Below are 259211 nucleotides of genomic sequence, written 5' to 3' on the forward strand. Positions count from 1 at the left end.
GAATGAAGTGGAACCTACACCAGTCACCCTTGAAAACAGACTCAAGACTTCCCAAGCAATGGCATCAATTGCTGCTGGTGCACTTCCTAGGTGCGGACAGTTACTGACATGGAAAGCATCTCAAATCTGCTTATTTGCATTTAACTGTAGCTTTCTTTATGCTTAGTAACATTTTAGAAGCTTCTTAGCCAGAAAGATAACAGTACTGAAATAAAAAAATTCCTTTTTCTATATACAAACTGACAAGATCGCACAATCAATTAAAAACAGTTTTGAACATTTAATAAAAACTCATCCTAGAAATCCAACTTTCTGCCGTGAGGTCCCCAGACTCTCTTCTTCATCCAAAATCTTCTGAAGGGCTATGTGCAATGACTTGCCTACTCTTTTTCCCATCTGCAATGCAAAGAAAACAAAACAAATCTAAGACATAAGCTTATTAACAGGAGACAACTCTCATGGAACACTTCCTTTTGACAAATATTTTCCCTTTAATGATTCATATACACCAGCTGGTATAATAAAAAAATGCTTTTAATTAAGAAAAATAACAGTGGTGGAAGTTTCATTTTAATTTCATTAAGTTTTGGAAAAATGTACACATAAAGGCAGCCCTCCCATTCATCAGAGAAGCGTTCCATGATCATTAATACCAGATCTGTGCGCTGCTGGATTACCCAGGAATACAAATTAAATTCACATCAGCCACAAGCACACATTCAAATTAGCCAGCACACGCAATATGAAGCAATACGCCAGAGGACAAGAGATACCTGACCAACAAAGCAGCCTACTAATACAAAGTTCAATAAACTATTCTGAACGTGCTCAGAATCAGCAGAGTGAATTTAGACCAGCTCAACACCCTGTTATGTGGCCAGAGAAGCCCAAAATGCACACTGGCTGCATAACCAAATCAGTCTGTGGGCAGATTCTTCATCATGATTTGCCATTCTGTACTGTCCAAGGACCTTAAAGGAGTTAACAGAAGGTTTTCTTTACAGAAATAAATTCCAGCACTGGAAGACCACCAGGATTAGCTCCGACGTCAGCCTCTACTCTTCCCACATGCACAATTGACCTGTGGAAGCTACAGGACAGGGAAACATTGGGCGATGTTGAAATAAAGATCTTAAGGCAGTGGTGCCTATTAGAGCTTTCCTAAGGTTTCTCTAAATGACCTGAAATACTGACTCCATCCAGAGATGAAGAGAGCCCACTGTCCCTAGAGAGCCAAAGACAGATTATGTTAAACTGAGTTTATTAGCTCCTGATCTATGCAACAAAGCCTATGCCTGCCATACAGCTGACCACAAAGCTCTCTTTCACCTGTTGATGACAATTGCCAAGATCGTGGGCGCACAAACCTTAAAATAACGTACATTTCTAACTGAAGAACCAGGTGACAGAACACAGCCCATAGTACCAAAGGGAATTTGCGAAGAGCTTTGATGCAGCAGGATAGCTGTCAATCCTAGACACTACGAGTCGTGCTAAATAAAGGGGGGCACACACCAGAATTGTTACAGCTCTGCACTGGGACAAACATCACAGCAGCAGTCTGGAGTCCTGAGGGGTGATATACTTTCTGCACTCTTCTCCTCAAACGCAGGACAACATCACTCACACCAAGTCAAAGCAAATGGGAAGTGTGCAGAGCTTCGGTATTGACACAACACTGTTGCCACCTTATTCCTACTTGCTTCTCTTATGGATCGGATCATAAACTCAGTAGAAAAAGCCTAATGCTGGCAGCTTCCAAAACTTTCCCATGAAGCTGCCTTCCTAAGAGATATATCTGTTCTCTACCAGGCAGGGAAAGCTGAACACTGTCTGACCTGCAGGCAAATCATTAGGGAATGGAGGTGTCAAGCAAGAGTTACGCAGCTCCTCCACTGGACATTTCCAGGCCTTTCTGGTTTTTTTGGTATCCTAACCAGGCTGCTGAGTTTGAGACAGGGCCAAACAGATAACATCTGACTTCCCAGAAAACACCTTGGTTTCTTCTGATCAGCTTTATCCCTCACGACTTCAAACTGCTTCAAGAGGAAGACTTCTTCCAAAGCAAGTGAGAGATAACACTCACTGGGTTAAGCTTTTAGCTTAAGCTTTTAGCTCCTTGCACCAACAAGTAGGGACAAGTTCACTAAAGGTCCTAAGAAGAGTAGGACGGTTTGAAGATTACCCAAGGTTACCTTCCATATGCATCTCTGACTAGTGTTTAGATGAGCATTACATAACCCCAAGCACAGCCTTTGGGGGTAGGCTACACAATGGAACTGCAGAAGTTCATTTCCTATTCAGGGCTCAATGTAGAATGAAATCAGTGATCAAATTAGAGGCTCTGATCAAAGCTTTGTGCAGATAATTTGCACGGAAGCCAGCTTCTACCATGAACCTATATCTGACTTAGGCACTCATCTCTTTGTAACAGGCCAAGACCCAAACCCTCAAGCCTTCTATGACATTTAATCAGAATTGGACTAAAAATCCATCAAGAAAGACACGTCAGATGTCCATAGCAAGTTTAGTTTCTTTAGGATGCCAGATTAGCAATAACACCCCTCTACACAGATAAGGGGGATAAATGACATCTCGGAATGCAAACAAAAAGCCCACTGATACCACCAAGATTAGCACTCTGGATTGACATCATGAAATAGCGAGATGTCATATATACTCAGCACGTAATTTCCACTTGAGACCAAGCGTTTTCAAACTTGGCCGCAATTTCTGCATTCTGTAGTACAGCCATGCTGAAATTAGTCGTGGATCTCTAAGAAACGGAGCCAGTTTGAAATACTGAATTTTCATTTTGACTCCAAGTTCAAAACCCATTTCTGTCTCACGCTCAAGGCCAAACCCAGGCATGAGAATTTATACTGGAGGACAGATTTAAGAAGAGCCTCAAGAAAGGTTTAAAATGCAATTCTTATGTGGATGTGAACAATATCCAGATACTAGTATTTTAATGGAGTAAGGGCAGATCAAAAACCCAGTAAAGAAGCAAAGAAAAACCAACAGTAAAATGAGAACAGTAAGCTTATCACAAAACAAATTAGTTGTGCCAGAAGAGAACACCATGCACTAGCAATTCAAAGTACCATCTCTAGTTCTGTAAGGACTTTACCATGTTAGAAGTTTTGTTCTTTCATTTTTTAAAGGAAAAAACGAGAGACAGAACATGTTCTTTAAAAATACTCCCGAAGTTCATCAACTTGAGCTTCAGAGTCTTACAGCTGTAAAGTACCTGACTGAAACAAATTTGAGTACCATACATTTCAGGCATCTAGAAGTTTTAGATAACATCCATTCATGCTAGTTTCTGTTTCAAAGGAACTCTGTGACCTTCATCAAGTCCCTTGTGCATCTAATAAAAGCACCAAGATCTCTGCTCTGAAGTCCTTACTGCAGCTTTTCATATACCCAAGTTCCAATTCATGCAGCATCATCCAAGACAGTAATTGTTCAAAACTCCTTACCTCCATCATTTCAAAAATACTCTCAGGATCCAGGCTACCTTTCCCCACTTTCTTCATAGAAGTGAGGGCACCTTTACTGGTCACAGAAATAAGCAGGCTGGCCAAAGAACAGGCTTCTTCCTGAAGGGTAGCATCTACCACATGCCTATATCCAATCTGCAAGTTAGTCACAAAATGACATATTAGTTTGCAGTTCTCTAAGCTCTTTATTAATAAAAGTTAAACTGTGAGTGTTAGCTCTGTTAGTTATCCGCAGCCTCCTATCCGGATATCATGGGGCCTTTGGTAGTGGTCAGAGACTGACTTTACAGCGCAGTATTTAAACAGCCTCCGACTCCAAACTGCATGTACATACATAAGAGAGACGAGACAAGCATGTCACTATTTCATGCTGTTTTCCTCTCTGACCATCCTTTCGTCTATATGAAACTCCATATTCCCCCTTTCGCCCCCAACTCCAACCATGGATTTCCTCCTGCCTAGGTGAAAATTACACATCCTGAGACCCAGGTGAGCCCCCACTTCAGTGATAGCCTTTCTACTATTTATGCAACTTGCTTAAAAGAAACATCAGACAAACTTTCCGGTAACTAAGTGAATCACTAACGCTTGCAATGACAAATGTGGTATCCAGCAAATCAGCTGCGTTAGCTATGTGCTATATGTGGAAAACAAAAACCTGTTTGAAAGGAAAGGACAGTATTGCACCCATGAAAACAGAGTTTTGTCCCCTGCCACAAATACTTCTGTAATTCCAGGCAGATCACACAAACTCTGCACCTCACAACAATGACCATTTGTTTTAAAATACTGAAGTATCTGCTGCTGTGGATGTTGAACAAAGACTAGATGAAAAATAATAACTCTTCTGCATGCAAGAAGATGCACTTTAAGAACGCATCAAGTAGAAACCTGCAAGTCAGAGGTGGAAAAAAACCCCTTATTCAGTAAAAGTTCTTAATTAGGAGGCCAAAGATGAACAAATATAAATACATAGTGGACACTGACCATTTCTGTAACACAAATTTTATATCTGGGGAAAAAAATAAATGGCAGGTGAAGTTAACAGAAACTGAAGTCTCTAGGTAGAAGGTCAGAAATTTGTCAGGCTTACTTTGCTTAGAGTGACGATGCAGGGCACATCATCCACATTAAGTCGAATACAATCATAAGGGTCATCAGACAGCTCAATCTCTTTAGAGCCTTCTTCGTCCTCCAGAACTCGCACTTTGGGTATTCTGTGGAAACAAAATGTGCAAAATCAGTGCCAGAACAGATAATGAATACAGTTGTCGTAACAGTCTCAACTCCAGAAAGTGCCCTTTCCTCTAAATGAGGCTAAATGTTTAGAAAAACATCCAGAATGTTATCAAAGTATTAACAACTCACTGAGACTAGGAATAAAACATTGTAAGCGAGACGATATTTAGGCTAAGATCATCATATTTACATCACTCAAACTGTTAGAATTTGAGCTGGTTTTTATACTAATATATGGGGGGAGAGATTCTTTTGGAATTGCACAAATCAGTTCTGAACAATTCTCTGTTCATCTGCCTGGATGCACGGGAGAGAAATTACTAAGACTGAATTCTTTTGTACTGTGGTTCCCAACCTTGCAGACAACAGTAAAGTTGTCAGAATTACAGCAATTACAGTCCTTGACAAAGTTGTGACATCAGCAGCAAATACAAGTAGGAAAGTTGTTCAGGAAAGAATGACACTAACTAAGGAGACTTGGGGTAAAGGGAAAAGATGACATTAGTAAAATCCTTTCTCTTTAGCAAGATGGGAAGATTGCAAGATAGTCTCATTTCTTTGAGAAGCCAGAAGACTCTATTGTTCTAAAGACAGATACACAAAAACAACAACCAGGGATAAAAACCCAGGCAGAAATCCAAGAAATGTTTTCTTCTCAATCGTGAGTGACAAGCTCTCTCCACAAATGAGCTTAGACAGACTCCTTTGTCAGTGGTACACATATTGTATTTGTGATAGCCATTTAATGGGAGTTTTACAGGATGATTTCATGCAGTTTTCTTAGCATAATGAATAAAGTAATTTAAAACAATTTAGTAGAAGATGGTATCTCAAGCTGTCAAGAACATCAGCATCTTCTATACCCTCATTTATCCAGGTGACCACTAGGATGGAATACTGACTGAGAGAATTTGCTTTACTGGCCAGTAAAACCCCCACACAGCTCAACCATGCTACTCTCTTTTATACATTTGCAGTTGAGAACATCAAGTATCTCAAGACGTCCCTAGAAAGCTAACCATGTGGAATGTAACCACAATCTGTTTTTATATTAGTGCTTCTACAGCAGCGTTGTGCTTTATAACTAGACTCTGGAGATTACATTCTTTTAGGCATTCTGTACCAAATCTCTGTTAAAAGAGGAGGAGATAGGGACTAATTTAGTGAACATTTCTCCCACCAACGCAAAGTGGTTTTTGTTGTTCCCTGGAAGAGTATTCTAGTTATTTGTGGCTAACAGTCCTGGAGGCAAGTACTTCACAACAGCTAACCCTGCTTCAGTGAGAACAAATTCCCTGCAAGAACATTGGCCTGAGCCAAGATAAAACTAAAACTTTCAGTAAGCAGAACAACTGCGATGTGTACTTTCTCCTGAAATGAAACTCAAAATGCTTTGCAACTCATTGGAAATGCATCAAAGCCTGTTTTCGAGTTTAAAATATTCCATTAAAAATTGATGGAATAAAGTCACAAGGTGACTAACCTGCAAGCTACACAGACTACGGACAACAACCTAGACAAGAAGCGTATGTGTCAGAGCAGTGTTTAAAAAAGAAGGAAGATTTTGAAAAAATTTGTGAAATTAAGCAATTTTGAATGTCACCCTAAAATAGCTACGAAACCAGAGCAGTAGTTGGTCTGCAAGAAAAAGTTGCCAGAATTAATACCTGAAAAATGCCTGCATGGAGCTGTTTTGGCCAAGAACAGATGAAAGAGGTACAAATTAGAACTACTGCAGAGGCCAAAAGCAGTTGATCAGACACAAGCATCATAGTTGCATAAAAACAGCGTATATACACACAAAAACTAGGCAAAGAGTACAGCACAAAGCATTTCCAGAAAACTGGAGATTTCCTCTCCCCGTTTGTGAAGGTTTATCTTAAGGACTAGCTGTACGTGTTTACTTTGCGACTTTTTATTTTTCTATTTTGATTCCTGCAACTAATCAGGGCAGAAATCTGTACAGCAGGACTTAATCACGTAAGAAACAATGCTCTTTTCTGTGTGCTGCAGACCCAGATTTCACAACCGAAAAACCAGTTCTACCCTTGCAAGCAGGCATCAGTTCTGCCTCAACCATGCTGCCCAGCAAAAATCCCACGACATCTGCAAGACTGTTGTGTTATAAACTCTGTAGCTTTTGTAACTTGCCTAGTTTCTGTTGCCCCGGTTGCAAGTAGGCACATTCCACAGGATCAAATTTAATGCTAAGACTTGCACATTTTGCAATATGTACTTCCACCATGGATAAAACCAGCCTTAAGCACCCTAGAGACACGGTTAAGAAGAAAGTTTGGTATCTGCTATCTTTTACACATGATCTTGATATAGTTTTTAGAACACAATGAACAATACAAACCCCCGAGGAGTAAATGTTCCCCTTAAAACAGTCATATTGTCATTGTTCCATGCCTGAAGGGGATACGATGAGTCAGGTCAGACATACAAAGGATTTAAATCCCATAATTCTTGCGCAAAATTCCTTAAGTTACAATTTTGAATTTATTTAGCCCTTAAGAAAAATGTGTCCACAGCTATTATATAAATAGTTAAGAGCAAGATTTTAAGGATGAAGCTGAGGTTTTCAAATGTCTATCTGAATATCTAAAACTTTGTAGCTTCAGAGAAATAACAGCAGCTTGAGCTCCCCGCTCTTTGTTCTAAGGCTGCAGTCAAGGCTGACAAAGATCTGAAAACACTTATAACAAAAACCTGGTTGTAAACAGATTATGAAAGGCAAGTAAGACTCAGAGCGATACATGTCAAGCAAAGTTCGGAACACTTAATCTGAAGTCATCTTCAAACTGATGTCTTGCTTGGACAATAACATTTTATGAAGAGCAGGCAGCTACGCTAAACAACCTTGTGTCAATCCAAAGAAAACTTAGTAGGTACCAAGGGAAAGGGACAGGAACAGAGAATGAGGACCACAGGTTTTCACTCTGAATTTCACCTCTTGACTTTGAGCTTGTATGAGATTAGATGTACTAGAATTCCCTGCTCAAATCAATAGACAGGGTTTTCACAGGTAAAAAAAAAAAAAAAAAAAAAAAATCAGACTCTGCATTATGTCATAGTGTACCACATTTTGATTTGATATCTGACTTCCACAAGACTGTGGATGCTTGCCCACAGATTAAAGATTCCATGAATGATACAGTTGTCAGAAGAATAAAAATAAAACAGTATCATTAAAACAATGACACCCTCCCTGTTGCCCAAGATCCCAAAGCAACAGATTTTATTTTATTTATTTTAATTGCTTTTTATATGATCTTCTCTCTTTACTCAGAACTAGGATTCTAGCTGAAATAAGAAGAAAGACCTAGTTATCTTGTAAATAAAGTACATGCCTTGGATCTGCAAAACAACTCACATAGGAGCAACTGTACTAACTATATGACTTTTGCATCCTGGCAGCTCACACAGAGACATAGGCATTTCCTCCCTTTTGTGTATTGTCCAAACTTCTGTGAGCCATTACGTTTGTGACAGTATTTCTTAATGCTACAAAAACTGTTAAAAGTTACTGTTGAGAACTCGATTAACATGGGAAATTCCTCAGCAATATATACAAGTTGTAGTCTCAGATGGATTCTCCCCTTATCCCCTTTTAAAGTGTTTACAACCTGACATACTGCCTGTCTTCAAAAGCATATTTTCCTCCTCTTTTTGCACGTACTCTTCCAGCTCTAGTACTGTGCGCTGATTCCCTGATGAATAAGCCAGAATTATACCAGTGACTACCAGATCTCTAATTTACAGCTGAAGAACAATTTGAGATTGTTCTTTTAAATCCACTTTTAAAGATCTACTTTTAGAACATTTATGCCTGTAAAAATCTAACTTTTGTACCTCTTCCAGCTACTCTTGCTATGTAAGTTTTTTAGCAGTCATTCACCTAGTTTCTTTCTCAAGGGTGCTACAAAACTCTGTATTCCCTTTCACCATAAAGAAGATAAAAACATTAGAAAAAATGGTATTGAATGTTATCATTAAAACACACACAGAGCACTCGCATCATTCATTCTACTAGATTTTGTTCTTCTATTCTTTGAATTAAAATGCATAGGGCAAAGTTCTTTAAAAGACACATTATTTCCCCCTCCCCACAATCTCTCACCACCATTTCCTCTTAGTTTTAAAAAAACCCAGAAACCCTCTAGACTAACAGTTAATGAGAAAGAACATCAGAAGTGGGAAATCAAGGCTAGTTACAAATCAGTAGTCACACTGACAGAGGGCTTCTTATTCAGGAGCACCACATATCAGTAAATACTTCTTATTTTAAACCCACGAGGCATCAACACAACTTGCAACAAAACCACATGGTCAAGACAATTTTTTTCTGGATCTGGCTACGGAACAGAAGTCATATTTGAGCCTGACTGTGCATATAATGCAATATGACACTTGATTATTAGAATAAAGTTATTAGTTCATGTTACTTGCATGCAGATGGACTGCGTTGTATCTGAACAAAAGTTGCTCTGGGTATTATTTAAATAATTAAGCATTAAAAATGTTTAGCTCCCAGAGAGTACTTCTCTCCCACCTCCCATGCCTCTTTCACTCACATGAAATGACATTTCTGCTTTACCTTGTGTTAAAGAGAGCTGCCTTCACCGCAATAGAGATTGCATCAAAGAGGTTCCCACCACATTCCAGTAACTGGAGAGGAAAAAAAGAAGCTCTTTAAAAGAAAAATCAGGCTAGTGCCTTTAAACCAAGGCTTTACTTCAGTTAAACCTACTTGAAAAGGCACAAAACTAAGAACCAGAACAGGATTTTTAAAAAACAAAGTCATCTTTAAAGCCTATCTATGAAAAGAAACAGCAGATAGGAAATTAAGATTACAGCTAACTGTATTATACATGCAAAATGGAAGAGTTAAAGCACTTCATAATAAAATTAATGATACAATTTAATAATAGAACCTGAAATGAAACCACCGCTGTTCTTACTCTTCTTGTGCTAAGGGACTGAACTAGACTATGACCAGAACACTTTTTATAAACTCACCACATTCATTCTTTAATGTTAAATCAAGCCAATCCATTTTCTTTATTTTATTTCAAAGAGGAGTCTTTTTTAAATATCAGCTAGACAAACCCAATTGGTAGAATTGTTTTCAAAGAAGCAATGCAAATTGTCACCAAGAACATGGTATGAAAAGCTAATTGTAAAAGGTCTAGTTATGAAGGTACGTCGCGATTTATTCTCTATTCTTTATGGAAAAGCAGTCAGCAGCAAGTTTGTCTTGTAGCTGAAAAAGATCTAAGGAAATCCTGATGTCAAAGTCTACTTGTTGATAACACTATCATTTGAATTAAAGTGTGTGGAGGGAGTCTACCTTAGCTTTTTCCCATGAAGATCAGAAGAGCAGTCAAAGAGAAGAACAGCACTGAATACTAGCTAAAAAGGCAGGGCTTCATAACCACTAATACCTTCTATAGGCTGACAGACAACTCCAAGATGTATTTAGCCATAGTCTAGTGCTAGTTCTCTGAGAAGCTCCGCTCTCAGCTGCCAGTACTATTCTACGAACACACACATCCCCAGCAAGCATTTGGAACTACTTCAGTGAGAACATATGGAGGCTTCTCCATTACATCAATCTATGCTATATGATGAGAGCAAAACCAGTTTTGCAACACTGATTGCACTGATTGTTCTTCAAAATCTATTTAAGAATGAGATAAACTCCCGCAATGAGAGCAAATCATAAATCAGATATTCTGGAAAGACAGTTTATTTTTATGAAGACAGACTGAATTGTGTAAAAAGAACAACAAAAAGTTGGGATAGAAAGCTAAATACAAAGGTGATCAGATTATTTCTTTGCAAACAGCTGCTAGATACAGAGAGGTTAACCTGTCACTTTCAGTCACTATTGGATTTGACTGGGTAACACAATAAGCCCCACAATATCTTTGTTACTAAAACACAGTAATGGGATGTGCCTGTACTGTTGCTAGGCTTATGTTCGTGTTGCTATTCTAAAGTCTTATCTATATTACAGTGGTGCCTACAGGCTAGGAACACAGCCTGTATCAAGCGTAGTGCAACAAGTCCTCCAAAAAGAAATGAACACTCTCTTCTCAGCTGAAGCACCTTGTACTGAGATTCCCCCCCTTCATTTTTTTTTTTTTTTAAAGACTAAAAGTCTGCACAACTGCGAGTTGTGTGGGGGAAGTAAAGGAGTCTTTAGAAAGGGCTGCTCTTAATTTACTGATACGCAAATTAAAGAGTTATTGGGGGTGAGAAAAAAAAGAGAAAAATATTGTAGACCTTGCCTTATTCAAAGAAGTTTTTCCTCCAAAAGGACAGATATCTAATGTTTTTTTTCCAAACTGTGAGGGGAATAGAAAAAATGAGGAAATCCTCTGAGGGATGCTGAGTAGCGAATTACTAACATTTCAACAGAACCAAATGCATGCCCATCAACACACAAGGTGCTGTGACTGGGTAGGGAATGAAGAGATTGCACACCTTGGTTCTCTTCGCTCAGCACGGCAGCCTGCTGGGGTGAATTATGTGGAGAAGGCTATACATGTATCAAAAACACCCTCAGAAATGCCTAAAAACTTATTTCTGGTATCAATGACTTAGAAAGGCAAAGAAATTGAGGGAAAGACAGAGAGGGTGAGAATAGGCTTACAGTTTTGCAGTACTGTGTATCTCCACACTCATGAGCTACTCTTTGGAAGTGGAAGGCCTTCCATTATTAAGAAAGAATGCATATATTTTAAAAGGTCAAGGTATATATTCTTGACCTTTGACACATATCTATGCATCTGTCTGTATGTCTGCATCTTTGTGGCATGTATAGTTGGAGTTTTTTCTTTGCAGTCTGACTGTACAGAATTATAGCACCTCCCAAGTACGCTGACCACTAAAAAACATTTGAGACGTTTTTAATCAATAAGCTGCATGGCTATGCAAAATATACGATTTTCTCTTTTGAGGCTGCATATCTCAAATTTTGTTTACAGATAGGAGCTGAATATAGATGCTTCGACCAAAGCATGCATGGCTAAATTACATAGCAATGGAGTATCTCCAGGTTCGTAACATTCTTTGTGGAAAGAGACTTGAAAACAAGTACCTTCCCACTTGACCACAAGGTACCAGCATCTTCAGGCTTACAACAGATTTAAGGCTTGTTTTCCCTCCAACTTAAGTATGCAACACAAACACCAATGTGAACAATTTCCAGGAATTCTGAAGGAAAACATCATCCAAAAGACTCTCAATAAGCACTGTTATTGTATTTAGAATCTGCCTCCCTCAAATAATGACTAATATGAATCGTACCTTATATTAGCACAAGTGTGATACCTCCACCATGTACTATTAAAAATAGAATTCTATAGGAATGATTCAGCAAGAGCAGCTTCAGGAATCTGTAGGTGTCAAGCACCTACATCAAGTATAAACTATCACATGTGATATATGTGTCTTCTATTTAGAAAAGGAAATAGTACAAATACCTCACAAATGTGAAAATACAGAGGCCTGGGGTGGAGAAAAAAAAAGAGCAGGGGAACAGAATAAGAGACAAATGTTAACAATATCCTGTTCTAACTGTACCAGCAGCTCTTCAGTGGCTCACACATGAAATCCCTGTAGAACATGACATTAAAAAGCATACAAATACCGAGGCTGTTTGTAGCTATGGACAATCAAAAATTTTATCCAGGAAAATTCAAATAATGACCAGTTATACCTCATACAAAAGATATACAGAACTACTTCTGCAGCAGTCAGCTTTATGAAAGTCTTTGTTTATGCAGTGTTTATGCAATGTTAAGTAGTACATTGCTTAAATAAGCACAGCATTTAATACTCTGTACCTCTGCTTGTAATTACCTAGTAACTAAAGGCCCCAGTGTGATTTCTCAGAACTAACACTTCATTCTCTATTAAACTATGCCAAGCTCCAATAAGCTGGTGACTAGGACTGTTAAAGCACTCAGCAGTGGTGCATATTTGATCATTCTGTATGCAGACTAAGTCACGGTATGTACCATATCTACTATAATTAGGCTAATGCTACTGCTTTTAAACACCTAATGGACTAATTTTCACATTTATTTAGGTCTTAGTCTAAATGATCCTGTTTTGTTTAACAAAACCCTGTATTTAATTTTTTTGGCAATACAGCTTAACATTTTGCAAATCATTTCATAGACATGAATGGATTCCTGTCAGTAAGATCCCTCAAAATATTTTCAGTTACAAATTTGACAAATAGAAACTCAACTTTGGACCAGCAAGAATTGGAAATAATGCTCAGGAGAGTCTGACTTGCAGACTTCTATTAAATTCCCATGACAGAGTGCTTTAAATACAGCATAGTTTGGAAACTGAGCTGATACATGCACAAGACTTATATGCATAAAATTCAGTTTCCATTTTTTAATGGGAACAACTATTCAGTTTCTCTTCTACATCAGTATATGCATACAACTTTCATCAAAAAGTGCCTAGGCCAAACGTTACCTTACTGAATTAGTAGTGATAACAGTGCAAAGAGGTAGACAGGATGGACAGTTATGTTAGGGCTAACATACTCCCATGCTAACTTACATTCACTACAATGATACATTTGCTGTTATATCTAGCTATAAAAAAGTTTAGCCTTCCTCAGTGGAAATTTCCTTGATCGCTGATTTTTATCTGAGACAGATTTGGAGTATTCAGTGTTTTATTAGCTCTGCAGTAGAGCAGTGGCATCAAGAAGAGGAGAAAAAAGCCAGCTGGAAGTAGCGATTAACTATTATAGGGAGATCCACAAGAAAATGGCCATCCATGCTGTGAAGCATTGTATCGCGTTATGAGAAGCTTTTTTAATATGAAAATACACATAGTTATGCTAAGTTAGTCAGTGCCTTGAAAAACCTCCTTGAATCTTAGTTTCATTTCCTTACTTACCAATACATCAACATAGAGAACCCAGCAGTGCTCTCTGGGATTAATACAAAGTGATTTCAAGTCTACACTGCTCTCACTGCTAAACACTCTGTAGAGTGTATTTGCTATCTCTGTGCCAAGTTCTTCTCCTCCCCGGCCTTCAAATTCAGGAGTGGCATTTGCAGAACTAGATAAAGAAAGAAAAAAATACTTTCACTACCGAAGCAGCCAATACCCAAAGAACATTTCTTAAATATAAAGCATTATCTATGGATTTATTTGTACAAGAATAAGCATCCTATCTGTAAAGAAATTATTTCAATTTTGCATAACAAAATGTCTTGATGCAGATAATATACCTACATTTTGCTACAAACTCTGATACTAATTAAATTCCACTACTATCTTTAGTTCCAAAGTTACAATATTAAAGTTGGTGAATTCTCTCAGGGATTATTTCTTAAGCACTCTCATCTTCTATCACCTCAACTCCTTCAAAAATAAAAAAGCGAGAGAAATCTGTACTATGTTCAGAACAGCTAACAAGACAGCCTGTTAGAGTTGAATGTTAAATTAATAAGAGAGTTGCTAAGAAGAGAAAGATGTGACGATATGACAAGTAGAATATGCCTTTTTTTTTTAAAGTGACATGACTGCCTGACCTTAATTGGTAATTTCTTTACTCAGTGTACTCTCTGCTATCAAGCCACTTACAGACAGCAGCTCATTACTTTCACCAGCTGCAGCTTATGGAGAGCAGCAACTAAACATTTTTTTCAGAAAGGATCTGACAAAAGTGTGTGGTCTTCACGTCCCCGATTCCAACATAACAAACTTTGTTTATGAGCAGTCATGCAAGAAAGTCCTTGCGTGCTGGGGCCTTGTACACGGCTAAGAACAAAATTCTAACAATAAAAGAAAACAGACCTACAAAAACAAACAAACCCCCCCCACCCCACCCCCCCCCAACCCCCTCCAAATCACAATGAAATAGAGCAGAAATGTCCAGAGATGCATATACAGCAAAATAACAAACATATTCTGAACCTAACCTCTGGTTTCTAGAGGGCAAGAGCATTCTCAAGCAGTGGATCCATGGCCCACGTTGCGGATCTTGTTTTTAAATAAACTAGTCAGACCTCCCCCAAATTAATTTCTCATTACAGAACACAGGAAAGGAAGTGATTCCACAGAATTGGTTTCGGTATGTTCAAAATCTTTAATAGCTTGTATTATCCTGGCTGGGCACCTCCTGGTGCCAATTTCTTACGTCTGTTTCATGTTTATATGATGATACAAACTCTCAGCTCTTCCAACAGGCACACCGCAGGAATACAAACATACAGAAAACAAAGTCTTGGAATATAGTCCCTTCACCTTTAAAAAAACAAAACAAAAAGATGCACATCATCTAGGTATGACTTAAACCATCAAATGAGCTGTATCAACGAGACTGCAGAGCCTATAAGCTTACATATAATTACCTGTTATTATTCTTACTTATAAGAATTACCTCACAGTAATTCTCCCAACTTGTTCTTTTGCAGAACTGATGAAAACTCAGAATGCCAGAAAGAGCGACCAGATTTTATAGAAGTTATTTGCTGCTCCTGTAAACAGACAGCACTATACGCACTTAAAAAAAAAAAATTACTGCAAATCAGGCACTGACCTATGTTTCCAGACTACATTTGCCACATGAATAAGCACTGCAAGTGTAACACACAACATTACGCACAGTCGCATTAATATTAGACACCAATTTTGTAAGATAGGACCATATCTAAGTATAACTTAATTCTGGAAATATGCTGAGTTAAGTCTTCAGGTTGTATTAAACAAGCCCTTATCCACAGAAGCAGCTTTTTTGCAAGTTAACCAGATCCTTCTGTTTAAAATATGGTTATGCAAGCATTATGATTCCTATGATAAGCTGAGAAGAATTATACAAACCTCAATCTATACCTCATTATTATTTCTAAACATAAAGTTTTATCAAATGTTGTATGCTTTAATTACAAATGGCTGCTTTCTTTGACAGAGAGTAGGAAGAACATAAGACTCAACTGGAATATCATTGCAAGTTTCAATGTATTTTAATTCCATTATTATTTTAACTCTTCAGTTCCTTGCAATCAAAGTGAAATAAAGAAGTTAGCAGGGTATTATTATAGTAACTATATGGTAAACACTGCCACCTAATGCTCACAGACTACCGCAGTAATTTACACTGGGTAAAAATTTGAAAAGGGGTTCTCTAGCACACTAGTAAGAGAAAATGCCAAAAAACTTCTTTTATGGAGCAGAGAAAGAACTTAGTTGGCCAGGTGGAGCACAGAATTTCTATTCGCAAACTGAATGAATTTTTAAGACTTTCAAAACCATTTCAGTGTCACATTGCATAACAATCAAGACCCCTCCTAAAGCCCAAGGATGCTTCTACCACAGACCTCTACTGAATTTCAAAACCCTTGCTGTTACCAGTCAAAATCTTTCTCACAGTAGTTAAGTACTTCCTATCCATTGCTCAGGCCATTAATACACTATAATCTACAATAACAAGAGTTAATTAAACAAAAGCTTACAGCTATTTTCCTGGTATACAAGGGCTTCATTACACAGAGGATATTCTTTACTTAAAGCCATATTTACTTTAAGCAACCAATACCAGATTTCTGTTCTTGCACCAAAAGAAACATACAATCATTTGAAACAAGTAGGCAGATCCACTGTTTTAGAATTAGCAGTAAGTTAACCACCTCACTAATATTCCACTCTTTCAGAAAGCCACCAGAAGACATCAAGTTTATGACACATCTGGACCACAAAGGCAGTCACAGAAATAGACAGACCTGAATTCAGGTCCAGATGCTGTCTAACTGTGTTAACGTGATTACGATGATATTCAAGCTCATGACCCTACAAAGAAATGGGCTACCAAGGGTTTGGATTTAATCTAGTCAAGCTGTTAACTCTACCAAGATGTATTTACTGGTTTGGGTCTTTGCCTGGTCAGGTACTGTCACCGCACTTCCCATCCCAAAGCACATCTGCTTATAGAGTTTGAAACAGTCTTACTCAAGCATCAGACAACGTTTCTCTCTGAAAACTGAGCTCAACCCCATGCAGTACAGACAATAAATACATCTTTAATGGAGGAAGTACCCTAATATAAAGACATTTCATTCTTTCAAAATGCATTAGCTTGTCTCTTGCCTCTGCAAAGAACAGTTGGCATGATAACAGGTGTAGGGGAGAGAAGGGAAGCAAAGGTTCCTTTCCTGCAGCCACCATTCAAGTCATACCTTCAGTGACTGCACTGAAATTTAAGTTAACATTTTCCCCACAAAACTCAGTGAAGCACTATCTGAGGATCACCTAAGAGCATGCTGATGTGGCTGTTCTTCAATACTGTCATCTCTTATGATTTGGAGAACCGCTTTCCACCTAAAATATTTAAGATCCTATCTGATCCGGACTCCCATGCAGGCATCACAAATAAGCCTGCTCTCCCAGCTGGAACAAAAGCATGTCTGGCTTTTGAAGTGGAGGAACAAATGGCCAGACTTGGACAAATATACTCCTTGCTTCCCTAATTCCACAAACAAAATCTAATGCATTCAAGGAATTCAGATGTTTGCTCTTTTCTTTCTTTTTTATTTCTTACACTTTGAAAACAATAGATCTTTTCTTCAGTCAAAAAAACAAAAACCAAAAAAACCCCTAACAAGTCAGTATTGGAACAGCCCCCAAACTCAAGCATGGGAAAGCAGACACAGCAGTCTTTCAATATCAATGGCCAGGATGACTGTCTTCTCCAGTGCTGATGTACAGACATCACATAGGACATGGACTTGTTCTACAATAATTAATTTCTAAGTATCACAAACCAGTGCTCCAAAAATCATCTCTTCCAGAGACTTGCATTAAAGTCCATCTCAAAATGGGACTAAATGCGCTTCTCAGATTCTAGGTTAAGGACTCAGAGCAGAATGAAGAGAAATGGAATTTTGGGGCAGAAAATTATATATGTGATCCAGCAAGTTATTAACTTCATCAGTACAAGAAACATTGAGTGTTTCGGGAAATAAGCATTTAAAACAGCAAACACTGCAGTCTGAGTTTTTCTTATTAATTTCAACAACATAAAAGCCAAGTAGAACACACAGGAGCTTCATCAGGAGATGCAGTGTGCCAAACTATGCTCAGTTACTACCACCCAGTGGCAGCCGGGAAAAGCATCAGAGTACTGACAGCATCTCACTTCCCTTTACAGGGAACAAGCTGCCTCCAGTTCACCTTTTGTCTTTTGGATCCTTCTGGAGGCTAGAGGTCAATTTTCCCTGGTGGCAGAAGCATGTGAGAAGTGACTACCCTTCTCTAAAATTTAGGCTTTTGGTCTGTGTTGTCACAAAAAGTAAGGATTACCTATTTCTAGAACTGACAAGATCCATCCTGCACAATATTGCCACACATGTCCCTCCCATCTTCTTATGAGGCAAAGATTAACAGTTAGAAAATACAGCTAACATGATCTAATGAGTTGAAGTTTTTCTAACACTTATTTACATATGAAAGAACTGTCACAGAATTGCAACATCCCCACAGACACTTGTTTTAGTAAGAAAATGTCCCTGCTGTCGGTGCACTTTCTTCATATAGAAACCACCAGAACAAAGCAGTTACTATTTAGGATATTTCATCCATGAGTGTTATAAAGCAGTCAAGCTCAGATCCCCTCTAATGGCAGGACCCCATTTGAGAAGATCATCTTCCTATCTGATATTTTTTGAACATTAATCATAGACAAACCATTAACTCATAGGTGAGCCCTTCTCTCTACAAAGCATAAGTTTCCACAGTTAACTAGTACATTGTGACATATAGAGGCAGTCTAAGGTAAGGCTGTATAACATGAGAGAAACACAAACGTTAAGGCACATATAGCCAGTTGGGTCAAAGATTATGAGATACACACTCGCTTAATAGCTCTCATACCTTAGCTTTACCAATGGTATATTGATTTAATGTCAGAGTAGCAACACTTTTTGCTTTTAATAAAAATAAAAAAAAGGTCACACACAAAACGGCTAACTTGATGGTGCCAAGGCTTTTATGAGAGGTTCCCAAAGCACATTACTTCATATAGAACAGTTTTAGGAAGTCTACAAGACATGGATACTGTAGTTTCAGACAGCAGACAGTCTGTAATGATACTGAGGTATCACTATGCTATCTCAGAGCAACCTGAAAATAAGAGGTCTCAGTTTTCTTCTAGCTTCCTTCATAATTCAAGCACTATGAAGACTGTAAGGCTAAACAACAGTCCATTTGCAGCTCAAAGCCAGGAATATGATTAAAAACAAATACCATATTAGTTAATGAAATACTGATTCACTGTTAAATATAACTAAATTTTCTAATTAACTTTTGCATCTGAAGTTTACAGTGAGGATGTTTTTTTAAACAAATGGATTTGTAAAAAATGCACTTCAAACTTTTTCCACTGCTTTCACAGACAATGTAAGCAAACCTTTAAGTACAGTTGAAGTACAGGTTGTATCAGTCAATTCTTTTCTTCTGGAATACTTAATTTTTGAGAGAGATTTTCTCTATTCTACCATTGTAAAAAAGACAACTGACATTCTAGTCACGAAGTTATGTTAAATGCATGTTTAATTGAACCACTGCTCTTCTCCAGCTGCAGCGATGCTATGCAATTTGGGATTGTTTTATTTAACCTGTTTTCATTCTTTAACTCCTGTTGTTTTGCTTATTTTGAGTCTGCAGAACCAGCAGAAAGTTTCTGAACATTCACCACTGTTGAAACAGTAAAATAACTCGTTTCTATTACTCAGACCCTTATAGGAGGTTAGTGGAATGAAAGTATAAACCTCAGAAGAATGGTAAGATCTGATCAGTCATTTATTCCAAATATTAGACCCATTTCCTTCACTTCTAGTATACTAACCAGTCAACAAAGAATTCCAGGTAACCTTCATCTGGTTTCTCTAACTTCGGTGTCCCCATTTCAGCTTTTACACCTACCAAGATATCAGTGTGTCCCTGTTAAAGCAAAAAACATATTGCACAGCTGGAATTAGTTGTCACAGAACTACCCCTTGAATTTAAATGCCTATGGTAAGCTGACATTTCTACCTTTCAGTTATCTGCACTGATCATTATACCAGAGTGAACTTACATTAGGGTTTTTTTTTAAAAAAGAAAGGCTTTAGAAGGACAATGTTAAGCCTAAGAAGATTCTTCAAATAATTACTGTACATATTAGCTTTCTCTAGGTTAAAACGACACTCTTAATATCCATGACTATTTCTATCATTTTGGTTCTGGAAACAGCTATTTCTGCAGAACCTTTATAATACTGCACAGTATATTTATCTTCTTCACAGTCAACACGTGCCAGAAGTAGTTTTGCTTCACTCTAAAGGAAAAGAATTCTTTTTTCCAGGGATTAGGCACAACAGCAGTATCAATTTTAAGATTAAATGTTAGATTAGTTCAGATTGAAGGCTGCCCAAGCACTTCACAGTAAATCTAGCTCAAGCAGGTTAAGCCAGCCTGAACAAACTGCGTATCCTGTCATTACTTCCTTAACCCATAGTTTCAGCTAGTGCTATACACACACATGTTATTACATGGAAAACCATCTACAGATAGCCTCAACTTCTCTTAAAACTATTCACATAAACCAGAAATTTCATCAGCAAGATACACAATCCCTAAGAAATGTACCTACCAGCTTTACTCTTGCAGATCCACTTGTGTTTGATACAACATCTGTTTCTACTTCTGCACATCTGTAGTCTTCACAGCCACGACCATCTACACGAAGGTCCTCCTAAGTGTGACAATCAATATATTGTGCGTAAGGGAATCAGTAAAGGAGAGTAAAAAAAAGAATCTGTGATTTTAAAGTTTCCTTGTCCTATGCCAAACACCACAGTAAAAAGGTTATAAAAGCAACAGCTCAGAGTTTCATCACTAACTTTTGCTTAAGAGTACAACAGAACCAACCATGCTTTTCCATTTACCTCTCATTTCTCTAGAGCTTGCAGAGAGCTTGTCTCTGCAGGCAGACATGAACTCCTGCACTAAATCCTTCCCATTCCAAAAGACAGCTTCAGACTGCAAAAGTGTAAAGGTCTTGGCTTCAAAAGGAACGATACCTAACACAACACAGGTCTTTCTTGGGTGTAGGAGTCTGGGCCGCGCTGGGAGAAAGTTAGTGCAGACAGAAGAATGCAAGGATGAAGACAAGGCCAGCAAAATAAGGCTGGCAAAAACACACAAGATAGCAGATAAGTGAGAAACACCTGTGGTCAGCAAAAGCACATAAGTCTGAGCAAAACAGGGTATGAGATAAGGGAGTTTTGGCAAGTTTTGGGCTTTATGTGCTAATTGCAATTAACCAATGCAAATGCTTGTAGAGGCGTGTGAACAGCGCATGTAGATGACCTGTAGCCTATCAGAAGATAGATGAGTGCGTGTACGGAACTTAGTAGAATATAAATGTAACCAGAAAAGGAAAAAAAAAAAAAAAAGATGGACGACCTGATCATCACATTGGTGTTGCGTCGTTTCTGTTCCCGCATGAAGAAATAAGGACCCCGGCTAATGGTGACCCCGACACTTGGGATACTCACATTCTGTACATTTATATACGTAATTAAGACCCAGCAGACAAAAATAACCTGACAGCCTTCCAAATGGTTTCATCTGCTTGTACTTCAAAAACAGATGTTACGCACTCTCAGATACTATGCAGCTCATCCCTACAGCAGTTTTCTCTGCAGTAAAATACAGTTTCTGTACTTTGCAGACAGTACAGTCCTTTTATCTTTGGCATTTCTCCCCACACGTCCTTCACTCCTCCACCTTGGTCCTCTCACTGTTCCACAGCTTAGTGACACGCTAAAACTCTACGCAACGGCAAAAACTCGAGAAAAAGCAAGGGGAGAGAGGGAGAGAGGAGGACAAGAAATGAAAAAACAAACCCACACCCTTTTCTCAGCCTGCCTTCTGTTCTGATGCCCTATTCTCAGCGTGCCTGGATGATTATTACCCCAGAGATTTCTCTCCTAGACATCAGGTAAATGAAACATCTCTCCCTCCCTCCTCCCCAGCTCGTCCCCACCCCACACCTGCTCACAGGGAGCAAGCCCAGGGGGCGGGGAAGGGCCTTGCCCCACGCCTCACAGGGCAACGCTACCACCGGCCCCAGGCACGGCACGGCCGGGCCGGGCCGGGCCGCTCCGAGCTGGCCCACATGACTCGGCTGCCACCTCCACGCCGCCCCAAGCTAGCGCGACCCCCACGCAAGGCGCCTGCCGCCGCCGTAACCTGGACGCCATGCACGATGTAGAGCTTCTCCGCCTCGCTCAGCACCACGGACGCCATGTCCCGCACCCCCCGCCCGCTCTTCCGCTTCCGGCGCCCGCGCGCCGCCGCTGCCGCCCCACGAGGGGGAGAGGGCGGGAGCGGGGAGGTGCGCGCGCCCCGCCCCGCCCCGCGTGACGCCCGGCGCCGGGGGTGGGCCCCGCGCCTGCGCACTGCCCCGCTCCCGCGCGCCCGAGGAGGGAAAGCGGCCGGGGGGCTGCAAGGGCCGTTCTGGTGGCCGAGCCGCGGCCTGACGTTGGGGTCTCGCACTTCCTACGGGTAGAGCGGGGTGTGCAGCCCTTAAACTCCCCGGAGAAGGCTCTCGCAGGGAGTAGGCGTAGCGCTCTGGAGGTGGTGCCTACTGAGCACCCCACTTCCCGAAAAACGCTCCCTCCAAGAAGCTGACACTCGCGGTAAACCAGAGGGGCAGTGCCCGCTCTCTGCCTGCCTGGTGCCAGGGTAAAAGTTCCTGAAAGAGACTGTGGAAATACCCCAGTGCTTGGGAAGGGCTTGCGTCGTGATAAACCCCGCAAGAAAAAGGGGGAAGCGCAGAGGTTTTACCTCAGAAAGGTCTGGGTGAGGTGTGGAGCTTTGGCCAGGTTGGTGCAGGGGCAGGGAAGAAACCAAATGCTCTCGTTAGGAGAGTGCTGTTGGTCCTGTGCCAGATATCCCTGGGAAAGCAGCATGGGAAATCAATTAAAATCTCATACTATATATTAAAACAATAAGGGGTTTTTTTGATAGCCTTAACTAAAAATTGCATAAGAACTTCATGTAAGTTTCATACTTTTTTGCATGGCTCGTGTCTAATTTTCAAATAATTTTGAAAGTTGCTGACTTCATGCTGATGCTTGGGTGAGATTGACCCATGGCTCACAAGGATTACACAGCTGCTGGAATTTATCCAGGTGTTTCTAGCTCTCCAAGACTCCTTGCTCAGTCAAATGCACAGAGCATTTCTGGCTGTGCCTCTTTGAGCAAGCAGCATGATGCAGCGGGAGCAAACCTGATGAGTGAGAGATGTTTTGGGGGTTTTACTTTGGGCTAGCGCTGCTCTGCTCCCATTAGCAGGCAGCATGTCCATTAGTCGGAGCAGAGAGCGGGTGCGTTGCTCGGATGCATCCCAGAGCTTCTCTGTATCCAAAAGGAGTCGAGTTTCCGCATGCCAGGATTGTTGTGTGGGGATCACTTACTGCTTCGCAGTGAGGAGAGCCAGCGGTGGAGCCTGACTGAGCTGGGAGACAGGGTGTGGGTACCTTGGGGTAAGCAGGGCCAGGAAAGGGGCCTGGTATGTTCTCCCTACACAGCATCAGCCAGTGCTGCTGCCCAGCACAGACAGACCCGTCGTCTGACCCCGCAGTGCCGTTTGTGCGTCCTCACGTTCCGCAGCATGAGCCAAACTACGGCAAGGAGAAATTAGAAACTCCCTTGTAAAAGTGAGTTCCTGATCTGAAATAAAGCATTAATGCAGGTGCACCCTATGATTCCCTCTGGGAGCACGGGCAGATGATATTCTGTCTCCCGGTCCTGCAGGTCTTGTGGCTTAGCCCACAGCAGCTAACAGTTCCAATTGCAAGTAAAGGGTGATTTTTTTTTTTCTTTTTTTCCACCCCTTCTGCCATCCCTGCCTGGAATCCGCCTAATGCGAGTCAAATTCTTGCACAGTCCGGAGGCTCAGCCAGCAAATCTTGTTTACAGACAGACAGCGGTTTTCCAAAGGCTGGAGAAGGCCAGGTCTGGCTTGTTTTCCCTCGGGGCTGGCAGAAGGCATCCCCTCGCTCTAAAGAGCGCTTCCTAGTGCATTCAAATTCTCTCCTCCAACGCAAGGCAACAGTGAAAGTTATCAGACAAAAAAGATGCCTGTTGTTTGTTGTGGGTTGTTTTTGTGTTTGTTTTTTTTTTTTTTTTTTTTTTTAACAAGGGCAAAGCAACGTCTTTTCCTCTGACCTCATTAACGGTAAATGGATGACACGCGTTGGCTGAAATAAAGCCAGCCTGAGGGAATCAGCCGGAAAGCAGAAACTCGCCCGGCGTGCCTGACGCTGGAAGCGGCGGCTCGGGATGGAGAGTGTCGAGCAAACTTCACCCGGGGCTGCCCCGCCGGCGGACACCACACCTGCAGCCCTGCGCTCTGCCTTCGGGCACGCCGCACGATCCGCGATCCCCGCAAACCGGAACCACCCGAACGACTGCTCTGCGGCTCGGAGGTGCGCGCTGAAGCCCACCTGTTCCCCATGGAAGAAAAAAAATAATTTAAAAAGGTTATTTTTTCCTCACAAAACCCGCATTTCCCTCCTTTCCCCCCTCCTCCCCTCCCCGCCCCGCCGCGCACGCCCGAGACGTACAGGCGCACTCGGCAGAGGCGCGCCGCGGCTGCACGGGGCCCTGCGGCACCCAGGCGGCTGGGCCGAGCCGAGCCGAGCCCCGCCGGGCGCGGCGCCGGTGCCCGCCCGTGGGCCGGGGAGCCCCGCGCGCCGCGCCCGGCGGCAGGGCGGGGACGGGCCGGGCCGGGAGTGCGCTGCCTCTCTCCGCCGCCGCTCACTTCCTGGATCCTCCCTGCCGAGCCAGCGTAAGGGGCGGCGGGGGAGGGGACGGGGACGGGCACGGGCGGGGGGGCCGTGCCGCCGCCGCCGCCGCCGGGCGCGGGCTCCGCGGGGCGGATGGGGCTCACGGCGGCGCGCGGGGCAGCCTCGGCCGGCGGGGCGCGGCGCGGCGCTGCGTGGCGGCGTTGGCGGCGTGCGCTCGCGCGCGCGGCGTGGGGGCGGCGGGGCGCGCGCCGGACCGGCGGCGGCGGCCTGTGGGGTAGGTGGTGTAATGACAGCGCGGGGGGGCGGCCCGCGCGGGCAGGTGCGCGGTGGCGGAGGGGGCGGGAGCGGGCGCGGGCCGCCGCCGCCCGCCGTCGCGGAGCGGCCATCCCGCCGGCCGGGCTGGCTGAGGCGGGGGCCGCGCCCGCCGCCGGCGCTGCGCGCCCAGCCGCCCCCCCGGCCGTGCGGGGAGCGCCGGGGGTGGCGCGGCCGGTCAAGGGCCGCTCGGTGCCCCGCTTCCCTCTGCCGGGGCCCCGGGCAGCGCCTGGGCGTGGGTCTCCTGGGGCTGCTGGCTTCGGTCGGAAAGCGGGAGGTGGGCTCCCGGTCGCCCCTCGCCGGCGCTGGGCTTGAAATACTGCGCGGGGAAGCGTTAAAGAACGCTGGGCCGCGTACGGGACCGAGCTCTGCTGCCGGGGCCGTCCGGAGCAGCGCGGCGTCCCCTCGGCAGGAAATCGAAGCTGGGAGCCTGCAGCAATGCCGTCGGGGTCCTGGGATCGGTTACGGGATGGCGGTGCTGAAACGGCCTCCTCTAACCTGCTAAGCGGCGCAGCGGCGGAACGCGCCCGCCGGCCAGCGGGGCAGACCCTCTCCCTTCGGAGGTGGCCGTGGGCACCCGGCGCCTGGCTGCGGCTCCCCCAGGGGACCGCAGGGCAGTCGCGACTTGAGCCCCGGGAGGAATCAGTGCTGGAACCATGGCGCTGTGCTGTGGCGGTTTTGGTCGAATTGGGTGGGGAGTTGTAGGAAGTAATCCGGGCTGGTTTTAAACAGTAGCTGCTAAGTATTACTGGAGTACTAACGAAAAGTAATCTTTAAGAAGAAGGAAGAGCTCGCGATGGCTCATTAGAAAACAATCTTCAAGAAAACATAGGCTCCGGAGAGGAGGAGGCAGCAGTCTGGTCTCTGATGTGCCCTCCTGCTGCCTGCGTGCCAGCGAGGGATGCCGGGTGGACACCAGAGCTTGTTTAGATTTCTCTCCTTTGATCCTGATTCAGAAAAGATAAGCTATGTTTTTCAGCATGTGAGTGAGAGATCGTGTGCCAGACTCCTGACACGGCAGAGGTGCACAACGTCAGATCTGTAGGAAAGGAGCCCACGTTTGGGTGGTCGTTCTGATACGGTGGAATCGCAGAGAAGGGGCTGGCAGGGTGCAGTGAGTCACTACCTCCCATGCCTGGTGGTGTAGATAGCAAGGCTTTAGGGAGTACCGTGTTTTTCTTTGCTTAGTGAAAGCAACAAATAATTCTTTTGTATAGTGTTATAGGCATTTCAGTGATAAGAGTCATTGTAAGGGGAGCCACACATTGATTCACATGTCTTTAAAAATGCATCCCCCAGTGCAATAAAGATCTGGTCCGTCAAATACTATGACTCTGTCAGCGTAGCTCTTGGTGCTGTCTCACTCATGCAATAGTGTTTGTCAAACCAATGGGAGCTGCCTGTGGTAGTAAGTTGTGTCTGACAAGGCTCATTGAGATTTAGAAGGTGTGACCCAGAAGCTTTGTGTGGTTACAGGTTTATAAAAGGACAAAGGTAAAGTCTGCCTAAAAGCTCAAATATTTGTTGCGACATGTAACACCTATTGGGTATTTTTTTGTATGTTTCTGCTTCCTTTTTAGTTTTCATTTTAGGTGCTCTAGTTACAGGCAGAGTGCGTATTTTGGTTTGAAATTGCTTGTTTGGCAGTAGACAAAAATATAATTTGATCCAACTACTGGGAGCAGGTTGCAAGAAGATGAATGCTTAATTCCTCAGCAGATGCAGGTCTGCTGTGCCCAAGTCGTTATGTGTCTTTTCTGGGCAGTTTCCTTTGTGTCAGCAAAGGGGAGCAACTGATAGTCTTCAGGAGCGCGTGTGTAGCCTGGGCAATGGTAACTCACCTTCGGTGAATCTCTTATCTAATGTGAATTTACTTTTCGTGATGGGTGGGTTGCTGTGCATCGCTAGCAGTGTCCCATAGTCGATGCAGTTTAAACCCATTGTTTCAGGGAAGCTTGCTCGTGCAGCCATGAAGCTTGCTAATGCAGGCATTTCCCATGCATCTAGAATGGGTTCTCTCTCCTGTAGAGGAGACTACAGGGTAGGTGATGGGCACCCACAGTGGTGTCAGGCTGAAAATGTCTTGGCTGTAGCTCAGCCAGTCTCTGCAGATGTTAATTGACTGAGCTTATGTTTTTTTCTGGTCCCTCTGCGGTGTAGACATGACCTTTTTCTTAGGGCGGTATTCTGGAATACAGTTTTTCTGCCTTCCTGAGAGAAGACAGCAGGCAGTTTAAAATATGACAAGATAGAAAAGCTTATTACCAGTTTTTATTTTCCATCCCATGCTTAGCTGGTTGAAGCAAATCAAATGTGAACCTGGAACATCATATTTGACTTGTGCATGTAACTAATCTGAAACTTAAGGTTGCGTTAGAGAAAATGAGAAGTTAAAGCTTTCCCAATTAGAGCTGCGTATTTCCTGGGTTGTGCAGACAATAAGAAAAAAAAGCCTCTAACTTGACTGGAACTGCAGTGCAGCAAGTCTGCCAGTAACACTTTACACATTGTCCTTTTGAGAGGGAGTCCAAAAGAGCAAGCCAGGTTGCCTCTGCAGGCTAGGGGTGCCAAAGACCTCCTCATATAGCGGTAGTTCCCAGCTAGTGAGGTGCAAGGTGTTACAGGCAAGGTACAGCTAGGTACTAGCTCTTAACTCCACAGGAGCACTGGCACGTCTGCTTCTGGATGTGCCCCCAGGGTGGGGGGTGCTTGGGAGTGCTTCTGGAGACTGGAGAGAGATTTATCTGGGCTTATAGCCCCGTATCTCTTCACCCCACCAGGTTACAAGATGACCATACAGAACTGGTGCTCTTACGGGAGAAGGAGTAGGAGTGCAAGGAGAAAGGAAAAAAAAAAAAAAAAGCAGAGGATAGGGATGGGAAAGTAAGGAAATGAGAAGGAAGACTACAGCAGCAGAGTTGAGCTAGAAAAATGTTGGGAATCACTGTTCCAGGAGGTGTAAGAGCAAGTAAAACAAGGACACAGAAAACTCAGTGTTAATACCCTGGATAAGAGAGGAATGTTGAATGGGAGGAAATGCAAGGCCCTTGTTGATGTTTTTGCTGCTAGACCGGTGGTGGATGGTGGTGGCGGATGGCGTGTTTGTGAAGTTCAGCTGTGAGTTTTGCAATAATGCAGAACTGACAGGGGCAACCAATCTTAAACGTGGTGCAGCATGCAGAAGTTAAAACAAATGGGCTCAAGTTGAAACAGTAAGAGTGAACAAGGGTAGTGTGAAGTACAGAACTGTTGAATGCTATTGAAAAAAAAAGAAAGACAATGAAACATATGTAGTCCTAGTGGGAAGGCAGTAGTACCATACCGTAGATGCAGAGAGGGCTAGAGCAGGCAATAAAGGGAGATAGTAATGTGATATACATCTTTGTTCTTTGCAATGACTACTTGAATTACTGATGTCCAATACAGCATAGAATAGATAAGCAATATACTATGTGTTGCAGTTAGCCTGGTCTCCAACTCTCAGTATTTTGAAGGATAACAAAATGAATGTTTACACATAGAAATAGTATTTTTTACAGAGACAGTGATCAGTTGTGCTTGCTAATGCAACAGTGGGCAAACCAAGAAATACTGTTTGCCAAGTCAGGAGTTCTTTACTACATTTCAAAAGCTTTAACATACAGCAAATTTGAACCTGCATATTTTTCTACTTCTCTGAAGTAGCAACATAGGTTTCTTCTAGGCTAACTCTTGACATCACGAAGGTGAATCCTTTTCAGGATAGAGGTGATAATTTTTTGGTCCCTGTTTTATTAGTGAGCTATTTTAATGTATGCTCTCTGTATTTTTGGTATTTGGTTTAGGTACATGCTTAGGTGTAGTATTTAGATTTAAAATCTAAATGTCTACAGCCTTCATACCTGTATCTTTGCTACCCCTGTATGGTAGGGAAGAAGTGTGGGCTACAAGTCGGGGAATAAAATACAGAGACACTGACTTGTTCATGCTTGTGAAGGTGGGGGCTGTAGCAGGAGCAGGTGAGAGCCAAATCATGGGTTAGACCATCTGAGTGAAAAGGTATGTCTGATAGTTAAAGTGCTCTTTCTGCCTTGAAAGATAATCTGAGTATTTTTTTAGACTGGGATGGTTCTGCCAGCTTCTTACTATGATTAAAACTTTAAAGATGCAACTCTTTTCTGCTTCTCTGGAAAATACATTCCTTATGCCATGAAAGCAGTGTTGTTTTTAAAATAGGTGCTAAAAATAATACCAGTTGTATAGACAAACTTTCCCCCTTTAATTTTTGTCTTTTTTTAAGAAAAAAAAAATTGTTACAGGGCAAATTGAGAATTTAAATTCCCTGAATCCACTGGCTTGCTGCTTTAAGTCCTGAGTCAGCATCAAAATTGCAAGGCTGTCTAGAAGACCAGGACAGCTTCTCCCGTTTTGTCTTTCATAAGGCTGTCTATTCAGGATAACGACAATGCTGTGGGAAAGCATGACATCCCCATTTGTTGTTTTCTGTTTCCCAGTGCAGTCCCTTTGCAAGACTGCTCTTTCCTTCCGATGCTTACTCCAGATAGGTGGCAGTGCCACAGAGCTGGTTTGTATTGATGTGTTCAGGATTAATATTTCTCTTTTTATATAGGTTAAGCAGCTTGTGTGTATTTAGTCTATTGGGAAACTGTAAAATTGAAGTGACAGAATTTCCCTGTTGCCCTTGCAGCTCCGATAGTTAAAAAATTAGCATAAGTTATTTTGTAATGGTTCATACTTAATTACGGTTCTATAAAGTACCTTCCATCTTTGATCAAAAGCTTATTAAGATCACTAACTTCATGATCAGACCAAGTCAGATCCAAGTCTGACTTTAGTCTCTGTTGCCCTTGTGACTTGTTCCTAGATGTTGCCCCGATTTTGTCACTCATCCATAGTGGCCCAGTGTTTATGTACCTTGGACAGTAACTACATTGTCTTTGTCTCCTCTCCTGTGCTCAGGCTAGCAGCTGACAGGCCTTGTAGGTGGGGGTGCAATCACCAGATAACTCGGACTCTCAGGTCAGTCTTCATTGCACTATAATTTATTTATACAATGCATAGCCACTAGTTAAACAGAAACGTTATAGACATTAGCCAGGAAGCTGTTACCATCTGTCCTGAGAGATTGCATACCACAAACATTAGGATAGAAAAACCCCATGTTTTTAGTTGAGAAAACGTGGCCTTATTTTCTTTACAGTTCCTTTGGAACTGAATTCCTTTGGCCATGTTGAAGTTGCTTCTTGTTTATGCTGATGTAAATGAGAGAACTGTGGGGTTTGTGCCTTATGTGACTGCACCTCTTTTGAGCCTGTCACTCTCAGTCCGATCCAGGCCCTCAGGATGGAGTTTCTAGATCTGACAGACGTCTTTGGGATAATTTCCACCTCCCCCTGCTCTCCTTAGGGAGAAGTTCCCTCTACGTATTCATGCTCCTGTTCAAATCTATTCTTCAGAAATACATGACTTCAATTAAATCTTCCCCTCTAATAAGATGCTTCTAAGAAAAATAATAAAAATATGATTTTAGTGTGATCCATTTTTACTAAGGTCTTGTTCACGCATGGCCTCCTCAAAATAATAAATTAAAAATAAAAATTTATTATGTTTCATCAAAATAGTTAATGATGTAGAGAGTTTTCTAAACGGTGACTATAAAGCAGTATTGTAATATAGCCATTTATTCCCTTCATATATAGAAAAGTTATAACAGGGTTACCTTCACGTTAGAACTGGGTAACCATCTGGTTTTGTGTGTTCTCTTTCCCCCTTCCCAAGGCAGGTAATCCAAGCCTGTGCATTCAGCCTGAGAAAACACAAATTTGTTTTAAGCCTTTTAATTGTTAAAGATTATTTTTAATGGATTTAATGTAATTCACATTTGGATTTCTTTACGCCATTTTTCTTCAGTATGGGAACTGAAACTGTTGAAATTGCATGACTTCAGTAGCCAAAGGTTTCAGGGGAATCTGAGGTTTTTGTGAGCTTCTTGCTAAAAGCAAACACATAGCTGATAAGGTAGTATGTAGGCTGAAATTCTTCTCCTTAATGTGGCCTGAATTTCCAGAAGAAAAATGAAAAATTATCTTCACTAAACATAATTCTGCTCCTGGGGTGGCTGGAGTAGGGCTAGCAGTACTGACTTTACCCTGTGACATTTTGATCTGAGTCATCGGGTGTCCCGCAAGCGCAACTTTACGCTACGTGCCTGATCCTTCCCTATTGCTTTTGCCATTTTAACTGGAGAGGAGCAGTTTTTGACCTATTTGGGGGTTTGAATTGGAGTTGGGTTTGTTCGTTTGGGTTGGGTTTTCTTTAACCATGTGTGGAGTCCCAAAAATATTCCCATGGAAGTACAGCTCGCTCTATAACATTTAAGCCTGCTAATAATAGGCTTGCTTTTTTTAGCTGCCTTTCACAGACCTGTTAGAAATGTCCCATTGACCCTCCAGGGTTTTGCAAACCAGGGGTTGGAAACTGCTCTGCTGATGGATATCTGGATGAATCTGTAGGAGACTGCCAAAAATTCTCAGCATAGCTGGGCTGTTTTGTTCCACTCCTGCTGATCAGATAAAGCTGTTTAGGTCTTGCAGGAGCCATTAGGAAAAAAATATATTATCCCTACTTAAACTTGCTTTGGCAAGTTTTGACAGGCTTGTTGTTAGATTTGAGCTGTATGAAAGTGTGTCAGGAGAAGCACAGGTAAATATCCTGTTAATAAGAAACACACTTTAGCTCGTTTTTGTTGCAAAGGATGGTTAAATATGCAGTGTTTTAATCAATGCAGTTTGATGTACAGAAAAATGAAAAAAGCTTCAAAATGACCTCTCTTGCAGTTTCTATCTCTGTATCTGGAGTTTGGTTTTATTTAAAGGGACATCCTGTCCTGTGGATCTAGATCGCCTAGTTTAGCTGTCATGAATATAACATGACTGGTTATGTATGTTTGCTTCCTTTTGATCACGATAAAAAGTTAACTTTAGTGTTGTTTGTCAGCTCTCAAAATCCTGGCAATGAATTCTGTGCGTGTCATAAAAGCTGTTCCAAAGTATCTCTTCAAAGTATGTAAAAACTGAAAACCTCAAAAAATGCCCATGATCTGCCCTGGTCTCATTCTTTTTTTATTTTTTTAGAATTGTTTTCATGTAATTGGCAGACCTTGAAATTCACTTAGATCATATGACAAAACGTAGCCTCTTCCCAAAGTTTTAATGTTAATGGACTTCTAATGGAGGAAATGGTTGCAATGTACATAGTAATACTGTAGTTTTGCAAGCACCCATGTGTCTGACTTCACTAGCGTGAGTAATTACATGAAATCAGCAGGGTGATGGTGATGATGACATTGAGCTTGGTGTAAGTTTTATAACATCAGAACCTCAGGTAGCTTTCAGGTACACATTGGGTGAAGGCCCACATCATTCATTAGTTCATTCTTAATGCATTCTTTGGCAGTCACAGGCCATTAAAAAATAGATTTTTGACATGGCTTATGGCAGGTCAAAAGACAGTTACTTAATTTATATAGGGTGTAATAACATATTTTACTGGTTCATTGTAGCAGGAAGTGGATTTTAATTTGTTTTATTTACATTTCTAATGTGTGTATTACCTTGGTTTTTTGTTTACTCCCATAATGCCAAATGCCTTCCAGATAAAAAAGAAGAAAAGGTCTTTACTCTGACATGTCGTTTAGCTAAATTGATGTGTGTGTTGTCATTGTGTCTCACACTTACCTAGTGGCCTCTCTGGTAGCTTGACACCGTGATTAAGACCTTAAGCCCTTTGCCTTCACTGTTTATGTATTGTTTGCTACAGAGCGGGAGGGACTGACATATTCCATCTGTGTGTTATAAATTAAGTTCATATGCAGCATGATTGAAGGGAAGACCAGTTAGGGCAAGTTACTGCTTCCTCCCCGCTACAATCTTTTTCTTCTTGTATTGTTTACATGAAAATACCAGTTTGGACAACATAAACAAAACCAGATGTTTGTGTATGTTAAGAACAAGGAATTAAAAAAACCCCAACTAACTGGGTCACATAGAAGAGAAGCTGAGATTCTAAGCTCCTATAACTTGACTGGTAAGATAACGTACACTAAACCATAAATCTGTTTCTCAAGTAATGGTGTTTATGTACCGATCACTGATTTTTTCATTTTGTTGCCTGATGATGCCTGTAAAGCAAGCATTAAATAACAAAGTGCATTAAATAACAAATTTGTCCTCTAGCCAGAAGTCAGAATTGGAGGCCTGTGCTCTATCCTCTTAACCACTTCCTTACTGCACTGCAGAAAAGAGTCCCCAGACTTTGAGACTGAGGTGCCTCAAGGCTCTTTCCAGTTTCTCCTTAAACAGTTACATGGCAATAGCTTACTTTTGTCTTTTTTCTATTTTTTTTTCTTTTCAGTTTAGCTCAATAATATTTCTGAGGGAGAGCTGTAGAACTCCTATTGGAGTGAAACCACTTCCTGCATTTGCAAGAGAGATGAATTTTTATTTGACTGCTGAAGTGTGCTCTTCAGGACTAAACCCACAGTTTTAATCACTATGTATTTGTCTAGCTTTCAGTCAGTCTTTACTAATACTGACCTTGAGGTGACTTGTCAAACTAATTCCTCTGTTAAATAGGAGTTTGCTTTTCCTGTGACAGTTTCATTCCTTTGCTTTGGGAAACAAAACCTCAGGGGGAAAAAAAAAAAGGCTCAGAGTCTGCAAAAAATCCTGAAAGTCTGTGTTCAGGACTATCCCAGCTTGTTACTGCACCTGAAGTGTGTTACTTACCTGAAGTGTGTTACTTACCTGAAGTGTGTTACTTACCTGAAGTGTAAGACGTTCATTTGAATATCAACACCTAAATTACTGTTTGCTTTCTTATTTTTTAATGCAATATGATGTTACTGTCAACTAAACACTGTTGTCAGGCATGAGTCTTTAATTATGTCAGCTTTATTTTGAGTTGGCAAACCAGCATAACAATTTTAGTAAGATTATTAAATAATGCAGTGAAGGTTAACCTGTTTCCTTGGGGGAGGGATTGAATCTTTAAAATACCTGTTCAGTCTGTGAATGTGTGAATACATAAGCATTCTTACAGAAATTGTGAAAAACTGGGGAAGAGGTATGGGTTTACTAGTAGATATAGATATATCTGAACTTATACCACCAGATTGTTTGGGTAATCGCTGTTTCTGAAAATTATATAGCTTGTCTCCCTAAGTATCAGAGTCATGAGGCTAAATTATAGCTGTGGTTAAAGTACAAAGTAATTACAATGTGTTATGTGAATTTTGTGAATGAGGAGGAGAGTTTTTTTCAGGTTTTTTTCTTGCCAAAGTAAGTGAGATCCACACATGTGCATTTTTATCTTGTTTCTTCTGTTCTGTGTGATGTATGTATAAATATGAGACTGATATACTTTACCATTAATCCACGTGACTTTCTTCAGACTCATAAAACATCTTAAACTCTCTCACTTGGCAAAATACTGAGTGCTAAAAGCAGAAATATAAGAAAATACCTAATCCTCCTAGTTTATTTATACCAGTTATGTTAGAAAACAAATATTGTTAATGGTCTGGTTCATCCACTGCTGTGCACCTCGGAACTTTGCGCTCCTGGCTTTTGCCTCTCACTGTGGCAATAGAAGTTCCAGTCACCTCTTTTCCATATCACTCGCTCTAACATGCACAAGCCTATCACTTCTGTGCTTGGATTTAATTAATCATCTTGCTTGTTAATAACCTTAATCTTTGGCTGTGAGAGACTAATTGTCCTCTTATGAATTTGGTCCTGTTGAAATAACAACTAGAAAGCAAACTTATCATCTCCTTCCATTTCTAGGGAGGGGCAATAGGATCTCAATTTAGATTGGTGTTATGCAGAGTAGAGCTTTTTCCTTGTACTTGACATAACTTAGCCATAAAAGTTTTGAGAGAAGTTTAAGTTCATAAGTACTTTTGTGATCCTCTGGCTGCTTTCTGTAAAATTTATCCACTTTGTATAGGTAAAAGTGGCACTTTTTTAACAATTAAACACAAAAATAGCTTCAGTATGAACTCTTGGCAGAAAACGTAATTAATGGTGAACATTGTCTCCCTTTTTCTGAGTTAAAATGGAAAAACGCAATCTTATTTTTTTGTAAAGAAATGAGAATAATCCTTCCATGTTGAAATAGGAGGCTGAACCCTTCTGTTTAGGTATATGCAATTCAGTGTATTTGGTAGCAAAATTACTGTATCCATTTTTGTAGAAGGTGGGTCTTTGTATAGAGATTGTATTGTTTTTGAGTGTTTAGAGTATTGTGCAAATACCCTGTTAAGAAGTGTCTTTGGAAGAAGTTGCTGGGTGTGTAAAGAGCTGCTTTCAAAGCATAGCATTCCAGGTATGCTGTAACATTGAGTGGCATATGTTCACAGTGCAGATTGATTAATCCCCTGCCAAAGTCTTATGAGCACCTTTTTTGTTTCCTCAAATGCCTACGTTTGGTGGGAGTTACACTGAAACTACAGTAAGGGCAGTGCATGCCTGGAGTAGTACAGTTTCTGACTCCAAGATGGACCTTACCCTCTGGGTAGACAAGGTGCCTGCAGAGACAGAGAGGACAGGGCAATGACAGCAAATGTCATGTTAGTGCCCTAATTAGAGTGGAGTGGAGTTAGCTAGAAGTGCTGAAAGGGATTAAAACAAATGCCATTGATGGATGGAGCAAAGGTGGTGGGAGAAGGATGGCAAAGCAGAAGACTTACAAGGGATGTAAGGCCACAGGAGGTGACAGTGGGAGACAGCCATTGTTCAGGAAGAGCATCCTCCAGCCCAGACTAGAAATTCTTGTCAAGATCTTTGCCTGAGTTACTTCTTCAGCAGTTCCTGCCACTGTAACTTCGCAGTGGTTTGTTTTTGCACTTTTACCTCAAAGCTGTGAGTCAATGGCTAAGGAGAAGGGAAACTTCTTCCACTTGCTAAGCTTCCCACTATCTGTAGGAGAGACCCTTTCCTTCCCCAGGTCTGAGGGAGCAAAAAAGGACCCTGCCAGCTGTGCCAGGTCTTTCCTTTTTTCCTCACGTGACATTGTCCAGTTCTTGCTTCAGTTCCTGCTGTGGCAACTCCTGTTGGCATCTACCTGATTGCTTTCTCTTAATTAAAACACTTGTTGCCTTTCCTTGAGGGGGGAGTGGACGTAGTACACCAGTGGATTTAATGTGTATTTAAGCAAGTCTTAAAAGCACTTAGAGACTCTTCTGATAAGCGCAAGAGTCTGGTTTCCAAATCCATTATTTTGTGTTTGATTTATTTATCTTTTTTTCTTTTTTCAACTCACTTTCTTCAGTTTGGAATTTCCCACATGATCCCCATGCCATTATGTGAACGGAGATCTACATGTCTTGCAAAGCAGTGAACACTGTTTCTGACTCTCTTTCAGATGCAAGTATGGACATAATAGCCTATGATGATTACTCCAGTCCACCGCTTCAGAGATATTGAAAGGAAACCTGAATACCTCCAGCCAGAAAAGTGTGTTCCACCTCCTAGCCGCGCTTCCCTGGGAACAATGTGGTTTATTCGAGATGGCTGTGGTATTGCATGTGCTGTCGTTACCTGGATGCTGGTGTTCTATGCCGACTTTGTAGTCCTTCTTGTCATGCTAGTTCCATCAAGAGATTATGTTTATAGTGTCATCAATGGCACACTGTTCAACACCTTGGCTTTCCTCGCTTTGGCTTCACATTTTCGTGCTATGCTGACAGATCCAGTAAGTATATCTCTCTCTGTATGTCTCGGAAAGAAAAAGGCGGTGTTTTTCTTGTCTGCTAGATGTTGGATAACTCAGTTGCCGAGTGAGTGGCAGATTTAAATAACTTTTATGTGTCAGCTTGCTGAGTGAGGCTGCTGATGTGGTATGCTAATTTCTCATCCCACTCAAGTCAGATGCAAAGTCAAGGGCCCAGCTTTAGATTCCCATTGTGTGAGCAGCTCCTCTTTTTGCACTGGGAAGGAGAGTGTTCCTCTCGGATGCTGTTTTCTCCACATGGCAGATCTTGTGGCTTGTCGTGTCTTGACAAACAGGAAAGCTGGAAAAGCTGGTTTTAGTTGTCTGCCTTGGCAAGTACTGCTTCAGCAGAATGGAGCAGAATGGGTGGTGTTTTGAAAAGCCATGTTAACCATCTCTCATAGTAGTGATTTAGTTGAGTGTATTGGACCATGCTGAAATAAATATTATATGAGCATGCTAAGACCTGACAGTTCTGAGGCAAGTGGGGAGCATTAGAGTCGTAAGACCCCCTTGTATGTCTCCGTAGGACATTGCTTTGTGAGAGATCTGGTCTGCTGCTTTCTTGTCTTTCAGCTAGTGGGGACAGTACAGTTTAGCACCATGATGCTTATTTTGAGCGGCCTGTGATGGCTTATTTTGATTAATAACCTCTGGACAGTAGATTCAGTTCAAAACCACATCTCCACTAGTCAGTGGAAGGAAAAACAAGCTTAGACTCCTCTTGGCCCCTTCCTCCTGAGTGTTCTTGGTGCTGTTGGGAATGGTGGTGTGCCTCTGATACTTGTAATTATTCCTTTCAAATGTTATTTCCTACTTGAAACCTTGTTAGGTACCATTAAAGCTGCAGCGTAATCTTTGTTTCATAGTTACCAGCTCTCCCAGAAGCCACGGGAGTGCAGAAATGGCTTGATTTGGGGTAATTTCACAGTTTATGGTAAAGACTGATGAATTGCACACTACTGCTGCTGGGCAGAACTGTAAGCAGTAGTCGAGGTTCTGAAACTTCTGGTCATTGGACTTGGGAATAGAGGTTGCAGCAATTTGTTATATAGTTTGTATCCTAGGGGTTCTTGTTGTTGCTAATTACTGGATGTTGTGTGGCTTTAATGTCTAGGGACCTTCAGGTCACTGGAATTATTTTGCCGAGTTAGCAGGAACTCTTCTGAAACAAAAGCTGTATTCTGAAGCAGGCTGGGCAAGCAGTGTTGGAGAAGCAGATACAATCTCTATGCAGAGTAATTGGGAGAAGATATGTTACTTCCTAGTGTGTGGTAGGATTTATTTGTGTGTATGGTGAGAGCCAGTGGGACTTTGGTGGTTTTTTTTTTTTTTTTTTTGAGGAAATCAGCTAAGCAAAATGGAGGAGAGAAAATAAAGTGAGGGGATGCAGCAACATCTGGCAGACAGTGTGAGTCAGGGATGAAGGAAGCTGCCGGGACGAGGGGAACCAGGGGCATGTCTAGGATCAGAATGAAACAGAAAGCACTGCTGAGGCAAACAGATAGAATACTTACAATAAAAAAATGAACACCTGAATTCGTCAGAATTGATAGCATGTGTCATGCTTTTCAGGAACTGCTTCCTGTGGATTCTTGCTAAAAACATTCCTAAGGTTTTGAGCTTTGCTGCATACTAAAGAGAGAGAACATTGTGTTGGTAATTTTTGAATTGGTCAGGCCTGTTGGGAGGTTTTTGTGGAAAAACCCAAAGACTGCTCAAGAAAGCCTTATAGTACTGGTTTAATGTGCACCTCTCATTTATGTGTATTATTCCTGTTTATTGCTCTTAGGAGGTTGTATAGTTGTGTTAAAAAGAGAGCTGTTTCATCAGAAATCAGTTAAAATACCACATCCCTGTTTTTATTTCAATATAAAAGCCTTACATCTGCAGAGGTGCCTTTCTGCCACTGTACCAGCACTGATTTCTTACAACACATTTCATGACTCTCTTTGGTTTTGGGGGTTTTTTTTGAGCAAATTTATGGCCCTAGAAAGGCTGGAAACTCTTGAGCTCAGGCTCCTGCAGCAGCTGTTTAAAGACACATATTTTAAGGTGAAACTGCACAGCCAAGAATGTTTTATCTAGTCTTATTCAGGTGGGAGGATTTTTAGTGTTCACTGTTTGAATGTTAAACCCTAATTTAAATAACAAATACACAATGGAAGCATAGCTATAAATATATGAGGTGTTTACCAGCAACTCTTAGTGTACACAATGATACTACTACAGTAGCTGCTTCTACTGGAATAAAATATCTGCAGTTTGCAGTTTGTGATATGGAATACTGGCATGATAAATACGTTGATAGATGTGAAGAGAGGATTCTTAAATATTTTAAGGTTACTGTAGGATTACAAAAGACTGATTGCTTAAGTGAGGATTTGGTGATATTTAAAAAAAAAAAAAAAACAAACCACCAAAATGACGTTTAAGTATGTGGTTCCGTATATTATGACCTCAATTTCTTTTCTGAATCATCTTGCTCTTCCTGAAACTGTTGATCTTAGGGAAGTTTTTATTTCTTTCTCTTCCCTCCTCTCCCATAGTTTTATGTCATCCTATTGTTCTTAGCACTCATAATGTCCACAGGTTAATCTTCTGGTTTGTTTTTTTTTCTGCAGGGTGCTGTACCCAAAGGTAATGCCACAAAGGAGTTCATCGAGAGTTTACAGCTAAAGCCAGGACAGGTGGTTTACAAGTGCCCAAAGTGCTGTAGCATCAAACCTGACAGAGCACATCACTGCAGGTAAGGTCTTTTCTGAGGATTGATCTTTTATCAAGACCTCAGGAATCATCCAGTGCTCCCTGATCTAAATTATTACTGGAGTCTGAGACTGGAGTGGTTAAACTGAGAGATTGGCATCCGAATTCTGTTGTCAACAGTGCCAGACACATTTGAGCTTCTCTGAAAAAATCTCAGGCCTTTTCTGACAAGTTTTCATCTATAGCAGATTGGGGCCAATTCTTGCAGACTAAGAAACACTTAAAATGAATGCTGCCTTGACTCCAGACCTGTAATTGACATAAATTTTCGTGTAAACATGACTTAAAAAGAGACATTATATACCAGAATACATAGAAATCCATAAAATGTAATGTCTCTCAAAAGGTCAGTGACCTTTCTATTTTTGTTTTTATTCACAGACTCATTTGTCTAACTTTAGATTCTATTTAGAAGTGATATTTAAGTTAGAACTAAAGTTCAGGTAACTGTATTTTTTTAAGAGTTTAGACTTCCACGTTTTCACTGAGTACTGTGACTTTGTTTTGTGCTTTGTGATAGATCAGTATGCCTACTGATCTGTCATGTCCTTTCTTTTTCTGGTAGGATAAACTTCCCTGAAGAGAGTGTCTGGTAGTGAGCTTTTTAGTACTAAAGGCAGTGAGCAAAAAAATAACTACTTCCTAAAATTCTCTTCTACTTTTAAAGCAAGCGAACCTGCTTTCCAGTAAGTAGTTAACAAGTTTGCACTGGTGTCCCTTCCTTACCTACTCAAAACCCAATACATACTGAGAGAGCTCGTATCAGGGTTACTGTTAATTCATGCAGGGGTCTTGTGGGAGGGAAGTACGTGGTACTGAGCTGAACAAACTTGTTCTGCTGTTTGCATTTTTCATATTTATTTGCAGAGCTTTAGTTTGCAAATGGTTTTCTTTTGTTGTTGTTTTTTATTTTAATCAAAATCAGGAGTTGGTTATTCAGCAGGAGCAATGCGATCATGCCTATCACTTATTAATGCTACTGTAAAATCCCCTCTGACACTTCTTCAATTATGAATGAAACTTCGCATCTAAAATGCTGTCTTGCTGATGACTCGCAGCGTAGGTAAATGAAAAAGACTCTTTGGCTAAACACAAAACCTCGTCTCCATGGTCCTTTTTTCTATGCTTTAAGATAACTTTTTAGATGTTAAGGTTTGGGAAACTGATCCACTGAGTGCTGATGGTGTTGAGAATCTTCAGTCAAACATTTTTTTTGTGGGGTCGGGGGATTTATTGGACTTTCACACATCAAGGCTGTGCATATGCATCAGCAAGCGATACTGCTAGTTGTATGTCTGAGGGGCCAGAGTGCTTTTTGATTCATACGCTATTTTGTGAGTCCCCCATGCCCAGCAAACTACTTGTGCCAGCATTTGGAAGTCATGTGGTTGAGCGGGGGGAGAGTGTCTGAGTATGGATAATCCCTGCTGCCTATAGTTTTCAGTCTTAGTTTCTGTGTTTCCTTTTCCACCAGCTAGTTTCATGTTCTGCCTGTCATCCAACTGCTTTTGGTACGTATGCATGGAATAAAACATCTCCTCTCATCCTTAGCTACCTCCTTCATGAAGCTCTTCTTTGGCTCGTCTGCTTCAGGTTGTCCCTCTGGGGAGCTAGGACCTGGGAGCGATTGGAGGGGTTGCTTGTGTACATACCTTTTCAAGAGCCCAAGGGAAGTGTGTGCGCCTCTGCACGCAGTAAATTAAACCACAGGGAGGCATCCTCCTGCTTTACACCACCTGCCCTGCCTCCCTCCCCCCCACCTTTTTTTTTTAAACCAATATGAAGTATGACGTTATCTGACAGATAAATTGTTTGTACTGTGCCATCTTATTTTAGTCCCCATTTAGCCCAAAAATCATTTCAATCTGCTTATTCTAGCAAAACGAGGCTTTTCTTGTTTTCCACTGCACCTAGGGCTGGTGGGTAATAGGGTACCTGGGCCTGCCCGAGGAGAGGCAACTCCTGATCTGGTCTCATGCTGGGAGGCTGGGGCCTGCCTGGCCAACCTTTCATTTAGGATCAGGGCTATAGCAGCTCATTTGTTTTTCAGGCATGGCATGTATCCTTGGGGATTGCCCCCTCCCACCATGTAGAGTGAGTGCAAGGCTGTTCTTACAGAGAGGTTTTCTATTATTTATTCATACGTGCTTATAAGACGTGTTTGTTATCATTTGAGTTCCCCTTAAGCATTTGGGTGTTGAAGTTTATTGTTTATATTAAGGTCAAAATATTTTTTGTTAGAAGAAGAAAAATAAAATTAGCAGAGCCCTCGACCTTTTCTGTTTCAGCGCTGCCAGAATTGTTCTGGAATGGCTGTTTCCTTTCTGGGGCTATTGTTTGTTTGTCTTGGGGTTTTGTGTTTTTTCATATTTGATTTCTGTGCTTGTTTGTGCAATGTGGTATCAGGAGACTGCCTTTCGTCTCCTATCATATGAGAAAGCAGCAGAGAAAAAGACTTCCTTTATTATGTGAGTTGAAACAGTTACTGACTAAGCAAGAGAATAACGTACAGACAAAGTAATAATCTTTTAATTATTTGACTTCTAGCCACAATGTGCATGCTGGCAAGAATTTGAATTTTGATTTTATTAGTCTGGTTTTGTGAAGTGCTTTAACATCTAATTTTATGTTGAATGTATATTGTGGTACTGTCTTCCTGATTGACTGCCACAGCTGGTTTATGCTAGTATGTAGCTTACCTTGATGTCAAGAATCTTTTCTAATGCTTTAATTTTCTTTTTTGCAAGTTCCTGCTACCAGCCAATGTTGGTAAATAAACCTTAGTCTGTTATTACCAACTCTGAGAAATATCTTTATTCGTTACTGCTTTTCATATCTTACTGTTTTTTGTTTGGTTTTAATCTCTGGATGTTTTCACAGACCAAATAGGTTAAAACTAAACTAAGATTTTTTCCATCTGCCTGAATGTATTGTTGAAACCATATTTTGGCAGAACCACTGATGTGGATATTATGCTAAGGTATCTTACTTGGCATTAATTTTTTACAATGGTTATTTGGGATTGTATGGTTCATTTTGAGCAGACTTGCTCAAGTGAGCAAAGCACAAATATAAATGTTGTGACCAGTAAATTTATTTAGGTTCAAATTTCACCTCTGATTCTTTCCTTTAATTTCTGTGTCCCCCAAGCCCCTGTGAAATCTTGTGTTCCTGGAATGAAACGTGCTATAAATAAAGACCTGTATTCTTTCAGTGTTTGCAAGAGATGTATTCGGAAAATGGACCATCACTGCCCGTGGGTCAATAACTGTGTAGGAGAGAATAACCAGAAGTACTTTGTACTGTTTACAGTAAGTATTTTGCAAGTGGTGTTAGAGATTGTCCAGTGGGCAGCGCTGAAATGCTGTGTGTAGTCTGTGAGGCAGCTCCAAAGACTGGCTTTCTCTTCTTTCCCATTTCAGAAGAACTTTACAGGGAACCGTTGCAGACATGTGTTTCACTGATTAGGGAACACACACTAGACAACAACAGGAAAAAGGCATCACAGGAAGTATTTGCCAGGGTTTGGTGAGGTTTGTGTTGACAGTTGTTCAGCACCTATTTCATAATTTGAGTAGTTTATTTATTGTGGCGTTGAGCTCTTTGAGGTGTGGGCCATCCTTTTACACCGTACTGTGGCTGGTAGGGTCCCAGGCCATATGTAGGGTTCCTAAATGTTGTAGTTGTATGAGTACCTGTGTGGGATCATATAATAAGAGATGTTGCCACATCTTAAGCGAGGAGTGGGAAGTCTGCATCCCCTTTGGCAAGAATTATCCACCTTTTACTTGCAAGTGGTTTATTTTTGTACTTGAAAACCAAGGAGGTGTTTGACTTTTTGTACTATATCTGTGGCATCATGAGTAAGAAAACAGGAGTGCAAACTTGAATACTATATATTTCTGGAAGGGTTGAAATCTGTTTCATCAAAGCAAACTGTAAATATTCTGTGGGAGTAGCGTGAAGATTACAAGGCTGAGTTTTAGTGATGCTCTGTTTTATTAATAAATCTTTTGAGACATCTGTAGGTTTGAGGAAGAATGTTCTCATATTACCAAGTAACAAGGGGGAGATTTTCAATCAAATGGAAAGGCTTACTGTTCTATGGTGTGGTTTGTTAGGATGTGGATTACAGAACAAAATGAATCCTGTTTTCTTCCCTTGAGTGAGTTTTTTCATCATGAGGAGTGAGCTAGGTGTTTTAATCCTATCGAATGGATTTCTGTTAAAACTGACATCTACTTTCAAGCAGGCTATATTAAACACTTAATGTAGTTGAGAGAAACAAAGTAAGGGTTGCTGGTTTTCTTCTTTGTTATTCTTTTTGAGACCCAAGGAGGTGAAAGAACATCAGCATGCTCAACTTGAAAGGAAAACCAAAATACTCTCCTATCACCTTTTACTGCTTCCACAGAGGTTTCTTGTAACAAAATATCTCTCACTTCTAATATCTTCTGATCTTTGTCAGAGTCTGTAGGTTCAGGAGAATCATCTTTTTAGCCCTGTCTTGGTAAATTGTAGTGTATGTGTAGCATTGCTTATAGTTTAAAGCTTTTTGTTACACAGCTAAGACCTAATTTAAAACAAAAAGGATTAAGTATGAAGTATTAAAGCTTGAGAAGAACTTTCCATGCTGGTGTCTGCCTCAGGGAAAAGTACTTATTAAAAACAAAAACATTTTTCTGAAACTCATGCTGGAAAGGAGATAAAGTGCATTTTGTGGCTAAAACAAATTAGCTATTGTTTCTCTGGGAACTTATAGTGCTCTCAAGAGCAAGGATGTAAGCTTTGACAACATTATACCTCGATGTCAGAGTGTTGCTGTTTTCTGAAAATTGTGCTCTAGTCGGCGGAGATAAGGACAGTAAGCTGCGTGGAAGGTGGCGCTGGGGCACAGGAGCCTGGGTTTTATGTCCAGCTGGCTTTGAATTAAGGAGCCTCCCTCCTGTTCACTCAGAGCTGTTAGTAAGGCCAGAATGAGTCCATGTAGTCTTGGCATTTGCCAGCCTCAGGGTGCTTGTTTAGGGGGGTTGGGAGGGCTTGGGTTTTGGGATGGTTTGTGGTTTGGTTTTTTTTGAAGTCTTAACACTTTGCTTTATTTAAAGTGTTTAGAAGATTTAGCATTTTGGTCTTTTACCTATATTACATTCTTTATTTTTCAGATGTATATAGCACTGATTTCCCTGCATGCTCTAATCATGGTGGGATTTCATTTCTTGTATTGCTTTGAAGAAGACTGGACAAGTGAGTACTAACAAAATACCTCAATAAAATATCAGATTAGCCTATGAATAAGATTTTATAGTTTGCTTGTAAGGCAACCCTTTTTATTCTGGTTTCAGAAGAATGCTATCAGGGCTCTGCTATGCTATCTCAATTTTTTTTTTTTAATGATCAATCCTGGAACTTCATAATTCCTTCTGACCTGCTGGGATCTCTGTCCTGAAAAGTCCTGTTTCAACTTAAGCCTGGTAATGCCTAGGGAGAAGCTGAGATGTAAAGACACCTAGATAGTGTGTGTGCAATAACCTACTGTTGACATGAACACAGAGATAATTTCCTGAATGCCAACACAAGATAAGAATGTGTATGCTTTTTTTTTTTAAAGAGTAATGTGAATCATTCTTGCAAGATTGCCAGGAAAACATGCTAACCCAGATCCAAAAATCTACCCTCACAAGAACAAACAATTCCTTTCCATTAAAAAACCCAAACAATCCCCATTAAACAAATGAAAAACCCCAGCCCTTGCTCTGGAGCAGCCAATGAGTAAATTTTCACAAAGCCAGTTGAGATGTGTTTTTAAAAACACAAATGGATATAGGAAATCCTCTAGATAACGCTGAGGCAAACAGCAAACTGTCAAAGAATGTGTATGCAGAGGTATGTGCTGCTTGTGGATTTTTTGGAAGAGCATTAGCTTAGTTTTTCTTGGAATTTCAGTTGTGTCATTCAATATAATGACCGGTTTTAGTTTATAATACTGCAGAGGATGGGTACATTTACACATATGAACTGAATTTGACAAGGTTGTTCTGCAGTTCAAAACTTTGTAAAACAACTGCCAGCTTGAGAACATCTAGATTTGAGTACAGTGGCCAGGGCCGTAGGGGAAGGATACATCAAAAGATAGTTTCCTTTGCCCCCTTTCTCAGAGCCTGTATCTGTGGGGGAAGCACTTTCCCACCTGTCCCAGGTTTAGGTGGCAGAACAAAGCTGTTAAGAGAGATGGATCTGTTGTTCCAGCTGCCTTGGATTTGTGCTGATTTTGGTAGCCCCTGATTATGGTATATCTGTTAAATCTTAACATCTCATGGGAAAAATAGGTTTTTCTGGTGATACTCATTCTTGGATTTCAGAAAAATCTGTTCTGACAGCACTAATAACCTTTTTTGCCCTAATAACATTTTCCTTCCTCTTCCTTTCTTCTGCTCCTTCTCAGATTTTTTTTTTCAGCTCTTGCTTGAGTTTGTACTATAGAGCATGAGGAAAAATAAGAATTTGGTTTAACCTGCCCTTCTTTAGGTTATGACTTAGAGCAGTTATGAAAGGAAGCATACTCTGCTTTTATGTTGGTGCTACAGAAATAATTATCCTTGTGTCCTGACCACCAGCTTGAGATTTCCAAAGTGATAAAGTCCATTAGAAAATCCATTAAGATTAAAGTTGAAGAGAGAAGCTACAGGTGAAATGGAGTAGGGTGGAGTCCTAGCCAGTGTACTGGGGAAACACCAAAGTGAAAGTTGCATTCTTGAAGTGTTGCAGGGGTTTTACTGGTTTTGCTTTTTTTTAAACTTTCAGGAATAATCATTTCACTGTTGAATATCCTCAAGAATGTCAGATCTTCCCTGTGCACCTTTTTGAGAATGTTGATCATATAATTTATTGTGACAGTCTGAGTATTGGAAACTCATGGCTTAGCAGGTGTTTCTCAGCTGCTGCATTACCTGATCTCTCCCCTTCCAACTCCATTGTTTTGTCTTTACAGAATGCAGTTCGTTCTCTCCACCAACTACAGTGATTCTTCTCATCCTCTTGTGTTTTGAGGCTCTCCTATTTCTCATCTTCACCTCAGTTATGTTTGGGACCCAAGTACACTCTATCTGCACTGATGAAACGGTGGGTGCCTCACTCGCTCTCTCCTTTTCCCTGTCTCTCACCATTTGTAGGAACAGTGAAGGGCCACAGGGTTTTACCTCGTTGCACGGGGAGTTCATGTATGTGTACCCTTTGAGGAAAGATCCAAGGTAATAACTGAGCTGGCACAGTGCTGGATTGTGCTCTCTGAAGGTTACTGTGAGAAGTAGTGTGCACTTATGTATTGGCTGGGATGCTGTGTTGACAGTACCTCTGATAAGGCAGGCATTGGTAACCGGGATTACTCTGTAGAGAGTGTTTGTCCCTGTGGATTCAAGAACCTTTTTCCTCTAATTAAATGCTTTTACATTGGTATTGTCTGAAATTCAGCTGTGTGTCCCCTGGTGTCACTATTTACAGCTTTACATGCTGGAAAGCCAAGATGAGTAGGTGGGGGAAGGATACACACACACGCGCGCGCACAAACACACTTCTTTTAGCCTAGAAGGTTTCCAATTTTAGCTGCTTGTTAAACAGTTCAAAAACGCTTGCTGGAGGGAAAAAGAAAAGGGAGTGGAGTAGGCTTATGGAAACCTGCTGAGTACAGTCTGCTGCAGAGTCACCATGTCGTCCCCAGTTCAGAGATGGCACAGTAGAGGTTACATAGTAGTGTTGCAGACCGTCGTATATCCCTGCATTTGCCCACTTCTGTAAAGATGGAGCTGGTGAGTCCTGGGGATGTTCCCACACTTGTGAATACTGCCAGCCTTCACCAAGCATGCTCAGATACCTGAATTAACTGGAGTGGTTGAAGAGAAGAGATAGTCTTAAACAGGTGCCAACTCTTATTTCCTTCCCTGCCTTCCTTTCCCCTTCACTTGTTTGCCCATGGCCAGTTGAAGCTAAAACAGGTACTTTTGCTGCCGTTGGAGAGCTATGACTGGCATTATAGACTGTAAGAGCCCTTTGTGCCTGAATTTTTTTGCAGTACTTTTTTTAAAGCTTGGCTTCTGCAAGAGGCTGATGTTCACACTGTGGCTCTTCTGTGTTCAGAGGAAGACCTCAGCTGTTCATTCTGCTGGGGAGAGCCCCAGGAAGAAGTACAGTGTCATACAGAACAAACCTGCTGAGCTTGAGTTTATCAATAAGCGTGTAAATTACAGTGTTGCCTGAGAGTTCATCACCTGTATTTCTCAGTCTTTGAAACCTATCAACAATTTTTAGAAGCTGTTTTCTACAGCTGGGCACCCAAATAAGTCCCGCAATTTTCCCTTCGCTTCAACTTCTGGGAACTCATAGATGTTAAATGAACAATGCCACAATTTAAAATAGAAAATGAAATATGGTCTCCCCCTGTTGGGTTGTGGGTTTTCGTTTTTGTTTTTTAATATGTATGTAAGGATTTTGCTCTGTAGGATGTCTCATTGATTTGCTAGCATTGAGCTAGCTGTGTCTGGCAAGCAACGTGTTTTGAGCAGAGGAGTATTTCCAGGTGAAATTCTTCCTGGCATGATCTCTTGCAGTGTTTTACTCCGTATTTTAGAGTGTTTACTCCATATTTAGAGTCTTGCCCTTTCTCACCTTCCTCTTCCAATCACTGGGAGACCTCATTCCCCATCTTGTGTACGCTGTCCCACGAGGATGGTTCCTTTTTGCCTGAAGGGACCCAGAACCATAGTGTTTTGCTTTTGACATTTGCCAGGGATCAGCACAACTCTTACAGTTGACCCATGTTGTGTTCTGCAGAGCTCCCAGAATCAGTAATTTGAGACACGTAGATGCATTACAGTGCATTAATCCGTAGCATGAGACACACACGTAGGTCAGGAGAAGCTTACCTTTCAGAAGATCTGAAGTTAAAGAACAGAGTGATCTGCCTGCTGCTGCGCCCCGTGGAAGAGTAATGCTCTCCAGTGACTGCACTTGTTTGTTTTGCTTCTGTGGCAGCCAGGCATTTCCTGAAAGACCAAATTCACTTTGTGGGTTTTAGACACAAGACAGATCATTTATTTTGTTTTAATCATTGACTAGTGAATGTTTCAGCTGATTGCTTGATGGTTTATTTTTGTTCTCCCTCTAACCTTTACTAAACAATGCCAATCATTTCTCTCAAATCGGTATCTTATTTAACCCTTTCTCCCTGCTGTCAGCCCATGCATGTTTTAGCAGTGATTCTAATGAAACATGAAGAGGCACCAGGTAGACTCAGCTACACTGAGCCATGGGCACTTCCTGAACTTGCTTGGTGAATCTGGAAGCATTACAGAGTTTATCTTTGGGTTTGTGGGTTGTTTTTTTTTTTTTGTCTGCAAGCTTATAATGGTTTCCTCTAAAACTTTTCCATCTGGTTAGCACATAATACTTTCAGCCATTAAAGCACATACTTTTTGTTTGGTTTTAGGTGGTGTTTTTTTTTAATTGACATCAGAGGCAATTGGATGGCAGGTCTTAAAAGGTTTATGAAATATCTAGGCCTGAACAAAACGAAAGTAATGTTATTTCCAAGGAATACTTCCTATCCTTAATATTTTTTTACTATAAAACAACCAGAATAAAAGGAAAGGCAGTCTAGATGCATTTTTATTTTCTTACTCCATCCTTTGGATAAGGGGTAACTGAGAGTAGACCTTTCCCCAAATCCAGAACTACAAAATCTGAGTGTTTTGACTGAAAATGTGATATTTCTGTTTTCAGGGAATAGAACAGTTGAAAAAGGAAGAGAGAAGATGGGCTAAAAAAACAAAATGGATGAACATGAAAGCAGTATTTGGCCATCCGTTCTCTATAGCATGGCTTAGCCCATTCGCAACACCAGACCAAGGAAAAGCAGACCCGTACCAGTATGTGGTCTGAGGAATTCTTGACCAGCATTTCCACTAAAATAGAAACATATTACAGCACTACTGTTATAAATTTTCCATGAATGTTTAAAACAAAAAGCAAAATAAACTTTTTTTATGTCTATTAAATGGCTGATAATTGCAGAGGAAAAAAAAGCCCTGTATTCCACAATTTTAGATAATTCTATATCTCTGGCTGAAACTGCTGCTGCTTTTTTTTTTTCTCTTTCTTGTTTTGTTTTTTTTTTTTAAATCTTGTTAACTTTACTGGCCTTTGTTTCTCTCTGCTTTCTGTATGGCATAACTAATGTGAAGGGGATCCTCTTTCTCTGTTGTGACCCGCCTCTTCTGAGTAGATTCTCATGCTGTCTCCTGACTGTGATGAGCTCTGTGGAAGACATATGAGTGCCAACAGCCCTACACAGACACCTTTGGACTTCCTGAAGGAGCATATTGCTCTTTCTTAAGTGAACTTGAACGGGGAAGCAGACACTTCACTTACCCAAAGGTGCAAGACGAGAACGCAACACAGCAAAAGAGCCAGTTGACCTGGTGATTGCATACAGTTAAAATACTTAAAACAAACGTTGCCAACACCAATTCCCACCCCACCTTCCTTTTTCCTTCCAGCCACAGGACTGATTCCATCTTTCTGGCATTATTTTGTCTGTTCCCTCCCTTGTGTGCAGGAAATTGTTGCCCTCTTAGGATAACTGTGGCAGATTTAGAAGACTCTTTGGATTATTAAATGCCTTACACTTGCAGGAAAGAAAGAAATCTAATTTTCAAGTGTTTAGAATAGCAGAATCATCTTGTTTGTGTGTGTTTGTCTTGGAAAATGACTTGTTAGAACAATGCCTGCTAAACAGTGTTAATGTGAAAAACTGACATGAATGCCCAGATAACTATAAAGACTAATATTGATGGGATGTGCAGGTGTACCGGGGTGATTGATTCTGTATTCTTAGCATTGCCCTGGTTTAGAGCTTTGTAAATCTTTTCTCATATTTATGCATACACGTGTATGTGTGTAAACGCACATATATGTGTGTTTTAAATTGGGAAATACTTATGGTAAGGAGCATGCATGCTGTTACGAACTGTGTGGTGATGAAAGTGGGAGGGACAGAAGGTATTCCAAAAACGGGTAGAGCTAAACCATTCATAACTACAACTGACTTCTTGTGTTCAGGCAGGAATTTTACTACATTTTTGGATCATGACTCCCATGGGCTCATCAAATGAATTGCAAACAATGGAAACATACAAATCAGCTGTGTCCATGACTTCCAAGGAATCTTTTCATTCCTTGGTTTAAGATAAAATGGTATTTTTTTGGAAAATGACCTGTTTAGACTGCTTCAAAGCCATGGGGGAAGGGAGGGAAATCAGGGAAGGAGAAATTTAATGGATGTCTCATTTTGGAAGTAATGTGAATGCTGCATCTTTTCAATCTGTCAATGCTTCCATATGGAAAACAAATGCAATAAAACTTTTCCAAAAACTTGTTTGCTGTTCTTACTTTCTTTCTTCATTTCAAATGCTGGGAAAAATCTGTAACAGTTTTCTGAACTTTCGCTTCTCTACGCAAGCAGGCAGAAGCATATAAAGGTTAACTGAGTGTTCAACTTTTAAGTTTAAAAATGAGTTAATCGCTAATATACTAATCTGTTAATTAGTGGTTTGATTTTGTCATTTGGAAGAGGCTGTTTAGTAACTGCTCTGCTGTGTAAGCGGGCTGCTTCTGCAATCCTTGCTCAGGGCTAGATCTTCAGGAGTACATTGTGATCTGCAGGTCTGCAGGAGGGAGCCACAGGCTACACTTGTGCCCGAGTGGGAAGGCTCCGTGAGGGAAACGTGGCCTTTGTGTACACATTTCCTTAAAGAGTTAAAATTCAGGAAGAGTTTAGGTTTTGTTTTTATAGTGCTGATAGTGCTGATAGTGGAAAGCTATTGTAAATAAATCTGTAACTCTGCTTTTAGTATGCAATGGTGTTTTTCAGAGAATGCTCCCAGCTTAATACTTAAGGGCTGGATCTTTGTCCAGGATCAGTTCAGCCAGTGAGAGACGTGCAGGTGGTAACTTGAACTGGTAGAGAATCTGGCCCTAAAGCTTTGTTGACGCAAAATCAGATGTATTGAGGGGAGAGGCTTTAGTCACCTAGGCAATTAACGAATGCATCTCTCTGTACAGTTCCTTGCATTAAAAATTGTTTTGATAATAAATTCCACTGGTGCACATTCCAGTTATGGTTTATTTTAGTTACACTTATTCACTATGCATTTTGGAGGAAGACTGGTTATGCTGTTCCAGCATTTTGACCGTTGCGAAGGAAGGTGTAATTACTCAGTTTTTCTTGTTTCAAACAAATGCAAATTGTTAAACAGTATATAGTGCTGATATTTTCAGTCAAACTGTTTTCATTTTAAAGGAGGCATCATCACAGCTTGCAGAAATGTCCATTGGTACCTGTTGTGTGTGTGTCTCAGTAACTGGGGGTCCTCAGTTTTATTTGCACTGTATGACTTGGTGGTGCAATTTGATGCAATTTGAATGATACTAAATGTGGGTCAGTATTAATATGAGAAAGGCAGACTTACTGATTTGCTCATGGAAAGTATTTTCTCAGGCAGGACTACCTGATTCCAGGTGCTAGTTCTGTTTCAGCGTGGCCAAGAGGAATTGAAGTACAAACTTGATCCGAGGTGGGGTACTACCTTTTTTGAAAAGCTAAGTGGTGCTCCAAGCAGAAATGAGTGCAAGGAACTGCACTCATTTCCCCAGAGAAGCTGTGGCTGCCCCCTCCCTGGTAGTGTTCAAGGCCAGGTTGGACGGGGCTTTGAGCAACGTGGTCTAGTGGCAGGTGTCCCTGCCCATGGCAGGGGGGTTGGAACTAGATGATGTTTAAGGTCCCTTCCAACCCAAACCATTCTGTATGATTCTGCTGTAGGGAAAGTCTGCCTTAATCATCATTTCTGATAGCAATGCTTCCTGTGCCTTCCCCTTACCGGACAGATTGTTACAACACTTGTCTCTTCTGTTTGCTCTTTCCTTTTGGATTTTAAAAGTGTATTAAAAGAAATGAATGCATTTCTTCTAACACACAAGAGCTGTCCTGCAGATTGCTTCTGGGGCAGGCCACGCAGCCCAGCATCCTCCCCTGGCGCTGCACAGGAGCAGATACCGAGGTCAATAGTGGGAGAAACAGGGTCTGTCCTACAGCATCGCAGTGGTAACAGGTCAACCTTGTCTTTCTGTCCCCATGTTTGCAATGTTGTACCTCTTACTGAAATGGGAATGTCCAGTATTTTATATTTCTCTATGTATGTCTTCTCTTTTCAGTATTTGTTCAAAATTATGTAATTTGGAATAGTGACAGATGATGCTTTCTGAGCACGGTTGTTTTTTTAAAGTCAAATAGCTGCATGATGGGAAAAAGAAAAATGTGTTGGTTTAATTTGAAATACAAAATTCTCACTTTCTAAAAAAAATCGTGAGAGATTTTGGGTAAATACATTTTTAACAAAGTTTCATTAAACAGTAATAAATGTCTTCAACAGTTGTGCATTCCTTCCATCCCCCTTAAATTTTTTTTAAGGCAAAACCTTACACCCCACTGACTGTGTGGCAGTCAGCCAAAATCAGACCAGGATACAATTTTTAAACCTTCTGCTCATTTTCAATACGTGCCCTGAAGGGATTAGCGAGGTCAGGCTGGGAGAGAGAAAGTATGCCCCTGCCTGCTCTGATTAACTGCTGCCTAATCTGGCATTACTACAACCTCACCCTGACCTTGCTTATGGCCTTGATTAGCAGATACGGTTCAGAGCAGGTGAACAACGTTTTCTGGGGAGGGAAGAGAGGGGTTGCTGCCCAGAAGTGTTCCAAGATCCTTAATCCCTATCTAGGTGGCATCCTGCATCAAACCAAATTATGCACATGACTGAGGGCTGGCTTGTGCTGCCGGGGAAGGGTTTAAATGCTTGGTGTCTGTTTCTCCACCTGCCCTGTGCTACTTGTTTTCCTTCTCTCTAGATACTCATGTAATAAATGCAGCCACAGTGCCGGTTTGTTACTAATGCATTAGAAACCTCTGCAGTTTACGAAGGGACAGCCGACAACCAAAGGTGGTCTTCTGCTTTAAGCTGCAAAAGCGTCTGCCTCCTGGTTGCGCAGCCGCAGGGTGCTGGCACCGGGGTATCCTGGAGGAAAAGCACATGGTAGTGCTATAAAATGCTTTGCCAAGGCTCTGCTCTGTGATGCGTGAGCACTGCTCCTCTCCCCGCCTGCCCAGCAGGGAGGGAAGGACGGGCACTGCCTGCCACAGCACCAAGTGTCATGTCCCACAGAGCCAGAGGCTGCAAGGGATTTTCCCTGGAACAGTCCAGGCTGCACGTCTGCAAGCTTGGGAGCAGAGCGAAGGGACACGTGCCTGTGCTTAGCGTGGCAAGACACACGTTTGTCCTTCAGGGCTTGAATTTTTCCCGGAATTGCATCCCTTGAAGTCTTCAGTTTTGGTATCGCGTCATTTCTTTCTGCAAATTCACTGCTGGATTTCTCTTAAGTCAGCATGAGAAACGAGGCATGAATGAAGGCTCGCAAAAGCTTTGCACGTAATTCTTCTGTTTATGGTGTGTTTTCTCCCGGGCCTGCTCGTGCTGACTCAGTGTTACTGCAAAACCAAGCTGCTGCTGCATTGAAATGTCGTGTTATTTATAAGGCTTCCTGTGAGCACAGCTGTGGTGCCACTGAGCTGTTACGTGTCTTCATTTCCCCTCCTGCAAAGCTTTGAAATGTTTAGTGGGTTTTTAGGGAAAATCTGCAGTATTAGGACGTGGCAAGTGTATTTTTCATCCAGCTCTTCTAAAACTGCTCTTTTAAATGGTTTTAACTGAATTTGCTCTTTTTTTCCTTTCCTTGAGTGTCTCAAAACTTGGATCTAGTATTCTTGTTTCTCTAAGAACAGAGTTTCTACATGGTCACTTGTATATCATTGTGAGCATATCATACACAGCTGTAGCTCTGACTCTTACATGATACAGAAGATGGCCATAAAAAATTGTGCCCTATTTCACATGGCAGTAGCCTTAAAAAAAAAATTCTTAGTTGCTTATTTCTACATGGGGAAAAAAAAATCGCTACCCAAATTTGATGGATCTGTTATTTAAATTAAATCAAAATGTTTGTTTTATTAAAAGTGATATTCTTGGAGGGAGAATGAATCAGAATATTGACTGACCAAGGCTCCAGTCGCATTTTGAAACCTCTGCTTCCACCTGTACAGATTTCCTCGCCTCCCAGCGGGTATCCAGCTTGCATTGTGATTTGTTAAATGGAAATTATGTTCTTAAATATTTCCTCTTAATTGACACAGAGTAAGCTTGTTCTTATATCAGCTTCTAGTGACAAGCCTAGATATGGCCGTGGTAAATTCCTGGTTACTGGAAGAAGTTGCAATATTTTGCCTGTATCTGAACTATTGTGAAAATGCCCAAATAAGGTGAAATTTTAAATTCTAATTGTATTTTGTTACTCCTTGGAGGGATTCAAAAATGGAAGAAAAGGTTCATGTTTCCAAAAGGGATGACTTTTAAGAAGCCATCTCTTCACCATAAAAATCAATAGCAACTGATACCGAAATGTCACCGAAATTCAGATTGTCCATGAATTTGGTCTTGTCTTAGGGTTTTGTTTTTAAGTTTGGGTTGAAACTCTCAGTAATGCAGTACATCTGTCTTCATTGTTAACTAAAACATGAATAACGTCCTGGCTGTAGGTAGGCAGTTTTACATGTGCTACAGCAGTGCTATATATACCTGCTATAAATGTGAGATGACCCAAAACTCTTCTCTTCTTGCAGGGTATTGAGCGTCTTAAAAATCAGAAGCCAACCTGGGAGAAGGTCAGCGGCTGGGAAGGAATGAAGCTGGCATTCGGTGGTGCCTTCTCCTTGGGTTGGTTCAACCCTTTTTCGAACCTGAACTGCAAGAGCCCAGCGCCCTCTGAAGTGGTGGCAGCAGCTCCTGCATCTGCAATAATGACCCAAGAAGAAATCGAGCAGTTTCTCGCTCGAGACGTTGCCGTCCAAATGTTACAGGAATAGGCAAAAGATCCTCCATGACGTCAGGAGCAGCTTTCAGTTGTTTTTTTTTTAATAACTACTCGTGCTGGAGATCCAAGGGGTTGTTTTTTAACATACTTTTGGTGCATTAAAAAATTCAGGAGTATTTATCTGGAAGCCAGGTACAGCACTAGCAGAAGCAATGCAAATCTCCAGAGAAAGCTGTGTAAGTGATGAGATTCATAAGCTCCTTTTTGGACCTGCATCAACTGCTTTATTGAGCTTTTCTTACTTGGCCTTTAAGGAAAGTTTATAGTCATCAGATCGGTTGGTCCCAGCTTCCAGGAATGTGCAGTCCTAAGGAGTCTGGTTAATCTTTTGTTCTTAGCAGCCTTTTGGAGGGCTAAATGATAAGCCCTGTGCAATGGCCAAATTAGCCCAGCTCTAAAGGTTTTCTTGAAAAACACATCCTTTTTAGCTCATCCCATGGATGCTGCTTCTGGATTATGAAAGCTGCTGGTGCTGAGGTCTTAGCAGAGGTGGGGTACGGGGCTATGGCCACAGCAGATAAGCGAGCTCACCCTGTGTGTAATTCCTTTGGGCTCTCAAATATCTCCAGGGGTAAATTTTAACCCTCTGTGCTCATGGGGCTGCCCAAGACTGGTGGGGCTTGCCTGAGCAGTGTTGGAGCCGGTGGGCTGCTGGTGGTGCCGGGCTGGCAGGAGCGTTTGCCTGTGGCCAGCATAGCCGAGAGCTGACAAGTATTGGCTGGGTTGTCGAGCTGCTGGTGGGGGGAAGCTTTTGCCACGGCGCTGTGATTCGTTAGCACCTAGGAGGTGTGGAGCGGGAGCGGCCTGGCCGAACTCTGCAGCTGGTCTAGGCCAGGCACTGGGGCTGTTTCTGCAGTGAAAGAAGAGAGGGAGACTTGAGCACCCTGCTGATGGAGGTACTGGCTCTGTCCATTTGACTTGTCTAATTTAGATGTGTCACTTTTTTTCTTTTCTTGATAGATAGAATTAGCTGAGAATGAATAATGCCTCTTAATCTTACTGGGTTTTAATGTACTACTAGTACTTGCCATTATGCGGGGTTTCCTTACACTAATTTTGCAGCCAGCTTCTGGTGAATGTTGGTGAACCATAGAAGGAACATGCATCGCTCAAGGAAGGCGTCGCTGCAGGTGGCAATAGTTGCAGCAAAATCATGCAGAGGTGACGTTAGCCACTGCATTCAAATATGCTACAAACATTTGACATGTTCCAGATGTCAGTGTAGTTTTGATTTAGACTGTTTGTCAATTGCTTTTTTTTTATTTCCCATTGTCTCCATTAGCTTAATTGTCAGTAAATTTTGGAGGATATTAGAGACATGCTTCTGGTTTTCCCCCCACAGAACATGCTGGACTTTATCTCCCCCTCCCCTGTAACATGGACCAAAGATAATTGCTTCCTCTTCAAAGTAAGAAAGGAATTTGGGGAATGAAAGCATGGTATTGTGGAAGAACTATATGAAGTTTTTGTTATTTATAGAAGCAGTACCAAATGGAATTTGTGCAAGATTTTTTCTTTTTTTCCCCCAGAAAAGCATCATATGTATTAATGGTATGGCATTCAGGGCTGCTGTGGAAGGATGAGATTCTCTCCTGGACTTGACCTCTGCCACAGCAGTCCCTTTTTCTGGCAAGGGGACTGGGAACAAATGGGAGTGCCATGACTGTTAGAAGCACAGAGTGGCTAAAACCCAGGGGGTACTTCCAAAAAGTCGTCCCATCCCCTATCCGCTCTGGATGTCTCCTCTTTGTCAATGCAAAATAGATTTAGAAAAAATCATTAGGAACTGTGTATTTATACAAACCTTTTAGGTAAAGGGAAATACCCTGCAACTGGGGTGTCCTCTCATGTCATTTAGACATGAGGTCTTGAATGTCTTTGCCCTGTGCAGCAGTGTGATAGTGAGGGACGAGGCTCTTCTGCACCAGCCTACCTTCCTCTTTGTCAGCATTCCACCGGAAAGGGACATGAGGGACATACAGACATACAATAAGGGATTTCCTATAGGGAGCAATAGGGATGTTGAAGGAGGACAAATAAGAGTGCCCTTTTTAGCTCATATTTTCTAATTTTGGCTTGCTGCTTGGCCTCTACATCCAGTTAACATCCCTGCCTCTGGTGCCGTGTCTGCAGTGGGAATAGTGCTACAGCATCCTGGAGGCACAAAGTAGTTAATGGCTGAAAATCACCTTGAGGCAGGCGCATGGGGACATCGGCTTGGGAGAGACCCCTTTGTGCTGCCTTTTGGTGATGCTTCTCGGGGCATGGACCCCACTTACATGGCTTTGGGTAGGCACAGACAGAGACAGTGTATTTCCTCCTCCACTCTCAAAGCTGGTTCACCTCATCATGAGAACAGGTGTCCTTTGCTTCCTTTTCCCACCTCTCATGTTGTTCCTCAGGTGCTGGCATTTCTAGGTTTGTTTTTTTTTAATAGCTGAATCAGAAGGGCAGTGTGAAGAGGACAATGAGAGTTAGAACAGTCGTCTCCCTTCCTCCCACAGTGCGGTTATGGTCTGCGTGAGAGACAGGGACATGTCCCTGTGCCTTACACAGAGCTGTGGGCAGCCAGCCCAGTCCCGACTCTGGTGTCCACCAAGACCTTGTGGGGTGACCTCCTACGTCCAGTAAATCAGTTCTTCTGGTATCTCCTGGCTGTCAGTTTCCCTCATCCCCCTCTTCTTCCTCCCCCCCTCAAAGTCCCAGTACCCCTTGGTACTCCTCTCTGTCTCAGTATAATGTGGCAACTGTCGGAAATTGCAGAAGTCTTCACAAGTCAGAAAAATCTGTTTTATCCACAGCTCTAGTATAAACCTCCTTCCTTAATGACTACCTTAATGACTAGCTTGAGACCAAATGGGATTTTCATGAAATTGAAACCAAACCCACTGTTTTCCTTCCCTTCCCTCCACACGCTCCTTGCTCCTTGTTAAATTGTGCCTTCATCTTCAGGTCATGCTGCTGTGGTCCTGGCCAGCTCACCAGGCCCCAGGGAAGATGCTCCTTGAGAGCACGCTTGTGGTGCCACAAATACGGCGGGCTGGGGAGGATGCTCCCCCTGCACTGCTCAGTGTGACGTGGTCTGCTAGAGATCCTATCCCTGCTCCGGCATGAAGTGTTCATACACGATGGACAGGGTCATGGCAGACGTGGAAAGTGTACTTGTACTTCTTATCTGGTGTCTTCTACAGCAGGTTTTCTATACAAGTAAAGAATTTACTTCTGTTGTAAATATATATATTTTGCTGTTTGTAATTCCTTTTTATGCCTCCGGTCGCTATTGTACTTATTAAAGAACTAATACTTCAAGGACCACCTGCTCCTCCCTTCCCCACAGGCACCACACACATGGACCCTGCACCCACTCTGCCTGCGGAGAGGGGCTCCCGCTCCCTGTTGTGCCACCACAGGAGGTGGCCTTGCGGGGACCCAGTGCTGCCACAGGGTGCCGGGACCCGATGGGCAGAGGGGCAGCAGGGGCTGGGGCAGCCTGACCACCTCTCATGGCTAAACAGCCGCCTGGGCGCCCCTCTGGGGGTTCCCCAAATCTTTGAAACACAAGGGAGTGGTCAAAACCTTTCTTCCTCCTCCTTTCCTTCCTCCTCCGTTTTATGGGCTGGCACATAACGAGGTGCAGTCACCATTTCTTTTTTCCACTCTACAGCCCTAATGCTTGAGCATTTACCTTTCAAATAAATAAATAAACCCTTATACTACTGTGTGGCTCAATATCCTCTTTCCTCACCGAAATGCTGGAAACCCCAGCGCCTGACTGCTGCTGGCCACGTTGTGGCGATGCCGTGGGCAGAGCAATCTCTGGCTGCCAGTGGGCTCAGGGGGTGCTGGGGTGTGTAGCACAGCGGTAGGCTCCAGCTGTGCACAGCTGTTGTCTCCTTTGACATGGCTGTGGCTGGAAGAGCTCCAGATGTACACCACCATCAAGGTCCTGCCTGTAATCCAACAGTGTTCAGGGTGGAAGGATAGAGGTTATACATTTCTACGGAAGCACTGGTAATGCTGCTGGGGATGGTACTTCCAAAAATGCCTGAAAACCCCCAAAAGAAACTGGGTAGGATAGGAAGATGTATGAAAAGTGGTGTTTGGGGAGACTGTGCCAAGTTTGCTCTTTTTGTTGCCTAAAGACAAAAAAAGGCGCGTGCCAGTGCATTCCCCAGCTGGCTAGCTGGGAGGGAGAGGGAATCACCAGGGAGAGATTTGCTTAAAACATTTCTTGAGCTGCGCAGCAGCCCATGGTGAGTGAGTCCCTGGGGGGCCTCCCATGTAGGACCACAGCACTGCTGGCCCCGGCAGCAAAACACCCCCAGGCTCACGCCCACCGCTGGCTGAAGCTGGCACCTTGGCGACCTCCAGTCCCTGGCCTGAGGTGGGACCCTCCCCCCGCAGGTTCGGAGCCATCCCAACCTGGCGATACATACAACCCAATCACACAGTCGATTTTAACAGTCTTTATTGAGTCACAATTAACTGCAATCAATGCAACTGTGCCCTTTAAGTCAGTTTAATTCCCTTAGCTTGATGGGATTTTTGCTCTTTACTTCTAGAGTACTATTCAGCAATTAAGGAGGCAAGAAGCGCCCGAGACACACGGTGGTGCTGCACATTTAGCGAGGCCACCGTTTATACCCCGCCGAGGCACTGATCCTACTCAGTGACGGTGATGGCCTTCACTGCAGAGATCCCTTTGATCTGGGTCGAGATCAGCTTGGCTATTATTTTCTTCTCTCCTAGTCTTGTTGGAGTGCATATTATTTCAGACTTAATGATCCTACCAGGCTTTACATCCCTAAGGAGAAAGAAAAAACAAATAGTCCCAGCATGAGTTATGGTTCTTATTTGCCTCTTTCAAATCGTTTCACTTAAAGAAATGGCTGCTGTGTGTGTTTAGGGTGGGTGTTTTCCTTCTCCTGTGACCAACATGCAGCAAGCGGGACTTGGCACGGTGGCTGTGGCTGGTGGTCCCAGCAACCCTGGGGACCTTCCCCAGGCTTCCCTGTACTGCTGAAGCACTAAATTCAGCTCTGAAGGAAGCAGCTGTGTTCACACTGGCCAGGCAACGCCTGGCATCAGCAGGAGTGCAGGAAGAGCTCCTGTCGTGCCCAAATGCCCTGAACCCACCAAAATCTGTGTGGGTCTTTCTGCTGCATGGACTGCACCCAAATGGGACGTGGTTTCGACATTAGCTTGCAAAGAGCCCTGTTACTCCAAATCCCCTAACTGCTTTTTCAAGGGAAATTAAAAAAAAAAAAAGAAACAAAGCAGAGTGCTGCCAAGCTCATTTCATACTGGGCTCATCTTCTTACCCCTCATCAAATGTTGACATCTTAAATATGCCCAAGCCCTCCACCAGCAGCTTGCAGTTGTCCAGGGGCACGTTCAGGTTGTTCTTGAAGATGAAGGCACAGGTGAACTCCTTGTTCAGTTTGGCTGTTTCTGGCATCTGGAATAGGAGGAAAGAGAGAAACAAACCCAAATATTGGGGATCAGAGGGGTAATAAAGATGCTGGAGCTGCTGTAGGTTTGCTTCTCACCACCGACATGGTAGGAAACAACCCCCTCATATCCTTTCCACCCTCCTGAGGCACTGTGTGCTCTGCCCTGCCTGGCATGTTTTTCCATCAGGAGGTAGAGCTGTGGGATTGGAGATGGTCTCTGTACAAACTGTCCTCCTCCATACCTTCCCCTCCAGCAGCCTCTGCCTGCCCATTTTAGATGGGGCAATAAAAATCATCATTTCATGGCTGCTTTCAACCTTCAAATAAAGGCTGAATAGCCAAATAAAATGCTAAGGACTGAGCATCCCAGGAGGCAGCTGTTTGTGAGATCCTCCTGGGAATGCTACACCACCATGGTGTTACAGTGAGCAGGGCTGTGACCCTCATCCCCGAGGAGCTGGGCTGGCGGCTGCCTCACCTGGATGGTGATGGGAGGGTACTCGAATCTCATCGTCATGTCCTTGGTGAGTTTGTAATCCGTCCCCTGGACCTCGGCAATGGCGGTGATGTGGATGAGCACTTCGTCTTCCACCAAGGACAGAGTCTTCATGTACGCATCAGCCGCGATTTTCAGAGGGACCTGCATCTCTGCAGGAGAGAAAATACAACTTGGTACTTCATCACACGCCTAGGAATTGGGTGGTAAAGTCAGCTCTGGTGGCTGGTGTCCCATGGTGCGGGATGAGACATATTTGGCTGAGATCATCCTGCTTTCAGCTAGACCCAGGGGTCCTTTGGGGCCATGTCCCCTGGCTGGACAGGTGATACCTGGCACATGCAGCTCACAGGAAGGGTGGCTGAGCCCACACCATCTCCCCACCAAGCCGAATGCTGGCTCAGGCTCACATCCAGCGTCTTGGCACCCCTCGTCCCCAGGTGCCCGGCACTCAGGAGGAGGCAGAGGAGCGTGAGGTTGAGTACATTTAAGCCCGTGTCCCCCGGGGTTTCTCTGAGGCATTGCTTCCTATAGCATTAGCGGCTTTCCTCTCACTTCAGATTTTATCTTTAATTGCCTGGACAAACTTCCAGTGGCTCAGAAAAGCCACAGAGTCAGCAGCGCTGGAGCCTGAACATTGCCTTAGTTGCAAGGCTTCCTAGCTTCTGGGAATAATAAAAAAAAAAAAAAAGCCTGTCCTTTTCTCTAAATGTATGTAGCTACCTTTGTGCCCTACCCTGCTGCATTTTGACAGTCACAGTGTATGTGTGAAAACACTCAGCAGTCGCTAGCAGCAAAGATTTTATTTTACAAGAGTGAATCACACTTGGAATGAGCAAGTGCTGTTAATTATTCATCACTCGTTAGTCTGTTTAGCAAATTTCAGTCACATTGCTGCGATCAGAAATGCAACCCAGGTCACTCCAAGATACACAATAAACAGCAAACAGCTCTTGGGATAAGCTAGGCAGGCAGCCGTGAGGTTGAAATTTGCTTGAGTGAAGAATTCAGAAAATGACACCAGCATTACCACCACTGATCAACATTAGAGTGGCAATCACAAGAAGAAAAAAAGGCTGAAATTTCCAGCCATCTAAATCCTGGGAGGGATCTGACCCATACAGAGACCCCCGAAGCCTGCGGTGGCATCTTTGCTGCTTACACAGCAAGGACGGTAGGGAGATGCTCCAGCACCTCGCTCACACCGTGAAAACATCTGTCTGCCCACACTGATGTATTTCTAACCATCTCGTTGGAGCTGCAGTGGCGGGGACAGGGCCTTCACGTTTTGGTCCCCACTGCAGTGGGCTCTCAGTCTATAACTGAGACTCCCCAACGCAGTAACGAGAGGTGGGTGGCAGGCAGGCAATTTCTGCTCTTCATGCCGTACAGAGCCAGGCACTGAGCTGTAACAGAGCTATTATGAACTGGCTTGAGTGAAACCCCAAGCTGCCATAGTAAATAGTCCATAGAACACAGCAAGCTTTCTGTGCCTACCAGATTTGCCTTCAAGCTTGATGGTCTCCTTGACACATCCAAGGCTGGCCTCAACTTTCCCAGTATAGGACTGCAGCTGGCAGGAGCCGGTAAGATTGATGGTCCAGGTCCCAGGAGTTGAGGTCTTCACTGTGATGACCAGTTCAAGGGGATTGCCAGGGTACAAAGCTTCTTTACTGGCTATCTCAAGATGGACCCCAGACTTGGGAACTGCCTCACATGGGACCGCAGGCTGGGAGACTGCACCAGCCATGGGCACAATTGAAGGCATGCGTGTACGAGGTGTCAGTCCTGGAGGCTGTATGAAGGACAAAGCTCTCTGCATGGCCTTCCTTTCCTCTTTGGAGCCTGGGTGAAGAAAAAGATGGGTGATAGCTGTATCTCAGCCTCTTCACCCAGAGCCACCTTCCCTTTATTTATGCTGCTGCTGAGCGGAGAGGATGTCAGGGGACCTCCAGCCTCTGCTCAGGAGACCCTCTTGGTTTACACTATTACTGGATTTAACTGTAGCATTTTGGACTGGAAGAATTGCCAAAAGTTCTCCAAAAGGAGACACTTTTAGAGGATGGATGCTCTTAAATTTTTCAGTCTAAGATTTTCCCACTCCTCACTGGGAAGGGTTTCATGGTCTAGCATGACGTGGCTGGATCTGAGAACCATGGGGAGGGAATGTGATTTTTTTTCTTTCCAATGTGGTCTGGGGAATGGACAGACAAAAAAAAGAATGAGAAAATGAGGCAACGGTGAGTCCGACCACTAGGTTGGTCACTCAGCCCATTTCTTTCACCGCCTGCCAGCTTGCTGGTGCCTGTCCCAAAGAGCAGCCTACGGGTGTCGCTGTGGGTACGAAGTTGCCCAGGAGCTGCACCAGGTCTCCAGGCCTCACACCAGGTTTCTCACTCCTGGAGAAAACACGCGTTGTGGGGTGACCTACATGGCCAGGGGTCTCCTCTTTGGCACTACTTTAGAGGATAGGGGCAGTCACCTTCAGGGAATTTGTACTGCGCGGTGATGTCTTCCCGCTTGTCCTGCCCAACGGCTTTTGTGCTTATGTTTACGCCAATGTCTTGGGTCTCCGCGTTCAGCTTGATATACTTATCCTTGCCGTTCACTTTTTTGACCATCCAGTAGACTTTGTCAGCATTCACTTCTGCATACACAAACTTGCCGTCGAAGGGCAAATACACATCCCCTTCTCGGACAGCCTTCAGCGGGCATGGACCACACTGGAAAATACCTAGAAAGCGCATTCAACACCATTTGCTTTTCCAACTATGAACAGAGCCTCCAATTTTTGTTCCACCCTCAGACCCACCCAAGCAGGAATCTGTGGCTATGGTTGTTGACACTTAGTAGAAAATACTCCTCCAACTCAGTGATGAACGCCAAAAGCACCTATTTATCCCATAGCTGTTGGGGCTTTTTTATAGATGACCAACGTCTGGTAAGAGCTTTTAAGTGTTTCCCCTCACTTAAATAATTTTAAGGTTTGAAAGTCATGGTTTGGTGATGGAGTCAACCGAGTCCAGCCACCTGTGTTTGATTTGCTGACAACACCTCACTTTCTGCACAGCCTTGAGGATTAATGTTTTCTTTCCCACTTCCAAATTCCCTGCATCTGTGCAGGGAGGGTAGTCACCAATTTTGGCAGTCACTCCTCTCATTTACCCATGAACAGACTCATGACTTCCTCAGAAAAGCTCTACAGAAAGTACCTTTACTGGGAAAAGCTGTGGCACCTCTTACTACAGACTGGTTTGAGTCCTCAACTTCAATAAAGAAATCAGAGGATGGTGGAAAGAGAAATTAGCTCTGATTTCCAGCTGTGCACTCTAACCTCTGAAATGAGGTTATGAGTGTCAAATGAATGTCCCCACAGCATCCTACGAGGTTGATTTTCTGCCTGCTGAGAAACGCCATTCCTCCCATCCCAGGCTGAGACGGCAGGAGTGAGACCTCCGGCTTTAGGATGTCACTGCCCAAGGGTGTGGAGTACGTGCTTTGCTGACTGGGGCCCATGGTTTTCATACGAAAAGTCCCTGCCTCCCTTGGGAGTTGCGGAAGAGTTTTTCTAGGCAAATCCTACCTCCACTTTGCTCCTGAGGGGTTGAATCAATTGCCTGCCAGCCATCAAACCCCTCTGGCAGATCTGTCCGCTTCATCCAGACATCGTTCCACACGTGGAAGTTCCTGCATGCATTTGGTTTGGAAAGAAAAGGAGTGAGCTCTTACAGCCAAAGAGTTGAGATCTTCTCCCTTAATCCTTAAGTAAGGGCAGGTTTAATGGGGATTTGTGTGTAACCCTGTGAAACCCCAGGCTTTCTCTCTCTCTCCTGGGCAGCAAACCTGAAGCAGTAGGGAAATTCTCAAAGGAATTACTGGGGCTGGGAAATGTGGCGCTGTGGGGTGGTGTGGGGGGTAGGAAGCGTTATCCCCTTTAGCAGTACCAGACAGAGTCGAAGGATATCCCGTTCTCAATTCTTCCAGATTCATCCATGTAAATGTCAACTGTCAGGTTCTCCTCTGTATCGTGTGCTGAGTTGAAGTTACTCACGCAGCGGGATGGGATCCCCAAGCAGCGCATGACTGCAGTATAGACAGACAAAACACAGGGTCACATAATCACTCAGGTTGGTGGGTGCCTCTTGGGATCATCTCGTCTGACCCCTCTGCCCACCCAGGGTCCTCTAGAGCAGGTGCCCAAGACTGTGTCCAGATGTTTTCTGAATATCTCCAAGGATGGAGACTCCACAACCTCTGCACAACCTGTGCCAGTGCTCGGCCACCCTCACAGTGAAAAAAGCTTTTTTCTCATGTTCAGACAGATCCTCCCATGTTTCAGGTTGTGCCCATCACCTCTGGTCCTGTCACTGGGCATCGCTGAGGAGAGTCTGGTTCTGTTTGCCCCACTCCCTCCCATCAGGTATTTATACACATGGATGAGACCCCCTGCACCTTCTCTTCGCCAGGCTGAGCAGTCCTGGCTCCCTCAGCCTCTCCTTACATGACAGACCCTGCTACCTCCAGCACTCAGAGGCACAGTAATTTGGCTTACTAGCACAGTAATTAGGATATCAGGGAAGGGAGATAGTTCATTGTTTACCTGTAGTGAGGACTCCTGCAAAGACCCAACATTGACCATAACAGACCGGCTTCTTTGTTTTGTAATACTGCTGCAAAATTGAGACGCTCCCGATCCAATCCACAGGGGAGGTCCCGTTGTTGTAATTCCCTGACCAGTTCCCCATCAGGACACCACTGTCATCATTGGCATTAACCTGTGGCCACACACACATGCAAAGGAGAAAAATACATGGATGAGGCTGAATGAGGCTTAAAGCCCTGGGACTCCTCCCACCCAGTGGCTTCCCAGGTACTCCACAGTCCTGTGGTACCCAGCAAGGCTGCTGGTGCTGGCTGGGGGCTCCCCTAGTTGGAAATCCTCCACCTGGATATCTTAGAGGGAGGTGGCACCGCAGCTTGGGGAAGCCAAAATGCACTCTTCATTTGTATCTTAAAGGGTTCCAAGAAGGGTCCCACCACAGAGAGCAGTTGCCCCCTGAAACACAACACTGCCAACACAGCTGCTGAGGAAGGACAACCACTGGGGGAGCTGCAAGCTTTGGAGATGGGGAGATGCTGTATATCCCTTCCCTCTTCTCTTCACCCAGAATGCCTCTGGCTCTTTCCTTGTGGTTTCCCAAAGGAGCCCATTTTAGATGCATCCTCAAATGGTGTTCAAGGCCCCAGGGAAAGAAGAACAAGGAAGAAGGAGGAGGGAAAGCTGGAGGGACAAAGCCCTTCTCTGAGAGAGGCATACCAAAGCAGACATGACTCGGGACACAGACACAGGATCGCTTCTATTGCTCAGCTTGAGTTTGCTGTTGTCCAGCAGATACATGCAGGCATCCAAGACAAATTCCTCAAACTGTTTTGGAGAGAAAGTGCAGATGTTTTTATACACTGTTCTAAAACAGAATTTGCTCAATCCCTACAAAGTCTATCTAAGTACTTGGAGGAAACAGTTTGACTAGTCCTAACTTCTAAACTTCCTTTATGATGCTGAATTTTCAAGCCTACAGGGCTTCCCAAAGCTGTTCTCTCCAATGAAGGGCTTAAATGAAATCCCACTTTGTAATACAAAAGCCCATCTCACATATCTTGCAAACACAGTTGGAACCTGACCCAGCAATCTTCACTCCTGTGAGTAATCCTAATTCACCTTCGTCATCTCCCTGAAGCCCTGCAAATTACTCACAAAAGTAATGAAAATTTAACAGCACTACAGATATTCAGACTATTGACATAGGTGCAAAATGAACTCTGGGAAAAAAAGAATGGGTCCATAAATGCAGATTATTACAGCATTCCCAATTAGCAATTGCTGATAAAGTTCCCTGAGGTCCAATTCACGGATGTCAAACATCCAACGAAGCTTGGCAGAATATCAATACCAATTCTCATTGCTTAACAGCAGAATAAATATTAGGATAGGAAGAGCCCTATGGACAATGCCCTTTGTTCCCTTTGTGGAAAAGGCATCAGTGCAAGCACTTTTGCTGGGCCATCTTTATCCTGCAGCTTGGAATTGAAGACTCATAAAACAAAACAAAAGCAAAACAAACAAAAAAAACAGATTCCAACATTTTTTGGTGGGAAAGTCTGTCTGGATAGGGTTCAGGATGCTCCGTTTGGGTGCCTGTGTGCTTTCTACTGGGTGCAAATAAACTTGCTCTGACATCCACCTCTTATCTCTAGACTGAGCAAACTTGTTCCACTCATCTCAGAGGCAGCGTGGAGAAACACCCTTCCTGAGAGGGCGGGCTGATTGTGTCCTGCACCCAACAGTTCACCTCACAGTCGGTGAAGGCACCACTTGAATGATGACAGCCTCTGACAGTGCTTTTCCCCTATTTTTTCCTCATCATAATGCAACAGGTAAATAATCAGATTTTTTTCCCCCATCAGCCCTCTCCATGGCTCACGAGCTGGTTACCGACAGCTACTGTGTTGCCCAAGAGTGAGGAGGCTCCTTACGGGAATTTTTTCAACCAGAAATGCTCTGTCTCCAGTTTCCACATCCTTTGCCAGGGGTGTCGTGATCTGACTATAAACATGTCATTAAACCCCGTTCTCCATCTGTGACTGGGGAAAACACTTAAGCGTGCAGATTACTCTAAGCAGGTGGGCCCTCCCAGTGAGGCAGGCAGGATTATTCAAGCATTTTGAGCTACTCACGGGCTTAATCTGTTTATAGGTCTGATTCACTGAAACGAATCCCTAAGGGAGAAAGAGCGAATAAGGGTAATAACGCTGACAAGACAGCTGTGTTTTACCTGCCCGAAATTCCAGGGTTTATCATATATGCGATATGCAGAGCCAACATAGATGAAGCCTGTATCATTGAGCACGTACTCCTTTCTTTGCGCCTCATCATCCAGGAAGACGACATCATCTGGAGCAAAAAAAATCTTCACCGTTAGGTGGTTTTCACACACGCTATACAAATTTTTCCTTGGAAAGCTAAACTGGGGGAGCTAGTGGTCTGTAATATTCACACCAAATAATGACCATGCAGCACTCACAATTTTTTTTCCTATCATGGAAGAATTTCCTATAAGAGTAACCTTTATTTTACTCCTGTAGGTCTATTGCTATGTGACCACTATTATTATTATACGACCACTGTTGCTATATGACCATTTTTTAGCAAAACACTTATTTCTGAACACTTTAGTGGACTAGCTAGACAGCAGAGAGAACTGGGGGACTGATGCCAACCAACAACACATGTTTTTTTGACTAGTTGTTTTTTTAATCTGGATTTTAAGCTAACCCAGTCCTCTCAGTTAACCTTTGTGCTGGCCCAGGGAAAATGGAGAGGTGTGATACAGAGGTGCAAACAGGGGTGACAGAAGGATGCTCCTTAACCCGACACTGGGGACTCCCCAGCAAGGAGCTGGCTCATTGCTATTGTCCAGCTTCCCGCTGGCTCTGTGAGGATGCTGCTTACAGCATTTTATGGAGAAAAAGCAATGTATGTGGGAAAGAGAGGAGGAGAAATGTGAGGAAAAGTTCCACCAGAGACAGTCCCTGGCCGCAGTAATTATCACGCCTGGTTGCGGGATGACTCACCTTTGCACCAAGGGTTGAACAAAAGGTACATAGGACCGTTTGGGGGCTTGTAAATGTTAGTTCCAGTCTTCACGTTCAGGATGTATTTTCCCACAGGGGCCCTGGGTGAGCTGGTGACAGACAGCAGGCACTGGGGAGGCAACAAGGAGACACTGCAGACAGACTCCACCACAGCCACAGGCATGGCACAACCACGGTGCCATGGGACCAGTATGAGGGCCGAAGCTGGTGGCCATGCGGGGAGAGAGGGGAAGGCAGCAGGACGGGGCACATCCTGCATGCGCAGTGTGGGAGCAATGAATTAAACAGGGCAGAGCTGCTGACGACCTAAAATTATAGGGCTAAGGGAAAGCCAGACAGGGGTATGAGGATTTGCTCTGTAGCTCCTGACGGGCTTGGCACTGCTGCCCTCCATGCACGAGCACTGCACATGGGCTCTACCTCTTTGCCGCTGTTCTTGACGATGGAGATTTGCCACCCGCTGAGATCCTGCTCCCGCTTCACGCTCAGCGACATCAGGGTCCCCCTGGTTTTCATTGGCTTCTCACCTGAAAACAAACCCAGTGTGACATGCGGAAGCGTTGCACAGGTCTACAACAACCACGCAATGCCTGGCAGCAGGAACAGGCAGTGGGAGGGTGCTGGAGCTCTCCCACTTTGCCTGGTGGCCATGGAGGGGAGGCCCACTTACCGATGCCGAAACGCAGCGACAGCTTGTCAGCAGCCTTCAGCTCCCTGCTGAAGCTGAGCTGCAGCAGAAAGGGCTGCCCACGCCGCACCACCAGGTTCTCAATGTTGTACTCATCTGTGTGGTGCAGGAGGGTGTTCTGGCTCTTGAGAAAGTCAATCCCAGTGACCTTCAGATCGCTCCCTGAAAAGCCATTAGCAGAAAGGGGGAAAGAAAAAAAAAAAAAAGGAGAGATTGATGGTAAATTGCTCAGTAAAGACAGTTTTCTTCTTAATGGAGCTCCGTGAGTCATCAAAACATCTAAGTGTCCAGTGATCTAGCACGAAGAATAACATGGGTGATCACCACAACTAATGGATGGTGTAACACTTTATATATATATAAAAAATAAAGTATAACATAGCATAGCATAGTATAGCATAGCATGGCATAGTATAGCATAGCATGGTATAGTATAATATATAATGTAATATAATGTAATGTAATGTAATGTAATGTAATGTAATGTAATGTAATATAATATAATATAATATAATATAATATAATATAATATAATATAATATATAATGATATATTAAATATATAAAATACAATATGTAATATGATATAATATAAATACTTAGTTTATGTATATAGAGATATAGGGAGAGTCATGTTGCTGGGACGGGTTACGGAGGCTGGCAGTGGTGAGTGTGCTGCAGCAACCTGCCCCGAGCAGGGACGAGCCCCTGCCTCACCCTCCGACTATTTGGCCCCAGGACTGCTGCGGCGTGCTTCTGCCTCCCTCCCTTGCTGCCCAAGGAGTCTGAGGGATGTTTGACTTCTGAGGTGGCCCTGGGTGAGTGGGGAATTTGGCTTGAGGGAGGTGGCAGCAGTGTGAGGATTTCTGCTTTTGCTCGCAGCCAGGCATCCAGCCGGCACCCCAGCACCTCTGCGCACAGGCAGCTGCCCACCACAGTCCTTGGGGCTGCTTCCACAGCAACCAAATGGCTGCAAATGGGATCTTACTGGTTTGGCAATCCATGTCTGCTGGACCACTGCCTACGGGGGCCAGCAGCCATAAGCCAGCTCCACAGCCTGCCACAGGTCAAGAAGATGACATGACTGCAAGTTTTGTCGCAATACTGAAAGTCTTACTTCTGCAGAAGTCATACTTCCCCCTCAAAAGTGGAGCAGAGACAGTGCATCTGCATTCCATCACTGCAGCTGCTGCGAGGCAACTCCACTCCCCCAAGCATCTTGCACAGGAGTCCACCAAAGGTTCTGATCCCTGCAGTGCCCATGGTCCTGCCACATCCCTGAGCCCTCTCCTCCTTGCCCCCATCTGCTCAGCTGCTTTGCTGGTGGCACCTTGTCAAAGCCAAGGCTGTGACAGCAACTCCTGTTGCTGTCACGTCTGTGCCATGCTGAACGCGTGGAGCATCAGCTCCTCAAATATTACAAATGGTTCTTTGTTATTGCAGGTATTAAAACAACTAGTAATAGTAGTAGTAGTACAGACAGGTGAAGAAAGCTCTGCTTGCCAAGGCACAATTCAGAGGTGATGCTCCCAAGCAGCTCCCAGCTAGCACAGGGCAGCTTAATTTTTCAGCACTGTTGGGACTTTTATCTCAGTGTATTCCCCTCTGGTCAAAGACTAGCCTTATATTAGCATTGAACACATGTGCTAAAATTCAGCTCCCCTCATTTGCTGAGATCACCATTGTCTCTGGGATGCCAAGGGCCTGGGAAATGGGGCTCTTCAGGACACTGAAGCTGATTCTTTGCATTTTGGCCTCAAAAATTAGTCCCCAATAATATCACAACAGTCATTAATCAATCTCTTATTGAAGTCTGCACATGTGAATCTTTGCAAGACTTGGGATTTTTTTTCCAAGGACTTGGTTTCTCCTACAACCCAAGTAACCAAAGGAAGGTGTGGGGTTGGGAGCCAGCTCTGCTGCAGAGATGCTGCCTGTCTGGGGGGATGCTAAACATGGGGAGCAGAGCACTATAAAGCACCGTATCATATTATATAATATATCTAATCTAATCTAATCTAATCTAATCTAATCTAATCTAATCTAATCTAATCTAATCTAATCTAATCTAATAGTATGTTACATATATCACATATATACTATACTATACTATAAAATAAATACTCAGAGGTCACCTCAGAGGTCAAACATCCCTCAGGCTCCCTGGGCAGCGAGGGTGGGAGGCAGAGCCATGGCACAGCAGCCCCGGGCCAAATAGTTGGAGGGCAAGGCAGGCGCCCCCATCCCTGCTCGGGGTGGGTTGCTGCAGCACGCTTACCACAGAGCACTGCCCCCCTTCATGTCAACCTGTGCTTTTGTCACTTGACTTCAGCACAGTTTTGGACTCCAGCAAGAGTCCCTGCCAGGTGCCTCACTTCCATTCATTTCCAACTCAGCAGCTGATTTTATAAGACACGGTATTTAAAATCACCATCTCCTGGGCTGCTCTCCACTTCTGCAGCTCTGGATGGGAGCAGGGCTGGGAAAAGCCTCAGCACCTCTGTGTGCCCAGTGGCTCAGAGCTCTGAGAGGCACAACCCAGTGATACACTTGAGCAAAGAGAAAGCCCTCAGCTTTCAATGAGGATGGGAGTTTGGGGGTCACTGCGTCAGGCTTTGGCAGGCTGCCCAGGTGTGACAGGGAAAGCTGGAGCATGCCAGAACGTGGCTGAGCTATATTTGGAAGTGTCTAACCTGTCTTGTACCTGCCCATTAAACATCCTTAGAGGATAAATTCTGTGTAAACAGTAGGGAGTAACAATACCTCAAAAGCACTTGGCTCATGAATGATTCAATGATGAAGATATGGGAGAGTCAGGAAATGTAAATCAGTTTATCGTAACTTAGAAATTAGCAAATCAAAGGCATAATGGTTGAAGGGATTCATTCACCAAATGTCTTGACAGATTCACACAGTACCAGCGAACCATGCTAACCTGAGTGTCAACAAGAGCCATCCCTAACACTGAAGAGGCTGAAATCTGCTGGTGGGTGCTGTGGCATGAGAGATGCGACAGGCAGGGCCAGATCCAGGGCAGGCTGAAACCACTGGCACAGTTCCCACTGCCACCTGCACTAGGCAGTGACTGCAGCCTTGAGTAAACTGAACTGACTGCCCATGGATTCTCCACCAGATTACTACCTCTGTATATTTCTACTTAGTAACTATATAAACCATATTTATCTTAATTATATAACAATAATCAGTGGTACAGCAAATTGACTTAAAATTGACCATCACCTTTTGTTAACTGATTTCATTTTTGAGTGCTTTTTGTTTGCTGGCTGCCTGCCAGCTGCTAACCTCTGACATGTTTTGCGCAATGGAGTGGGGTGGTGGCGGTGGTGTATGTCAAAAAATTTCAGCTACGATTGCTTAACCCTTTTGAGAAGGATGAAGGGGAAATGCGTCTTCCTCAGCATTAACAAATCTCCAGCCACTAAAGCTGCTCAACCTTGTTCCATATGGAAACCCTGGTGCCAGGCTGAGAAGCTACCAGAAAACAGCCCTGGTGATGGAAGAGGGCTATGGAGGGGTGTGAGAGCTGAATGTATAGGATGGCTGTGGAAAAGGGCCCTGGGGAATCTGTCCTTCCAGCATTTTCTAACTTAGGGACTGCATTTCCATCCCCTGTTTCTGGACATCACCGACATTGAGGATGCACAGAGAAAAACCACAGACAACAGCAGCCTTGGAACATGCCCTGACAGTGCAGAGCGCGGTGCCAAAGACCTGTCCCCATGCAGTGCTGCCCGTCAATCGTGCTGCACTTATTCCTGTGCAAACATACCCCTGATAACCTGTGATCCGGTTGGTGCAGTGTCCCGGCGCCAAGAAATGCCGCGGAGCGAGCCAGCGGCGTGCCCATCACCGCATCCAAGGTGGCCCGGCCACAACCTGCCCTCCCCGGGCAGCCCCCACGTGCTGCTTTCGTCTTCCTGCTCTGCCTCCAGCACGGGACACAGGGCCGGGTGCCCACACGCCCTGTGCCTGGCTGCCTGCAGGCACCCTGGTTTGCTAACACGGGAATTAATGATTTATAGCAGAACTGAGGGTGCGGAGAATGCGCCTGCTCATGGGACGGAGGCTCAAGCTGCAAGAGGAAGCCCTGGTGCACTCGTTCCTGGGGCAGGCCAGAAGCAAACCCAAACCCCAAATACAGTCAGATTTTTTTTTTCCTTTATTTAGAAGAAATTTCAAGGCAGTATTTTTATTTTTATCTCCTAGTTCCATGATTTATCACTCATAGAGTTCCTTCCTACACTAACCTGCTGGCCACCATCACATTGCTACATGCCTGGGGAGATGTTCAGAGCTTCCAGAGCACAGCGATCACCCGGAACAAAAACGGGGACATGAGGATTTTGCACCGGTAAAGATCTGGGGCCTTTTTTCCATGAGGGTAAGGTGATGAGGTTTAAAAAAAATAGTAATATGGAGCAGAGTGTTTATAGCACACCTGGCTTCAGTGGGAATAAGAGCTGCTCAGGACAGGAGGGAAGTGGGATGAGAATTGTAGTTTTGCAAGAGAGACCAAAATCTGGGCACCTGCATTTATTCCCCATCCTTGCCCAACCTCCAGGCAAACACTTTCTCACATCCCAGAGATGTGAGAACACATCCCAAAGATGCTGCTGTCTAAGACGTCCTGGAAAATTGTGTCTCATCCACACCCAGAGTATGGAGGTGTGAAATGGAGGGGCTTGGAGTGGTGTCAGGACACCCTTCCCCTCCTGATGGCTGTGAACTGCTCCCCTCTCTGCTGCAGGCACCACCCAGCCTACACCACAACTGCTCAGCTGTACCGCAAACCCCAGGGGTGGTGGTTCCGCTGCTGCTACAGGAGTGACTCAGGCACCTTTCTAGGTAGGTGCAGGATCTTCAGACAATAGGGCAGGCAGGATGGCCATGGGACGGAGCTCAAGTCTAAATAAATGCCCTTTTCAGTTGTTTTGAAACTTCTGTCAGATGGTATCAGCCATCACTAAAGAGCAATAATCTACACAAGTAGTCTGAAAGAAAGAAATTCCTTTCACCTTGACACAGAGCAAGTTTAGAAAAGCTGCATTTCTTTCCCATTATCTCTGATAGAGACAGATATCTACAGGTTGATGAAAAGTGAGTTGCATTTTTCAGTTGGCTTACCGATCCATCAAAACCAGCATTTGCGTAGCCAGAACAAACCTATCCCCCATAAACAGTGGTGGCACCAAATCACCTTTCCCCAGGGTGTCACCCATGGCAGTCAAAGAGGTGAGAAACCCCTCACCTCTGCTGGAGCTGCCATCCTCCCCGCAGGACACCTGCCAAACCGCACATCTAACGCAGGTTATCGTATCAAGCGTTAAAAACTCACCAGAGTTATTGCTCATGGTTCCTGTCAGTGTTTTGACCCGAGGTGCCTGCGATGCCAGCAGCTTCCCAGCTCCTGAGTAGCCTCTGCCACTGGCTTCTGAGTGTGGAGAAGGAAGACAGGCTGCCCTTTTTATGTGTCTCGCTCTGAGGTGTCAGCAGGTCCACTGCCAAGGGGTGGTGTTTAGAGAAAGGAAGTTCCCATGGAAAAAAAAAATGACTACAACTCCCTCTGCACATAGTCAGACCCTGAAAAACAGCGAAACTTAAATCCCAACTCACGTGGAAGATGGATTTGCACAATCAGATGACAAGTGGACAGACCCTTCACTGACAAACAGTAAAATCATGGGCTAGATGAGTAACAAGAATGTACCTATGCCCTAACATCCAGGTTACCAGGACTGCAAATCAAGGGCTAACTTTACAAGGCAGCCCACAAACACTTAATCCTCAGGAAAACAGAGCTCCTCATTAGGACCAATCTAACTTTCTTTGAAGTTAATGAGATTTTTGTCATTGTGTTTGGGACAGAAGCACTTGAAGTTGTGGGCTAAAATCCAGCATTTACACATGTGGGTTGGAAAGCCCAAAGACCCTGGTGCTGGCCCCCTTCTCATGGGGTCAGGCAGATGTCAGGGGAGATAGCCCAGCAGGAGCACCAGGTGGGAAAGAGGAGAAACAGGCCATGTCCAGGAGGAGCAAGAAACATGGTGGATCAGGAGATGTTTGCTGACTGCTCTTTGCTGACAGCTGTACCAAAGGTCTCTGCCCAGGATGTGGCTGGACCCCACGTGCTCCACTGCCACCCTGGTCCTCAGAGTGACCAGAGATGGAGAGATGAGTCTACTCCATGGAGGGGAGAGCTGGTGGCACACAGGCCAACAGCAACATGGGCACAGTGGCCAGAGATACAAACATGTCCCCAAATACCCAAAAGTGAAGAGTGATTCAGCAGTGGGAGCAGCCTCAGTGCCCTGATACAGTGCCCTGATGTCTCCCTTATGGCAGCAGCCCAGGGTCCAGCAAGGTAGGATTCAGTCTGCAAGGCTGCCACATCTAAATGTAGAATCTCCCTAAACAAGATCTCCCTGTGGAAGCCTTCAAAGGCACTGACTTTTCTCCACCAATTCAAGTAGCTAGGTATTTACTTTAGGAGGACTGTTTCATCTGGTGCTGAAATGTTGGTGCAAGCTAGATGCTGAGTTAGCAGATCCCACCCTTTGAGCATGTCACTGCTTGCTGGCAGGTGTATGCTGGGTGTCCTTACTTGAGAGACTGACTAGCGCATCACGGGGCACCAAGGGTTCAGTACACATCTATAATCTTGCAGGACATCTGCACGAACATCTGACCCACCAGCGTTCTTAGTAGACAGAGCATCACTCACCATTCAGCATCTGGCAATGTGCTGGCAATTACATATTTCACTGTTGAAAAAACCACCACGACCCCAATTTACCTTTCAGTGTTGCTTTTACTCTGCATTTCTTTCCTCCTGGAGGGTGAAAGACATTGTTGTTTAGAGACAGCACGGGATCAAGTAAAGTATACCTGGAATGTCAGTACAATAATATAACCAATAATACACGTAATCTGAACATTGATGATGTATGTTACTGGTTTCCACTTAATTACAGCAACAGAGTGATCCACTTCATCTGAAGTCATTGACAGTAGCTTTCTAATCCAGTCTCAACTTGTTATACATATATCTCATTCCATGCTTGGTTGGAGGCAGCTTAAATTGTGTTGACACAGTAGTCCTACAGCAAAAACTACAAATTTTTGCAAACAGGAAGGTTGATGTTGGTAATGCTTTGCTCCTGAAAAAATTTTGTTAGGTCTGTAGCGGAGGCAGGGCACGTGTTCACCAGGGACAGTAACATTTCCAGTCCTATAGGGTTTTGCAAAAGGCTGATTTCAACAGTGTGCATGTTCTGACCCTCACTTTGAACCTCAGAGTTCAAGGAAAGATTGTAGAAGTTAAATGGGTGTGGGTTCTGCCCTGCCATGAACTTACTCCATCTTGGAAGGCAGCTGACCTTTTCACTGTCTACAGGAATTTTTGGTTTATGTCAACAGACAGCATCTAGCTTTCAGTTCTCCTTTCGCTCTGTGCAGCTGCTGGTCTTGCTTCTCCCATTATTGTTTTCTATGCACTGGTAGTATCTCAATTCGGTGGCACTAAACTTGGCATATGGTACAAACACTCCTACATGAGCTCCTCCCCTGGCTCGTACAAGCTTCCCCTGCCAGGAAAGGCCATTGAACTGTAATATCCTCCGAGACAGTGTTGGCAGGGTCTGAGAAAGGGGATTTCAACTTAAACTGCAGGAATGTTTTTCAAAGACAGGGTTTCATCTTGTTTCGTGTTGTCAGCTGGTGATCTCTGGTGATCTCCCTCCAGGCAAATCTCCTTTTGCCTTTGCTGGTCAGAGTGGCCAGAGTGGCTGGCTGTGGCTCAGCAGCATGGCTTTTTTCCCTCCTCTTTGGTGAAGCTACGAAAAATACCAGCTCTTCCAATTTTTTTCCCCCAAACAGTTACAACAGTTAATCACTTCAATCTGTCTCATAAAAGTATACTCTTCTAATTAACAGAGCAAGAGATGGTATCTTTTTCACAGGCAATCTCCAGCCTATTACCAATTTCTTCATCGACTCACTTCCCAGCTTGCAAAATCAGACACCAGAGGCTATCAGCCTTATCTGCATCTATCTGTTTCACAGTAAGTCACCTTATTAGCTGGCATAAGAAGGTAATAAAATGCAAACAAACAAAATCAGAATTCCCCCAAGCTTGTAAATAGGGCTGCTCCCCTATTTACAAGCTTGTCCTTTGTATCAGGTTTTGTTTATTTTGTGTATCAAAAATGACAAGAAGAAGTCAAAGTTCCAGAGCATGACCACAGGTATCAATGCCAAGTAGGAAGGACATGAAGAGCAACCCAATCCTTAACTTTACAGTTTTATTCACTTGCAACCCCATGTCTAGTTCTGGAGAAACTGACTTTTATAATAGCAATGTACTGACGTACATTTTTTATAACCACCTGAGGCTTCAAGTTGTTTCTGGTTTTTTTTTTTTTTTTCTATGTCCAGTCAGAGTAACACTCAAAATAAAACACAGACCAAAAGCACCATAAGTTTTCTTTTTGGCACTCTGGAAAGGTGAACTCATCCTCCCAGATGCTCCATGGAGTCGCTCCGAGGTGCCAGGGGTGGGCAGTGCATCTGCCAAGGTACACACGCATACAACCCATGTTTGGGCCCTGAGGGGCACCATGGCAAGAAGGTCCCTTCTACTGACCACAGCAGGACTGCTCCCACGTGTACCATCTAGTATGTGTTGAGTCCTTCTTGAATCACAGCCTAGGGAACGATAAGTAATGAGAAGTCTTGAGAGGGTGAGAAGAGAAAAAAAAAAACTAGACGAAGACCTGGTCCATCTCTTTTGAGCTGGACCTTATTTGAGGTGCTATGTTGGTTCTCCCCTCACCATTTCATTAAGTTTGTATCTCAGTCATTAGGAATTTCCTAGTAGCAAGATGCATCTTGTCGACATAATGATCCTGACATGATAGTGCTGCTGGAAGGAGCGTTGATCTGGTCACTTCTTACTCATGTACACCAACCATGGGCCGTGACAGTGGCCTGTCAGCTATACTCCGAGGGCATCCCGTGTTTCCAGCAGGCAGATTCTCTTCTAATCTTACATGAGTCAAGTTGTGGCAGGCAATTGGATGTCCGGAGTTGATGCAAGGTGGCCAAGCCCAGATCTTAACTTATCCCAAGTTGTCTGGTCCCAGCTACTTGGTAATGAGTTTCTCACAGGCAAATACCAGAGGTGCGATTGATGCCAGTAAAATTATAGGAAATTCCATTGTTTCCTTCTCACTGAACCTTGAAAGAGGTTTTTTTCACCTAAAGTTAAGGATGTAGATGACGAGCTTTGGGCATTTACCTCCAAAAGGAATGAAAATCATATCACTCTGCGCCCAACCCAGCACCACCCAGGGAGTCTGCTCCTGAAGAAGGCAAAGACAGAGATAAAACAGAGACCATAACTACATATATAACAAACATAGGTTTATGGCTACTCAGGCAAAACACTCTTGTGTAGCACTTTCCCTGCCCTGAAAGAGAAGTCCTGTGGTCAGTCACAGGAAATTGAGGTTTTAGTCCAGGCCATATTGGAAAAATAGAGCTGCTTTAACAGCAAGCCAAAATGCTATAACATTAAAATATCTTTTCTGGTTATTTATAAGATCTCGTTCCCCTTCGCTGGCTGAGATGCAACAAGCAAAATTGCAAAATCAGTCTACATACAATGTGTGAAGACTGAACTTGGCATTTCAGTACTATAACTGCTTGACCCTCAATTCTGGTACAAGTGTTGCACTGGAAACACCGAAATAAGTGTGCTCCAGTGCTGAGATGATTACGTTATGTATTGGACTAAAAGACTCAGGATAAGGTATTTCTGCTTCTCAGCAAAACATGACTTTGTAGTTTTGTCCAAGAAATTGCGAAGAAAAGATTCCATCACATCACTTTTTTCACACAGCAGATTTTTTTTCTTAATGAAATTGCTCCCCTTTTGAACCTGAGGAACCCGCCAGCCTCTGCTGCGTCGTGCAGTGTGTCAGCTGAATGACACACTGTAGGAGGAGGAAGCTCCTCTGGCTTTGAAGCCGCTGCTTGCCTGCTTCCCTTGCGGCCCCTGTCCTTGTGGTAGAGGAGACAACCAACAGCTATCCCAGCTTACTTTTTCCATGCAACTCACAGTCTTCTCAGCCCCCGTTACAAACCACCACCATCTCTTTTCCACACTGAACGGTCCTAGCCTGCTAACTCGCTCCTCACACTTCTGTCCCACCCCATCAAGAGACCCAAGATGGGGAGAAGGACCCCCCACTGCTGTGTGATCCCTCAGCCTGCAGTGTGTGCTTGGAAAGGGTCCAACGGGGTGGGTGCAGTTACTCCAGGGCTGTATCCACCCTACTGCCACTGACCCATGAACTGGCTTCGAGTGTGCATGTATGACCACACTGACTGATTGCAGTGTGGACACATGTCCACAGACTACACCTAAAGCAAACAGTATGAAAAAGTACGAGGAAAAATAAAGCAAAAGAGGGCTGCAAAAAAGGTAAGGGCAGGGTAATCAACAGTGCAAATATTGAATTGAGGATAAAATAATTTATCTGTGTATTAAAAACAGCTTCAGAGAACAAGGAAAATACTGACAGAATACCTTCCCACCTACAGGATATGTGTTTGGTTGCGCGTGTCTAAGTGAGAAAACAGAAACTTGCATGCCAGTGTCTTCAAGTAACATTTATTTCTGCAGGGGTGGTATAACAGCTTCTCCCATCTGTCTGTGTGGGTGTGTGTGTCTATACACATATTGATGTATACAGCCTACAGACTACAGGTCAGATTATGCCATTCCGCATCCCCACCAGCCAGCAGCGCGACTGAAATTGCTACGTGGTGCGAAGGGAGAACCTTCCTAGACCAGGAGGGTTTGCAGGAAGGACACAGTCCCACACAGCACGGGGGATCTGGCTCATGCGCTGTGTAGGAGCAGACCCAAAGCACAGTGGGTGCAAAGGCTTTGTCCCACCCTTGGACATGTGGATGTCACGTGCGGTAGTCTCCTTGGGATGGTGGGACTGACTGAGGGCATGGTCCCTCACAGCAGCACAAGATGCTCTCACCTTGGTGGGCAGCTGGAGTAGCTCACCAGGGTTTATTAGGAAGCATTTTCATGCAGCACTGGTTTCTGGCAGAGCCATGCCTGTGAGTTGCCTAACTCAGGAGTGTCCTGAAGGGAACGAGTCACTCAAAATACCTCCTCTCTTGATGAGGAAAGTCGATTGGCAGCTGGAGATGTGGCATTTGTAATGCCTCATCCTTCCCTGGGGCACTGCTCATTTCTCCTTAAGTGTTGCCTGAATTTACTGAAAGCAATGAGGTTCAAAGACCTGGCTGATGTTCAGACCATGCACTTGCACCGAGAGCAGGTCACAGTGCCAAGCAGAGTTGTTTGACCCCAAAACCAGAGAGGCTCCGCTTGTGTCAGGAGGAGGCCAGCTGCTCACGTGGCCAAGCCCCAGACCCAACTCCCACAGGCGGGATGAAAGCGCAGCTTGTAGTGACCTCTGAGCCAAGCGAGATTGAGCAATGGGTTCAAAACGTACGTGCCTCTTCCAAAAAGTGGTGGTACCATCCACCACGCCCCACTTACTACCACTCTTTCCAGCCCTTCCCTCCCACTTATTTCTGTTGCTGCGGCTTTATCCCCGCGGGGTGCAGTGGAGCCTCTGTGCCGTGCAAGACCCATGTAGGGTTGAGCAGGGCATGCATCATCTCCCCCCAGCAAAATGGGAGCGGGAGGCCCAACCCAGGAGCTCCTCAGGCATTAACTCAGCACCAGCAATCCCTTGGGACTTCAAGGGCGTGCAGTAGCCCCAGGAGCTGCTTCGGAAGTCTTGGCAATTAGTACAGACATTCACAGCCACTTTTCCTTAAACCCCAAGGAAAAATCGAAACAACTAAGAGGGTTATTATACAGAAACCAAAAAGTTTCCCTGGAGAGTGAACAGAGTGGCTGGGTGGTTGCTCAGCAGGGCAAAAACTGTCCTGTGTATGTCGAGTGCTGCTAGTGGACCTGGGTTACTGCAGTGCTGCATGCAGCTACAGGTCAGAGCACTGCAAGGTCCAGGCTTCCTGGAGCTCTGGTCACCCCATGCTGGGGTGCTGCAGCTGGTCAGTGTTACCCTGCCCTGGGAGCCAACGCTTTGCACGCAGCAGGCTGTCTCCTCAACCAGCAAAGGTTCAAATGTATGAAGCACTTCATTATCAGCAACTGAGTACGTTGGGGTCCTTCTCCTTTGAGAACAGCGCATTTGTTTTCAGACTATGAGAGCATCCGCAAGTGTCCATTTTGCCGCTAGCCAACAAGCCTCTGGTGGCCTAGGTCTGTACGGCGCCTCAAGGAGGAACCTCCTTTCTGTGGCACAGCAACACATAATGAGAACTGCCAAACTGGAGGTAAAAGGGCAAACCAGCTTGTTATAGATGGTGTTGCTCATGAGATCCGTCCATAGGTCACAGGAAGTTCAGCCTCCTGCCCAGATGTGATGGTCACCAACACTGGATTGGGTCAGTTGAGGTCTTGTCTAGCTGAGCCTCGAAAACCTCCATGGGTGGAGCCTCTGCTGCCTCACACGGCAACTAACCTTCTGGTGGCCTTTTTTTCCCTGATGGTCAGCTTGAAAGTCTGAAGACATAACCTGTGCCTGTTGTCTCTTGTTCTGGCCACTTCTATGGAGTGGAGCTTGGCTCTGTCGCCTCTGTAACTCCTCTCCAAGCACGTGTTGACTGCTATCAGGTCAGCCTGAGCCTCCCTAGCTCCAAAAAGCCCACATCCCTCAGCCTCTCCTCATAGGTCCCTGCCATCTTGGTATTCTTGTGCCAGAACAGTTTCCCAATATCCATCTTGAACTGGGGAGTCCAGCACTGGAAACAACACCCCAGGTACAGCCACCGACTACATCAGGGCCCTGAGGGGGACAGACTGCCCCTGCCCAACCTCCATGGCCTCCCCTTCCACCCTGCCCATGGCCCAAGACCCCATTTCATATTTTACAGGCAGGTTGCTGACCTTTCTTTTTTGGTGTTAAAGTATCTAGAAACAGACTTGCCTTAGAAAAGGCACTGAAACACCTAGCCCAACAACCATCTTTTGCCTGAAACTAGAAGGTGTTGCTTTACAGTCTAAAATACTTTGTTTCTTCCTCAGGACCACATTTTCAGAAATGTTTTCTTGCAATCCTTTCCTTTAAAAAGTGACGTGGCGCAGCACCCCAGACACTTGGTTTTTAAAGGCAAACTCCTGGCTCTCCTGGGAAGGCCTTCACCACCGACTTGAGCGCACCCCAGATTTTTCTCTGAGACCAAGTGAGGCACCACAACACTTGTTGTGGACAAATACCCACACTACACAACTCTCAGACCCCCAAAACAAAGGCCTGCTGGGGGTCTTCTGCAGAAGGTGAGCAGAGCACTTGGCACCAAGAACACACCAGTATTAGTACCCATTTATTTGTAACTTCATGCTTTTTCTGTGACAGCCAAGGTCAGATCCATGGCACCACTTTTCTGGTGTGTTCAATCACCATGACTTCCTTCTTCAGAAACACCCCACCACTTGCAATATTTTAGTGGAATTAACTATGTGAGTGATACCCATGCCATGTGATCAATATTTAAGGTCTCCGAAGAGTCAACACAGGGCACTGAATCAAATTCCTTGGAAATTGTAAATAGACCAAACTTAGCAGAACAATCTCCTGATCTTATTTATCACATCTACTTCAACTACTTATCACCCAGACAAACATACTGTCCTTCAAGGTATTTTGATATATGATGTCACTGAGATGTTGTACAAACCTACCAAGTTTCAGTGGCTCCTTGTCAATGACAACAAGGATATTTCTCAGGTTTTATGTATAGATCCTTATCTAATCAGTCCAACTTTAAGGGTCAACTGCAACTATAATTTCATTTGGCTTTGTTCCCTGTAAAGGTATTATTTACCTTAGAATATAATACTCTTGGACCTTGTTTATACAACAGATTTTTCAAACACTTCCCACCATTAGTTCAAGCATTCTTACTTCCATCTTCATGAGTGACACGGTGAGCCCTGCTGTTAACTGTGCACCTGCCGCTTCTACTGTTTAAAGTGTGACATGGTAGAGCTCTGCTTGAGGAAAATCTGATGAACAAGGTACTGAAAAATTAGGGTTGTGTTTGAGAATGAGGGAAAGATGCAGGAAAGACTCATTACAGCCAATGCCCGGGAGACGTGAAAACAAAAGTGTATTTTTCTGGAATTTGACCAGAAATGTGTACCTGAGACTCTTCTCTAAAAATACCTTGGCTCAAGCGTGCAAAACTCCACGCAAGCACACTACTGTAGTTCCCACATAAGGATAACCCATCTTCTGCCCTGGTAAACCAAGGTCTTATGGCTGGCCATGATCTTCAGCCACCTTGCAAGGTCTACCACATTTGAACTGCTCACTCTTCAAACACAGCTCGCTCATAAGTGTCACATCACTTTTTTGGTGTGCCTGGTCTAAAATATCCGTAAACATTAAATTTCAGCCACTGAGCTTTGGACAGTGTTTTAATTTGCAAATGCCAGCACCCAGCCACATTTTGGATGAGCACACACAAACCATTTACCAGAAGTGCACTGCTTTGCCATACAGTGATTGCAGCCTTCCTTGCAGCCCTGGCCCCATGCTGACAAACAACACCGGCAGATGTGGGCCAAACTCTGTGTACAGAGGAGAGGGATTCTGCCAAAAAAACACACCCTGCTTGGCAATCTTTCCCTCCCACAGTAATTGGAGGAAAACTCATTTCTGTTTCCACCTTCAAGTATTTATGACTGAATTTACAGCCCTTGTTTATGTTCTTCTGCCTTAAACTTTCTGCCCACACTTTCTGCACCTGTGCAAACATCTCCTAGACCTTGACCTCCAACGATGACTATAATAAAGAAATGTCAGTTTTGAGACAGTCCACGTTAAGAAACTTTTCAAAAGGTTTGTTAGGAGAAGGAGCAACAGCCAAATTAAGCAGAAAGTCTGGTCCTTCTCTCACCATTTGCGCGAAGGTGGCCACAGCTTACAGCTGGCTGAGAGTTAATAACAAGGGCAAACAAATCAGGCTTGCAGCCTTCATTATTTCTCCATCATGTATAAAGGTCTAAGCAGACTTGATGTAGAAATGCATAGTTCCTGGTTGTCATCTCCGCAGACCTATGGGGGATGCTGGGTCACCACACCAAGTCTCACCTTCCCAGGCAGCCAGACAGATCCCCTCTTTCTATCACTGCTGCTACCCACAGAGTTCCCCAGGTGCAAAGACCCATGTTGGTAAGGAGGAAAAGACTTATGAGCACACCAAGGGGAGAGGCAAAGGCTTTCCCCCTCTTGGGACACGGCTGCCAGATGTGATGAGCTAGCATGGTCTCCTGACGCAGGGGACACGGAGCAAACAGCTCTTGGCCTCTTCTGGGGACACTGACTTTTTGTTTCTGCTACGAAGAAAGAAAAAGCTTGAACCCAACTCCAGTGGCATTTCCACCCGCAAGTCTATTTTTACATTCCTGCTGGACATGGTGCAGATCTGCCAGTCATGATAAAGCTGACAGGTTCCGATAGGGAGGCTCGCAGAAATGTGCCCTTAGGTTTTCTCCACTTGCCACAACATGACTCACTGTCCTGGTTTTGGCCAAGATACAGTTAGTTTTCTTTTAGTAGCTGGTACAGTGTGTTTTGGCTTTAGTGTGGGAATAATGCTGAGAAGGCACTGATGTTTTAGTTGCTGCTAAGCCGTACTTAGGTCCTAAGTCAAGGGTTTTTCAGTTTCCCATGCTCTGCCAGCAAGCAGGTGCACAAGCTGGGAGGGAGCAGGGCCAGGACAGCTGACCCGAACTAGCTGAAGGGATATTCCATATCCCTTCCATAGAGCATCGTGCTCAGTATGTAAACTGGGGGGAGTCAGCAGGAAGGAGCCGATCGCTGCTCGGAGACTGTCTCGGTATCGGTCAGCGGGTGGTGAGCAACTGCGTTGTGCATCACTTGTTTCTTTTTCTTCAGTTTTATTTCTCTCTTTTGTTATATTTCTTTTCATTACAATTATTATTTGTGATTGTTATTATATTTTATGTATTTTAGTTATTAAACTGTCCTTACCTCAACCGGTGAGTTTTACTTTTGTTTTTTCCAATTCTCCTCCCCATCCCACTGCAGCGGGGAGGAGTGAGCAAGTGGCTGCAAAGGTGCTTAGCTACCAACTGGGCCTAAACAACGACACTCACTTTCTGTGGTTACAGGCAGACAGAGACAACCTGATAAGCCTAGAGCAAACAAGTGACATCACCAGCATGATGCATACATTTATAGGCATCATTATATTTCTTGATTAGGATTGCAACTAAAAAATTTCAAAGTAAAACAAGATGTATGGGCAGGGGAAAGAAGTTAATACCTTAGAAATTATGTTCCTGACACATGCACACTGTTGACATCTGAACACAGAGTAATCACTGACCCAAAATTTAGCAAATGTGTGGGTACCAGTGATCTGGTTGATTACATCACACAAATGGGAATCAGCATCATCCAGAGGTGTAAGAAAAGTGTTGCTTGAGAAACTCCATTTTACCAAATGTTAAAGCAACTGCCAACTTCAATGTGGAGGGGGGATATGTTGAACATGAACACTCCTAGTGGAAGCAGCTGACTGCTCACATGCAGCCTGCTGCACTGTCCCAAATTTACAGTTTGACCTACACCCAACCGGAATGGTGATAAAAACCCCATCCTGGTTAAGAGTTTAAAGGAAAGAGCAGCAACCTTATAGTGAGTAACATGTCAGGAATGGGTGAGTGGAAATTACAGGCATCAGATACAAATAGCAAGTTAAAAGGTATATGTGTGTGACTGACAGGGGAAGCTGCAGGCATTAATGAAAGGCTCCGCAGCCTTACAGGCAGTGGTGGGCATGGGGCCATTTCAAGAGAAGAAAGTCATCAGAGCAGAAATATCAGCTGCCTTCAGCATCTACTTAGAATCATAGAATTATTTAGGTTGGAAAAGACCTTTAAGATCATTGAGTCCAACCGTTAACCTAACCCTGCCATGTCCACCACTAAACCATGTCCCTAAGTGCCATATCTATGTCTCTTAAACACCTTCAGGGATGGTGACTCAACCACGTCTGTGGGCAGCCTGTTCCAGTGCTTGACTTCTGATTGCTTTTCTACTTCGAGACAGGTCGTCTTACGGAAAAGTACTGATGCACAGCCACCTTCCACAGCCACCGTGTTTACTTTCAGCTTTCCACAAACTGGGAAAGTTCCGCAGGTGCAGGGTGTGAAGCGGAGGAGCGGCTGATAAGCCTCTGGCCCTGATTTTCACATTACTGACTCAGAGCGGACCAGCTCCCTCCGAGGCTGTCACTGCCACCACACCACTGCCAGCCTGGCAGGAAAGATGCGAGTCAGCAGATCAGCAGGTGAGCAGGGGTTAGCAGGTACATGGCCGGCACGTTCGGAGTCAGCTGGGGGCTGGGGACGCTGTCACGAGGCAGGCTGGCAAGGGGCGAGGGGTGGCATGGCACCGTACCCCCCGCTGGCAGCCATCACGCCTCCTTCTTCTCCGCTGGGAGCTGCGCCAGCCGGGGTGCAGCCGTGTGCAGCAGCACGAGGCCGCAGAGCATCGCAGCAAGGCCGACCCACCACAGAGGTGTCCATGTCTCCCCAAAGAGAAGCTTGCCCAGGACGGCCTGAAGGAAAAGACAAAGACAAAACTTTGCTGAGCTGAGCCACCCCAAGGCCTCCTGCGCTGCCAGAGCTGCAAGGACTTCTGCTTGGAGAGCTGGCCCTGGAAAAAACCCTGCTTGAGGAAACTCCTGCTGGGACCACCAACAGAAACAGCTGCTGTGGGTGATGCCAGAGATGATCTACTCTACCATCCAGCCTGGAAGCACAGCCATATTGTGGTCCCAAAGCAGGATTCTGCCAGGTGCGTGTGTGCTTTGCTGCCTTCCCAGCAGCTCTCGGGAGCCAAATCTCCAGTCGACTGGGCAACTGCAGTCGATAAAAAAACAGGGTCCCACTGACTTGAGTTTTGGATACCACCATGAACTGACTACGAGCTGGAGCACAGAAATAAGGTGGACAGCTGCTGAGAGTGGAAAGTGAGCAGAAAAACCCTGCGGGTCAAAAATGCTCTTGCTGTCACTAGAGGCAGTGCATCTTCACACCCAGCTAGGGTGGCTTTGGCTTGTCACAGGTGAGCTGTTGCAAAGGAAAAGCAAAACAAAGCAAAGCTCCCAGCTCTGGCTCTCACTGGCAATTAGAAAATGCAGTAAACTGTACAGCTGCTGCAAGGCACTGTGCTGGGCAGCAGCGCCCTTCCTCCTGCACCACCCAGCAAAGTCCTACAGCCTCTGCTGTGAACAGCTGTCAGAGCAGCAGAGGCCCGATACAATCATTTCATGTCTGCCTGTAACTCTCCTTTTGTGGACAGCAATGCCGGTCATGCTGGGAGGTGAGGTACAACCCGTCACATCCAGTGTGACTGTTCCCGCATCGCTGGGCTCCTCCAGGCTTCAGCACCTGGGGAAGGGATCTACTCACCGAAGAGATGAAATTGGAGGCCGTCATCGTCACAGAGGCAGAGGCCGAGGAAGAGGAGAGTCGCAGGGCTTTTGCAAAGACCGTCCACATCACTGCATTGCATGCAAACACCAAGCCAACGCAGCCGATGCGAAGCAGCACAGGCAGCTGTAGGATGAAAGGGATTTTTACTGACCACTCGCCTACCCTCACTAATTCATGGGCACTTTGGAGCAAAACCCAAGTGTGCGCCTCTGAAGCTGAATTACAGCTGGTATTACATGGGGATGAATGTATTAAATCACAAAAGGAAACAGAAGCGAGGAAACAGCCCTGGAAGGAGCGTGACCCTGGCATGTCCTGCCATGAGTCCTCACTAGATGTATGAAAAAGGGTCCAATTCAGCCCTGCCAGAGACAAACACCAAACACGTATGTGCTGTGTGTGGTCCAGGACCACATCTGTTGTAAATCTGGGCAGAAACCCAAATCACTGGTCCTCACCACCTCCCATGACCTGGCCTGCCTTACTGTCGCAGCGAGGGCAGAGCAGGGTACTCTGGGAGGAACGTGAGAGCTGAGGGGCTTCGTGCCTTACTTTGCATGCTCACTGGAGAGCAGATTTACTGAGAGCTCTCTGCTCCAGCATCTAGTAGCAACAAAACCACCTGTGAATTCAAGGGCCTTCAAGGGGCAACTAGGTTCTCAGGAAAGATCTCCCTCCTTAGACAACCTGACAAGATGTGAAACAGCCTCAGGCTGAAAAAAGGGCACAGTTTTGCCTGAAAAGCCTTCACCATGCACAGGCTCCCCCCACACCCATAGTTTTAGCTGCTGCAGCCATCTCCCTAGCCCTGGGATACCATCCCCTTGACGTGAAGACACCAAGGGAGAAGATCACAGGCAGATCACGACTATCACACTCAGGGAGCACACGAGGGCAAATGAAAGCAAGGCTTTGTCTAAGCCTGTAGGAATCATGCTTTCATCACCTGTCACCTTTCAGTCCATGGTGGGATCCACCTCGAAGCAGACAGAAATGTATGTGTGAAGCCACCAACAAACACAGCTGAGAGGTGGCACCTGCCCCATGGGAATGGCTGCACTGTGGCCCCTGCCAGCTGCCCAAATCAAGGGGAGCCACCGTGTTCTGCTCCTACTCAGAAAAAATTATTAACTGCAAGCTAGGGGAGGCCACAACGATTTCTGAAGCAAGTGATGTAGCAAGAACAAAGTTAAAAGGAAAAGGCTGTAAAGCAGATCCCTGGTTGATGGTTGGTGCAAGCTCTCTATGACTAATCCCCTTCCAGAGAGGGACAGTTCACGTGGTTTGGCCTCATTTTGCCCCATGTTTCCAAAGGTCTCCAACTTTATCAGGGCAACAGTAAATGATCCAAAATGATTCCCGTCACTTTGCTTTCCCACCACTGCCCTGGCAAACCCTGCAGAGAGGGCTAAGAGGGACAACCATGTCAGCTGCTACCAATCTTCTGAGGAAGAAACCTTCTGCTGTGCTGCAGCTCACCGTAGGATGGGGTTTGCCACCCAGCTTCACCCTCTGCCTGTGTGACCAGACAGTTTTACCTTGCTCAGGGCAGCTGCGTACATCCACACATACCTCTACGGGCTAGGCAGATTTGGGAGTAGAGAGATGAAAGGGAAAAACAATTCTCTTGTGTTTCACCTAAATTCAATATATTTTTGGATCAGAAAGACCCAGGTTATGCTACTGGGGAAGAAAAGCCTTAAGAAAAAGAGATCTTGGAACTGTCTTCAACCACCCGTCCAAGGGTGTAGAGAGGATGGAGCCCAGGCTCCTCTCTGAGATGCATTGGGATATGAGAAGAGGCAGCAAGCAAAGGTTGGAACAAGTGAAATTTTGATCTGATACAAGGAAAAACAAAGGTAATCAAACACTGGACCAGAGGTCATGGGCCCTCCAACCTTGGAGGTATTCAAAACTTGACTGCAGAAGGTCATGATCAAGCTGTTGCAGGTTGGACTAGAGACCTCCGGAGGTCCTGCCCGACTTGAATTAGCCTGTGAGTCTATCACTGGTGGAGCAAAGCTGGTTCCCACCATCACAGCAGCTATGCTATCTTCAAAAGTGACTCTGAACCCATGGGTGCTTCTTCTGATTGTCTATTGCAGAGCCAGGGAAATCAGCTGCAGTGTGCTCTGCAGGTGGCATATGCCCAGAAAGAAGGCTTTCCAGAGAGAGGTTGAGTCCCCCTGCGTCATGGGCAGAGGACTGGTCATCACAATGGCATGCAGGCAGAGAGGCAGGAACATCCCCAGGTGTTCCCCACAAGGAAGGAGGGAGGTATAAAATTCCTCCCCTGCCAAGGGCTCAGCCTAGCCAGCCCAGTGAGTCAAGGATTACTGTTCTGATTGCTTTTCTAAGAGATTAATTTCAGTGTACATTTCAGATAATCCGGAATCACTCCTGAAGTAGCAGAAGTAATTTTAGACAAAGTTTGTCAGGGGAGAGGGGAAAGTAAAGGAAAACTTTTGTTCAAGTGAAATGCCCTCTCCTGATCAGGCTGCTCTTAGGCTGGGCCATCACAACACATCCTTCTGGTCAGGAAATCCATCTTTGTGCTGCCATCGAGTATCCTGCTACCCTACGTCATAACCTCTTAGAAGCGTCAATGCACTTTTAACATTTGCTGCCGCTTTTCACACTGCACAAGTGATGGCTGCTATCTTATTTTTAGATTTCTGCAGTTCTTCCTCAAACACAAAACTCCTTGAATCTCTGTCACCTTGTGGTTGCTCTGCAGAAATGCCTTTGCAGCAAGCATGCAGGATTCAAAGGGAGCCCTCTGAAACACTTAAGCATCTACAGTCCTGCGCAATTTAAGCTACTAGGAAGATTACTGCATTTACTTAAAACTTGGTTAGTTTTGCAGCTAAACGGATTCATTTAATTCATAATTATCACCTAGAATGGACCTGAAACAAGTAACTGAAGGAACCAATTTGTCCAGAAAAAAGAAACACCATCATGGAATCACAGCATGACTGAGGCTGGAAGGGACCTCTGGACATCACCTGGTCCAAGCCTGCCACTCCTAGAGCAGGTTTCCCAGGACTGTGTCCAGACAGCATTTCAATGTCTCTGAGGATCTCCACAACTTTTCTGGGCAACCTGTGTCAGTGCTTGGTCACCCTCACACTGAAAAAGTGTTTCCTGATGTTCAGGGGGAACGTCCTGTGTTTCAGCTGGTGCCCATCACCAGGCACCACTGGAAAGCGCCTGGCTTCATCCTCTCTGCACCCTCCCTTCAGGTACTTATACACATTGATGAGATCGGCCCTGAGCCCTCTCTTCTCCAGGCTGAACAGTCCCAGCTCTCTCAGCCTCTCTGCACAGGAGGGATGCTCTGGTTCCTTCATCATCTTTGTGGCCCTTTGCTGAACTCTCTCCAGTAGCTCCATCTCTTTTTTGTACTGGAGAGCCCAGAACTGGACCCAGCACTCCAGATGTGGCCTCACCAGTACTGAGTACAGGGGAAGGATCACCTCCCTTGACCTGCTGACAACACTCCACCTCAATGATACACTGTCATAGCACCTTCAAAAAAACCCCCACCAACTCCCCCTCTCAACAAATAAGCAATATTTCTATAAATTTCAAAGGAGAAAAATAATCTGAAAATATGCTGTCAACATTCTCCGTGATTCCATGCTCTGCTTTTCTGTCAGTGCAGGGTAAAATCTTGCTAGGGGGACAGGGAAGAGTATCAGGAGTTAAATTTTTTGATTCTCCTTCCTGTCATCCTTTCTGATATACTGGAAAGGATCAGCAAATACTGAGGTTTTGTTTTTTTAGCCATCTCTAATAATTACACAAGTTGATTTTCTTTTTTCCTGATGCAAGGCTGGATTTTTTCAGATCTAGTTTCTCTTGTGGGTCCTCCTTTGGATTTCAAGTCCAAATGTACATTTGCCATATGAATAATAACCCCTGCTCTGTACCTAAATGAGACTCCACAATGTGTTTTCTGATATGCGTGTGCTGTCTACGTCAGCATCTCACCATTCACAGTCTTGTGTATGGCTCCACCTCCGCCATGCCTGTGCAAGGGTTCACTTCTGTAGGTAAGGACAGTGTGTGTTTGAGGTGAGAGGCCAGCAGTCCCACATAACCTTAAGCACGACGAGGTTTGAGAAACACAACCAAAGTAAAGATCATCCCCGAGGAACACCCACGGGTGAGCTCACGGGTGAGCACGTCAGCTGAGCAGCACGATGGAAAGCAAGTGCTCCACCTCTCCGCTTTTGTCATGAGTGAAGAGAAATAGAAGAGAGGGAGAAGGGCAAGGTTATTAGCAAAACAGCAGGCTGAGAACAAGTGTTTGATACTCAAGTACACTAACATCCTGCTTTTATCGTAGAACTGACACAAACCCACTGCAGCTGGGGTTTCTCAGTTGGGTTTGGCTTCAGGCATTCCCGTACCATGCCTGTTCTCTTCTCTCTCACATACCAGCAGGCTTACCTCAGCCTGCTCACTGTTTGTTGACATTACCACCACGCATTAGTCAACCCTTCAGCAGCTACAAGGCCAGGCTCCCTCAAGAGGTGAGTCAGGGCTCGGCTCTCCGAGGCCGCGCCGCTTTCCCAGCAACTCCCTCCGCAGGCCTTAAGGGCAGAGACCCCCGGGAGGGCAGCAGCAGAACCGGCGCCTTTCCCGCCCTCACGGCCTCAGCCCTCCCTCACGGCTCAATTACGCGGGCGGCCGCAGGCAGCACACCCGTTAGCAGATGGAAGCCCTTCCCGGCGCTGATCTCCTCCTTCCTCCCTTCCTTACCCAGCCGCCGGCCGCCTCCCCGCCCGGCCTCAGCGCCAGCTTCGCCGCTGCGGCCGCCGCCGCCCCCAGCAGGCCCGCGGCCGCCGCCGCCGCCCCGCCGCCCGCCCTCATGGCGGGCCCGGCCGAGCCCGCCGCGGCACCGCCCCGCACCGGGGGCGGGGTTCCCCAGGGTGGGGGAGGGAAGGGAAGACAAGTGCACGCGGGCAATCTTCGTTATATACAAAGGCTTTATTTTTTTAAAAACAAGAATGGAGTATGAAAACAATTTAGGTCCTGCTATAGACGTACAACACAGAGAAAGGCTCACGAGGAAGCAAGCGCGCAGCAGGGATCCTGCCTCCCCCTCCAGGGAGGGCCAGAGGCCCCTGCCCGCAGGGAAAGGGCTGCGGGAACAGTCACACGGGACAGACCAGAGCTGCTCTGGGGAACATCTGCAAACCGAGAACATGGGAAAAACGAAGCCCACAGGAGACAGCAGCTAACTACTAGATTGCTCGTAATTACTTGTTACTGACTTGTCTGCAAGGAGTTAGTTACTTTTTAGTTACTTGTCTACAAAAGGAAAAACACAAACCTCCCTAGTTTAAGATCAGCTTTTTACTTCTGTAGTTCACCATCAAAGTTCAAGTGGAAACAAATCTGCAGGATTAGGCAACTTCAAAATTCACAGATAGGGCTGGGGGAATTTCTTCTTCCCCTCAGCCAAATACTGAAGAAAGTCACTGGGTATTCTGCTCCCCACTTGACACACATCTTTCTCCTCATTTCCTTTTCCCCCATTGCTCGTGGGCAAAAGAATCACTGTACATAGTAGCCAAAAACAGAATGATAGGATTATTGAGAGTAAAAAAAAGCTAAACAGTATAAATCAGTGTTTTCTGTTCCACTAAAAAGTTATTTGCAATAAATCTTGTGTGATTAAATGAACTTCTGCTATACTCCTAAAATGCCCTGCATATTTTCAGATGTTTCTTAACATTTTGAAGTTTTGTTTATAAGAAAATGGTTGCAAAATACATAGAATTTCCTACAATGCTAATATAGAAAGTCTGCTGTAAGTTTATACAGGGGGAAAAAAAAGATTTAAAAAGCATTTTAATTTCAAATAGAGAAAGAAAAGAATACAAAGCCAAAAGATATTTATAGTACTATTTACAAGTCTATTACTAAATTCACATTCATGTTTTACTGAACAAACTTCAATATGAAAATTATTTTTAAGCAACCCAGGAAAGAGACCCTGTGCTTAGCTAAAAAAAAAAAAACCCAAAGAAATTGTGCTTTTTAAAATTCAGCTCTGGTGAAAACTGCAACATTTCAGAAGCAGTAGTAACCTGAATAAAAGCACAAAAGGAAATAAAAATCCAGGTGTGTTCCCAGTGAGAAAGTTTTTCCTTGGCAAGGTACAAAAGTTTCAAGGAAGTATCTTCCAGTACCTATACAAAACCAGTTTTTGAAAAATTACAGGAAGGTGTTAATATGTCATTGAAAGCTGCCCATGTAACTTAGCAAAGAATTTTATTCCAGCTATTACCAGAAAAAAAAAAATCTAGGAACTAAACCACTTGATTACTCTGGGACCACAGCAAAAGTCATTTGACAACTGGTTTTTTGCTTATTCTGTACACTTTAAAAATATGGCTCTGCAGTTTCATTTGTGTCATTATAGCTGATCATGATGTCTACATGTCATATTTTTTTAATTCTTTCAAAAAAGCATTTTCAATTCGTAGTTTTTCAGTCTCCTGTAAAACAGAAAACACATGGGTGTATTAAAGAAATCATACCCACTTTCATATTTCTATATAAGCTGTATCTACACTTGTTCATGTCCTTTATACACTATGTACTTGAGGAAATAAAATGGGGTGATTCTTGTCTGGGGCCTGTGAGGAGACAGACCAGCCATGACTTACACAACTGCATAGAATCAGAGGTCTCCATCTGCCACTCTCCAGCAGAAGAGCAGGAATTTTAGTTTTTATTTTCAAATCTTAGCTCTCTTCTATGTCAGGCCATTACTTCATCTGTATTCTACTCTGCAACTTACCTCAGCAAGTTTAGCGTAATCTTTCTTCAATTTCACAAGATACTGAATCTTCTGGTTTAGGTTTTGATGACCAAGTAATTTCCCATTCTCCTCAGCAAGAAAGTCAACTTGCTTCCTCAGCAAGGCCATTTCCTGTAATTAATAAATACATTGTGTACCTCTTAACTGTAGCCCCTCCTTCGCTTTTCAGAAGAAATAGCTTCTTTCAAACTATTAACATACTAACACACAAATTTGTTGTAACATATGATGCAAGAATTGGTTCATTCAGGAAATATGTATTTGTCTTATGTCTCCTTAGGTACTACATTAGATCTCTCCCAAAGCGCAAAAAAAGCACCATTTGATTTGTATTACAAACTACAACAATGATTTCCATACCTAGAGTTTCACTAGTGCAGGAAACAGCATTGCAAATACAACAAAACTGCAAGGCAATACATTTTCAGAGGCAGTCTTTGATTGCTAATTAATCAGAATATTGTCCAATTAGCAACAGCTCTACCTCTGCTGAATAAGCTTCTACTGTAAAGACAACAAAAAAAAATTATATAACCTTTCCAATTCTCTCTCTCTCTTCATATGTTTCCTCTAGTTTTGATCTAATTTCTTCTTTTTCATGAAATGCTTTCAGCTCCAAAGCTCTTGTTCGTTCCATCTCCAGTGTCATTTCAAGACAAGTATTCTCTTTGATTTTGAGGGTATTTTTGGCCTCCTCTAATCTGCCAACATAAAAGAATCATAAAATATTAAAAACCAACATAAATGGCATACAACTGAATTAAGTCAGCGTTGGATATGGAGGCAGGCTCCTTTAAAATTATCCTTCTGAGGCAATGTATCTTCCCTAGAACTTAGTGTTAAGAGAAGGAAAAATTTCATTCTGCTTCACAGCTCTTGTGTTTAATACTATCTCTTAACTAGGCAGTGTTTTGGAGTTTCTCTTCTTTTTGGGAACTATGCTGTTTCCAATCCAGGACATACAACTCCACCCATGAAATAAAAGCTTCACCTGCGAGAACACGTAGAATTAATTTATCTAAGGTATGTAAATTTGTCAGATGAACTCTGCTGCTCTTCAAGTTTCTCCTAAATTGCTTGTTTGTACCTGGCTTTTCTCCAATAGCCTTATTGCTCAGACATCTCTGAACAGCTCAGAGATGGTCTGAGCTTGTTTGGCCTGGTAACCAAAGGACCACCACTTTAGATAGAGGTCTCGTCTGCTGAAAATGTTTTCATTCTGTCAGGTTCACAGAATAGTAAACCATGCCAACAGACTTCATAGCCTGTCTACTGATTATATGAACTTTAGGAATTTTGCATGCCTATTTAAATATTGCTTAAATTAAAACATTTTTGTCATCAGTTTTGTTTCACTGAAGCCTGGTGTTTAAGACCTACTATATGAAAACAGTATTCATTTGCTGCATTTGTCAAGATATTTTCTTGATGACAAAAAGAATCTTTTTCCTCTTTGTACATTATTTGTTTGTATGAGACACTGCAGCACTGCTATAAAGCATATTTCAGAGACAGACAGGTATGAAAAACCAATGCATCAAATAGCAAAGTAACTCCACATCAAGACTAGGGTTTCTTGAAAACTTAATAAAAATTACTTTTGAAATTACCATGTGCATAAAAAACTATCTTCATCTTTAAAAGAAGTTACCTACATAAAAAGCATTCCATTAAATGTAAATAACTCAAGTATTAGGAGATTCAGCCACTGTGAATCCTGAAGCAATACAGACTAGGAAAAGAATAACAGGAGCAACATTTTCAAGCTAATTTTTATCTACCAATTCAGTACTTTATTTCTTGACTGCTATCCATACAAGGTGCAAAACACTTGACTTTTGAGAACTACTTGCACAATAGTGCAAACCCAGTCTAAGAATCCTCTAATAATAAACAATTTTCATTATTCAAGATGAAGTGCAAAAATTTAAACAAATAAAAAAGCAAAGAATTAGCAAAAGCAAAGTTATAAACTATTTACAATTATTAATAAAAAATGAACAGTATTTCAATTTAATTTGGAAAGGAATGCTTAGAATTCACTGCATATAAACAAATTCAAGACATAGAAAAACTTATATTGGAGGGAACACTTAGAATTGTTTAAAATTATCTATGGTTCCACCTATTTCAGAGTATTGTCCTGATATAATGTTACCCTTTTAGAAAATGTAGTAATAGGTGCTACTACCACCTACTGATGAGAAAGAGTAAGAACTTAATGTGTCTTGCAGAAATGTAAACAACGTTTCCAAATTACATCTTTTATAGTTTCAGATCTTGGATTTCTATTGCTTCAGTATATCTTTTTGGTATTAATGAGTTTCATACAAATCTCCAGTTCAATGAGCAATATTTAAGCTTACTCTGCTTTGATTTTCAGCATCTCCTCCACTGCTTTATTCTGTAAAAGTTAAAAAATATTAGTTACATTCTTAATGTTTAACATACATACATATAAAAAATTATTTGTCACTTAATTGATGCTACGTATCTCTCTCCAGATCCTACCAAAATTGTCCTACCACCTAGTAGCTGACATCTAATATTCACTATAAGTTCATCTCTTTTCTATATGCAGAGCACAAACAACCCACAGAAGTATCTCTACCCATTCATACACAGCAGAGCTCTAGCAGGGGGTTCTTCTGTCTGGGAGAGCCATGACAACCTCCACTGTGACATTAACTTCCCTTTGGCAGAGCCCTGACATCAGCAAGTGACACAATCTTTACTTTCCAACTCTGGAGATGAGTTAGATTTAGTGATCTAAATCTGGTTTTGCTTATCGCGCAATCTGACACCCAGTTTGTTGGTGTTAGACCAAGATAGAAACCTTAAAGAGATAAGTAATCAGGCTGTGTCTGTTAGAATTCACTAGAAATCAGTGTTTGTTTCACTGCCATGAAATAGAAGACGACACCTTAATACTTCACAGCAGGGAAACAGCAACTGACATGAGAAGGGTAATGTACCTTGGCAAGTCGTTCTTCAGCAATCTCCTCCTCTTTCTCTTTGAGGTACTGAACATCAGGATGTTTCTGGTCACTAGGAAATCCAAGAATAAGGAAAGTTTCTCAACAAATAGAGGAAACTAGTTGTAAAAACATTTCATCCAGATTAAACCAGTGAATATGTGTAGCTGTCTTGACGCATGTTCATACTCAAAATACGGAAGATGATGAAACAACTCAGGAAGGGTTTAAACTTTTATATTCCAAGAATATCACATTTTCCTGTGTTAGAGTATAGAGAAACTAATGTTTTAAGGGAAACAAAAATGTAATAACTATGTAACTATGTTAGATAGCTTTTGGGTTGAGGTAAATGTTTTATTAGTTCATGAAGTTCACGTGCATATAGACTGCAGAAAGCAACTGCTTCCTACAAGATCGCTGCTCAGAGGTCTTGCCAAGTGAAGAAGGTAAAAGATTTTTGTATTCATAAGACTTGAAAACTGTTTATTTTGTTAGATTTTAGTAAACATGACATCGGATGGAAGGAAACACCATAAAATTAAAAATAACCCCCAAACGAACACACCATTGGGACCACTTCATTCTTGTAGTGTGCCATAAGATGAACGTCATTGGTTAACAGTTATTGTAATTTTATGCAATTTATAAGAGATCACTATTTTCAGTAACTTAAAATCTTTGTCAACAAAGCTAGCTAGGGTGATTTATTTCTTATATCTGGTATAAACAGCCTCAGTCTAAGAGAGTGTGTGTATGTGTGGGTGTTTTTGTTAATTAAATGCCAGCTTAAAAATTCTAACAACTTCTGAGAACTAAAAAATAATATTTTCTTTGTTAAATTTTACTACCACCCGCTTCCAAAATCCACCCAAATTCATCCAGTTTATAAATGGACAAAACTGCAATATTTTGTTTACTTATTCTCAGTGGATACTTACATGAACTTTAAAACGTCCAAGTTTAAAATCATTGGTCATGCTCGAGCCTTCCAAATTCTAGTACTGACCAGCCTGTACCAGCTCCAGAGGAGCTGAGCCTGCTGCAGCTTAGCATTACAGAGGTGAAGGCTGACCTTTCCTGTACAGCTCGCTCTTCCCTGCCCTGACACTAAACACTGGAAGAGAGCAGGCACTTGGTCTCATTTTCTATTCTCAAACATCCTCCAATGCAGTCCAAGATGTCATTACTTCGTCCCATGTGACGTCAATGATCAAATCATCTCTATCACTGGGCCACAGAAAAGACTGCTACCTGCTGCTGCTGTCAGCTACTCCCGTAATGTACGTGGGATGGATCTGCTGTGAGTAACCCCACCTGAAATATCTAAACTTGATTTTTCAGAGAGCATGCAATATACTGTTAGCCTTCAATCTATTTAATCCACAACTCTTATCAACTAACAGCAGCTGGGAATTGTTAATACATATCCAAATTATATCCCAAGGTCCCAAAATCCAGCAAATGAACATAAAAGTAATGCTTTTCTGGGAAAAATTTGGTCCAAGTAACCTACTCCCTAAAGTGTGTGAAAAACAAAGCCACAGAATCCAGTTTTCCATGGCAAGGTAACCACTTCTTGTTTTCCCATGATTCCCATTTCAGATCACAAACACTTGCAAATGTCTGTTGCAAGCTAAGCAGAAGGCCCTACAGACATCCCCATTCAATATCCCACCTGAGCTGTCCCACCTTGTGCACAGAATATTTTCCGCAAATGTCTATCTCCATAATTGAAGATGACTGTATAATACATAGAATGCAAGGACAAATTAGAGCTGCACAGACACCTACAATTATAGCATCTTCTAATCAGAATACTTAATTTTGCAAATGTAATAGTGTTCTTTTACGTTAAATACTCATCTTACCAAAAAGTCAGTTCTAAAACTGACAACACTGATACTTCATTGAATAGGGATAAAAGTTCTGGAACAGTTTTTTTATACATTTAATAGGCAAAAAAAGATTAAGCTCTTACCTACCATGAAATTACTATTTACTAAATTGCCCCTTAAAAATTAATTGTCATTAAATATCAACAGAATTATTTGCTGCTAGTTAAGATTTCTTTTCACAAGAGGTAAACCAGCAAATTATTTAATTCTTTACAATATTGAAAACAGACAAATCAAAAAAGGTAAGCCATGAAACATACTATTTTCTGTCCAAAACTAAGCTATACAGCTTACAGTTTGAGCCAAACCTCAGGATATCTCCAGTTTGAGGTATACAGCAGTGTACCATCTTTTCAAAGGAAGTTTGTTCCTTACCCTCAGAAACACAAGATGGAGAACTGGTTCCATTTACGTCTGTTAAAACTTGTGTTCAATTCGTTCGGACATTTCCTATCTACTGAATCCGTAACTACACAAGTGAGATGGCAATATATAATACACAGAAATGTCTATGCATGTAATTATTTTACATTCTATTTCCATTTCCTTTGTAAAATTTGTGATTTGAAGGCAATAAAGTTTACAAGCCAGTACGCAATTTTCATAGAAAAGCCTGAGTCAATCTCTAATTATATAAACAATATGTAAGATTGTATTTCAAATAAAACCAGTAAGTTTATCTTAATTGCTTCAAGTTACAACAGGTTTTTATTTTCTTTTACTTTACCTGTTCTTGCTTAGTCTCTGAGCTTCTACGAGGCTCTGTAAATTCCTGTTGTTCTCCACCAATACCTGCATTTCCAGATGCAAGTTCTCCAAGTCATTTAATTGTTCCTAAGTGAAATTTGAAACATTTTATTTGAAGATGAAATTGCAGTTCCTGTTTTCATTTACAGCTGAATGTGTTTTTGAGTAAGAGACAAGTATTTCTCAGAAAACAAGCACAGTTCTCCAGAAAAGATCTGCATCATCCTTCCATTTACAGTTTCATTAGAAACTTGATTTAGAATAAGTCAGAACAGTTCGTCAGCAAAAACGATGTTACCATTTGATATCCATGAACACAAAACAAGACAGTCCTTGGGAAAACAAGATATATGGACATCTCAAGCAAGTTGTCACCATTTGTTACCAGCTTAGGTGAAGAGAGGACCAAGAACTGCCTTCCTGCTTTAATGGACAGACCACTAAGCAGAGCTCATGAGAAGTCTGAACTTTGTATTGTGTCTTGTTTTAACTTTACAAATTGGCTGTAGAGATTAACTCATAGTACCTTGAGCCTTAGAATTTCATCATTTTTAGCTCTTCGTTCTTCATTCAGTTCATGTACAAGGTGCTCCAGATTTATTGCAGAAGCCCTCCGATCAGCTATTTCTTGCTCATGAGTTTCCAAGAGCTTTACCAAATTCACATCAAAATTAGGGGGAGTTTTTGGACACTGGCAAGTTAAAAGAAACAAACCCCACAAGCTATTAGTAAAGAACTGTTTCCCCTATGTATTGGTTACATGTTTTAACACTTAATTGGAGACATATGTTAATAAATTCCTGGCAGACAAATCATCAATAATACATTTAAGTTACAAACAAGGTGAATGGGATTTAACCATTCCTGATACATTGTCATTTCTGGTCCCAGTCTGAAGCCTGTAAAGTTTATTTGTCCTTTTCAATGAGTTTTAACAGTCATTACTATGAAAATGTTTCTCTCACTAATGCCATACCTGGGGAAACATTACTGAAGATGAGTCCACAAAACAATCTATTTGCTTCATTTTTAGTTCATATTCATTCTTTCTCTTCTCCAGTTCTTCTGTCATTTTGTCCAACTATTAGAAACCCCAATGAGAATTAAATTAGCTCATAATACACACAAAATAAAGAAAACAGCAGCCAGATCTCTATTTTGAGCAAGCTTAAGTACACAAGTTTAGATTACCTTAAACTTCACTTTCACACCTGTTTTCTATATTTACCTAATAACTTAATTATTCAATAGTTGGATCTAACGAGCATTTTTTGAAAGCATATATACATTATCTACTGTATACTCTGTAGTTAATAGTTTTGTTCTTGTTGGTATTTAATTTTTTTCCACTTGCTAACACAATCTACCTTCCAAAGGTCTTGCTAACAGAAAAACCATTATGAACTTTCTTGGCAAGCATTACTGGTTGAAACATGATTTAATACAAAGATTTTACCAGTAGAGTTAATCAGTTTCCTCAAAGAGAATATGCTAACATGACAAAAGAACTCTTCCTTCCAAAATAACTTAGCTTATCACAGTTTTTGCCAACACAAATATATTATTTAGCACTATGACAGCTGTGACAACTAGAGCTAAAATTTAGACAAAGGCTTAACATAGCTATTTGGGCTGCAAAAGCTCCAAATCACACTCAGACCACATAATTGAGAGCTCAACAGTTACCTCCATTCCGTAATGATATTGTTTGTGGATAAGTGTTAAGCAGAGGGAAAAGTAATCCCCTAGGTTACACTTCTTATAACCTCAAGTTGCTCTTATTACAGGTACTGATTTTATTATTCTGCTTTCAAAGTAAGCATTTTCATGATCTCCAGACACCATTTCCAAAATATTTAAAAGTTATCTAGCCTTTATTCAGAAGCTTTTGAACTACTACTTTGCTTTTCACCAAGAGTACTGTGTACAAGATGCTCTAAAATTACAAGTAAAACCTTTTGCAGAAGCTACAATTAACCACAGCTCCCTCCCAAGGAGCTAATTATCAGAATTTCCTTGTTTTACCTGTTCCCTGAGTTCCTGAATTAGAGCTTCTTTCTTTGTTATGTCTTCCTGTGCACACTGAAGCAACAAATCATGTTTCTTAGAGGCCTCTGTCAGTCTTGTCAGCTGATCAGTGGTGTGATGCAAGTCTTCACACAGAAGGTCTCTCTATTTTAAGTCATTGGATGCATAAAGAAAGAAATGAAGAAATGTTAGTTAGTTCTCTAAAGCAGTTGTTTCAAGATGTTTTGTCATTGTTGCGAAGAGTGCTAACAGCTAGAAGTACCACCCTTTTCCTTCCACTTTTTCATCATGAATTGTAGCAAGCATTCATCTGTAACTTTCTTAGCATGTTTTCCACATCCATTGTCTTAGTTGCAGAAAAAAAAAGAAACAGTATAGTTACAGTTAGATACTTGTGAGAGATATTGGAAATCAACCACTGTTTTGAAGTATAGTGTACACTTAAAAAGAGATATAATTCTTTAAATAAGAAGCCAGAAAAGAACGTACAGATTTTAGTCCATGCTGAATTAGTAATTATAGCTTTTTAGTGCACTGCTATTCTGTAGATACCTCTGGATTTATTCTAGGCTCCAGATTCCCACCCTATCTGATAGGGCATCATACCTACACAAGGTGTGTTAATCTAGAAGGAGAAACAGTACTTAGTATTTTAAGTGATACCTTGGATTAGTTCTTGTCCAGTCAAGAAAGCACAAAGGAAATTAGTAAGTGATGTACAAAGTCAAAGAAGGAGAAACACTGTGATTTTATCAGGAGCCAGATATACCCAAGGATAACATTGTAGCAAGAATTGGTATTTCAGTTTTAAAAAAACCCAAAAGTGATCCATTTGGCAGGTGACTCTGTTTTGGGTTCCAAAATGTCAAATTTAGATATGATGATTAATGAAGATAGCCTGTCTATTAAACATAGTGGAAATCTATTTAAGAATGGTTTTTGAGAAGCAAACACCACTCAAAGACTTTATTGGCGCGGTATGATTGGACTAAGCATATCTAATATGACAGATGATCTTGTAGAAGTTACATGTAAGGACAAGCTAGTAGTTTTGACTGAAAGACATGTTCACAAAATAATGGTGACGGCAGTAACAGGAAAGAGTTAAAAAAGCAAGATACCATTTTAAAAAGCAAAGCTGCAGCTGAATCAACAATGCATCCTAAATCTGTTTCCAGCAGGTGGAGCTTTTAGTTAAAATTACGAGTAAAGAAAAGATGTTACTGAATATAGTAGCAGTGGGGGAAGAGATATGTTAAACATAATATATTCTTCTACCTATTTTAATTTCTCAGCTGCATCATCTAATGCTACCATTAAATTCAGCTGATGATTCCTTGGTGGCCTTAAAATTAAACCAGGCTTTTAGCATAAGTTTTTATGAAGCAGCTTATAAAATATTTATGTCAAGTAATGTGATAATTTAACTGAATTTGTCAGGTATCTCATGAAAAATTCCTTTAAGAACAGCTTAACTAGCTATAGTTTGAACTAAAAGGAGGTTAAGTTTTACACAAGTATTTTAAGCAAAACCACATCCAATTGGTCTGTTGAACAAATAATACACCAACATTAATGTTTTTACCTCAATGTTATCAGCTATTTGTTTTCTCTCTAAGGCTTCCCTCAGTTCTTCAATCTTCTTTTCCTGATCCTCTATGATTCCTTTGCTTTCTTCTTTTGCAGCCAGAACAAGATTATACTTGGACTACAGAAAATATTAAGTTACATTTTACGATATTTTAGGAAAACATTATCAAAGAAAGTTGGCAAACATAATACAAATATATATCACAAATCTTGTGATGACAACTACAAACATTTAAAATCTCAGTGTCAATGAGTAAAGTCAGAATGATATACTTGCTAAATTGTGCAAACTATGTTATTAGAAATGAGTTGTCAGAACAATGGAAAAGAATTATTAATTTAATATGTATTAGCCACCACAATATATATTAAACACTAAAACCACTATTAAAAAACAAATATCCATATGTAGAAATCTGTCTCATCAACATTTCGGACCTTTTGAACTCATAGTTCATACATACACATTATCTAAAGCATTCTGTGGGTTGCTCTATCAGTTTGTAAACTAGATGTATTTTAATAAAGAAAATGCATCTTATTTATTCAGTTATTCAAATACATAGTTTTAGTTCTTTATACTTGTTTTCAGATGTAGAACATAGTAAGATCAGCAACATAAAAATTCACTCCCTCAAAAACGAATTTACAACTCAGCTTCAATTGTTGAGGTCTTAAATTGCCAATTTCTGAGAAAATCTAAATGTGACTGTCAGCTGAGTGTAGTTTACAGGATGTGAATAGGTCCCTTTAGAGACACTGCTCTTTACCCACCATGTGGGGAGAGTTCAGTTTTCAAGACAGCCTTAGGCATAAAATGTTCAGAAGATTTCAACATGTCAAAACAAAGAAGTTTCCTTCTAAAACGCTACAGCAAGTCATGCTGTTTGAGACCCATGATAAGACATGTCATTGCCTTCCATTTCTGAAGAACTATACCATGTCCTTCAAAATGACAGAACATACATTTATATCCTCGAGCTCTCTTGTCAGCGCATCTATGGACTCAGTTTTATGATTAATTGAAGACCTCAGCTCCTGGATCTGTCTCATCAAGTCAGTTACAACTTCCTGCAACATAAAAAAAAATAATGCTGATAAAATATATATATATTTTATATATATTTTATTACTGGGCTTTCTTTGGTGTATAAATTGTCAATCCCGAATTTCAAACAATCATTTGAAAACAAGGCCTCAGTATGCACATGTAAAGGAATAACAGGAAATTTGTTGTCAGATCATTGTCTTTTGTTCTAAGCACTTATATAAAGAATTAAATAACCTGCTGTGTTCATTGGAAGAAAAGACTAGCCCTCTCATTTGGTCATAGGCTGTAAAGAGTTTCTAATAGGAGAACAGAAGTACTATAGATTAAAGTTTCATTTGTTTGTAATGGAAAAAGGCATTGACAATACCAGATTCTTCAGACCTTATACTTGTCAAATTTTTGGTTTTGGCATTGAAAAAGCAAGACTTGTCATTGCATCATGCTGGATAGTAAACGCACTGTGTGATTTCTTATGCCTGTTTTCCATACAGCATAAATGCTTGTACTTTGGAACTTAAGCTTTCAAAACACTCAAGCAGTCTTTTCCTGTAAAAGTGCTTTGATTTTATTAATAAAGATACATACGGTCACATTTTTACATCACCTTTCTTATTTTCTATTAGCCCATTACACATGGCACTGACCAGAAGGCCCTATTAATCATCAGGGCAATTATGCATTGTTTATGCATTGAATGTTTTGTCCAGTAGACAGCTTGACCTTTATTTTTTTTTTGTTTAACCATCAGTCATCTTATGTTTTCTCTGAGTGCATACCACTTTCCTACCACCCTGCAAACTCCATGCCAGTAAAAGGTAGGATTTGTTTTACCTAGATACACAGCCAGGATTGCCTAGCAGCACAGAATTACTGAGTATCATAGAAAGGCTCTGGGATTTCAACTCTACTACAGAACATAGTTACCTGCAAAACTGGGTATCGGTAACAGAAATAAGCCCAAACCTTATCTGTATCATTTGTCTTCTTCAAAGAAACAATAATCTCTTCAGCAGCAGCCAGGTCCTGTTCCAATTTTTGCAGTTTTGCTTTCTAGAAGAAATAATAATTGTGAAGGAGAGACTTAATTACTTCTGAAGTATGTCCTGTAAAGCACAAAGCCATGAAAAAAAAATGGAAGGAACCGACTTATTTTTCCAGAAAATTAAGCAGCAGCTCAACAAAACAACCTGAAACTTGAGGACTCTATGTTTATTTTGCTGGTAATCAACAGAACAGTCAGTTCATAATAAAATTGCTATTAATGCACAAGGAAATCCATGAACACACAATATAGACATTAAATTCTGCTGTTGTACCTGCTGCTCACACTGTGTTACCATTTCAGAGGATGGTTTCTCCACCTGTGCTTTTTCAAGTACTTTCAAGAGCTCTCTGGAGAAGAAAACATATTTCTAGTGAGAAATACAATCAGAACATAAGAGAGTTTTAACAAGAATCAAGTCATATAAGTTTATTCTTATTTGCACTTAATTTTTTTTAAGAGTTAACCATCACATTCTTCGTGCTATACAAAAGACTAGTAGTTTAGTTATTAGCCATACACTGCTATCAGTAGTAGAACTATCTCTGACATGAAGAACTGTACTTGCAATGAAATTACATTTGTCATGTTAATTGAATACATTAAAATGAAGTGTTGTTCTAAGTTGGTAAAATAAAAAAAGGCCATTATGTAATTATCTCCACCCAGCTCCTCTATAAACAGGATCTCCATCTCAATACAAAACCTAGCATAGGATAAAACCAGTGAAGTCAGATGAAAATAAACCCCACCACTAATTAAGACTTACTTTGAATTGTTTTCTTTGTCTTCTTGTAATTGTAATGTTAGTTTTTCATTATGTTCTTTTTCTGTTTTCAGGAGTTTCAAAAGGTTCTAGAGGATCAAAATATATGTTGTTATAACAAGTTACAATAATGTCTTAAGAATAATTTAAGCCAAAATAAAAATCTAAACAAACTCTTAAGATGACTGACACCCCCCTCCCCCAAAACCTTAAATGAAAACAAAGATCTTTAGCTCTGTCCTGGACAAATTCAATTGTAAACTCTTATTCAGATTAAGCAACCAGTTCTTCACTTGCCATTGATAATAATTTCATATAGCTATAATGTTCCTCGATATCCAAGGCTTTAAAGGGAGAAATTAGAATTTTCAACTGTAGGCTAATTTGGGTGGATTTTTCTAATTCTAACCAGCGGTTCAACATACTAGTCCATAAGGAATTTAAAATAATAATTTTCAATATGTCAGTTTTCTTTTAAACAATAAAAAGGAAAACTTATAGCAAACTTGCTGAGCAGGCACAGTGTACACTGCAGAAAAGCAGGCAAAATCATTTGCAAAAGCCCTTGAGCAACCTTAGTGCTGTTTTGTAGTCACTGCAGTCTGACAGGCTTTCAAGGGCAGCATCAACTAAATTGCAGGACAGTGATCCACCACAAAAAGCCATAGATCATTTTAACAAGATCGCATCCACTATGAACATTTTTAAGAAATTGCTTTGTAACGATAGAATAAGTAAGGTAGTCTTAGCTAGCACTGAGAAAGATCACCAGCATTTCGATGCCAGGATTCTTTTCCAAATCAGTTTCTTATACCTTTACTAATTAACCCATCTCCCTCAACATTTCCAGAGCAATTTCTTCAGCTAAAAAACCTACTACTTCATCATGCTATTGCATATTTCTGGTAGCCTAAGTTTTAAAAAAGGTCCTGGGTACATCTTCCAAATGAAATCACCAGGAAACCTATTATTACTGTGGAATCTATTATCAGCAATACAATAAGAGGAATTAAACAATCTGGCTACATGACTAACTATATGAAGTCCTTTAAAATCCTTGACTGTCTTACACAAAGCTCAGTTTTCATGGCTTCTGCTTCTTGTTTTCTGTCCTCAAGTTGTTGCTTCAGTTGATCTGTCTCAAACTTCGCTACTTCTTGCAAATTGTCATAGTCATCCTGCAGGCTTGCTTTTTCTTCAAGAATCTTTTCGTGTTCTAACCTTTATAAAGAAAGCAATCAAACCCACCCACAATATTAAGATAAGGGTTCGTTTCATTCTAAGATACAATTGATTATTTTTATATTCTTCAGATAATATACAGAGTAGTTATTTTAGAAAGAAGTGACTGACATAAGTGGTAACCTTTTTTAAACTCAGAAACCCCAAATTTATGAAGGGCACAGGAAATTTAAGTGGCATTGGCAGAGAAGGCAAAGTACTCTTTCTGATCCCTAGAAAAAATTTCCTTCATACAAAATTCTATAGAAATTTCAGTCATTGTGTCTTGATAATAGTGTTCATCCATTTTTCTTTTTAATTTTTTTTTTTTTAGCCAGTTGACGCACAAAAGACTGATTGGACGACCCTCAGTACCTACATCTGCTCAGATTGATATCTAGGTTATTTACCCATATAAAATCTTCATATATTCTGGGCAAGTCTGGGTTATTTCCCTCTAAATTTTTGCCATGAAAACGTATTTCATTCGATCTTTCAAAGTGAAAAGCAAAGAGGGGTAAAAAGAGCTGCTAGAAAAGTGTTATGAATCATGTTGTTAACGGAGAGCCTATAGAAAGAACACCCTCCAAACAGTCAGTACTTCCGCTAACACAGAAGGCATCAACATTTAGTTTCAAATGCAGGTTCTCAGTCTCACAATGCATCACTCAAAAAATGACTTCAGTTAAGACATGACCCACTAAGCTTTCCAGGAAAAAAAAATACCTCACAAAACTAAAACCCAGCAAGACAAAAACAAACAACAAACCCCAACATAACTAAGTCACACTAATGATTAAAAGCCTCACTGATTTTCATCTGCCAATAATAATGGCAATTATTGCATACAATGTAGTGAGCTTTTCGGGCTTCAATAGCCAAGCTTCAGTTTACTTTTATGCTTTCTTTCTGCTTGTATTTTTAGAGCAGTATGATTATGTCATCTGCTTTGTGTGACCAGACTAAGAAATAAAATGTTTATTTTTAGGACTAAATGGGAAAAAAAAACCCAAACTATGCCTCTTCAGCTACTTAAATTTTGGAGATCAGTAAGTTTATAGTTCTATCCTACTTAATGGGAAAATGCTGCAGCAAACCAAAATTAAGGAAGCCTTTTATTTTCTTTCTGCTAATTTCACCATGTTCCCCCTCATGGCTCTGAAGTAGGCATGGAAAGAATTGAGCAAAAAAAATAAACAAAGGACATAGGAACAAAATAATAACTTTAAATAAGAGATGTAAAGTGCAAGTTTACACACAGAAAAGAACTAAATCATTGGATGCATCCAGGAAGCAGGTTAAGGTATTTTACCAAACTGCCAACATACCTGATGCTGTCCAGCTGGAACTGCACATCCATATGTCTACCAGAAAGCTGACTCATTTCTTTCTCTTGCTTTTCCCTAAAGGCACTATAGTCCAGTTTTACAGCAGAGAGCTCCTTGTCTGCAGACTGCAGGACAATGCGCAAGTCATAGACTTCACTTTTTAATACTGTCAAAAACCAAACAAATATTTTACATGTTATTTGGAAAACTGTGCTAGATACAGGACATGTAACACTACAGAATGGCCTGTGAAAGTCTCACAAAACTTTACACATTTTCAGTGGAATGAGCCTTGAAGGTCACACGCAAAAAAGATTTGTAAATGGAAAAGGTCAATGAAACATCGACTTTAAGAACTGAAGAGTACAGGCAGAATCAAAACCATTCCAGACAATATCACTTCATTTCCAAATAATGGAGGATTTTCCCTTTTTTTTTGTTAATATTTTCTTTTTAAAATACTATATCCTGTACTCTCTCCAAATTCAGGCTGAACAGAGCACAATTTTGAATATTGTATACTGTGCAAGACTGGGCAGAGAAAAGCTATTCTGCAAGTATTAGAGATTTTTTTTCTTTTCAAAAAAAGATTAAAAAAATCAAACCAGTGTGACTAACAACCCAAATAGTTACTCAGCATGTGCTATTGTTGATTCAAAACATTAAGACACCTCAAAACCTCATATGAAATATCAGTGTCACAGACTTACTGTCAGTCTTGCTTTGACTATCTTGAAATTGCTTTTCAAGCGATTTTATCTGTCCAAGGAGATCCTGGCGTTCTTTACTCCAGTCATTCCTTTCGGATGAAAGAAGCTTGAGAAGAAAAGTAAAAATTTTAAATGGAAGGAAATGTAGGAGTGACTAAATCACAGAGCTGTAACAGTAATTTAATAATATATTAGAGCATTTAGTCAGCTAATTATAAATACAAGATGCATTTTTCTTTAAATTCAATGCTGGGTGAATCTGAAATCCATAGAAAAAAAAATTTGATATCACTGAAGATATTGCTTATCTAAAAAGTTCATTTGAAAGCAACCCAAGGCTTAGGAGCTGAGATCTACTTCAGAATTATCAGAAATGAGACTGATCTATGAAGAACACAGGCCTTATTTCCTTTTCTATGTTAAATCAAAACTAGCACTTAAGGAAGACTTCTAAATATTTTACTATTTTACAGAGTAAGGATGTTTCAGGTCAGTTCCAACTGAGGCAAGTAGTATTTTCAGCATTCCAAAGTGTACAATTTCTCTATTGCTGTTTTCCAGATATCATGAAGTTGGCCAGAACAGACATCTTGAGTGCCTATTTGCTTATATTTAAGATCAAGCAGGCTCAGAATCACATTTAAAACCAAAAAACCAAACCTGCAGAGTTAAACGAAGTCCTTGTCTTCCTGCACAGCCCTGAGCTATGATGCTATGTAAATTTTTCAAAATTCAAAATGCAAGTAACACCGCAGACCTCACTAGACAACACAGTAATATGAGCGTGGTAGATACCACTTTGTCACATACACACACTCACATATAGCCCTGTATTATATTGTTCTCTCACCTCCTGTATTTGCGTAGAATGATGCTCCAGTTTACTAATATGCTGCTGGAGTTTTATATTCTTGCTTTCCTCTTCATCCAGCTTTGTCTGCATTGAGCTCAGTTGCTCCTGTGACAAAACAGACACTCAAAATTAGAGCACCCATCTTTGAGTTACTCACATGCCATATGGCAGTCTGTGCATATTAAATATAAAAATGTCAACTACTTTCTTTTTTTATGACCTGAACCAACAGAAAACAGAACATTCAAAAAATAAACTGGTGTCTTAAGTAGCCAGTTTCTCCTATTGCTAATTAAACTGACAGAACACAAGAAAATCCGTCGGGGAATACAAGGACTGAACCCAATAAACAGTTTTCAGACATGATTACCTTGAAGAAATAAGGCTTTAAAAAGAAGTTATTCAAAATATACACTAGCTAAATTCCTTACAGGATCTCTGCACTATGTTAAGCATTAAAGAGGGGTTTTGGCTGTTTTGCTAGGGTTTTACAGGCACTGAAGTTAGTTCCAACTTCTATAGTGTAGTTCAGATAACCTCATAGCACTCTTCTATGTGACAAAAGACCTTCCCTGACCTTTAGGAAAGACACAAAACAATTAAGGTAAATAGTGGACAAGAATTGTCCACTATTGGCAGGTTGCGTCAAATAATGCAGTATTATATATTACTCTTGGGTACTGTTCCAAATATAGCTGTCACTAGGGACTGATAAAGAAGTTTCCTCAGAGACAAGTTATCAGGTTAATACAGTAAAAGTTTAAATGCCCTGTGTATCTTAAACTACTTCTGATATTCAGCTCTCAAATCCCTTTCAGTATTTTCATTGTGAATCCTCTTAAATACAATGTATAATTAGAGAACTGTTTAGTGACGCCTTAAGTATTCATCAAGTGCTTCAGCTTTCCATGCAAATTAAAATATATTTGGTGAGGGGGAAGTATTTCATGCCAAAACCTGTTTTACAATAAAGTTACACATACACTTCAGTTTTTATTCAGAACATTCACCTGTGTCACTTTGAGCTCCTCAGCAATGGCCTCACATGCTTGTTCATTCATCTCTGGGGGAATTGGCTCCTTCAAAATATCATCCATCATCTCTTCAGAACACTGAAAATCTTCAGAATGATAATCTAAGATTTCTGGGCTTATTCGCGGCACTAGGCGAGATCTTAGCTGGTAAGCTTTTGTTGGAGTGGTTATGTTCTGTTATAAAATAAAGGCTGCTTTGTAATCTTTAACTGTAAAATGGAATTAAGACTTTGTCTGGTATTGTATTCCATAGATCTAAGCAGAATAATGAAATAAAATGTTCACTACACTTTTTCAGATTTGTCATCTGATTATAGTAGCAGTCATTCAGTATTTCAGAACAAAAAAGCATCGTATCTGGTTTATCACATATGGATTACATGCCAGAACACGAGTTAGGTTAAGGGATCATACAAATGAAAGTCTCTTCTCACATAACTCAGGAGTAAGTATGTGTGGTTTTAAATAAACTTATTCTCATACCTTAAGAGTTTCTCTATGTAACTTATGTAACTGAGAGACTTCTCGGCGCTTGTGTGCTTTGGTTGCCTCCAGAATGTTTTCAAGATGTTTGTTTGCTTTCCGAAGGGACTGAAGCTCTGATTCCAGTTCCATATGCTTTTTCCTGTTTAGGAAGAATTTTACTACTGTCAAAACTACTCCATCAGTATGCCCTCCCATCAGAAAGAATAAGCTGCAGTATTGCCAGTGAGCAAACTGAAGCTGAACTCTTGCCCAAACACTGAAATACATTATTTTGAGAAGAAAGCCACCACTGCTGTATTAAAAAGCAAAAAAAAAAAAAAAAAATTAAAATTAAAAAGCTAAGAAGCTTATTTGTGCTTGCATAATGAAGCAAGCAGATGGATAACTAAACGTGTTGGAAAAAATCCATTACATGGTAAGAAATAAGCTGAGAGTTCTGCAATTCCTTTTATGAGAAAGTGATATCACCCATACCAATACAGTTCTAAGCTTATAAATGTTATCCAGTTATATGAGAAGTCTGAACTGGTGCTTGCCAGGATTAAAGAAAATCCTTTAAAGATTTTTTTTTTTTTTGGAAGTGCTGTTCTGTTAAGATTATTTTGCCCCTGAGAGTACTTTAACTGAAATACAGAAGTTGAGCAGAAATTTAGGAATAATTTTCATTAGGTATTTTGCAGAGCTACACGCTGTCACTGTGATAGTTGGCCTTACTGACATAATTGTAGGGTCAATGTCTTACAGACAAAAGCAAATATACTATTTCATCTTTTGGCAGTTTAATGCTATCACCTTCCCTCATGTTTTCAAGCATCTGCAACAAAACCTATGAAACAGTAGAACTTTAGTTCTGACTGCTATTGAACAACAGAAAAGTTAGCATACATTGATTTTGTGAAATTGTTAAATTTTACTCTGCTTATTCAGTTACAGGACATAGTTACACTTGCATGTAAAATTAAGCATCCAGTTACTCTGAAACTGGAAACAAGTTTAAAATTTAGTGAAAATCCAGAGGGCAATCCAGAGGCTCAAAAGCACACTTCTGTTTGACTGCACTCCACTAAATGTCAGTAATTGATAATAGAAATTCATACGTGCTATCAAGAAAGCAAGACATGCACAAAACATGGAATATGTAAAACAGGAATACATTGGCTGGGCAGGAAAATAAAGTAATTAATATATGAAGATATAAATAAACCCTGTAACTAACAATACAGGACAATAGATGGATTGCTGAATTGATAAATTCAGTAGATTGTAACATTATGATTTATAAAGTTCATAGGATTTACTACACAGAAATCTAAGAAAACAGATTTGTACAGTTGCCTGAATGACTGGAAAGGACATTACAAAGCTACTTTGCAAAGAAAAAAGTGAGGAGGCAGAAACTATCTTGGGCCCAAATGCTTCTAGAATTACACTCCAGATTCACTGAAATCAACAAAAAGCAATAATGTACAATAAAAAGCAGCAAAGTACAAGCTAAAAATGAATATAATTTTAAAAAATCAGGTCCCTTTTGCCATTCAGGTTTACATTACGTTTGATGAAAATGCAATTATTTTTCTTGTATCTCCAGTAACAGGACCTGGATTTTTCAGAAATGGGGTTGATCAAGTTAAGCCATGTATTATTTGCTTGCATGTGAATATATACACACTGAAGGTATTACTCGGGCCTTTCACATTATCTTGTGCTGCTCTCAAGAAGAACAATGACAATAAATTCTTTATTACCTTGGTAAGGACAAAGTAGACCCCCATCTTCTGTTTAGATGCCAAAGCAAATGGACAAGAATGAACTATTGACAAAATGTCTTTGCTCTAATTTGCATTAAATCTCTATTCCTATAACAAGTCTCAAGATAGAGGTATTATTACCTTCTTAAAAATCTTTGGAGACAAAAAATTAACCAACAGGTTAGCCAAAATTTTCTGGGGTGCTTGAATTCTACATTTATGGTGACTCAAACTCACAATCTTAAGGAGGTTATATTAAAAACTACTGTTGTACCAAAACAAAAATAACCCCCAAAATACCCCCCTCAAATTGCATCCACTCCTAGTTCCTGTCACTGCTTCCATCTGTAATATTTCAGTTACTGAAAAATACTTGCTCAACATAGAAACTAAGCCAAACTCTCCCCGTCCTGTTAAGCAGAATATGGGCATCTCCTGCATGTTGTGAAGCACTGTTTTGTGTCTTAGCACAAAGAACAGCTTTTGGAAAGACAAAGAAATCTGCAGCAGTGCAGACATGCCTTGCATCACGGTTGTTCCTAGTCTGGGAGTAACAGAGTTCAACAGGAATGTATTCTGTGTGCGTGCCATTTTCTTAACCTGGTCCTCTTACATGGAAAGAACATACTTAGACTTTATGTTCAGGATCTGAGACTAACTTTTAGAAATCAATAATTAAAGACATTTAAAAGACATTTTTATACTGTTTTGTCTCACTTGGTTAGCTCTTCAAATTCTTCATATTCCTGTTTTGAACTTGCCAGTTCGCTTTGAGTCTGTAGCAGGCGTGCTTTCAGCCTTTCAACAGATGCCAGTGAGTTGCCTTCCATGGATATGGTGGTGGAATATAAATGATGACCTAAAGAACAAACATATATCCTCTGAAATCACAAAGTAGCTCAAATATCTTAAGTTTTGCTAAACTGAAAGCATTTGTAGGCTTTTGAACAGCATAGCAGCAATTAAGATTGAAGAAAATGAGTATTAGCAACAACCCACATGAAAACCAGTAGACCAATGTTACTGCAGTCTTCATGACCACTAAGGACAACAAGATGAGATTATGGATAATGCTCACAAGATACCCAAGAATTCAAATTCTCTATTGCTGTATTTGCTTGAAGGCCAACATGAATAAAATGAAGTAAACCTGGTTTATCAGCCTTGCCTTTGAAGAAGGCAAAAATCATCAAGACAGACAACATGTTCAACATTATGCTGCACGCAACAGAAATACAGTAAGCTTATTTAGCTGAAAAACATTAGAATATTTTTACCTCCAGTATTTTTCTCAGTGGCTGAAGCTTCCAAAAAAGCTTTTTCTAGTTCTGTGATGGTCTGAGCATCAATCTCTTGAGCCTTTTTAACTGACTGTAAAGAACGAAGTTTTTTATTCTCCTCTCTGAGGTTATGGTTCTCCATGGCATACTTTGCAATTCGTGGGTGTTGTTCCATCTGTGATAAGCAGTATTTTAGTCAACAGTTTTTATTTTCCAGACAATGCTATACATATCTAGCTGTTGCTCTACTACCTTCAGGAAGCATTAAATTATAATGGAAGAAAGAAAAAAGCTATTCCCTACAGTGGTTAAAACTGCCCCAATTTTTTTTTGGTTAGTTTTCTTACTCCCTTGGAATCTGCTCTCAAAAAAGACAGTGGGCTTACATTTTATGTGCTTACTTTTACTTGTAATAAAGCAGTAGAAGCTTTTCTTGCTGCTCTTGACACCCCTTTTCAGTTTCAACTTTGAGCTTTGACTTTCTTAACACTGACCCTGCATGCCATAGTAATGTTTCTATAATCCTTTAATAACTGTCCTGACTTCTGTACTTTGCCCCCCTTCACTCTGGAGCTCAGTTATGAGCTACAAATTCAAGCTGGTCTTCTAATACATGTGCTCATTTTTCCTACTTGTGCTCACAGGAAATAGTTTTTAAAGAACCTGCCTTCTCTCTTGAGCTTCTTTGTTCTTCAAAACTGCCTCACAAACGATACACCTACCAGATTCCTGAATAACTCGAAGCTGCCTCTCCTGAAGCCTCAGGTATGTACTTTGCTACTTGCCTTCCTCAAACAGCTCCAGGACTGCATCACCCCTGATGGGCCCATCTAGCATCTGTGTTACTATTCTTCAGCAACCTGCTGTATTACTTGCATCCTGCTGTCTTTTGCTTTCAGCAGGTGTCATGGAGGTTAAAGTCTCCATTAAGAATGAGGATTTGTTATTTGGAGACTTCCTTGAGTTGCTTAAAGGCGAATTAGTCCTCCACCTAACCCAGACCAGGTGGCCTGTAGCAAGCTCCCACCATGACATCACCCTTACTAGCCTCTCCTCTTATGCAAACTCACAAGCTCTAAACCCACCCATTGTCCCTTCCACAGGGAAACTCCATGCATTTGAGGTGCTTCTATAAAAGAACACACCACACATCCTCTTCTTTCCTGCCTGTCTTATCTAAAAAGCCCGTATCCACCCATCACAGAACTCCAACACATGAGCTATTCTCACAAAAGAAAATTGTTCTAAGGAAGAAAAACCAAAGACTTACCTGTTCTCTGAGTGTCTGCAATTCCTTCCTCAATTCACTGAGGAGATCATCTTGCTCTTTTGGCAACAAACTTCCACCACCTTCTTTATGTAATCTCTCCAAGCGAACAATATGGTCTTCACGGAATTTAACTATCATTTTATTGGACTGAATAAATTTCTCCTTCTTGGCACACAGATCTTCTAGTTGAGCAATTTTTTCTAATAAATTCTTAGGAAGTACATATACACATTGATGAAAATGATGGTTACACTAGATGCATTTTTAAGGTGCACATACCACATACATATGCACGTATAGATAAATCATGCAAAACTCAGTTAACAGTAATTTTGTGAATACACAGACTATCATTTGCAGCAGGTTTGTAGAAAGCAACAGCTCATACCAAGAACCCAAATTACACACTAGATTGCAGAAACTTTACTTAAACTCCAGTATGATCTGGTAGACTAAGCATTCAGTTAACCACATCAGATGCACCCTTAGATTACCTGTTGCAGTTCATTTTCTTAAAATAATTAATTTTGGCTAGTTCAGTACTGCGGCCATGACATGAGCCAAAGCACAATAAAGTGGGAATGACTGGGAGATTTGCTTCAAAAAACACACTGTTGATCCAAACACTCAAAGATGTACTCAAAATTAAGTAGACCAGAAGTTTGTTGTTCTACTCAATTTTTTAATTAAAAAAAATCACAAGAATCTACTCCCTAAAACTAAACATACTATGAAATCTATCCTATGGCTTGTCTGAATTTGAAAGATAGAATAGAATCATAGAATCTGTTAGGTTGGAAAAGACCTTTAAGATCAAGTCCAACCATTAACCTAACCCTGCCACTAAACTATGTCCCTCAGCGCCACGTCTACACATCTTTTAAATACCTCCAGGGATGGTGACTCAACCACTTACCTGGGCAGCCTGTTCCAATGCTTGACAACCCTTTCTGTCAAGAAATTTTTCCTAATATCCCATCTAAATCTCCCCTGGTGCAACTTGAGGCCATTTCCTCTTGTCCTATCGCTTGTTACACAGGAGAAGAGACTGACACCCACCTCCGTGCAGCCGCCTTTCTGATAGTTGTAGAGAGCGATAAGGTCTCCCCTGAGTCTCCTTCTCACCAGGCTAAACACCCCCAGTTCCCTCAGCTGCTCCTCATAAGACATGTGTTTTAGACCCTTCACCAGTTTTGTTGCCCTTCTTTGGACACACTCCAGCACCTCTTTCTTGTAGCGAGGGGCCCAAAACTGAACACAGTAATCAAGGTGCGGCCTCACCAGTGCTGAATGCAGGGGGACAATCACTGCCCCAGTCCTGCTGGCCACACTATTTCTGATACAAGCCAGGATGCTATTGCTGCCTTGGCCACCTGGGCACACTGCTGGCTCATATTCATCCGGCTGCCGATCAACACCCCCAGGTCCTTTTCTGCCGGGCAGCTTTCCAGCCACTCTGCCCCAAGCCTGGGGCATTTGGCCTTATTGAAACTCCTACAGTTGGCCTCAGCCCATCGCTCCAGCCTGTCCAGATCTCTCTGCAGAGCCTTCCTACCCTCGAGCAGATCAACACTCCCACCCAACTGGGTGTCGTCTGCAAACTTACTGAGGGTGCACTCGATCCCCTCGTCTAGGTCATCAATAAAGATGTTAAACAGGAGTGGCCCCAAAACCAAGCCCTGAGGGACACCACTCGTGACCAGCACTAACTGGATTTAACTCCATTCACCACAACTCTTTGGGCTCTGCCATCCAGCCAGTTTTTTACCCAGCAAAGACTGCACCTTTCCAAGCCACGAGCAGCCAGTTTCGCCAGGACAATGCTGTGGAAATGGTGTCAAAGGCCCTACTAAAGTCCAGGTAGGCAACATCCACAGCCTTTCCCTCATCCAATAAGTGGGTCACCTTGTCACAGAAGATTAGGTTTGTCAAGCAGGACCTGCCTTTCACAAACCCATACTGACTGGGCCTGATTGTCTGGTTGTACAATATATGCCATGTAATGGCACTCAAGATGATCTGCTCCATGACCTTCCCTGGCACAGAGGTCAGACTGACAGGCCTGCAGTTCCCTGGATCCTCCTTCAGGCCCTTCTTGTAGATGGGCATCACATTTGCCAACCTCCAGCCAACTGGGACCTCCCTGGTTAGCCAGAACAGCTGGTAAATGATTGAAAGTGGCTTGATGCCACTTTCTGCCAGCTCCCTCAGTACCCTTGGGTGTGTCTCAGTAGTGTAGCAGGTCGCTAACCCTTTCCCCTTGGAATATGGCGGCTTCATTCTGCTCCCCATCTCTGTCTTCCTGCTCAGGGGGCTGGGTACTCTGAGAACAGCTGATCTTACTATTGAAGACTGAGGCAAAGGCGGCATTAAGCACCTCAGCCTTTTCTTCAACCTTTGTCACTATGTTTCCTCCTGCATCCAAGAAGGAGGAAACATCTCATAATGGAGATTCTCCTTAGCCCTCCTTTTGTTGCTAATGTATTTATAGAAACATTCTTTATTGTCTTTTACAGCAGTAGCCAGATTAAGTTCTATTTGGGTTTTGGCCCTTCTAGTTTTCTTCCTGCATAACCTCATGACATCCTTGTAGTCCTCCTACAGACTTTATCTTAAATGTCATTTGTCATTTGACAAGTTTCCTTGTTACCAAACCCTATTATCTTTGGGCAGAGTATTTTTATTCAAAAACAAAAAAAATAATGATGAGAGTCAATTTCAATATGCTCACTAGTCTGTCAGAGAGTACACAGAACACACTTTGAAATATTAGTGCTTTCTTACCTTCTTTTCACCTTCTGATTTCTCCCAGAACAACATTGCTTCAATAAAGTTGTTCATGTAATTTATGTTGTCCTTCCCTTTTTCAACAGCACCTGTAGGGTAAGTCAAAGAAGTAAATGCCATATTTATTAAAATGCTAGTTAACCAGGTTTTCCTACGTAACATGACAGTTGTGTAAAGAAAATTTAAATACATTCTTCTAACAGTAAAAATCTTCTACAAAGATCATGTGCCATACCCAGAGCAAAGAAGTTTAGACAGTAATTCCTAGTCACCTGCAAGTGCTGATAAAGAGTCCGTATAAATAATTCTATAATTAACAAAGTTGTTCAAGCATTAAACAGCTTTATGATGAACTTTTAGTAAAATAAAAGAACCAGTCTGTTCAGCTGAGTATATCTATAAAATGCAAAACCCCTCTGAAATTAATTTGATAACACTAAGCCATTGTTTGCATTATTACTACAGTTTGTACATTTTAAAAGTGGACTCGTTTATGAAAAGAAAATTCAGTAAAATAAGCATGAATTAAGTGGACAATTAGTGATTTAATCTTGAAGGAAAGTGTCCACACAAGGGATTAAAAGGGCTTAACTAATCCACTTCAGAAATTAATTCAAAATAGCTTTCCTGAATATCCTCACACAGACAAGACTGCTTATTTATAGAATGCTAATCACCACAGTATCTAGGTGCATAACTACCACACTATTGTAATTTAATATATTAAAAAGTTAATCCTGTTTTTAAAGTAGCTAGCAAGATTTCGTATTTGTGTGATCGAATATTACAAACATAATTTAACTGCATAGACTAAACACAGCTCTAATATATCGGGTTCTGCATAAAACCTCTTTTCAGTGTTGAAGCATCATCACTTGCTTTCCCTCAGAACTCTATCACAGGTCTAAATATTTTTGAGCCCTTTGTCAATATTTGTGTATTCATGGACAGTAATTCAGTGTCCCACATAATCACTGACTTGTTTTTACTGGTTAAATGTGTATACTAATAGAGAAGTACTTCTTCCTTCGGAAAACTCAACCACAGCTGCTTTATATTATACAAGTCTTTCTAACTTTCATAGTAACTTCTATTGCTGTATCTTCTATTTCTTAGCAAGGTCAGGAAATAGTTAAACACAGTAAGAGCTACAAGACCAAGTTTACTACCTTGTAAACAAACATTATAAGTTAGTGTATTTCAGTGAGAAGTATACATAGTATAAAGCTATGATGAGATCGATATTGCATGTATAATAGTCTAGGGAAAAGCTGCTGGAATTGAAAAATTACATAACCCCTTTACCATCTCACATTGAAACTGATCTTTTATTGAAAGGGTAAACATCCTTCTTAGGGTTTTCCTGAAGGGACAAAAAGGGAAGAGGGGAAAAAGATCCAGTCCTGTGCTTCAAAAGAATGAAGCATTATCAACACCTTGGTGCCCTTCCTCTGACCTAAATGTACAAGCAATCACATGTAAACTTTTGGTTACTTAAAGGATTATGCAGCATACCTCTTACAAACTGGAAGAGTATTCTATGTATTATATAATAAAACCATAGCCCAGTACACAAACTTAAGAGAGGAAGAAAATAAAATCACATTAACCATTTCTGCAAAATACTAGATACAAATACAGGCCATGGGATCAATAAGACAAATACAACCTCTGTAGATCACTTCCTACAAAAAACATTAAATGTTCAGCAACTCAATGAATTACATAAGGCTCCAACACTCTGGGATGCAAAAGTAGCAAGTTCTCTCTCCCCTCACCCTCAGCTCTTACCTTGTGATACAGAAATATCATGCACAGACATCACAGAATTAAGTTTAGCAAGCTGCTCTTTCAACTTCTTGACCTCAGCTTGCAACTGGCTCACATTTCCTTGTGTGTCTTCATTTACCACAGCCTTTCATAAATATGTTAAGAGAAAAATAGGAAAACGTACAAATAAAAATCTTACATTTAATAGGATAAGAGAAAACTCAGACTGCAAAGCAGCAAAACTACTGAGAAGTCTTTCCATCTTAGGAAAGGAAGAACTCATGGGAAAAGCAATGTTCCATTTACTGAGAAGCCAGTTGCACTTTAGCTAAAAATATTGGTGAAAAGAAGGTAATGTTTTCTGCAGAATTTTGTCTGGAGTTTTTTGACCAACAAAGCAGCATACATTGAAGACAGCAGCTTCCAAGCTGCCAACATACTTTCAAGCTGCCAACATACTATCAAAACCCACTCATGAGAAATTGTATTTTGGGTATTAGCATATATAAAAGCCAAATGCACTGAAATACCATTGAATCTACATTTTTTTATGACTATTCTAAATTTTTAGTACAGATTTACTTTTTACTTTCTCTAAGGAAGTGCTCTGAGAACAAGCAATGAATACACTATTATCAGCCATTACCTAGTCCCCAGCTGTTGTACTCTTCATAATCAAAAGCAAACAAGTCCTTTTCAAAAATCATTTGTCATAAAAAACATTTAGGAAAGCAAATTTAGTATTTTAAAATAAGTTATATTAATGTAAATTAGCGAAAGCACAGGAGTATTTCAACAAAGCTATCCTGTTTGCAGATGGTAGTTTAAGTGACAAGAAATAGTTTGTTGCAACAAAGACACTGAGTAACTCTCTTACCTTGTTTTTTATCAACTTTGCTCGCTGAGCAAAATTAAGAGTGGACAGTGTTTCACCAAAACACCTGGATCCTGGATGAACATTTGCAATTATACATGTTTTTGCATTACCACCAAGGGAATCCTATTTAAAAACATGGAAGTTAGCCTTATTTGCATGGTTTTGGAGACAGCAGTAAGCCATCACCTAACAGCTACCATGTATCATTTTGAACAAATTGCAGCAGGAGGGATTTTATCTAACAAATCCCCATGCTAGCTAAATTTCTGAAATTTTATTTCAAATGTGGGTATAAAGGATATGACTGTAAATAAAGACTTTATTTGGGTTTTCAAACCCTAACTCTATATTACTCATCAACAATTATTTTTTTTTTAAACACCTGAACAGCAGGGGGAGGGAAAAAAAAAATAGAAAAAAATCAGGGAATAAAGTAGATATTTCACTTTAATCTTGGTAATTAGCAGATTGGTATTCGGACTATCTTGGACACCATCTAGCCTGTTGATTGTTCCAATCTATCTTCTGGTGGCTATTGCCAAAGAAACAAAAAAAAAAAAAAAAAAAAAAAAATCACAAACGAACAGATCCTTGACCAAGGATATAAAAAAGAACCTCTCCTTTTTACATACATTTCTTCAGATATTTCTGTGCTGTTAAACAAGTAGCTCTCAAATATCTGGAGAGGGCAGTAGTTATACGTAAGACTAAAAGTCTACTACTATAAAATAGCCTACAAGCCTCAATGGCATTCTCTCTCTCTAGCAGAGAGGGTCATGTTTGTGGACTTCTTTGCAGTACAGCCACCTAAAAAAAATAACCACTTAAGAAAGTAACAGCTCATAGAATTGCAATTCTCTTCCAATTTCTATGTATTTTGGGTTGTATTGGAAGAACACAATTCTTCAGAGGTTCATGATTCTAAGATACACATAGAACAGGGATGGAATGATTGGGAAATTTTGCTGTGACAACAATACTGTATTATGTACAAGTACTATATTATAATACAAAAATAAATTACAGATATTATTCATTACTGGTCACAGAATTTTGGTGAGTGCTGGCATCCAACAAATGTTTGACTGCTTCCATCTTTGTTTTCTGTTCATCTTGAAGAGCCCATAAGCTCTCAGATAGGAAACTGTAAATTTATTTAATTCTTAACATCATGCCAACACTTAGCACACACAGGCTAATTCTGGAAGTCCTGTCCAACATTTCAACACATCTCTAAATATTACATTGTGACACACAGTATTTCCCAAACTACAGGGATCAAAACATATGCTTTTTTTCTTTAAAACTTGCAAATATGTAGTAGGATGTTATGAACATAAATAAATTTGTCTTCAGTTAACAGCAATAAATCGACTGGAAATCTGTTTAGGTAAAAAGATATTTTTCAAGCTTTTTTCCACCTGCCCAATATTGAAACAATACCCGAGTTCAGCTTTTTAGAGTAAAAAAACCAAACCAAGCAAATAGTTTTTATACATCCCAGGTAGAATATAAAGTACAGAGTATATATATTACCCGTAACAGAAAAGTGAGCTTAGAATCCCGGTAACAAATGTGTCTCTGTTTTCCATTGCCCACATCAACAAGTGCTGTGATTACTTGACCCAGGCAACTTAGTGATCGATTTATGTTACCTGCTTCCTAAAAGAGAACAAAGGTGAACAGATTTGGCAGATGGAACAGGGCAGTACATCTGAAAGGAGAAAGATGCCACAGATATTACAGAACTAACCTTTAACCTTAGTCCTTCTGTATGGGTGTCTTTCTGTCTCTCAGATCCCGCTAAGTCTACCAGGTTGATCAGGGAAGATCGAATATTAACAATCTCATTGTTTTTCTCCATGGATTCCACTGTGATAGTGAAAACTGCATGTGATCTTGAGGATTCTCTGTTCATTGAGGTCGATGCTACACGACGGTTTCTCCAGCCCATAGTTAATACCTAAGCATGCAAAAGACATAAAATATCATCAAGTATCTCAGCCCGTACTCTGTATTTACATGCAGGTGACAAACAGTAGTAAGCATATTTCAGTGCAACAGCTTTCAAAAATCTCAAGGACAAGGACTTCTTTGCTTTCTTCCAATAGGACTACTTTAAAAGTAAAAAAAATATAACTACAGTCAAGCTTAATAAAAACACTAGTTATAATATTCACTTCTTTCCTCCAGGAGTGCCATTGCTGTTTGAAAGCATAACATACCCAACACTGGTGTATGTTAGTAGTACACAAGGAAAAAAATATTTGAAGTCACAGAAGTACTATGTGTATGCCTTATTCATGGAGAAATAAACCTGACAAATTTCTGGAACAGGCGCACTGCCTAATTAGCAGGAGATGTAGTTTTCAGTTGCTATTTCAGAGATGTGTAGGGCAAGCATTAGGGAAAGATTACTGCAATTTCATTTCATATATTCCAAACTCCAGAACTATACGATTACTTACATGTGTGGGATAGTCAGGAAGCATTGCCTAGAAACAGCTTTTTACACCGTTTTTTGGAGGATGGAGATAGGGAAAGAGGATGTCATAGACACTGTGCAAAAACTATGTGCTTTAAACAAAGAGGAATATTTTCCAAATAAGCATCAAGATAAATAGTCCAAACATTAAAAAGTGACAAAAAATACCTGGTATGCTTCAGCAGCAGATGACAACACCTGTTCAACAGCACCATCAACAAAGACTCCCTTCTTGATGTGTTCTCTGAGAAGGAGCCCAGTTGAAGCGGAATCTAGCAAGTCAAATATCTGTTCATTGTAGATTTCAATAAATGAGCATTTGCACAGAAAACTCTTCCCATTGCCGGCCTGAAAAACACAGTAATTTACACTATAAACGCATTGATTTTATCAAGTCTGGCATTGTATGGCAGTGAGTCTCTTTTTACACATATCTAAAGCTACTAGTTTGCATACATATTCTGCATACTATACATTCCTGATGCCCAGATGTCAACCAACATCCAGAAACCTATATGCATTTTTAGTCTCAAAATATAAGTACACTGGTGTCTGATGAAAGTGTACTATACTATAATTTGGTAGAGTACTAGATGCAAGCATTTCTCATCAACAAATTTGATGCAAGATGGCAATAATCCTGGAAATTTAACTGCTACACACCTGGCTTGCCAAACAGCCTTAGCTTAATCTTTAATGCGAGACATTACTTTCACTACAATAAGTATAAAATAAATGTACCTTTTCTTTTTCACGTTCAATTAGAAAAAATAAGTATTCAAAGCTCCGTGGAATTACACCTCTCAGACTGTGAGTGAAATTATCAGAATCAGATGGTCCTAAAGAGATTTTTAATTAAAAAAAAATTAATTAGTACTACTCAAGAGTAATGGTTGATCTTTTCAACATGTCATCACAGAAGATTTCAGCAACCAGGTTTTAGTCAGTTTATGGCAAAACCACAGAAGAAATGCAATAAAATCAACTTTCAAGATCTAAGACAATATTCCATACTCAGATTTATATGTGGTCTAAATGATGCTTGTGAAAGCATCTTACTTTACCTGTCCATAGGTTACCTAAGCCTAAAATAGTATAAACTACTTGGACTTCCATAGAAAACATGTACAGATGTGGAGGTATGCCAATACAGCTACCTTAACCCTGATTTGAAGAACCAGAAAGATAGGGTGGATCTGTCCCCATGTTTAGTTACTTTCTATGTAGTCCTTGAAAACATGTTGTCCGAACTGGTATTGGTTATTTCAGTAACTTTCTAATGTCAAGCACAATATTAGTGCATTTAAAATCACCGTTGTATGAAGAACAAGATTACAAGGGGATCCCTTTGTACACAGAGAGTCCTTAAATTCCTAGTTGGATAGAAACCAGTTATTTTGAAAACCTCAATATATTTTAATAAGAAAGACCCTTGCATACTAGAATATTTTTCTACACATGCAAGGAATATCAGCCAAAAAGGTAAAGCAGTAGAATACTCATAAATGAACATTTACTCTGTTTAACTGAAAAGCTTATCTTCTGTTAAAACCAGAAAAAATCTACATCTTCAAAAAGATAGAAGAGAGTATCTATACTTCACTGTTTTGATATAAAGCATGAACAACTGCACTGAACACTACACCATTTCTTAAACCTTAAAGTTATCTGCAGGAAGACAAAAATCTAAATCATCCCTGGTGTTTGAACAAAACAACATTTCAACAACATTTTCAAGACAAAAAACATTAAGAAATCACTGAAGGATTAAGCTCTCTCATGCACTTACCCATCATAGTAAAGGTTTTTCCTGACCCAGTCTGGCCACTAAAAAACAACAAAAGAAGTTCAGATAAAAGCTTTATTCTGGCTCTGAATTTTTCATTAATCTGCATCTTTTAATGAGAACTCACAGTTTAAAATGAAAAAAACCCAATTATTTTAAACTGAAGATAAAGAGACAGAGAAAAGCTAAGAAATCAGTCAGCTAAACAGGTATAAAAATAGAACAGCAAATTTGACCATGAAATTCTGTTAGATAAATCACCTTTTCTCTCCCCGCCACCCACCATTTTCTTCCTTATTTCAGCTGGAAAGAGAAATAGTGGAACTTAGCAATAAAATGAAGACTTTTAAATATATACATTAAACTAACTCTTGGGTCAATCTTTTGGGTTTTGTGTCACTTAGTAGCATACATAAACCCAAAATGAGAAAAATACTTTTAAGTTGAATATATCCTTTTTTTTAAACCATGCTAGAGAAACTTCAGGGCAATTTCACTTCATTTTTCCATGTTTGTATGTTGTAACAAAGTACACTTCAGTTTTGCAAATGCTGTGCTAGGCTAAAAAACCCAGTAAGGTTTTGATGAGATCAGGCCTTCAAGTTAGCATTTTTGACCAAAGTGCTTACTCGGTTTTCAAAATGAAAAAATATTGAGAGTTAATATAATGATACTCATGCTACTATTCATGGATATATTTCCATTGCGAAAACATTTTGAAGTTAAAGTTATCATTCATGAGTTTTCCCACAGGCAGCTAAGACTCAAAGAGTTGAGCTGGCCAAATATCAAGTTAAAGTGATTTTCATTCCATTTTACTATGGACATACTGAAAACAACTAGCTTTCTCTTTAACGGTACACTACAACTTCTAGATTTTAGACAAACAATAGTAAAATTGAAATGAGTTTACAATTCACATTATTGGACTTAAGTATTAGAAGCATAACACCTACAAATAGATTCCTCCAAAAGAGGAATAAGAAGTACGCTTCAGTACTGCAAGAACATTCCCTATGTTGTGCTGCACTAAGGAAGCACTTTCAAAGGTTCCTGTAACATAAAGCAGATTCTGGCATTTAAGTCCACAACAACTGAATAACACAATCTCTTCAAATGTTGCAGTTGCCTTGAAATACCATTAAATGACTTACTATGCAAAGATGGTTCCATTGTAGCCATTCATACAAGATTCAACAATATTTTTGGCCACGCTTGAGAACACTGACTCCTGGGGACAAGGAAAAGAGAAGGCACTTGGCACCACTCATTTAAGTATCTCTTTTATCAGTGTTTTCTATGTCATAACTCCATAATGTATAAAATAAGGTTGGACATGTATCATGACCCCTGGAGTTCTCACAGCAAAACAATACATCCTAAGCCTTTGCGACATAAATCACTCCCTCTGAAAAAAATGTTATTCCTTGATAAACTGAAAGAAAAATAATAAAATCACCATCATAGTAACGGCTTTCAAATACATATTATATTAATTTGGTCCAGTGTTTTTGATTTTGTTATGTGGCTTATACCATCAGTAGGTAAAAACTGAGCCCATAACACTTATCAAATCTAGTTAACTTTCAACGTTTGCCACTGCACAGTGGCATATTCAGCAAATCTGCACAACTGTTAACCTCATCTATTTTCACATAATTCTTAGACCTGCAAGAAGAGCCGAGCTACAAATAACAGCCTACAGTGGGTAGGGTTTTGGGGGGGTTCCTTGTTTTTTTTAAACGGAAATTAAAGGGAATTGAAGTCTTAGAGTAATTAAAACTATGTTCAGAATTTCAAACACAATATGATAAAAATTAAATTGAAAGATTTTCCTTGCAGTATTAGCTGTCCCAGATGAACAACATGTCTGTTTAAAAGGCATATGTATAAGAAGGAAATATAACAAATAGAATATAAACTCATAAGTTCCTAAAACACAAATCACATCTTTAATATCAGCTACTGTCTGCCAGCTATCTTTATATGTTTCTCTCAAGAGCGGGGTTTATTTTCTATCTATGGTGTTGCTGTAACATATACAAATAGAAAATTCAATTTTAATGCAAACTTTAAAGAAATTAACAGTTAAAAATACATTAAAACTATTAGAGAGCAGAATTTAGTGCAACATTTCTGTACTATAACTACATATTACCAGACTGACCGCTGCAAAAAATAAGACCTAAGGCATTACATCTTTAGAAAGGTTGAGTGTAGCAGTTGCCAACATTTAGGGAAAAACTGCAGTACCATTACAAAGTTCTGGGATTTATTACCTGTGTTGATTCCATATTTGCAACATAATCAAAAGTGAAGATCTTTGGCTCAGGCTTCGAATGCAGACGGATGGTATTTGATGAAAGAACAGATAGACACAAGCCTTGATCTCCATCGGTTAATGCAGTTCCCTCTGAAGGGGGACGTACCCTTACATAAACTTTGATAGCATCACCTTCAACACTAAATGAATATTTATGAATTAATTACTTTGAAATAGATCTATCAGCTGTTTGATAAAATTAAATCATGAGAATCAGATTAAGCATGTGAAGTCATACAAAGGTCTCCTGAAAAAACACTACTATTAGCTGTACACATCATCAATTCACTACAAGCCACAGATTTATTAAAGGTAACAATGTGGCAGATTTAAAAACAAAGAACATTAAGTTACTGGAATTTATTGCTGTTACATGTAGCTTTAGCTCTTAAAGAACACATTTCACAGTGAACTTGAGATATATAAAACCAGTGTTATAATAAAGGTTTCAGTGGTTTCTAAGACTATGGGCTTCAAACATCCTTCTTACTATTAGAAGTTATAAAAGACTTTACAAATGAAGTAGATGATGCTATATTCCAGCAAGAAAGTTACCAGCATTTTTCTTTGCTGCTCACAGGGAAAATACAATCAATTCTTGATCCATAAGTCCAATAAAGTATAGCAGCACCTACATCAAAGCTCCCTAACCTATTTCATCACATTTATCAGTGGATGCACAGTAAATGTAGTTTGAATAAGTAACTGTGCATCACTATTATATTAAAGCTTTGAGGAATTCCAACTTAAATACCAATATACTGATACAATAGTAAAGAATTAAATTCTTACATGAAGTGGTAGCAAACTTGGATTTACTTTACTTCACTCTTTCCCAAAGGGAGGTTATAGCACAAAGGTGTTATAACTGTTACCGACTTTTACTTTTGGTAAACAAGTGAAAGGAACAGAATAGTTTTAGAAGTGGGGGAAGGACTTCATGACTGAAATGTGAGGTTGGGGAGTGGCAGAGGAATGGGCTAAAAAAGAACAGGAAGCAGCTAAGAAAGGAAAGATGTTATACTGGACTTAAGACACACCACACTAACTTATGTTTTCATTAATAATATTACTCTGAGTTACGACAGAAACTATTTATATTTGGAGAAGGACTTTTTGTTTTAGCTTACAACTTCCTCACAGAATTGAAATTTCTCACGGAATATCTCAAGTCCAGCTGCAGAGTTAGTGGACAAATGAGAATTTACTGCATGGCAGCATTCCAGGAAGAATCTAACACCTCAGAACGGCACTTTTATTAAGAGAACAATTTATTTTTTTTAAAAAAACTTATAAAGGAAGTTAAGAGAGAAAGGCAACAATTTTGCGCAGGAAAACACTGAAAGAAAAAACTTTAAATTATTTCTCAAAGTTATACTAGGTTTGTTTGCATCTTTTGTGCAATGTGATTATTCATATATGGGAACTGGCTGATACTACTTTACCTGGGTGAGTTCAGAGCTAATGCAGAGTCACGTAAATCTCCTATAAAAGTGAAACACACACACAAAAATTAAACAAGATAAAATTATTGCTCGAAAGCCCCCATTTAAATAAAAATTACTGTAAACAGTACTGAGGGAGATAAATGGAGAGCTCTATAAATATCCGTTTCATGTATGAATCAGAACTGCACAGAAATATTTAGTAACTACCTTCCTTTGGCAGAAAGTTGCAGTTTCTTGCAAAGGTAGAGAAATCTCTAGTCCTGCAATGTGAGCATGCACGTACTTGTAAATGTATGTGCAATGAGAAGTCTCTGAATGCATATAGGGTTTTGCAAGTGTTTTGGAGAACTAGGAACATAAATGTTAATAGTATTATATATTGACATTACATTTTCAAAATTGCTAACTCACTGCAGATAAAACAACAGTATAGCATAGAATAGTTTTACTGCACAACTGCAAAAACTCAATTTTCTAAACCTGCACAACTGAGTAGCTATATTACTTTCACTTTTATGAAGTAATATTGAGCACTTTGTAATGCATAAAGCTCTCCTGTACATATGAGCATTGTTTTGCACAGCTTCACATTGCAAGAATATGGCACAAATTATCCCATAGGTAGATATGGTAACTTATTATTTACTTAAGGGTGAATGGGACATGAAATTATTTCACATATGTTAGCCAAAATATTAACTAAGTAAGATAATCAAATTTTAAAAATAAATGACAATGAAAAAAGATTTACCAAAATATTCCAATAATAAAGTCCTTATAAAGTCTCTAAAAGTGCACAGGTTTTATTGTAGGAGGATCCCTTTAAAAGCAGATTTAACAAAGATGTGCAAAGGTATTAACCTCATTAACATTCATACTACATAAATATTCTGCTGCTGCTGCTATGCAAGCCTTGCTTTGATTCACACAATAACATTTGAGAAACGTGCTAGTTTCTAATTCAGTCATTTATTCTTCAAATGCATAAGGTATCAAAACGAGCTGGGACAAGAAAAGCAGTGCAATTTAAAACTGAAATGAGACTCACAGATACTTGCACAACCTGTACCTTGGGAAATGACCGACTCTCAACTAACCGTTCTTAGCTCCCATTTTAAAGAGCTGCCTTCACTCGAACGTTTGTAAGAGACTACAGTTACGAACATCACAGCTAATTAAAATTCCGTAGAATTACACAAGTCGAATAAACGCGGGAGGGCTAAGAGCAACCAAGTTTGTAAACCCTTCCCACTTGGGAGGGCTGCTTACACGTATCAACCACGAGAAGCCCCAGGGGATATCAGCGCCAGAAGTACTTCTGGAAGCCCTGGGGGTCACCCCCCTCTCCGTACCACTGCTCCAACCCCACCGCCCCTCCCCAACCCCCCTGGGGGCAGCGCGGCTGCCCTGCGGGCACTCGGGATGGCACCGCCAGGGCCTCGGCCCCTCTATGGGGCAACCCAGCCCAGTCAACACGGCCATGCCTCTCCCTGTCTCCTTGACCCTGTTAGTTCTTACACCTGGAGGTCGTTGGCCCCACAGGGCAAAACCCTCCCTCAGCCGGCCCGCAGCCGGCCTCTCTCACCGAGCCGCCCCAGTCCCCGCCTGCTCCCCACACAGAGGGGAAGCATCTCTCAGCCCCTTCACGGCCACAGAGCCCCATAAGCCGCCCCATAAGCCACCCCATCAGCCACCCCATCGCTCCTCACCTCTCACGCCGGGAGGCATGATCTTCGGCAGCCCTGCCAACCCCAACACCTCTCACTCACCACCTCTCCAAAATGGCGGAACGTTTGAATTTAGCGCTAAGAGCCGCAAGCGATGTGACTCCGCCCCCTCTCCGAAGCCAGGGTGGGCGCGGCCATTTCGCTCTATAGCCTCCTTCCCCGCTCCGACTTCTCTCCTGCCATTGGCTGGAAGTGCCTTCGCCCCCTTCACGTGACGAAGGGTGATACGGCAGGAGGAGATGTATTAGTTCTGTCCCACTAGGGCCGCCGTCCTCTCGCGCCTACTCGGCGCGGAAGTGGGGGAGGAGGCGGCGGCGCGGCTCAGTGGCGGGCAGCGGCCATGAGCAAAAGGAACCAGGTCTCCTACGTGCGGCCGGCCGAGCCCGCTTTTCTCAGCCGCTTCAAGCGGCAGGTCGGGTATCGGGAGGGGCCCACGGTGGAAACCAAGGTAACGGCCTGGCGCCGCGCTCGGGCAGCGCGGCCCTTCCCGCCCCGGGTTGCCGCTGGCTCCCTGCCCGTGAGCTTGTGTCGGGGCTCTGCTTCCCTTCCCACCGCGCGGGCGGCCCCTCCCCGGGGGCGAGAAGGGGCAGCGCTCGCTTCAGGGGGCCTCCCGTGCCGTGATTTCCCCCTTCGGGCCTCAAACGGGAGGCGGAGGAGAGGCCCCATAGGAGGCGGTGGGGAAGCAGCACTTCAGGGCTTTGTCCCTGCAGGACACGGGGGAACAGTAGTCACTCGCTTAAAATTAACTGAACCTGTCTTTGTAACTTGCTTTTGCTTCTGTGTTGGAGATGCAAAACAACAACAAATTGCAGTGCCTTTCCCCTTGCTGTCCCTAATAATGGCAGCTGTGATCATGGTGCCCTTTGCAGAGCTGTCAGTGTCCAAGTGGTCTGTGGGGGCAACGGGGGAAACAGCAATGGTGTCCCAAGTTTTACCTGGCCTTACAAAGCCCAGGCAGGAAAAGAAAAAAGTTTTAAGAGTATAGTAAAACTATATTGTAATACAGTTAACATCGTCTTAACACAAGTCAGCAGGTGCAAACTGCTGTGATGGCCAGGAAGGCAGGGTGATACAAGGAAATGATCACCTGCTGTGTAACTTATTTACTTATAGCAATTTATAATGATTTCTGAATATTGCTTAATCATCCTGCTTGCCTTGACTGTTCTGTGGAAACTTACCAAGAACTACTGTGTTCCTCAAAAATAAGAGACATGTCCTTGGGAAGCAGATGTGTTCTAACAAGCTGAGTCTTTGCAGAGTACAAATAGCCACGTTTAGACAGTAGAAACTAGTATGCTAGTGCTTTTAGATAAGATAGAGGGAGTAAACCAGCTGGGACCACTCTTGTTGTTCAAGAAATTATTTACAAGAATCTGCGCATGCTCCGAGGAACAGGGTTAAAAGTACAAGATGAGGAAGACTGTGAGCTTTCCTCCAGAAGACCCCCGAGGACGACCACCAGAAGGCAATGCGCAGGCGTAAAGATAACATAAACTGCTGACGCAAGCCTTTTGAACTAACTCCACATATGTATTGTGTGATTCTATGAACATGTATATCTACACTCTATAAATTTCTGGTAAGATGTGTTGTTAGTGTGCAAGCTTTGTGGAGAAATCCCCTTGCACCCCAGCGCCGGAATAAACATACCTGCTTTATAACTCTCTCCGAGTTGGAGAGTCTGTTTCTGCACATCAAGGGTACAGGCAGTAGGGTTTGAGCCAACTTGTTAAAAGGCATCCTTTTCTGAGGGAACTGGGCTTCTTTCTGTTTTTAATATGCTTTTGCACGTGTTTCCTGTGAACTAAGGTTTTACAGAATACCTAAAGAAGGAGGCCTGACATTATCATAATATAGCATGTGCAAAGTTGTTTATTTTTGGTAAAGAAATGTAAACTGCGGTTTAACATTAGCTGGTAGTGCTGTTTGTACAGTTATGTTGTTACCTAGTTGTACTTGCACAAATGTGGGGATGATCCCACCCTGAACTGTATGCAGCTGAAAACCTAGCAAAAAAGCCCGCCTCCCCTAGCTCATTGTTATGGCCTTGATTTGAATCATGCTTGTGCCACTGTGGATATACAAGTTCCTTGTGAAATTATCTTTTATTACAAATAATTGATGTATTGACTTTCACCGCTTGCTCCATTAGCCTGTGTTGCCTTTTAAGGTTCAATTCCAGTATATTGTGGAACTTGAGCTGAAGAGGCCATTATCACCTAACCTCTCCAGACTGGTCAGTAAATAGTCACAACGATTTGTTAAAAGAAGAAATTTGTGATAAGTTGGAATTTGACATAAAAGTATTCCTTTAGTAAATTTAGTATGAACTGTTTCACTTCCTGAGGAAAATTGTATTTTGTATATTTCTTTGTAAATTCAATCAATTATAGTAATACTATCTATACATTTCCTTATAAAAGGAAGTTTTCAGTTCCTTTTCTATTGCCAAACTTTACGTTGTTGCATTGAGGTTTCCATGCCAGAAAGTTTATAAAATTTTGTCCCAAATGATTCTTCTGTCTGAGAGCACAAGTTTGAGAGAGTGGAAACAGGGACATGGTCTTCCTTGTGTAAGTAAGGCTCCCAGGGATTTGGTTAGGCAGCCTTAATAACAAAGCTACCATGGGCTCCCTCTTCTGTTGCACTTTGAGTACAGCAATGAAGATTCAAATCTGAACCCATGCATTTAAGATTTTCTCAGTGTTGCGTGGCAGACAATGCTTGTACGGTAAAGATAATGAACAAAAGCAATTAATTTCTTACCCTTCCAAGTTCCTACTGTTTTGGCCTCTAATTGAAAAAGTCCATACTGTTTTTTTCTAGGGGATGCTATGTCTCAGTGATAGAATTGGAGTGTTATTTGGACAACATATGTTGGGAGGGCCGGGCACTGACAGCTGTGCCAAGTCTCTTTATTAACCTTACTGCAAAAGTGAAACCAGAGAGAACTAGCCCACCCGTAGCAGTTGTGATTTGGTGTGGTGATCAGAACTGCTTTTATTTTTCTCCTGTCTAGAGAGAGCAGCTTCCACTTGCAGATGGTGATAGTGAGAATGGCAGTGACAACGAAGATGAGCAGCCTCAAGTGGTAACACTGAAAAAAGGGGACTTGACTGCCGAAGAAGCAATGAAAATCAAACAGCAAATCAAAGAGGCCTTAAAGTCAAATGAATCAGGTGAATTTCAAACTACTAATTTCTTCCTTTGTATAGCCAAAGAGAGAGAACCCATAAAAGGGAGCTTGATATTTGATCAGTTTTCTACCGTTTAATATTACCTTTGATACGTTGTTTTGAATTTTTCAGCTAAATAATTTGCACTTGTGATTCCTAATCTGAAGTTGTTGAGTACCTATGCAAGCTCTTCGGCTTTTTATAGTGTTGCAGTTCTGTGCTTCTTGATTGTGCATCATCCTGCCTCCAAATACCACCTTAATTTTTTTGGTTTTTGTTTTTTTGTTATTGTGTGTCATTGTCCTGGTACACAGTCTTTTGACATCGCCTGTGATAATTTTTGAATTCATTAATTAGTTCAGCCAAATGTGATGGTGGGCTGGATGTCTTAAAGGTAATTGTATGAGTTTATGAAATAAAGTGTCTGGGCAGAAGGAGGAAACTCAGGTTAGTGCTTCAGTGGAAAGAACGGCAGGTGTGTAAGCTCGGTAATGTGTTCACTGAACTGACTGGCCATGTTATTACTTGCTTAAAATCATCCCCAGTATGTGTTGTGACTTGCAAATATATTACGCAAAACTAGATTGATTAGTTGAAAATAACAGATGATACAATTGTGCCAACAAACAGCAAGGTATAGAAAAAAAAATGTTTCTTTGCTACAAAGAATTAGAAAGCTTTAAGTTATTTAACAGGCTTTTCAAGAATGGAAAGATGGAAGTGGGAGAGGTGGCTGCGGTCAGACAATAAAGATGTGAAACTATAGCCGATGAATATAGTTATGGTAAGAATTTCTGTCAGTATTCATCATTCAGATATGGCTGACATAAGTGCTTTGAGAGTCCAGAAACTTCCATCATCACACAAGGTGTGATGAAATGTAGCTTTATTTTTATTTTTTGCTGACAGAAGACTTGACAGATTAAAGGTAGCTATTACTGTTTCTAGTGGAAATGTCTTGACAATTAATAATATAGAACTGGAACCTTACAAATATAAAATAGAAAGGTTATTTGTAGAAGTTGTGGACCTTTTCCTTGGTTAGCCATTGTGGCTATTTACAAAGGCTGAGTTTAGAGCAGATTGAGAGGCTAGCACACGACTATTGATATGACATCCTTAGCTTTTGTCTTTTTCTGTCTTTTTTCATTTGGATTAAAAAATTCAGATTTGTGCTGTCCCTATGTAGGAGTATGTGTTAAGATTTAAATGGTAGAAATGATATAAACAGAGAAGTCAAATAACAGTAGTGGGAGAAAATACATTGGGAATGTTAAATTTTTGAAAAGGAGATTGATGAAAAATTTTTAATTTTTATAATGTAGGTTAGCTTGAAACTAAATAAAACTACATCCACTTTGTTTCTGCCGGTAGATAGGTGTATCTTAGGCGCAACCAGGTAGTGGACTGAGGGCTGTGTTTATATAATTTGAGCTCCTCTGAGAAAATGTGTTCAACTTCGAGCTTACTTCCTGGACTCTTTGTTATTGAAGTGCAATGCATGTGCTTAGTGTCACAGTTTGTAAAGTTATTGCATGATTTCTTTTCAAAAGTGGGATCACTCTCCTAGTATTGGGAGAAATTTCAACCTATTGGAAAGAAATGGCACGATTCTTTCTGAGCATTGGTTTCCTTTTCATACAAGCAACTTGAATTTTGAATGATCACAGTAGGAGGAAAAATGATTTTGTAAGGCTGGGCAAAAAGAAGTAGTTGTCCATGAGAATCTATTGAGGTGGAGTCCATGCTGTGAAAAAAGTCCAAAAGAGCTACCAAGCTGAATACACAGTATGAACTGGAAGTGTATTTGAATAGAGTAACTGAACTTCTTTGGTGGAAAAAGACATTCCTAAGACATAATTGTATGTAGTGAGGGTGGTAGTATTGAGTCCCAGTAGGACTTTGACACCTCTGCTTATTACCCCTTCAGCCCTTCAGTAATAACTTGCATTTGGAGGAAAAAATCCACAGTAGTAGGTAGCAGGAGTGTTGAATCACTGTGCTCTGGGGACTGCTGCCCTCTGTTCTACATTATTGTCTCACTGTTTGTTCATCTGCTTTTGCTGTTAATATGAGGTCTTGGCCTCCTTTTCCTTTTTTTTGACTTATGGGAATAAAATGGGTAAGCACTCCTATGTTCCTCTGCTATGGAAAGGGACTCGACATGAAATTTTCAGTGAAGGAGTGGGTGACTGTGCTACAGCTTGCTGAAGGCTTTTTTGAGTCTTTGACCATCTTTGCACTGTCAGTCTGACCTCTAGATTTAAATTCTGATTTGTAGTCAGAGGCAGGTATTTAGACAGCTGGTTACTTCCAGTTTAATAAAGAGAGTTTTAAATGTGTGTGAATTTCTTTTCTTTTTTTGGATAATTGTCAATCCTGAAAATGGGAAGTATAAAGTTTGATGCTGCAAGATTAGATTACGTTTCTTGTAGCTTTGATTTTTATCCCAGAGTTGAAAGTGAAATTAATTTAACAGGCACTGGACCATAATATATAGTCTCAAATCAGATCATTAGTGAAATTACGTGAAGCTGAAAAGGTAGCAGGGAAGTAAATTTCCCAACTGATAAATCTTCCTTTCCACCATCATCAGTGCTGAGGCACTTTGATAGACCGTAAGTAATGTGCTGCTAACTATCTGTTGTGAATAGAAACTGTTAGTTTTTCAAAACACGGAAAGTAAGTTTTGAGGTTCTGTCCTCTCCTCTTTTATATCTGTAGCAATTGTCTTCATTTGAAGGTCCTTGTCTTCAGGCTTTGGTTTGGGATATTATTCTAGGATTTTCCATATCTCATTTACATCCTTTCACCTTGATTTTCTTCTATAACGAGTTTGACACTGATTTCAGGCATCATCAGTTCCCATGACTGGCATTTTCTTTTACAGATGAGCAACACTTTTGCATTAATTTGGAAAAAAACAGTTGATTAATGTCCTAGCTGCACTTAGTTGCCTCCTAAGGTGCAACAAAATTTAGTGAAGCATGTACATTGGATTTTGCAAGTATAGTCACAGGGAACTTTTTTATTTAGGACTGAACCTTTCCTATATGAGAAAACGCCCTTCCATATTGAAATATTTTCCTCTATGGACAACTGACTTAGAGGCTTTTTAAAAATAAGTTATTTGTTTATCAGCAGTCATTTTGCTTAGTATTTTTATGAAGCATTTTACAGATTGTTACTGTTGGTTCAGAGACAAATTAAAATGGTCTTATGAGAAATTAAATTTGCACAAAAGAAAAGATGGCAATTACTGCAAGATACTTTATCCCAGCATTCATTATAGTCTATGGAATTGATTTTTCTACTCCTTTTCTAGTTCATCTGGCCTCTGGGACACTGATACATGCAGATGACCAAATTTGGCAGAAGATGTCCTTACTCATTCAAAGTCTTTTTAATACTATTCTTGTCTCATTCTGTATGCTGGGGTTGGGGGAGCACAGGAGAGGGGAGGGGCAAGGAGAATACAGTCATGCTGTCATGGGTATTGGAGCTCTTTCCTTAGCTTAAGCAGCTGTTATATCAGATACATATCAAGAGTTCATGCTGCTCTTCATCATGTGAACAGCAGGAATCTAAATCAAAGCTAATTTTACAGTATTTAAGTAAGTAAAACTTTCCCAGATGTCCTCGTGAGTGATTGAGACTGAATATCTGAGCAAGACTGGCCTTTTTATCTTCATGATACCAGTTTGTGGAATTCCTGTAGTAAATGCTTCCAAAGGCATGCATAGGTGGCCAGAAAGCACTAGGAGGAGCATCTGAAATGGCTGACCTGAACTTCTAACGTTAGACCATTAAGAAATTTTCCAGGTTATCATAAATTTTTTCCAACCTTTATCATTGAATAGACATATATCTTGAAATATTGTTTGCACTGCTGCTCCTGTTGTTCCTGCCAGTTTAGTGGCATTTGTGTTTCCTGTTGTTGGCTTGTTGACCCATGTGGACATGGAACTGCTGAAAAATGGTGCTGCCAACTACACAAATGACTACTAAATAAAAAATACAGTAAACTGAAGAGCAGTGTTTCTTTTTCAGGCCCTCGTTTCTACTTCTCTTGTAATATATAACATGCAATTAATAGAGAAGAAAAAAAATTCTGAATTTGTGGTTTCTTAAATTGATGTCAATCATGCAGTGAGTTTTCAGCTCAACGTCTGGTTGTGCCCCTCTTAGTCAACCAATGTAAAGGTTTGTGATCCAGGTAAAAGCAGCAGGGACTAAGAACAGTCAGAATTTGAACTGCTAGTGTATTTTTTTTGACTCTCTTATTAGAAGTGGATTTTATTATTTCTCCTGTAATGCCTTTATGCTGGTTGTGTTTTACTTTGTGTGTTTCAGTGTGTATATCAGAAATCCTGCTTTCCATAATTTGTTATACTGATACTATCTTTTATCAGGGCTCTGTTTTAAAAACTACCAACACTGAGATTGATTCTTCAGCCTCTTCTTTGCATTGCTTAATACAAGTTAGTTTTTGGAGTTCATTGATACAAACAACAAAGCTGACACGTAAGAGTCTGGTAAAATTAGAAAGGATGAATTGAAGCTTTTTTTACCAGCTGGAAAAGACAATCTTAACAAATCAACACAAATTTCTTGAGCTGCTACATCACTCTTTCAAAAAGCATAGTCTGTTCTCCCTGTTTCCAGAAGTTGCTAAGGTAAGGCTAGGCCTAGTGTGTTTCCTCATCTGCTTCATTTGTCAAGCACTGCCAACAAACCATAGCTCTCTGAAGCTGGCCTGGGCTTCCTGCTGAAAGGAATGTCCTTGAGCATATAATGAAATTTTGACAGGGTTTAACCAGGCCAAGAGCTAAAATCATTTCCTTTGATGCAGAATGATCCACAAATAGTATTGAGGCCCTGGAGGTCAGAGCTAAGCTAGTTGCCATTTTGGTGATTTTGAGCTTTGCTCTGTTTATGCACTTTGCTTATTAGGCGTTTAAATTCATATTGCAAAGATACCTGTCAGTTTCTCCATCTGGTAGACAAGATGAAATTATTTTGTGCAGTTCACAACGTGGGTAGCAGGAAAGTTGGGAGTAAAATTGAAATTTCTGACTTCCATTTTTCCATGGAGTATGAGTACATGGCTGTTTATCTGTTTTATTTTGTGGATATGCTTTCATTATGTTTTTAGGGGTTTGGTTTTTCAATTTACCATTCTAAGAAAATGCAGTAATCACTCTTTAAATGAGTGTCCAATGAGGATTTTTTTGATGCTCCTCGTGCTTATGCAGTAGCTGGTTGTCCTGCTTCCACAGCTGTACTGGTACTGTATGCAGTCTGGACGCTGACTGGCTCAAGTACATAGACAGTTGAGTCTGCTCATAAGTGAAATTCATCTTATATGTGGCTTTTTTTTTTTTTTTTCCAGAATTTGGCTTATATCGTGCCTCAGATCTTGTTTAAGTTAGAAGATCTGGGTTTCCAAAGAAACATTGTAGTTAAGCAACAATTAGTAAGGGAAATTATTTGGTAGTAAACTTCCCAGTCCGAAAATGGAGAGCCAGCTTCTGAGAAGAAATGTTACATAGTGCATTTTGATTGGTTGGGTGTGGTATGTTTTCAGAAATAGTTACTTTTCCCTCACACAGTTTACTGCAGGCACTTCCTAAACTTCTGTATCACATGTACAGTATCTAAACACCTAATCTTTACGTGCAGAATTCACAACGGATCCATTGAGAATTACACTTTTCATATCTACGGTTTATATTGCTGGTAATTCTTTGTAACTGCAATGCTTTTCAGTGGACCAGTACTGAAATATTTTCCCCAAACCTGGTTAGTTATTTTCTGCATAGTATTATTCTCTCGTAAACTAATGCAGAAGCATGCATTCTGTAGAAGTTATTGGCAGAATTGGTGCTTAGTTTTTTAAGCTAGGTTTCTTCTTAAAACGGGTCTCTGAAACTTGAGGAATTCTAAATGAAGTTTTCTAATGAAGCTGATGTCTTCGTTTGTACCACACAACCCAAAGACACCAGATTTAATAGTTGCATTGTTTGGAGTATGCACTGAAGAGTGTTTCAGCCAGTGCTGTGTATGATAACACTGAAATGTTAGTCTTCTGCCATAATGCTTATATACCGAGGAAGGAATTTGTGCTAAAGACAAAAGATATTTATTGGTTATAATTAAATAGCACATAATCTTGTCAAACACATGCATATTGTTAGGAAATTTCTGTTGAATAATGAATTTCACAGAAGTACTTTGGGAAGAATATCTAGCACAGAACCTATGGTTCTTTAACATCCTGTCATATATAACATTATAAAAATTGCAAATTACTGCAGCATGAGCCTTTGTGTCTGATTCATGACTTTACAATTACACTTTTTTTCCCCAGAAATACTGCCTTGATGCTGTTACTTCTGCAGTAGCTTTCCTCCTCTGCCTGAAAATCCTGGAAGAGACTTCTCTTGTTTTTAAAATTGTTATTTGCTCCAGTACATGCAGAGGAGCAGAATTAGTCAATTAGATAGTTTGGTGATTTTGCAGATACAAAGAAACCCTAAATCTTTCATCCTTTATGATAATATAAGGCAGGTTTATGACCATGTGATCTTTTTAGCTGTCTCAGCAGGACAGGGTATATTAGAAAAAAAGAAAAGCTTTGTCTTGTATATGTGCCATTTTGTTCTTTAAAGAGATATCATAATTCTGAAATAAGTGCATTTGTTGTCATGGATTTTACAAATAGTGAAGTGGAATTAGAGGATCCTATAAAGTTGTCCTCTCCATTTTGATAAGTGGATGCGGCTGGATTGTGTGGGAAAAGCTCTCCTGCTCACAGTCTCTTCTAAGTTAAAGCTCTGGTTAGTGAGAACCCATTTCTCATAGGAGCTGCAGGAGAACTGTCTTCAAGGGCTGGTTGTCATGGAACAGATGTGTGTGCATGAAGGACATTCATTGATACAGACTTTGTGGCTAAAAAAAATACATTTTCATGATTGTTGATTCTATCAGAGGTCTCGCTGATCTTGGTCCTAGGGGAAAAGAAAATATAATTGTGAAGGTCTGTATGTGTGTGTGAACATGGACAGATGAGTTCTGATTTTACTCTTTGTTACAGATGGTGAACCAGAACCTGCTGATGGAAAAATTATGTTCAGGAAACCAGCCAAACGTTCATCAGAGAAGTCTTTGGACTTCAATGTAAGTTCAAGTAAGAAGATGAAAGAGGCAAAGAAAACTAAGAGAGAAGCAACTACTCCTCAGAGTACAGCTAAGCAAATAAAAAATAGCAGTCTTCTCTCATTTGATGATGAGGAAAATGATGATTAGGAGTTGTATTTTTTTATATTTTACTTATCCTTCTGGGAATCTGAGTAAGATTGAGGGTTTTCCTAGAAGCTGAAGCATGGTATCTGAGTCTTCTCTTACTTTGTTATAGTCCAACTAGAGAAGCATAGTGTAAAACTAGGAAGAACTGTCTTTGCAGTTCAGAGAGAACTGTATGAACAGTATGTCATGTCTTTCTTTTAAAAGAGAATTTAACCATGTATGTAAAAGCTATTTGTGGTCACAAATAGGTAGCAAAATATACCTGTACATACCCAGCTTACATACATTTTCAATCAATACATTTTAAAATGGCCTCCATTGCTAAAAATGTATTTCCTCTCTATTTACTGGCCTTAGTTGACAGTTGTGTATTTTTTCCTGATATTGCTGACAACATTGAAAAGAGAGAGACTTCATTGCTGTGGAACAGAGAGCAAAGTTTTCTGTCTCATAGCTTAACAGAAGTTTGCACAACTTTTGCACGTGTGGTTTGACGGATTAGTTCTTTGCAGAGCCCTTGAACTAAGTGATCCTGCAGTGGCTAAATTCATGTCTTTGGTGAATGCATTCTAAGAAGCATCAAATTCATTTGAATTGATTGTGCTAGCAAGATACAACATTAGTTGATGGTATCAACTAATGCAAAAGAAAGATGCCTAAACTCTTGGAAATTGTGCACCTTGGTTATCACACTGATGGGCTCAGTGGTTTGGTGGTGGGTTTTGAGTTTTTTGCAGTATATTTGTTCCAGTTGGCTACCTATGTGTTCATAATTATTTGGGATCTCAAACAGCTTATTTAAAAAAAAATATATTTAATCTTTAAACTGTGGAAAAGCATTATTTTGGTTTTCCTCAAGTAGGAAATTGTAAACAGGAAATTTAAGTCAAGAAATGTTATAGCTGTTGTATAAAGTTTTACAATTTTTCAGTTGCCCATGTACCATACACTGAAAGTGACCATTTCTGTACCATTTATGTAACAGGATGTGCTGAAATTCAAAATAACACTGAGAGCTGATGGGAGTGGGGAGCTGATGGAAATGGGACTAGTGACTTTGAAATTATTTGGAAGTATGATGTGTTTTGTAACCATATATAAGCAAGACCTGAGACTGCTGCAGAATTACAGGGTACAAGGCAATGAAACCAATTCTTCTGCTGTGTGACAGGACATTTGAAATTATTTGGGCTGTAAAGCTTCACTGAGGAGCAAATTTGATGTTGCTGTGTGAAACAGCTGTTTTTAGTTTGTTAATCTGGTATTAAACAATAAATTATGTTTTCTTTAAATGGTCCAAAGATATTTTGGTGAAAATTTCAGTATATAAAATGGGATTTTTTTGTCACCTGATAATGAAGCCTCTTATGACTGCTACCTGTCTCCATACACACCAACTTCCTGCAGCGTAAAATCAGATGCAGGTCTGTGTACCAGTTCACACTAATTGTGTGAGTGCATGTTACCCCGATTTTGAAAATAAATAGACCTGTTGTCCTTTCAGAAAATTAAAAACAGACCTATAAATGGATATTAAAGTCTTGTTGTAGCACTGGCCTGATACTAGAACTGCCAGAGAGGTGCAGTGTGACAACCTGATTATTTCCATGAGGACATGTTACATTTGCAAATACGTAATTTGTCTGTATTCTGCATATATAAAAAAGAAAATAAAATGTAGGGAGAAGAAATACAGAATCAAAGGTTCCCAGGGATTAATCTTTCCATTTATTTTGTATACTTCAAACTTGTTTGAATACATCAAAAATATATGTATACACCCATGATAACTCTTGTGGAATTACAGTATACTGAAGGAATATTTGGGCATATTTCAACAACTGAGTAAATACTCTGACTTGCTGAGACTCATCTGAAAGAATGAATTAACCATTGACTGCTTACTTAAACTTTTCTGGTTCTGTTTGTCAGCACAAAAATATACTTGCTTACATTTTTCTTGCATAGCCTGAAAGCTCTTAACTTTAGCTATGAGGTAGTTCAGGAGACATGGCTATCAAGAGATAAATGCTTGCCAAGGATCAGAGGGAATTTGGATTTACCTTAAAATTAGAGAAGACCTCCCAAATATGCAGCTGATTTGGCATGTTCAAAATAAGATTGAGGTCTTGTTTGAATCTGGTTAGTAATTCTATTTAAACAAAAATTACTGTTTCTAGTGAAAGGCTTGGGGGACTGAAGTCCACTAAAAAGAGGGTTACCTCAAAATATTGGGTGCAGTACTTTTGCTTAATCATGCTCCTTGCCCTACAACTTCATGATAGATGTCTGGAATGCAAATAAATTAATTGGGTTTACTTCAAATAATATAATGAAAGGTATGTTGTTCTTCAGGCAACACAGCAGGGGAAAGAAAGGTGGATACGGAAACCCAGTTTCTTTCCTTTATTCCGACTGTGATTTGTAGTGCTCTGACCAGGAGGAGACCTTTGTATTCATTGTATTTCACTCCCAGTTCACCTAACAATAACTAATTGGATATATTTATTAAGAGGGTGTGAGTGATGCACAAAAGCATTTTAGTCAAGTAGTCATGTGAAAATTCAGTGTTCTTAATGTGACACACCAGGAAAATTACACACGCCATCAACTCCCCATGAAACCTGTGACTAAAGAGAACAATTACTCGTTCATTTAGGAAAAAATGTGAAACTGTCTTAAGCAATCACCTGCCTTAAGCAATGGGCCATGGAAAAATAATAATTGCAAGAACTTTCTAATAAAGGAGAAGCCAAAGTAAGTACATGGAACATGGGGCTACGACTGGAATGGACAATTCTCCTGGCTTTCTTTCTGTATCTCTTCTCTGTCCCCGTCCCCAGTCCTTTTCCCCTCCTGTAGTGAGGAATGTATATGTTTTGGTTTTTTTGTCTTGCGGAGTTTGCTCAGCTAAGCATGAGAGAAGCGCTGTGGAGGAGCAAGGTGAAAGTAGCTGAGGCTTGTTACCTAATATGGGAATCTTGGTCAGATGTGGCCTGTTACCTAATATGGGAATCTTGTACAGTTTTTATTAATAAAATCTTTGAAATTTCCCGGTTCATTGAGACTCCAAAATATTTATTGATGGTGGTGTTAGTTCTCGCTCTTCTTAGCTGAGCAGTAAGCTGGAACAAACCTGGTGAACTGTGGTAGCATTGCAGCAATGGATGCTTATAGTGGAGGGTTTTTACATTGCAAAGGTGCTTGGATATCATCAGGGAGGATGAGATGTTCTGTCACCTTTCTTTTGAAGAAACAGAATCTTTCTCTGCATGATAGGAATCAAGGTGACTTATCAAGAATGCTGCATTATGACACTGAAATTACAAAGACATGGGACAGAATGAGCAAGGAAATGCACGTGTGGGCAGGCGGCCAAGGAGTTCCTGCTCTTGGTTGTATTTCTAGCCTGTCTGATAAGGTTAATTTTTTTTCTCAAATAAACCAAATTTGTTGTACTGCAAATGTTCATTTCATTGGCCTAAACAGGAAGGGATGAGTCAGAATTCTATTCTGATAGTTTTTGTGTCCGGCACTTTTCCAGGAAATATCATTTGGAGGATCAAAGGCTGTGTTTTGCAGACACTGAGCAGAAGAAGCCTGTATTTAGCTGTTTTAATTACACATTTTTTAAGTTTCATCACAGGACTTAAATGTCTTTTTTTACAGTGCTTCAGTACATAATCCTGTTAGGAAGCTGCAGATTTATAATGAAGCAGGAAGTAGCAATGTCATCGTTTCAGCTGATTGTTTCCCGTGTGCTGTAGTGTATTAACTAAGTAATGCTTCACTTGGCTGTGTAGAGCCAATTGCATTCTCAAGGACATCAGGCATGCCTGAAGATGAGTCATTACCTTTGCTACAGCACAAGAGGTGTGATATGCAGTCTCAGCAAGTGTGTGTCCATTGAAGTTGGTTAATAACCTATGGCACTCTCCTGTGGCACGATGCCATAAATCAATCCTTTGTGCATTCAGCAAACAGAAGGGCTGGTGTATCAGCTGCCTCTTCAGTATCATCCCTTTATTCCCATTCCTAGAGCAAGTTGTTAATCTGGAGAGAGATATTTCATGTTGTGGACCTCCCCTTCTGCCCCACCTCCTTGAGAGCCTTTCAGAGGCAGCAGTCACAAGGGTAGCCATTAAAACCAGGGGAGAAACACCACAGGCCTTTATGTGAGTGACTGCAACCTCCTGTAGACTTCCTTAAGATTTTGAGAACCTATGAAATCTCAGAGCCAGCCCCTGGGAAGTCATTTCCTCCTGGGGAAAAGGGAGGATACTCGTCAGGAAAATTATATGAGATGATTGAATTTTACTGCGTTCACCCCGCTATCACTTCTTATTTTTTGTTGGAGGTAAATCCAACAGCTGGAAAAGCATTTTTTTTGTCTATCAGGAGATGTAAAGTGGCTTTGGTGCCATTCCAATCCATATGGCAAAGGATTCCTTTTCCTTGGCTCCTGTGGCAGCCCTCAGTGCAATGCCTGATTAGTTAAGGCCATGGGCAAGAGGGAGCTACCTTGTAACAGGCAGAAGTTATTAGAGGAAGGTGTTGTCAAGCCTCCGTGGGGTAACGGTGATCACTGCACACTTTTAGTTTTGATATCATGAAAGAGTTGTTCCCTTAGGGACAGCGCAGTAACAACGAACTTTAAAAGGGCAGATTATAAAACTATGAGCAAAATGGTTAACAGCAGGCTGAAGGGCAAAGAGAAGTACTTAAAAACCATAGAGATCTGCCTGGAGGCTATTTAAGAACATTGTATTAGAGGCACAGATGGTTTGTATACCTCTGAGCAAAAACATAGCGTATGAGGAAGAATGAAACTCACAGGGTTACGTGGGAGAAAAGCGTGAGTGTAGAAAGGTTGAAAATGCATCCCTTAAAGATGACGACTGTCTGAATGACAGACTAGGAAATGTTATCTGGAGAGTGGAAAGAGCTGGAAAGTGTCAGGGCGAAGAAAAGGACTATAGCAGCTGCTGACTTTGGATCCCCGGGATGAAACACACACTGAAAAGAGAGATTCTAATGACGTCCTGAGCAATTTGCTTTTGAAAGCTGGCCTACTCCAGATAAGACTTCACCAGAAAAACAAGCATGCTCTTAATCTGAGTTAGCTAGCTAGCACAAGCCAAAATCTCAGTAAAGCCAAAGCAGTCTGCAGTTTTAATATGTGACCAGGCCAAATTTAGGCGTAAAAGAGCCCATTCAAACATAGTTTCTCTGTACTAGGACTTTAATTTCATCTTGTGTTAGATTCAATGCCAAAAATTATGTTTTTAATTTTTGTCAAAGAAGATAGAGATAAAAAAAAAATCAAACACTCCTAAAAAGTCTAATTTTAGTAAAAGCAAAAAAACCTGCATTCGTTCTGGTACAGCTCTGGGCTGGGAGGAAGACTATTTGATAAGGGTGTAGTGAGGTTTGTAGAATTTTTTTTACACCAATATGCAATTGGACAAATGCAGAATTTTGTTGTCATTCATGTATCTGAGAACAGGAACACACTGATTACAAATTAGAAGGGAAACATCTCAAGTATCACAAATCTGACGATGTGTGCAAAAAAAGTATCCTTGTGAAATCAATGAAAGTTATTTTCTGGTTTAAAACCAAGGAAAGGCATGGGAAGGTTAGAACAACTATTTTGGCAATAAAAACTTCATGCACACAGTCTCAGTGGGACTAGAGCCCTGGCATCTAGGCTGTTTTATTCTGCCCTGTTAAATTGAAACAAACAATTCAGCTGCGTGAGTCTCTTCTTTTCTCCTCTGACATGCCAACTGTCTTGAGAGAAGAGATTAAGCATTGTTCTGATCAGTGCCACAGCATCAGCAGCAGTTTTATAATTTAAGGGCTGCATAAAATTTATGGAGCAATGAGAAGAGCTTAAATCAGTTTTATGATTTTCATAAATTATTGCAGGCAGACCATGTTTGTGTAGGAAGCCGGTGATGTTTGAGCTGTTTATCCAATGGACAACATTCAGAGTAGGGATTTTCAAAGTCACCTGTGGGAATTATGTGTTCAAGTTAGAAGACCTGTTCCTTTGAGTTACTGAGTATTCCACTATTAATTCTTAATCATGCCAAATTTTTTCAAATACTTGGTAAAAATCAAAATTAGAGGAGGGTCAAATTCAGAGCAATTTTAAAATTTAATTTAAATGCTTAATGTGCTTATAAACAGTGGGTGGGTAACTTGTAGTTCTATTTCAGGTGAAAACCACTTTGCAACTTGAAGAGTTAACCCTTTTCTTACCACAGTGTATTTTTGGTTGTTGTTCAGACCCCATTACTGTGAGGAACCTAGTTGTGTCTCCGCTTGAGGCTGTACCTGCAGATTACTCCAGCTGCTACAGAGAAGGACCTGCCTGTAGAGCAGAAGGAGAAACAATACCTGGTTTCTCATTGCACATTTCAAGATAGTATAATAAGACAAATATAATTCCATACATTACAGATAGGAATAGAGATTGAATTTCCCTTCTGTGGTGGTTTAGTCCCTGCCGGGGTCTGAGACCACGTGGCCGCTGCCCCTCCCCCACAAAGGGAGTGAAATACAAAGCCCAGGAGCTGAGATAAGGAAAGGTTTAATACAACAGTGCGACAGCAACACAACAATCAACAACAATAACAATGACAATAACAGTAATAACAATGAACAGAGCAAAATATCTACCAATACAGCAGTGAGAAGCGCGATGGCATAACACACGTGTTAACCGACCAGTCTCACTTAGGCGCCAGGATGTGATGTCCCCATGGTATCTGAATAACCCAGCTAGAGCTCCCCCCCCCACTGCTGGGGAAACTTAACCCTATCCTGGCTAAACCAGGACACCTTCTGGTCAACTAACCAAGGTGGACCTGATAAGATATAGTTCCCATTTCATCCTAATTTGGGTATTACTGGTGATTGAGCAAGACTTCCACTCACTGACATTATACCCATCAGGATACAGATAGGTTGGAGACCTTTCAACATATTGGGATACCTCTGAGCTATAATATTTGATGTTTAATTTTCTGTATTTTAAACTGTTTCAACTCCTTAAAACAAAATCATTGTGTTTCAGATTATTGCAGACTGAATACGCTAAACACGGTGCTAATGGGAAGAACCATTGCTGAATTCCTCTATGGTGGATGGGCAGCTTGGGCTAAATTATTTTCTTATGTTACTCCATCACTCTCAATGAAATGACACTGATAGATACACAAGCGCCTTACTAAACCTGAACAAGGTAGTCTGAGGTGAACAGGTTTAAATTCAAAGAAGTTAAGCGCTGGAAACTTCAGGATCTTGCCACTGAATTCCAATAGCCAACGACATACATAAATGATGGGAGCGACTGACTCAATGGTCATTCTGCAGGAAGGGATCTGTGACAGCTGTGAATTAAAAACAGAACACAGGCCATGGTGTGAGGAAAGCTAATGCAATTTCGGCTCTATATATAATGTGTCATGGAGAAGAAATCTGAAGTAATCTTACCCTACTTATTCTCTGCTTGAGACCTTAGCTGGAGTAATGTGTCTACTTTTGTGCACTATACTTCAAAAAAGAAAATTGTAGACCAATTGGACGGTCCAGCAGAAAGCAGTGGTATTGATGGCAAGTCTAGAAAACATGACCTGTGAGGACAGATTGGAAGAAGTGGGTTTATACAGAGAAAGGAGATGCAGAGGAATAAGAATGTGATAACAGTCTTCAGATATGTAAAGCTTGCTGCAAAGAGGAAAGTAATAAATTGTTCTCTATGTCCACTGGGAATACAAAAAGAACTAATGGATTTAAATTGTAGCAAAGGAGATTTAAGGAAGACATTAGGACAGGCTTTCTAGCTGTAACAGTACTGAAGTACTGAAACAGATTGCCTGGGGAGGTTGTGGGATCTTCATTGCCAGACATTTTTAAGAACAGGTTAGACAAACATCTGTCAGGAATGATTTGGGTATAATTGATCCTGCCTTAGGGCAGAGGGCTGGACTAGACCTCATAAGGTCCCTTCCAGCCCTGTTTCTAAGGCTCTCTTATTAGGAAGGCTGATGTGATATTCCTAGGACCTTACTATTCCTTTTAAAAGTAAAAACATGCTATAGCGATGGCAAGAGTCAGATTTAAACTGACAATAGCTGGGAAAATTCAAAGCTTAAGGTTGATATCCCACCCTTAATTATTAACACCTGAATGCATGTGACACAATTGGACTTGTTCAAAGGCTAAATACTTGGAGGTTACACAACTGTGAGTCTTTTATGACCAGACTGTGATCTTTTTAATATCATGAGAATCTGTTTCTTCTAACGTGTATTGATCTTACACATTGCAACTTCCACTTTGTCATTTGAGTAAATATCTGGCAGTGGTCTTCAGCATCTAACATATTCCAGGTAGGGTCACTCTCATTTTGCATGCCATCACACATTTGGACACATGCTATGCTTCTACTCACTTACTCCAAAGCTCATTCTTCCACTCGAATTTATCATGACACTCGTGCTCAGCTTCATTAGGCGGCTGTGTTTAAATCACTAATACCGCTGTTTATGTGCTTGGTACCCTTCTCTCCATTCTCAGGCACTGGATATTCCTTCTGCTGCTTTCTGCTCACATGTTCTTTTATGCCTGTTGATAAATTTAATTTGCATCTGTCTTTTGCTGCTTTCCCTTCAAGATGTGCTTGTGTTACAAACTGCGGTTCAGCAGTTTAGCAATTGGATTGCATCCAAATATTACCAAATGCCACATCTTTTAATATCAGGCAGAGCAGCTTGAATTTTCTTCCTCGGAGTGCTGTAAAAGACACACTGGCATGTTTTCTGTGCAAATGCCAAAAAAAAAAAAACTTCTAACAAAAGATGTGGGGGTGTGAAGCAAGCTGAAATGTCTGCATTCCCAGAATTTTGTATTTTCCCTGATTTCAGGTTTTAGTTCATGACCCAGCTGCTGATTTATGTAACTCAGTGGAACTATGCCAGTTTCGAGCAGCCAAGAATTTGGCACTGTCACTTTTGTGACTGGTAGTACCTTAGTGTTCAGCGATATGACCCCATATGTTTTTCTCCACAAAGGCCATGTCTGGCCATTGATAATCATAGCATTGCCAAGCCCTCAGGTTCCAAAAAACTCTGTCAAACCATGAAGTGGGGTTACAATGTATATACATAGACACGTGTGTGTGTGTATGTACATATTACATATTTGATTTGAGTTTGAATTTGGCCCTTCAGCATTTATGGCTTTTGAGCTTTACAGCTACATGGAGAATTAGAAACTAAAGGAAAAATAAAACCAGAATAAAACTGGGCTTTTTACATAATCACATAATGCTTCCAGATGCTGAGACTTGAAAAAATTCAACATATACCATGAAATCTGGAAACATTATAACTGGGTATTTGGCCATTAAATTGTTTTACTGCATCGAGCAGAGAAAAGGAAACTATCAGTTGCTTTTCATAATGGTGAAATGATGGTCAGGATGCTGTAAGTCACCCTTTTCTCTATGTATCTTTGGTATTTCCTTGTTACAGACTGACCATATTCACTGAAGCTGTGGGTACTGCATGTGGTTTGCTGTAGAGCAATCCCTTGATTGCTGTGGGCTTTGGATTACAGTCAAGAGTAGCTTTTGCCATGTTTGCTCATCCGTTTTGCTCAAGATCTGTCCTTCACATGTTTTGGAGATAGATGGACAAACAATGCAGATAGTCTGGTGTGTCCAGTTCACAGCTACCTTCCTTGTCTTTGCTGTGCATTCTTGGTGTGTATTCCCCAGCTTCGGCTGTGGTTGTGTACGTGGGGGATGAAGTGTACCTCCAGGCCAGTGGTCCAGAACCCACGTACCTCCTAAGTTTCAACTTAAGATGCATGGGCTCAGCACAGGCTTTTGTCTGAGGGCAGATTTCCCCCACGTCACTTGTTTCTACTCTGCTTTGCATTGCTCAAAACACTCATCTTCTCTCCCCTGTGGGTGCAGTCTGTGGCAGTCTGACCCTGAGATGCAGTTGCATTCATTTTGCTCACTGGTTAACGCTGAGATTGAGAGGAAGGTAAACCTTGCTATTTGGACACTGCAGTCATTTCCTGCTCCTGTCACATGTTTCCTGGGTAATACTGTTTCTTAATGTCTTGTTTTCCCATATTAGCAATTTACCTTATACAACAGCATGACGAGAATAATACTTTTTTCCTACCACTTTTGTGTGTAACTTGCCTATTTACATATGGTGGCAAATTTTTTGGATTGTGAGTGCCCCAGTGCATTTTTCCTTGTACCTCTTAGGCCATTTGCTCTTTAGTTTTTCTTACCTCCTGCTGCCCCAGCACTGAGGCTAACATGTCACCCAGCAAATCCTCCACACAGGGAGGGAAGAGGCCTGTTCACTGCACCTCCTGAGCAGAACCAGCCTGAGCATTTGCCCTGCGAGACTGTTTCTCAGATTCAGTGAGGTAAGGTGTTTGCATCCCATTGCACCTCTGCAAAGCTCCTGTGTTGCTCTCTTTGCCCTCAGCTTTGGGTTGGCACAGGCAGAGGCCTGGGTGGCACTCCACCATTCCCCCAGCACCTCTAAGGAGTTCAGAGAGTCCCCAGTGGCTGCAACACCAGCTGGATTTGGGTTTTGAGTAGGTCAGAGATGTTTATGTGTGGATGCTAGCTTTTTTAAGGCACTTTTCAGTACTTGAGAGCCTGTGTAGGCTCGAATAAATAAATGGTTTTATCTCAGGTGTCAGCTTTAGTGCAGTCATTCAGTACCACACGCACAAATACATACCCATGGCTCTTGTTGAGCTGTGCTGTTTAGAAAGCCAGTTCCTGGGTGGTGGTTCTAAGGGACAACACTCCTGTATTATGAGTTTACGCAGCACCTATCCCAGAGGAGCCCTAATCTGTGCTAGAGACTCTGGGGTGCTAGTTTAGTACAAAAAATAATAGTAATTTGTAAAGGAATCAGGGAGATTTTAAAATCAATCTTCTTCAGCAAACAGCAATTATTGAAATGGTTGCAGTTATCGCTGAGGACTGAGTGTATAAAACGCTTCAAGATACAGAATTGGATTCTATAAACATATAATTCTTTTATCAATAATTCTTATAAGCAGGCTTCTTTCTACACTCTCCCTTTTGCCAAAATGCTCCCCTCTATTATATACTGAGCTCATTTCCCTCCTGAATAGCTGCAGATTTGTTGGTATACAAATTAATTTTGTTATTGACTAGAATGAACATCTGGAGGATAAGAATGCCACTGCTATTCATACCTAAAGGTAATCAATACAGGTACAGAGACATAAATATTTTCTAACCAAGTAAGCATCCTCTCTAGCCTTATTTCCTTTTTCTAAAACCCACAGGACTGTGTGAACAAAGCAGTGAGAGGCAACAGCATTTACATCTTGTTACCAAAGAAAGATCACGAGACAAACTTCTCTCCTGGTCTTGGCTCTTCCCATGCTTCAGCTCAGCAGTCACTCGCTCATCACAACCTATGCCTACTCTTTGACTGCAGTGGTGATAATTATTTGTCTGTCATCAATTTATTACCCCAAAAACACTGGAGAAGAAATAAATCCCTACTTGAAGTGGCTTGACATCTACTTGAGAATGGCAGACTTCAGTCTTGCAGCCATAGCGTTTCAGAGAGTGGATGTGAGGGGATATTACGAGGATGTGGTGAGATTTACATCAGCCTGGGATCGGTCTGTAAAACGAGTATTATTGGCACATTAAAAGCAAAGGAGAGGGAAAAGAATAGCAAAAAAGTGGTGAGGTTTGCCCAATTCCTGGCCTGTTCCACTGGCCAGTTCCAGCGACTCCCCACCGATCCTTGGTGCCATTTGTGGCGTTTCAGGCTTCTCTGGCTCAAAGGCACTAACTCGTAGCCGGATTCTGCCTTCAGTTACGCCTGAAATCAGCCGGGGTCTAACAGAACGTCAGAGCTAAATTTTGCTTCGCCTCAACCAGCTGGTCCTTTCACAGGATTTGCAAAGGAAATGCCGGAGTGAGAGGGAGGCCCCGACAGCCTCAGGCAGCCCCCTGGGCCGCGGTGCTCCCCGGACCCCACACCGAAGCGATTCTGGGGGGCCCGCGCGGGCCTCGTCCCCTGGCTTCTGTCAGACGAGCGGGCCCCGCGCTGAGCGAGGGCCGGCCCGGGGCCAAGACCTCCAGCTGCTCCGGCAGGACCGGCCGCCCTCCGCCGAACGGCACCGCCGCACTCCCCTCCGCGCACGGCCCGCCCGCGGCGCCGGCCGCCTCTCCCCGCCGGGGGGTCGCGGGCCGGGCGGCGGCGGGCGGCTGTAAGGCGGCGGCGGGCCGGCAGGGGGCGGCCGCGCCTCAGGCAGCGAGGCGGGGAGGCGGCGGCGGCGGCGGCGGGGCGGGGCGGGGCGGGGCGGGGGGCCGGGACTGTGTTGCCGGGGGTTATGGCCGGCTCCGCCGCTCTGCACCGAGCCCGACATCTGGCGCTTCGCGAGCGCGGCTCGGCGGCGCTGCCGGCCCGCAGGACCCGCGCCCGAGCCTGCGCCCCGCCGCCCTCCCCCGCCCGATCTTTCATCGCGGCGGGGGGCCCGGCTGGGAGGCAGCGCGGTTTCCTTAGGGCTGGCGGCAGAGGAGTTGCATGGCGCAGGGCCGGGGTTTGGGGTTTTTGGTTGTTGTTTACTTTTTCCTTATATCCCCCCTCCCGTCTTCCTTTTTCTCCTCCTTCCCGCCTCCCGCTCCTGCGTACCTAAGGAAACACCTGCTGCTCGTATGTCTATTTAATTTGGGATGAGCGAGGAACAAACTACTGTAAGATGCAGCGATGCCAGCCTCCGGTGGAAGCTGTTTCTTGGGTTCACAGCTTGGTGGGGGTTGCTCTGTGAGCACCTACCATGCCCCCCGGTGCCCACCGGTCCCTCTTTGGTGCCCTTGGCCACCACGCTGGCTGCTGCCATGCACTGTGCCACCGTGGGCAAGCGGGAGCCCCGCGGGGGTGCCCTGCTGAGGGTGTTGTGGGGCCTTAAGGCTGGCTGGCCCCTGGGTGAGGATGAGGACAAGGACGAGGCACACCAGGGCTTGTGTGCTGCTCTGGCTGCTGATCACCGTGGTCCAGGATTAGTGGCCTAATTGATGGGCAACGCTGAGTCAGGCCCCTCATATTGTGTGGGGACAGGTGGGAGATTAACTGCCGAGAGTATGGGGGACTGCCTGCGGAACACCCAAAAAAAGACCCAAAATAGGGCTTAGCAAGACAGCCTTAAAATTCAGTGAAGAAAAAACAGTGGAAAAGGTTCCCCTTTCCGACATAGGGCACTGGTTATGGGCTGTATCTCGCAGTCATTATACACAGAGGTGGTAACTTAGTTATATGAAAAGTCTCCACTGGCTTCAGTGACAGCCTCTGTAACAACCCGGTGGGGTGTGAGGGAGGCATAGCCCAGCTTTGTGTGCCACTGTTGAAACTTTAGTATTATCAATGTCTGAATCTTGCAAGTTCCATTTGATTTGGCTGGCTTTATTTGCACTGCCTGACCTGCCATCTATTCATGTTATTTATCACTTACCTCCCAGCACAGATGTGCCCAGAACTTTATTAAGCAAAATAAACTGGAGTTGACTATTTAGACTGAAGTGCAATCTGTAATGCAAAAGGAGAGGCCCCGGTAAGGTATGATTTCTAATATGTCATAAAGTGCAGAAGAATTCAGGTCAATTAATCAATATTTGTGGATTTGAAGAGTAAAATTTCCAGCTGCTAGATGTTGGATACAGGGATATTTAATCATTAGACCTTGTATACTTACATTGAGCCTATATGCATAGACAATGTCTTAGAAAGGCACTGTGTGCTGGAGACATGAAAGTAATTCTGGAGGTGAGTTAGGTTTTCTAATCTCTCTGAATCTGACCTGTTATGGGAATAGGATCCATGCACACATCAAGTGATGAAACGTGCACAATACAATATGGGACAGGAGCTCATTTAAATGAATCTGCCATTTGGTGGCTGCCCGACTACTCACAGCTTCTCCCGAGTGCCAGTCCCCTCCTTTTTGAAATGAGGACAGCAAGATAGCTGTCCTTTTAAAAACATGATGAAACCTGCTGGTCAGCATTTTCACATGCTGTTTTCTCTTTGTTTTGTAATTGTATTTTTAAATAGCAATGGGCAGCAACTGAGATTTTGAGCCAAACACTTAGGAATGTAGACAGAGGTGGAAAGCCAGTCCTATGTCCACAAGGACCACCTTTCCTTCTTAAAATACCAATTCCATAACCTTGGATGATTTTTGGAGATTTCTGTAAACTTAACTGAATAAAACTGAAGGATGGACAAGCCATTTTGTTTCTCAAGCAAATACATACATCTATATTATTAAACATGAATGTCTGAAGTTAAGCATCAAAATTCTTATTTGGCATCTGAATATCTATTCTCTGTACTCTCATCTTTTTTTAGGTGGTAGCTTTTTAGCTTTCTGAGGCAGAGGCCGGTCTTTTCTCTGTGACAACTTCCAATTTCTCAGCAGCGTATGCAGTGCAGGGTGTGAGGAAGGTAAAAGAGACCACCTCACCTGCACTGGGGTCCCTTTGCTGCAGCAGAGCAATTTCTTTAAGCACCATCTCTCTTGAGCATTTTGAGGCATTGAGCACAGATTCCCCAGCCCCACAGCTGGCTGCTATGGTCCTGCTGATGGGGTTCCACCAAGACAACATTGAGACACACACCAGAGAGCAGGGAGAGGGGAGGAACAAACATGGTCTTGTCTCTAGACACCTTTATTCTGTCTGACCTTCATTTCCCTGCCACCAGGAAGTGTAATTTCTGTGTAGGCTGTCTGTCTTCATCTGTGAGGGAGGGAGACAGCAGTAAGTCAGATACCAAGGCAGAATCTCTGCTTGAGAAGAATCAGACCTGTGGGAATAGCTATGCTGTTGCCACTGAACCAGTGCAGGCCAGGGATGATGCCATGGCCACTGCAGTGAGATCTCACTTAAAGCTGCAATTTTACTGCTCTCCTTTCACCTGGGTAACTGCTCACCTTGCTTATACTGCCAGTTGGCCCTCTTTATACCCCCAGTGATGACAATGGACTCCTAAGTGCAAATTATTATGAATAAATAGGTATAAATATTTATTAAGAATTACAGAAAGTAATGCTACCGGTAATTAAATTGGCAACCCCATCTGCAGTGCAGCTGACCAGAGTTAGCTTCACTTTACTTTGGCAGCTGTGTCCACACTGTCTCGAGGTGAAAGTTAAGTTCCTCTTTGCCTGTCAGGTGGCAGTGAGCCTGTAAGCGTAACTCTTTGAAGCCAGGCCTCTTTACATGGCAAAGCACGTCCAACATGCTCCAGTGCCACCAGGCACACACACACGGAGCTGGGCCACAAACTATCTGTGGGGGCAGCGGAGCTCACTGTAACTAAAGCCACTCCAAAAGTTGCTCTTTCAGAGAGGTCCAGATGAAACCAGAGAGGCTGTTTACTCCATGCAAGATAAAGGCTTAAAAAGCTCAGGCACCTTTTCTAATCTATAGCAAGGGGGGGCTCTGCTGGTCATGTCATGGATGTTGCTCTATTTCAGGAAGTCTGAATGTGGGGCAGTTGTCCCCCCTCCCAGTGGGGGATCACAAACAGGTGCCAGAGTTTTATGACCATCCGGGCCTTCTCAGGTTGCTGAATGGGTGGGGGAATCCCTTCCAGATCCTGCCCAGCTGAGAAGGGGATTCCGGGGGGTTCCTGCTGTGGAAAAGGCTGACAACCCAGCTCTGCTCTACTTATAGCATCGGACAGAGGCAATATTAGAGGTGCAGATGATGGAGGGTATTTGCTGCCCCCCTCCTTTCTCCAGGAAGCACTTTTTCTCTGTTGTTTGCACCCAATTTTAGCAGCTCAGGAGTACTGAAAGCTCAAGAGCTCCTGGTGCTTAAACCAAAAATGAAACAAAGAAAGAGTGAGAGAAGGTTGATTCAGTTTCTTGTATAACAATCTCCACCCTTCAAACTCCAGGATAAGTGTTTGCAGAACGAGACCCTTAAGTGAAACACACGCTTTGAATTTCAAGCCCAAACTTCTCCCACCACATGCAAAGACTTTGTCATCACACTGATCCTTGTCATCACATCTGCTTGATCAAAGCGTTCCTGGACAGAATGTGGGGGTTGTGATTGCCAAGCAGAAAAAAATAGTAGCTGTACGCCTTATCCAAGCCTGTCGTTGCTCTTATGGCTGCACTCACAATAGGTGCCGCCTTTGCCTGCAGAGCCAGTATTTAACACCTTTGTTTACAAAAGCTCCAGATAACCTCCTCTGCAGGAGGTGCTACAGAAAAGCAAGAGTCTCTCTCCTGGTTTATTCAAACAGAGCCCCAGGGTTTCTGAAGAATGTACAGGAAGCCCTGTCCAGGAATTAATATTCCCACTATCCCTTGCCTATTTGTCAAAACTTAATTTTGTTTAATGGGGTTTTTAAATCTGCGTAGTCTTTTCCACATCCCTTCTCCTCCACCCTGTGGTAGTTCATTCCTGGACTATAAGCATTTGCACTGGCCAAACGTATCAGTGGACTTAAAAAAATGAAACAGGTACTTTATATGTAATTAATTTAGTGATTTGCTCAGCTGCTGATTCACATGCATAACCTCAATTAACATTAATGGGAGTTATGTAGGCATGTCAAGGGCAGAATAGACCCCTAATAATCTAACATGGAATGTTATTACATTACTGCTGTAATTATATCCTGCACACACATCATTTCTACTTTGCTTCATGAACTGCTCTTCAAATGCAGTGGCTACTCATCTATTATGCTGTATGCGTTAATGCTGAGGTTACACTAAGCATTATCCTTCCTTCTTTATTGTTCTGCTGCCTGTCCACAAAAAAGATACACGTAGCTAAATAAGTAACCAGCCAGTTGGTGTTTTGCAAAGCTACAAGTTTTATTTTTTGAAGGTGATATTGGAAGCCAGAAACAATCAAAAAACAACAAACCTCAGCAGAACAGCATGTCATCTCTCCTTCAGCATTTTATTTTTATTTATGTTTAATTGGAATCTGAGCAAGCATGGCTGAGACACCTTTAGCCTCATGGTCAAAGAAAGTCAGGTGTACATGAATCATACCTCTCAAAGAGGTCTTGAAACAATTCTGCTGTTCCGGAGGTTTTTTGGTCTTTGTTAAATGCTTCCTCTTTCAGGGGTGATCCTATCCTGCTTGCACCAGTTGGATGTTACTGGAAACTAAAGAAATTGAGAAAAATGAACCTTATCTAATGGATATAAATAGCAATTTTCAGGTGATAAAGCTTAACACAGCTGGCTCAGTCTGTTCTGTCTCTTGTTCTGTCCAGTGAAGCTGTTGTATATGGACAACTGCTTTCTAATTCCGGCTGTGGGATATATTCTGCCTCTGTGTTTGTACCACTGGTCTCTGAACTGTCACATACATTTCAGTATTTTTGTCTCAAGGCTCTGTCCTGCACTTCTGTGGAAGATAAGGCCTAATACATTTCTGAGTGTGTGGGCTACTCTTCAAACCCACGTATTTGTAGCAGCACAGTATATTGTCAGCTCCCTGTGGCCATCTTGCTGTGACAATTGTGCCCAGTACCTTGGATATTATACTCCTGTGAAATCAGAGGTACATGCAGTATGCCTGCACCTTTACAGGATCACACAGCTAAGCCAAGTAGTTCAGATTAGCTTGGCAATTAAGGGATAGTGAAAAGCATCGAATCCTTAATGCTGACTGACAACATGGCACTACTGGATGAAAAGGGAAAAGAAGCACTTGCAAAAACTTGAACACTGTGAAACAGCCAAAGCCCCTGAGTTAACACACTTTTTATACAATCACCATCAGGCCCGCAGCCTGTTCTGTGCTGAAGGTACTGGCTGATACCAACATACACCAATCTCTTATTGAGGAATTTGGTTTTACTACTTCTGTTTGTGTAGGCCCTAATGTTTGTTAAAGTATTTGCTAAAACAGAGCTCTGTTTCCAAGGTAACAGCTACCTAACTTTATTACTAAAACTGCACTAATTCAAACAGGGATCTGAACAAACAGATTCATGTTAATTTCAAGCTCCATTAAAAACACAAGGAAAAAAAATCAATGTTCGCCAAATGGAAAAAGAAAAGAAATCAATAGAGAAATTTTATTTTCAGCCTTTTAAGTGGGGTTTTGTAAACAATAGAGGTTAAAAAAGTAAAACTACATGAGAGTGGAACACAGTATCCTTGTAAGCTGTACTGAAACAGGAGAACAAAAAGATTCAACGATAGTGTAGGAATAATTATTAGGGCTGTAAAACGTTGAGAAATAGAGGCACAGAAGTAGAATGACCTGTCTCAAGCCACGTGTGGTCAGGTCTCCTAACATCTTGTCCAGTGCCCCTGGGCTGTGACTCAAGAGCGATGACCAAAAGCCTCAGAGAAGAGCAAAGGTGTGATTGTATCATGTCCTACATTACTCTGAGTAGTGTGGGCGACAGCAGCTGTGCCTGTGTTACTGCCGGGGCTCAAACATTTGCTAGCAACCAACATACAAACACTCCAGGGATCCTGGTTATGTGGTTTGATTCCTAATATGTGCCAAAGCCCCCGCTGCCCCCATTTCCCCTGCCGTTGTTACCCTTGCCGGCAGAAAGGCAGGTACGCTGGCATGTGCTACGGGCACAGTTGCAGTCTGGGCACAGCCAGTGGCATGCTGGCACGGTGACAGCTGGGCTATCAGGTGACATGTGCCACTCAAAGGGGTCTTGGGGATGGAGTGTCACTTGTGGTTGAGACACCGACTGAGCACTTCTGCATCCATCTCCTCCCTGCTCTGAGCCTTCGTGCTACCCCCCCCCCCCCCGGCTGTAAAATGGGGGTCAGAGGTCTCAGTTTCCTGATACCATTTTAGGGCTAAACCCATTATTATGGGCAGCTACTCGGAAGGCAGCAAGGCTTGAAGGGCACCAAGTGAGCCATTTTGAAATCAGGCCTTTGCATGGTAACTCAGCCATTGGCTCTTCTTGCTTTACGTGACATTTATCTGATCTCAGAAGCCCCGATTCCTTTCCTTTCAAATGAAGGCTGTCTTGGCAGGTCCATGAGTTTTGAAGCTGTTAGAAAAAGATTTTTGCAAGGAGTAACAGTGACTTTTCCCCTTCACTGGGCTATATCTTTTCCAATTTGCCACTGTTAATAAATGTTCTCATTTCCAAAATCTGGATGAAGGAGAGAGACGGGTATAAAGATAATTTTTCTGAATGTTTCACACGAGTGTGTTGCCTAGACAAAATATTGTTTTGCTGTTTAAAAAGAGTGAAAATAAGTGACACTAACCTTGAAGTGCCTTAAGTGCAAGTAGTGAGAGTTCCTGATAGAAGTCAGTTCTTCAAGATCCAAGTTATTTCATTATTTTCAAGAACAGGAAGTCTCATTCCTTTCTCTAAAACATCTACTACTGACCACTGCCACTTTTCTTGAAAAGTGAAATTTTAGTTGGGTTTGTGATAGTAGACTTTACCTTCCTGACTAGAAAACAGTGAAGGTAATGTCACATGCTTGCCCCTTGGGCAAAGCTCTATCATGTGAATAACACATGATCTAACTCAATTGGGCTCTTCAAAAAAAGGAGGTAGAGCACAGAGTATGTAGCCAGTGCTTATACACCAAGTGTCTAGTTTTTAGTCTTTACCTTCTTGGTACCTGTAAAGAAAAAATCTGAGAATGAGAAGATGAAAGGCACAATCCGTTGGGCATAAACTGATAAGGCCTATCTGGTAAAGAAACAGTGTAAATGGGACAAAAACAATCTATGGCACAATGCAGTTGTTTATTTGTAGTTATCCTCCTAAGGATAACTAATGATTGGAATGCCTTTCAGAACACAGTAAAAGGCATGGCCAAATAAAACCTGAGTGCAGCAGTCCTTTGAAAGAAGGGACTGATGACAACAGAAGTCTCTGGCAACATTTGAGATGATTTTTGTCAGGACAGCTGGTTTCTCCTCTCGTTAGTCTTTTGGAGAGTCACCCTCTATTAAAATGGCACATGATACCCCTTTTTCTCCCCTCCTCTCCCCCTTCTCTAGCCACCTCACTAGTATTACATTGTTTGCCCCATATTCTAAATGGTATTTACTTTAAATCTTCTTTGATTCCGTTACTTCACCTTGGCATCCCATCAGCTGGCAAACACAAGTAATGAAGTGAAGGGAACATAGTTAAGTTGATATCTTAAATGCACACAAATCCCACATGCTGTGGCAACAACAACATGAATAACAAACACACTGCATGAAAATCCTCTTAAGTTCTTTTTTTTTCAATTCCAGCCTTGCATACAACTGGAGGAACATCTTAAAAAATAATCCTGTAATATTCCTGAACTAACAGCATTGGCATGAGGCACAGGATGGTCTTATGCTTCTCTGCATATCGCAGACAATCACAGCTGCTGCTAGTAAATTAATGGCTGAAAGGGGGTTGGGAGAGGGAGAACAAGGAGGAAAAAAGGGAAATGGAAAGCCTCGTAGGTGGCCTTGTCTCCGCCAAAACTAAATATTTTCATTGGAGCTTTTTCCATTCAACAATTGGCAGCTTTATCCAGAGGCCTTAAACAGACAGAAAAATTCTTACTGTTGTAAGAGTGACTGCTAATGGGATGCAGCACTATCTGTTAATGTACATGAATTAATATCTATTTAATAATAGAATTATTTTCTCCTAAGGTGCCTTTCTTCTTTCTTTTAAATTCTTGCCTGCTGGGTCTGCCTGCTTCCCTTTGCCCTAGAAATTAAACCTTGGTACTTTCTTTATGCAAGATTTATGCTAGAAACGTTGACTGGTATTTCATTGTCAGTCAGGGTGTGATTCTGCTGTGACATTTCCAGCTATATGTTTATGGCAGCTGCAGTTAAACCAACATCAAGCATAAAAACAAACATTTTTTTTCCCTGCCAGAGTTCGTTTACATCAGTGAACCAGACTAGAAGGTGCACTACCCAAAGTGCTTTTGGCTGGTATTACTTACATCTGCCCTAGAGGGCTTTGCTAGGATGGATATAGCTGGACTGCTGGTAGCTCACATGGGAGCGGGGTGTGTCTGTGCGTGTGTGCACGGAGGGTAGCTGAAGTGCAGAGTGAATAGTGAAAGAAAAAGGAGGTCTAATATGCAATTGATTATTCTGGTGTTTGGGTGAAAAACCCCAAAGTGCTGAAGTTTGGAGAAAAATTAGCAGGTCATCCTGACATGTTCAAGATCAGCTGACTCATGCTGTCTGTGGGATTCAGTGGAGGTGGCTGAAGAGGTTGCTGACTTCTGCCTGTCCATCTCACCTCAGCCAGAGCTTATTGCTGTCAGAAGCTTGCCGTGATAGACCAACTGACCTGGTTGTTCCTCAGCTGCCCCAGGTAACAACCTACCATATTAATTTGATTCAAAGAAATTGTTTCCAATGAATGCTTTATTCATAACAGTCCTGTAAAAGATCTAATTTTCTTTGTCAAAGCTTCCAGCCTGCTCTGGACTTTGCCAATTGGATTGGAAGGGTAGATAGAGCATGCAGGAAGAGTACTATTAAGCCAGAAAGTGGTTTGATAGCCACAGTCAGTACTTTAATCAGCAAGGACAGTTATCCTTGGGGCTGAAGTCCTTAGTGCTAATAATCAATGGCCAATGGCTCTTTTCTTCACCTTCCTCCTGCCTTAATGAAAGCAGAGCCCACAAAATCAGGGTGAAGGGACATAGGAGGAAAGGAGAAAAAGACAAAAGGAGATGTCAGGCAGGTCCTGTGATGGTGAGAGGGAGGAATCCTAGTGAGGCAGAAGGAGAACAGTGGGAATGGAGGCATGCAGAGCCCCAGGATGCAGGAGACTTAGGAAGACCCTGAGCAAGAAGGTAGTGGGAACCTATAATCAGTGGGGTCCCGAAATTATGAACCTGTAATCTCAGCGCATAGAGTAGAGTAGGAGTCCCTCATTTACTCACTTAAGCATACTTTTCCCCCTTCTCAGAAGAGGCTCAGAGGTGGTGCTAGCAGTTCAGGGCCATCCAGCTGCAATGCCTTTTCCACTGGAAACTTTTCCCATTTTCCTGGGAACATCCTCTGTCTCCCTTTTCCCTCTCTGACACATAGTCTTTACATTGTTAAATATTGGTGCACTTTTTCATTCTGCAAGGTTCTCTGCCACTTGAATTTTTTTGGCCTTATATGTTGTTTTCTCTTCAGTGTTTGCTTTCAACCTCTCTGGACCCAGGTGGAGAGAGTGGGGGGAAAGTGATGTAAATTAACCATCTACTGTAAATCAGTGTAATTCCACTGACTACAATGAAGCTGCACTGAATTACTGTAGCTGAGAACCTGCTTTGTCACGTCTCCCTCTTCTCAGTGTTTTATATTGCCTGTTGTGAAAAAAAAAGACTGACAGAAAAACACTCCACCAAAACTCCAGTTCTTTCTGTTTTGCTCTCCTAAGAGGTGCAGCTGTATGCTAATAGTCTACTTCTCTAGTGGGAAATAGAAAGGGCTATAGCACGCTTTGATAAACCAGGAAGCAGACTCTGATGCTAGTATGCAAGGAGAGAAACATACGGAGCTTTTTTCCCCCTGTTCTCTCCCTTGCATCAATTTCACACTCTTTTAGTTGTGTTGACCTCCGTGGAGTCCCTCCTAATTTACAGCGCCATAAACAAAATCAGAACGATGCCCTCTGAAATGTGCAGAATTGTTTTCAGCTTGCACTGAAGACCATGGCGTATTCCAGGGATTTGCAAAGGCATCTCTATACTTGGTGAGTTTCTTGCATTATTCACCTTCTCCTGTGCTTCTGCTGCTCTTACTGTTGAGTTTTATTTGGATGTGTAAGAACAGCAGACGGCAAACAGCAATGCAATCATATGGCCTGCTGCTTTGGAAGAATCTGAGGGACTCAGTTTCTGTCATATTTTCTTCGAAACAAACAGTTGGAAGTTGCATGGTCATGGCTAGGGCAACAGTCAAGCCCTTGACTATGCCAATACCCTGAGGGTGGGTTGGAGTTACCGTTCTGCTGATCAATTGCACACCACAGGTGGACTGGAAGCCCTTTATTTTGCCCTGTGCTTCCGTGCATGTCCAAGGTTTGCCATTAATCAGCCCAGCTATATGGGCTGTTCTATCTTATTGCTTAATTAAGACTCATCAGTAATTTACTTGAGATTAATACCTATTTATATGGAGCCGAAGTTTCATCTATTTGGGGGATGAGTTATTGAACTGCATTATGTGAAGTAAATCAATAAAATATTACTGGAAATGAAAATGACTCTCTCTCCCTTGTACTTCAATCCTTTCACCAAGCTCATAGACAAAACTCACTTAAGGGGGGTGTTCACATTTGCACTCAGCTTCCCATCTTCCAGCTAGATGTGATGTCTATTGATATCTCTGATCACCTTACTCTCATTACCTGAATCATATTGTGAAGGTGAGACCTGAGGGAGTGCTGCTAAGAATAAGAGGTGCTTTTAATCAGTTACAGGCTAGTGGCCCTGTTACTATGTGACCCAGAGCCCAGTCTTTCCAGGGGTTAGTACAAAACCAACACCCTCAAACTGGTCTCAAGTTGCTATTAAAGGAGTGTTTTGTATCACCATAAATACACTTTATTCATGAGGCATACAGAGAGGTCATCAGTGGGTGATGTCCAGAATATGTAACATAATTGCAGGGTTTTGTCAAGCTAATACAACTTGTTTACCAAATGCAAATAGCTTCTCCTTAATATCACATCTTAATTTTGTTCCAGTCCTGAGGAAGATTTTTTTCGTGGCCAAAATCGCCTGCCTGTGGTGACTTCCCTTCAATGGGGTTCTCTGAGCAGGACACCTCTCTCACCAGAGGCACCCTGCCAGGAAAGTTCCAGATAGTCTTAAAAAACAGAGCTAGCCTTTCTGCCCTTTCTTCCATATCTTGTCATCCTCTCCCAAGCTTGACCACCTGGGATGGACTTGACATATGCCCTCTCTCTACAAAGACGTATAGTTTTATCTTAGTGGATATCTGGCTACTTTCCACTCCCAGTTTTCCTGCTTTTCACCCAGCCCTATCCCAAATGAGAAGTGCAGAGCTTTGTCCTTTCTCCATTTCTGTGTAAAAATGTTTACTTGTGATAACTTTTGATTAACAACCTGCCACAGAAGAGGGTTTCCAAGAAAATGGAACCTTATTTTCTTTGTAATAATTGTTCCTGTCTTTATAATAGTCTTTTCTAACATGTAACCGGAGTCAGGCTGCAGAGACGTGAAAGGATCTGACATTCACTGACTCAAGTGGCTGCTGTAGCAAGTGCTAAGAGAGGGGGAAATGCTAATGTAGAGTGAAGGATGGACTTCAGTTCAGAGGTGTTTGCTGAGATGGCAGAGTTCATCTCTAGCCTGGAGCTTCTGTTGGTTTGAAAAAAACCTATCCCCTTCTAAAGTTTTGGCAAAAGAAGAGGGCTTTTCTCTTGCATGTAATTCAGAAGAGTCTTTTGACTAGACCCTAAAGCAAGGACAACCTTCACCTCTTCCAGCTTCTCACCCTGTCCTTCTTTCTCTTCATTGCTTCTTTTAGCTTCACTGCCATCGTCACTGAAAAGCCTCCTGAATGCTTGTACTGTAGGCAAGAGTTCACACAGCTAAGAAATGAGATGCTCTCTTGAACAGCAGGTGCTGTTTAAAGCAGGGGTTAATGTGCTCTTCTGGCCTCAGATGAACCCAGTTTCAGAGCACCCCCATGCCCCAGCTGTCCTTTTCCACCCTGCTAAACATTATCCCTGCTTCGTATTTGCCAGCATAACTGCAGGTTGGAGGTGCTCTCTAACCCAATTCTGTCACAGTAATCTGGGTCAGCCTCAACACTTCCAGTACTATGTTTATTTTTGTAGCTCTCATCACTTCAACAGTTGGGTTAGAGAGGCCTTTCATGTGCAATTATGCTGATAAAATTGAGGGGGAAGTGAGCTCCGGAGGGGGCTGAGCAGAGCAGCACAGGGGTGCCAGTGGCCAGGACAGCAGGCTGACCATTCCCTAAAGCACACAGTAAACAAACCTGGGGAGGGACAGCCCACATCAGTTTTTTGGCATCTCAAGACTTCTGTCCTCTCCTGGTAACGAGAGTAGGTGGGAAGTATACAGATTTAGAATTTCTTTCCTAAATTCATGGTGTGCTTGCATGTTAACAAAGGATAGGTTCCTTAGCTAAACTCTTTCCACCTTGGCACAGCCCTTCTTTTCTAGCTGAAGTTACTGTTTTGGGACTGGGCCTTGCAATGAACTTTGTAGGGTGCAGGTATCAAGCTACAAAAGATTTCCTGAAGAAAGGGGCCTTACAGTTTCTCAGGTGTGCCTTCAAGTTGACTGGAAACATGCATGGGCATCAAAATATTGCAAAAACTGATGAGCTCAAGCTCCATGGAAACAGCACAGCAGCAGGTGGATTTGCTGAGGAATGTAATCATTGGCAAATGCTAGGATTTTTTATTTAATATCAAACAGGAGAAAGCTATGAAGTTTGGAGCTGAACTTCCCTGAAGTTTAGTAGAGAAGCAAGGAGGAACTGTTCATATCACAGGTCCATCTCATTTTTTGGTATTTAACTGTTGGCAAAAGGCACCAGTGTAAGAAATGAAAGAAATAATCTGGACACTTTGTTTTGTTATTAGCTAAGTTTGATATTTTCCTAGCTGCTCTTCTTCTGACCCTTCCCACCTCTATTTCCATCCTTCATTTCACTGAGATTATTCTATATGCTAGAGCTGTTTCTCTACAAAAAAAGTCAACTACAAAATCTTTAGACATTTGCCCCTGGAAGAGAAGTACGCTGTAAATAATATACAGGAGTAAGAGCCTCATGAGGATCTGAGTCCAAGCAGATGTCACTAACTTGGAACTGAATGTAATACCTCTAATACCCCTGAAAACAAACAAGCCCTGCCAATCCCAGCCCTTGTCACCTCTTCAGTAATATCTGATCACTGGAGCAGGCTTGGCAATTCAAGGAAAGCTGTCCTTTGCCCCATGAGAAACTGGCATACAGGAGCGCATATGCTGCCAACTCAGTGTTGAACTGTTATGACACTGGAGTCGGTAACCATTTTACACACAGTTGAAAGCAGTTTTTACATGACTTCCACCTCCTTAGGCTTTTCGACCTCTCTCTTCAGCCTCTCCCTTTATTCAACATAATGAAAATGTCAAGACTGTTCTTAGACTCACTTGCCTGGGCATATTAACATCCCGAGTGAAAACAAGTTTGTGGCTGTGGGTGCAATATACGTTTATTGAACTATCTCCATAGATATCGGTGGTTGCTTTTTCAATTCAGCCTTAACTAACTCCATGTAGTGGTGGAAATGAAGCAGCCAGTGTAAATAAATAGATATTTTGTGCCTGTGGTTTAGATCACTTAAGCTGTCTTTTACAGCTGAGGTAGAGTTAGGAACTGACTGCGGCAGAAAATCTTATCAGCTGCTTGTGCCGCAGTACACAGCTGACTCCAGAGTAAGGATATCCACAGAGGACAGTGCCCAAGTAGCTATATGAGTTTGTAGCAGTGTAATTTTCCTGTAGAGCCAAGCTTTTAAATATTAAAGTGAATTTATGCCCAGATTTATATCTCTATCTAATACGCACACATGCACATATTTATACCCTATAAGGTGATCATATACCCATGTGGTAAGCTGCCAAAGCAGGTGCTAACTTGTACTTAATCTAACTTTCACCTTTGATCAGCTCAGTCTTTGGCCTTGGTGGCTTAAGAAGACTTTTCCTCGAGAACAACTTCTTGGTTGTGAATTCCCCTGGGATTACGTAGATGGAAATCTCAACTCTAATTAGAACAGATTTATCTATTTGTAAATGAGAACGTATATCTGAGATTTCATACTTCAGACAATTTCCTCTAAGCTTTTCCACATTGACCAAGAGCAAAAATTTCCTTTTCAAATACAAAATCCTGCTTCCACTCAAAAATCAACCATCCAATCAATCAATTAGTCTGCTGGCTGGGTTTGCTCTATGTACAATATTCAGTCCTCCAAACAGTGACAGTTGTAAGAAACAAATATCAATATATATCATTATGAGTGCTTGAAAGGAAGGCTTTCTGCTACTGGATGGCTGAGAAATCCTACTTTCCAGAGGAATATAGCAAGTGTTTCCAACCGTGGCAGATTGGAAAAACAAGATTTTAAAATCATGACACTGACTGACAGAACTGCTGGTTTAGGGAGTTGCTTAGACATTTTAAAATGCACCATTTATATTTTTTTTCCCTCCTAGGTCTCTGCTAAGGCAAATTAGTAGTATAGGTAGAGGGATTAAGAAAGCAGACTTCAATAAAGTCTCGGAGTTAGGGTTTATGCCTGTAAATCCTTTGGCGTAAACAAGAGGCAGTGGTGTGGCACAGTAAAAATCTGTGTCAGTCATGCCAGGGTGACTAATATAACTCACTTGTGGCCTCATTAATCATGAGTGGAGCAGGCATCCCAAATTCATGTCAATAACAGCTTTATGCCACCCTAGCAAATAAGGAAACCTCTATAGATATCCTCAGGTAGAGTGAGAAACCCTGGTCCTTTGCTGGTGTAAACCACCTGAGCTCTGCTGGGGACTGACAAGTGGTGCCCATTTTTCTTAGCTGAGCATCTGACCCCCATTTACTATTCATTATTACCGTGTTATTTTCTGGGAGTCAGCAGAGTTCTTGTGGCTCTGAACAAAGTGTTTGCCTTGTAATCTCACCAGACTGGGGATGTCTCCAAAAACTCTTTGGGAACTTTATAAAAAATACAGCCTCTGCCCCAGCCATAGAAAATAAATTGAAGATTTTTTTTTTCCCCAGGTGAAACTGATGCCATCTTTTGACACTGGTGATCCTTAAATAAGGGGATCACACAAATAATCCTAACAAACACATTTACCACTTGAGTGGTTAGATTGTGAAAGGGTAGTAATTAAAAAAGGAAATATTTAGGTAAGTAGGCCTAGACTTCTTTAAAAGGTCTTTGCTTCCCTGTCTTCCAAGTTGTGCATGTGGAATATTTTGCCACCCTCTCCCTGTCTCTGCACCTCTATAGCAATATTCATTTGGGATGAGGAAGAAATGTTGCTGTCAAACTGCCCACTCTAATTTCATTTCCCAGCATGTGAAGTTTTCCTTCATGAGAGTGACACAGCGACTGCTGCTGATGTTATGGTGTACTTTGCTCTGATAGCTGAGAAAGGGGCTGCACACACTTTCGCAGCCAGTTGAAAGTGGCATAAGAGTGGCTGTGCAGTCTGCCCAAGGAGAGGACTGATCTGATTGAAAAGCCATCACTATTTTTTTGGTAGGAGTAGTGTCCAGGTGGATTAGGTCCTCGTTCCAGGTGACCTTGCTGCCACGTGTGCTAGCAGAAAGGAGACAACATGGACACTGGGCTAAGGGCAGGACCCTCCACCTCTTTTGGTGACTGTCTGCGTGTAGGTCAGTTTAGTCTGAAGAGCCAAAACACACAGAGAGGAGAAAGTGATCGTAAAGATTCAACAAAACTTGGTCAATGCTTTGACTGAAGGCTGAAGAATATGACAGCACAGTGCTTCTTAGACCTCCAGAAGTCCTGCTGGCATGGCAGTGGGTTGCACCATCCTGACATTTGGATAAAAAAACCCACAACCCACAAGCAGAGGAAAGGCTCTTTCATGTCTCATTATCCTGCAGCAAAAATGGGCAAGAAAATCCATTTGTCTCCTGCATCTTCTTTAAGTATATCTCTATATACTTGCTTCAAAATTCAAAATCTCATGAAAAACCTCATCAGAGGGTGGTGCTGGTCAGGACTTCCATGTTGCACTTGAAGAGCAGTCTGCCTTTCCAACTCATCTGTGCTCAACCCGCTCCCCAGCCCCAGACGGTGAGCTGCAGTTCAGGTCTGCTGGGCTGGAGCCAGTGGGATGCCTGTGGGGTCTCGTCAGCCTCCTGGGGTTGTGTCTGCTGTGCCTGCCTCAGCAGCAGCAGTGGTGCATCTGGATGAAACATGAGTTCCGGATTTCACGGGGCATTCTTGGGCCCAAGATAAAAATGGCACAGCTGATGTTTCCTTTCCACATGAGCTGTCACGCAGGGTGACGAAAGTGCAGCCGATGGGCCACATGCAGCTCCCAAGTGCATCTGGTGCTGCTGCATATGGTGCTCAGTGAAAACCCCCAGTAAGGCTGAAGCACAGCAGCTAGATGTGTCCTTGCCTCTTTCCCTCTGCTCCATACTGGACCACAGGGCAGGAGAGAGAGCTGAAAACAACAGAGGAGACAGTGCCAAGCACCCTGATTCTCCTCCCTGCTGGAAAAAAGGAGCTTCTAAAGGCAGCAAACTGCTCTCACAATATTCCACCCAAATCCCAGCATGTTTAAGGTCCTCTCAAGATGGCCGAGTATCCGGTTGATGATATTTGAATGCCTGTGGTTGGTAAGGTCACATGTCTTCAGATGAAGTTGAGAGACTGATTGTATGTATGAGTGGAGACTGAGCAAAGAAAGACCTGGACCAAAAGAGTTTTCTAGGTGTTTAGTGAGGAGGTAAAAGTCGTTCCCTCTCCTTAGGGCAGAGGAGCTCATAGATGCGATTACCAGTGGTGGGTGCATGGCAGTGTGTAAGACCATTTTGGGCAGGCTGGCACGCTGCAATGTGGAAGAGGATCAGCCTGCTAGTGAGCCTGCTGGTTGCATCCCAGGATGTGCAAGTGGCCAGTGAGGTGCCTGGTGGAGCAGTCACCCATGTACCTACAAGACATGAAAGAGGTATCACTTTGCTTTGTGTGTGCACACCTCCATCTGAAAATAGAAGTCAAGAGAAAAATAAAAAATAGAAATTAAAAAAAAGGGAAACAGAAAATGTTATGAAGTTTCTGGTTAGTCTGGCCCAGTGCTGAATTTAAAGCCATGGTGAAACATTCATTATCGGTGGGCTGTAGTAGTATTATCATGCACTAACAGGGAAGAGAGGAAAAAAGGTACTCTTGGACACTGTCGAAAACAGGCTGACATCCCTGCTGGTGTTGTCTGTAGGTCCTGCATCCCCCAGATGCTGTTGGTCCACAGAAGCTTCAGTGGTTCTCATGGAGCTGTATTAAGTTCTTTGGAGCCAGGCCAATTCATACCAAGTGTTTTATACCGCTCATGTAACTTGCAGATCTAAGGCTTCATTTATAATGAACCCGCTGCATGAAAGGCAGCATATCAATGCCGGTGGTTGTTCTTTTGGCTCTGATGGCAAAGATTGTTTTGCTACTGTGGAAATTCACAGGGAGTTTCTCACACTCTTTTGCACACCCTGGGCTGACCCAGGGCAGACCCACTTCACATCTCTGAAGCTACAGCAGGTGCTCCTTGCTCTGGAGTTCATTCATGCTTTGCAAAAAGGCCACATCCAAGTTCTTGATAATAGACTTTTGGTGCTATTATTACAATTCCAGAGTGTAACTCCATCTTGGTGGTTGATGTGGTTCTTCCCCATGCCTTGTAGGTGAGGAAAGATGGGGAGAAAGAGGAGAAACGCACAAACAGGGTCCTCTATTTAGGTCCGTACCATGAATTAACATCAGGTTCCTAGTGATGGACCCAAAGTGGAGGGGCAGTCAGGAGACTGGCCGTCTGCTCTGCCATCAGCCCTTTGCCCTGACAGTGGACTGAACATCCTCGATTAAGGTCAGCATGTGGTTGCGAGCGCTCCCAAGGTTGAGCGCTGACATGTGGTAATTGGATCTCATCAGGCTGGTCAAAAGGGAGTTCTCTTTTGCAGCAATTATCATGTGGGGGGGAAAAGGGAGAAAAAAACCCCAAACCTGGAGGCAGGGAATTAGAGAAAGCGCTGATAAGTTGGCGAATGCTGCTGTATCAGTGGCTGTATCATGGCAGTGAAAGCAGCGACAGCCCTCTCCGAGCCGCCAGTCACTGTTGTTTTCGGTAAATGCCAGCAAATGGAGTGAGAGGAGAGATGGGGGAGGGAGGCACCAGCCTGCTGGGCCACTTTTAATTACTTCAGGTCACATCAGACAGAGAACTGCCCACCGTGACAGATCAGTCCCGCACAGAGGGCTTGCACGCAACCCAGGGTGGCAATCAGGACTTATGTTGACGCAGCCCCTTTTATCCAGAAAAAAAAACCCCACAACTCAAAGCGCCGCCACAGCCAAGCGACAGGCAGAAGCATATTGTGCACATCTACGCATCCCCATGCCGTGCGGGGCTCCCCTGGGCTGGAGCGGCAAGGGGCATCTGTCTAACAGCGCGTGCAGCAGCTCTACACAACTTTCTGGGCAAGAGGGAGGGTAGGGGAGGCTTGGTGGTGCGATGGCTTCCCTGGATGGGAGCCAGAGCATTAGCACATCTGAGGTAGGGCTCATGTGTCTCCACATGGCTCACGGTGTTTGCCACAGCCTCTGGAAAAGGATCTCTCCATTGCCTCACTACATTTCTCCTTTGCAATTGCCCTCTCTGAAGTTTTCAGCGGAGCTTGTGGCAGCACATGTACTCTGCTAAGCCTAATTTATGTGCGTTTTTTGCACCGGCAGGAAGGTGTTGTTGTGGGAATGGTCACTGCCTTTCTATACTTCACTGACAACACAAATTCCTTAAAAGTTCTCTAAAAAAAAGGAAAGAAATATCGCCACCATATAAACATTTTTATGGCTGAATTCATCACTGCCATATATGAAATTCATATATGAGCCTTGGTTTCTTCACACACAGCAATCTCCTGTTGACTTCACTGGGAACTGTGTTTGCATTTAGGTTGCAAGGTCAGGTTGTTAATTATGCAAACTCACCTGGTCCTCCTGAGCTCAGCACAAGTTCAAATGGACATGCCCTGATGAAACTGCATTGCCCTGCCATAGATTTCAAAATGCTAGTTTCCCTGGTGGAAACAGCATTTGGTGTTTCTAGAAGACTCTGATGGTGTGTGTCTCCTTGTACTTTCTTCTCAATGACAATCCTGATGTAAGGGCTTCTGTCCCTGCCTCTGTGCTTCTCCTTCAGCAAAGTTGATCTGATTGCTTGTGGTGATGGGCTTTTCACTGACCTCATCCAGGTTTAAATAACAAAAAAAGGCAGGGCTGGTTTTACAGTGCAAACAATTTTACCCAGAGATGATGCAGGGATGCAAAAAAGCAGAGAGAAGAGGAGTAAAAATTATTTAAACTGAAATTTGCCACCATAGTGTTAAATTGCAGTGGGAGTCAAAATTAAACTGCTCATCAGCCATGCCAATGCAGACTAGGAGAATTAGGCATTGTTTCTGTTTCAAATCAAATGCGTGTATAGTCCAGGGGTGCCAGTTTAGCTTATATAAAGGAGAAGCCTTCATTATTAATCCGAGAGGCCACCTTAATGAGCTGGTTTAATCTGACGTAGTTCGCCTGATTGTGGTGGATTTGGCACGGGTACTGCTGCGCTGCCTGGGGGATGAGATCTGGCAGCATGCTGTAACCCCCCGCAGCACCCATGTGCCCCTGGGTGCTGGTGCCTTGTGTGGATCCCTGCCCCACAGCCGCTGCAAGGACGCCTGGATGGTGGGGAGATCCTTGCTTGCCCCATTTGACTTGGTGTTTTTCTCTGCTCTCCATTCTCCACATTTTCTCCAGCTGGCTGGCTCCGACTAACAGCTTTGGATAGAGGGATTTCAGGAGTGGGCAGCTTATTCCTGAAACATAGCAGCTCTAAATTACTATCAACAAGATATTCTTTCACCTGAGTCTTGGGTTTTTCTTCCTGTGATATTCATAACCGTATCTTCTTGTGCTACTCTATCATTTAGGGCGACAATCTTTCTGCTATAAACACACTGCTTCCCCCTTTCCCCAAACACCTTTTAACTCCAACAGGTTAAGCACAGCATTCATATTCTTAGTCTGTCAGGCTGGTGCAAACAGAACAAGAAGAAATTTTAGTGCCACCCTAGACTTTCTGTGTAGCCTCAGGATGGCTGTTACAATGGCAGAGCTGATCAAATACAGTAGAAAAGTTGTTTTCAAATATTCATTGCTATTCCAAATGATGACTACTCAATAACAACTCTTACTTTGCTTACTTATTTGTTTGCTATTTGAATGTCTACCTAAAGGGACTTTTCTTGCACAAATATTAGGGGACTGGCTGTTCTTTGTACCAATGCCCCTGTTCAGCTGCATGCAAAAGTATTTAAGAAGAGGCAAGAAATGCATATTCTTTGTTGTTGGCCAACTGCTCTTCTTTGTCTGTTACTGCTGTGGAGTCAGAAGATTTTGGATAGGGTATGATCCCTGCATGTGCAACCTGGGTCAGAGCCGTTCTGACCTGCTGTAGTTAGGTGATACTCTGAATCAGGATCTATAAGGCATTATACAACTCTCACGAAGAAGGATCTGCTGTAAAGATCTCCCAGGTGAGAATTCACCTGCTTTTACAGGTTCCAGCATCAGACCAGGGAAAAGACTCGATATAATTTGGTGGGAAGAATACTCATCAGGGGAAGAAGGGTGTGTACAAGCAATCAGAGATACAAAATTTAAAATCAAATTGATGAGTCACAATCAGGAAAAAAAGTCCTTAAAAATCAGCAATGAATGTAATCAGTGCTGAGGGTAAAAGACGCAAGGAGGAGGAGGGGAGATGATATATTTGAGGGAGAAGGTTAGTGGATGGGAGGACACTCAGAAGGTGATTGGAGACTTTCCAGTGGGATACAAATGTTTTTCATTTGTGGGTTGAAGATTCACATCGGTACTGAAACCTGCAGGGTGGTCACTGGTTGTTGTGCCAGTTTCTGGTGGCAAATTTATGCCACAAAAAACCTCAAAACATTTGTCCTCCTTCTTTCTCACAGTCTCTGCCACATTCAGATAGGGAGGCAGGATGGACTTCTTCATATTTTTCTCTTCTGCCACCTCTCCTGTTCACTGCACATGTCTGTCCAGGTTTGGGCATCCTAAGATGCACATCTCTCTCCCTGCTGGGCGTGAGACAGGCATTTTGCTCTTTGTGCTCTGGGCTGCCAGAGCAGTAGTATTTTTTCCAGGAGTGCTAAATTATTTCCAAAACTATTTAAAACAAACAAGCAAACAATTTCTTTTTGCTGAGCACTTACTCTATTACACAAGCCCAGTGGCAACTTTTTAATGACAAATATTTCTAAGGTTTCTGTTCACGCTTGGACACAGCGATTGCATACAGAACATGCATTATGCATACATCGGACCAAGCATAACAGCACCTGCTGCTGCTCCTGCTGCTACTAAAGAGAGAGCAACTAATCTCTTTAATTATTGGAGAAGAATTAAGGCTTTGATTTGTCTTATTGCAGAAACATAGGTATTTCCCCCCTGCAGGCTGGGGAGGAGATGCTCTTTGCCTTCCTGTTCTGCTGCAAGAGAGGCTTAAACCGTTGGGTGGGTGGCCCCCACCAGCAGCACCTGAAGGAAGAGCGGGGTTTTATGGACACCCATCCCTCCACTATCTATACGAGAGTTGGCATCTGGGGGTTTTATCCCACACTGGCAGCACTATATGCAAGGCAGAGGGGCTAGTTTTCTCCCTGGAGCTGCGGTAGAAGCGATTCCCTCGGGTCCCATGGGCAGCAGAGAGGGGCAGGCTGAGGTCAGGGTTAGGCTCCCTCTGGAAGCAAGGCAAATGCAAATGGCAGCGGAATTGTCTGGGCGCTGCTGGAGCCCACTTGTCTGCAGGCGTGCTGCAAATTCTGGGCGCGCCGGGAACCGCAGGACCACCGGCGCATCGGCTGTCTCCAGTGAAGAGATGGGCTTGTCATCAAGCCAGCACATCTGTTTCTTTTGCCTGGGAGGACGAGGTGGTGAATCGGGAGTAGAAAATAATCATGGAGTAATTGTCTTCTTGATGAGGATTTTGTAGCACGTTATTAGGAGGACCTTGCTGACCACATGCTGCAAAGTCACTCTCTAAGGGGCATAGGGAGTTAGAGGAGCTCTTGCAGGACTAGGGAGGGTCTGTTGCCAGTCCTTCACAGTTAAAGGTGGACCAGCCTGGGCGTAGAGGTCTTCTCTCAAACGCTACCAACATTTAGTTAGCCTCCTTTTCTCAACTCCCCTCCCAGTCCCTTTTTCCCCCCCTTCCAGACCCTTGCCTCCTTGTCAGTGTTAAAGCAAGAGGGGTGCAGTCATGGAAAAGAGCAGAAAAGATCCTTTCCATCCTTTCAGCTCCCCACTGCCCTCCCCTCACTCCCTCCCTTCCCACAAAGGAGCCGCAAGTATTCCTCTGCACCACAAAAAGGACCTGCCAAAGGGTCTAGGACAGAAAGGGTTAAACTCAGACGAGCACTAGCTCCAACACAGTTAATCCATATAAAGCTCATGGATTTCTCTGCAGTGATCTTTGTGGTTGTCATTTGCATTTTTTTCCTTTTGTGAAATCTTTTCTTCTTTCCTTTTACACTCGTATGCATGCAGAAATTAGCATATTGTACCGAGAGTGGGAGATGTAAGAAGCCGACCCCCTGCTGTTCAGCGGATTGTGCAATCTGCAGGCGGCATCAATTTTTCAGCAGTTTTCTCATTTCTCATTACAGTCAGGGCACCGCACAGCTCCCGATTCAACACAATCCCTAGTGGTCCTACAGACAAGCATATGGGCTGTTGAATATCCGTACTGCTACTTTCATAGCATTAATATCCTTGTTTATGCTTCCACCGTAATTAATCCTGGTATTAATATAGTTTGGGCTTAGCTTTACTAATTATGTATGGGCTAGCAGGATAATTATGTCAGCAGACTCTGGCGCTGATACTTGCAGCAGTTTGCTAACCTTAGGAGCAGCACATAAACACTTTGGCCGATCCTGCCTTGGAAACAAGGAAGGCGAAGAGACAAGAAGGAGGGTGGATATGGTGAATAGATGTCTGATAACTATAAATAGTGTTTTTTAAATAAGGAAATTTCACAAGCACAATAAAGTTGTCCTCGGGTATCAAACTCCGTGGTTGTCATAGTGATGTGTGCATTATTAAGAGGGTGTTGTTCACTCTGGCATCTAATCTTATAATGAGGACGGCTCATTATCGGCCCAATGAGAGTTCCTTTCCTTACTGACCGTATCATAGCTTGGCGGGTGCTTGGGGCTGAGGAGAACTTTTTCCCCGTGCTCTTTCCTTGCCCTCCATCCCACTCCACCCCAAATAACCTCAGCAAGCTCTCGGTGCGGTGTACCGCCGTGCAGGGCTAATGGATGGCCAGCGCTAGGCAAGCCATGGCCAGATTTTCCTCTGATTTTGAGCATGCCTGTGACTTTAATGGGCATGAAAAATTACAGTCTGGCTACTTTAGTCTTTTTGGCTCTCCCCAGCCCTCGTGTTCATTAACATTGCAGATTGGGGAGTTTAAAATGAGCTGTTGGTTTGCTTTTATTTCTGCACCTGTTTCTGCTGCCTGACCATTCCCAGCAAATATCCTTCGTGGGGTCAATGATGCCCCTTCGTGCCAGGCGCATGGCTTAATGGAACTTCCTTTGCTTATCATTAGCCACTTTGCATTTTTATAGAGCGCTATTAACCAGGATGCAGACTCGCTTTTAATTCCCTCCTGAGGTTTGTACACAGCGGTTGCATCCCTCCCCCGCTCCCCAAACAATCCAATTATCACAGTTTGTCACACAGGCGCGGGTGACCCACACGCCACCTGCTCCGCTGTTGGGCCTGATCCTGCAGGATGGCAGCCAGGCACGGGAGTTTGAGTTTTGCCTCAGTGGGACACTTTCAATGGTTTTAAAAATCATATATCTGCTTTTGTCGGCAAAACCAAAACCAGGACCCAAAATTGGCTGTGAAATTGCATTGTTTGAAGGTCTGGGATATGAAAATGGCTTAAAAGAATTTCATTCTTCCCTCTCCCTCTCTTTTTTTTTTCTTTTTTTTTTTTTTCAGAAATAGATTTATGTCTAGACAGGTGACCTGTGTATTGTTCCAGCTGAGTTAGGTGACCCTGGTGATGTAAGGATCTGATCCGCTGGGAAGTCTGAAAAGTGGAAGTTAATGGGAGTGCTGCTGTCAGCCTCCTATGCAGGTGCATATGTAAGTGTGAGGTCGGAATTAAAGATGTGATTAAATGTCATCATCTTCAGTTGGATTTATCATGTGCTGATGCATTTTCCTGAAATGGCTCCCAAATCGTAACCCAAAGACATGGGTGGAAATATTCCCCATGTCTTCAGTTAATTTTGGAGCAGCACCTTTGAGCTGTGCCATTAACAGTCCCCCCCCAGTTGGACTTCCCTCTGCTCAGCCCTCCCTGCCCAATTTCAGCCCACTCCCAGCAGCTTCTGGCTCTCAGCTGAAGGCAGCCCCAGGGCACCTGGCTCCTGCTTGTCAGTGGCTGCTCCACTATCATAGAGCACATGGGTCCTGCTTCTGGACCTATTTTTTAAGTTAAAGAGTCACTTTCTAAAACACAGAACCAGTCCTAACACTAGAAACTTCATCCCAGGCCTTCTTCCTCACAGGAAAATACTGCAATTAGAGATGACAGAGACATGTGCTCTCTTTGGCCCCGAATGCTCAGCAGCAGAGTTTCGGGAATGGTAGAGCCCAGTCTGAGTAGCAAGTGTGAATGGCATGGCACTGGGCTCATGTGCCCTAAGAGATGCTGAATCCGTAGCTTGGGTGATCCATCCACAGATTGCCACAGGTGAGCTGTGATTTGCCCAAAGAAGAGGTAGTTCCTCTAAGTTCTCCACCAAATGTTAATGAGAGATATCTTATAGAGACTTCTGTATTTTTACAATATGCACCAGGGTTTCTCCACAGCTTCCTTCCAGTTTCATTTTCTTTTTTTTTCCTTTTGGCCATTGTATTTCAACTGAAAGTAGTGGTGTCCCTCCAGTTGGGGTTTCATTCTGTATGTTCTCTTTGTCACACAAAAATCAAAGGGAATTTTGCATGTGACTAAAACAGGGGCTGGAAGAGGCCCTGAAGGTATAGCTAGAAGGTCCTGGATTACTCTACCAGTCCACAGGAGAAATCCTCCTGCCCCGCAGCAGTCATCTCCAGGGAAAAATCTATGTGTTTGTGTTTTTAGACTCTGGAGGCAATTTGGATAGACTGTGGAACTGTATGAACCTTTTACATTTCCACCAAATCCCAAACTTCCAGATCTTGAGATCCAGATCATCTGAAAGTTATGTGGTGTTTAAATGCTGGACATTTCTCTCAGTTCTGTATCATTTGAAGGCTGAGAATTGGTAGCAGGGAGCAAAACAAGAGAAATGTTTTAAATATGTGTTACTAGTAAATGGATTGACATTTTGTCTTGTATTTCAAAAGGATTTTTCTACTGGGAAATTAGTCTCTACTCATAGTGTTGTGATAATCCGCTTATAGTCCAGTTCATCAATATCTTAAGTACCCACATGCTTTTCCTCTACAACAAAGTAGCTTTGTCATTTATGTGTTGGTTGTCAACCATCTCAAGTAAATTGCCTAGCAGAATATGGGTGAGTTTAGCCAGCTGTGCATACTTTAATAGCCTAGACTAAATAGGGCTATAAGTCATTATATTTTTCAGTTACCAGGAGCTTGTTAGACCTCTCAGAGTACAACTACATTGCTGTCTACCCTCAGGACCTTGCAGGCTGACACCAGATGCTGTAGGGGAAGGGAAGGGCATGGAGGAACATGGGCATCAGCATAACGTGGCTGCTCAGTGAAGGTCCAGTGGCAGAGTGGAGAGGTAACAAATCGACAGGCTAAGTAGCAAGCACCTTTTGTTTGGCTCATTCGTGATCAGCTACATCAAGTTCATAAACTTGGTCCTTTTGGATTCCCCAGAACAGCAGAACAAGTCCCCAGTTTTGCATGCCAGTAACTCACTGACAACAGAAACAGCTTGTTGGAGCTACAGCCACAGATTCCTGTGGCAGCCCTAAGAGTAAATGGTTTTAGCAAAATTTTGGGCAGAAATGGGGAGGATGGATCAATTGGTAACTAAAATGCAAACTGAGACCCAGAGAGTGCCTAAACTGCTGACAGGCAGAAGCTGAGAGGTCGTATCAAGGAAAGATCTTTGTGCACAAACCCTCTTTCTGTTCTTTCTAAACATCTGCTTCTGACCACTGTCAGAGAGAGGCTACTGAGCTAGACAAACCCTTGTTTTGATGCAATATGGCCTTTCTTAATCCATTTTAGGGTGTACTGTTGCATAGCCAGTGCTTCTGACTTTGCAGCATTCCCTCTGCTGCAGGTAGCACTGTAGATGCCTGGGCAGAGATCAAGACCCTTGCTCTCCATCTCTGTGAGTCAAGACGATGAAAATTCATTTCATCCCCTGTGGGGGCAGAATTGCTAATGCAGAATGCCACTAAGAGCTTGCCCTGTTGCTCTGGGGTTTTTGAAAAGGGAATCCTGGCAAACTGGGGGTGGTATTAGCTTGTTTTCCATCACTGCCCTAGGTTACTACAAGGGAGACACTGGGGAGCAGAAACATAAATGGAGCATGGCATTTTTTATTAGTGCATGAGCACTAAAACTATTACTCATTGTGTATAGTTTGAGTCAATGCAGTTTTAGGTTATCTGCTGCACATATATTCAGTATACATAAACATCTGACAGCTATTACACTTAGTGATGCTGTTGAAAATCAGAATCATACCTCCTCCCTGACTTTATAAGAGGACATTTTCAACTTTAAAAACCCAAATTAGCAAACCAATTATTCATATGTGTTATTTTAAGCGTTTGCTTTAATCCAGGCCCACTCCTCTAGCACAACTCAAGCTGAGCAAGTAGGGGAATGCTTTGCTCAACCGGACCTGGGTGAGTTTTCAAAGCACTGTTAGAAATTAAACAGCTGGAGTTACTTCAATATTTCCAAGACTGTCATGTCTTTGTAAGGAATCCAGACTCTGATAAAGTGCTGGTTCATGAAGTCAGTTGGAGGAGGATAATTCCAATTTTGGATCAGCTTCTGAGTTTTGCCATTTGTTTTCATTCTTCCCATCCAGCATGGTGATGGCAGTGGATGAGAAGGAGCCCAGCTGGGGCACAGGAGGACAGCAGGGTTACTGGGTTATTGACTCCTGTCCAGAGCTGTGGAAGACCCTGGATTTTCCTTCCCTTCCCAAGGGCATAGCTGAAGGTAAGTGGTGCTGCTCCACACCTGATTTCACAGAATCACAGAATCATCTCGGTTGGAAAAGACCTTGAAGATCATCTAGTCCAACCATTAACCTCACACTGACCATTCTCAACTACACCATATCCCTCAGCACTGTGCCAACCCGACTCTTAAACACCTCCAGGGATGGGGACTCCACCACCGCCCTGGGCAGCCCATTACAACGCCCAACAACCCGTTCTGGAAAGAAATACTTCCTAATATCCAGTCTAACCCTTCCCTGGTGCAGCTTGAGGCCATTCCCTCTTGTCCTATCGCTCGTTACTTGGTTCAAGAGACTCATCCCCACCTCTCTGCAATGGCAATATAGAATTTGCCCTCTTCTGATGTACACCGAATATGGGAGCTAACCCACTTTTTTTATTCACTGCTACATGATGATCTTTGTTGCACACCAGAAGTTAATCTACTCTGTGACAGCACCCTAGTATTTTCTCTCTCACGAAACTTTTCTCGTGGAAGGTGCCTTAAAGCATTTGGACTTCAGCAAAGCAGAGAAGTCACCAAAAATGTCCCTTCTGCAGTTTCTGCTCTTAGCATCTGGCCCCTTTTCTGGTGAGGTCAGTAAGGGTAGTGAGGGCATGGGTACCACTTTGTCCTTTGGTCCATGTAACATAGAAAGCTCTCGGTGATGAGGTCGCACTCCTGCACAAGCCCAGGTGTGCCAGGGGTGAGCTGAGAGATCTGGTCTTTCACTGAAAATAAAAGAAGTCAAGACAGAAAGAGCGGGTCTCAGATGAATTGCATGCTAAAGGAGATCCACATTCTGCCAGTTGTGTGATTATATGCTGGGATGTGTTTTTTTAATGGAGATGGAAAACAGACATTTTGACAGAATTGAGTTTTGCTCGGGGTTATCTATGTGCTGCTCTCATTGAAGCTTCTTGGCCAAATTTGTCCCTGATTTGAGAAGACACAACTCTGCTGAGGTGTGATGGAGCTGAGTTTAATACTGAAGTGCAGCTGAAGAAAAATATTCCATGATGTCTCCTGTCAGGGCAGCATGAAGAGCCCTGTGAGAACCTAGTTATGAAATCCTACTGCTGCCCTATGCTTGTTTGGCTGGCAAGCATGCAGATTTAAAGAACGTGTTTTGGTCCTCCAACTGATCTTTAATTCCAACTCTTCTTTTAAGCTTGCTTTGTTGAATACACTCTCTGTGAATTAACTGTTATTGGGGCTTTGCCTGTTCAGAGCATCAGAAAACCTCAAAGAATGTCTGACTTTCATGGGCATAGAATTTTATCAAAATATAAATAAATAAATAAACAGAGAAAGAAAGGAAAAAATACCGAAAGGAGTAATCTGTAATAACATTTCAACTCCTGCAATACAAGAGGAGAAAAACTACAAAGTCCCTGGATATGGATCTTGCCAGAAGGGATCATGTCAGTGCAAGGTGATGTTTTCTCCCCTTTGGTGATGGCTTTAGCAAGGCTTTGGAAAGCACTGGTGCTCTAGGTACTGCAATATTATCATTATATAGTTATGGGTGGAATTTTTTCCCCCTTTTTCAAAGGTACTTTTGTTTGAAATGACTGCACTGAATCATCTCTCTGGAAGAGTTCAGGTCAAGGGACTGTCTTGAAAGGGGCACTGTAGTCAGATGCAGGTGAGCTTGGTTGAACTGCAGGAGGGTAAATATCTCACCCGTATTAGCCCTTGGCTCATATTAGATGGAAGGTTAGGTTAGGTGATTTGATAATCAAACCTAAACCAGCTACTACTGTACTAATAGGAGACAGCAGGCTTGTAAGTTAATGCCAAAATGTCAACAATGACATTTTCCTTGGAAGACCTCAAGAATACTGTAAAGAACTTTAAGTTCAGAAAACTAGAATTCACATACTCTATGCATGTGAGTCAGTCCCAACAAAGTAGTAGCTTTTATTCTTGTCTTTTGGCCCAGACACGTTTAGCTACCTTGGTGGACTATAAGCTTCAGATTATCATGAAGTGGGGTTTGCATGCTGTTTCAAGGAAGAAAAAGTAACCAAGTCCCCTGTGACCTCAGGGATGGGAAAGGGAATGGTTTGGGAATATGATTGGGCTCTTCCCATGCAAGGGCTACTGTATATTGGTGCTATTGATGGCTCTCGTCTGTTCCTTGTGGCAGTCATAGTACTCTATAGGTAGTTCCACCTAACTGTTTCATGTAACTGACCTGAGCTAAAGGATCCTGCAATAATGGTACTGGAGAATAGCACCCTTCCTTTATCCATTAAACTTACCGAATGTTGCCAGCTTCACCTTGCCCAACATGGCTTTGGTACCCTGTAGAGCTGTATGGAAAGCTCGTATTTTATATGATAGCTCATAGGACCTTATATCAAATTCATTTGAGTTGTCTCCTGAGAGGTCTCCTGAGAGGTTCAAGAAGCCACCAGGCAGTAGCTAACGGTTAGCTTCCAGCTGTGGTAGTTAAAGCAAACTGAAGTCACTCTGTCTCTTGCAACAAAACTGACTCTACCACCTAATCCCCTCTATCACTGAGCAGCCAACCACTGAAAATTAATTTAAGCCTTGTCTGTCTCTGCAGGGCCCAAAATGAAGGTGTAGAAGACACAACTCTCTGCTACCATTTTCTTCTTGTTTGCAAAAGAGTGTTTCTTAGGGTTTTTTTAGGAAAAGTCAAATACGACAAAAGGGTGTGAAAAAAAATGAAATCAAGCTGCATGCAATGAACAGGGAAATAATTCCCAGAAACATAGCAATTTAGATATTAAAGTCTTCTTTCTCCATGAGAGAAAAACCCATCCTTTAAAACAGTCATAAAGCCCTTTAAATCAGGCTCAGGTACCTTTTTGGAAGATGATTGCCAGTTCAGGATCTGTTCAATGTGGAGAAGTACAAATGCACTGGTTTTAATCATGACAAATAACTTCTCTTTTATCAAATCATCTCTGCTGGAAATAGTTTTGCTCTGTGCAGTAACGATAATTTGCGCACTTATCATTCAGTACCTTCCCAAGACAAGCAGCCAGCCATGGGATGTAATTTAACAACTTCTCAACCACAGGTTCATCCAGCCCTTTCCAGCCAAAAGGGCATTTCACATTATTTAAGAGACTTCAACATATATTGCCATCAATTTAAGATTTCTCCAGCCCCTAGTCATTAAAATTTTCCAATCAGCACTTTATAACCTGGGGACGTGGCTGCTGAATGGCACTAGCAGGCCCACTGAATTATCTGCTTTGTGCAGGTGATGGGATAGTTACCAAAAAGATGCAAATCACTATCACAGGGAGCAATCATGATTAGCTGTACATGTCACATACAGAGGTTAGAGAGGCATGGTGGGAAAAGAAAAGGGTTATCTGTGGCATGCTTTTTTCCCTCCTTGTCTGTTTCCAGCTGGAGGTTTCTCTGGGGTTGTGTCTCTTGAGCGCTCAGAGGGTTGGGGTCTGGCATCTGACTCAGTGTGTTGCACGCCATCTCCATCGAACCTACAGCGGAGAGGCAAGGAATGTTCGCAGGGTTCCACAGTTCACTCCCCTGCAGACCTGCATGGCAGGTCCAGGTCTGTAAGAGCCTTGGCTTCAAGGTCAGACTGTGTCTTCATGACTGCTGCAAAGGTGTGCGCTATGTTATCAAAGCCAGGCACATAGGAGTTGTGTTCAGGAGGAGCAGGCAGTCATTTTGGTCCTAGTGCATGAGACCATTAGTGCACAGGCTTTCCTTCATCTTGTGCATCTCCCCAGATCCTTCTGGGGCCTGCAGCAGACTGAGAACTGGCTCAGTGGCTCCTTTGCTGCTTTCCCTGGTTGTCCCCTTCCAGAGGCACCTGGAGACCTTGTCTGCTGCTTGGCAAGGCGAGGGGAAAAGATCGCATGGAATAGCAGAGTTTCCTGGCTAAAGAAATCCGTCCTGCTGAGTAACACGGGATGGTGTCTCATGGCAAAGGCAGGTAGCTGTTGGTGGAGGAGGATGGCAGATGAAGTCTTGGGGATGACAACAGGAGTGAGGTCTGGTGGATCTGCAGTTGGATGTTCAGATCTGCTTGTGCTGTGCAGGAGCCGCAGAGAGAGGCAGTTCAGAAAGAGCCTTCAAGGGGATTTACTGACATGGGGGATGCCTGGGCAACAGAAGTGGCTCTTACCTTTACCCCATGGTTGAAGACGTGAAGCAGGGTGACTGCAGAAATCCTTTTAAAAAGAGAAGTTTTTAATAGGATGCTTTTTTTCTTTGAGGTATTCTTCATTATTTGCAGCCTCTGCAAATTAGGTCTCTGGGGGTGCGGTGCTACCGGCTAGACACGCCGCTGCACGGCTCGGTGTGGCTGGCAGGCGGCTAGTGTGTAGCTGGGAGTTCCCTCTGTAGAAAGTGCTGTTTGGTCCCTCCCTTGTGCTTATGATCGCAGCCTGGTTGTGTGCTTGCTCTCCTGCTCTTGTGCCTTCTCCCTGGCTGAAGGATGGGAAATTGGCTGGGGCTGCAGAGAGGACCGCTGGGCGCAGGAGAGTGCTTCTCTGTATTTAGGGTACAGGGCTTTGAGTGAGTTGACCTGGGGTTTTGGATACCCTCTCTGCTGAAAATACCTGCTTGTGGGAGCGTAATTTCTTTTTGGATGGCAGGCTCAAGAAAAAGAGGTTAGAGGGACTACTGGATGGGATTTACCAACCTGAAGAAGGTTTTCCCCATCCCGGATTCTGCAGCAGTGACCCTAGGCTTCCATTACAGTCAGCATACACATAACTAACATAGTCTTGGATCTTCCTTTTCTTATCCTAAATTAGGTCATGGCACCCTAAAACTGTGTTGTTCTTCCCGTTTTTCTATAGATAGAGACAGGGGTGATCAGCTGAGTAGCAGACTTCTATGTTGCAATGTGAATAGTGAGATGAGTCCTATTTGATCCCATTGGGATAGATTTTGTGAGACTGGAGAACATCCCTGGCCTTTGCAGCAGCCGCCTTCTGACAGCCCTACCAGCTCTTACTGGTCCTCTTGTTATCTAAAAAAAAGCACCAGCAGAGTGATTCCTGGCTTCCTGACAGACACAATCAGGCCCGGTGCTCTCCAGCTGGCTATTGGAGCTGTAGCTGATTCCCCAAAAGGCTGCTAAAGCCTTGCTGCAGCATCCTCAGGTTCCTAACTGTGCCTCCTACCTCTCCCAGGAGCCACGATGCTCCTGGCTGCTTCCTTCCTCTTCCTCCCTGCTCACATCCCCACTTGGATGGGGAGACTGGAGAAGTAGTGACAGCATTCATAGTTAATCAGCATGGTGGATGACCTAACGTGATGCTTTTCTTCTCTGTGGACTGCCTTGAAGCTCACAGGAATCTGAGGTGTCTGCCCATTTGGCAAATCTGGCTGAGCCTGACCAGCCAGCCTGAAAGATGTCTGAGGAATCAGTCTGCAAGTCTCATTTCCTTGGGAAACCATAATTTATTTAAAGCTTTGCTTCATTTAAATAGAAGTCTTTCCCTACCTTCAGCTACTTCTTGCTTCTAAAAGGTCCTTTGGACTGGAAGAAAAAGCATTTAATCCCTTCCATAAATGGTTCAATATCCATTTTAAAACCCTAAAAATTTGAAGAGGTCATCTGCCTCTACTCCACCTGCTGCTGCCACTTGGGGATTTGAACATAAGACCTACAGGAATCAGAAGTCAAAGACCTGGACCAGCCTTTTACAGGCTATGCTGAAATAAAAAGAGAGAGGAGGGATAGGAAAAAAAGGGGGAGTTAGAATAGGATGGAGAGAAAAATATGCACATTAAAATGAATTCTAGATGTATTTTTTCCAATCATTTTTAATGCTGAGGTGACTTTTGAGCAGATCGTAGTGCATGGTATTTCAGCCAGACCTGTTATAGCAAAAGCTCACAGTGCAGCACAATGTAATTAAAAAAAAGTTGCAGGATTCCCAAGCACTCATTAAGCCTCCACCACCGCTGCGGTGCGGGAAGGCATGCAGAACCAGGGGCTGAGCTGCCTGGTGTCATGCAGCACCCACATCCCTGGAGTCCCTGGTGCCTGTTTTAGTCATCGCATCATTTTTTTTCCTCTGTGCACCTTACCTCTCTTAAGGCTTTGCTGCCTCACATGTAGTCAGTGCTTGGTGTTTTTACAGTTGGGTACAAGCTGTAGCAGTGAAGGAGGGGATGAGTAAGAGGGCTGGCTGTTTCCAGCTGTTTGCCACCAGCACCACACGGACGTGCTCATTTGGGGACCGTCTGACTGGTCCCTGTCCTTGCCCTTTGTGGTGACATTTAGTGCTGGGCGCTGGAAGATGTGCAGGCCAAAGCACAATCTCACAGAGTTCAGCAAGTGCTTTTTATTTTTTTGCTAGCTAACAAAGTGACCCTGACATCGATTTGGTAAAATGCCACTCTACTGCTTGAGAAAGGAGGAAAATCCCCACTCCCAACTGTAATAAATATATTCCTGGGTTTACATCTGTATAAACATGAGGAGAATGAGACCAGGCTTGGTGTGACTGCTCCAGGAGAAGAGTTATGGCTGAGAGAAGGCTTTAGAAAGATGGTATTGAGAATTGTGCTCTGTCTCTGCCTTTGCAGCCAGGATCATTATCTCTCATTGCCATAACTTTGGGGTAGGCTGCTTGTGTCTGTGTAGCCGTTCATCTTCCAGATGGCTTACAGGTGCTATACAGGATTGGCGTTAAAGTCTGCTTATAGATATTAGTCTGCTTACAGAAAAAATCTGCTTACAGGTATTAGGGAGGGAACATTTACTTGGAAAAAAACCCAAACCGCTCAAAATGCAGGATGACTCTGCTATGTCATGTTATTAAAATGCAGAGATCGGTCAGTGGATTTTTTGAGCAAGAATACAGAATTTCAAATGCTCTTTTCTTGAGAAGGGGGCTAGACTTTGAGGAGATATCCCTTCTTGCTTGGGTAGGTAACCTCACGGCAGGATCTTCACCAACACTGAGAGCTTTGCATCTTGTGGGGAGCTGCTTATGGCAAGGGTTTCTGTTTTACAGAAGCTAGTGGGTATTTTCAAAGTCTGATCTCAATTGCATTTTTTCTGAAAATACATCTGGGTGGTTCTTCAGTGAGGTACGGAGACCCGGGGATGTTGCTGGAGAGCCTGGGGTAAGCCTTTCCCCAGAGTACAGCTTCCTCTCTCCGGGCTGCAACCTCGGAGACTCTCCCTGTGCTTTTTTTCCACCTGAGTGAGGATATTGTTGCATAAGCTCTCAATCCTGGGCTGTATTTTGGATTTGTGGAGGGGATTCCTGCTGACTACACTGCAGTGTTTGTGTTCAGTGTTAAAGACTTTACTGAGGGGTGTGTATTTTTTTCCAGAAGTCCTGCAAGGAACCTAATGAGTGCATTTTCTTATAGTTGTCAGCCTCCTGGGAGCTGCATTAGGATGCACATACCCACCTTGCTCCTGAGCAAGCGTGGCAGAGGATCCTTCCTCCCACCTGCTCTGCATTTAGTGTCCACTGAAAACCTCTGTACGTTCAGTTGATGAGACCCCCCCTGTGCAGCCGGCAGCACTCACCCGCACAGCCCGGCGTAACTCAGCAGAGCAAATAGCACTTCCCACTCCTGCATGAGGCCCAGAGCTGTATCAGCACACTGCCTTTTCTTGGTGACAGCTGAGGAAAGGCTACAATGACAGGGCACGTAGAGACATCTTTCTTCAATAAAATCTAGCAGTTGCTGGCAATCAGTGAATTAGGGAACTTCACAAGCCAGAGACTGCAGCCAGATCCCCATATTTAATAGCTGCCAGTGGGCGCAGTCTCCACAAATTTGTCTAATCCCTTTTTTAACCCGTTTGTAATTCTGGTCTTTGCAACATCCTGCAGTGATGCTTGCGTCTTTATTTGTTTTAAACCTGATGTCTGGACGTATCATTGGATGGCCATTTTCCTTCCTGCCAAAGCCACTTGGCTTCACCTCGTTTCTTCAAAGAGGGCTCTGATGCAGCACCATAAATCATTATGGCCAGAAAATATCCTTTTGAATCCCACAGTATCATTTCAAAGCTCTGGACTGTGTGTGGTCTTTTAAATACAAAATGTATGCTTAAAAAATGGAAGGGTAATTTTTTCCCCCCCAAGTGATCTGGAAAGGAGCAGATTGTGCTTGGACTGTTTGCAGAAGCTGGAGTTCAGCAGCTGTCATTCGTTTGGCTTCTCCCCAGCTCCAGGACTGATGATATCCTGGAAGGCAGGAGTGGGACAGGGTTTGGAGGGGCTGGGGCAAGTGGAGCAAGGTTTTGAAATTGCTAGCAGTGATGTTTTCGCATCCAAGAGATCTCTGTTCTTCCACCTCTTAAATTTATTGTGCTCATTTATTATTTCCTTTGACCAGAGGCCAACAAACAGTAAGCAATGCATATATGTTTTGCAGAACAAAACTAAAGAGTAGTTTCCGGTACAGGGCAGGCACAGTCTTAGAGCATTATTAAAGTATCTATATTCACCCTGCATGATAGAAAGGGAGGAATCAATGCTGCAATCAGCTATTCAGAAACAATCCATTTCCCAAGCTAAAACAAACAAACAAAAAACTTCCACCCTTTAAAAAAGAAAATGAAAAGGAATCTGGGCAACTTTAAATTTGGTGAGAATTTTTGGAGGTCTGAAATAAAGTGCTGCAGGGAGCTCAGGATGGAGCAAACTGTGGTTCCCTAGCCAGAGATTTCAGTAAAAGACTGAAATTCACTGAATTCTCTGCTCCTGAATGTGTTGAAAGATTAAGAGTCTGATCCTATGCTATTTGGGACTTTTAACTTTTGATCCTATGCAAGTGGGACTTTTGACTTGGTCAAACAAGATTTGGCCCTAAATAAAGGGCTTAGGTTCCCAACAAAGCAGATGTGCTGTCCTATAGGGTATGGGCAAAACACCTCTGTCTAATCAAGCAGATCCTGTTGTCCTGGCAAGAAGTCAGAGCCCATTTCTGCACAGAATACCCCTTTCCTTGCTTCAGGAGAGCAGTTTCCCAGTGACTGCAGCTGCCCAGGAGAATATCCATTTGCAGCAGGTGTGAAAGTCTGTATCTACTACAACCATCCCACTACAGTGAATCCACATTTTATTTCTACCTAACTCATCTGCTGCATACACTTTTAAACCAATGAAGGGGGCCACGAAATTTGCCCTTACATGGGTAGAGTACAGCATAGTGAGCGGCTCAGAGAAGCTGGGCAGGGAACACTGTAGCTGTCTGCCTTTTCCAAAAAGGAGCAAATTCTTTCTCTCTGATATGCCATGCTGGACCCTGATGGTAGCAAGCTATTAATAGCAGCAGGTCACTCTAGGAGAATTCATGAGGAGGATGAAACGTATAGCATACAGGTTTACACATCGAGGGATGCAGCAGTTAGTTAGCCAGAGACTGGCTTCATCTGGATCTCTCTTTCTGATCTCACAAGCTTTGTCCTCATAAATATGTGTGCTTGGAACAGGCTGTACCAGCGGTTTCAGTCACTCTGGGACTTGAACCTCGAGTTGTGCAAAACTGCAGATGTGAACCGTGCAAAACTGCCCTTAGTGATTTGTTAACCAAGAAAAAAAAAAAGAAATGTCACCATCCTGACATGTAGCGTGGTGCGTGAGTTTGTCCTGAAGACAGCCATATGTACACTTGTGTCTATATCAGAGAACCTAAGTTAATTTTGTTTTGAGCTATTTCTTATGCCAAGAGCTTCCCATCCCACACCGATTTTGTATACTGGTGTCATGAATGTGGGCTGAGTTTACAGAACCAGATCTTTATAGAGTTTATCCCTTCTCTGGTAATATCTAGTTTAACATTTGATGTGACAGGCCATATAATCCATAAAAAGCAAATTGTATGTCACCATGGTCTCACCTGTATAATGGTAGAGTAGCATAGACAGGCATTAAAAGTGAATATGGCTTCTGATAGTTAGAAAACAAAGCCCTCCCTCACCCCCTTTTTAATAGCAGCGGCTCTGAAAATGACATTAGTTTTACTGCTGTCCTTAAGGCTAAAAGGAGAGGCACACGTGACTCTTTGGTCTTTCAATTAAAATGAACTTTATTGCAAAACCTTTGTTCTTTTGTTGTCTTGCCAGCTGGGTGGCTTCAGGAGCTTGAATAATACATGTGCACCATTGTACAGTAATTGTTCCCCATCCTCTGAAACTCACAGATTATGAATTCATATATTGTTTGTGCAGCTGATGGTGGCTTTGAGCTTCTCCACAGTTAGAGAAGAACTGAACCCAGTGCAGACTGCATTTATACAGCTTTAGTGAATCCAGATTTATTATTTATCCTTAGCCTGAGCTGGCAAAAAAATACATCAACCCCCAAGCCTACTGCAAAAGGTGCATCAGTCTGGAAGGGTTTGAAGCCCAGATTCACCCGGGTTACCCTGAGACAAAGGGAAATCCAGCTGAGGTGCCTGATTCAAGAGCATCACCTAAGCATATAAGCTAAACCAGCGCAAGCGAGACCACTCCAGAAGGAGATGAGAATGGGGTGAACCACCCTGCAGAACCTCTTTATCTGTCCTGGAAGAAGAAAAATAGAGCTCTTAGGGTGACCAGTCAGTAATGCAAAGTTCAGGTAATGCGTTGAGTTGATGTGCACCCAGGCCTGTGTGCCTGAAAGTGTTCAGGTCCTGCCAGGGAGGGCTATAGAGCTAGAGAAGTGTCAGAGGAGCTGCTGTTGTATTGCTAGGACTGCTCAGACCTGGGAGGAGGAGTGGCCTCACAGCTGGAGATGGTAAGGAGAGAGGGAAAACAGTGAGGCAAAGGAGCAGTTGGGAATAATGAAGGTGCAAAAAGGAGAAAACACAAGAAAATCTAGAACAAAGACGCTGAAAAGGACACAAATCTGTGGTAAAAGCACTTTATAATGGTGTACATATCTGCAAACCTGCTCTGAGCAGTGCGTTTATTCCTCTCTCAGCAAAATGCATTTGTGCTCCAGTTCCTCACTGCTGAGCAGCTCTAATGAACATTCCTCTGTAGTCTCCTAAACACCTCCCATGGCTTATGCAGGGTACGCTAACATATTTGTAAAGGTTTGCTTAGCAATGAATAGATCTGCCCTAACTTCAAAATACATCAGTGGCATGTAGCCTCAGGACCCCTGTATCTTAAACGAATCCCTGGTGGCATACCAGATTTAACTGTACACAAAAATAATGTTGTTTTCTTTTTTTAGGGCATCGCCTTTACATTCAGCTAGAGGAGTTGCAGCCATCTACAGCACATTGCCCTGATGTGAGCCTGAAAGGAACAAAGGCATTTTCTTCACAGGTGCATTTGTCCCTGCGCATCGTGGGTGCAGGCATCAGCTTCAGCACTGAAAAGCATTTATATTTGATTACTCTTCTTTTAAAAGAATGTCACTCTAAGAGAGAATTTCAGTGCCTCAGGGCACAAGGAAAGAATTGTTTTGGTTGTTTTGAATTGAGCATTGGTTCTTTGCATGTCAGGGTACTCCGCTTCAGTTTCCCATTTGTGGGCTTTTTGTCCTCGTGCTGGTGTCTTTCAGCAGACCTCCCTGGTAGTAGTGTAACAGTGGAGTGGATTAGTGCCATCTTTCAGAGAGTTTGAAACTTGACAGAGTATTTCTCTCTCTAAAACAATGAAGTTATGCCTGCAGTGAGGTCCTGAAGCCCTGGCAGGTATTCATAGTACAAAAATTGGACACGGAAGTCTCCTAATCTCATTCTGACCATATGAACACAAGTGCTCCACGGAGGATTCCTTTAGGATGGGCATTGCACCTGGAGGGGTAAATTTTACATGGAGAGACCGATCTCAGCTGCCTTTGAGCACCAGGGATGAATGAGGCATGAGAGGGAATGGCACCAGGGGACCCACAGCCCATCTGCTCTTGGCTGCTTGACAGCCCTCAAAGGTTACTGCATCTGGAGTGTGGTTTGGAGCAGCCGTGGGTCACATCTCGAGCAAGGGGCTACGGGAATATCCTCTCCATTTTCCTCACTTCTCTGGCGCTCAGATCTGAGTCCCAGAGGTTTGAGGCTTTGAAGAAACCATCGCCCATGTCCAAACACATAAATCCACAAGGTTACTGAACTTGTGAAAGCTGCTGAGTGTCTGTGATGGGAGGTGGTTGCTTCAGAGTGAGGATTTGCTTATGCAGAGTCGCTGAGGAAAACTGAATTAACTAAATGTGTGAACTGAAAGTGGATTAGCAATGCCACATAAATGGATAGATTTCTTAAATTCTTCTCTTCAGAATTGAAATGGTCCTAATTTGTTTCAGCATAACTATGAAAGAGAACGTTATACAGGTCTTTAATGAGATATAACTTACTGACCGTAAAAGTTAGTCTACATTAATTCTTTTCTGTTTCCTAGCAGAGGTGAGACTGGAATACAGTCCTGAAATTTTTTTAGTAGGAAACTTGTATTGACTTTATTGGGGATTTTAGTAACTGATTCTGATAATGTAGGAATCTGTGTTTATTATGATTATATTATTTTTAATCTTAGGATATAAAATCTCTGAATAAGCAGTTAATTAATCCTCACAATGTCCCTGTGAGGTTGGTGAAGGCTTTGTAACAATCACTTCATTCATTGCTGTGCTATTTCTGCTTTTAGTGTGGAATACAGCAAGGCAAAACCGTGCTACAAGATATGGGAGGGAAGATGAATATCAAATCTTATTAAATGCATGGGAGGAATTAAGCAAAGAAAAAATGTTACTACCCAGCTTAGAATTTGGTCAAACCACCATGATGCACTCACGAGAAAATGTCAGGGGAGCTTTAGTGATCAGGGCATCTGCTTTATGTCTAACCAAACCCACAGCACATATAACGGTACCACACACAGTGCACTGTGGTGGGGAGTGGCGTAATAGCAGGGTGTAAATACAAAGGATTAAAAATAATTTGTCTGATTTCCTTTTATTTGGAAGTAAAAATGAAAAGAAAATTAAAAGGGAAAAACCTCTGAGATCGTGACTGCTCTCTGAAGGCTGACTCTCCATCTTCATAGCCTGCTCCACGGGTGTTGCAGTGCAAAGTGGTACTCCTCACAGTCCCTTCTCCATACGGGCAGCTTCTTTCTTTTCCTCAGCGGACAGTTTATTTTCTATTCAATGCGAAATCTTGTGTTTGTCTTACTTCTTTAAATGAGAGCAAGCACTGTGCTTTTGTCCTGCTCCTTTTCCAGTGCTTTTTTGCTGATCTTCTCTGCATGTATCTCAAAGGTCAGGAAAACAAATCAATACGGAAGAGGACCTCCTGCCCCTTTTAACCTAACCTGTATGAGAGAGGGAAGGGAAATTGCCAATTACATGAAAGGGAATTTTATATATGCTTGAAAAAAGCACAGTGTGAGTGAGGGTTTGGAAGGACAGGTGCCAAGAAGACCAGTCTCTGCAGTTCACAGGGTGCCTTTATGAACTTGCGGTCTTCTCCTCCATGACAGCATGTATGGGCAGATCTGTAGAGCTGAAAGGCATCCCATGAAAGAGGCACTGTAACGGGGAATGGCCCTCTCATTTCAGCATCACTGACTGTGAAGGTCTCTGCAAGGGAGACCTTGGTGCCCTGGCAGCTGGACTGAGACTCACCACATGACTTGAGGGCTAGCAAATGCTGACCACTGTCTTGTACTGGCTATGTTTGCTTCAGTTACTTTCTGGTTACCACTATCATGCTTCCATTCCTACAGGTGAGCAGCTCCTTCTTCTGCAGATAATCACCATGCACATTGCAGAGCATCAGGAAACAGGAGAGAGGCTCCATATCTGCACAGCAGCCAGACTCCTGCTGCACCATCAATGGAGCAGTGAGGCCTATGATTGAGTTTTTGTCTAAACTCAAGCCTGAATAGTACAGCCAAGTTACTGATCATGGCCTCTGTTCCCAACATCTAGCCTCAAGCATTCAGCTGAGAGTACTCTGTTAGGAGGGCACTCCTGGGAGCTTTTTCAGCAGTCACTGAAGAGGAGATAGCTCTCCCTTTCCTTTGCAATGATGAAGATTTCTAGATTGCTCATAGAGAGTCTTCATGCAAGTGTCTTATGTTAGATGCTAAAAATTCAGGACTTAATCTCTTAAACTATTTTAGTCTTTATACATCTGCCTTTGAATTTAGCCTTGATTGTTCTATCAGATGCAAGACTCCTGAACACCCTGCTAATGTACCTTCCTTCCCCCCCAGCCCCACTCCAGGTGCCTTTTTAAGAACTACTTTTCACTTGCTACTTATTTGGCAAATACCACAGTGTGAAATAGTGGCTAATCACTCTGCCCTCCTTCCAGTATCAAGGTCAATGAACAGAGAAAAGCAGAAAGCAAAGTGAGCCACCCCTTTAAAACCCAGGAGTTTCAAACAGTGACCATCCATCCTGGTTAAAGAGCAACACTTAGCACAGGTATTACTGGATGGCTTCTGCACCTCCTGCTAGCCTTCTGCTTAATTTCTGGTCTCTTCTTTGCAATACATTTTTCTTACTGAACCAGCAGTAGAGATCAAACCCTCTCTCCTTGCATATATCTATGCATATAGGTCTCCTGCAGGGGAAAACAACAGTGATTGTGTTTCTCAGAAAGCTCAGCATTTGTGCTGCTGAGTGTGGGATGGTGGTGCTCCTCCTGCACACTGGAAGAATGTCAGTCACCAGAGCAGAGACAGAAGCAGGGGACAGAAACAATAAAGTAAATGTTTTCCCTTCCTGAGGTGGTCTGTTGTACTACTGAAACTGCTTCATTAAAAGCTTTTTAAGAATAAAGTTCATACTTTTTTTGCAGTAAGAGCCTTTTGCAAAAAGAAGCTGTTAGAAAAACAAGTTCTTTTGCAGATGCTAAACACAGAAGCCCACATGATAAATGTTTTTCAGTCTTCACGTTTCTTCCTCTTTTGTGCCCTGCACCAAACCATTACACTTTGGGCCCATTATTGCTCTTCAGCTGACTGCGCAATGCCGACGGCAGAGCCAGGCTGACGACAGATGACACTGGTGTGTTGCACCCTCCATTTTGAAATGTGTCCTGGAAAGGTCTGTGTGGATAAGCTGCTGACATCTGCAGTAAGGTTGCTGTGCCTCTTGGTACGCTGTTTTCATACTAAGAATAAACTGTAGGACTCAAAAAAAAAAAACCCAAGCAAGGAAACCATTCAGGGTTTTGAGGTTGTTGGGTGAAATTTCTTACACTAAATGCCCTGTGTTGTCAGAAAAGTGAGCCTAAGATTTATATTCTCAGAAATGAAAACAGAAATTGGTCCATTAGAATGAGCAGAGAGCAATTTACGTGCAGATGCCTTTACTCTAAGTGAGAAAATGGATGCTTTACTAGGGAGAAGCAATAGACTTTGAGACAAGACGAGACCATGAGTTTGGCTTCCTGTGCAGCTCCAGACAGCTCTGGTCTTCTTTCAGGTCTTTGGAAGACTTCAAAATGCTGCTAATAAGGAATTATGAACATTAAGGCCCCTCACATTGCTGGATTGTAGATGCCTTAATGGGCCCTCCTTATGGAGGGGGACCAGATTTTGATCCCAGTGGTGTAAACCTGGAGTAGTGGATTTTAGTGGATTTCAATGGAATTCCTCTAGAAAAATCCACGTATAATGGAAATGAAGCATTTTAAAAGCAATGTATTTTTATGCTGGTTAGTCATCCCTGTCCTTCAGCCTAAAAAATTGTTCAGGATTCTCATATTGGTTTGAAATGACTGGGCAAAAAGATATCTAATCAATCACTATTCACATAGTCTGATGTACCTCAGAAAATGACACTGAACAGCTCAACATCTCTCTGAGGTGACAGTATGGTCACTCATCTGTAAGTCGCTTGGGAGTGTTTTGCAGACCTTTTGAGGTTTAGTTGCTCAAAACATCATATAATGATGGGTTCTTTTTGTGTGAACTTCTGCTCATCTTTATCTCTCAGTGGAGATTTGCACCACAGTGCAAAGCAGTAATCCCCCCTGGGACTGCTTGCCTAATACATGCTCTAAGCGGTCAAGAGTGCTACTTACCTTTTCCTCAATGACAAAAAGAGGAGTATGTGGCTTATTATGACTTGAGCAATGAAAATCAGAGCAATGGGCTGTAATGAGTAGATTGATGACAGAAAAGCTGGGTAATTAACATGTAAAAGTTAATTGTTGCAGGCATTACATGTGGACTGAGCTATTTCATGCAGAGACAAGCTTGGCTGTTTCCTGGGATATGGCAGGGTACACTGAGCACTGTGGACTTATGCAGTGTGCTTCACACCACAGCTATGCATTTATTCTGATGATCAGATAACTCCGCAGGCAGTTACCCCCATTGCTCCATGCTGTTTAACTTTTACCATGTGCTGAAGTGCTTGTGCTATGACACAACCCTGAGCGTCCCACCACTAAGCTGTAATAGCAAGCATGATGAAAAATCATCTTCATCTTTCCTCTCCTGCTATTTTGACTCAGACTCTGCTGAAAATTTGGCACCAGATTCCAGAAGCTAATCAAGCCTTTGTCTACTGTACTTTACTCTCAATTTCCCTTTAGAAAAGTGCTATCAAGAACAACCTGCAAGCCAGGACATTGTAAAATTATGCTGAAATTTCATGCGAGGTGAGCCTGCAGAATTGTGGTTCTGATACCTCTGGTGTTTTGATTTAAGCCTTTAGCTTAAGCCACCAACAGCATATTCTCTGTGTATGTGTGTGTGCATAACACAATTGTATTTTTACTGCCCACAAATTCACACACACAATTAGACAGAGCAAGCTGTCACTACCTGTAAGTTTGGGTTCAGGAAACAGATGTGCCTGTATCTTGCAATGTCCTCAGATCTCTAAAAGAGATGAACCGCAAAGATGCAGAAGAGATATTACTTCAAAAATCGATTGCCAGTATTCCCGAAAAAAGGATGAATGAATGGTAGACATTTACTCCAAAATCCTTCTACATGGTAGTTTCTAATCTGCAGTGTAAGAATTGCACTTGCTTATATCATAACAGAGAATCCTGAAAATTTTATGGGTGACCAATAAACCTAATAAGTGAACCTCAGCCATCTTCTTTGAAATCCTTGAAATGGTGAGACCCATTTGGCACCACCATGTCTTTGGGTTAGACAGCTTCTTCATGGAACAGAGATGACAAAGCTCTGGATAGTTTATTGGAGGGTGTGGAAAAGGCCTTTCATGGGTGACCGGTCTTTTAAATTCCTAAAAACACCAGAAGTTTCTGAAACATGCTTAGCCACTGCTGAGACACTTGTTCATACATATTTGCTTACACAGGAGAGGTAAACTAAAACTTCTTTATGAAGCACTCTTTCCCTGGCAGACTGTTGGGGTGCAGATATGACAGGACCTAGATTTGAGTCATCCATGGTTTGAGGTTTAATTTTGCAGAACACAAATCTTCCTCTTCAGCTTTCCAAAGAGCACATCTCCCAGTGTTACCTCATGCCAGATTTCCTCTTGTGCTGGCAGGAGTGAGAGCAGCCAAGGTGCACAAAGGGAACCTCTATAGCCATGCAACTGGGTGATCGTGCTGGGTGATCTAGTGCTTTAGTCCTGCATCAAGCAGTGCATGGGGGGAAAGGGAAGGGTGCAGGCTGGAACAACTGTAGCTCCATCAGCTCTGCTGCTAGATTTTCACTTGTGGCTAAGCTAGTGTCTTTGGAAAACACTAAAATCCCAAAAGGTAATGCAGGACAGCACTTAGCTTTTCTAATATGTGAGCAATGTTGGGTACCACCTGCATTCTCACTCTGCATTAGTAGTAGCAGTAATAATAATAATAATAATAATAATAGTAATAATGCACTGCAAACCCAGTTGGTGTCCTACATTCTGGGTTAGAACTACAGTAAAGGACATCTAGTTTTTGTGGTTTTCCTGTCCAGGGTTTCTGAGGTCTGCTTGTCAGTCTTCCTGAGGCAATATCTTGAATCCCTGAGAGAAGAAATTGCTTTTCCTTGTTCTGATGCAACCTCTCTGATTAATCCAAGACCTCCCCTAAAATAGTCCTTGGTGTATCTTCTGGACGGTGGAGAGCTGGTAAAAGGTAATGAGTAATGGAGGAGCCTCTGCAGAAGACAAGTGCTTTAGTCTCAACACTGTGAGTCGCTTTGTGTAGTTGCAAGAGTTTATCTCTCTGAAAGGGCCAGAGCCTGACAGGGGAGAGGCTGTGTCACTCCGAATTACACCACGGATGCCTCTGCTATCAGTGTCACAGCATGGTCTCGTTGTTAATTTTTCCTCCTTATTTTATTATGAGGGCCCCTTTCTGACTGCAGGCAAGGCGGGCAGTGAGCTTTCCAGTGATGGCAGCAGGCAACAGTATTTACAGAAGGGAGCAGAACTGTCAGTTTGGGAACACATGAGAAGACCGCAGGAAAAAGGAGGCCAATCTCAGTATCTGCTTCAGCTTCTCTCAGGCTGAGCTGAGCCTACCAAAGTCTTGGAGGTCCGAATGGGTCATGGGTTTTCTGAAGAAAGCAGCCATGAAGAAAACTGTGAGGGATTAAAAAAGCAAGTCTGTATATGGTCACCCAGCAGTGCTAAGGCCTGGCTAACTCCAGAAACAGAAGCCAAATGCAGGGGAATGAAGTGCTAGTGTGATTAAATTTGGGTTTACAAACTCCAGCCAGCATTGACAGGAGCAGCAGTGGAAACAACCAGCAGGATCCTGCTGCACAGGATGTCTAAGGCAGGGAAGCCTTGTCCTCTTGCTAGCAAGAGATGATGCAGCCAGAGTGTGCCACCACCAGAGGTATTGACCAGCACGGTCCAGTCACCAGAGGCAAGTCCACTTCCATCAGCGGCCCAGGAGTACTCACAGGAGCTGTAAAGGATCAGGAGCTGGATACACGTGGAGCAATTTGAATTATCTGGGATGCTGCTCTGGGTTCTTGAGCAGAGAAAACACACTGCTGCTGAAACCAGTGTTGGTTCCATACATAACTTACCATTGGAAGAAAGCCCAGCAGTTTTGCTCGTCAATGATTTCTTTAGAGCTCAGAGAAAAGCTTGTTAGGCTTAAAGATTTTATTTTCTAACTATAACCTTGATTTGCTCTGATTTCATATGAACAACAAAATTTAAGTATCACTCCTTATAACTACTTTCTTGAAGGGAAAGAGAGTCTTACTCTCAGACAAATAGTGCCATACAACCTTTAAGGAAAAAAAAAAAATGTGGTTTGTAAATTAAACTTGTTTGGAGGCCTGGTTATTGATCACTTCACTTGATTTTGGTATCCCCCTTCTTGAAACCTGAACACAGACTTTGAAATAATGATGGTGATTCTGGCTTTTAAAACACCTGCTAGCAACTTTATTGACAATGTAAATTCCCTGATCTCAGTCAAGTTCAGACTTTGGGAGTTGCTTTTCATTTATGCTGGTGAATGCAGGAGCAGAATGGGATCCTGATAATTAAAATCCCTGGAAGGCATTCCTTGCCCTCCACGACTTAAGGGAAGGCTGTAAACACTGCATCCAATACCCCTTGCTACACTGGCTCAGAAACAAAATTAACAGTGTGGGATATGAAACCATTAATTTTCAGTTGTGGCACTGAAGACTAAATTTTATTCTGACACTGGAAAAATGACACAGCTCTGGATTTATATGGGTGAGGTTATGTTCTCTCTGAGACCTTTGTAGTTCAATAAATTAGGGAAGATATTGGAAGAATACATTTTGAGGGGAAGAGGATCACCTCACCTTAATCCTGAAACTTGTGTTGAGACTAAAAAAGTACAGCGATCAATTACTAATACTGCAGAATAACCTAAGCAGATGAGATGTCCTCCTCATTTCTGTACTACATAGAAAAGAAACAAATAAAGGCAGCTCCCAAGAACAATACTTTTTTTGCCTAAACTTTACCAACCACTTGAAAAAAGAGGTATAATTAATAAATACAAAAAAAATTCTTTGGGAAAGAGGAAAGAACTAGAGTTAATGACATCATTTTCCAGCCCCTAGATGTACTCAGGCTGGCATTCCTGGAACACTTGGGTTGTGGCATTTCAACAATCAAGTAGTATCATCTCATGGACATGGCATGACAGGCCTCTTATCACATACAAGCTATGTGTGTTATCCACATAAACACTCTTATCACATCTCTCACAATAGATGTTGGCACAGGGGTGCCAGTTTTTCTCTCCTTAACAGTAAAGCAATATCCATCCCACAAAAGATCTTGCATGAACCTTATGAGTCAGTCAAAACTGGTTTTGTGTGGAGTAGCTGCTAGTTGTTTTGTTTGACTTGCTTGGGTTTTGTTTTTAATTTTAATTCATATTCCTGTTCCAACATGACTTGCAGAAATTGCCTAGAAACCATCTCGTGTCAGCTCACTCATCCAGTACATAAGGCTCCCCATATGCAGGCAGAGAGATAAGCTTAACTTCCTAATTTTTTAAAGAAATGCAATTAACACAAACACCCCCTTCCCCCTCCCATGAATGTGATATCTGAGAACTCAGGATAAAAAAACCCCAAACATCACTGAGTCAGAAAAGTCTGGCATGTGTATTGCACGGGAGTGTGTCGATGGAAAACGTGCTCTCAAGGTGGTGGCAAAGTCAGTCACATTTGCCCCTACTAGAAGGTCCAGCAGGCTTCTGGTGGACCCTCCACAGCTTCTGGTGACACAAAGCACCCATAGACTTAGTTTGACTGAGCTTTATGCTTTTGTCTCCCTGCTTCTGAAAATACCGGTTGTTTCCTTTGCCGTGCATCCTGTCCAAGATCTCCTCTCGGCTCTCCCTATCTCCCATAGTAGTTGTGACCCACTGCTCTTCTGCAGCCAGTATGAGGGGTACGTGTTGGGCAGTCAGAAAATTGATGGCGTTACTTGTGTTATTCCAGGATAAAAGCACCTTACATGTGATAAAACCTGAGAAGCTGGTAGCACTAAATGCAGATCTGATGGTGAAAAAATCCTATGCAAGTAGAGCTTGGAAACTAAAGGGTTCGTCTGGGCATTGGCTGGGCTAGAAGATTTTGGGTTTTGAATCAAAATCCAAAGGTTTTTTAATAGGCTCTCCGGGAAAGTAGAAAACCAGATAAATATTTTTGGGTTGACCTGTAACATTTTATTTAGAAAATATTTATTTTGGGGTGCCTAGCCTTTTTGCTTGTAACTTGGGATGCTTTATAAGTGAAAAATCCCATCTCAAAAAGAAGTGTTGAAAGGAATTAAATATTTCTTAAGTTGAAAATAAATGTTTCAACACTGAAAAAAGAATTGCTCCGTTTGTGGGACTTGAAACAATTAAATTTGGACTGAATTTCACAATACTTCTGCTCTTCCCAAAACTGAACTTTCTGGCAAGGTTTGTTATGCTTTGGCCATGTTTTATGTGTATGCAGGTAATAAGTAAAGGTTTTAAGGACAAATGTGAACACCTGTACAATAGGAGAACCTGGACTGCAACTTCCAAATGTAATTCACTACCAGTTTTAACCTATCCCTCCTCACTCCTTCCTCTCTTTTCTAATGCTTCTCTCCTGCTGCTGTTGCTTTTTTGACAGGGTGTTTTAACCTGTTCACCATGCAACAGGCTTTCCCACCATCACTCTCCAGGGCTGACAGGAGATGTGGTTTGTCCTCCCACACCATTCAGCTCCAGAGGCCACACTGGGATGTGGCTCACATAAAGGAGGTTATTAAAGAAAAAACCCAAACTAAAGCTGCACTGCACTGCACTGCTGGTGGGGTGGAGGTGGGCAGGGGTGGAGGGCTGGGCTCCTTGGGATCAGAGCTTGGCGCGTCTGAGGGAGGCAGGGGAGAGCCCCTTGTTCACTGTTCAGGCAGTGGAGGCAGGAGCCTCCAAGTTGACATCTGGACAGCGTGGTCCAATGCTGTTCAAATTAGCAACCTTCTGGTGTAAATGGCTCTTGATCGACTGACTGACCTTCACGTTTTAAGCCAGCTTCTCTGCTTGCCAGGCAGGAATCTGAGTCTATTAGCACTGGGATGGTATGCAAAGCTTTTAGAGATGCTGGTTGAGATGGTATGGCTGAGGATTTATGAAATCCTTGGGAGCTCGGGTGGTTTGGGGTGGAAAGGGTGAGTTCCTGAGCATGGTATGAATTGTTTATATGAGCTCTGATCCTATTTTCCTGAGCCTTTTAGCAGGTGCTAGGGTCAGAAGGAAGGGGGACTAAGACAGCTTTAACTGTTAGGACTCAGTGTTTATCTGTGACTCTCAGAAACCATGGGTAGATTTTGGTCACTGACAGGTGATAATGTTTACTTGGTTCTCCATGTGTACCCAAAATATAAAGGACTGGCTCCCACTGACTCCAGAATTCATGGACAGCCCTTCACGAGGATGGCAGAGAAGGTCTTTTTCAATGGATGCCCCAGGGAACATGCTGTATTGGACTCTCTGGGTGAGTCTGAAGAAATGTAGGGATCCTGTTTTTATACCTTCCTCTCCCCAGAGAGTGATAAGAACTATATGCATATGTGGCTGAAGCCTCTGAGTCTCTATTTGTGGCTACTTATTGTTCCCACCTTTCACAGAGTGACACATGAGCTCTGAGACACATGGGATTTACTGGTGTGGTAAGGGTCAGGCAGAAAGATGTTGCTGTTTGGAAGAGGAATGCTAAATCTGCTAACAGATTTAAATGCACAGATTAGTCTTAGCAATGCAAGGCGTCCTCCAAGTCTTGAACACTGACCTAAGGAAATATTTCTAATAAAAATAACTAATTTCCTGGAAATTAGAGCACATCACAGGCTTTTATCTGAAATCATGCAGAATATTATTGTTCTGATGATCTAACAGACTGAAGACAACTTCTAATTGCAGGGGCAAGGGTACTGCTATCACTGAATAAATGTTCAGTTCCTCTGACCTCAAGGAATTCAAAGCCCTTTAAGGTGGAGTGTTTATTTCATCAATTCAAGGATAAAAAGCATACCAGGGACATTTGAAAGAAATCTTTATATGTTACTGCAAGAAAGACACAGGTTAAATCTATCAAGAAAAACGAACTTTACCCTGCAAAGGAAATTTAAATCAGTGAGCAAAAAAATTGATCTGGAGCTGTAAAAGCTCAGGTGCCTTCTTGTTACGGTGGTATGGCTCCAGTGTAAGCATATGGTAGCCTCTCTGCAAGTTACAGCCAGCAGAAGCGGGGTCTTGCTAGTCTAGGGGTTAGGCAACATTTGAAAGGGATGTAAGGTGGTTTTGAGCACAGAGAAACACTTAAGGGATCTCCTAACCCTCAAGTTAATGCAATGAGTTGCAAATCTTCTTTATTTCACTTGCATAGCCAGTTTTTTCTGGCAGTCTGGAATGCTTGCCTCAGACACTGAATTCAGCAGCAAAGCAGAGCAATGTGAAGGAGGATACACCTGGCTTAAAACCATTTTGTGTTACCTGAAAGTTCCTGTTGTATTGGTGGCAATCCCAAGCATGCCTTGTCTAACTGGAGCTAGGTAAAAGCAAGGCATTCAGTTTTGTTGTCTTAAGTAACTTTCTGATTAGTGCAGATACAGCCAGAAGACAGAGACTGGGAGAACGACCCCCCCGCATTCCAGGAGGAGACAGTCAGTGACCTGCTGCATCACATAGACACACACAAGTCTATGGGACCGGATGGGATACACCCGAGGGTGCTGAAGGAGCTGGCTGGGGTGCTCGCCAAGCCACTTTCCATCATTTACCAGCAGTCCTGGCTGACCGGGGAGGTCCCCACAGATTGGAAACTGGCCAATGTGACGCCCATATATAAGAAGGGTCGGAAGGATGATGCGGGAAATTACAGGCCTGTCATCTTGACTTTGGTGCCCGGGAAGCTGATGGAGCAGCTCATCCTGAGTACCATCATACAACACATGCAGGACAACCAGATGATCAGGCCCAGTCAGCATGGGTTTATGAAAGGCAGGTCCTGCTTGGCAAACCTGATCTCCTTCTACGACAGGGAGACCTGCTTATTGGATGAGGGAAAGGCTGTGGATGTAGTTTACCTTGACTTTAGTAAGGCATTTGACACCATTTCCCACAGCATTCTCCTGGTGAAACTGGCTGCTCGAGGCTTGGATGGGCACACGCTTTGCTGGGTAAAAAACTGGCTGGATGGCCGGGCCCAAAGAGTTGTGGTGAACGGAGTTAAATCCAGTTGGCGGCCGGTCACGAGTGGTGTCCCCCAGGGCTCGGTTTTGGGGCCACTCCTGTTTAACATCTTTATTGATGACCTAGATGAGGGGATTGAGTGCACCCTCAGTAAATTTGCAGATGACACCAAGTTGGGTGGGAGTGTTGATCTGCTCGAGGGTAGGGAGGCTCTGCAGAGAGACCTGGACAGGCTGGAGCGATGGGCTAAGGCCAACTGTAGGAGTTTCAATAAGGCCAAATGCCGGGTGCTGCACTTGGGCCACAACAACCCCCAGCAGCGCTACAGGCTTGGGGAGGAGTGGCTGGAGAGCTGCCAGTCAGAGAGGGACCTGGGGGTGTTGGTTGACAGCCAGCTGAACATGAGCCAGCAGTGTGCCCAGGTGGCCAAGAAGGCCAATGGCGTCCTGGCTTGTATCAGAAATAGCGTGGCCAGCAGGGACAGGGAAGGGATCTTACCCCTGTACTCGACACTGGTGAGGCCGCACCTCTATTCCTGTGTTCAGTTTTGAGCCCCTCACTACAAAAAGGACATTGAATGACTCAAGCGTGTCCAGAGAAGGGCAATGAAGCTGGTGAAGGGTCTGGAGCACATGTCGTACGAGGAGCAGCTGAGGGAACTGGGGTTGTTTAGTCTGGAGAAGAGGAGGCTGAGGGGAGACCTCATCGCCCTCTACAACTACCTGAAAGGAGGTTGCAGAGAACTGGGGATGAGTCTCTTTAACCAAATAATAAGTGATAGGACAAGAGGTAATGGCCTCTAGTTGCACCAGGGAAGGTTTAGACTGGATATTAGGAAGCATTTCTTTACAGAACGGGTTGTTAGGCGTTGGAATGGGCTCCCCAGGGAGGTGGTGGAGTCCCCATCCCTGGAGGTGTTTAAGAGTAGGGTCAACATAGCGCTGAGGGATCTGGTGTAGTTGGGAACTGTTAATGTTGGGTTGATGGTTGGACTGGATGATCTTCAAGGTCTTTTCCAACCTAGACAATTCTGTGATTCTGTGAATCTGTGATATATAAGGTGAGCTGCCTCTGGAGAGAACTGTCCTACAGTAAGTCTGAAGAGATGAACTGCCTCTTGGAAGTGTCATGTTCTCCCTCCATTGCTCCTAGAGAAAACTTAGGCACCTAATTTAGACTGGGTGCAAGTGGAGCTAATAAGCCACAAGGGACTGAGTGCCCTTTGGTTGCCACTGGTGCTCTGACCATAGGTCATGGCATGTTATCATCCAGTGTTGCTGAGACAGCATTGCCACTGGTACTTGGTGCACAACCTATTAGGCAGCTGTGGAAATGACTGATCTGTTGAATGGACCCTGCCAGTAGTCTAGATAATCTTACAGAGACTTATATAAACTTATATAAATTGTTACCAGCTTGGCTTAGTTACAAGCTAATGTCTTCAAATACAGTCTGGGCACACAAGAGTTTAATTTTTAACTGTAGAGGAATGTTGAACAGAGGACTGGCAGAAGTGCTAAGTATCATAGAGACACAGTCTTTATTTTTGACACAAAGCATTCAGTGGATATTGTTGTAAATCTTGTGAAAATTCACTTCATACTCAAAGTGCTGTGAGTTTTTAGAAGTGTGAATGCATTAATCATAGGTAAGGAGGTTGAGTTCCAGTTTGCAGCTGAAGGAGGGAGCTGGTATCTGCACATCAAGGTGTGGCTGGTGCTTCCCTACTACAAATAGCTGTCCTTTACAGCTGTTTTCTCTGTGTTCTTTGGTTGCCTTCCAGTTATGGCCTCTCTGTCCTTGGTTATCCAGGCTATATTAATGTCTCCTGTAGAAGTTAATGAAGTTTTCATGTCAGAGTTGAGTGCTCGTTGAACAGGTTTTCCTTGAGAAGAACCAATAAACAGAAGAGCCACAAAACTAAGATGGGAGGCTAATTGCAGTCATTGAAATTTGGCACTCTCTGCTTATTTAGAAGTGGAGGAAAAGGCATTATATTCCAGAAATATAATAAAACTAGTGCCTTTTTTTTTTTTTATTGTGCTGTACTATATTTGTATACCCAAACCAGGCCTCTGCTACCGAATCTTTGGGTATCAGTGCAGTTAGGTTGCGCTGCTGTAGTTTCTAAATAACTAGTCAGCTAATGAGGTTCTTTGGTATAAATTCACATGTTCTTTTTGCTGTGTCTTGCAGCTTCCCCTACAGCGGTAGTTAAAAGTTGTAGTTGCTTTATTCTCTTGTTTTGTTCGCATGGAGCACTCTGGTTATTATCAAAGTAGTAAAGTTCAGAGAGAGACCACAGTGCAAAATTCAAGTGCTAAAAATAAATAACAAGGCCAAATGCTCAAGACATTGGGCATAATTTTCACTGAAGTCAAGTGCAGCTCAGCCTCAGTTCTTGCGCATGTCTATCTGCAGGAACGCTTGTATCCAGCTTAGTGGCCATAAATTGTGCAGTCAAATTTGAATTTATTAAACATTCAGGAATGTGCTTCACAAAGCTCTGACTAAACACATCCTCCCACACCGTGCTGTTTCAGCAGCTGTCTCCTATGTCTCCCAACCCCACAAAAGCACCTGAGTAAGGTGTTTGTCTGCTTGGACTTGGCAACCTAGCCATAAATCCATAGCTGTCATTCCTGTGCTGAAAGCTGTCAAGGGGCTTCTGGAGGAAAAATTATCCCTAGCTTCAGCCTTGCCTTCTGTCTAGACATATTCTCCTTACCTGGCATGCTGTGGAAGCGAGGAGGTATGCTGGGGTGTTCACTGATGCTGCATCTGGGAATCATGATAAATAGAAAATGTCTGAGAGCTGAAACTCAGCTTACAGCCCCTAAGTGCATGAGAACAACAGAGCACCTGCAGCCTCGGAAGCTGGGCTGAAAGATAAGTGAATTTTTACATATGCTGTTTAAGGTTGTCCAGCCTCCTCATTACTGGAGATAGTTTAGGTAGTGAAATAAAATGCAAGTGGCCGGACTCTCACAAATGGTGGGTCAGATATGTGGTTGGGGTACACTGGGGTGGATAGATTGTAGCTGCAGCATCTGGGAGCAGAGGAGGAGGTAGCAAATGTACAGCTGTGGACTGAAGCCTGTACCGAGAGAGATCTGCACTTAGATGAAACATATTCCTTAGTGATACCAGGGCTGCTGTTGTGGACTCTAAATGGGATCCTGTGATGAGCCCAATCTTTGATGGTATTGGATTAACATCACTGCTCATTCCAGCTTATTATGTGTCCTGCAGTACCTGTCATGTCTCTCTGCCATCTACAGCAAATAATGACTCCAGCAATTATGAAGGCTTTATGCGCCTGCAGATCAGAAATACTATTTCACAAAGGGCAGGCTTTCCCCATCTCAGCACTGCAAATTCTCCCTTCACATAGTGGTTTGGGCCTTTTCGTCTCCCTTCTCCTCTGCACCCACTAGTTCATGAAACAACAGAAGCTTTACAGAAGAGAAAAAAATGAGGCAGCTCCACCTCCTATCTTTCTCATTTTTCTATCTGACCGTCCTCCTTCTCTCTGGAGCCAGAACAGAATTTGGTATCAAACACACAAGTTCTGCTTCACTTAGGGTCTGATCGAAAGCCCACTAAAATCAATGCAAAAATTCCCATGGGATTTGCTGTTCTCTAGATTATTTCCAGCTCCCATCTGGCTGTGTCCCTTTGGCTCTACAGGCATGCAGGGTGGCTGTGGGAGCTCAGAGGGGGGGATTTTCAGCAAAGCCGCTCACAAAAGGGAGCCTTGTTTCCCTGTGCGAAGCGTGAGGCTCTTGAGTTTTCCACTTGGTCCAAATCTGCGATTCATCTGCTTTCCCATGCTTGCACACACATTATAACACGCCACCAGCCAGGCTCAGGGCTGAGTGCGAGGCAGTTGAGAGTATTTTTTTTCTTGCTCTTCCTTTTTTCTTTCATCTTCAGTTGCTCCCTGGTCTCCCCCACCCTCCTCACCTCAAGCCTGCCATCCCAGAGCAGTGGCGATCCACTGCCCCATCTCCAGCACATCCTCCATCTCTGCTGACACCTGAGATGGCTGTTAGGTTACTGCTCCCTAACATGATGTGAAATCCCAATCAGAGCTTGCTTTGCCATTCTGTCCAGATGCTCCTTCCACTGTCCCTGCAGTATTGCCATGTTGTTGACTGCATATTCACAAAATAATCTTGAAACCACAGATGGAGGCAGAACAACAGGGACACGTGGGGAGGGTCTGCTCGGAAAGAAAACATTGGAGGTAATGCTTTACATTTGACACACATGGTTTCGGCATGGGAGCTTTTGTTTGGCAAAAATATGGAAATAATAATAGCACTTTTGATCTTCAAAGTGCTCTTCATTCACTAACTAATGAGTATAATGTTAGGCTTTACAAATTGGTCATACTCTGAAAATACATTTGGTAGGAAAGACCAAGGGTCAAGCTTTCTGCTACTGTAATGCCTTTGAAATGGCACCGATTTCATGGTGTGAAAATTAAGGACCAAAGTCTGTTCTAAGGGTACAACATCTTGTTTAGTCAATGGGAATTGCATGCCCAGTAATGAGAACAGAATCAGACCCTAATTAATTTCAGGCTTGCCACATATATTCTTCCATTTTAATACACATGATTACTGGCAACATCTGCCCTCACATGTGAATAGACCTGAGCTTTGAAATATATGAATTGGATATTGGTCCTAATATGAGACTTAATATACCATCATTTCTCATTGGTTTCTGTGGGATCTTTTGTTAGGGGAGGCAGAATGACCCAAAAGTAGCCAGCCAGTTTCTGTTGTACAATATCACATGCACACACCCCAACACAGTCACAGGGTCAGCTGTAGCTTTGCAGAGGCCCTGGGGTACCCAGGAGAGAGCCTAGGATGTTGAGTCCTTGGTTCCCCCATGCAGTCAGGGGTCTAACAAGAGGAAGCTGCACGAGCTTTGCTGTTGATGTATGGATGATGTGGCCGTGGCTCCATTCATTTCATCCAGGTTTATGGGAGGAAGGACCCCAGCCTGAGCCCAGTGTGGGAGGGGTCGGGGCTTTCTCCAGGAGCAAGACCAGAGTCACATCCTGGTGAAGGTAAGTATGAAACAAGCTAATATTAAAGGTATCAAATTATTCAGGATTAAATAATTCAGCTCTGCAAAGTGTAAGGTCCCTATCTGGTATCAGCAACGTGGCAAGCTGGGCCTAGATCTACTGCACTAAAGAGCTGCAGGCAATGATTCCCAGCTCTCTTGGGTGAGAGACAGATCAGTGTTGTGTTTGTGTTTTCAAGATTAAGTATCTCAAATCATAAATGTCAATAGAATTATGAAGTACATAGAAAGCTTCCAAGTTATTTAAAATTAAATAACAACGCTGTAATGCAGCCAAGCCAAGTATTGCTCAGATCCGTTCGACCCTTGCAGGAGGCAAAGAAGGCTTTCAATTTCTTTGTTCAATCACTTCATTAAATTCCAATTCCTCTTAAAAGCTTGGCAGTCCTTATCCTCTCCCACTTACTTCTGATCCAAGTTCCCTTTGTCTGTGGTCAGATTCCTCATGCTTCCTATGCTTACCCACCTTCCTATATCCCAGGGCCTCACTGACCCTCAAGCCAGTGCCCCTAGTACGGACAGCTAATTATATTTTTGCTAGAAATTTATTTGTCCTGTGTCGCCACTGCATAAGGTTGGCATGTGGCTGTCTGCGAGCGGTAGAAACTCTGCTCTGGTGCTTTGGGGGATTTGTGACGGGAAGCTTGCTGCATGCCGTTAGCCAGTGATGCCTCTGGGAGAGATGAAAATGTCTTGGCCAGCCCTTGTCCTCAGTGAGGTGCACCGCTCGATGTGGAAATAACCTGAAGTGAGAGGCAGGACAGTCATGTCAGTGGAGGTACATGGTAAAGATAAAACTTCTGCCCTCAGGAGCATCATTATTGCACATGAGAAGAAGCAGGGCTGAATTGAGAAATGGCCCATAAAATCCCAGCACTTCTACCTGAAGGAAGTCCCTGCCACCCTGATTGGGCACCTGTAATATGGTTTTAGGCTATGAGAAGCACTGCTGCAAGGGTCCCTGGGCTCTCCAACTTCAGGTTGTACCTCTAGACCATGCCAGTGTATCTTTTTGCCTGTACTTTTCCCTCTGAGGAGAGGTATGGTGTGTGGTAAGAAGGAATTACACCTGACAAGCTGCAGCTCAACCTAAGCATGCACAGATTCATTAGCTTTCCTCTCCTGTTCTCTCACAGGTACTCAGGAAAAGGCAACAGCAGAAGATACTGTAGGACAGAGCCACACAAATAAACCATAGGTCCTGAAGGATGATGTTTTTGTCTCTCCAAAATAAGTTCTGGTCACAGCTGAAGTTCCCTTATGCTTTGACTTGTGTTTATAGCAGCCTGTATGGGCAGTGGGCTTTACACCTCTAATGTGTTCTCATTTCTGCTGGGCTGTCCCATCAGCACATGACTGCAGTGCCTGGGCTTATTTTCTTTTATAATCTCTTTCTAGGCTCTCAGTGAGATTTCCTGTCTTGGGGGATCTTGCTTAGGCTGGATGGATTACTCAAATGTTCTTGGTCCAGCTCCAATTCCAGTTTGTCTCTAGCTGTTAGGGCTTCTGACTGGAAAAGCTGCCCTATAGATTAATGAATTCTTACTGAATGAGGTGCAGAGGTTGACATGCACCAAAAGAGTCGGGATTCCCATGTGCAAGGCTCACCATTAATACTGTTGCAGAAGGAACTTGCTCACAACATCTACATGAAGGGCTCTTGCCACCAGCAGGGCTGGTCCCCCTAGGAATGAAGAGTGTAGTTTTGCCCATTCCCTGAAGCAAGCAAGAGGGTGCAGGCTGTATAGCTCTTTGCCCATGGGCTTCCATACCACCATAGGGGAGAAAGGGTCAGTATTATGCCTTGATTTGGGCATGATTAGTGAAGAAAAATCAGATCTGAAGAGAGGAAGTTTTCAAATCCTCAGCATGCAACATGAGGAAAAATCCCATGTCTGCAGAACAGTGGAGTTTTCTGGACAGGTGCTGGGTACACACCTCCTTTGCTATGCCAGTCCTTGTTAATTCACCTCTGGGTACAATTTCTAGGCAAAGACCCTCAGGAAGGGCCTGCAGCAACTTGCATGGGAGGATATATGCAGTTCTCCTATGGAAATCACAACACAAATTGTGGGGCTTACAGCTCTCTCCATTAAGACAGGCATTCCTAATGGATTTGGGCAGCAGTTTTGCAATGGCCAGTGAACTAAGATACCTTGGAAAGGCTGGATATGAGGCTGACTTGGCAGACTGCTCCCAGGACCAGTGCCTGAGGTATGGGTTTTGTCCAGTTCATGTCTTGGCATGATACCTGGCTTTCAGGAGTTCAGTGCAAGTTGCAGATCCCTCGAAGTTTGCCTGTGCAAGTCCTGAATGTCTTTCAAAAGCTAAAGCTCTGTGACTTGAACACATACTGAGATTTATCTGAGGTTTCTACCAAAACTTTCACCTCTTGTCCGTGCCCTCACATCTGTGCTAAATATGTTTAAAGGTTTGCCAGTGCCAGACAAAAGTTAATTATGACATCAAGGGCTCAACATACTCCTGATACTCCATAAACTCTATTCCTCTGTGCCATGGGAGAAGATATTTTGTTGGCCTATAATGTGCGGCCCACAACACACATTTCACTAGCCTAAATTTTCCCAGCAGGGGCCAATAGTGTAAGTAAATCTACCCAGGTCACTGCAGTATTTCTGAGAGGTGATGCTTTAGTTCCTTTAGCATGTCTAGAAAAAGACCTTGTGATTCCCCTGCAGCGAGATTGTGTATGAGCCATACTAACTGCTGAAAGAAGTGGTCCCAGGACTGTTCCAACTGGCTGATCTAGTGACATGAAAGTGTTGTCATTTACATGCTCTGGAGAGCTTCAGGGTGCAAGAAAGATGGATGGTTATTCTTCTTGTACCCACTTAAACAATATATTTGATCCTGTCACCTGCCCTGTGTGAACTGCCTTCATTAGAAATCAGTATTAATGATGCAGATCAAATACTGTCACTTATCCCACTTGCTCCAACAGCGTTTGTTAAAAAAAAGAGTCTTTTTGACCTTAAAAAGTGGAGGTGATATTACTCTTCTAAAACTGTTAGGAGAGGTTCTAAGGGCTAGAAAAGTGCTTCATTGGAAGAACATATTAGTAAATGCTACTTGATCACAGGGACACCTGTATCCTTGGTAGGAGATGTAGAAAACAGATCTGTAACCAGCTTATATTCCTCATACATTGGCATCACTTGTTCTCACAGTGATCTGACCTTGCTTCATGGCCTTTAAGGACCCTTAAAAAAAGCACTGCTTGACTATACAATGAGGTATCTTCAGCAGATAGTGCTCAAGGCCCATTACCACCTTCCCGGTCTTCTTCCCACAGTCTGGCCCCACATCATTACTACCCAAATGAATAGTCTCTTCACCAGACTTTCTCAGCAGGAATTGAAGCAGAGATTTGAACTAAGCTGTTCAACTCCTCAAGTGTGTAGACTGCCCACTGCATCTGCCTAGCCAGGTGTCAAGTATCTCTCTAGTGCAGACCAAGGATATCCCTAGTGCTGTGTCCTGCTTCCAGCAGTGGCCAGATGTGGGTGGCTGGGGCAGACTTTCAGCATGTCAAGCATGCATTTCCTGAGTGCACTCCCAGCCTTCAACTATCTTCAGGAATTTCCTGAATCAAATACAGTTTTTATGTATTAGTAACACCCAAGGTATTTCTCTTCCGTGAATTTGCCTGCTCTCCCTTTGAATTCCTGTTCCAGCTGTTGACCTTGACAACCTGTTCCAGCTCGTGGTCCAGATTACTTTTTGTCTCCTCTCCACCCCGAGTTAGTTGTCGTAACTTTCTTCCCACATCCTTGTCATCAGGTCCTACCGCTCTGTAACTTTACTATATCTGTGTAACTTTCTGTCAATTGTGCAATGACTAAAGGTCTGGGAAATATTTTAAAATATTTTTAATAGTAGTATGTTCTTAGGTTTATTTTTTTTAATTATTAAGCTGGAGAGTTTACAGGTTTGAGTTTGGAAGTAATCAAACAAACTGTTTAGGTAAAAAAGTGAATGTGATAACTACCCTTAGTGTGGGGAAAGACTGGGACAGTGAAGTGTGCTTGGGAGTGGTAGCTTTTTCACCTCAATCAGCAGCAAGTGGAACAGTTTGCCCTCAGTCTGCCTGTCTCTGGCTTGCTAAATGTTCAAATACTCCATGCAGAGTGGAGATGCCTGAATTTACAAATAGCGTTGGCCTCCCCGAAACAGGTTTTTTTGTTGGGTTTTTTTTGTTTGTTTGTTTGTTTTTTTTGTTTTGGTTTTTTTTATTATTTCTGGCAAATAAATGATTCACCAGCCAAAAATATCAAAAATATCTTACCTATCACAACAGCATCAGTTGCTCCTGAGTGTCTTGGAGTTTACAGGAGACCTGTTAACTGGTAGTTTTATAGTGGAGAAGGTGGTGGATATGTACTTTTGTCCAGGCAGGGTGTGCTTTCCACCAGGGCATTGTTAATCAAGGCTGGGTTGCCTACTTCTGCCTAGCCCAGGGGGAACTCTTCCTTCTCATGCAGGAACTTGGAGTCCACCACTCTGCAACAGAACTAATAATAGCAAGCGGACATAGCCTGCAAACAATCGGGAGGCTGAAATTTGTTTGTCTGGAGTGTTTGCCAAATAGGTATGAATACAAAAGAGGTTTGTTTAGAAAAGAACCTTGCTTGCAAACAAACTGTGAACGAACGATCTAAAATTATTTGTGACAAATAACTTGGTCAGTTCTATGAGCCTCTGTCTAACTCTTGCACAGATGGGAGTCACTCCTTTCCAGAGTAAACAGAGCAGCCCAGCACGCTCTCTGGTTACCAGGCTGGAAGAATGCAGTACTTTTTCTGTGAGTATTTGCTCTGACTTAAAAATATGCTTGCTTTATCTGTGTTCACACCTCTCTTTCGTTCATGCTCTGTGAACACTCAGTCAAGAATTACTCCTCTGGATACCTACTGAAAACAAAATTAAACCTCATTATTTGCAAATGGAATAATAGGTTTTAACATGAGATCCTGTTTCAGAAAGTCCTGCCAGATCTCTGGAACAAAGGCTCTGAAGTGAGCCAGACATGGGTGTGCCAGCCTTCTGTAAATAAAAACATGCATGTACATAAGTACGTCTAACAAGTACTCAGAATTAACTGTAAGATCCATATCTTGCAAACAAATCTGCCAAACAGCTTAAGTTTGGCTTGGTTTTTTTTGCTTTTTTTTTTTTTTTTTTAAAGTAGCAGTGCCTCAGGCAAAGGTCTGTGTGGCCCAGAGAGGAAAAGCTGAAAATGGTCTGTACAATACTTGTAGTCACAGTTTATCTGCCTCCTGTCCCTAGGCAGTGAAAGCCACCAACAGCCTTTGCAAAACCTTCTCATGATTACAAGATTCATGCTTAACCAGGCAGTCAACTAACACTGCCATGGGACTTGGGTGGCCTGTTGTTACTGGAGAGGACATTTGCAACAGACTGTTGGCAGTCCTTCCCTAAAACCAGGAAAAGTATCTGTAAACCTGGAAGGCTGCAATCTGCCAGAGGCTGATGCATGACAAGTATCTAGTCTTGTTGGGTAACATGTTTCTGGCTAGTGCTACCCTCTCTTTAAGCATGCAGAGCAGGAGGGAAAGCTCGTTTCTTGTCTGCTAGATCAGTGCATGGATTGAGAGGACGTATCTGTCGGTTGGTGAAGAGATAACTGACCCAAACCACTCGTTTGGAAAGGCTTAGGAAGATGGCAGAAGTAAGTGCTGCTGGTTTCTTGTGTCCGGTGTAATTGTGCTGCCTCTTCCCAGGCCTGCCAGAAACCACGCCAGAGCAAAACAATTGATACGGTTGCCTGGGTACCTAACCCCTGTGACTCAGCTGATAGGTGTAGTGCTGCTCTGTGTGGGAGACGTGTTATATCTCTGCTCTGGAGTTTCCGTCTCGGCTTGTGCAACCTATGTCGTTTCCCTGCTCCCAGCAGTGCTCTGTGAACTGGTGGTGGCTGAAAATCTACCTTGTGTGTGTCCGGCTATATGTGTGCATCAACACACTGACACATACAAATTGTAAAAGAGGGCTCCTGCAGTTGCAAAGTCCATTAGTCGAATGTTAGGAAACGCTGTCAGTAACTATTCACGTTTGGATTCTGCTCCCCTTTGCCTCCATCTTGGGCTAAAAATCAGGCAGTGGTCCTGTGGAAAAATACAGCATTTCATTGCACACGTGTATGCGGAAGAAAAGGTGTTCTGGGAAAAAGCTGATATTTCCCAAGTCCCAAGTGTTTGACTTCATAACCTTCTTGACATTCCTGCAGGGGAAGTTTTTTGCATGCAGTTTCACAATGGCAAACAACAGCCCTCAAGCCAGGCCTGGGAACGGCTGCTGTGACAAAGCTCTTGTTCCTCTGCTTCTGTCCTTTGCTTTTGTTTTCCTCCCCCCTGCTTTCCTCTTCCCTTGGTCCCCAGCACCCCAGTTCAGTATGTGGCACTGATGTTCAAGCACTGTGTGACCCCAGTGCCTCTAGAAGGGACACTAGTTTGCTGTGGGGTATTTTGGTGCAGTGCTAAAAGGCTTCTGAGGCATACTCAGGGGAGGAGGGGGAAGAGTGGTGAGGGAGCAAATGAGGGGAGCAAAATGGTTATTCATTTTTAGTGCTTTATCTACTGTAACAAAATTGGGATAGCAGTTCACAAGTCTAGGAAAAGGTTTGGCTTTAGCCTGAGGGCTCTACCTGCTGCATCTGAGATCTCCTGCAAATAATAGTCGTCTCCAAGCATTTCAAGAAACCTTCACAAATTGTTTATCATGCAAAATGTTAGGCAGCCTAAATACAGAAGTAGTGGCCTGAATGATCGTGCCTCAAACTGCTTTTTATGCCTGTTGCTTAACCAACGTTGATGTGCTCCAAGCAAAAGTGTTCTCTTCTCCCTGCTTTGCCTTGGTTGGTTTATCAGCTTCTGGGGATCCTACTTGCCACTTGTGCATCATAAAAAATGTCTAAATTGGTGGTCCCAATGAAATATGTCCATATTTTGTCTTCCATGGTGAGGTAAGATGCCTATCAGGGCTGGAAATTTTCTTGGAAGTCAATGCTGGCTTGGCATGGATGAGCACCAGGGTAGCAGTGGAAACCTGCTTTCAAAGCTGGTGCTAACTGACAAGAGCCTTGAGTGCCACTGCCTGTGTCCAGCTGGGAGAAGGTGAGCAGGAAAGCTCAGTGCTGATGGTGATCTCTGAACCACCTCGAGGAGACGGGAAGATGCATAAAATAAGGTGGTGAGGCTGGGGCAGGAGGGGAGGGAAACTGCTCCAGAAGAACTCAGGAGGAAGACAAACTCCTTTGCATTCAACAGTAAATGGTATCAGGAAAAGGTGTTTGAAGAACCTAAAATGGAGCCTGGGAGGACGTGGAGATGAAGTAAATGAAGCACATAGCTGGCTGTTGTGTCAGGCAGGAGTGGATTCTGGACCTCCTCCTTTCCTCACTCTCTTTCCACTCGACTTCCACTGCTCCTTGTCTGCAAGTTGTGCCTTTTTGCACAGGTAGTCCACAGCAGACTCCATTAGCACCCAGTTCCATTCTCCTGACTGCAGCTTTTCTTTCAAAGGCTGTACCCAGGCAAGCCTGTGAAAATACCTCATCACAAGGATGCAGATAACACATATCTGCAGAAAGGGGTGCAGGTGAGAAGTAACCCCACTGTAAGACATCAGAAGATTGAGGCTGTCAGAAAAAGTAGCAGCATGGAAATTACTGTATTAGGTAAGTCCAGTGGCCTCTCCAGTCCAGTGTTGTATCTGATGTGAAATGCTCCTGGAAATGAGTATAAAGCCCTTGCAGTAGGTAGATATGGAGTCTTCTATAATAAGTGAGTCTTCTCCTCATGTCCATTATTGATATTGGTGTAATCATGGGACATGAGGCTTTTTATTGCTCCCAAAACTTTCTTGGTATTTAATTGTGCATATGAAGATTTCATGATATGAGTCATGACAGATCTGTGGCCTTGATGGCACTGAGCTCCATGGTATGTGTGTATTTTCTTGTCTCTGTTCTGCTCCCTAACAGATTCTTTGAATGATGTCTGTGTTGTGATATGAGGAGAAATTCAGTATAACTTTCTTTACTCTTATTTTTAACCCCAGGTGGTTGTTGTCTCTTCTGTTATAATGTGGGTAGATCTCGGTTTCTCCTTCTCTTTCTCTGCCCTCTTTGCATTTGCTCTGCCTCATCCTTGATTTTTTGCTGGCTACCCTGTCTTCCTGAAGTGATGCAGGTCTCTGGTTTACCCTTTGCATGGGTTGTTCAAACCTGTGCTTGCTGGCCTGGCATTTTGACCACTGCTGTGCTGCTTGTCTGCCCTTTTGGCAAGCTGTTGTGAAGTTTTCTTACTCTCTAGATGTTACCAGTGCACTGTGCATCATCTGAAAACTGCTTCTTCAGGCAAGAAACCCCATATTGAGTGTTTCCCAGTATTTCTGAGGAGTTTTCTACACGTGGAAATGAGTGCTGCATGGGAAGCTAGATTGCTACTCTGTCCTAATGCCCTGTGTCATCCTTTTCATGCTCCCTAAGACAAGTTACTCCTCACAAGGCACTCTTCGGCTCTGTGAGGTGACAAACACCGGGTCCCTTTACCTGAGTACTTTCTATCCCCACTGCTGGGTCTTAGGTAAGCCACAGTTTGCGCTCAAAGTTTTCCAGCTGGAGCTGGCTTTGGGATTAGTTTTTTAATCAGTCCTCCCGGTCAAAGGGAAGGGGTTTAAAAGGGCCAGTTGAATCTGGCAAATTAACAGTTGGTTACAGAACTGGTGCCACAGCCAGGGGTTTGGCTGCTTAGACCACACGACTCGCTTTGAGATACCTGCTCTACAGGGGGCTGATGGGGTCCATCTGTCAGAGAAGGGGAAGAGCATCTTTGGTCATAGACTTGCCAAGCTGGTGAAGAGGGCTTTAAACTAAAGTTGCTGGGGAAGGGGAACCTCAATCCATCCCACTCCTACCAGCTTGACGCCAGTGCCAGCAATAGATGCCCAGAGCCTGGAGAGGGATCATGGGTCAGCAGGAGAGCATCTGAAGAGCAGCACAAAGGAATTCCAGCCAGTAAGTCAGCTTCATCGGGGCCCAACTTAAATGCCTCTGTGCAAATGCATATAGCATGGGTAATAAACAAAAGAAGCTAGAAATGTGTGCACACCTGCAGGTCTACGATCTTATTGGCATTACAGAGACGTGGTGGGAAGACTCCTATGATTGAAGTGTTGGCATGAAAGGATATAGGCTCTTTAAGAAAGACTGGCACGGAATATGAGGAGGCTGTGTCACCCTCTATGTCATTGACCAGCTGGGTTGCATGGAGCTCTGCTGGGGGATGGATGAGGAGCCAACTGCGAGTTTATGGGTAGGATTAAAGGGAGGGCAGGGACAGGGGATTAAAGGGAGGACATAAAGGACCTTATAGTGGGGGGTCTGCTACAGGCTTCCCAACCAGGAAGCCTGGTGGGTGAGGCCCTCTATAGACATATAGGAGCAGCCTCACGTTCACAAGCCCTGGTCATCACCCTGATACTTGCTGGAGGGACAACACAGCAGGGCACAAGCAATCCAGGAGGTTCCTGGAATGCATTGATGATACCTTCCTTCTCCAAGTGACAGAGGAGCCAACGAGGAGAAGTGCTATGCTGGACCTTGTTCTCACCAACAAGGAGGGGCTGGTGGGGAGTGTAAAGCTCAAGGGCAGCCTTGGCTGCAATGACCATGAAATGGTGGAGTTCAAGATCCTTAGGGCAGCAAGGAGGGCACAAGAGCAAGCTTACTACCCTGGACTTCAGGAGAAAAGACTTTGACCTCTTCAGGGATCTGCTTGGCAGAGTACCATAGGATAAATCCCTGGAGGGAAGAGGGACCCAAGAAAGCTGGTTAATATTCAAGGATCACCTCCTCCAAGCTCAGGAGCGATGCATCCCAACAAAGAGGAAGTCAAGCAAAAACTCCTGGAGGCCTGCATGGATGAACAAGGAGCTCCTGGACAAGCTCAAACACAACAAGGAAGCCTACAGAGGGTGGAAGCAAGGACAGGTAGCCTGGGAGGAATACAGAGCAATTGTCCAAGCAGCCAGGGATCAGGTTAGGAAGGCCAAAGCCCTGATAGAATTAAATCTGGCCATGGATGTCAATGGCAACAAGAAGAGCTTCTATAGGTACATCAGTGATAAAAGGAAGACTAGGGAAAATGTGGGCCCTCTCCAGAAGGAAATGGGGGACCTGGTTACCTGGGATATGGAGAAGGCTGAGGTACACAATGACTTTTGTGCTTCAGTCTTCACTGGCAGTTGCTTCAGCCACACTGCCCAAGACTCAGAAGGCAAAGACGGGGACTGGAAGAATTGAAGAACTGCCCACTGTAGGAGAAGATCAGGTTCAAGACCATCTAAGGAACCTGAAGGTACACAAGTCCATGGGACCTGATGAGATGCCTCCACGGATCCTGAGGGAACTGGCGGATGAAGTGGCTATGCCACTATCCATCATATTTGAGAAGTCTGGTGAAGTTCCTGCTGACTGGAAAAGGGGAAATGTAAACCCCATTTTTTAAAAGGGAACAAAGGAAGGCCTGGGAAACTACAGGCCAGCCAGTCTTACCTCTGTGCCTGGTAAGATCATGGAGCAGATCCTCCTGGAAACTATGCTAGGGCAGATGGAAAATAAGGAGGTGATTGGTGACAGCCAACATGGCTTCACTAAAGGCAAATCATGCATGACAAATTTGGTGGCCTTCTACAATGGGATTACATCATTGGTGGATAAGGCAAGGGCAACTGATGTTCTCTGTGTGGACTTGTGCAAAGCATTTGACACTGTCCCACATGACATCCTTGTCTGTAAATTGGAGAGGCATGGATTTGATAAATGGACCACTTCAGTGGATAAGGAATTGGCTCAACGGTTGCACTCACAGAGTTGTGGTCAACAGCTCGATGTTCAAGGGGAGAGCAGTGACAAGTGATGTTTCTCAGGGGTCGGTGTTGGAACTGGCACTGTTTAACATCTTTGTTGGAGGCATTGACAGTGGGAGTGAATGCACCCTCAGCAAGTTTGCTGATGTCACTAAGCCATGTGATGCGGTCGACAGGCTGGAGGGAAGGGATGTGCCATCCAGAGGGACCTGGACAGGCTTGAGAGGTGGGCCTGTGCAAACCTCACAAAGATCAAAAAGGCCAAGTGCAAGGTCCTGCACATGGGTCAGGGCAATCCCATGCACAAATATAGACTGGGCAATGAGTGGATTGAGAGCGGCCCTGCAGAGAAGGACTTAGGGGTATAAGTGGATGGTGACCTCACTATGAGCCAGCACTGTGCACTCACAGCCCAGAAGGCCAACCGTATCCTGGGCTGCATCAAGAGACTTGTGGCCAACAGGTCGAGGGAGGGGATTCTCCCCCTCTACTCCACTCTTGTAAGACCCCACCTGCAGTACTGTGTCCAGCTCTGGGCCCCCCAGCATAAAAAAGACATGGACATGTTGGAGCGAGTCCAGAGGAGGCCACAAAGACGATCAGGGGGCTGGAGCACCTCCCTTATGAGGACAGGCTGAGAGTTGGCCTTGTTCAGCCTGGAGAAGAGAAGGCTCCGGGGAGACCTTATAGCGGCCTTCGAGTACTTAAAGGGGGCTACAGGAAAGATGGGGAGGGACTCTTTATCAGGGAATGTAGTGATAGGACAAGGGGTAACAGTTTTAAACTGAGACTACCCTCTTTCAGTTTAATTTAATTAGATATAAGGAAGAAATTCCTTATATCTAATTAGATATAAGGAAGAAATTCTTTACTGTGAATGTGGTGAGACACTGGAACAGGTTTCCCAGAGAAGTTGTGGATGCCCCCTCCCTGGTAGTGTTCAAGGCCAGGTTGGACGGGGCTTTGAGCAACGTGGTCTGGTGGAAGGTGTCCCTGCCCATGGCAGGGGGTTGGAACTAGATGATCTTTAAGGTCCCTTCCAACCCAAACCATTCTGTGATTCTTTTCTATGATTACTGCTGGCAAAGTAGTCTGTAGCACAACCACATCAGTTCCTCCAGATCCTGGGAGCAAGAATGTGGGCCTGGGCAAGGGCAGTGAGTGCTTAAGCATGGCTCAGAGCTTGGCCTGTGTACAGCAAATGAGAATAGTGAGCCTGGAGCTGAAGGGATGCTCAGGGTGAGCAAGTCCAGCTATACTCTGTGTACAGATGCCACAAGCACACAGAATGTAGGGCAGAGTGACAAAACTTTATTTCCACACTCATTCTCTGTCTTAAGTCCCCCTAGAAGCAGACCTTAACTCTTGTCTTATTGCCCCATAGCTTGTGAACCAGGCATGGTAAACCCCTCCTTGCTTTTCTCAGGACATGGTTCATGTCCATTTTGAGCCAAGTGGGATTCCAGTGTATTTCTAGACCTATGATCTTGCCCTATTTTATCTGGTCTTTTTCCATCCTTTCACTGACAGACAGTCCCCACTTCACATCTTGAATTCCAGCTGCCTGGAAAACAATCAGCAAATAAACATTGGAGGAAATATTGGAAAAAAACCCCAGCCCATTTCTAGCAATTGGGCTTGCTGCCTCCAGGCAGGTGTAGGCTGCATGTGAACAGCAGCAATTCACTCAGCAGTGCTTTTGAAAGCAAGGAACTGACGGCACTGGGAGAGCTGAGTGATGTGATGGGTCTGGGGCCAGGGAAGCATCGCATGTGGATGCCAAGTAGACGGCTGAATTTTAGACGCCGCTAATTTTAGTTCAGCATGATTTGCTTCACTGAGCTCTCCTGGTGCTCTGAATGCTGTCATTCAGGTTAATCATAATTCTTTACAGGACTTACAGCTCTTGGATACACAAGAATCTGATCCAAGCTTTTTTTTTTCCCTTAAAATGAGGTTTTCCTGTATGCCCTGACCTTACCATGAGTGCATGTTAGACCAATACCAGTAATCATGAACCTGCTGTTCCATATTCTCTCCTTCTCATGATGTTCTTTAACCTATTTTACATGTAAAACATTTCATAATATGCAGCCAAGTGTTTAAGCATTCAATTCCCTTCCTTCACCCGCCCCTCCTGTTCCTGTGGTTGGTTGCAGATCACTGCCTGGAAGCGGGCAGAGAGAGCGGGCAGCAAGGTGAGTTTTGTTCCTGTGAGAATAACTCCTTTCAAGTAATTCTTTATCCAAGGTGACCAGTGTGCACTGATACCATATCTCGGCTGAAAGCATGGCAATTTCTGACAGTGCAGTCATCTGACCCTACCCTTAAACAAAGACATGCTCTGCTCCGGTCCCCAGGCAGGATTGCTGCAGAGAGCCAGGGGCAGGCACAATTCCACATATCCTCCATCTTCTTTAAATCCTGTAACTTTTCTCTGTGTTAGTCTTCTGGGCTGAGCTTCCTATGTGTTTGCAGCGGTGAGCAGGTCTGCATGAAAATTGCTCAGGTAAAAATGAGAGAATGGTTAAAACCCAATTCAAAAATAGACCCAGGCTAATAGAGTTTCATTTAATCACCAGGTTGCTGTTCAAGATCCAGTTTGGGTAGGTTGTGATGAAATGTGGTTTCCACCAGACAAGTATTCAGTGCTTCGCGTAATGAAAATTGGCACTTTGCAGCAATTTCTAAACAGACGCAACTGCAGCTGCTGTGGAAAGGCTGAGGCCATCTGTTCCTCCCTGCAGCTGCTGGCCCCTTCCCGTGGCCTTCCTCATCCTCATCCCCAGCCCTGCTGTGTGCAGCTGGGAGCACCCATGGGCATGGGGCAGGTGGTGATGAAGTTTGTCACACTACGGCAGTTGGAGGCAGAACTGGTGCAGGGAACCTGGGGCTGTGGTTGCATGATTTCCATGTATTTCTCGGATCTCTTACTTAAGAATCATATGTTTTAAGTAGGAGTTGATGTACAACAGCAGCAGACTGTAGGAAACTTGTGTCATTGCCAGTCTTCTCTGCTTGCCCTGTGTCCATTCAACACATGAGCTTTCTTTGATTCAGATTTACAAAGGCATGCCTAGAGAAGGCGATGTCATATTCATTTTTTTCTTTTCTTCTAGCAGTGCCTGCTCAGCATACTGCAACCAGGGTGTTGGCAGGAGTGTAACAGTAGTCTTTCCTTGAGAAAGGCTGTCGAGGTCTGGTCCATGCAGACCAACGTTGTTCTACAGTGTTCCCTCTCTGAACACTTCTGCTCTGGAAGGAGAGCATGTTTAAAGGCAGCTTTTCTACAATAGTGAAGAGGCTTTGCATTCAACACTTGGTTTATTTTGTCATCATTTCCCTGAAAAGACAAATTTTTAACTTGTAGGGAGTTCCAAAACGGATCCTGCAAGGCCCTGCACCTCGGTCAGGGCAATCCCCAGTATCAATACAGACTGGGGGATGAAGGGATTGAGAGCAGCCCTGTGGAGAAGGACTTGGGACGGGTGGATGAAAAACTGGACATGACCAGGCAATGTGCACTCGCAGCCCAAAAAGCCAACAGTATCCTGGGCTGCATCAAAACAAGTGAGACCAGCAGGTTGAGGGAATGAATTCTGTCCCTCTACTCTGCTCTCATGAGACCCCACCCGGAGTACTGTGTTCAGCTCTGGAATCCTCAGCACAGGAAACACATGGACCTGTCGGAGCGAGTCCAGAGGAGGCCACAAAAATGATCAGAGGGCTGGAGCACCTCTCCAATGAAGAAAGGCTGAGAGAGTTGGAGTTGTTGAACCTGGAGAAGAAAAGGCTTTGGGAAGACCTTATTGCGGCCTTTCAATACTTGAAGGGGACTTATAAGAAAGACCGGGTCAGACTTTTCTAGTAGGGCCTGTAGTGATAGGACAAGGGGTAATGGTTTTAATCTAAAAGAGGGTAGATTCAGACTAGATATAAGGCAGAAATTCTTACTGTGAGGGTGGTGAAACACTGGAACAGGTTGCCCAGAGTGACCTGGAAACATTCAAGGTCAGATTGGACAGGGCTCTGAGCAACCTGATCTAGTTGAAGACGTCCCTGCCTGTTGCAGGGGGGTTGGACTAGATGACCTTTTAAGGTCCCTTCCGAACCAAACCGTTCTGCAATTCTATGATTCTATGATTCTTGGGATCTGATTACAAGAAAGGCTGGGGAAGGATGATGGTGTTTATGCTATACCTCCTGCTGCCCTAGTATGCTCACCTTGTGCCTGGAGTAGTCTCTGCTGCAGAATCAAGGCAAGAAAGGATTTGATTCCCCTCAGAGATACACTCCCAGCTTACATTAATATCCAAGTTGCAAGTAAAGTTCTGTGGAGATCAGGTGCACAAAGCTGCAATAATTTTCATGCAAATATAAGGCAAATATGAGTCCTAGCCACTGAACTTTAACAACTATAAATTTCAAGACTGGCCCATTTATCCAAAAAAATAGGTCTTGTGGTAAAGTTCTCCCTTCAGTTATGAAAGTCTCCATGTGACATAAATTTGTCTTTCTACCTGGGCAGAATTACTGCTTGTGTCAACGGGGTTCCTGCCCACACCAGGGAAGAGAGGAAGGAAAGTGGGGAGCCACCATGCAGCGCAGCAAGTAGAGACTTCCTGCAATGCCTTTGTTAATGGTGTGTTTCTGGGAGCTGGTCCAGGGCCATTTCAGAGCGACGGTATAATTTTGCTGTTATTTCTTGGGTTGAGTTTTGATCCATGAGGCTTTATCTTTGGCAACAACCATTTCTCAGAGCAGTGTCCCCGTCCTCATGATGAAGGGCTCTGCAGTACATCCTTTGGTTCTCTAAAACACGGCACGCTTCACAGACCTAAAGCATTTCCTGGCTGATTGATGGCAACTCATTTAATGCAACGTGTAGGTCTAAAACTATGAATATATCGAGCTGTGGAACAATATATTTCTTCTTCTCGGGGGTGCTTATCATACACTGCTCTCACTTAAAATGGAGGGAGCAATTGCATTTTATCACCTGTTTGCAAAAAGTCATTATCAGAGGCTAAAAAATTTACAGGCAGACCTCTGAAATCTGATGGCTTGACACACTATGTTTTTATTGCTTGCTCTACGGCCACAACTGAGACACGGCGAAAGCAGAGTCTTCTCCAGTCAGGCAAAGGTATTGTACTGTCAAGGTATGGACAGAAAGTAAATTAGTGTGAACTGCAAGCGGGCCAACAGCTCTGGAGCACCTGCCTGTGTGCATCCTGCCACCAATGCTACACATGAGGCTTATCAACTCTCTTTAACCAAAGGATGGTAGAAGCAGTTGGTCAGAGACAGGCTGCATGATCCAGAGATGGCTGTGGCAAACAGAGAATGGGAAAAGATATTGGGAGATGTGAGTGTGTGTGCAGGGGACATATGGCTTTTGTGCTAACCTCCTGTGTTCCTCCGGAGTGCGGTCCTCACCCTGACCACGTGCTGTGGCTGCATCCAAGGCTGAAGCCACTGTCTTGCAATCAAAGAAAATAACTGATTATCTGCTTTTCAGCAGTTTATGGGCCAAATGCACATCTGGTGTAATCAGCTTTGACTTCTGTGGGCTTAAATTTGGAAGAGTTTTCAAGCAGTTTGTCTCTTCTGTCCTACTACACGTAACAGTCACCACACATTGGGATCTTCATGGTCATGGACCCTGAAGGAATGAGGTTAGTGCTGTCTGGCTAATCCAGGGCTCCTTTCAAACACCACCTGTCTCAAAAGCTGAATTTTATTTATGTTTGCAGGGGCTGGGCTGGGGTCATCTTTGCCACTTTCTGAGTTAAATGTTAATATTTTTTATCAAAAGTTGACTGACTAGCTGAGGATCTTTTTTAATATGTCAGGATTTACTACAAATATGTCACTAATAGGGGGTGAATCCCTCAAATTGCAATACACATGCATAGTTAATAGCCTGATTTATATTAAACACATACTGCATTGTTAGCAAATAACGATGAGCTACATGGTGACGATAAAGGGTTCTGTGCAACTGAGGATGTTGCACATCCTTACCAGGGCTTAGGAAATGGAAATAAGCAAGCAACATAATGTATAGTTTTCAGGCAGCCATCACCAGAAATTACTCCCCCAACTGATTAGGCTTCAACACTGTTCACAGGTCACGTTTTCAAATAGATCACCTAGCCTATAGCCTCTCATGTTAAATACATGCCAGTCTTATGCACAGAGGCTCAGTTCCAGCTCCCGTGGCCACTTCAGCATTTGCATTTCCTTTGCTCTCTGTGACCGTAACCATAGAACCTACTACAACACTTGGAAAAATATAATCTTTGGCATTTAGTACATTTTCTCCACCCATATGCATGTGCTCTTTTGAAGAAGCAAACAGAAAATCCACGTAACTCTAGTGCCCATAGCCAGGAAAAGCTATGACCGGAGACGATAAAAAAAAAGTAATAGAGGGGAAAAGCATTAATTTGGGGAGTTACAGCTCTGCCCCTGGGAGCCAGTGCTGTATTCTGCCAAGCTGTGTCCTGCCATCCTGGCAGTGCAGGTAGACTACTAAGGCAGAAACGGATCAGGGGAACATGCCTGGCACCAAGATGCTCAAAACAGCACCTGAGTGGGGTTTCAGCACTGCACAGTTATTGTACTGGCCCTTACAGAAGAGATGAGTTTTAATGGAAAGGAACACAAATAGCTACTATGAATGGCCCCGGGCTAAATGGCTCACCCAGACTATTTTGGCAAATACTTAGGAATGACAAATATATTCACCCATCAGGGCTGGCTCAGCAAATAGGCTGGATTAATGATAATGATTGCAGTGAATAATTCAACCCGATCTACTGGTAGTCTGAGACTGAGTTGTATGGGCAGAAAAAATAAGGAAAATCAGATGGGTTGCTTGGGTGCTGGGTGGGAGGGAAAGAAAGAGGAGGCATGTAATGGAGACAAAAACCTGCCCAACAGCTGCAGCACTCAGCTGGGATGCAAGACACACATCCATCACATTCCTGCTTGGAGCTGGGCAGAGCAGCATGCAAACTGTGGAGCTGCTCTGGGGCTTTTCCAGGCAAAAGCATGCGGAGAAGGAGAACAAGCGAGACAAGTTAGACAAGACCAGGTCCAGGCAAGGACCTAGTAAAACTTTTGTAGACATGAGTGCATTTCTATGAGAAGTCTCAGTTTCTCTGAGTCAGACTTTTCAAAGGACAGACCATTTTTTCAAAAGGCCCTTGCCCAGAAGTTCGACACCATCACTTTTGCATTTCATTAAGTCCCTATAGCTGGTACCTTTATGCTGTCTGGGCACAGTCTCAGCTGCACTGTGCCCAAATGTTTCCATACATATTTCCCCTTCCTTTCCCATCCCAGCATCTATGTCCCTTCTGGCCAAGAGCTGTCTCCTGTCCAGCCCCAGGAGAGCCACTGACATCCAGTGGGTTTTGCTCAGGAGCAGTGATCTGCTCATACAGAAATCATTGAAGGATTTAGGGTTGAGCTTGTTAACATGGTCTGGGGAGTGAGAGCTAGGGAGGGAGAAGAAGGGGGCAGAGCTGCCACTGTGTTCCTAAAACTGGTCCTTGCAGCAGATTTAGCATTGGTACCACATCCATTTTCACCCCATCCCTCTCTCTACACTGTGGGGCTGGTTCATGCACCAGACTGGAAAAGACTTCCTTTCAGTTTCATCTTTTACTGCTGCACAATGAGGTTTTAGATTAATTTCAGTTAATCGGGCCCTTGTGCTGCTGTTTCTGGATGCCTAAAATGTGAAGGACTCACAAAAAGACATGTAGGTCATCTCCCATGGTTTCTGCTCTTTCTTCTGGCATCACATTTTGGGGATCCCCACGTAGTGTGGCTGTGTAGGGCCTTTTTTAAAAGGGTTTCCGCCTGGAGAGGTTTGGATTTCTTTTGCTTGCAGACACTTTCCTGGTGGGGTCTGCTAGCTAATTGGGATAGATAATGAGGATGGCAGAATGGATTTATGAATGACCAGGTTACTGGTTATATTACTTTAATCACAGATCCTAGCCTTGCATTGAGTATAGGAGCTTGACACTTCAGCATGGGCTACTGCAAGCTTTAAAGATGAAGAGGGCAAACCATGGCCCTTCCCACCTGAGAAACAGGAACAGGAAGGGGAAGAGGGAGCAAGCCGCTCTTTCCTGTGCAATGTTGCGGGTCCTGCATCCACTGATGCTCTCCTCCAGCATGCCTGACCCAGAAGCTGAGGGACGTTGGGGTCCTCTGCCTTTTTCCCTTAAGGATCCCCCTCAAACTCATATATCAGGGGGGTTGTCTGGGGTGTTTTGATTTTTTTCCAGCAGCACCCAGGAGGGGCAGTTCAGAGATCCTGGAGAGCATATGGGTCCTGGTGTTTTTCCATCCACTCTTGACGAAGACATAGCTCAGTGAGAACAGGGACACAGTGAGATGGGCTCTAAGCCTAGGACATGTGGCATGACTGCTGGAAAGGGCTGAAACCTGCTGGTCCTGGGTCTGAGCGGTCCTGGCACAGGGGCTGCCAGCACACAGAGCAATGCCTGTGTGCAGTGTGGGGGAACTGGGAATGAACTCTTGTAAAAATAATAATGCTAATTAAAAAAAAAAAAAAAAGAAAATAGGCCTGTATTTCACATTTCTCCCTGCCCTTCAAGCAACCCTTCCTTGAAAAGTTTATGTCTACATTACAAGAAGCAGTTGCATTTTGAGGCAGCCAAGTCCTCTCCCTGCTGTTTTCCATAGCTCAGCTGGCCTTTGCACAGCCTCAGCGGTGCGGGGGCCTCTCACGGACAGAGCCGTGTTTGTCTCAGAGGCATGTTGAACTTGGCAGGTACCGTACGTCTAACTCCAATTTAAACTACCACCTTTCCGAAGGAAAAGAGTCTGCAGTACACAAAGGCAGCCGCCACAAGGAAGATCTGTTTGGCCAGCTGGAAAACCCAAGCAGGGTCATTAACAGCAATTTCTCCACCTTTTCACACAAATTTACTCCACGATCTCGCAGACACTGACCTAGCTGCCATTTTTTTCCAATTGAAAGAGGCTAAACCACGCAACTTGATTGCAATCAACTTGAATAGACTAACGTGTGCTAAACCAGGCAGAAATACAACCTTAAAAAGCGCGGGCCAGGTTTGCCCCCCGCTTCCACAAACAACCATCTGTGGTGTGTCTGGATCCAGGGTCTAGCCTGCTGTGCTCCTTGGCAGTCTAATCCTTTCCTGTGGGTTCTTCACTGCCCATGAAATGCAGTAGACTCAGTATCTGACGGTGTGTTTCTTTGGAGCCTGGCCTAGGTGGGTTTTTTTCCCCTTTGGCTGGGATGAAACACAAGTCGGTTGTAGATGTGGAGAAGGTTGATGGCAGGGTCTCCATAGGTGGCAGGTCCTGTCCTGCAAGGTCTCGGTTAGCTTGCTGGTGGGAAAGGGAAAAGCTGATCATCCTGCATGGGGAAGAAACATCTCTCTTTGACGGGGCAGCTCTCAGGAAGAGCAGCCCTGGTTGGAAATTTCCCTTGGACACAAGTCATGTCTGTGGGCAGTGGAGAAGACAATGTGGAGCGTTCCTGGGCACCAAAGCTTGCACGCACACCACTATGGAGTACAATTGTTCTCCGCTGCCATTTCTACCTCCTCATTAAGCTTACCATCAATAATACAGTGTTTCTTGTGCAGCTGAGAGCAGAAAGGGCGGTCACATGGGAGCTGACTCACGTCTCTCAGAACACAGGGTCATTTGGGTTAATCTCAGCCTGCTGCATGCCTAGAGACCCCCCTGGGAGAGTGAGGGCATCCCCTCTCAGCTCTCTGCCCCTGTGCCCTATTGTCAGCTGCAAAGTCGGCTTGTCCTGGGGCAAGGAAAAGCCCCTTCCAAGGACTGGGATGAAGCAATGGGTGAGGGAGCCTGGTCTGTGCCACCAATTTTTCTGGTCCTCCACCAAAGCGACAGTTCTCCCTCTGTAGTGCCAGGACTCCCATTGCGGTGGGAGTGCTCTGGATGCTGTAGGCTGGGCAGACTGACCTGGGGAGTCAGGTCTCCCTGGGTACTTTGGGGCAGCATCTAGACCAGAGAAATGCAGCTGAGCTCACTGCACTGTTTTTTCTACTTTTTTGAACTTGCCCTTTTGTGAACAGCAGAGAGACAGGGTAGAACAGGTTCCCAGGGAACAAAGTTTAGTTGCTTACACTTTATCATTTAATGGTATGAATTCTGAGGTTGATCTTTGCTCAGGCAGAGCGGAAATTTATTATCCTTAATTTCTTAGGAAAGGAGGTCTTGGGGGAAGGGAGAGCACAGGAGGGCCTGTCTGGCTGCTGGAGAGTTGTGTGCTGTAGTGTTACTGTATGCCCAGGCTCTAGGCTTCGACAGGAACAGCCTGGGCTGAGGGCAGCAGCCAGTGAGAGTCAATGTTGATCTTTCTGTGACTCCTGAGATAATACTTCAGCTTGCAGGGATCTTCACGTTCATTTTTCTGTTTGCTTTTCTTTCTCTCTCAGAACAAAAGGGTGAATACAGGAGGTTTGACTGAGCAGAAAGATAAAAGATCAAAACCAGCCTGTATTACCATCTTTCTGGCAGGTGCCATGATGTAGAGCCATCAGATGGGTATAGCTGGCATTAGGGAAGGATGAGGGAGATGCTTGTCTCCAGGCAGTCTAGACCCAAATTCAAATTTTCTAGAAAAAATAAAGATTTGACACTGGCAGTCTGCCTAAACATGTTTTTTGTAGGAACTGTTAAGTTTTGGAACAAGACAGCAACTGTGATGGAGCAATAAACAAAATGTTGAAGTAAATGAGAATGATTGAGGTTGTCTTTGTGGTTGTATGCTGATGATGCTTTCCAGATCCAGTTACTTTTTCCTGTTGGTGACATGATCCTCCCTCACCCTGTCCCTCTTTTTTTTTTTTTTTTCTGTCTGCCCACTTCCTATTTTCTGTTTGCTCTCTCCCCAATCTGTTCTTTCCACCATTGCTCTAAACCTTCACCCATCCAAACTTCTAATGATGCCCAAAGGTCTTTGCAGTTCATCCAGTGCAAATACCTGTTTTCCAAAGCCTCCAAGAGGTTTTCATGCCCTTCTCTGAGGTTTTTTTCCTTAGTTCACTCTGCAGATGGGAGACCACCACTATCCCAAATCATGACTAGATCCAGTAGACTAGATCCAGTCTAGGTTTAGCAGTGCTCAGGTGCCATCAGTGGTGGTGTAGTCATTATAGATCAGACCTCCAGGAGGGCTAAAAAACCTGTTAGTAATGTGAACTAGCACTTTGTCAGCCAGGTCAAAATGACTGCAGCCTGCCAGAGCTCTGATGCTCTCAGCACCCTGCCCAAAAGATTACCAGGCTCCACCTCTGGGTTGATAGGGAGACACGTGATAGATTTACCTATTGGTCCCCTCCCTATTTATTGAATGTTTGGTTATCACTTTCCATTACCCCACTCCATTGAACTCAAGCAGCAACGCTGAGGCTAGGGCGAGGAGGGGCAATAAACCCACAAGGAACAGTAGTAGCACAGCAGTGATAACAGCTCTCCAGTGAAAGGTGTGAAGCCTCTGTCTCTCTCATCTCATCTGGATGCCTTGTATGGTACCCAGAAGAAATGTTGCTAACACCAGCCCTTGTGCGTTATTGTCTTGGTTGTGTGGCAAGACCCTGTTATCAAGGTCCCCTCTTCTGGATGGCAACCAGGGCTCTCATGCACAAAATTAAAAGTCCTGTGGCAGCTTATTTCCCATTAGCAGAAAAAAACCCTAACAGATCCATTGAATTAACCAGATGTGTTAATAATACAAAGTGTGGCTTGTCCTCTGTCTCATCCCTGTCTCGGTGTGCATTTATGCTGTTTCCCTGCACTTTTGATTTCACATGCCACAGCTGAAAATCATGTGCTTTTTTTTTTCTCATGTGCAGCCCATGCCAAAGTGCACTGGCAAAGCTGCCGGGGGGAGGCAAGAGGTCCCGGCAGCCTGGCAGCCAGGCACTTCCCACTGCAGGGATGGGGAGGCAGCTTCAGACTGGGCAGCATGAGGACCCTGGTTCTGCGGAAGTGATCAGCGCTTCCTTACGTAAGAGTGTTGAAAGCCGTAGGATCACACTCAACTTCGAGGTTTAACACTCAGGAGTCTGAATACTACATGCCTTCAAAACCAATGGGATTAATCATGTTTTCATTTGCCTTCTAGTTCTTAAGCTTTTTGTGCCAGCACTTTTAAAGCTTTCTCTGGAACTGAGAGGAAAAAACATCATTTTCTCCATCGACAGCTGAGCTTGCTGTGTAAAGGTCTGGGGAGTCAGGGCTCTGAGAGGAACACAAGGTATTGTCATACTCACAGTGTAAGTTGTGGCAACTTGCAACATTTGTCTCATGGCTTCCTCAGTAGCCTCATCCACAGTCAGGGAGATGGATGAGTGCTAGCTGAACTTTTAAAAGGAAACAATGTTTTTTTTCAGCTAGAAAGTCTAAAACTTAAATCTCAAATTACTTATTGAAGTTTTGCAGCAGAAGCTGGTTTCAATAGCAACCCAATGGTTTCCTAAAAGTCATGGTTCTGCCTTAGCATATAGATGTGTATCTGCTTTCAAAAAGTAAATATTGCTCTATGGTGCTGCAATTTATGCTGCTGGGGAGGCTGGCACTAACACAAACACTCTGTGAAGCTATGTGCTTCCTGCTCACTCTGAGCACCAAATTACTCCCACCTTGAAAAAGCTGGTTTCACAGTTATTTACAGAGCTGGTCTTATCAGCAATGTACTTCCCTGGAAACAAAGTTTATTCCAAGAGTTAAAAATATGCATAACCCCATAAAGGGTTTAAAATATATCCTAGTACCATTCAGTGAAAGCTGCTTAATTGGAACTCCCACACAGCGCTTTGCAATTAACGGTGATGCTGCCGTTTAGAAAAAATAGGGGAGAGAGTCTGAAAGTCAGAATACAAAATACAATAAAGTTCTGTCTGAAAACATGGTGCACAGCTACAGACACTATCAGTTCTCTTTCATCTCCGTATCTTCTGATCACGACTTGAGTCCTACTCTTCTTCCAGCCTATTTTTTGCGGGGAGCCCTGTGCTATAGGGGAGCCTGGGGGCTGTGCAGAAGAACCACAGCATGTGTTCCTCTTCCCTGCACCAAGTGAGGGTTGTGAGATACTGAATATATGCTAGCTATCTCCCATGTCTTCCTTGCTGCACCATTTCAATCCTGGATTCACTGGGCATCTGCTCAAAGGCTCCTGAAACTGAAGATGCTGCTTTGGGCAGAGCAGGGGAGAGGACCGGCTGATGCAGAATCCCTGAGTCATGTCCCAAATTCCCCTCTGCAGCAAGGCTGCAGGGTAACCTTGAGCTGCGCTCCTCTTGGTGCAGAAGGTACAGCACGACGCAGCCCTGAACTTCTGCGTGGGAACACCTGCGTGAGGACCCCCTCCAGTGCTCCTCAGCTCAGGCCTAGTGAAAAGGCAGCTTCATAACGCTGTGAGAACAAGCATCCTTCATTAAATCACAGAAGAACACAGCTGTAGGTAAGGATTTATCCTGTACTGACTTAGGTTTTTCTCCCTCCCTAGTCCTCCCACACTGACCCTTGCAGAGTTTCCTTGGGGTACAGATGTTGGGGCTCAGTGCAAGTGGGGGGTAATAGTGCCTTTATTTAACTTCTTCACATGTAACTGGCTGATGAATGACATGAAAAACAAAGACTTCAGGCATGTGGAGTTATGAAAAATTATGAAGAGGCGGGGGGGGGGGGGGTGTCATTTGATGCTGGTCACACTGTCCAAATCCCAGCAACAGTGTGATCTTAAGCTCTGCTGCTGCTTTTTTGCAGAGCATGTTTGGCTACGGGAGGAGAAGGCCCAGAGGCACCTGGGCTTTGCTTTGTTTGTCCCAAACTCTCCTCTAGATTAGACAGAGCAGTAAAAAAAAAGAATCCCAAAACCCAAGGACAGGAATTTCCTTGTTGACAGAACAGACTGGCTGAGCAATTCCTGGGGGCTTTCAGCAGGCTAACCACAAATTTGCTGTGGAGCCTTGTGCTCTGAGAGCAGTGTGGGTAGAAAACTGCTCCCCTTTGATGTTGGACCTTGAACCTATTTAATTTTCGGTGTAACTGGCCTTGTTGCCATGGTTGTTGCAGCTTACAAAGATGAAGTGGTGAGTTTGCACCAAGAGAGGCTGGAAGCAGCCCTGTTTCTTCCTCCTGCCTCCCACAGCTGCCCCCCACCCTCCATCAGACCACACCGAGGTTTGATGGTGGGGAAATGCATTTAGCTTACATCAGAATGTCCCCACCACATTCAGCCCTGTATATCATCCTACCACTGCAGGATGGGGACAGCCTGGCTCCCCCACCACTTGCCCCTGCAAACCCCATCGTGGCTGCCAGGTTAAGAGTTTCACCAGCAAGCCAAGTCCTTTGCATAGCCACCACAGCTCTCATCCTACCAGGAAGGTGCCGTGTACAGGACTGGCGATGATCAAAGGCCAGCTATGAGTCACCTCAAATCCAATTAATGATCATTGGTTGGGGGAAGAGGTAATTAGACTGGCTTCTCTATCTTGCTGTTATGCTCGGGGGAGTGATGGGGTGGTATTGCAGTCACTGAAGAACTTTATTTGTTAGGAGTGACTCATTGGCTATGCGTCACAAATTATACATGGGAAAAACTACCTGTGCTCCCTGTTGGGAGTTGAAAGTCCAGTGCAATGTGCCCAGATGATCATGGCAGCTGCCTGATAATGATAGCATCACCTGGTGAGCATTCCCTTCCCTTTCATCTCACCTAGAGGGAAACTGTCAAAGTCAGGTCTGCTCTTGCCACTGATAACTCCATGGGCTATGTACCTGCCCCACTGCAGAAGCTGAAGGGGAAATGGCTTTTGACAAAACTAGCAGAGAATCAGAAGAACCAGATGCAGAGCCCTGGTATCCTGGGCTGCCAAGATCTCTCAAGGACTTTGTAGCCCTTGAGAAAGAATTTAACCTGCTGATCCAGGACAAAGCTTCATGACTGCTCTGTTTCGGTAATAAGCTACAGTGAAGTCTGATCTCAAAGCCAAGACTTTTGCAGTATCCAAAATCTGTCCCCAGACCTGAATTTCACAGCTGAGTTGGCCCATCTTTTGTTTTAAAAAAAGATTGAGTGAAATTTTATTCTTATTTGACTGATTTTTATCCCATGGACTTGCAAATTTCAGTTGAACTAGGTCTTCTTAATAAACTTAATAAACTTTTGAAAGATATATTTCCTAATGTTTCTGCTTCCAGAACAGCCTGAGGTTTGGAAAGACAGAGGCAATCAACAATAAATGGAGACAAAATAATTACTTGGATCTTTACATTCTTTTTGCACTTTGAAACCTAATTTTAGATAGCAGCTGAGGCTTAAGGTTTGTTCTTAATTTGCCCAAACTATTTTTCTTCCACTAGAACAAAACTGGTCAAACCGTATTTGCCCTTCAAAACTTAGTTCTGAGAAGTGCCCAGCGCAGAGTTACTTAGTGTAATGAATGTAAACACTGAGAAGATTACTTATTTCCTTTGTGTGTGTTCTTTTGAGTTAGAATTTGATTACACCACTTGAAGAATATCCTCTTACTGTATAAAAACACAATTATGGAGATCTGATCCTCATCCTTGCTCCAGTGGAGGAGTGCTGCAAAGGTATGTGGCTGTAAAGCAAGCATGTCACATCTTCTGCTGGGATGCTGTGCTTTGAGTCTGTTGGGATCGCTCTGTGGTGTCTGCTTTGAGATGGTGGATCATAAGCCAGATATTTCTGCTTTTTCATGAAAATAGCCCTTGCATAATCTCAGACACCCTGAGTGGGTAATGAAGGGCTTGATCCTGAAAAGATGCTGAGAGCTGCAGCACAGCCAGAAGCGGGGTGATACCTCTCTGCTGCCCACCCCAGTGACCCCAAAGCAGAACATTTCCCACGAAGGTGCTCATCGACTCCTGCTCCGTCTGTGCACCCTGGCTAACATGCAGCCATTGCTTTCCTGTGCAGGAACACCCAGAGGGGACCTGCGGGTGGCTCTGCACTGGCACGGAGGCAGTATCCAGCTTAGCATTATCGAGCTGGTCCCCTGAAGATGCATCACTGTGAGCCATTCACACCCATGGCAGCTGTTGGGTGTGTGTTGCAATTGCAGCCTGTACCATGACCGATACTGGTAATAGGTGAATTAAAGCTACCTGTTTGCTGAATACATGCAAACTCATCTCTCTCTCAGACACATACAGATGCAAAGCCAGAAAAAAAAGGGGCCAGAACTACAGAGTATAATGTCATGACAGTCCTCTGGAAGAAGCTCAATACCTGACCTGCCAAAATTCTTCCATTCTCATCTCAATGTCTAACAAAGAGACTGGTGAAACCAGATGGGCATTTTTCCAGGAGGTTTGGGAAGAAGAGAGATGATAGCTTGGTTGCAGGCTGGTAGGACATTAGGGAAGGACATGGCATGCCCTGTAAGACCTGCACTGTTCTGGTTAAACCCAGTTTTATTTTCCATCCTCAAAGAGTTCCCTGGGTTTGAGCTGCACCCTCCCAAAGTGCACACCCTACTCCCAGCTGCTGGGGAAGCTGCAGACCATACAGTGTGTCTGGTAGATGACTGCCTTATCCAAGCTGGGTTAGCAGTTGGTAAGCTCTCCGGGGCACCTACTGCCTTGCACCATGGACCAGGCACTGTGCAGACACACCAGGACTCTGATCTCTTTTGGTCAGTGCCCCTAGGCATTTCTGGAACTCAGTAGCAAATCCTGTCCAGTTTTCTGTCTCCAGAGTAAAAGCTCATTTTGCTTTTCCCTCCCCCAGCAGTCTGGGTGGCTTTGTTTAGAAGAAATTATACAACTAAATAAGAGCCAATATGAGAGGCCAAACCTTGAACCGATCCATGGGCACGACTGCACTGTGGGTGACGTGTGGACAGGCGTATCTCTGGGAGGCTAATCTCCCAAGCATGAAAAACAATACAAGGGCAGATGTAGCCGTGGGGCTGTGGAGTGAGCTGTCAGAAGGACACCCAGAACCAGGGACACATGCTGTGTTTTCCAGCTGGTGGGAAGATCATGCCGTGCTGCTGGTATCTCTGCTGACGAAACCATGGCTTGGCCAGATGTCCCTCATTTTGCTGTGAAGATATCTCTCTCATGGAAGAAACTCTCTTCTCCCCTCCTTTTCCTTTCACTGCTTTCAAGTCCAGTTCACTAAAGCTTCCCTGTATCATCCGCTGGTCACACCCCTCCTTTACCAATTCATACCAACATCAAACTGGGATGGACAGTAGCTAATTCTAAGTAAGGAGAAGTGTTCACATCCATAGTGTCAACATGGAGGCGTGTGGGCACACACCTGGTGCCTGCAAGTACCACTACTCCTATGGGGCCACCACTGTGGAGAGGAGGATGAGCTGCCCTGGTCACTGTCCCGCGTGGGGTGCAGAGAAAAGGCAGCCTGTCAGGTGGAAGGGGAAGGGGAGATCGGATGCTGTCGCTTGTTTTATGCTAACATCTTGCTGAAAGCCACACCAGATGTTGGAATTAAGATTGCTTCTTCACACCCTTTCATTTTTGAGGTCTGTTTTGCCAGGATTTTTGTGAAGCCGCAAAAGGTGATTAGGAAAGGCAAGGCCAGATCCTGAGCTGGGTGTGGGATGTTACACCAGATTGCCCCCCCTGATTTTCTGGCCCATAGTTTTCAGTCATCTGCTGCAAGTACAGCATACGCAAAGTTTGAGTACGCAGAGGGTAACACTGCAGATCCCCACCAAAATCAGTGAAAATCTTGCTGTCAGAACCAGGGACAGGATTTCATTAAAATAACTCAAAAGAAAAAGATGATAGTGACAAAGGGAATGGTGTGAACCTAAACCTTCTTGCATTTTTAAGATTGCAAATTTAGTCTTCCTCTAATCCTTTCTGAAGATTTCTTATTGAGTGTTTCTTTTCCCCTGCCACTAAGCTGCTGTTGCTGGCTGCCAGGCAGACTGTCAGCCCTTCCCACACATTTGCCAGGCTTCACAGAGTTTCTCTGTCAGGGAGAAGGGAATGGTGATGGAGAACAGCCTGATAAATAAGTCATCCAGGATCCCTTCCTGTGGGGGAATCATTGCTGTCCAAAGCAAACCCAACTCACTGGCAAACAGACACTTCATCTTCGGGATCTCCTGCAGCCTCAGTGAGCCTCTCCCTGCTTCTTTCTTCCCCCTGCCATAAGACCAGAATGGAGAAGCAAGGAGGGTCCAGTCTGCCTTGAAGTCCTTAGGTCCATGTCAGAGCTGGGTCTCAAAGAGATACAGGATATTTATCATGGTCCAATTTTCTTTGATCATCAACTGCAGTCTTTTGCATTGGTACAAAAGGAAAATTTTAAAAAACCCCTAGGAAGTTAGAGTTTCATACCACTTATTATACCACTATCATGATGGTGACTATAAAGTACATTAAGGATCTAGAAAATCAGGTTTTCTTTTTTAGCGAGTTACATTTTTAGGCAGAGTTAGCTTTATGTTAGCTTGGCACTGCCTGACATACTGCATTATTTTTAATAAGCCAGAAATCTGCTCCAAGATTGTTGTGGCTGAAGAATTAATAAGATAATGTTTCCATTTTGGGAAATCCCCTGAAAACAAAATGTAAAAAAGCCTAAAAGCCACTAGTCTGATTTTCAGGGATCCTCATTGCCCAGGGCTCCCATCAGTCATTGAGACTGGACGCGGCACAGTCTCCCAGATATCAACTCTAGAGTGCTGAGGGGTTTTACTGGTGCAGATGGGAGGAGACCTTGGCTCATAAAACGAGGCAGAGTTTACCCCAGAAATTCACATTTCTTTATTACTCATTCCTGCTGCAGTGGGACCTCACTCAGGCTGCCTGCCTCCCTGACAATGGCGTGCCCATGGTGCACACAAAAGAGCCTCTCCAGTTTTTTTGCCCAGCCCTGATACTACAAAAGTCATTTATCTGCTTCTCCAAAGAGGCAGCCATAGAGACCTGAACCTTCAGCGAATGGGAGGGGAATTTATTAAAAACAAAGGAAGACTGCAGGTGTAAAATATTTGTCATGCTAACACCTGAACAAACATATCACTGTGCCCTTGCTTATCTCCTTCCCACTCACTGCCTTTATTGAGTCCGGTGTCCTGCTAACTGCAGACATATTAATCAGACAGTTAGACTAGAGCAAATTCACTGCCTCTGTACTGTCTTATCTAGACCATATAAATGTGTCATTATATAGATCAGAGCCAGGCCAAAGGGTTTTTTTATACCTTTATGATGACCAAGCCTCTCACTGCTTCCTGTTTACATGAATTCGCTGTGCCTGAGAGGGAAAGCCAGCCTACCCAGCCACTGCAGCAAAGTCCTCTGTGTCCCACCTCTATAAATAAGTATATATAAATATATAGTAGAAATAAGTATATATAAATACATAGTATTTTTTTCCTATTCCATCTCCATGTCATCATTTGCAGTCCTTTTGCCACAAATGTCTGTTTTCACCTTCAAAAACCAGATTGATGAAACAAGGTCTCTTTTTGACCCCATACGTTTTGCAGTTGCATTAGTGGTGGTGTTTTGCAAATATCTCTCAGTGATTTCTGCTGCTATACATTTGTTAGTCCTTTGTCACTGGGTTTCCCTTCCTTTGCCCACTTCCCAGTTTTGTTATGAAGAGGTTGGTGTACTGATGAAGCTGCCCCAGCTGCATGGGAAGTCATTTGCCCAGGGTGGCACCAGGGCAGGGTGGAGGAGGGAAGAAGGGAAGGCAGCTGGTGCAGGGTGCTTCCATCACTATGGGACTGCATGATGTTAATGCCTCCTTTCTCCCTCTCTTCCCTCCCCTGCCACCACAGGCAGAAGCCTTGTGGCTGTGACCTGGGTTTTGGTCTTTTTCCCAGGGTCTGGGCTTGCCCTCTATTATCCACTGGGTTTTGTCTACCCAACCCACAGCCCTGGAAGCTGTGTCAGAGAGTTTCTTCCTGCATGAACAGAGTGTAGACCTGTTTTTACACGTACTTGAAAAACAAAATCTCTCCCTTTACTTTCCCCTTTTTACATTTCTGATGACAGTAGATAAAAAGGTATGTATACAAGGGCTTTGAGAGTGTCACTGTCTGCCTGGTGTACTAAAAGCATATCCATAGTAGGTATTCAAAACACAAGATGCTTCTGGGATAAAATGTGTTGCGGGCACCCTGGCAGCAGCATACTGCTATACTCTAGCTGGGTTTCCTAATCCCCAGCTATCAGAGTACCTCTGGAGAAGCTGCCAACGTTTTCAATCACCTCCTTTTTCTGCTCCTTGTTCCTTTTCAGGTTCATTAAAATTAGAGATGGACTAAAGGTATGTCCTGGGAACTGAATGTCCTCATGCTTTGGAGACCTCCGAGTCGCAGCTGAATACAGGAGCAAATGTCATGGCTGAGTAAAGGGGATGGGGTCACAAATCAATGCAGCGAGTGTCTTACTTTTTATAAACAGCCAAGAAAAACACAGCAAAATCCTCACAGCTTAATGCATGGATTAGTACTCATGTACAACATACATGATTAATCAAAATAAATATGTTTACTAGTTCCGTAAATCTCCATAAATTCTTCTTTCTCTCTTGCACGTAATATAATTCTCCAAAGTCTCAGAAATGTGCATGGTGAGTCTCTAATGCACATTTTATTTGCTGATTTCCTGTGGCTCCATATAGACATTTTAACTTCAACAGAACATCTCAGCAGGAACTTTCTTATCAGGATTTCTGAGACTCGCAACCATATTCAGAACATCCAGTAGAAATATTCCTAAATCTCTGGAGACATCCCCGCTTAAAACCATATTTGCTTTCCTGGCAGTTTCCTCTGAGAGCCTTTGAATATGGGGAACACTGCCATGAATGTTAAGCTTTTCTCTCCCCATTGCTACAACTCCAGCAGGCGTCAAGTCTCATGTGCTTGTACTCGCCATGCTGCCGGGGAATCTGGTGTGTTGCGAAAATGACTGAGATTATTATGACAAAAGGTTCCCTCCACCTTTTGTACCAGGAACCTCTTTTGCCCTAGGAAATGTCTGTGTTTCTGAAAATGGCTTAACAGTAATCTTGCTGCAAACTGCTCTCTTAAAGGAGCCTCTCCTGTTCGCAACACCCTGTGCTGTCAGAGGGATCATGCTGAAACAGATGCATCGTGTCTGGCAAATTTTCTGGTGCTAATTTCTACCATGACAGCAATTTTCTCTAAGTGGCTTGCTGGGATAAAATAAGATGAGAATATAGCACATAAGCTGTTAAATATAAAGGAAAGATCTGTCTTTGCTGCAAGTATGATGTGGGCTCTTTGCTCCTTGGTGTCGCTTTCTCCTTCAGCTGTGGAAGTCTGATGGCCCCTCACCATAAGTGTTGCTACAGGCAGTCCATGAAGGCTACAGGTGTATGCAGTACATCACACTGTATGTACGGTAGATAGCCCCCAAATGAGTGGAGAGCCAGAATGCACTCGGGAACCACTAATGGCTCCATAAATTTTGAGAACATAACTCTGAGTAACTGTAAGTTACAGGCAGGTCCCCAGAGTCGTTTTGGTCATGTATTCACTCCAATGCAATGTGTACAGGAGCTATTTTTGCTTGTTTGCATAATAAACCTCTCTCAGAGGTTTTTGCCTTTTAAGTTCCCCCTTGAGTGACATTTATGAAGGGTGAGATTGTCACTGTCCCTGTGAAGTCTGAGAGAGGGTGATGCTGTCACTACTTCTCTAATGGCTGTGCACTGAAAGCAGGTTTCAATGCCTTCTTATAAGCAGGACACCATGTAGCCTTTGAGACACCAAGACAGGCAAATCTTAGTTTTCTCTGCAGCTGCGGCAGGGTGATGCAGGGAAACTGTGTACCAGTTTCAGTGAGAGAGTCAAGCACTAGCACCCAGCCCTTGTGCGTGCCAGTGGAAGAGAACTTAGGTTTCTGAACCCAAAACCTCCATTGCTTGAGTAGGAAATCCTTCCTACTTGTCGTGTCGTGTCGTCTTGCACTTTCAATTCTACAATTTACATGAAAAGATCTCATCCTGCTGTCAAAACAGCAAAGCCCTTACATTTTATACTCTGCCACAAACTAGTAAATATGAAATATATTCAAATGCAGAAGCCATTCTGTTGCCTCCTTGCAGAAGCTGATCAATATCTTCTCTCTCAGTTAGCAGCAGACATGCTGTTGAGTTTAGGCTTCCTGGGCTGACTTTATTTTTAGCTGGGAGTGGCATTTTTCCTCTGGAAGCTTTCCCTGCCTCACATCAAGCAATGAAAGCTGCTTGCTGGCATAACACTTTTTCCTCCTCACTACTATTTTCCTGTGCTGACTTTGTAGCCTTCAAAACATCAGTTTGCTTATTAAATTATCACACTGCCCACAGTGAGAGAGAAAAATGACTTAGTGCACAGCTTGCGGCCGAGCATCATGTCAGACACCTGCCAGCGAAGGGGCTGACTGGCACTGGGGAGGTGGGCAGGCTGCAGCAGGGGCTGGGGACAGGCAGGGCAGGGGCTGCCCAGAGGCTGGCACTGAGGTTTTGCCCACCAGCACCTGGGACCCCTCTCTGTGCCGGGCCAGACATCTTCCAGTTCAGGTCTGCTGGAGACAGGTGAAGGTGTGCTATGCACGGCTGCAGGTGAAGCACTAATTTGTTGAATTAATGGAGGAAAAAAATTGTTTTGCTGCTCATCTGTCTGTGGATTTTGAGGTGCAGAATAGTCGGCTCTGGTGAGAACTCTGGTGAGAACTTTGTCAGTTGTGTCCTGACAAAGGCAGCATGAGGATGTGCTGGGAGAGACCTCCCCTCAGCAATTACCACGTGGCTGGGATTTTGGCCAAAGTCCTCCGTGGAAGATGGAGCAGACCCCAAAGCCTGACCTGATGAAGACAGGAGTGAATAATGGCATTGCCTTATGTGGTTTGCTCTCCATGTTGAGACCGCATGCGTTCTCCAGCAGGGCTCATGCTGTTTTCTGTCACTCCTCAGCTAGAGAATTTGCCACAAGCTCCACCTCTTGCAATGAGTCATGGTTCAAAATGTACACTTCTATTAAAAAATAAAGGGGAGAAAACATTAAGTCATGAGGGCTAGGAAGAAATATTTAACAGTGTGAGGGAGTGCTCACCATTTCAACATCAAATAAATCTTTAGAGAGCCCTGAAAATCTGTAAGAGGTGGATGAACTCACCTCCATCTCTTAAACCTAATGACAGTTTATATCTCTGTGGTGAAATGATTTGTGCACTGACCCATCAGTTTTAAAATGCGCGTTCTTCAATCTCAAAACTACTCCCTGCCCTTAAGAGCTGTATCTCCAAATGTTCCCTGCATAGCTGCCGAAATGTTCAGCGTCCACCTCTGTGATACAATTATGCGCAGTAAATATTAGCACGAAGGAGCACTGAATACCCAGGTGCTGGGCAGAATTAATGCAGTTCATGCCTCTTTTGCAGTCCAAGCATGTTTCCTGGGAGAGCAATGATAACATCCTGAGCAGGCAGGTAATAGCAGGCTTCATACTGAAAAGATGCACAGATGATCCTTCGTCCCTCCCTCTCCAAACCCTTCCAAATTAGATGTGCAAAACTGTCTGCTGCTGCTGCTGCTGCCTTCTGGAGGAGTATGCTGCAAGAGTGAGAGTCTCAGCAAGCAGAGTGTAAATTGTCTGTGATATTCAAGCCTGTTTGAACTTTGCACTTTCCTTCCCTCACTAGATAACGTTATAGAAATCCCAGTGTTAAAGACCTGCAAGGTTGTAATGCAAAACTATAGGGAAATAACTCTGCACATCGTTGGCAGTCTCTTCTGCTAGGAAGATCTCCAGCTTGGGTCTGTGAACACATGAGCCTATGTGTTTTAAAATCTCTGCATAGTTGTGGCCAGATATGCCTCTAGGTCCATACTGTTTCCTGCACGCACATTGGGGTTTTTCTTTATTATTTGCTTATGTGAAATAAATGCTCATGAGTCTGAGCTTCCTTTTTGGCTCAGCTCTTCCTGGAGGAGTCTTTACTCCTGTTATTTCTTTCTAAGACTCATAATCCTTTACTATTTAGAGCAGTAAGAACTGCCTTCTCTGGCACATGGGATGAATCAAAATAATGGTTCTTCATGTCCATGTCGGGGGCAAGGTACCCACCCACACTGGTGAAATGGCAGTCACCAAACATGCAAGACACGGTGGATTTGTCTATGGTTGTATTTTAACATCTGTGACAACAAATGTTGCAGGTCAACAAACTCTCTGGCTTAGGCATTTGATTCAGGAAGGACCATTCAAATGGAAAATGTATTTCCTTTTGTGGTTTTCACCAACTCACAGTTAATTTCCCTTTGTCCTGGTGTCACTGATACTCTTGTCACTTCCCATGTTACTGATATTCCCAGAGTACTCTGAGACATAATATTGTGCAAGTACATGCTCCTGCTTACTTATAGCCAGCCATGCTGATTAGTCAGACCATGGGCAGCACAAAACATCTAGCCTGCTGCTGTTTGTTATATTGCTCCACAGTGGACAAAAAAAGCCCTGCAATCATCATCCTTCCCAAAATTAAAAAAAAAAAAAAAAAAAAATTAATTGAACAGCACACCCCATTAGGAGTAAATGCATATTCTTAGAAGGCTCCATGACGGAGTATAAATGCCTCATTAATATTGGATATATCAACCTGGGAGCAGGAGCAAAGTCAGAGAGAGTAGTGACTGGCAGTACAATGAGTCCACCAGACCCCATGCAGGGATGTTTCCTTTAATTGCCCAGCCTGCATTCAGATACAGCCCACTCTCCAAAGGCACCATCTGTGCAAATTTCCAGTGCCTGGGTCATACCTCTGCGGCACAGCCCTTGCTGGATTCCCTGGGCTTTTCAGGGCTTTTTGACCAGGGAAAGCATCTGTGGGCAAGCCAGACCCCAGCTGACCTCTAAACTGCCTCCCACAAGCTATAAATATTGCTTTCTTCTTGGTATGCTGCGGGAAGAGTTGCCTGTTAAGAAACAGCAGTTCCTTGGTCTGCAGCTCTTCTGATCTCCAGAAGTAACTGCTGGGAAACCTGTAATACTGTGCTATGAGCCAAGCCTGGCAAGAGGACTGTGCCGCCTCAAGCTTTTTTGTCCCAGCACAGAGCTGTGGTAATTCACCCATCTCAGCACTGCCATTTAATGGCACCTTTTCCACAGAAGAGCAGGAGTTGTTGGAGGGGCAAGGGTGGATTAAGGTCACCAAGTGGGGGTGGCTCCAGTTAACATTGTGAGGGGGAAAAACCCATGGAGGGAGCAGAGGTGATAGATGTCCCAGGGGCAGTCCTTGCTCCCTTCCTGCTCCTCCTGGGTAGTGGGGAGCAGAGTGCTCCTCTGTCCTGCCCCTGGGTTGTCCACTAGAGATGCCTTCACCCAGAAATCTTCTGGAAGGACTCAGATGCTGGCAACAGAGAAGCTACTGAGATATTGGCAGCTGTTTTTAAAAGCTCTTTCCTTCCAACACCTGGAGAGTACCTCACACAAATCATATTTCTTTCTTGATCTCATCCCAAACTTGTACACTTCAGCTTCCTCTGCTCTGGGGTCTCTGAGCTCATTAGTCCACTCCGTGCTGAACGAAGCATCTGGGACAATTTCACTCTGTTTCTCTCTACATACATGGCTCCTTCAGGAGGAAGAATTAACGGGAATCTCCTTCAGGATGGGTAAATTATGAGACATCTGCACCCATTTCCTCCACCTCATGGACAGGGCATGGAAATTTGGCTTGTTCAAGGGTAAGCTCACCCTTGGGACATCTGGCCTGCAGCAGTGATAAATTACCATACAAGTGGTGATGGTTCATGTGGGTGCTCATAGAGCCTTGACACCACTAGTGTTGGTAGGGCTTTCCCACTGGGGTGTGGGGTCTGCTCTGCCCAGGCCCTGGGCAGTCTTGTTTTCTGCCACAGATGAGCTCTTCCTGGGCACTGCAACTGCACTTGGCCATGGTCCTCCCCTATGTAAAGCCCTTGTAGCAAGGCTTCTGAGGGGAAATTGCTATTCCCTGCCAGAAGATTGGTCCCATATGAATATATGACAGATTACATTTCCTTCTTAAGTCTGATATGCCTATCATAACTAAACTTCTGTTGTATATAAATGTGAAAGTTTCAGTGGAAAATAGCATTGCTCATGTCTAACATCCGTCTCTAATTAACAAAGATCATTTTCTGCAATGTATGTGCACCTAATCACCATTCTAAGTGATTATTAATATGTACATAGAGTTAGCAGGAGCCTTGCCACTCACTCATCCAGAGAGACCTTATACCCCAGGGAGGAAAAGCAGGGTAGAGGAAAGCACCTGGAAGTGCGGTATCGTGCTCTGAACATGTGCCCACCCAGGAATGAGGTACAGCATGCTGCTTTACCCTGCCAAGTGGGATACAGCTGTGCGTGATCTCAGGGCTCACATTTTAAACCAAGATATACATTACCAAGTCAGTGATGAGTGCAAGCGTGCCCAGCGCTTTTTGCCGAGGTGTTTATGTACCTCTCGTGCTGTTTTCTCTGGGGCTTAGTGTGATGTCCGTCAGCTCCTACATTCCTCACGAAGCTGGAAATTTCTATTATCAGGCACCCAACAACTCAGACACAGTCTGCTTCTTCCCCTCCTGAACTGACTGCTATCTGTCTCACAGTTTCCCCTCTTATTAATTCAGCTTTGGCAGGCAACCGAGTGCTTCTTGCTATGGCTGAGGTGCTAAGCCTAGGAAGGGGAGTGCATTGTGTTAACCGTTGCCATATCTGACCTGTGTCTGGTTTTAATATGGTGTCGGGGTGCATGAGAAGGTGACTGCTCTGCTCAGAAATGTGGGAAGCATTTGCAGCGAGGTGTGAAACCATGCCAAGACAATAACTGAGGAAGGCTTTATTTCCAGCAGCTTGCAGTGGGTCACAGCACAAATCCATAAGGTTAGGCTTTTCCAGGTATGCTGTGTTGGAGTGTCACAGCACCTTGTAAATGCTGACTGACATAACACCACAGCCCCAAAGGAAGGAGAGATTTTACAGCCAGCAGCACTGAGCACGGCTCTGAGCCCAAACATGGCACCTCAATCCCAGGGCTGCAGAGCAGATGAGAGCTCACTCCTGCCTTATTCACCGATTTTTAACCAGACCTGTGCTGCGAGTCAGGAATGGTGACCCATGAAGGTTAAAGGTGAAGAACATGTTTATTCAGATTCCCATGAAGAAAAACTGTTCATTTTTGCAGAAGTCTAATTAGGATAGGCCCCTTGTTTGCTGGAGGGAGAACGTGAGCCCCGCCTGCCACTGTCCCTGGGAAGGTCTACATGCCAATCCCAGTTCCATTCCCCTTCCAGCAGCTTCACCCTTCCATTTATTGATGATTGAAGCACAATTTTTTTTCTTCTTATTTTTCCCAACATTTGCTCCTTTAAGAGAGCAAAGTAAAGATTGATCACTTTCTCTCCCATGCTGGTCAGAAACATTTATCTCTCAGTCTGTCTTTCAAACTGTGTCTTACCACTGAGCTTCCAGAGCATGGTCAAGAAAGGCTGGCTGCAGGGGTGGCCAATGTGATGATTTGTGTTTCTTTTCATTTTTTGACAAAGTTGTGGTGTGCCTGGGCCCAGCCTTTTGTAATAGTTACTTTGACTCAGAAATCAATGTTTCTGGCAAGATGTAATAGCAGACCAAAGTCTGGAAGACTTTTCACTTCATTTCTGTGTACAGTACAACCACAGCACAACTTCCAGGTTGTACAAGCTTGGAAGCCATCAGGAACAAGAATGGTCATTTTAATGGGATGGCCCAGATAGGCAAAGGTGAAACCAGTCAAGGAAGGAGGCGCCTGGGCCACGCTCATTACTTCAAAAAACTTTGTGGGACAGATGAATATTTACCTCCAAGAGCAAATGGGGAAAGCAGTTTTGCTGACAAGTAAAGATCAGGTGCCGTTAATTACTTTCCAAAGCAAAAGAGTCAAATGAACAACTGAGGCTTGTCCCAAAGCATGTATTTAAAACCTCTAGTCTCAGTGAGCACTGGGGCAGGTTCCCAGTACAGTCCAAGGACAAGCTGATCCCAGTTACTGCTCTGTTTATTTATTTATTTATTTCTGCTTAGGAGGTGCTGAGAACTTTCTGCTGATAACCAGCTCACAGTTTACATTTCTCACACCGTGCTTGTGAGTCGCAGTGAGTGACTCGTGAGGTTTTGCAGCCACCTCCACCCTCACAAACACTGCTGCAAACCCCACAGGGAGCTGCTGGGAGACGCACTTGCTCTCCCTCTGTTTCTCCTTCCTCCTCTTCAGCAACACACAGACTGAAAATCCCACCCTCGGTGATTCAGATCAACAGACGGCCCTGTTATTTCTCAGACTGAGATCTCTTAACATTTCCTGCCGACAGCTATTTTGGGAATATTAAGCCCGAATGTTTTGGTGGAAAGTGAATTCAAAGGGCCACAAGAGCAGGGAATGAGTGAATGAACCCAAGCAACTCAACAACACCAAAAATTTTGTAACGCTTTTTTTAAACACAGAGGGAGCTTTGATACTGCACATGGCAACAAAGACTTTTGTCATGTAAGCTGCTTGGAGTTAATATGAAAGTGTCTCCATTGTGCCGGTGTTCGGTCGCAGGAAGCAAAGCTTGTAGTGGAGCGTGAGATAAAAATATTTTTAAGGCTCATCACTTTTTGACATCTCCACTCCAACACTTCCTCCCCAAAGCAGTGTGTACAGACAGCTCCATCGTGGCTGCTATTTCTGATCTTCAGCCTCACCCAGCAAACATGCTTGGAGCACATGTGCTGATGCAAACTATATGAGGAGGTGGAAGAGCTTACGGTGACAGCCTGAAATCAATGGGGACAGCTCATCTGTTTAAGGTGTGCAAGATCTGGCCTCCAGTGAGCAGTCATTATCTTTCACACTGAAGCACAAAGGAGTTGAATCTGTCTATGAAATTACATTATCCTACAGCAGTGGAAAAAAATCGATGTCCTGTGGTCATGATTATGCAGGTGTTGGGCCATGCTGGAGACTACTACGTGGGTTTGTTTTGATTTAAAGAAGCAGCTGGGTATTCAAGTAATTCAATAAAATAAAAATCTTGATTTTCAGCAGAGGTGGTGCATGCACTGGATTAGGATCTGTGTGCCTAATTTCAAAAGTGTGTTTCTTTTGGAAAAAACACTTTTACATTTTTCTCTTTTTGCTACCTTCTGCCTCAAAATCTCAAGGCAGACCAAGATTTGAACAAGTTACAGGTAACCAGGAACATGTAATATTTATTCACAATAAATGTGTTTCCTACAAAAGTTTTTTGGACCACATTTGCGATATATTGCATAAAAATTTGCATTTTAGAAGAAGATTCAGCCTTTCTAGGTCTGTGCAGCAAAGATCCTGCCCTGCTAAATATTTCCGGGTAGCTGCAATAAGCCTTAGTGTGGCCCTAGTGCTATAAGCATGCACATGCTGTCTAATCATTTGGGGACTGGGTAGACGACATTGTTCAGATGGGCATGTTTGTCCACACTACATAGAAATACAGTGTGTATTACAGGGAATATAATAGAGGGAATGGAGTCCTGGCTTACATCCTTAGGGCGTGGTATGGAGAGCCCAGCACTGTGGGATACCCGCTCAGATGTGCTTGAGGCACAGTCTGCAACTCAAATGTAAAATGAACTAGAGACTGGGCATAAATTTGGTTAAGTCCTTCCTGGGAATTTGGCAATGGATTAAGCTTTCCATGAAAATAATGCCTAGTTCTGCATGGTGCTAGCTGAACAATGCTTTCCCTGTGAAATGCAACCCTGCTTGGTTTCATGTCAGATTGTATTTTCTAGCCCTACCTCAGCTTTCCAAGGGGACCTGGCAGAGAGCAGAGGTGAGATAGGGAACTTTTCTAGTGAACCAGTGTCTAATTTCATACTGAAATACTTTGGTTGCAGCAAAAGAGGATGATTTTAAGCGACTGACAGCATCATGATTTCTGCTGAATTGGACATTGGAGAACTTTTGATTGATAATGTAGATAAAAATAATAATAAATTATTTTTGTAAAAAGAAGAGAAGAAAGGTTCATGAGACCCTCCTGGACCTGAAGCTGCTATGTGTAGTACTTCTTTGCTAGCCAGCAGAGTGGAGTGAGTAGGAAAACAGAAGAAAAAAATTTATGTAATAATTTGAATTTAAAAGTGATTTTTGATTTGATTGAGTTCAGCAGTCCTTCTGTGTTTGACTTCTACATTTATTTGTATATTCAAGCTCTACAAGCATGAGGGCTTGCTGAGTGAATTTTAAACAGAGATGCTCATGTACTGACCATCAGTGAATTCTGAATAGTTTATATTCTTGTAAAATTTACACTGTGCTGCTTTGTTACCTAACTCCCCTTACCAGGGAATAGAAAGGGAAATAGATGGATATGGCACATATTGCATATTATAATTTATAATGGCCTGCTCTACAGAGAGGAAGTTATTTGCTGACATTACTACTGAACATAAATAATGAATAAATTAGAGAATGTTGCAATCTGTTTATAGAGAATTCTCAGACAAAGGTGAAATTCATGAAAAAAATATTAGTTGCAAATGATTTGCTCAGCTCTAGTTCTTACTCCTGTGGGTCTGAGGGACCTTGACTACTCACGAGCTGATAACCTTCAGTTCCAGCACGGCAGGCTATAAACTCATCTACATGACTTATAGAATCAGAAGAATTTTAATTTAGTGTATTTACGAATATTCATGCCCTCCTTCATCTCCAGAGTGACCTCAAAGCAGAAGGGGTCTTTAGTTGACAAGAAATCTAGGTCATTCTCCTTCTGCCTTTACCTGTCACTGAATCTCGTGTGAAGCTTAATTTTGCATCGTGACAGAGTAACAGCAAGAGGCTTAGTCCATGTGAGGTCCTCAATTTTGGATGTTAAGTAGGTGAAGCTTATTTGTACCTCTTGACCCCCAGTATAACATGGGTGGGGTGAAACCAACACTGAAATTTTATGTCTAACGTAAAGTAGTGGTCATTGCCACCTAGGATAAAGGAGACTTAGATCAATAATCACCCAGCCAGGGTAGAAGGAGAAGGTTGCAATCTCATGTAAGTGCTGATGTGCTTGTTTATGTTAACAGGCTGCTGTTAACGTAGCTTCTTTTGCAAAAAGTCTTCTGGATAAAGGACATCTCTGCAAATCAGGAAATGAGAGCTTTATTCTCAGCTGTGTCAGGGACTTAAAAAAGCATAATTTTGTCCAGACACTTTAAGACTTAAAGCACTGGTGTAGGTGCTTAGTTTCCTGTGATTTCTCCTCATTATGTTTGTGGCACCTAATTGTCCTGTGGATATGAATTTTGAAGTGGCCCATGCCCTCTCTCTGCCCATTTCTATTTCAATAAAATAAAGATTATAATCTCTGCTGATCTCACAGGGATGCTGTGAGGGACCATTATATGGCTTTTTGTCTTAGAAGAGAAGCTGTAAAAGTTCATAATGTTTTATTAGCAATGCAGATCAGTCTGGAGTGTCCATAAACGCTTTTCAAGACATTTTGGATGAAGTGTTTTGAACCAGTGAGGGCTACCCTGCCCTCAGCCCCAAAACTCGGGGGGTTCATGCAAAAGCAATCGGTTTGTCTTTGAAGGAGTTCCTGTGCCCTGGGTTTTGGCAGCTCTTTTTGGAGCACTGTGGTTTGGGATGTCAAGAAAGAGCAGTCCCTGAGCAGGATAGTTAATACACTGTTTGTCTCTTGCAGACTTGTCTCATGTGTCACAAGAAATTCCCAGAAGCAGCTTTCTGAGAGCATCTGAAACACTTCCCACACCTGTCCCCTGGCTGTGGGTGAAAAACTGTCCCTAATCACCCACCACAGCTCCCACCACTGCTCCAGGTTTGGAATAGCCATGCAGATCCTGTCCCCTGAGGTACTCACAGGCCCACTTGTCTCATTTCATGTTCCTCTTCGTCCCTGGAGCAGTTCATAAAGATTATAGAGTACATGGCAATCAGACTCTTTTAGGCATGTTGATACCATGTTTGCTAATTATCCATGCTATTATCTCTGTTAGACTCCCCCTTCCTGCCTGATACACATTATGGCAAATTTGTGACAGGTTCAAGCAGAAATAGAAGAGGAGAAAACTCTACTTCCCAACCATCAGTATGTCATCAGTTCAGTTTCTGCCTTGTTTTGTCTTCCTCCTCCTTCCTCCATGGTAGCTTTGCAGTATTTCTGTCTCCTCTGCCTGTCTCCCCTCCGTGTGCCCAGGTGTCCCCCTCACCTGGGGAGTGTTGCCAGAAATGGTTCGTCTCCAAATGTGGGGATGGCCACAGCTTGTGGCCCCCCCATACTCTGCAATGCTGCAGCTTGATGGGGCTCATCCTGCCTCAAGCACCCTGGGATGGGAGACATCAGATATCTCAGCTTCAAAGACCAGCATGGAGAAATGGGGAGAAACAGACTGACAGGGGGAAACAAATCAGATCACTAAATCTTGCCATTCAGTTACCTTAAACCTGCTTGTCTCCCTGTTCTTTTCAAGTCCTGTATGTTATTTTATTTTATTTTATTTTATTTTATTTTATTTTATTTTATTTTATTTTATTTTATTTTATTTTATTTTATTTTATTTTATTTTATTTTATTTTATTTTATTTTTAAAGATCCCCTCTCTGTGACCACTCTCTAAGGCAGGCACTAGATTACTGTTCTTTTGGTTTTCCCATTTGAGATTGAGCTGAGGTTAGCCAGGGCATAAACTCCTGCCCCAGTTGCAGTGTTTTTTGGTTTGATGCATGCATTTCAGCTTTAAAGTCTTCTTCTCTCCAGCAGCTGTAAGCCACCCACCCTACCTTTACAGGGTATTTTGCCCTGAGATTCACATGAACAGAATGTATAGACATTTGCTCAGGTTTCTCATATAGGGGTTTGACAAGACCCACCCCCTGCTTTCTTACCCCTTTTGGTCTGGTTTGCTTTCCCTGTCTGCCTGACAGGCTCTCCTGTAGGAGCCTGTTGTGATTCCCTCAAATGAATCCTGTTGGGAGAGGTGTCAGAGGAGAGTACCATAACTGAAACAGCACATCAGGGATGAGCAAATGTAATAACAAGCTGTTCTGCAAATTGTGCCCTAAAAGAAACAAGAAAACAAAATCTGAGGGAGAGTCGCTGTTATTATGTTATAGAGACTGATTTATCTTGCTATGTTTCGACGCTTTCTTGGTTTTAGCTTTCTACCTCTGTGCTGTATGAGATTACAGGACTTCAGAAGCATTTAACTATTATCCAGAATATAAAATCTCAGCATGGACTGCTGGTTCAATCATAATCCACTACGATATAATACGTGTCATCTCTTCTCTGGATTAAATCTAATGAGGAAAGGGGACCCTGCTGCGTTTCCTCATCCATTCTGCAAACTGATGGGAGCAACCAGGACCACTGTGGTGAGCATCCTACTGCCCTTTATGTTCTTGAAAAGGATGACTGGGAAAGGTGGGACCTAGTGCAAGAAGCTGCAGTTCGGGTGGGAAGGAGAAAGTAGCCCTGTCACCTGCTGTTTTCTCCCTTTTACTTGCTATACCACTTTAAGTAACACCACAGCATGCTGCTGAGTAGTGGCTCCTTGCAACCACCAGCAATATAGCTGTGTATTGTTTGTGAGTGTGGTTGGGGAGGTGGAGAGGAAGCCTTTGTTCTTACTGCAACATAATGTTGAGTTGCCCAGATCTAGCTCCTGGCCCTGCAGAACCAAGTTGATGCCCTCCTTCACTGAGAAGTTTTGTTCCTTACCCCAGCAGCCAGTTCCAAAAAGGAAAATTGTTTGATCTTTAGTTCTAGCGTGTGTGGAAGCTTGTTTATAAATTACCAACCCACACAGCATTATGCGGGTTCAAAACTCATTTTTTCAAGTTTACTGAGATTGGAAAATCATAGTGCCATACCTTGCAGTGTGCAATCGCAGTTCTTGAGTATTTGGATACTGTCCCTCGGAGCAAGCTTATGGTTGACTGCGTGGATGAAGAGCTCTCAGAGAGCACTCCTGCTGCACATTCCCATCTATATGTCAACCGTATAAGCAACTCACCCCGTCGCAGAGGGCTGAACTCAGGGTTTCATGAGGTCTGCAGGAGAGCTTCTGACAGCTCTGCAAGGGTTTGCCAAAACACGCAGTGATAGCAAGGGACCCACCCTTTGCAGGAGCAGCTCTTCAGATGGAGGTCATGCCCTGCATCTTCAGGTGGAGTCAGCCCTGCAGATGCATGCAAGAGCAGCTGCTGGGGGGAGGCAGGCAAGTGGAGGATTTATCTTTTTGCAATCAGCAAAAAAGTTTTCTCAACCAAATAGAAAGGTTTACTGTTTTGGAGGGCAGAGTGTAAAGGTACTTAGACCTGGCAAGGAGCACAGAGGTAGTCAGAGTCAACCATGAGTAAAACACATGCTCTTGGGTCCATAGTATAAGTGGTTCAACAACACTAGTCGTATAACAAGCTTGTTTTCTTCCCTCTCACATTTCCACAGCATATTGCATACGAGATACCACTAAAGAGGTGACATGACACAGTATCAGAGCATTTTTTTCCTCCTCATAGCAAGAATATATAATCATCTCTCTGGGAAGCACGTCTCAGGCTATCTCCAAGAACAATAGATGCTTGTAAGGCATCCAGTGAAGTCAGAATAGCTGGAGGCTGCGAGTCACATAATAACTTTTTGTGCTTGCATAGTGTTTCATTTTCAGACTGATCTGAGTAGGAGACAGGAAATAACCAGATTTTATTTTTTTTTTTAATTGGCTACTTCTCAAGTTGGTTTTTTTTTGAAAACCAGGACTTGCCATCTTATTTATCACACTGGTAAAAGCAGGATCATGCCACAGAAACAGGGGGTTGTCTGTGGATGCTTCTGCTCTTCGAAGCAGACCATGGGAGCAGAAGGAGAGTACTGGGAGTTTGGAGGAGGATTTAAACACCACCAGACACGGTGTAAGAAGGAAGCAGGCCTCTGGAGCAGTCTAAGTGGTGCCCCAGCTTGTGAGTGGGAGTGGAGCCTGCAGCACCCCATTGTGCCTGCTGCCGGGCTGTGGGTGCCAGTGCTGGAGCCGCTGCTGCCTGCAGTATGCAGTGAAAAGGGATGACATGCACCACGTACCCACCAGTGCTGCTGTCAATGAGCAGAGAGCAGCAAGGCTTCAGGTGGGGGGTGTAAAGGTACTCTAGTCTCCTTCCCTAAATATTGCAAGATCACTACCAGTGCTAGGGAAAAAGAAAAAAAGGCTGTCACAGAAACTCATGGGACGCAATGCTTCTTTATTATGATTGGGTTCATTGAAAGAGGGGCCCTAATATTTAAGATACGTTTTGCTACCTATCTATGACAGCAAATCCAGGTTTCACTTAGCCTTGCTTGGGAAACGAGATGATGTTACTATACATCATTCAGGCTGGGATGAGGTCCCTAACGTACTGTGTTCTTCCCAACAGTGTGGACAAAATCACAACAGCCTCTAAATAAGTGTTATTATATATTGCTCCTAATTATGTGTTGCATAGACTTGGATTTGAGGAGGATTTTGAGGAGGCTGAAAGCTTATCTGTGTTTGCTTTTCCCCTAAAAACCATTTTTTAAAATTTCATTAAGTTGTATAGAAACAGTTCACAATGTACTTGTGATACTTGCTGGTGAGGGTTTTCAGCATTCCCTGGGAAAGGGTCATTTATGATCATCTGAATTACCAGGATTCAGTATGCGGAGGAGGATATGGACTTTGTTTAATTCCAGGCTCTGTTCTCTGACTGTGTGACTGTCACCCATATTCTGAGCGGCTGTCTTGTGCTATCAGGCAGAGGGGAGGCAGTGCAATAAGACACAGCTTTGACTGGAGGGCAGGTAGCTAAAGTTATGGCATTTAAATCAATACTTGGGTTGTGCTTTTTCCTTTACATGGTTTAAATTGCAGCTTTCAACAGAAGCTGGGTATCTATGTACGTGCTTTGGTGTAAGGCCATAGGTGCTGTATTCTACTTGCTTGATATATTTAGTTGAAGTATACGGTGCTACTGGTATCGAGAAAAATTTTTATCA

General features: G+C 43.0%; 6 protein-coding genes and 1 long non-coding RNA gene across 12 annotated transcripts; 2 read left to right on the forward strand and 5 right to left on the reverse strand.

The window, feature by feature from the left end:
* Positions 1-260: 260 nt before the first annotated feature.
* Positions 261-22138, reverse strand: EXOSC7 (exosome component 7). Its single transcript, XM_074840727.1, has 8 exons — positions 22020-22138; positions 20416-20517; positions 19630-19724; positions 13680-13845; positions 9343-9413; positions 4597-4720; positions 3483-3638; positions 261-396 (listed from the first exon to the last, which is right to left on the reverse strand). The coding sequence occupies exons 1-8, from the start codon at positions 22074-22076 to the stop codon at positions 292-294; spliced, it is 876 nt and encodes a 291-aa protein (XP_074696828.1). The 5' UTR covers positions 22077-22138; the 3' UTR covers positions 261-291.
* Positions 22139-23934: 1796 nt separating this feature from the next.
* LOC141930201 (uncharacterized) lies at positions 23935-24507 on the reverse strand. The gene is made up of 2 exons (XR_012625233.1): positions 24401-24507; positions 23935-24280 (listed from the first exon to the last, which is right to left on the reverse strand). It is a non-coding gene; the product is annotated as an uncharacterized LOC141930201 (long non-coding RNA).
* Positions 24508-24509: 2 nt separating this feature from the next.
* On the forward strand, positions 24510-59173 carry ZDHHC3 (zDHHC palmitoyltransferase 3). Of its 6 annotated transcripts, XM_074840674.1 has the most exons (8): positions 29242-29914; positions 32860-32980; positions 36320-36649; positions 39292-39416; positions 42648-42744; positions 44596-44677; positions 46422-46552; positions 55212-59173. In XM_074840674.1, the coding sequence occupies exons 3-8, from the start codon at positions 36344-36346 to the stop codon at positions 55452-55454; spliced, it is 984 nt and encodes a 327-aa protein (XP_074696775.1). In that variant the 5' UTR covers positions 29242-29914; positions 32860-32980; positions 36320-36343; the 3' UTR covers positions 55455-59173. The 6 variants fall into 6 exon arrangements, with proteins under 6 accessions (XP_074696767.1, XP_074696818.1, XP_074696785.1 ...); XM_074840666.1 differs by lacking the exons at positions 29242-29914; positions 32860-32980 and adding an exon at positions 24510-24624; XM_074840717.1 differs by lacking the exons at positions 29242-29914; positions 32860-32980; positions 55212-59173 and adding exons at positions 24510-24624; positions 49205-50858.
* Positions 59174-59913: 740 nt separating this feature from the next.
* TGM4 (transglutaminase 4) lies at positions 59914-75194 on the reverse strand. Its single transcript, XM_074849771.1, has 14 exons — positions 75108-75194; positions 69735-69914; positions 69485-69591; positions 69044-69173; positions 68245-68363; positions 66729-66836; positions 66012-66186; positions 65356-65494; positions 64995-65098; positions 63894-64145; positions 62909-63256; positions 61394-61563; positions 60784-60920; positions 59914-60266 (listed from the first exon to the last, which is right to left on the reverse strand). The coding sequence occupies exons 1-14, from the start codon at positions 75121-75123 to the stop codon at positions 60125-60127; spliced, it is 2127 nt and encodes a 708-aa protein (XP_074705872.1). The 5' UTR covers positions 75124-75194; the 3' UTR covers positions 59914-60124.
* Positions 75195-84290: 9096 nt separating this feature from the next.
* TMEM42 (transmembrane protein 42) lies at positions 84291-93252 on the reverse strand. The gene is made up of 3 exons (XM_074840748.1): positions 93132-93252; positions 88338-88484; positions 84291-87481 (listed from the first exon to the last, which is right to left on the reverse strand). The coding sequence occupies exons 1-3, from the start codon at positions 93240-93242 to the stop codon at positions 87338-87340; spliced, it is 402 nt and encodes a 133-aa protein (XP_074696849.1). The 5' UTR covers positions 93243-93252; the 3' UTR covers positions 84291-87337.
* An 88-nt stretch (positions 93253-93340) lies between these two features.
* On the reverse strand, positions 93341-132455 carry KIF15 (kinesin family member 15). Its single transcript, XM_074840758.1, is given in 36 exon segments — positions 93341-94819; positions 94821-94876; positions 95182-95313; positions 95738-95903; positions 97569-97606; positions 98178-98250; positions 100803-100909; positions 101349-101513; positions 101799-101903; positions 102848-102994; positions 104436-104558; positions 105407-105511; positions 106455-106541; positions 106808-106883; positions 107303-107388; positions 108370-108520; positions 109849-110014; positions 110559-110664; positions 111409-111516; positions 112422-112619; positions 112929-113070; positions 115397-115538; positions 115957-116134; positions 117230-117439; positions 120014-120105; positions 121808-121931; positions 122664-122786; positions 124200-124325; positions 124417-124626; positions 125317-125496; positions 125890-125987; positions 126938-126975; positions 128089-128165; positions 129214-129397; positions 130703-130742; positions 132415-132455. Coding segments are annotated over 36 exon segments (4203 nt in total). The 5' UTR covers positions 132434-132455; the 3' UTR covers positions 93341-94794.
* A 202-nt stretch (positions 132456-132657) lies between these two features.
* Positions 132658-145980, forward strand: KIAA1143 (KIAA1143 ortholog). The gene is made up of 3 exons (XM_074840770.1): positions 132658-132880; positions 135455-135614; positions 142708-145980. The coding sequence occupies exons 1-3, from the start codon at positions 132773-132775 to the stop codon at positions 142917-142919; spliced, it is 480 nt and encodes a 159-aa protein (XP_074696871.1). The 5' UTR covers positions 132658-132772; the 3' UTR covers positions 142920-145980.
* Positions 145981-259211: the final 113231 nt, after the last annotated feature.

This window comes from Strix aluco, chromosome 1 (assembly GCF_031877795.1).
Source record: "Strix aluco isolate bStrAlu1 chromosome 1, bStrAlu1.hap1, whole genome shotgun sequence".
Classification (NCBI taxonomy): Eukaryota; Metazoa; Chordata; class Aves; order Strigiformes; family Strigidae; genus Strix; species Strix aluco.

Excerpts from the sequence above, each read along its gene's own strand:
- EXOSC7 (XM_074840727.1), bottom strand. The coding sequence starts at position 22,076 with ATGGCGTCCGTGGTGCTGAGCGAGGCGGAGAAGCTCTACATCGTGCAT. Across the intron at positions 19,725-20,415 it reads GATCTGCAAGAGTAAAGCTG|GGACACACTGATATCTTGGT; the intron begins GTAGGTACATTT and ends TTGCTTTAACAG. Across the intron at positions 397-3,482 it reads GTATTTTTGAAATGATGGAG|ATGGGAAAAAGAGTAGGCAA; the intron begins GTAAGGAGTTTT and ends TTTGCATTGCAG.
- ZDHHC3 (XM_074840666.1), top strand. The coding sequence starts at position 36,344 with ATGATGATTACTCCAGTCCACCGCTTCAGAGATATTGAAAGGAAACCT. Across the intron at positions 42,745-44,595 it reads AGTACTTTGTACTGTTTACA|ATGTATATAGCACTGATTTC; the intron begins GTAAGTATTTTG and ends TTTATTTTTCAG. Across the intron at positions 46,553-55,211 it reads CTATCTGCACTGATGAAACG|GGTATTGAGCGTCTTAAAAA; the intron begins GTGGGTGCCTCA and ends CTCTTCTTGCAG.
- TGM4 (XM_074849771.1), bottom strand. Across the intron at positions 69,174-69,484 it reads TCAAGAACAGCGGCAAAGAG|TGCCTGCTGTCTGTCACCAG; the intron begins GTAGAGCCCATG and ends TTGCCTCCCCAG. Across the intron at positions 65,099-65,355 it reads ATATCCTTCGACTCTGTCTG|GAACTTCCACGTGTGGAACG; the intron begins GTACTGCTAAAG and ends AAATGCATGCAG.
- TMEM42 (XM_074840748.1), bottom strand. The coding sequence starts at position 93,242 with ATGAGGGCGGGCGGCGGGGCGGCGGCGGCGGCCGCGGGCCTGCTGGGG. Across the intron at positions 88,485-93,131 it reads GGGAGGCGGCCGGCGGCTGG|CTGCCTGTGCTGCTTCGCAT; the intron begins GTAAGGAAGGGA and ends TTCATCCTACAG. Across the intron at positions 87,482-88,337 it reads CCTCCAATTTCATCTCTTCG|GCCGTCCTGGGCAAGCTTCT; the intron begins GTGAGTAGATCC and ends CTTTTCCTTCAG.
- KIAA1143 (XM_074840770.1), top strand. The coding sequence starts at position 132,773 with ATGAGCAAAAGGAACCAGGTCTCCTACGTGCGGCCGGCCGAGCCCGCT. Across the intron at positions 132,881-135,454 it reads GGCCCACGGTGGAAACCAAG|AGAGAGCAGCTTCCACTTGC; the intron begins GTAACGGCCTGG and ends TCTCCTGTCTAG. Across the intron at positions 135,615-142,707 it reads CTTAAAGTCAAATGAATCAG|ATGGTGAACCAGAACCTGCT; the intron begins GTGAATTTCAAA and ends TCTTTGTTACAG.